Source organism: Tamandua tetradactyla, chromosome 1 (genome assembly GCF_023851605.1).
Source record: "Tamandua tetradactyla isolate mTamTet1 chromosome 1, mTamTet1.pri, whole genome shotgun sequence".
Classification (NCBI taxonomy): domain Eukaryota; kingdom Metazoa; phylum Chordata; class Mammalia; order Pilosa; family Myrmecophagidae; genus Tamandua; species Tamandua tetradactyla.
This window is the reverse complement of record NC_135327.1, coordinates 192,934,003-193,222,360: the sequence shown is the minus strand read 5'-3', so window position 1 is coordinate 193,222,360 and position 288,358 is coordinate 192,934,003. Positions and strand designations below refer to the sequence as shown.

At 38.5% G+C, this 288,358-nt stretch overlaps 2 protein-coding genes, 1 long non-coding RNA gene and 1 other non-coding gene across 14 annotated transcripts; 3 read left to right on the top strand and 1 right to left on the bottom strand.

The window, feature by feature from the left end:
• The first annotated feature begins 5,680 nt into the window (after positions 1–5,680).
• On the top strand, positions 5,681–39,844 carry PDIA4 (protein disulfide isomerase family A member 4). The gene is made up of 10 exons (XM_077148925.1): positions 5,681–6,226; positions 23,810–23,972; positions 25,594–25,799; positions 27,819–27,957; positions 31,443–31,648; positions 31,835–31,993; positions 33,232–33,383; positions 36,685–36,841; positions 37,397–37,630; positions 39,055–39,844. Exons 1-10 carry the CDS (start codon positions 6,139–6,141, stop codon positions 39,468–39,470), a joined length of 1,920 nt encoding a protein of 639 aa, XP_077005040.1. The 5' UTR covers positions 5,681–6,138; the 3' UTR covers positions 39,471–39,844.
• LOC143653702 (small nucleolar RNA SNORA2/SNORA34 family) lies at positions 8,302–8,438 on the top strand. Its single transcript, XR_013161489.1, has one exon. It is a non-coding gene; the product is annotated as a small nucleolar RNA SNORA2/SNORA34 family (small nucleolar RNA).
• A 99,278-nt stretch (positions 39,845–139,122) lies between the features above and the next one.
• Positions 139,123–286,237, top strand: EZH2 (enhancer of zeste 2 polycomb repressive complex 2 subunit). Of its 11 annotated transcripts, none has more exons than XM_077148847.1 (22): positions 139,138–139,183; positions 162,735–162,832; positions 233,154–233,277; positions 233,879–234,007; positions 244,415–244,462; positions 247,727–247,843; positions 250,706–250,826; positions 251,663–251,806; positions 252,728–252,830; positions 253,604–253,782; positions 269,337–269,428; positions 270,951–271,191; positions 271,863–272,032; positions 272,423–272,517; positions 274,566–274,606; positions 275,071–275,196; positions 275,964–276,142; positions 278,039–278,134; positions 278,789–278,870; positions 280,898–280,978; positions 281,144–281,228; positions 285,915–286,237. In XM_077148847.1, exons 1-22 carry the CDS (start codon positions 139,139–139,141, stop codon positions 285,973–285,975), a joined length of 2,457 nt encoding a protein of 818 aa, XP_077004962.1. In that variant the 5' UTR covers position 139,138; the 3' UTR covers positions 285,976–286,237. The 11 variants fall into 11 exon arrangements, with proteins under 11 accessions (XP_077004994.1, XP_077004962.1, XP_077004972.1 ...); XM_077148854.1 differs by having other exon boundaries at positions 139,147–139,183; positions 253,604–253,767; XM_077148879.1 differs by lacking the exon at positions 162,735–162,832 and having other exon boundaries at positions 139,123–139,183.
• Positions 187,572–205,924, bottom strand: LOC143673871 (uncharacterized). Its single transcript, XR_013170754.1, has 4 exons — positions 205,198–205,924; positions 189,635–189,723; positions 188,884–188,933; positions 187,572–188,096 (listed from the first exon to the last, which is right to left on the bottom strand). It is a non-coding gene; the product is annotated as an uncharacterized LOC143673871 (long non-coding RNA).
• Positions 286,238–288,358: the final 2,121 nt, after the last annotated feature.

Sequence of the window (288,358 nt, the reverse complement as noted above, 5' to 3'; positions counted from 1 at the left end):
TCTGTTTGTTTGTGTCTTTTTTTTTACTATTATTATTATTTTTATTTTTCTCTCTATATTAACATTCTATATCTTTTTCTGTTGTTTTGCTAGTTCTTTTCCTAAATCGATGCAAATGTACTAAGAAATGATGATCATGCATCTATGTGATGATGTTAAGAATTACTGATTGCATATGTAGAATGGAATGATTTCTAAAAAAAAAAAAAATCAAAAAAATAAATAAATAAAAATAAAAATAACAAGGAAATTTTCCTGCATACTAAAATGTATCCTCTTTCCCTACTAGGTTGCATTCTCTGCTGATGAAGAGTTTTTGTGTTCTTTTGTTTTCTTTTTAATAACATCTCTTTGAAAGGGAAGGTCAAGAGAGAGCCTGAAAAACTAGAGGGGATTTAGGGGAATCTAAAGCTTGTTGCAATACCTCAAAAAGCACATATCAAAAGACACCCTTTAGTGATATTTGTACTTTAGGAAAACATTTGACATATGGAGACAGATCTAACCCTTAAGCAGGGAAGTTTTTGAGATAAGAAAGGAAAAGCTATATCCCCTGGGTCCATGACATACATTAAGGGAAAGATGAAGTGACTTTAGATGCATGCTAGATAAACAAATCCAGCAATTAGACTTACAGCCCTAAACTTAGAGCCTGGACCTCATTAGCCTATATCAGAAAAAGGCAGATGGAGCTCTCCTAGCAGTTGTACGTTTGGTGTCTAGAGAGATGCTTTTTGTGACACATAGAGGAAGCCCAGCTTCCCTCATTTTTGAAAGATAATTTGGCAGATACAACATTCTTAAGCGGCAAATTTTACTTTTAGCACTTTAAATGTCATACCACTGCCTTCTTGTCTCCATAGTTTCCAAACAGAAATCAGCATTTATTCTTATTTTCAGGGTCCCTTATACATGACATATTGCTTCTCACTTGCGGCTTTCAGATTTCTCTATTTTTGTCATTTGACCATTTGATTAAACATGGCACAGTGTGGAGCTATTTGGTTTTATCCTATTTGGAGCTTGTTGAGTGTCTCAGATGTTTATATTCATGTCTTTTGTTAAATTTGGGATTTTCCTGCTATTGTTTCTTTGGAAATACTTTGCCCCTTTTTCTTTTTCTTCTCCCTGGGACTCCCACAATGCATATATTGGTATGCTTGATAGTGTCCCACAGGTTCCTCAGGCTCTGTTCACTTTTCCTTATTCTTTCCTGTTTCTACTCATCATACTTTATGATTTCAATTGCCTTATCTTCAAATTTACTGATTCCTTATTTTGCCAGCCCCAATCTGCTATGGAACCCCTCTACGGAATTTGTATTTCCTGTTACTGTGGCACTCAGCTCCATAGGTTCCTTTTCATAGTAATTTCCATCACTCTATTGATATTCTGTTTGTGTTTATCTGTCATTTTCCTGTTTCCCTTTTTAGTTCTTTGTCCATTTTTTTAAAACTCTTTGAGTACATTTAGGACCATTTTTAAAAAATTATTTGTCCTTTGTCTTGTCCTCCTCATTGATGGTTTCTAACACTTTAATCTTCTCCTTTGCCTGTCTCTTCAGATCCTCTTTCCTTATATGCTTTTTTTTTTAATCTTCTTTTGAAACCTGGACCTTGCTATATTTTAACATACTATTGCTGGAATTTAGACTCTGAGGCATCTTTTCCTTAAATTTATATTCATCTAGTGTTATGACTGAGTTTTCATTGAATGCTAGGGCCTAACAAAAAAAGAAAAAAAGAAAGCAACTTTCCTAGTCTTTGAAGATTGACTTATGCAAAGGCTCTCCTTCTGAGCTTATCTGTACAATAATTTTAGGAAATAGCTCAAGGTCAAAGCATAGGGCTTCCCTGATCCTTTCTATGCATGTGTCCTGTCTTAGGCATGTACCTGGGTGTTAGAAAAAATGCTGTACTTGAAAGTAAATAAATGCTCACCAGATTGTGGAGAAGAAAAGAATTTATCCAAGATCTTGCAAGAATGGGCACCCAGTCAAACACAAAATGGTGGCTGATGTGCCAAACAAGATATTGCCAAAACGGTTATATCTGTGCCTAGCTCACCAACCCTCCCGTTTTTCCACTGTTTGGATACTCCAGAGCTTACAGCCTATTCGGATAGTCTAATTCAAATTTCTGGTGGAAGGGTCCTGCTTTTGATTATGTTTTATTTTTCAATGACCCTGGCCATTACTTATTTAAACTGTTTCCACCTGTTTGGTGCTAATTCTAGGCTTGCGTTGAAGGTGCTCTCCTCCCCTGCCTGCAAAACCAGTTTGAGTTATTCTGCAGCCCTTTCCTGTGCCATCTTGTGTGAAAGCTAAACTTAATTTTCTTACACTGGGGCCCTAGAAATTACACCATTTACATGGACACTAATGTCTCCGCTTCCCTAGGAAGAAGTGTTCTCACGGCCCTCAACAAAGCACCGTATGTCCTACTGCCTACAGAGCCATGAGGTGACTGCTCTCTCCCACAGGATTCTGCAGGAGAGCTCCATGATCTGCCTTCTACATACAAGACAAGTTCTGAAGAGCAAACCTGTGATGAGTGGCCAATCCCTCAGGACACCATCAGAGATTGGGCCACACATCTATGCTCACAATATGTAGATGAAGTTACTCAGCAAACTCGGTACTGGGAGCATGGGCTAGCTGTGCACCAAGCCAGAGAGGGAGAGAGAGAGGGGCCAGCCAGGGCACCATGAGATCCTACTGCTTTAAAGTTGCCTTTTTCTTCATTAGGTGCTTGCCTTTTGTTGCAATCCTTTATCTTGTTTTTGTTTTGTTTGTTTTTTTAACTTTGAGAACTATGTTTCTGCCAGTTCTTGCTGTTGTTCAAATCTTCTGTGGGGGTACCAAACCCTGAAGCTTCTCACTCTGTCATCTTGATAGGGGTGGGCCAGCATATCCTTTTTTTTTTCTGTATGCTGTATGGTGGGGATCACATTTCATTCTTTTTCCATGTGACTATCCCATTATTGCAGCACCACTTGTTTTTTTTTTGCAGAGGTGGGGGGGTTGTGCATGGGCCAGGAATCGAATCCAGGTCCCCCATATGGCAGGTTAGAATTCTATCACTGAACTATCCTTGTACCCCAACATATCCCTTTTTAAAATCTGATTTCTCTCCACTATCCTTGTACCCCAACATATCCCTTTTTAAAATCTGATTTCTCTCCATCTTGCAGACCCAGCACTAAAGGGTCTGAAATAATTAAAACGTTTTAAGTCTGTGCAATCTTCTTTCTCTGTTAAGAGTGCATTCTCTACCCACCCCACTCTGGCACTGTGTGCTGTTTTGAAAGGATGTATGGACCCTAGAAAAGCCATGTTTAAATCCTAATCCCATTTTGTAAAGGCAGCCATTTCTTCTAATCCCTGCCCAGCACCTCATCTCAAAACTTTGATTGGATTATCTCCCTGGAGATGTGACTCAATCAAGAGCAGTTGTTAAACTGGATTAAGTGGAGACATGTCTCCACCCATTCGGGTGGGTCTTAATTAGTTTACTGGAATCCTATAAAAGAGGAAACATTTTGGAGACAGCAGGCGATTCGGAGAGAACAGAGAAGAACAACCGAGCCACGAGAAAGCCACAGCAGAGAGTGCTGCAGAACCACAAAGCAGAGAGTCCACCAGTCAGCGACTTTCGGAGATCAAGAAAGAAAACGCCTCCCAGGGAGCTGGAGAGGAAGCTAGCAGATGACTCCGTGTTCACCATGTGTCCTTCCAGCCAAGACAGAAACCCTAGCCATGTTCACCATGTGCCTTTCCACTTGAGAGAGAAATCCTGAACTTCATCAGACTTCTTGAATCAAGGTATCTTTCTCTGGATGCCTTAGATTGGACATTTCTATAGACTTGCTTTAACTGGGACATTTCCACAGCCTAAAAAACTGTTAACTTACAGTTTTTAAGTTTTTTTTTAAAGCTGTTCCATTTCTGGCATATTGCATTCTGGCAGCTAGCAAACTAAAACATCGTGTTAAGGCTCTTACTTGCATTGTAAGGCAATACCCATCCTTGACTTTCCATTAATATAAACTATTTTTACAAAGGGCTTAAATTTCATACACGGATGGCATTTGCTTTAATAAAACACTCTGTCTTAATCATTTAAATGGCCTTATATTTTTTAAATATATTCATAAATTATTTAATTGATTTTAGTCCAAATAATAAAACTGTAAATATTAAAAGACAGGGAGGCTGTGCTGATTTGGAGATGGTATGCATCCAACAAGAGGCCATGTTCTTTTAATCCATCCCTATGCTGGTGAACCTACTATGGGTGGGAACTTTCAGTTCAATTGAGATGTAACCCAGGCCATTCAGGATGGGTCTTAATCACTTTACCAGGGTCCTTTAAGAGGATAAGAGAGAGGAAATGCCCAGAAACATTTTGGAACAAGCCAGTGAAACCAGAACCCAGGTGAGATGGACCAGCAGACCGCGCCATGTGTCTTTCCATGTGACAGAGGAATTCCAGATACCAGCAGCCTCTCCTCAGAGAAGGCATATTCCTCTTGAGGCTTTAATTTGAACATTTTCATGGCCGTAGAACTGTAGATTTGTAATCTAATAAATCCCCATTGAGAAAACCAACCCCTTTCTGGTATATTGCATTTTGGCAGCTTTAGCAAATGGTAACAGAGGCCTAGGGGTCAGCAAAAAAGATCCAAAAAGAAAGTTTAAAAGAGGGGACCAGATAGATAACAAATAACTTATCGGATCTGAAACTAAGTATTACTAAGGGCCCTCTTTCTCTCTCACTATTTTAAATAATCTGCATACACAGGGAAATATTCCCGGTTTCTTGACTTTTGTTGTTTTATTTTTGTTTTTGTTTTTTGCCCTATTTGTGTTCTATAACACTTCAGCCACAACAATCCTCAGGTGTTAAAAAATCTCAAACCCTAATAAACTTATTTTCTGATATACAAAAACCATGATGTTAACCTAGTTTTTGCTTCCTAGTCAAGAGGGAAGACCTCAAGACTTCATTTAGATTAGGAAAGACCACTAGATTGCCTATCAGGTTTCTCTTCTGCAGAATCAGGAGAGGAATAAATAACGAGGAAAAGCTAAGATACACATTCTTAGTTGGAACAGAGGAGTAAAGAGTGGAGAGAAGTTTCCCCAAATCCTAGTTCTGGATACACAGTATCCATGTTCATCCCTGCCCCGCCCACGCCACCCCCAGTTCAATACCGTGTTTTAAATAAGAAAAGAAATACAAACTTCTATTTGCTCAAGCAGAAAAAAAGAAACCAGAAAGACCACGAATAGACACAGATTTCGGGCCCCCTTTCCAGGGGTCTTCAGTCCCTCTTTTGGTCACGCGTCTTCCAGGGTCACAGCAAGTTACATGAGTAGTAGTACTCCCTAACTGCTGGCTAATGACACGTGTTAGTTCCGCAAAGCTCAGCTGCAGGAAAAGCTGAGTCCCACGCGGCTCCGAATTTCCTCCACGCCTTCCCGCACCCCGCCCCGCCCATCATGCTGACGGCCAATCGCGCCCCGCAGCGTAGCCCATCCCCGCACCGCCAGCCCCCTGCCTCTCTGTCTTTGTTCTTCCCAGCTCCCTCTCTCCCGCCTGTGCGCTCTCAGTAAACCGGGTGGCAACCGATGATTGGTGGTCGCGACGCAGCCAATCAGAAAGCGGCACCTCACGTTAGGGCTTGGAGTTTTAAACATCCGAGCCGAGAAACATGCAAAGGAGCAGGAGGAGGTGGGCTTTAGAAAGCGGAAGGAAGGAAGCGGTTCCCGTAGATCCAGCGCAGGTGCCGTGGAGGGCAGATCACTGTGCTACCGGGCCCACACTGCTCCGCGGCACTCGGACGCGGACTGAGGCGCACGCGTCCCTGCGCGGGGCTCCGAGTGCTCCGCTGCCCTGAGCGCGCGGGCCTCGGGCTGAGATTGGCCGGCCTGCGGGCTTCCTTCCTCCGCCAGCCAATTGCCAGGGAGAACTTCCTGGGGAATTTCCCTCTCACCCTCCTTTCTAGTTTCTCTTTGGAAGGCGAGGGGGCGGAGGGCCCGAAAGCCGGAGGTCCGGCAGTGCCAACAGGCTGCTGGCGCCAGCGGGCTGAACTCCACACCTCTGCGCTATAAGAGCCGCCGCCGCCGCCGCTCCGATGAAGTTCCGGAAAGCCTTCCTGCTCGTCCTCCTCTTGGCGCTGGCGCAGTTGCTGGTGGTGGCAAGCGCCCAGGAGCCCGACGCAGGTGAGCGGGCAAGCGAACCAGGGAGCGAGCGGGGCCTGGCTGGCTGACGAGCGCCGTGTTCTCCGCCCCGGCTCTGGGCTGGGGGATCGACGCCCGCAGAGCGGGTTTCGAGTATTAGAAACATTTGCTGGGCCATCGCGAGTAGATGATCGCTGATGACCCGTTGGGCTTGTGCGCAGATTCCCCTCAAGAACTCCTAGGGACGGGCACCGCGCCTGAACTCAAACTTCCTGGGAGTTTAAGGGGGGTGGCAATCGGAGTGGGTGGAATCGCGCCAGAGATCTCGGGAGAGGCGGCGAACAGGTCGGGAATTGTGGGGCACTGGAAAACCCCTGCACCCCAAGTCTTGGGCGTGAAGAGGGGCGATCCTCTCAGAGGTCCGTCTTTGCAGCTGGCTCCTTCACCCTATTTCTGTTCAAGTTTTTGTCGGGATCCAAGCTCGCTGCCCTCTTCCCGGTTCTGGGAAGCAGGGAGACCTAGGAACTGGTTAAGATTTCCAGACTTACACGCTCTCGGAGTGTGAAGGGAGAGGAGACCGCCGTTTTAAAAACTGATCCAGGTGAGAGTTGCCCCCTGCAGCCGCGGACAGCACGCATTTTATTACTTTTTTAAAAATACAGTCTATAGAATTGGAACTAATTAATTCAAGTGTTCTGCTTTGAAGAGGAAAGAGTTGGCTGGTTTATATCTTTTAGAGACCGTTCCTTTTGGGAGCATTTATTCACACGTGTGCTAGTCACTTCGCTAGGTGCTGGGAGTAAAAAGAGGTGAGTGTGGTGCCTTCCTTTAAAACGCTTGCTCGAATAGGAACGACGCTTGAAACATAGCTGTTAATCATCGCTCCTGAATGTTTCTTTACAATTACCTGCAAACAGATGGCATAAAAGGACCTTGATAATTAAATCAGAAAGTATTAAGAAACGATTGCTGTTCCTGGAGAACTTCGCACCCGTTTCTGGTCTTAACCTTCCTTTTTGCTCTCTGTCTTAATCACTAGGTTTTTTTCCTAGTGAGTTTGTTCCAATGTAAATAAACCTCGTTTTCTAATGTTAGTGTGTAGGGGAAGTGTGAACTTTATACTCTTTGAACAGGTTAAGTAACTTGGTTGGATATCACCAGTTCAAAAGAGTCTTTGCCCAAATAGAAAACAAAGTACAAAACCAGCACTTGGTACAGAAAACACCCATGTAAAGCAACTAGATAGTAGTGTTGCATGCGGGCGTGCCTCAAGACCTTTCAGGTCTAAATCCTGGGATGGTTTAAATGTAGATTCGCAAAATATACTGAGTCAGAAGGAAGGGTGGGCCCTGGAATCTGTACTATAAACAAGTTCTTCATTCATTCATAGGTAAAATAAAGTTTGAGGACCTATGAGATGGTAGGTACTTTTAGGAACATAGCTAAAAAGCAAGATGCTCTGTCTAGTTTTTCAGTGATCTTGTATTGGGAAGACTCTTGAGAGGCTTGGGAAAAGGAAAAACTTGGGTGGACCTCAAGGGCTATTGGGACCTGCAGGTTCAACCAAGCCCTGGAGGCCTCTTCTATGGGTCACAGGTCCCTAATGCAGTAAGCCAGTGTGGGACTTCTAACCCCTTACCTTTACTCTTTCCCAGCCCATCTTTTTTTATTTTATTTTATTTTATTTATTTATTTATTTATTTATTTTTACTCTTTCCCATTTTGTGGGCATCCCTGACCTTTAATTTTCTATTCCTATCACAGATAACTTATCCAGCAGATTTCTTTTGAGGGCCACACCCAAAATAATGATTTGATACTTTTTTTCTTTTTTCTCTTAGATTTTCCATTCAAATACAGTAGTATCTGGGTATCCAGACCCAAAAAAAGCAGATCACTAAGTAGAGCTTAAGCTCTGATGGGATAAGCCTGGGTTGGCAGGAGTTTTCCAAGTCTCAGAAGATATTTTGTGTTGTTTGTTTCCTGCTTTATTTAGGATTCATTGGTTTAAATTTAAAGTGGAAATTTACTTGTGTGCAGTGTCAAGGAACTATTAAACTGCCCCTCCTTTTTTATTCTGAGAAGTATTTTCAGAACCTAATTAAAAATAATGCAGATTGGCCCTGAATCAAGGCTAGCAGTCTGATGGAGCTGTTGGTTTCAAGCAGGAGCCTAAAGAAATGTCTTCCTATGGTCTGTTGGCCATTGCAGAACTTTGGAAATGTTATGGTCAATTCATTAGAAAGAAACATCTGAATCATTGCTGACAAATGTGACCTCGTATTTATTTGTAGCCTTTATAAAAGCTGAGAATCCAAAATATAGGGATCCTTGACTTGTTCATTAGAATTATAATGCAGTTTAACTATTAACAATAACCCCTGTGGAAAGACTTTCCATCCAAAACAGAATAGTTCTGGACTGTGACCTTCCTTTGAGTTTTGTACCTTATTGTATAGTCAGGCCCTATTTTTATTTTTATTTTTGTTTTATTGGTACATATTCACATATCATGTTATCATCCAATGTGTACAATCAGTGGTTCACAGTGTCAACATATAGTTGTGCATTTATCATCACACACACACACACAAATAATGCAGAAAACAGTCACATCTATTCTGGAGTGGTTATTTGTTTCTAAATTCTGATATGCTGAGCTCTTTGTGTATAACCTGGTTGTTCCCTGGAACTTCAGGTATCTATGTGACACCTGAAACTCAGAGCTAGAGTTCTGCAGCTACAAAAGTCAGCATTACCCCATACAGCGACTGTTACAAACACTGAAACAGTGATCAGACTTCAGTTAGAGATATGAATGAGGCTGATCTGGGTAGGACTAAGGTAAATCAGACTAAAGGGTAAAGGCTGATTTTGACTGTATTTTAAAACTTCATCTTCTGTGGGAGACCAAAGGGAAGGATATTTATCTGGTGCAAAATTTATATTTTCAGTAGCACACTATATAATTTAACTTGTATGGGCAGTTTATCCGAACACCATAGTTACATGGAACTTTGAATAGGCAGTGAGATCTTGTTGGTTTGTGTAGAACGATGTGATGCCCCAGTACATTCCAGAGTAATGTGGGCAGAAGATTAAAAAGTAATTAGTCTCCTAGTCTCCTTGAAGGACTGGGGGAAAAGGTGGAAATATTAAACTTCCCTACCTGGGAAAGACCTGATATTCTTGCAAGCATTGGAAACTGTCAAGTTGATGGGCCAGGCCCTCAATATTGGGGTTTGACCTTATGAAACTTATTCCTGCAAAGGACGAGCTAAGCTCACTGATAATTATGCCTAAGAATCACTCCCAGGGAACCTCTTTTGTTGCTGCAATTGTGGCCTCTAACGCAACTTTGCAGGTGAACCCACTACGCTCCCCCTGCTACTTGGGACATGACTCCCAGGTATGAGCCTAGCCCTGGCAACATGGGAGTGAGAAAGCCTTGTGGACCAAAAAGGGGAAGAAAAATCAACAAAACAAAAGTTTCAGTGGTTGAGAGTTTTCAAATAGAGCTGAGAGGTCATTGAAGTTATTCTTATGCGGTATATAGATATCCCTTTTCAGTTTTTGGTGTACTGGAGTATCTAAAGGGAAATACGTGACACTGTTGAACTGTAATCCAATAACCTTGATTCTTAAAGGTGATTGAATTAACTGTAGAGCTTCTAAGGTCTATTCGTGTGATTGTAAAAACCTCGTGACTGATATTCCCTTTATCCAGTATAAGGACAAATAAGTAAGAAGAAAAGAAACAAACAATAGAGGGAGGGAGGGATGAGATGTTTTGGCTGTTCTTTTTACTTTTGTTTTTAATGATTTATTTTTTTAAAATATCAGAGCTCCTGTTTGGAACAATGGAAAATTTTGGTAATGGATAGTGGTGATGGTAGTATGACATTGTGAGCATAAATTAACAACACTGAAATGTGTACCTGAATGTGGTTAAAAGGAGAAATATAGTGTGTATATGTAATAGGATAAAAAATTTTAAAGGGGAAAGGAGTCAAGATGGCGGCTTAGTGAGGTGTGGCATTTAGTTTGTCCTCCAGAGCAGCTAGTAAATAGCCAGAAACAGTACAGAACAACTGCTGGGGCCACGTCAGTGACCAAACACACAGTGTACACCAGTCTGAACAAGCTGGACCAACTGCAAACCCACCCAGAACTTTGAATCCCCCAAACCACTGTGGCTGGCACCCCTTCCCCACAGGCTGGTTCCCAGAGGGGAAAGAAAAGAGACTTTACTACAGCAGGGACCTGAGCTGCACCAAGCTCCAATTTGTGGCATTAATTAACAAATTCCGACTACTAAAAATAGGCCTCCTATTTTTACCTCCTACCTCAGCTGAACCTCCAGTAAAAACGGAGGTTCCTGGTTTTTGCCCGGCATAGAGGGGGCAGGGCTGACGGAAAAAGAAAAAAAAAAAACAGTTGTTTTGTTTGTTTGTTTGTTTGTTTTGCTTGGACAACACAAAATACTTGAGTGTCTGAGCCCTGAAGGAAAGGAGTGGGCACATAGGACTTGGAGATACAGAGAGCAGCATACCAGTTTAAGCTCCTGATTGGCAAACCCAATAAAGCAGGGATTCTGCTCTGAAAAGGATTTTTCTTTCCTTTTCTTTTTGGTGGCTGTGTTTCTATAGCTTAACTGTTCTTTGCATACAACTGCAAGGTTTCTCAGGCCCCAGCTGCCCCAGAAAGGGCAGAATTAAGCTTGTGTGAGAGCTTGTCTGGATGTTGTGCCTTCCCAAGGAGAGAGGTGGGGCTCAGCTCAGGTGGAGTCCCTCCCTCAAGGAATTCAGATCCAAGGGTCTGGAAAACGAAAGCAATTTAAACCACCATACAATCTCTCTTCTGTCTCAACCATACCCCCAGCAGGGAGAGTGTGCTGAAGTTAAAGATACCACATCACCTTATGCTGGTGGGACCTGCAGGCAGACAAGTACCACATACTGGGCAGGATAGGAAAAACACGGAGTCTAGAGGCTTCATAGGAAAGTCTTTCAACCTGCTAGGTCTCATCCTCAGGAAAAACTGACGCAGGCGACTCTTTCCTCCTGAGAGGAGGCTAGTTTGGTCTGTGAAAATCTGACTGGGGTCTGTAATACCTAAGTAGACGCTCCTAAGGAGGTGGTGGGGAAAGGCACCATATAGATATAGACAGGGCAAGAAACCAGAAATCAAGAACTGAAAAATTCTGATCTGTTAAACAAAGCCTGTGCTAGAGGTCTAGAATAAGCTGAACTGAATGTCAAAGAACAGATAGACAACAAAGTCATGCAGGAAGAAAATTCTAGGTAAAAAAGTGAGAACAATCTCCAGAATAAACTAATTAAGGAAATTAAATGCCTAGATACCAGCAAAAAATAATGAATCATACTAGGAAAATTGAAGATGTGGCCTAGTCAAAGGAACAAACCAGCAATTCAAATGAGATACAGGAATTGAAACAATTATTTCAGAATTTTCAAACAGATATGGAAAACCTCATCAAACATCAAATCAGTTAATTGAGGGAGGATATAAAGAAGGCAAGGGATGAACAAAAACTAGAAATGGAAAGTCTGAAAAGACAAATCACAAAATTTATGGGAATGAAAGGCACGGTAAAAGAGTTGAAAGGGAAAAACAATGGAAACCTACCTTGTTAGATTTCAGGAGGTAGAAGATAGGATTAGTGAACTGGAGGATGGGACATCTGAAATCCGGCATGTGAAAGAAAATACAGAGAAAAGAATGGGAAAATATGAGCAGGGACTCGGGGAATGAATGACAACATGAAGCATGTGAATATACATGTTGTGCATGTCCCAGAAGGAGAAGATAATGGAAAAGTGGGAGAAAAACTAATGGAGGAAATTATCACTGAAAATTTCCCAACTCTTATGAAAGACTTAAGATTACAGATCCAAGAAGTGCAGCATACCCCAAACAGAGTACCTCCAGAGTAGTACCCCAAACCAAACTGGCCTCCTCTCAGGAGGAAGGTGTCACCTGTGTCAGTTTTCCCTGAGGGTGAGACCCAGCAGGTTGAAAGACTTACTTTCTGATGAGACACTTGTTAATCAGAATGTCAGACGTAAAAGAGAAAGAGAGAATTTTGAAAGCAGCAAGAGAAAAGCAATCCATCACATACAAAGGAAGCCCAATAAGGCTAAGCGTAGATTTCTCAGCAGAAACCATGAAGGCAAGAAGACAGTGGTATGATTTATTTAAGATACTAAAAGAGAAAACTGCCATGAAGAATTATATATCGAGCAAAATTGTCCTTCAAAAATGAGGGAGAAATTAAAACATTTTCAGACAAAAAATCACTGAGAATTTGTGACCAAGGGACCAGCTCTGCAAGAAATACTAAAGGGAGCACGAGAGACAGATAGGAAAAGACAGGAAAGAGAGGTGTGGAGAAGAGTGTAGAAATGAAGACCATCGGTAAAGATAAAAAGAAGGAAAATTAGATATGACATATAAAATTCATAAGGCAAAATGGTAGAAGAAAGTATTACCCTTACAGTAATAACACTAAATGTTAATGGATTAAACTCCCCAATCAAAAGACATAGACTGGCAGAATGGATTAAAAAACAGGACCCATCTATATGCTGTCTACAGGAGACACATTGTAGATCCAAGAATGAACATAGGTTGAAAGTAAAAGGTTGGGAAAGAATATTTTATGCAAACAACAATCAGAAAAGAGCAGGAGTAGTTGTACTAATATCCAACAAAATAGACTTCAGATGTAAAACAAAAGAGACAGAGAAGAAAACAATTCAATAACATGATGTAACAATCATAAATATTTATGCGCCAAGCCAGAGGGCTCCAAAATACATGAGGCAAACACTGAATAGAGAAATAGATACATCTATCATAATAGTTGGAGACTTCAATTCCCCACTCTCATCAATGTACAGAACCTCTAGATAGAGGATCAATAAAGAAACAGAGACTTTGAATAATACAATAAATGAACTAGACTTAATAGACATTTATAGAACATTATACCCCACAGTAGCAGGATACACCTTTTTCTCAAGTGCTCATGATCATTCTCAAGGATAGACCATATGCTGGGTCAGAAAGCAAGTCTCAATACATTTTAAAAGATTGAAATCATACAAAAAACTTTCTCAGATCATAAAGAGTGAAGTTGGAATTCAATAATAGACAGAGGGCCGAAAATTCTCAAATATATGGAGGCTCAACAAGACACTCTTAAACAACCAGTGGGTCAAGGAGGAATTTACAAGAGAAATCAGTAAATATCTTGAGGAAAATGAAAATGAAAACACAACATATCAAAATTTATGGGATGCAGCAAAGGCAGTGCTAAGAGGGAAATTTATTGCCCTAAAATACCTATTTCAAAAAAGAAGAAAGAGCAAAAATCAAAGAATGAACTGTTCTCGTGGAAGAACTAGAGAAAGAAAAGCAAACTAACCTCAAAGCAAGCAAAAGGAAAGAAATAATGAAGATTAGAGCAGAAATAAATGAAATTGAGAACAGGAAAACAATTGAGAAAAATCAGCAAAACCAAAAGTTGGTTTTATGGGAAAATCAATAAGATAGATGGACCCTTAGTGAGGTTGACAAAAAGAAGAAGAGAGAGGATGCAAATAAATAAAATCAGACATGGAAGAGGAGACATAACCACTGACCCCACAGAAATAAAGGAGGTAATGAGAGGATACTATGAAGAACTCTGTGCTAATAAACTAGACAATGTAGATGAAATGGACAACTTCCTAGAAAGTAACAACCAACATTGACTCAAGAAGAAATAGATGATCTCAACAAACCAATCACAAGTAAAGAAATTGAACTAGTCATTAAGAAACTCCCCAAAAGGAAAAGTCTAGGACCACATGGCTTCACATGTGAATTCTACCAAATATTCAAGAAAGAGTTAGTACCAATCCTGCTCAAACTCTTCAAAAAAATTGAAGAGGAAGACTACCTAACTCATTCTATGAAGCCAACATCACCCTCATACCAAAGCCAGACAAAGATACTACAAGAAAAGAAAATTACAGACCAATCTCTCTAACAAATATAGATTCAGAAATCCTCAACAAAATTCTTGCAAATCGAATCCAGCAGAACATTAAAAGAATTATACACCATGACCACGTAGAATTCATCCCAGGTACGCAAGGATGGTTGAACATGAGAAAATCAATTAATGTAATACCATATCAACAAATCAAAGCAGGAAAACCAAATGATCATTTCGATTGATGCAGAAAAGGCATTTGACAAAATTCAACATCCTTTCTTGTTGAAAACACTTCAAAGGATTGGAATAGAAGGGAACTTCCTCAACATGATAAAGGGGATATATAAAAAACCCACAGTTAACATCATCCTCAATGGGGAAAAACTGAAAACTTTCCCCCTAAGATTAGGAACAAGACAAGGATATCCACTATCACCATTGTTATTCAACATTGTGTTGAAGTTCTAGCCAGAGCATTTAGACAAGAAAAGGAAATACAAGGCATCAAAATTGGAAAGGAAGAAGTAAAACTCTCACTGTTTGCAGATGATATGATACTATATGTTGAAAAAAATAAAATCCACAGCGAAACTACTAGAGCTAATAAATGAGTACAGCGAAGTGGCAGGTTACAAGATCAACACTCAAAAATCTATAGTGTTTCTGTACACTAGTAATGAGCAATCAGGAAAATCAAGGAAAAAATTCCATTTACAATTGCAACCAAAAGAAAAAAATATTTAGGAATAAATTTAACTATGAATACAAAAGACCTGAACGAAGAAAACTACAAGAAATTGCTAAAAGATCACAGAAGACCTAAATAAATGGAAGGGCATACCATGTTCATGGGTTGGAAGACTAAAAATAGTTAAGATGTAAATCTTCCTAAATTGATTTATAGATTCAATGCAATACCAATTAAAATCCCAAAAACTTACTTTTCAGAAACAGAAAAACCAATAATCAAATTTATCTGGAAGGGCAGGGTACCCTAAATAGCTAAAAATATCCCGAATGAAGTCAGAGGAAACTGCAGTGGTCAAAACTGCATGGTACTGGCATAAAGGTAGATATACTGACCAATGGCATCAAATAAATTGTCCAGATGTAGACCCTCTCATCTATGGACGATTGATCTTTGATAAGTCAGTTAAGCCAACTCACCTGGGACAGAACAGTCTCTTCATTAAATGGTGCCTATAGAACTAGATATCCAAATGCAAAAGAATAAAAGAGGATCCATATCTTACACCCTGTGCTGGTTTGAAAGGATATATGCCCCCTAAGAAAAGCCATGTTTTAATATAAATCCCATTTCTTAAAGGTAGAATAGTCTCTATTCAATGCTGTGTATTTGGGACTGTGATGGGATCATCTCCCTGGTTGATGAGATTTAGTTAAGAACGGTTGTTAAACTGGATTAGGGGATGACATGTCTCCACCCATCTGAGTGGGTCTTGATTAGTTTCTGAAGTCCTATAAAAGAGGAAACATTTTGGAGAGAGAGACTCAGAGAGAGCAGAGAATGCTGCAGCACCACGAAGCAGAGAGTCCACCAGCCAGCGACCTTTGGAGATGAAGAAGGAAAACGCCTCCCGGGGAGCTTCATGAAACAGGAAGCCAGGAGACAAAGCTAGCAGATGATACCGTATTCGCCATGTGCCTGTCCAGCCGAGAGAGGAGCCCTGACTGTGTTCACCATGTGCCTTTCCAGATGAGAGAGAAACCCTGAACTTCATCGGCCTTCTTGAACCAAGGTATCTTTCCCTGGATGCCTTTGATTGGACATTACTATGGACTTGTTGTAATGGGGACATTTTCTCGGCCTTAGAACCGTAAACTAGCAACTCATTAAATTCCCCTTTTTAAAAGCCATTGCGTTTCTGGTATATTGCATTCTAGCAGCTAGCAAACTAGAACAGATTTTGGTACCGGAGAGTGGGGTGCTGCTGCTGCAGTTTGCAAATACCAAACATGTTGGAACGGCTTTTTAAATGGATATGGGAAAGATTCTGGAAGAGTTGTGAGAAGCTTGATAGAGAAGGCCTAGAATGCTTTGGAGAGACTGTTGGTAGAAATGTGGACTCTAAAGATGCCTCTGATGAGGCCTTAGACAGAAATGAGGCACGTGTTATTGTAAACTGGAAGGAAGGTGATCCTTGTTTTAAAATGGCAGATAATCTGGCAAAGTTGACTAATGGTACTGGCTGGAAGGTAGATTTTAAAAGCCATGAACTTGGATATTTAGCAGAAGAGATCTCCAAATTAAATGTCGAAAGTGCAGTCTGGTTTCTCCTTGCAGCTTATAGTGAAATGCGACAGGAAAGAGATAAGCTGAAAACTGAATTCTTGAGTAAAAAGAAATCAGAAGTTGAGGTCCCGGAAAATTCTGGGCCTACAGAAAGGGAGACTACAGAGTATAGTGTGGATTTAACCAGATGTGGAACCAGTCAGCCATTTCAGAGAAAGTCAGGATCGGACATGGAGTTATCCAGGAAAGATTTGTGGAAACTCCTTATGTCTGATGAGCATGAGCCAAGGCTACTGCATAGAAAGCCAATGAGAGTGCTGTGGGACCTGTATAAAAAGAGCTGCTGCCAGTCTGGACCGAGGGGTTCAGAGAAGGGACACATTGGAGGAAAAATAACTTCAGAGGCAAAACCGTGGAGGCTGAGGTCTGAAGTCAAGAAGCCTCGGGCCAGGAGAGTGGACCCACCCAAACCCGTGGAGAGGGTGAGTTTGCCCCAAAGGCAGAGAATGGGCCTTCCACCTCGTTGCAGTGGGAGAGTCATGCCGCCTCAGGTCTTGGAGAGAGTGAAGCACGTTCCTTGGGGTTTGGGGAGAGCCTGGCTGCCACCACATGGAGGGGTTGAGCGTGTGCCCCGGAAATGGCAGAGAGCCCGGGTGTGGCCCCAATGCTTGGAGAGGGTGGAGCTGAGAGAAAGGTGGTCTCCCCAATATCCCCCAAGGTTGCATTCAGAGAGAGGCAGGCGTAGGCATTTGGAAAGGGTGGGACTGCCACTTTCTAAAGCCCTGAGGATAAATGAGTCTCAGACTTTGAAATCTAATGGACTTTGCCCTGCGGGTTTTCGAAACTGTATGGGTCCAGTGACCCCTGTGTTCCTTCCTCCCTATGGAAATGTGTCTGTGTATCCTGTGAATGTTCCTTCTTTGTATGTTGGCAGCAAATAACTTGTGGATGAGTTTTCAAAGGTCCAAAGCAAATGGAGAAAATTTTGCCTTAGGACAGACCATGCCTGTAACTGATTTGATGAGATTCTATACTGTCTCTAACTTGATACTTTGTTTGTATTGCTACTGAAAGGTTTAAGGATATCTGATATTGTTATGAAATTAATGTATTTTGTATATGGGAAAAACATGTCTTTTTTAGGGGCCAGAGGGTGGAATGTGCTGGTTTGAAAGGATATATGCCCCCTAAGAAAAGCCATGTTTTAATATAAATCCCATTTCTTAAAGGTAGAATAGTCTCTATTCAATGCTGTGTATTTGGGACTGTGATGGGATCATCTCCCTGGTTGATGAGATTTAGTTAAGAACGGTTGTTAAACTGGATTAGGGGATGACATGTCTCCACCCATCTGAGTGGGTCTTGATTAGTTTCTGAAGTCCTATAAAAGAGGAAACATTTTGGAGAGAGAGACTCAGAGAGAGCAGAGAATGCTGCAGCACCACGAAGCAGAGAGTCCACCAGCCAGCGACCTTTGGAGATGAAGAAGGAAAACGCCTCCCGGGGAGCTTCATGAAACAGGAAGCCAGGAGACAAAGCTAGCAGATGATACCGTATTCGCCATGTGCCTGTCCAGCCGAGAGAGGAGCCCTGACTGTGTTCACCATGTGCCTTTCCAGATGAGAGAGAAACCCTGAACTTCATCGGCCTTCTTGAACCAAGGTATCTTTCCCTGGATGCCTTTGATTGGACATTACTATGGACTTGTTGTAATGGGGACATTTTCTCGGCCTTAGAACCGTAAACTAGCAACTCATTAAATTCCCCTTTTTAAAAGCCATTGCGTTTCTGGTATATTGCATTCTAGCAGCTAGCAAACTAGAACACACCCTATATAAAAAATAACTCAAAATGGATCAAAGACCTAAACATTAGATCTAAGACCACAAAACTTTTAGAAGAAAATGTAGGGAAACATCGATCTTATAATAGAAGGTGGTTTCTTAGATCTTACACCCAAAGCACAAGCATTTAAGAAAGAAAGAAAGAAATGGGAATTCCTCAAAATTGAACACTTTTGTATACCAAAGAACTTCATCAAGAAAGTAAAAAGACAGCCTACACAATGGGAAACAATATTTGGAAACGATAGATAAGACTCTAGTATTTAGAATGAATAAAGAGATTGTTCAACTTAACAACAAAGAGAAACAACCCAGTTACAAAGTGAGCAAAAGACATGAACAGACACTTCTCAAAAGAGGAAATATAAATGGCCAAAAGACACATGAAAAGATGTTCAACTTCCCTTGTTATTAGGGAAAGGCAAATCAAAACCACAATGGGATATCATCTCATACCCACCAGAATAGCCATTATCAATAAAACAGAAAACAAGTGCTAGAGAGGATGTGGAAAAAGAGGCACATTTATCCACTGTTGGTGGGAATGTAAAACAGTACAAATACTGTGAAAGGCAGTTTGGCAGTTCCTCAGGAAGCTAAGTATAGAATTGCCATATGATCTGGCGATATCATTGCTAGGTGTCTACTCAGAGGACATGAGGGCAAGGACAGGAACACATTTGCATACCAATGTTTATAGCAACATTATTTACAATTGCCAAGAGATGGAAACAGCCCAAATGTATATCAACAGACAAGTGGCTAAACAAGCTGTGGTGTATACATATGATGCAGTATTGGGCAGCTGTAAAACAGAATAAAGTTATGAAGTATATAACAACATGGATGGACCTTGAGGACATTATGCTGAGTGAGATTAGCCAGAAACTGTATGGGCTCACTGATGTGAGCTAACATTAATGAACACACTTGGAGAATTTCTGTTAAGAACAGAGACCATCAGAAGATAGAAATAGGGTAGAAATTGGGTAATTGGAGCTGAAGGGACAGAGTTTGTGCGATAGGACTGATTGTAAAAATTCAGAAATGGATAGCACAATACCACATAACTATAATACAGTTATGTTAGTACATTGAATGAAGCTGAATGTGAGAATGACAGAGGGAGGAGGGCTTGGGGCACAAATGAAATCAGAAGGAAAAATAGATGATAAAGACTGAGATGGTATAATCTAGGAATGCCTAGATTGTACAATGATAGTGACTAAATGTACAAATTAAAAAATATTTTTGCATGAGGAAGAACCAGAGCTTTCCCTGCAGGTCTGTTGTAGGCGACATTCCCGGAAGTACCTGAAACAGTGACCCCTCTTGGGCCAGGGTTGAATTCCAAGGTACCCAAGAGCATTACGTCCTTTGATTCATCAGGACCTGGGTGGACAGTGCCACCTACCGGTCACCAGTGGAAAGGGATTCTGCCTGCTTTGGGTATAAAGAAACAAGGCTAAAGATCCCCAGGCCAGGAAAGGGGTGTTAATTATCAGTCAGGTTTTGTCTATTAATGACATCAGAGCTAGAGGAACCTATAAACTATATAGAGTTTTTGTTTTGTTTTTTACTTTTTATTTTGAAATAATTTCCAATTTACAGGACAGTTGGAAAAGCAGTACAAATGCCATACAGAAAACTCCAACATGCCACCCACCCAGATACCCAGATCTACCAACTTTCAACATTTTGCCACATATCTTTAGCTATTTCAGTACCCTTAAATATCTGAAGTTGAGTTTTCAAGTTCAGGAAATTTAGGAATAGAGTCTATATTCTAGTTTTTTCATGTGTCTTGTACAAACCTACATACAGCATGAACTTTCCCACCTCACCCACTCCCAAGCATACCATGCAGTGGGATCATTCATGCTCACGATACTGTGCGACCCTCCGCACCGTCCATCACCCCAAAAAGAAACCCTGCACCCATGATGTTTTTTGTTTTTTTTGCATGGGCAGGCCCCGGGAATCGAACAGGTGAGAGCTCCGCCTGCTGAGCCACTGTGGCTTGCCTCCATTATGTTTTAACTCCCCATCCTCTCCCTCCCCTGATGCCTGGTAACCTGTATTCTGTTTTCTGTGTCTTAATTTACGTATTCTAACTATTTCATTTAAATGGAATAATGCCATATTTGTCCCTTTGTGTCTGATTTATTTCACTCAACATGGCATCTTCAGGGTTTATCTGCCTAGAGGCATGTATCAGAACTTCATTCCTTTTTATCCTTTTTATGGATGAATAATATTTATATATATAATTTTTATATTTAATATAGTTAATTACTGTATTTAATATATGTTTTATACTATTATATTTAATATAATAATTAAATATATATATAATGTTTTGTAGCTTCACACAGTCCTTTCAAAGACACATGCAAATAGACCAGGCAGAGTTTTCTTTAGAACCACAGAGCAGAAGGTACTTAATTTCTACTCTTTTCTTCCTTCTCCGTGGTCTAGAAGGATGTGAACAGAGGGATAAGAAAGCAGTGGGAAACTGCCTTCTCTTCAGCTTGGTTTCAGGCCCTCCTCAGCGAGCTGTCCCTGGAGATGCGGGAGATGCGGGACCCCTTCCTGTGCTCCATGCGCCATGCTTTTACGCACACTCCATCTCCTCACATGGTCCTTTCTGGTGGATGTCAGTTGCACAAGACCGCAGAGGAAGAGGTGGAGCCTGAGCCCAGATTGTCTTCCTCTGAGTCCTGGGAGGCAGCCTGGGGGCAGTCCTGACCAGGTTCAGGCTGTGGAGGGAGAGGTGCAGTGCCTTCGGTGAGGGGAAGTGTTGGGAAGAACTGCCACACAGAGTGGCCAGGGAAGGAGTGGGTAGGAAATGTGATGGACAGGTGGAGGGACCGCCCCAGGAGAATCGTAAGTCTGCTGATTTTGTCCTTCTCCAATTCATGGGTTTCCTTTTGGAATTTTAGAGATGTTTCTCCCTCTCCCAACAAAGCAGGAAATTATTTCTTAAGTTGAAGAGGAGAAATGTGGAGGTCAGGAAAAAGCAATGTAACTTTTTTTTTTAAGAGAAAATGGGTGGTGCAAGGGTAGTTCAGTGGTAGAATTCTCGTCTGCCACGTGGGAGACCCAGGATCAATTCCCGGTGCATGTACTTCCCAAAAAACAAACAAGCAAGCAAACAAAAGTTCAACAAATGTTGCTGCAATAACGCGATACTCACATGGAAAAATAATGAAATGTGACCCCGCCATACAGCATACAAAAAAGAGAGAGAAAATCATTGAGGAAATTATGACTAAGAAGGGGTGGAGGTGAGGGTGTTTTTGTTTGCTTTTTTTGAGATTAGCTTGCAGATTGGTTGATTTTAATGATAATGAACATAGCCGCTGGCCCCACCCATACCCTCTTACCACCCATACCCTCTTAAGTGATCTAGAGAAGCAGAGAGTGATGTGGCCTTGTAGAAGCCGTGCAGCGGTTTCCCTCTCATAGATGTGTGTTGCAGACCATACGCTGGATGAAGTCGGGCAGGAGTAACATTCAGCACATCCCATGTGTTCCATGATGCTGTTTGCACACACGTCTGATTTCACATACCCACCAACGTGCATATACTTTCTATTCATGCTGTACTCCACCTTCTTCACCATTTTTCTTAATTTTGCCAACTTGCTCCCAACACCTTCCATATAGTTTTTCAATGATCTTCAGGAGTAAAGCAAAGAACCTTTATAAGAGCTTTCTGCCCCAAGCAGATGATCACTGCTGTTGGCCCCACAGGCAAATGTGGCTTCCTGTGGAAAAAAATCTTGGACCAGCTTTGGACCCCCGGTCCGTTTTAGGCAGTGGTGGAAACCATGGACTGAGTTGTTAAGGTGTCAAGAAATGGAGAGCAGGTCTGAGACTCATGTAGGATGTGATCCGTTTTCGTGTCTGTAACTCACCCTTGGTTCTGTGATGGGGGCAGATGGGCTTCTCTTTCTTTGAAGACCACCACTCCCATATGCCTTTTAAGGCAGGTTTTCTAGTCTTCACCCCACCCTCAGCCCCAAACACAGTGACTGGCAATGTTGCTACATCTCCTGGGAAACATCTCCAAAAAAGAATGATAATTGGCCCCTTGAAACATTCTGGCTTCAGAGTTAATGAAATTTTCATGCTTGCTGCATTCAGTGTTTATGGATGTGACAGTAGCTGGAGAACATGATTAATAAGAACTGCAGTTCTTCAGTCCCTTATATTTATAGTGTGGCAAAAATTAAATTGAACCTTAGTAATATGATTTACTCAGGTTTTTTTCATTCTGGAAAGGAAATTTTACTTCCTAGCAGGGTATCCTAGAAAGGTTTAATTTATTGTAGGTTTTTATTGCACTTTGGCCCTGTAAATCTTTAAATTCTTAGTTGAATAACTTCCACCCAGGAGGTGACTCAGGGGTGATTTTGTAAGTAAAATCTGCTTCCCCGCCCTCTTTCCCTTCACACTTTAACTTTTCCCTGAGGATTATAAAGACTTCAGGGCTTTTTTTTTTTCCCCACTAGTATGAGTAAAGTAAATGCCATCCCTTTTCAGAAGTGGCATTAGTGTACCATCCCCCTGAATGAATGAAAAGGCAAGGACGACCACTTGTTTCCTATTTGTGTAGTCTTTTGGGGGCCAGGCAGATCATTCATTCACAGGAGGTTCTAGAATGCCATACCCATGGAAAGCACAAGGTTGTGACAGAGGAAATAGAGCCTTGCTGTTGGGCATAGCTGGGGGGTGGGGGGGTGGGAATCGAGAAAGTGGTGCTATCGATGCTACTCAAATCCAGAGTGTAGGGATATGGCTAAGGGAGTCTGTGGCTTGGGGGTGAGGTCTGGGAAAGACTGCCGATAAGGTGGTGCTGAGGAATGGGTGAGCACTCACTGGAGGAGCAGGGAGGGCTTGGCTGCTGGGGCCAGGAAGGATGCAGGAAAGCCAGAGGCTGCACATCTGGAAAGGAGGAAGGGCCAGGTTGCTGAGGGGGGTTAAATTTTTGAACTGTGGTTTTCAAATGTCTTTTAGCCATGACCTCTCCTTAAATGAAATCTTACATAGCTACCAATATGCAAAGTAAAAGCAGATTCAGGGGAGGCCTGATGCCACCACCCCTTCCCACACTGGCCCCGAGACCACCCAGGACTCAGGACATGCATTTTGAGGCTTTGGGGTCATAGGGAAGTATTTTTTTTCCATTTATTTTTAATGCTTTTCTTTAATAAGAAAAGTTATAGATTTATAGAAAAATTATGCAGAAAATAGAGTTCCCCTATTCCTCCACCCCTATTATTAACACTTTACATTAATATGATACCTTTGTTTTAATCAATGAAAGGTTTTTATTATAACTGTATGTAGTCCATAATTTATATTAGGGTTCACTGTTTGTGTTGTGCAGTCTTAGGGTTTTTATTTTTCAGTTTTTATTCTAGTGACATATATACATCTTCTCTTTAAAGAAGAGAGTTGCTAGCCAGTTTCCTAACAAGTCTGGGTGTTTTTCCTCCCGGGGTCTTTTAATCTAGAAGATACTTTTGAAGATGAAGATGAAGAGGAGGAGGAGGAAGATGATGAGGACGATGACTCGGAAGTTAAGGAAGACAATGGCGTCTTGGTCCTAAATGATGTGAACTTTGATACCTTCGTGGCTGACAAAGACACCGTGCTGCTGGAATTTTATGCTCCCTGGTAAGGACCAACATTTTTCTGGTTCCTCTGGCTGGATTGACATAGAGTTCCTTGACTACTGGAAACCTCAGAGTTTTACATGCTCAGCCTCGTACAAGGTCATCTCGACCCTGGGAGGATGGGAGTATCTGGGGTGCAGGAATTCTTAGTTCAGTACCCTGGTTGCTCAGTCATTCGGCCAGTCTGCATCGAGCATCTGACATGCCTGCTCCCGTGGCATGCAGTCTTCACTTGTTTCAAAGTCCAGCATTTCAGAATAGCAGTACATCCGGGTAGTTATAGCTGGGGAGTGGGGGGAGGAGGGAGCATTTACCAAGCAGTGATTTCAGGGAGACCCGAGCTTATAACAAACATGTCCTTTGTTAAAGACTCTGCCCCGACCCATCTCAAGTCCACTCTGCCTCCCCCGTCACTGCCAGCTCGGGACCAATAATCAAGTTGGCTACCCAGAGTACAAACTATTAGCCTTTGTGATGATTCCCATATTGCAAGCACAGCACCTCAGAAACAGCCACACACCCCACTTCTTTGCCTGTTTTTCACTGCTTATCATACGTTATACGTCTTATTTTCCTTTCTTCCCCCTTGCCTCTCTTCTAACTGCTGTTTTTGTCTCATAATTTCCTTCCCTGCCCTGTTTTCACTTTTGAGCCAAAATAATTAGAATAGACTAATATTATTTGTCCCTGGTGTTCAAGCACAGCAAAAAGTGTATCAAAAACCTATTTTATTGTCCTTACTGTGGGTCTGTGAGGTAGATTTTATCATTTCTGTCTTATATATCACAAGTTCAAGACCCCTTAACACTCTTAAAGCTTGCAGATCCCAAAGAGCTTTATAGGTATCAGTGTGTACCATGAACATTAAAACTGAGAAATTTTAAAATGATTTCCCAATTTGTTTTTGAGTGATAACAACCCATTACGTGTTCACATCACAGCACTGACATCATTGTAAGTCAGGCGGCCTCTGGAAAACTCCACTGTACACTCATGAAAGAATGAAAGTGAAAAGGACATTTAAAATCTTAGGCAAATAGTTTTGACCTCACAGACCTCCTGAACCAAACTTTGAGAAACTTATAGGTAGAAAAACTGAGACTTAGAGATTTTCAAAGCAGAGCTGGAATTTAAACCTAGATCTATTTAATTTTAACTTTCACCATTGTGTTATATTGCACCTCTCCTCTTCACTGCAAATATTTCTGGATCTAAAACCCCATTTTTGTGTGCGTTACTGGATTTTAATACCCATATATTCCAGCCCAGCACAATCTCAAAACCAAAGCACGCACCAGGCAGAGAATTACCCATGAGTTTTAAATAGGGACTTAGGAACGGAGAAAATTCTTCCCAATGGCGGCCAGTTGGGAAAAGTAAGTCAGCACTTGTGCAAACAAGAGAACAAGGAGTGCCAAGGGGGTGATTATAAGGTTCAGCAGATCCTACGAGTGTTGGTTGCCAACAGTGATTAGGGGAGGGGAGTTTTAATGAATGTCACGCAGGCTGCTTCATGCTTCCCCAAGGGAGGGGGGTCCCGACCCCTGGGTTGCCACACCGTGTATCCTCTGGGTACAAAGGTACAGTTCATCTGTTTTTCCTTCCCCGAATTTAACTCCTAGGTGTGGCCATTGCAAGCAGTTTGCTCCAGAATATGAAAAAATCGCCAAGACGCTGAATGAGCATGACCCTCCCATTCCTGTCGCTAAGATCGACGCCACTTCAGCGTCGATGCTGGCCAGCAGGTTTGACGTGAGCGGCTATCCCACCATCAAGATCCTCAAGAAGGGGCAGCCTTTCGACTACGAGGGCTCCAGGACCCAGGAAGGTGAGCCATTACCCGAGCTGTCAGAGAAACCTGGGACCCAGGACAGAGAGTGAGGGGGGTGGGAATTTAGATAATAGAGAGAAAGGAAACCCAAAGTCAGACGGACCTAAGAATGACTTCAGTGGGCACACTAGCATCTGGAAATGTTCTCTGCTGGAATGTTAGTGGGAACTGAGCTCTAAACTCTTCCTTGGGTGGGAGAGGTGTCCTCACACTTCAGACTGTGAAACTCAAGGTCTGGAGCAGTTATGTTAAGAAATGATGTTATGTAAGAGGCCAAGGCCCTTGATAGTGTTCTAGAGCCACAGTTCTTCATTTTAGAGTACATCAGAGCCACCTGGAGGGCTTGTAAAGCACAGATTACAGGGCCCATCCCCAGAGTTCCTGATTCACTAAGCCTCGGGTTGGACCCGACGGTTTGCATTGCTCCCAGGGCTTGCTGCTGCTGCTGCCCAGAACCACGTGTTGAGAACCACTGGCGTAGAGAGCCACTGTCTAGGAACCTGCAGATGGCATCTTTAAAGTCAGGCCTGAATGTTCTCTGCTTGGCTCATAATAGGCAGTGAACAAATTCTGTTAAATGAATGAACAGATAAAGTTGTGTTATCCTTTAGCAAGGGCACATCTCTTTTAATTATTTTTTTAAAAAAAGATGAGTTTATGCTGAGTACCCCAGACAAGTGCCTTCTCCTTGCTGTGCCATGACTTCATCATATGCAGCAATGCAAGGTGATTGGACTTGGTGGCAAAGTTCCCTTTGAGCATAGTGTATGCGTCTGTCATACACCATGGTATGTGTATTATTTGTTGCGGGGTGCACAAAGAAACTGTTATCACTTTGATTAAAACTCACTTTCACTTTATTTTTGCCTATTTATTGATTAGGTAATACTTATTATTAGTTCTGTATTTTAAAGGATAGATGATGAAATAATCTTTCCATCCCAAACCTGGGGTTATCCGACACCCTTCCAAGAAGTCAGCTAATGTAACAAGTTTCTTCTATTTCTTTTAGATATTCTCTGTATACATAATGTGTATATAAAATTTTTCCAGTTTTACACTCTCTTTTAGCATATCTTCAACACCATTCTGCACCCTAGTGTTTTTACTTAACAGATGTGTTTTAGCCACATCAGTACATCAGGAACTCAGTCTAAAAGCAGGTCAAAGGTAGTATACGCTTATCGTGCTCAGGTCTTCCTGGTGAGGGCCCAGGGCAGGGAGAGCATGCTGTGAATGAGTTGTGAAGGTAGTTTTTGTGTGTTCTTTAACTTGAAGACTGGGGAGTGATTCTGAAACTTGGCTCCTTGGTGGACTCTACCGCCAAGAAAAAGAAAAAATAAATTTTGCAACCACTGTTCCTAAGTACCACTTGGAAAGTTTTTTTGAAGAATATATTCTTATGTCCTACCACAGTCATTGAATCCTTGTCTGAGGAATGAGGCCATAAGTGGGCATTTTTAAAAAGGCTTCCCAGGTGATGCTGATGCAGCCTGAGTAGTGTGGGAGCTGCTACCCGCATTCTCCTTTTTTTCTCAAATTCTACATGCATATTTTGATGTACCTAATATATTGGTACTAGACATGTATGATTAAATACACTCACCTGTGTGCATGTTAAGGGGTTGCCCCCAAAATTGTATAAATGGACATGTGACCAGAAACGTTAGGAGACAAACCCTCAGAGGGTTTCCTTGTAGTTAGCATTCGTTCTTTAAGTAGCTCTTTGGCTGTCTAGAGTTAAGTGTGCAGGTGATGCATGTGGCAGTGGAAACGTGGCAGACAAGGGGCTTCTGGTTGTTGGGAAACAGTGGGCCTTCTGACCCTTAGCTGTGCTCAAAGCCACAGAAGTGGTCCAGGCTGTTAATGCAAAGCCTTCAGGAGAGGCAGTTGGATTTTGGCTTCTCCTTATGCTTGCCGCTTTCCCCCCCCGCCGCCCCACCTGCTCTTGGAGTGAAATGAAGTACCTGCCTGGTTGGGGTCCAACTGTAAGCATTCTCATTTGGTTGCTTTCAGAAATTGTTGCTAAGGTCAAAGAGGTCTCGCAGCCCAACTGGACCCCACCTCCGGAAGCCACACAAGTGCTGACCCAAGATAACTTCGATGACATTGTGAACGATGCAGATATCATTCTAGTGGAGTTTTATGCCCCATGGTAAGATGGGCGTCAATTTCACTTCCCGAAAAATGATTAATAACTGAGGCATTGATTAGGCCCCGCATATGCAATTAGTACCCTGCCGACACCCTGGGAGGGGGTGAGGGGTGGTCGTAACACAGGCAACCAGGCAGAAGTAGTGCACGTTGTAATGCAAGGTTGAGCTGCCAAGTCTCCTGGAAGGGGGGTGGTCTTTCCAGAGCCTCAGAGGAAGTGCAGTCTTCTCCTTGAGGTGTTGGGTGAGACCAAAATGGAGATCTGGAGCTTGGGAGGACAAAGTGAGGTTTTGCAGGACAGGAGTGAAACCCTTCACATATCACTGAGGCCTTCGGGAGTGAGTGTGTGGATTTGAGCCCTCCAGATGCGAGGCCGGGAGATCACAGCTGTATCCCAGCCCATGACTGCTGAGTCTCTCATTCTTCTCCCAGAACACAGGGACATTCCAAGGAGAGGGTCCCAGTAACAGAACAGTGTGAAAGCATTTTCACCATGGCATTCGAGGTGAATGCAAGATAACATACTCTTCCATGGCCAGCAGGAGGCAGTCCAGTGCTGTTTGATGGAGACTAACCTGGCTGCAGTAGGGAGGGAAGAATGGGGATCTGCCGTGGCAATCAGACAGTGGCAGCTGGTGGTCTCACGTTGCCAGGCTTTATTGTCTGATGCTCACAGCCTTCTGTTCTGATGTACTTGAAGCACAGTTTTACCTGTCTTCATCTCTGCTTGTGACTGCTTCAGTATTTGTTCCCTTCTTCAAGCTGAGAGAGAAAACTAAATCTCAGAAGGCGGTCTTTAACCCTTGTGCTAAATATCGTATTGCTTTCTAATGCCTGAGCTTCGGGGTTCCTGTCTTCTGTCCCCCACTTCTCCTTCGCTCCTTTTGCCTCCTCCTCTCCCAACTCCTCCACTATAACCTGTGTTATGGAGCATCAAGCCCCCACCCTTCACCTCCAACCTCAGGACCTTTCAGCTTTTCTTGTAGGAGAGAAATGGCAGTGAGCCAGGCTGGCTCCACTCACCCACAAAGAAGTACTTGTTTTTGATGCAACAGCCCCAAGGACATATCTGGAGAAGATTCGTGCCCCTTAACCTGTAGCTCACCCACTTCCAGCAATAAGGAAAGCCCCAATTCTGCAGAAGACTTGGGTCCGTGTCTTGGTGCTTGTAAGGGGGTTTGACTGGGATGACGTCCGTATCTGCCAGTATGATAGCCAATTCTGGCAGCCAGATAATGGGTGTTGACAAATCAGTCTGAGGCGAGAAAAGCAGAAACAATGAGAACATGGGAACTTGCAGAAGCAGGCAAAAGGGGAGGAGAGAAGACTGAAGGAAGAAGCTGCTGGAAAGAAAATCAGTACGGGAGAAGTGAGGGCCAGGGTTGGGTGTGAGAGGCCGATTAGTGAATGGCCTGACTGGGCGGAGGTAGGCTGCTCTGCTCCTAAGTTATCTTGGTGCGTGGGTGCAAAGTGGGGAGGCACAAGCAGTTGGGTAGAGGAACCGAGGTGGTAATTGAAGTAGACAGATAAGAGCAAAGCGAAACAAAGACCGCTTTCAAGGTTGTACTGAGTATAGTGCCAGGGGTGAGCTGGCTGGGCCTGTCAGCCTTCCAAGGAATGGCCTGAGGCAGCATTTATCTAGGTGAAATCCGTGGGTTGGATAGCACCTCTTTGCTTGGACCGGCTTGGCATTTATCAGGATGTGTTCTGTAAACCAGAATGGAAGCCACTCAGTTGTGAGTACAGAATATCACCCTTAGGCAAAGAAGACAGGCCTGGGGTGGGGGGGCATGTTCTGGAGATGAGCTACCCAGGGAGTCAGAGACAGGGAGAAAGCTAGAGGGCCCAGACTCAGCTGGTGGAGGCCGTGGCTGACGCACGACGGGGTCCTCCTTCCACGAGGGAGAGCTTGGGTCAGGACACCCTCATATCGGGCAGTGCCGGACAGGTCCAAACCTGAGACTCTGCATTCTACAGCGAAAACTCCTACGCTTGGTAACTGTTAGACGAATGAACAAAGAAACAAAATGGTGGTTTGGAAAGAAAGTGAATTGGAGGAGAAGGAAGGAAGTGCCCTGGTGCCGTGCAGGAACCAATACCCTCTCACCCTTCCCGCAGTGGCTTTTGTCTTTGCTATAAAAGAGGCCCCAGCCTGGGGGTGGGGGTGGGGTGAGAGAAGGAACAGCAGTATGGTGACACCTTTCCTATAGATTGACGAAATGTGAATCTATGAATTCTGAATTTGTGATCAACGAGGAGCGAGGTTTGGCAAACTGACCTTTTTTTTTTAGTTTATTTTATTTACTAAATGTACCAACATACAAACACAAACATTTTTACCATATGATCATTCCATTCTACATATATAATCATTTTCAGGCAGTTCCCTCCAGCCTCTCTGTTCCACCTTAACTAAAAAGGTGATATCTATTTAATGCATAAGAATAACCTCCAGGATAACTTCTTGACCCTGAAATCTCTCAGCCATTGACACTTTATTTTGTCTAGTTTTTCTCTTCCCCCTTTTGGTCGAGAAGGTTTTCTCAATCCCTTGATGCTGAGTCCCAGCTCATTCTGGGATTTCTGTCCCACATTGCCAGGAAGGTCCACACCCCTGGGAGTCATGTCCCACGTAGAGAGGGGGAGAGCAGTGAGTAACAAACTGACTTTTGACATAGCACACTCAGTAATTGCTAATTCTGCAAATTAATCTTGATCATAGTAATTCAGAGAACATTTAACCTTTTGATTCCACGTATTTCAGATTGCATCCTTGAACTCATTTATGGTGCCCTTAAAGACTGACAAGACCATAGTTTATTTTGAAGCAGTGCTGGAGAGCCTCCTCGTGCTGTGTACTGGCCGGCCATTACTGGTCAGTTCTTTCCAGGCCAGCATGGCTGCTTAGTAGTCAGTAGTCTTAAGTCCGAGCTCCCTGAAACACACCATCTTCTATCTTGGTCGATTTGAATTGGTGAAGTTTTGTGGTCAGCAGTCCATTCTCTGCCCCTATTGGTGATGTTGCCTCACTCCACTGTCTGTCCCTTTCCCCACCTCTCTCTAATTTCTACCTGACTCTCCTGTCCCAGCTCAGCTGTAAGAAGCCATCCTGACTTGCATCCTTATATACCCTCACCTCTCCCAAGCAAGGAAATTCTCTCCCTTAGAACACCGTCTCTCTAGGTATTTCTCCTGTCCTACCCAGGCCATGGTTACATTCATGTCTGTACCTGTGTCACACATGTCCCTCCTGCCACACACAGCCAGGCTGTGATGGCAAAATAAGGTGATAAGCTCGTATCTTAATTGTGTTTGTATCTTCTGAGGGGCTTAGCTCAGAGTCCTCACCTAGGCAATATTCAGCAGTTTGCTGAATTCAGTTGAATGCTCTGGGAATACCTCCTGCGTGTCTACACCTTGTGTTTAGCAGTGAGGATGGGTTCACATTGGAACAGATCCCTGACGAAGCTAGCTTCCTCTTGGCAGGTGTGGACACTGCAAGAAACTCGCCCCTGAGTATGAGAAGGCCGCCAAGGAACTCAGCAAGCGCTCTCCCCCAATCCCCCTGGCAAAGGTCGACGCCACCGCAGAAACTGACTTGGCCAAGAGATTTGATGTCTCCGGCTATCCCACCCTGAAAATCTTCCGCAAGGGGAAGCCTTTTGATTACAATGGCCCACGAGAAAAATATGGTACGGCCCCTCCTTCTCTAATAGCGCAGTGGGGAAGGATGAGGTCCCTGGTGGGGATTTGCCATTGAAAGTATTGGAAACTGGCGGGTGTGGGCAGTGGGAGACAGGCGGATTTGGAGAGCTCCAAGAGCACCCTTGAGCTCCTTTGAGCCCGAGTCCCTTCTCAGGTGTGTGCTCTGCTCCCAGGAATCATTGACTACATGATCGAGCAGTCCGGGCCTCCCTCCAAGGAAATTTCGGCCCTGAAGCAGGTCCAGGAGTTCCTGAAGGATGGAGATGATGTCATCATCATTGGGGTCTTCAAAGGGGAGAGTGACCCTGCCTACCAACAGTACCAAGATGCTGGTAAGTAGCTACCCTCTGCAGGTTGAAAGAAATGCAGACTCCCCAGGCCCTGCCAGGTGAGGTTGCTGGGAAGTTTGCTGCTTTTGCGTAAAACTCATGGGGGCATTGATTTGGGAGAACTGCCTTGATGGAAGAATTAAGATAGCATCTGTGGGAGTCAGCTTTCTATTCTGGAGTGGATGTTGGTGGTAGGTTTTCTTGTCACCTTGATTACATGGAGTACTGTCACATATTAAATAGATGAGATGCTGGACCACTTTCCCTTCTGGGCTTTGAGAGGAGGGGAGATACACAGACTCATCAAAACTCGTCCCTGAAATGCAGAGGTGCCAGCTTCTCCAGAATGTCAACTAGTTCCATCCCTCTATGCCGTATTATTGACAGCCCTTTCCAACATGAAAAAGCTAGAATGGTCATAGCACAAATATCCCTAAAGAGTGGGAGAATGATCAAAGGTGACAGTGGAGTTATACAGAGAAGGAAGGGTTTAACAAATGAATGTGATTGCTGAATCATTATATTGATACTTCTTTTAGTCTCTAGTATCTTAGAGCATCTTGAAGTAAAAAACTAAAATGGTGGAATTATAATCCATACCAAACTCTGAAATCTGTTCTACAACTAATTGTTGTGCTGTGCTTTGAAATTTATTGTTTTTTTTGTATATATGTTATTTTTCATTAAAAAAGAGAGAGAGAGAGAGAAATACATTTCTTCTAGCCTCCAGTGTTTGGGAGCAGCTAGAAGGAAAAATCTGAAATAGTGGAATGGTAACCCATAACTGAAATCTGTATCTACTGGCTGAAGTGTACTTTGAAAATCACTATATTTCTTTGTATATATGTTATATTTAACAATTAAAAAAACTTTTTAAATCTCACATGAAGGGTGTTAGATATGAAAGACCAGTATGTAAATAGAGGAATATATGGTGTTCTCCACAATTTACTCTTTTAACATGCATCTCATAATCACACTCATCAGTTGTCAGTAACTCCTGACAGATCAGCATTTGCTTAGATCCTTAGGATCTAAGGTATCACATCTGTACCAATTTTTCACAAACAAAACTCCCTTCAAGTATTTAAGCGCTACGTATTGTCCACACAGAATTCGCAGTAGTCGTTAAACTCATTTTAGGTCATTCAGATTGGCTCATGTGGGTTCTTTTAATTGAACCTAGGTCTCTTAGGAAATGTAATACATTTTCTGCTTTATTATTCTGTTAATTTTTTCAGCTAACAACCTGAGAGAAGATTACAAATTTCACCATACTTTCAACACTGAAATAGCAAAGTTCTTGAAAGTGTCCCAGGGGAAACTGGTTGTGATGCAACCCGAAAAATTCCAATCCAAATACGAGCCCAAGAACCATGTGATGGACCTGCAGGTGAGTGTGGGTCTCGGAGTGCCCAGTGGGACTCTCAGAAATGCCTGGTGTGCCCTGAGGCCTCTGTTGAGCCCACGTGTGGATGCTGAAGCACAGAGGTGTCCCTCAGTCATAGAGGGGTCTGGAGCCCCTTTCTCAGTCCCCTCTCCCTCTCCCACTCATCCCTCAAAGGCATGGCCTTGAAGCCCAGCCCACCAGTGTGGTAAGCTGTTAGCATTCAAATGTTCAAAAGAAGTGCTAGACAAAGGGAACTCTACCTGCTGGGTGCAGTGCATTTGCACATCTGGCGGGGTGGGGTGCCCCGAGGCAGCTGGCAGAGCTTCACCTGCCTTTGCCAGAACAATTGTTCCCATTCTTCATACTTGCTGGCAAGTAAATCCCAGCCTCCCTTAGCTACTCGTTCCACCATGGGTTTCTTGCCTTGCCTGTAGCCAGGACTTGCTGCTCAGTCTCAGCTCAGCCTTGGTTGCTGGCAGGTAGCTTGTTCTCTAAGGGCCATGAAGCTGTGGCAGGCACTTCCTGTTCATGGAATTAAAATGTTGAGCTTGGGAAGGGAATTTCCTTCTGCTAGCCCTCCTTCTTCGTCTTCCTAAAAGATGCAAAACACTCACTCCAGAAAAGCAGAGGAGGTTACCAGACCAGAATGAATCTGGATCTAGCTCAGTGACCCAAGCGTCTCACCAGTGGCCCATGACTTCAATGAATAAGTCTTTGAGTTTGGAAGAAGCCTTACATAGTGAATCCAAAGCTTCTGTTTTATAGATAGAGACGTGGATGCAGAGAAATTAGTTAAATTGCCCAGGTTCCGACAGCTAGTGAGAAACGGAGCCAAGAAGAAACTTCAGGTCCTGTCTCCCCCAGGCCAGTGCTTCCCACAGCACCGTTATCTCCTGTTTGGACTGTGATACGGGCTCACATGGGACCTGGAGAAGGTGGTACCCGAGATGGCTGGTGTTCCTCACTGAGTCCCACTGGGAATGGGCCAGGGAACTAGCCATATCTTTCTGGTCTTTGTTTATAAATTAGGAGCTCAGTGGTGTCCTGGAGATACCGCACTAGACTTGTCTGATGCCTCTGCCTCCTCAGTCTTTAGATTGCTTCTTCCCCACAGTCTGCACATGCAACTCCATCTGCTTATGCACTCTGCTGATGCTCCGGGCCCCTCTCCTCTTCCCTGGACTATGAGCAGCAACCACCAGTTCTCTTTACCTCCTGCTGCTTGGCCTTTTATCCAGTGCTAGTGACCCAGGAATCCAAAAAGGGGGACCCTTAATGAAATTCAGGGGGCTGTGGCCCCACAGGAAGTCACACACAATTCTGCGTGGGTGTGCTTATGCATGTTCCTAGGAAAAGGGTCGATAGCTTTCAGTAGATTTCTTGGAAAAGTACTTGACCCCATAAAAGGATAAGATCTTTGCAACTAAGTCTGTGCACATCTCTGCCACTTTAATATCAAGTTGTCCTCGGAGTGAAGTTCAGTCCGGGACACTATTCTGATGTTAGTCTTCCCATGTGAAACAGGCTGCTTTTTCCTGTGAAATAGGCTGCATGCCTTGGTGTGGCATTCAAGGCCCTCCTCACCTGCTTTTCCAGCCCACTTTGCTCCTGCCCGCTCGGTGCTATCTGATGGGATCACTTTTACCTCCTCTGCCTCTGTTCCTCCTGGAATACCTTCCTTCTGCCTTCCTCCCCACCCCCACCCCAGCAAATCCCACCCATCCGTTAGCCCCCACACAGGGGCCACCTCTCTGATTGCCCTATCGAGCCAGAAACTCTGGGGTTTAGAAGAATATAGTGTTTGTACACCACCTCCTAGCTATGTGACCTTGGGCAAGTTGCTTAACCTCACTCTGCTTCACTTCCTCCTTCTGGAAATTGAAGGTCATAGGACAATCCTTGGGCCTACTATGAAGGGCACTTAGTAAATGGGAGCCCTCTGGAGCCAGCTTTTCCAGAGCACTTTACCTTTTTTTTTTTTTCTTATCAAATAGGCATTGTTATATTTCATTTCCAAATAAACAGCTATTACATTATCATGTTTGTTCTTCCAAAGTACACACAGATTCCCAGCTTCTCTGAGGATTCTGATCATACGCTGTTTCCCTCACCACCACCTCCGTGCCTTGGAGGCTTAAAAATAATATCAACTAGTGAAAAATAATCCAAGAGGAATCTGAGGCAATTTTGAAATAAACAAAGTTTAAAAATCATGAAATGCAAAAAAAAAAAAAAAAATCACCTTAGAATATAACATCCAAATTTAAGGCTTCTCCCTACCTTTTTACTCCCCTACTGGACGCTAACTTCTTGAGGTCATGGCCTCTGCCTCAACTCCATATCCCTGCATAGTGTCTGCTGCTGTGCGTAGCACTTTGTCAGTGTACATTGGATTCACCTGACACTAAGACATCCTACCTGGAAAACACCTGCAAAATTTCATGGGCCAGCTTTAAAGAGCTGTTGCTGTAGAACTTGTGCAACAGCAGCTGCTGCCTGTGCGTCACACCCTCTGCATCCGTGATCTCATGGCTCTAGCTCAAACAGGAGGAACAGACAGGCTCAGGTGAAGCAACTGAGGCAGTTACTCCGCTTTGTCAGATCCAAATTCATAGCCTAGAGGACCCTGTACCCTAGTGTAACGTGCAGATTCAGGGTATGCTTTCTCAAAGTCAGAATGCAAATCCTATCTCGGCCTTTCGCCAGCTGGGTGAAGTCAGATGTTATTTAGCCTTGCTGGCTGTTTTTCTTATCTTTAAAAAGGTTAGGCAACGGTGGCTCAGTGACAGAGTTCTCGCCTGCTGTGTGGGAGACCTAGGTTTGATTCCTGGGGCCTGCCCATGCAAAATAAATTAAATAAGTAAATAAAACGCCTCTCTTAATGATGGGAATTGGGAAGACTGCAGGAGCGGAAGATGAAAAGTACGGCACAATTCAGTCTATTAACAGCTGTTATCACCAGAGAACCAGTCCATCCTTCAACAGTTTTATCACTGAACCTATGCCTAAGGGAAAGGAGGCATGCTGTTGTCTCCCTTGCCTTCAGAAGCTCACTGAGTGTCCTTGGAGGGAAAGGAGACAGAAGACATCAGGAAATTGTTGGGATGCAAACCCTCAATGTTGTCCCTCACATGGAGACAAAAGACCCCATTCCCCAACCTACCTCCCCCCACCACACTGAATACCCTCCAAGCATGCATCCTTGATTTACCAGCAGTGACTGTGAAAGGGGAGCATGTGCTTTTGAGATGAAGCCCCTGTTTTTGTGGGGGCCCATCCTTTATCTGTCCTCTTCTTGAAACAGGGTATCACAGAGGGATCTGCCATCAAAGACCACCTGATAAAGCATACCTTGCCGTTGGTCGGTCACCGCAAGACCTCCAATGAGGCCAAGCGGTACACCAAGCGCCCCCTAGTGGTCGTCTACTATGGGGTGGACTTCAGCTTTGATTATAGAGCTGGTGAGTGACAGCCAACAGAACCCCATGGTGGGTGGGTACCTCCTTGATTGGAAGTGTTTCCTGGAGCTCTTGCAGGTTGGTGGCCTGGGTGCATTTTTAAAATGTATTTATGGCTTCAGGGTCATTTTTCATCCTATGCTATATAACTATCCTTTTTTTTTTTCTTCCTTTTTTAGCAGGAGGGGAGCTTAGAGTAGAGCCTTGTACCCTCTTAGAGATGAGGTAGTCAAGACTCAGAGAAGGGAGGAGATTTGCCTGTGCTCAGCCAGCCTCTGAGCAGCGGTGCTAGGACTGCAGCCAGCCACCCCACACCCAGGCTGGCAGTGTATGGTGCCTGCTCATTGGCCCAACTGGGCTTGTTTGGCTTGTGGTCACTGGCCCACCTGCTCACAAAGTGTGGTTCTACCAGAGATGCTTTTCTCTCTGGGTGAGATAAATATGGAGCTTGTGCCTTGTCGGAGAATATTAGTAATAGGATTTAAACACCTTGGGAGGCTAAGCTGGCAGTGTTGTTCTGCTTAACCGCTGAGCTCACAGCCCCTGGTTCCATTCCAGCTACCCAGTTTTGGCGAAACAAAGTCCTGGAGGTAGCCAAGGACTTCCCTGAGTACACCTTCGCCATCGCTGACGAGGAGGACTACGCCACGGAGGTGAAGGACCTGGGGCTCAGCGAGAGCGGGGAGGATGTCAATGCAGCCATCCTGGATGAGAGTGGGAAGAAGTATGCCATGGAGCCAGATGAGTTTGATTCTGACAACCTCCGAGAGTTTGTGACAGCTTTCAAAAAAGGTAAACTGCAGCTGGGGCCTCCCCTCTAAGCTCTCGTTGTGCTTTCTTTAAACACAGAACCTGAGCAGTCTTAGGGGGTCAGGGGAACCTGACATTTTGACCTCCTCCCCTGTTCTAGATTGTATGGCTCCGTGTGCCTGCCATATCCTGGCCACCAAGGCCCTGCAAGTCAGCCAACAGCTTCCTTCCCAACCCTACTCATTGCTACCCAACTTCCCTATAAAGGAAGGAGCAGCCATAGCCCCCAGACATGAAGGCACTAAGCTTAGAAGAATGTAGTCTACCATGGGGGAGTATTCATTTCCCATTGGCACTCCTTGCCTTTTTCAGTTTGAAAGCAAAAGCGAGATTGAGGGGTTCATCTTACAGCTGATTCAGGCTCACTCAGCAGGCGGCCTCAACCAGCTGAAACTCAGGCATAGAGCCAGGTCTGCAAAGGGGGCATCTCAAGATGCAGCCGAAGAGGATATAGCAAAATTTTAATGAAATTAATGACCTTTGCTTGTGGCTTCAGACCTTGATTCAGAAGCCTCTTCATGTTCATTCATTTTTGCTCCTAAGTTTAACCTTGATTCTCTGTCCCAAACCTTAAGAGTGGGAAGATGGAAACAAGGAGAATCCCAACTGAATCCCGATTCTCTTTCTTTTCTCTTCTTCCCGTCTCTCTCTTTTTTTAAGAGTAAAGTCAGGTACATCTTAGAAACTTTAAGAAGACTTTATTTTGTTTTGTTTTGGTTTTTTTTTGCACAAGCGGGCACCGGGAATTGAACCCGGGTCTCCAGCATGGCAGGCGAGAACTGCCTGGTGAGCCACCATGGCCTGCCCAAGAAGATTTATTTTTTTAATATTTAAAGTAAAACAGGCTTTTGGACTTAGACATAGGTTCTGTGTATGTGGAAAACTTACTTTGAAGCTTAAAACAGAATATCTTTATCAGACATTTTTATCAGTCTTGGTTGAGCAAATTGCCCAAATTTCCCAGTGCAAGAATTACAAGGCAGTTTTTGGTGTTTCCATCAATCTTTCCAGTACTTTTCCTCCCTGTGGAGGCTTTCAGCCAAGCGTGCCCTGTCCCAGGGCCAAAGCTCCCAGTAATTCTGCACTAGGGCAGTGCCTCTGTTCTCACTGCCTTATTGGACAGCACCTGATGGTTCATTAGGCCTGGGGTAGGATCTGTCTGTATACTCTTTGGCTTTTTCAGGAACCAGGAAAGTTAATCAAAAAAATAAATGTACAGTTGTGGAGAGGAGGGCGGCTTTTGGAGCCCAGACCTTCCATGGCTTATTTGAATCGCCCCTACTCAGTTGTCTGCCCATCTTCTTGCACATCAGGCTGGCGTCCCCACCTATTTCAAGAAGCACTTCTTGGGGTCTGGGAGCCTTTTCAGTACTGACACCCCCTCTCCTGCTTGCTTTCCTCGGCAGGAAAACTGAAGCCGGTCATCAAATCCCAGCCTGTGCCCAAGAACAACAAGGGGCCCGTCAAGGTCGTGGTGGGGAAGACCTTCGACTCCATCGTGATGGACCCCAAGAAAGACGTCCTCATTGAGTTCTACGCCCCATGGTGCGGGCACTGCAAGCAGCTGGAGCCCGTGTATGCCGACCTGGGGAAGAAGTACAAGAACCAGAAGAACCTGGTCATCGCCAAGATGGATGCCACCGCCAACGATGTGACCAGCGACCGCTACAAAGTGGAGGGGTTCCCCACCATCTACTTTGCCCCCAGTGGCGACAAAAAGAACCCAATTAAATTTGAAGGTGGAGACAGAGATCTGGAGCATTTGAGCAAGTTCATAGAAGAACATGCCACGAAACTGAGCAGGACCAAGGAAGAGCTTTGAAGGCTTTGAGGCAGTGGGTGGGAAGGGACCAGATACACTGTAGCTTCCAGCAGCCAGGGGAGTCTGAGGGAGCCGCGTGGGCAGAGGGTACACAATGGCAGTATCTTGACTTTTTTCTTTTATTTTTACATTTTGATATTTCACCTCATGCTCTGAATACTGAATAGCTATGGGTGGCTCTATAGTTTAGTCCAGATTTTGATGGAGGATTCATCTATTTTTAACAATATGTGAAGTTTGATTTCTTATTTTTTTTTTTATACCTTCCACCTTTAATGGTTTTCCTCAGAGCAGTTAAGATGAATCTCTTGTGTGTGAATGTTTTCATTTTTTAATTTAAAATTTTAAAAGAAAACAAAACATCTTTTGCCAAATCATCTTGATTTTGCCTTTTTCATTTTACTGTTATCTGAAGAGCTGTTAAGGAAAATTTCTTGGCTGTTGACGTGGTTTAGTCTTTGCTTTCTTCATGTTATGGCACAACCTGAGGACCGTGGCCAAGAGCCCTGCCAAGATGATGCCTGAGCCTGACCTTTGAACCACCACCCAGCTCAGGGACAAGTGGCACCTGTGGTAGAACTGCGTAGCTGTGCTTTTTCCCTTCAAACCAAGGGCTGTGCGTGGAAGAGCATTTCCCAGGTTCCTGCAAACCCTCCGAGCCAGGTTCTGAGGCTCTGGCTTTGCAAAGAGGCTGCCCACCCTTGGCAGCCCGACCTCTTAAGAAATTGCATGGCTGGAGTAGAAATGACATAGGACACAGAGTAGATACTTCAGGATGATAGAAAATAGGGTAAGCTGTCATTATGGAATAAAATGATTATTAAAATTAACCACCATAACTGTTAGGAAAAGCTAGCTTTGCCTGGTGAGCCTTGAGGTAGAATAGGCAGTGGGATTGAGTTGAAGTGGTGGGGAGGGGAGACCTGGGTTGGGCAGAGAGAGGCTCTGACCACACGGTTCTAGTGAGTTCTCTATCCTGCGGAATGCAGGATGCACCACCTGTTGCCCGGAAATCCTACAGGATTGTCACTGATGACCTGGGGTGAGTTTCAGTGGTAACAGTTCAAGTATCAGCCTCTGGGCATGTGTATGTTTTCTTTCTTTTTAAAATATTTGTATTGAGAAACATCCACACATACAATCCAACCATATTATACAGTCAGCGGTTCACAATATCATCAAATAGTTGTGCATTCTTCATCATGATCATTTTTAGAGCATTTGCATCACTTCAGAAAAAGAACACACACATCCATCCCCTTACCCCTCCCTCTCATCGACCCAGAGTATTTCAATCAACCCAGTTTTTACCCTTTATCTCCCTCTATTTGTTTATTCTTTATTCTTTTTTATTATTATTGCTATTTATCTGTCCAAACCCTGGATAAAAAGACCATCAGACACAAGGTTTTCACAATCACGGTCACATGGCAAAAGTTATATCGTTATGCATTCGCCTAAAGGAGTAAGGGTACTGGAACACAGCTCAGCAGTTTCAGGTACTCCCCTCCAGCCCCTCCAATACACCATAAACTAAAAAGGGATAGCTATATAATGTGTAAGAATACCCTCCCAACTGTTTGAAATCCCTCAGTGTAGGTTCTCTCTGGGTGGGGGAGGGGCTGAAGGACAAGGACCCAACGCTGAGCATTCCTGCTGGGTGCTCAGGCGAGGAGGGCCTAGGACAGTGACCTGGACCCGCCCTTATGTGGAGGTTGCTATAATTTCTTGGTGATGCAGATGAGCTCCATTCCACTTATTCCTTTTTCCAAGATAAAGCCATGTCCACAGTTCTCAAACCTGTCCTACCCATCAACCCCCCATCACTCCCCTGCTCCTAATTTTGACTGAAACAAAAGTGGCAAGCATGAAAATGCCTGAGTTGGTGGCAGCTGTTTTTGGAGTAAGCAGTGTGTTTGTTGCAGGGGTTGCATGGTGGGTAGGGAGTGGGTCTCACAGGAGGGGTGGGCCTGGGTTGTCATTCCCTGAATTTCCTGCTGTATGGTTGAGACAGGATTGATTGGGAGTGGTATCTGGTGAGTTCTCAGACTCTCCAGTGTGACAAGCCTTTAACACCCCCCTCAATACCTTCTCTTCCCCATAAGGAGAACAAATAGCTTCTAGTCATGGGCCAGGGCCCTTTTCTCAGTGCCCTCTCCAGAGGGATTTTATGCCAGAAAGTTTATAGGCTTAGATGGAGATGGGGCAGTGTTTAAAGGCGGGGTTTTTTGTTTGTTTGTTTTAATTGAAAGTCATATTCGTTCAACACTGTGCTATGAAAATAAAGGGGCTCCTGTCCTGGCACTTCCCGTCTAGTTGGAGAAGGATTAAACACAAACACATGTAAAGGGCCATGAGGAAATAACCTGGGCTGTAGGAGGGAATAGCAGTGAGATTTCCTTTGAATTGGGGTGGCAGGGAAAGCCCTTCCTTCTGAAGTGACGTTTTAGCCTAGACTCTTAGCAAGAGTTGGCTTCAGGCAAAAAAAAGAATAGAAACAGCCCAAATCTCTGTGTGGCCCCTGCTCCCGCAGCAGGGGTAGTACCTGGATGGTTGTTAGAAATGCAGAATCTCACACTGGAACCCAGAGCTACTGAATCGGAATCGGGATTTAAGAACCTCAGAAGACACAGTCACATGAGCACTTGACAGGCACCAGAAGTAAATGTTCCAGGTATTTGGCATCAGCATGTGCAAAGGCAGTGAGGCAGAAGACAAAATGTATCCTCGGAAACTATGTTGCCCAAGAGAGTGTCTTGCCTGAGCAAACTCTCCCTCTATTGCCTGTATTGACTGGAAAAAGGCCCCAGACTGGTCAGGGGGCTGAGACTTGAAGTGAGACAAGTTAGTAATTTCAATCCAGTATGAAATGGTAAAGGTATGCACAGGGGCTAGGAGAGGGGTCACTCCCAGACTGGAATCCTGGTACAGCCCTTCCAGAGAAAAAGAGGAGCTGAGATGAGGAGGGGGTGAGCTTTCCAAGGAGGGACATAGATGCTGCAAAGGGGCAGAAGCATCAAGCTGCCAGATAAATTTGGAGGACCTCAAAGAGGGAAAGGAAATGGGAGGTGAGGCTAGAAGTAGGGCTGCGGGGTGGATATTGTTTAAGGTCACACAAGACCCAGGCTTGGAGTTCTGATGGGTATTGTTTAAGGTCACACAAGACCCAGGCTTGGAGTTCTGATGAAAGAAGGCACTGTCCCTCTTCCAAAGGCACCCTCCTTCCCCACAACCTCGTGTGTGCTGTTAAAGATGTGATCCCCAGTGTTTGAAGGAGGAAGCTGGCACCCAATTAGAAACCAATTCTAAGGTCTGTAGGGCCCTGATATGCTAAATCTGAAAACCTTTTTATGTTGCGATCTCTTTATCTCTTCTACCTATTCTAAGGGGCCAGGATTGGGCCATGTTTAACCTAACACTGGGCAGACACAAGGTAGTTCCCAAACGGAAGGTATGGGTCGCTGGGTGTATAGAATGCAGATTCCTGGGCCCTAATCCTTCCCTGCTCACTCATATTCTGCATTGTTGGGGCCTGGTATCTGTTTTCAAAAGCTCACACCTATGATCGCCTTTCAGCCCTGAAATACAGGCAGGAGAGGTATCACTGCCATCACATGGATAAGGAAATGGAAGTCAGATTCAATAACTTACACAGCCAGTAAATGAGGAGGCCAGAACTAGAACTCAGGACCAATGTTCTTTCCATTTCTGCAGCATTTCCCAAAATGCATTAGCAGAACATTGCTTCTGGAGGATGTTTATAGGTACTCCATTAAACTAAAACTAGGCGAGCAATTTGACTGGGGCAATACCAAACTAAAGAAATACTTGCATGGAGTTCTTGGTCAAAGTACTCAGAGCCTGCAATGCAAAAGCATACACTAGGACTCCAGGAGACAGTAGAACATGTATGAGGCTTATCTGATCACCAACCCTTTTTTTTTCCACAGAGCGCCATAGTGACACACTCCTAATAGCAGGCATTGTTAGCACAAGTGTACTTAACGAGCACACGTCTTCCTTTGGCTCCTTCCCCAGACTCTAAGGAGGTAGCGGTGTTTATACCAACTCTGCCTTCACGGAGGATGAGGGGTTTGGACCAGGAAGGGCTCTGAGAGTCCCAGTGACAAACGTGACACTTGAGCCCACCACAGGACACAACTTCAACTAGAAAGTAATATCTGTATAACTTACCCTGTCTGCTGAAGACACTTTAATCCATATGGAGCAAAGGGATTAAACTCTGAAAGGACATGATTACTATCATTCTTTTGTTCTTATTATATGAAGAATCAGAGGTATTTCGAATCCAGTCAGTGGAATCTAAGGTAAAGCATCCCTTCTAATTAAAGTCCATCTTGTTGTCTACACAATCGTTGACTAACTGTGCCAAGCAGAGGACTTGGAAAGGTAAAAATTCCCCAGTAGCCCTCTTAGCTGCCCCTTTCATTGCCCACTGCACTCTTTTTTTCATTTGGCTCAACACTAAACAAAATGAGTCTAGTTCTCCAATCCAAAATTTTCCCATCTTAGATTACAGAGATACTGTGGAAGAAAAGAGGACAAAGGACCACTGTTAGTAAGGAAAGAGAAGAGGGCCTCTGTTCTAGTTTGCTAGTTGCCACAATGCAATATATAAGAAACACTTTTTAAATGCTTTTAAAAAGGAGAATTTAGTAAGTTACTTGTTAACAGTTCTAAGGCCGAGAAAATATCCCAATTAAAGCAGACAAGTCTATAGAAATGTCCAATCTAAGCCATCCAAGGAAAGATACCTTGGTTCAAGAAGGCCAATGAAGTTCAGAGTTTCTCTCTCAAGTTAGAAGGCACATGGTGAACACAGTCAGGGCTTCTTTCTCAGCTGGAAGGGCACATGGTGAACACAGTGTCATCTGCTAGCTTTCTCTCCTGGCTTCCTGTTTCATGAAGCTCCCCAGTAGGCGTTTTCCTTTTTCATCTCCAAAGGTCGCTGGCTGGTGGACTCTGCTTCGTGGTGCTGCAGGATTCTCTGCTGTCTCTGAATCTCTTTCATTCTCCAAAATGTTTTCTCTTTTATAGGACTCCAGAAACTTATCAAAACCCACCCAAATGGGTGGAGACATGTCGTCACCTAATCCAGTTTAACAACCACTCTTGATTAAATCACATCTCCAGGGAGATCTGATTACAGTTCCAAATTTACAATACTGAATAAGGATTAGAAGAAATGGCTGCCCTTACAAAATGGGATTAGGATTAAAACATGGTTTTTCTAGGGTCCATACATCATTTCAAACCGGCACAGCCTCGTAGGAAGTTGTAGCTGTGCCTTGGAGAAGGAGTCATCTGGGGAAAGACCCCTCAGTCCATCTGTTCTGACTTTTATTATAAAAAGACAGTGTGAGTTCAGCTGCAGTAGCATTGAAACTGTAATGCCTCAACTATGGGTGAGAGAAGAATCATAAATCCTCCTCCCTACCTGCTACAAAAGGATCCTACTTGGAAATCATATATAATTGGAATTGGTTGGATACTTCAGAGACCTAAAAGGTCAAAGGTTGAAAACTCCAGTGTTCAAAGGACCTGGCAGGTGAGTTAAGTGCATGCAGAGGCTGGCTGCAGGCAATCGGAGGGTGGTGGCCAAGGCACACCCGAGGTCCTGAGTCCCATCTGAAAGGGCTACAAGTCAGCTCCAGGTGGTTGTTGCAGGTGGGAATCTGGCCCTGCAATTGCTGTTCTCGTTTTCCAAGAAAAGCCAAAATTTTTCATGTGAAATCCCTCAATTATTAAACACTGGATCTAATTTTTAAAATTTTAATAAACACTGGGCCAAAGAAAACCATCTTAGGGTTGGATTTGGTTTAAAACTTCTGATGGAAGACAAACCCCCCTCCCCTTTTATGGTTTTACCCAATTATATTCTAATCACAAGAAACAAACTAGAAGACAGGATATCCCGATTGTAACAAAGGCTTAAAGATGGAGAGGTTTCCTCAGAAAAGTTGGAGATTTCATACTGGGGCCTGGAATTTGGGCTGCAGTCGGGTTATTTGGACAGATCCTTAGTATATGTCACGGTCCATGCTGCAACCAGATTTGAACACCACTCAGCCGGGCAGAGTGCTCCATGTCATGGGTCGCATAGATGCAGTGCCCTGTGGAGTTGTACTTATCAAAACCCTTCCTGTTACTTCTCTGACCCTTTAGTAGCACACCCTATGGAGACCTGCCATGTCAATCCTATATGGCCACATTTTTTGTCACCCCAAGACTAAGTGGGGTCGGGGAAGCAGCAACAATTCCCAAGGGCCACCTGGACCCAATCCCACCTGAATCTGCTGTTCCCACCAACATCTTGGCACAACTAACTAACTCCTTCCTTTTTTAGGAAACTGAGGCTCCAGAGAAGAGAAAGTCTTGCCCCAAGTCACAGAGCTGGCCCAAGGCACTGCCAACTATCCAAACCTACAAAGGGTTAGAGAACACTGTCAAGTATGTTCCATTTCAAAGCTTTGAGATTTCATGCCTCTTCGTTATTGCTGAATTAGCACATGGTATAAACTCCTCTTGTCCCCTTGGTGGCCACCAGCTCAAGCCTTTGATGTTGTAACCTAATGTTTGCCAGGAACCCAGTGCCCTTCAAGTGGCCCTACAGACCAAAGCACCACTTCCTCCTTCCCCACTCCTCTCTACTGGGTCTGAAAACCAGAGGAGTGGAGAGGGGGCCCTGTTGCTTTCAGAATGGGTTTATTTTATTTTTTATATTTTTATTGAGAAATCTTCACATACAAACAATCCATCCACACTATATAATCAATGACTCACAATATCATCACATAATTGTGTATTTAAAACATTTGCATTACTCCAGAAAAAGAAATAAAAAGAAAAAATTCATACATCCCATACCCCTTATCCCTCCCTCTCATTGACCACTAGTATTTCAATCTACCCAATTTTTTTATGCATTTTCCCCCTTATTATTTTTCTATGTATTTTTCCTTATTTTTACTCATGTGTCCATACTCTGGTGTGCTGGTTTGAAAGGATGTATGTACCCTAGAAAAGCCATGTTTTAATCTTAATCCCATTTTGTAAAGGCAGCTGTTTCTCCTAATCCCTATTCAGTACTGTATATTTGAAACTGTAATTAGATCGGTTTGATCAGAAATTGTAGATGTGACTCAATCAAGAGCGGTTGTTAAGCTGGATTAAGTAGAGATGTGTCTCCACCCATTCGCTTGGGTCTTAATTAGTTTACTGGAATCCTATAAAAGAGGAAACATTTTGAAGAATGTGAAAGATTCAGAGAGAGCAGAGAAGAATAACATAGCCACGAGAAGCAGAGTCCACCAGCCAGTGACCTTTGGAGATGAAGAAAAAAAACGCCTACCGGGGAGCTTCATGAAACAGGAAGCCAGGAAAGAAAGCTAGCAGATGATGCTGTGTTCACCATGTGCCCTTCCAGATGAGAGAGGAACCCTGACTGTGTTCACCATGTGCCTTCTAACTTGAGAGAGAAAAACCCTGAACTTCATTGGCCTTCTTGAACCAAGGTATCTTTCCCTGGATGCCTTAGAGTAGACATTTCTGTAGATTTGCTTTAACTGGGACATTTTCTTGGCCTTAGAATGGTAAACTTGCAACTTATTAAATTCCCCTTTTTAAAAGCCATCCTATTTCTGGTATATTGTATTCCAGCAGCTAGCAAACTAGAATACCTGGATAAAAGGAGCATCAGACACAGGTTTTCACAATCAGATGGTCGCACTGTAAAAGCTATATAGTTATGCAATTGTCTTTAAGAATCAAGGCTACTGGAACACAGCCTAACAGTTTCAGGTACTCCCTTCCAGCCACTCCAATACACCATAAACTAAAAAGGAATATCTATATAATGCATAAGAATAACCACCAGGATAACCTCTCAACTCTGCTTGAAATATCTCAGTCACTGGAACTTTATTTTGTTTCATTTCTCCCTTTCCCCTTTTTGGTCAAGAAGACTTTCTCAATCCCATGATAACAGGTCCTGGCTCATCCCGGAGTCATGTCCCACCTTGTCAGGGAGATTTACACCCCTGGGAGTCATGTCCCACATAGGGGGAGGGCAGTGAGTTCACCTGCCCAGTTGGCTTAGAGAGAAAGGCCACATCAGAAAGGGTTTAAATTATACTCTTTTCATGTAGGAAAAGAAAAGACAAACTGGGCCTACTTCTTAGGAAATGCTTTTAGAAAACTTCCCTGAGTGAAGCAAAGTGGAAGACACAGAGGCCAAGCTGAGAAGAGGTGAGCACAACTTGAGTCCCTTAAGAGGACCCCAGTCCATCCAAGCCAGCACCCATAGGCCCTCCCTCTGGCCCTAAAATACTCTATTTTAAGAGAAAGACAGGGTGGGCCACGATGGTTCAGCAGGCAGAGTTCTCACCTGCCATGCTGGAGACCTGGATTTGATTCCCAGTGACTGCCCATGCAAAAAAGAAAGAAAGAAGAAAAAAAACCAGAAAGACAGCTATGAGAACAAAGGAGGGGGTCTCCTTAGGGAAAGAAGGATGAGGGAGAGAAAACAGAAGCAGTGAAAAAGAGGCAGTGTGGCAGGCTGCATCTATTTAAATTCCAGAGAAATCAAAGGAGGGATTTTTTTTTAGAGGCTTAAAATGATTGTGAGTGAGTTAGGAAGTCCAGCCTGAGATTAAGTCTGCGAACATTCTCTAGAGAAACACCAGAAAGAAAGTCACTTGAAATGACTGAAGATGATTTCCCCACCCCCACCAGCACACCCCAAATGGCTGGTACCAGCACCTTGCTTAGGACAAGAGAGAAAGGAGTGTAAGCACACCCTTTATGTCTGAGAAATTTTTAAAAAGCTTCCAAGGCATCAGTGTAAACCTCAGGAAGAAAGGGGCCAGTGGGCTTCCAGAGTCGGTTCTGGCCCAGTGCTCCCTGGGCTGGCTTGTGCCTGGGAAATGTCAGTTATATGAACTCAGGAGCTGAATGCTGAGGGCTACAATCTGGGGGGGTCTGAGTAGGGAAGACCCTGAATGGGCTCATCCTCACATCCAGGACCACTCCCACCTTTGCAGGCATCTGGACCAGAAACAGAAAATTCAAGCAGGGCATGAGCATCCTGTGTCTTCCTGCAGGACTGAGTTTTGGCATCATCTCGTGATCCAGAGAAGCCCCGGCTATAGTGGGCCACTCCAAGGTCCAGGGGTCTCACTAACTGGTTGCTGAAGTCAGAGGACCCCTGTGGGACTGTAGAAGCTTTGTGGCTTCTTAATTTAGCTTTGTGTTTATTTTCACAATTTAAAGGCAGGAAGGTTGCTTTCCAGCTGACCATCCAGGTGGATGTTCAGGGGACTCATAAGGAAAAGATGTAATTGTTTATTCTGCATTTTGTGAAATTCATACCATTTTGAGTGTCATTTTCCCAGACAAAAAAGTAAACACAAAACACATTTGTTACTTTTGACTATCTTGTCTGTTTCTCTGTGATTCAGGGCAGGAAAATATGAGAAGGCTAAGAGCAACGTAGAATCAGGAGGGGTGGAAGCTGAGCCAACCGTGCCCTTGTATGATCCTAAGAGTAGATGTTTTAGCTTGCTACTGATGCCACAATGCAATATACCAGAAAGGGTATTTTATAGAGGAGGTTTTTAAGCTACAAGTTTACAGTTCTAAGGCCATAAAACTGTCCAAACTAAGGCATCCAGAGAACGATACCTTGACTCAAGAAAGACTGATGGCATTTGGGATGTCATATGGGAAAGCATATGGAACATCTGCTGGCTGTTTCTCCTGGCTTCCGGTTTCAAAAGGCTTCCCCCAGGGATGTTTTCTCTCTGCATTTCCAAAGGTCTCTGTGTCAGCTCTCAGCTTTTTCCAAAATGGTTCTCCTAAAGCCCTCCACTAATCAGATTAAGCCCACCTTGAATGGGTGGAGATACATCTCCATGGAAACCACCTAATCAAAAGGCCCCACCCCAACTGGTTGGGTCACATCTCTATAGAGACAATTTAATCAAAAAGATCCTGCCCAAACACTAAGTCTGCACCCACAAGACTGGACTAGGAATAAGAATATGGCTTTTCTGGGGTATATAACAGCCTCAAACCAGCACAGTGGGCAACCTCCTAACCTCCCCCTAGTCCCAGCCCCAGGAATGCCAAGGAATGGGGCCTTGAAAAACAGGAGGTGACTCAAGAAACCAGCCAGAACTCCAGAGGAACCTGGGAAAGTATGTGGTGGTGGCCAGACTCCCAACCTCTATACACATCAGGACACACGATCTCATCAGATTGACCAGCCCCATCTGGAAAGTCAAGGGAGCCGGGTCTGGCAGAAATGGGACTCAGCTCAAGCGAATTTTGCATGAAAAGGGAGGAAGGACAGAAAAGGTCAACAATGTCACCTGGCTAGGAGGACACTTGGATTTAAAAAAAATCCTTCCCACAGAATGTACTGGGAGAGTGTTTCAGGAGAAATTTTTGATGAAAAAAATCAAGGAAAACTCCCTTCCCTTTGCCAGGCCCTAAATTCATTAATAGATTCTCAGATGGACATAGAAAAGTTTTCAGCAAAGCGTCTTCACCATCTACTTAAGAAAACCTGGAGAAACAATGGCATGATGCCACACTAGTTTCAGCCCTTTGCAGGTGAGTCTTCCCTTTCCAGCCCACATGCGTGACTTCACAGAAAAAATGCTCCCGGCCTTGCTGCGCCTACTTCAGGTTGCCAGGTCCACAAGCATGCAGGTCAAAAACACTGACCATGGCAGATGGTCAAAGCCCCTGCAGCCTCCTCCTGCAGGACTGTCCACAAGGACTATGGGAACCCACCCCAGGGAGCAAGCAACCAGCTCAGCCAGTAGGTCAGGGTGGGAGGTGAGCACACTGGATGCTCCCAGGAGAGGGAACCAGATGGGTGTCCAAGACTACCTGGAATCGGGAAACTCATTGTTGGAGATTCAGTTCTGTCACCACTTAGTTTATTAAGTGGGCAAGTCACCAACCGCTCCCAGCCTCATTTTTTTGAATCATAAAATTAGGACAAAAAAAAAAAAAAAACACTGCCAACCGTACTTCCTTCACAGGATTGTCTTGAGGACCAAATGAAATGGGATATTAGTTGAAAGCATTTTTTTTAATTGGGGTAAAATTCATATAACATAAAATTAAACATTTTTAAATGAACAGTTCAATGGCATTTAGTACATTGGCAATGTTGTGCAACCACCATCTCTATCTACTTTTGAAACATTTTCATCATCCCAAAAGGAAGCCCTTATCCAGTAAGCAGTTACTTCCCACACCCTTCTCCCATCCTTTGGCACCACCAATCTGCTTTCTCCTTCTATGGATTTATCTATTCTGAATATTTCATATAAACAGACTCACACAACATGTCTGAATATTTCATATAAATAGACTCACACAACATGTTCCCTTTGTGTCTGACTTCTTTCACTTAGCATAATTTTCTGAGGTTCATCCATGTGGAAGATTATGGCTAAATAATATTCTGTTTTGTGGTTGTACCGCAATTTGTTTATCCATTCATCAGTTGATGGACATTTGATTTTTTCCACCTTTTTGCTCTTGTGGATAATGCTGCCATAAGCATGCATGTGTGCAGGTATCTGATTTGTTCCCTGCTTTCAATTCTTTCAGGTATATACCTAGAAGTGGAATTTCCAGATCATATGGTAATTCTATATTTAACTTTTTGAGGAATTGCCAAACATTTAGTTGAAAACATTTTTGTAAAGCCAAGAATCTTGCAAGTGTAAGGAAGTGTATGCTACCACCCTATTTATCTTTCTCTGGGCACAATCTAGTTTGTCAATATCTTTTTTGAAGTGTGGGACTCAAAACCAAATTTCATTCAAGATTCCATGTACTTATGGGGTTCAACTAAACTGCCCATATAAGTTAAATTAGGTAATGCACTACCCAAAATATAAATTTGAATAGGGCATGAGATCTTGTTGGATCTTTGTTGGTTTGTACAGGTTAGTGTGATGCCCTGATATATCCCAGAGTAATTTGGTAGTGAATAAAAAAGTACTTACAAAGCCCCTGTGCTGGTTTGAAATGATGTATGGACCCTAGAAAAGCCATGTTTTAATCAAAATCCCATTTTGTAAAGGCAGAATAATCCCTATTCAATACTGTATGTTTGAAACTGTAATTAGATCATATCCCTGGAGATGTGATTTAATCAAGAGTGGTTGGTAAACTGGATTAGGTGATGGCCTGTCTCCACCCATTTAGGTGGGCCTTGATAAGTTTCTGGAGTCCTATAAAAGAGGAAATATTTTGGAGAATGAAAGAGATTCAGAGAGAGCAAAGCAGAATGACATAGCCATGAGAAGCAGAGTCCACAGCCAGTGGCCTTTGGAGATGAAGAAGTAAAACGCCTCCCAGGGTGCTTCATGAAACAGGAAGCCAAGAGAGAAAGCTAGCAGATGACGCCGTGTTCGCCATGTGCCCTTCCAGATGAGAGAGGAACCCTGGCTGTGTTCACCATGTGCCTTCTCACTTAAGAGAGAAACCCTGAACTTCATTGGCCTTCTTGAACCAAGGTATCTTTCCCTGGATGCCTTAGATTGGACATTTGTATAGACTTGTTTTAATTGGGACATTTTCTCAGTCTTAGAACTGTAAACTAGCGTCTGATTAAACTCCCCTTTTTAAAAAGTCATTCTGTTTCTGGTATATTGCATTCCAGCAGCTAACAAACTAGAACAGCCCCCTTGGAGTACTGGGGAGAAAGGAGGAAATATTCAACTTCCCCCTGTGGTGTATTCCTGATATCCTTGCAAGCAGTGGGGACAATGAAAATCGATAGACTGAGCCCTTGATCTTGGGGTTTGCCTCTATGAAACTTATTCCTGCAAAGGTGAAGCTAAACCTACTTATAATTATGCCTAAGATTCACCCCCCACCCCTGCCATGGAGAACCTCTTTTGTTGCTCAGATGTAACCTCTCTCTCTAAACCAACTCATCAGATGAATTCACTGCCCTCCCCCCTACAAAGGACATGACTCTCAGGGGTGTAAATCCCCCTGGCAATGTGGGACATACTCCCAGGATAAGCCAGGACCCAGCATCAAGGAATTGAGAAAGTCTTCTTAAGAAGAGAAAAATGAGACAAAATAAAGTGTCAGTGGCTGAGAGATTTCAAGCAAAGTTGAGAGGCTATCCTGGAGGTTATTCTTACACATTCTATAAGATATTCCTTTTTAGTTTGTGGTGTATTGGAGGGGCTAGAGAGGAGTACCTGAAACTGTTGAGTTGTATTCGTTCTAGCAGCCTTGATTCTTTTTTTGTTTTGTTTTTTTTTTTATTAATTAAACATAACAACACACAAACACAAACATCCTTACCATATGACCATTCCATTCTTGATAAATAATCAGTAACTCACAATATCATCACATAGTTGTGTATTCATCATCATGATCATTTCTTAGAACATTTGCATCAGTTCAGAAGAAGAAATAAAAAGAAAACAGAAAAAAATTCATACATACCATACCCCTTAGCCCTCCCTTTTGTTGATCACTAGCATTTCAATCTACTAAATTTATTTTAATATTTGTTCCCCCTATTATTTATTTATTTTTAATCCATGTGTTTCCCCTTGATTCTTAAGGACAATTGTATAACAATATAGCTTTTACAATGTGATTGTGTGATTGTGAAAACCTTGTGTCTGGTGCTCCTTTTATCCAGGGTATGGACAGATGAGTAAAAAAATAAGGATAAAAAATAAAATAAATAATCGAGGGGGACAAAGGGTAAAAAATTGAGTAAATTGAAATACTAGTGGTCAGTGAGAGGGAGGATAAGGGGCATGGTATATATGAGTTTTTTCTTTTTTCTTTTTATTTCCTTTTCTGGAGTGATGCAAATGTTCTAAAAATGATCATGGTGCTGAATACACAACTTTGTTCACAATGATATTGTGAGCATTGGTTGTATACAGACTGTATGCTTGTGAAGTTTTCTCAATAAAAATATTAAAACAAAAAAATGAAGAGCTAATAAGTGCTACAAATGTGAATGAACCTTCAAAACGTTATGCTAAGTGAAAGAAGTCAGTCACAAAGGGACAAATATTGTATGATTTCACTTATATGACATTCCTAGAAAAAGAAAATTTATATATAGAGAAAGTAGATTAGAGGTTACCAGGGACCAAGGGTTGGGGAATGGGGAATTATTACTTAATGAGTACAAAGTTTCGGTTTAGAATGATGGAAACGGTTCTGGAGATAGTGGTGATAGTTATACAAAACAGTGTGAATGCCACTGAATTGTACACTTAAAAATGATTAAAATGGTAAATGTTACATTATATATATTTTATTACAATAAAAAATTATTTCTTTAATATGTCAATGGTCTGAAAGAAAAAGGCAGGGGACTGTCCTAAAATAAAGCAGATTAAAGAGATACAACTAAATGCAAAGTGTGAACCTTGAATAGATCGTAGATTTAAAAAACAAAATCATAAAAGACAAAAACATTCCATGCTCTGGGCAACGCCTGGCCAGAGCAGACCACAGGGGGACAGGGGGGCACCTTCTTGTGCAGCTACACTAGTGTTGGTATTTTTACTTTGTAGGATTCACTTATCTGGCACCCACACAGGTTTTTTGTATGTTTGTTTGGGTTTTGGTTTTTAGGTGAAAAAGGGAAAACTTCAGCTCTGTTAAGTTGTATGTTCATTATTTGTGTCCATTTGGCCAGGGAAAATTACTGAATCTTGAGAGCTAACAATTTTAATAGGATTTTTTTTATGTGCCAGGCTCAGTGCTTTAGATGGGGTGTATCTAATCCTCCCAACACATTATGAAATAGGTGGTGCCCATTTTATAGATGGAGCAAGGTAAATGACTTGGCCAACGACAAGTAAAAACTAAGACTCGAACCTAGATAACTTGGATTTATTGAGCACTGTGCCAGGCGCTTTTCTAGGCGCCAAGAGGAATCAGAAGTAGCCAGCAAATTTTGCTTCCACATCAGAAGTGTGTCTTGTATGGATGGGGAGATTTGAACTCATAAAGGGGCAGCTGTCTGTCTTTCTAGTCTGTTCTACCCTCTGCAGTCGGAAAATCTTTCTTCAGGAGCAAAATCGGAGCTGAGAACTCTGCTGCCCTACTGCCTGCCCCAAGGAATCCCTCTTTCTTGCTCTAAACCTATCCTGCTGTCTTTTTGGTGTGCGCATTTCACCTCTCTGATGCTTTAGTAGAAGTCTGCTCCATTTGCTTTTACTTCTGACTTTCTGCTTCTATCTTTTGTCCCTTTAAATTCTGAATTCCTCAGGACTATCTAGGATGTTTGGGTGTTTCTGATGCCTCCTCCTCACGTTCCTGTGGTGGGATTTTCTGTTTTGTTTTTGTTTTTTATTTTATCAGGTGGGGTTTAGGGAGGAGGAAGGGGGTCCTGGGCTTTGAGGGGAGGCATCTTTCCCTTTTAAAGGGAGAAGACTCTACTAAGATAGGAATGTGTTTTCTTCTAACATTTGAGGCATCTGCTTCCATGTTGGAATTTACAGATACAGGGGAAGCGAGAAGATTTTATCTGTACAGGCTCGCAGGTTTTCCTCCAGCTCCAACAGAGTTGTCCCAAGGGCTACACTTAGACAAAGGGGTCAACGCTGATTGGCAGCTTTCCCGGTCCCCAGGCAGGCTGAGCCACTCTAGACAAGGAGGACTGTTGAGAGGCACTGGTGACGACATACCAGTTTTGCATATCTCTTTCCCAGGATGCTCAGCAATGCTTCTGATTCTTGTTATTAAATATATTCATCCTATCTATTGATAAATACATGCTCTGGGGATTCTTAGAAGTTGTGTATTATCGATACTATGGAAGTAGTCATTTATAAAACGTAATTAAAATGTCACTGTAAGGTTAAAATGAGCAAATATTTGGGCTTTAAATAGTTTAGATAGTTGGTATACTCACTGGCTGGTCCGAAGGTAGTGAGTTATCTCAATTGATTGTTCACAGTCAGTTACAGATTGATCTCCTTGTTCTACTCTTTCCCCCCTTCTCACTACTGCACTTGACTAGTCTTTTGCAGAGCTCTTCCTTCCACATGTCCTACAGTTCCAGTTTTTAATCTTAATTTAAAAGTTTTGAAAGTCAACATAACCAGCTGGTAACGTGGTGTGCATATCATACTGAGAGATGGAAACATAAAAATGGGAAAATACAGTCTTTTCCGTCTAGGGACTAACAAAGTGCTGAAGAAAACCCATTAGAGGTAAAATAAAACTCAATTAGACATGGTAATACATGCTAAAGACAAATGAGTAGTGAAAACAACACGTGTCCTAAGAGGTCAAAAAGAGGAAAGTGGAGGAGGAGAGGTTTAATGGGACTTTTATTGTTCCCACATTTTTAACATAGTGAGTGTTTATTTAATTTCTCTACTTTTTATATGACTAATTTTAGTCATTGGCAGGCAGAAAAAAAGGAAAAGTATTTTGAATATCAGTGGGATGGTTGACTGATATTTGAAAATACAACATTCAATACACAAAATTGGAAAAGACATTTCCAAATTGACAATCCAGTCAGTTTTGAAGATAGAGATGTAAGATTCTCCAAGAGAAAACATTTTAGAGGAAGAAAAGCCATATATAAAAGTCTGGAGGTCAGAAGAGAGGCCAATATAATGGGATGCCCAGGTGGGGCATCAGAACCACCTGCTAATCCTCTCCTGTCCTCATCTTCTTGGGTTACATTGGGAAAGTCATTCAGCTGCTTCCTTATGTGAAACTGGAGCATAGTAATATTGGTCTTCCTACTCCCTTTGCTATCCAGAAGAGTAAACGCCTAACAGCGTTGGAGGCCAGAGGTTGTTTGATCAGCAAAGTGTGATCACCACAAATGTATATTTAATGAAAGACAATACTTGGTTTGTCCTTATTGGTGCAGGCAACCCAAGGCATCCTGAGAGTACATTGGAGTTTACCAAGTGTTTCTTAGTCTTGTGTTAACCGTCTTGTTTCCCACAGAGAGGTAAAGCAGCCAGGAGCATCATCTTCAGTAAGCCAAGGTTTAGAGAGACCAAAGGACTGTCCATGGGTCATCTGAATCGAGAGCCACGTCTGGATCTGCACGCCTCACGGCTTCCTTGGGTTTGGCTATGAAGTTAGAAAGTGAACCACCTTTACTCTGTAGTCTTTACTCTGATCTTCTGCTTCTATCTTTTACGTTCTGAATTCCTCAGGAGCATCCAGGATGTTTGAGCATTTCAGGTGCCTCTTTCTTAGGTTCCTACAGTGGTGATTGTTCAAGATAATTAATGTTGTGTTGATCATCCACTGGCAATTAACACAGGACTGTCGTCATATCTGAGCAATGATGGCAGCAAGAGATACTGCAAGAGATTAACAGTCTATTGGTGGTAGCTGCATGTTCCATATTGGCCAAAGAAAACCCTTATATATATTTTCCCTTATATTATTATTTTACATATCCCATAGTATTCTAGATGCTCAGCTGTGACTAGGCTCCAGTGCCTATGGGTGAAACATGGAAACATGGCATTGAGGAATGGCATGAAGTTGCATCAGTGATACTAAGTCACTCAGTTCTTAAATGCAAGGAGTCCCCATTGCATATTTCTCTCATATTGAGTGATGGAGGTTGTTAACAGAGAGGACCACTACCTTACTGGTCAGGAAGCCTGGGAGCATTTGCTTACAAAACCACTCCACCTTCCCATACAGAATGGAGCCCCAAATCTAGAGAGTCCGGAGGAGGTCCTGTGTTCAAGAAGCCTATTTGAGACATCCTAGTGTATTTTAATAGCAAGAAAGATAACTTCCATCTAAATGGGAAATAAGCATCCTGGTGGACCAAATTCTGTTTCTTGGTACCCACTCAAGACCATGACTGGTTTAGGCAAATAGAGATCTCTGTACAGTGGTTCAGAATCCCTTTGTGGATGTCTTGCCTCATTTCCACTTCAATTTCTGAAGTGGGTGGGTGGGGAGAGGGTATGATATATTGAAATTATCTAGTCTGTTGTGTTTTAAATTATACCGAAGTCCTAACTCCCTTTCCTGGGTCTGCACAAGAAGTTGCAGTTGACCTCCTTGGCATTTCTTCCTACTAGAATGGAGAGAATTATATGGCTTTTTAAATATATGCACTAAGATTGAAGGCCCATAATCAACATCCCATCACAGGAATGAACTTTATCCCTCTTTCCCAGCCCTGAGTGCAACAATGGAGGAGCAATAAGTTTGTTTCAGGCAGTCCTGAATTGGAATCTTAGCTCTGCTACTAAATCACTGGGCAATCTCATCTTTTAAACATCTCTCAGAATCAGTTTCCCTCTTAAGGAAGGTACTCTTGGAAACATGAGTTATTTTATTCAGGGTTGAGGTAAGATGCTGTAACAAAGAGACCCGAAATTATAGTGGCTTAAATAGATAGTAGTTTATTTCTCCTCTGAGTAATGGTCCAGGGATAAGCCCACAATATGGGGTGGGTAAGGCAACTCTACTCTACATGGTTGTCCTGGGAGCTGGGTTCCTCCTAACTCGTTGATCCACCATTGCCTAGTGTGTTGTCTTCAGCCACATGGTCAAAGTTAGCACAACACACCATGTCAAATTCAGCCTACAGAAAGGAGGAACTCAAAATACCAATAATGATAATTTTTGTTACATTTTTAAAAAATATATAACAACAAACACAAACATTCTTAACATATGACCATTCCGTTCTACAAATATAATCAGGAATTCACAATATCATCACATAGTTGCATATTCATCATCATGATCATTTCTTAGAACATTTGCATCAATTCAGAAAAAGAAAACAGAAAAGAATCGTACATACTATACCCTTACCTCTCCCTTTCATTGACCACTAGCATTTCAATCTACTAAATTTATTTTAACATTTGTTCCCCTTATTATTTATTTTTATTCTGTATGTTTTACTCATCTGTTGATAAGGTACATAAAAGGAGCATCAGACACAAGGTTTTCACAATCACACAGTCACATTACGAAACCTATATCATTATTAATCATCTTCAAGAAACATGGCTACTGGAACACAGCTCTACATTGTCAGGCAGTTCCCTCCGTCCTCTCCATTACATCTTGGATAATAAGGTGATAGCTACTCAGTGCGTAAGAATAACCTCCAGGATAACCTCTCGACTCTGTTTGGAATCTCTCAGCCATTGACAGTTTGTCTCATTTCACTCTTCCCCCTTTTGGTCGAGAAGGTTTTCTTAATCCTTTGATGCTGAGTCTGAGCTCATTCTAGGATTTCTGTCTCACGTTGCCAGGAAGGTCCACACCCCTGGGAGTCATGTCCCACGTAGACAGGGGGAGAGTGATGAGTTTGCTTGTTGTATGGCTGGAGAGAGAGGCCACATCTGAGCAACAAAAGAGGCTCTCTTGGGGGTGACTCTTAGACCTAAATTTCAAGTACACTTGACCTATCCTTTGTGGGGTTAAGTTTCATATGAACAAACCCAAAGATTGGGGGCTCAGCCTATTGCTTTGGCTATCCCCACTGCTTGTGAGAACATCAAGAATTCTCCACTTGGGGAAGTTGAATTTTCCCCCTTTCTCACCATTCCCCCAAAGGGACATTGCAAATACTTTTTTACTCACTGTTCAAATGACTCTGAGATTTATTGAAGCATCACTCTGGACAAATTACAAAATCTTATGCCTTACTCAAGGTTCCATGTACTTATGGTGTTCAATTAAGCTGTCCACATAAGTTATATTAGGAACTGCACTAGTCAAAATATAAATTTTGTACCAAAAAACATTTTTTGCTTTAGTCTCACACATAAATTAAATTTTTAAAATATTAATTACCCAATAATGATAATTTTTACAGGTAAACACCTTAAAAGAATATGATCTAGAGTTCCATACATCCATTCCATTCAGATCTGAATTACATAACTGCACCTAACAGCAAGAGAGTCTGGGAAATATAGTCTTTAGCTGGATAACCATGTAGTCATGTAGAATTTGGATGTTTCTACTGCTGAAAGAGAGAGAATGTATACTGGGGCACTTATCATGTTCTGCCACAGTAGTGTTCAGTAAATATTTATTTTCTTTCTCACTCTGTCACAGTGCCCAGGTCATTTTGGTGGCTACAGAAAGAGCATGAATGACTGATCTTATGCACATTATTACCCCATGATTGAGATGTGTTCAGTCTTCCCTCAGAATTGGTTAGGGGGTCACGTAGCCCTTTGATTCCAGAGACATGAACCATCTATAGTTCAAGCTCAATTATTTCAACCCTAATCCTATCTTATTCAAAGCCTGCATCATAACATCAATCTTTTCATTTTAAATAGTGAACGATTTGAAAAGCACATTTTATTTTCATATCTTTAAAATAAATATGCATCTATTCAATAAGTCCTCTTTCAGATTTCTTGGATGTATATTTTCCTGTAAACAAAGAAATGGGTGATGTCCTCCCTACAGAGAATCATTACCTGCCAGAAAGTACCCTTCAGAAGCAAATGAACCTGTCATCTAATTGCCCAACATTAATCACACCAAAGCTCAAAACATTGTTTTGACAGTTTTTAGCAATTTGAAAACTAAATAATCCCAGGTTTGTTGAGGGGTAAATGAATTTGCAGATGCTCAAGTGGCAGTCAAGCCTGGTCATCTTCCTCTGTGCCAGCTGAGGTGAGAAGGGGTGGTGCACAAGTGTACTCCTTCTTTCATTCCACAAGTAACTTATAGAGGGCCTACTAGTAGATTTAGATGTTCTAATCTGGAGCACATTAGTATGTCAAGGAAAGCCCCTTGACTAACTAACCAACTTCTTTCCTACTCTGTTTCAAAATGTGTATTATCTTTTCTACTCCTCTTTAAAAAATACTTTTATTGAGAAATCTTCACACACATATAATCCAACCGTAGTATAAAATTAATGGCTGTCAGTATCATCACATAGTTGTGCATTCATCACCACTGTGAGCATTTATCTCGTTTACTCTTAACAGTGGCCTTCTGGAGGAAAGATTAAATATCACCTTCTAACAGAAGAGAAGACTGAGGATTAGAAAGGTTAAAATAAACTGCAAGAGGTCACCAGGTATTAATTGGCATTGCAGGGATCCACAGAGAAGGATTCTTGAATAAAACTGCCAGGACTCAAAATTCCAGCACCCCCACATACTAGTTGTGTGATTTGGACAAGTTACATTTACCTCCTCTATAAAATGGGAATAATAATAATAGCTACTTTTTAAAGTTGTTGTAAGGATTAATTGAGATATAATACAATAAGTGCTCAATAAATGGCAGTAATTATTATTATTAAATATTAATGCCTGCACTCTTCCTCTTTAAGACAAGGATAATTTCTTCCACTCTAATTCCACTACCACTTCTGATAGAACCAAGGTTAACAGCCTTGAGATTTCCTTCCTCATCTTTCTCCTTGCTCATATTAACATAGACAAGCTTTCTCAGATACATAAAGTGTATCTAGACTGAAATAGGATCATACTATACAAATTACTTGGCAACCTGCACAGTTTTATGCTCCTTCCACTACATTAAACTGTCCCTTCCTCTCCCCCTGTTCTCCTTCCTTCAACAAATGCCTGACACTGTGGATAAAGAGGTAGATGGGACATGGTTCATCCCTTAGCTCACCTAAACGTATGGTTAACCTTATTAGCAAGGAATAGTTCTCTTTTTAGAATGATCCACTTCAATCTCATACACCACTGAATCTGCTTCATTGGTTGATAGTGTGTGTTAGACATCTCTGTAGTAGTTTGGGATGCACAGCACATTTCTAGTGCATTGATAATCAGTGGAACACAACTTGGTTCTTCGCTGTTTCATTGGAAATGAGGAAAAGGTAAAAGACTAGTCAAGTGAAGAATGATCCACTTCAATCTCATACACCACTGAATCTGCTTCATTGGTTGATAGTGTGTATTAGACATCTCTGTAGTTTGGGATGCACAGCACATTTCTAGTGCATTGATAATCAGTGGAACACAACTTGGTTCTTCGCTGTTTCATTGGAAATGAGGAAAAGGTAAAAGACTAGTCAAGTGAAGCAGTGGGAGTGGAGAATGAACAAAGTAATCTGTAACTGACTGTAATCAATTAGTTGTAACTTCCACTGCACTCGGACCAGCCGAAATAAAACGTGGTGGAACTAGCTATATAAGGCCAAGGATACTATGCATTGTACAGTTATGGCGACAATTTATTAATAGGGTATTTTTTAAGGTGTAAATATACGCTCAAATATGTCATTATTATAAAAATACAAACAGTAAACACCTTAACTTTATCAAGTAAAAACCTTTCTTCAATGGAATTAAAGAAATCAGCTGCAGTTTAGTTCAGAGCATTGTGGGTGATTTGTATGTAAAACAAGCAGCTGCCTATCCGTCAGAGACTCCAAAAGGTGGATCCGGCGGTTCTGTAAGATGTGATGAAGTCACAGGGCTTGCCTTAAATGTAAAGGTGTTAGGCACTTGGAGAGCTAGATATTTGTTTTTTTTTAAGAAGGAAGTCTGCAGAGGTAGGCATCTTGGCTCAGGCAGTCTTTTGTCTTTCTGGATTCTGTAGATCCCCGGAGATACAGATGCAATTAAATCTCAGGCGCCTGCTTGATTTTATGCACAGTGGTAGACGAGCTGCAGAACCTATTAACCACTGAGTAACTGCGCGTCTGCAGCCAGATACGAAAACAACTCAGTTTTTTGTTCCCTTTTCCTCTTTCTCTTCTCCAGTCCCTACCTCCTTCAAACAAACAAACAAACAAACAAAAAACCTACGCGCTGATCTCCCAGTAGCTTTGGGGAATCTTTTCTCAACCTTAACCCTGCTAATCCCCATTGTATGTCTCTCCTGGTCTCATCCAGCCCGTTGGTTTCGAAGAGAATTAGGGATATTCAGCTCTCCTGGAGAGAGATGGGAATCCACCCCACCCCATCCCGTCTAAATAGAAAGGGAAACAAGTGAATTTCGTTCGTGAAGCTAAAATAAAAGTATATATGATTAGCAGTAAGTTTTTGTAAATGATGCTGTCGAGAAATACGGCACGGTGTAATCTCGAACTGGAAATGTTTCATGGTTTATCTCCCCAACCCCAAAGTCTTCTCCGGAGAGCCCTCTCCCAGCCCTACACCATTAGCTCGGCCATCTTTCAGAAGTGCATAAACCATTTCCCCGTAATTTGGGGGATCCTGAAATGCAAACAGTGAGAAATAGACGAGCAATGCGGCTTTCCGCAGGCCTTTTCGTTTCATGGTCACCGCCAAACCCAGAGTATTTGATACCCGAAGTAGGACATTTGAGGCTCTGGGACAAAATTTTTAGTAATAATTACTGTTTCCTTGCTTCGTTCTTTAGTTTTAAACCAAGCAATTAGCATTTCAAAAGAAAAAATGTCATTTTGAAGATACTTTTCAAAATCAGTAAAACCTTCCATGTACGAACTAAAATTTGTACTTAGCAATTAAAAATACTATACCCTGTAACTTTTCAGAAACCTACAACCTCTAGGTGTGTCTCTGGAACAGATAAGTCCTGACATGCAGAGGGGCCAGCCTCTCTAGAATGTCAGCTAGTTCCATCCCCCTATGCCATATTATCCAGAGCCCCTTCCAACATGAAAAAGTTAGAATGGGCATAGCCCAGATACCCCTGAAGAGTGGGAGAAAGATCAAAGGGATGGTGGAGCTATACAGAGATGGTAGGGTTTAACAAACAAGTGTGATTGCTGAATGATTATATTGATATTTCTTTTAGTCAAGTAAATTGACTAGAAGCATTTCACATCCCTAAATTGTAGAATTGTAACCCATATCAAACTCTGAAACCTGTTCTACAACTCAATGTTGTGATGTACTTTCAATTTAATGCTTTTTTGTATATATGCTATTTTTCACAAAAGAAAAATAAAAATCGATTGTGATGATATATATATATATATATATATTCCTTATAGCCTCCGGTGTTCTGGAGCAGCTAGAAGGAAAAACTTGAGATGATGGTGTGGTAGCCCATGACAGGCTCTGAGATCTGTCCTGTAACTACTTGTTGAAGGGTGCTTTTTGAAAACTATTCGTTTTTTCTTTCATTGCTTTGTATATATACTATACAATTAAAATTTTTTTTAAAATATTACACCCTGAAGTTCCCACTCTGTTTTAAATTGTGTGTGCGTTTTAAATTTTAAATTAAACAAAATTGACAGTTACATTTTAAGTTATTTTTAAATTAAACTTCAATATTAATTTAATTTTAAAGTAAGCTTTAAACAAATAAAAACTCCAAGTGGTCACATACAACGACAGAATGAAATTAAGTACTATCTCATGTCTGTACAATCCAATTTGGGGACCCCCAAAGAACTCACTCTCCAAACAGCATGCCGATTGTGCACCTGAGAGTTCTCCAAATTAACTTCCACAGAGAATACGATGTATATTGAAGGAAGCGTTTAAAATGTACTAATTCCAGTCGTACATGTGCATTAATAAAGTTAAAGATTAACTGCAGCAATATTTAGAATTTAGACCAACAAAAGTTTTGGGGGGAGGAGCGCTTTATGGTGATAATCGCAAGCAGGCCTTCTAGTGGGATCTCGGAGGCGTTTCAGGTCTCCTGCGACCCGGCGCCCTCCAGCCTGCCCCAGAACCCATAGGACAGCGTCGTCCCTTCCGTTTTCCAGGCCTTGTGAACAGCTGTATTTTCTGTCCCTTTCCTATCTGGGCCTTGCGTCTAAATGATTCTCTGCGCACTTTCGGGCGGACGGATCAGCAATTTTGGGTTTTCTCTGAGCCGCCTCTTCCTTGGAAACAAGCAGCTCCCCTGTGAATTCGGCTCCAAGATCTCCGCTCCCCTTCTCAGGCCACGGGATGCTTCATATTGGCTTTCCAATCTCATGTTTTTTCTAAAAACTGCAAGACTGCACCTTTCAACCTCTCCTAAATCCCTTCTCTCCTGCCTTTCTTCCAAATTTCCCCAACCCCTTTCCACAGAGGCGCAGGGCCTTATTGCTCAGCCGGTTTCTTCTTGTAAGTACATTGAGGGACGTATTTCATCACTGTCCTGGTTATAATGACGTTTGCATCTAAATCGGCCCAGAATTTTGAGGGGAGAGGAGATATGGTGCAAGTGTTGGATATTTTTTCCCACACTTATTATCAATAACTCATGTTTGGTGTGCCCCTCCCCCAATAGCGAGGGTGGATTTGCTATGAACAGGGCTCCTATAGCCCAATAGTGCAAATTGGGAAAGGATCTCTCATTCTTTAAGTTAAAAAAAAATTAATAATATACCATTTATATTTCAATGACAACAATAGCAATAAATAATAATCCATATAAATGTATAAACTATGTATATCAAGTTATTAAACACAAAATAATAGAAATGATTTTTTGTCTACTGCTCTTTCTTAAATTTATATGAGCTTATCTTTATGTGTGAGTTTTGGAGAAATAAATTTCTATGAACAGATATAATCTGAAGTGAAATCCTTAAGAGAATAATCACAGAATCAATCAGTTGTCTCCTGATTAAACCTAAAGACTATTAAAAAAAAGAAATATGATTTTAAATCATTATAGAAACCAAAATCACTAGGACAACACTTTGTTATAAAATAGTGTTGCCTACAGGTCTTGCATGCAGAAAGGAAATGGCTGTTTCATTGCTTAATTGCATTACATTACAGCATGTAATTTCTGTACTGACAAATTTCCCACTGCAGCAAATAAATAATTGTTCTAATACAAATAGCAAACCATTACAAAGTAATTTCTAATTTATGTCTAGATGATAATACTTGCTTTTTGGATAATGGTGGTAAATGGATATTAGGTATCAAGTAGTGAAAGTACTTGTAGATTTAATTTTGGAATTTGACAATACAATTCTGACATATTTCTGAAAATAGAAATCACCACACAAAGTGTCATATTTAGTCAATGCACTAGTACCAAAAGGGAATTTGTTTAATTTTAAAATAATGGCTCATTGGTGCAGAAAAAGAGCTCCTTTTTAGAAGCATTTTCGATATTAGATAAACAAGGTTTTTCTACTATCATACTTTTTCCTCCTTTGTAATTCCAAGTGGGATGTCTACATCAACCCTGGAAGGAATCAGTTTAGTTCCCTCTTATACACTGGTTTTGTTAAGGATTATTATTATTATTGCTGGAAAGTTGTTTTAATAGATGTATAAATCACCCATCTGTGTTGACAATAGAATTATAGTGAAAATGTAAACATTTGGAAAATAATAAAGATATCTGCAGTGTGCATGGCATGTGAGGGTGCACCCTGAACACAAGTGCGTGTGGAAACCTGGCTGCGAGGTGTCCATAGTTTGTCTCTTCTTCCTTGAAGGTTCATATACACATCCACAAAAAGGCGAACTGAGATTAGAGCCGGCCCCTGCAGTTCGGTAGTGAAACACGCATAAACAAATCACCTGGGTCTGGAGTCCAGGATCAAAGTGACAGTTTTGTTCTCTAATTAAGGATATTCAGAAAGTAGGTAGCCATCATATTGAACGTTTAGATGAATATTTTGTGCCAAAGGGGATTTTTTAACTTTCTATGGTATTCATGGAAATACATTATTATAACTCCTAGCCAAGACTATGATATTTATAATGTAATTTGTAGGAAAAATCTATTTCACCCCTGTTGTTTGTCTCTATAATCACTGCCGATCCCACAGACCTTACACTTGAAACGTGTTGCGTGATTTGACATTTGTCCTTCAGAGCAGTTCCTACAGGTGAATGCAACCTTACCATTTTCTCTCTACCTTCAGTCATTTTGGGGGGCATTTTGTTTGTTTTTTAAGAGAAGTTGTAGGCTTACAGAAAAATTATGCAGAAAATACAGTTTCCCACCACCACACCTTTCCCTACTATTAATACTTTGCACCAGCATGTTAACTTCGTTCCAGTGGTGAAAGAATTTTATTATAATCACATTATTAGCTATAGCCCATAGTTTACTTTAGGGGTCACTTTGTGTTGTACAGATCTATGGATTTTTTTTCTACTAACATGTATACAATTAAAATTTCCCTGTTGACCACATTCAATGCTGTTAATTACATTCACAATTGCCGTCACCGCCATCCAATATCAAAACTTTTCCATCACCCCACCCAGAAATTCTGCACCAATTCAGTATTAACTTCCTGTTCCTTATCCCCACCCTAGCCCCTGGAAACCTGGATTCTAGTATCTGAACTATTACTTTGTTTATTCTAATTCACATTGATGAGATCATACAGTATTTGTCCTTTTGTGTCTTGTTTATGTCACTAAGCATGATGTCTTCAAGTTCATCCATGTCATCTTATGTATCAAAACTTCATTCTTTTTACAGCCAAATAATATTACATTATATATATATAGCACATTTGTTGATCCATTCATTGGTTGATGGACACTTAGATTGCTTCCATCTTTTAGCAACTGTGAATAATGCTGCTAAGAAACCTGGCGTGGCACTTTGAGAAACTGTTAAGAAACACTGCTTTGCAAGTTTTAGTGTAAGAATCACCTGGGAAGCTTTTCAAAAATGACTATTCCTGCCATCTACCACACACATTCTGATTCATTAGTCCTGGGGTGGGTCCCAGATCTCAATGTTTTTAATCTCAGGTGATTTTAAATTATGTGGTCAAAGAACCATTCTTTGGGAAATCCTGTGTTAAGCTTCCTCCTTTACAAAATAAAACCTGTATGCTTCACCATGAGCAGTGGAGGACTCTCCATAGAAGCGGGGCTGCTAGGCCTCTACATTTTCATCCTCACTCCCATAATTTCCTCTTAGAGAGATGGTTCCCCTTTAATTGTGAAGTAACCGTGACATAGTCCTGTACTTTATCTCCTATAGCACAGCTGAGACAGGGCTGGAACAGTGAAATGCGGTTTTTATTACAGGCTCTGGAATAACAAAAGGGAAATACACACATAACTAGATGACCTGGCTTACAAAGTGTGTCTTCTGTTTGCAGTCCATTTTAAGAATGCTTCCTTTCCTAGCTCCCAACCTTCCACATGGCAGAAGTCCATCTTTTTATTGGGAAGGGAGGAAGGACAAAGGAGAGTCTTGTCTTTTGGTCCCTCAGAAATAAATAGGTACATAATATAAAATCAATATTCATTGTCAATAACATTTACAGCAGTCTTAGAGCCCTCTCTATAGTAAAATAAAAATAATTGCACTCTTTACAAAATGATGAGGGGAGAATAAAATCAATGAACTTATCCTTCAGATGTAGAAAATAATGAGACAATTGTTAATATATGTGTAGAGATCTCTAAGAAAATGTTTCATAAAGGCCTCTCATGAAGCATTTTATAATTTTCATTTGCATAACTGTAATCAATACATAACTCCATATATTTCTATATAGGGACATCTCATTGGGAATGTTCTACATGTGCCTATAGAAAAGCTTCCTTTGTGAATTTTCTGGCTTATAATTATTTAATCAGAAGATATATTTTACGCTTTTCTTGTGTGAGAGGAGAGCTCCCTATAAAAATCTGTCATCAGGAATAACCTTCAGTTTTGTTACTGTAAAAACTTTCATTAATGTGAATAATGTTCTCTGAGGTTTTCTAGAATGAGAATCATCCTCTAAAGCTTTTTGCCTGAAAGTTAAAAAGTTGTAAACCTAGTAAAAAAATATATATATATGTATATATGTTAATTAAATGTTTGTAATACTAAAAACAGTTTGACTTTGGAAAACAAACTGAATTTACCCAGAGAGGAAAAACTTGAAAACAGTAGTCTTTGGTGCAGATAACAATTTGAATCAAGCAATTGTTTCAAAACCATCATCATTCAGTTTCTTGAGAGTTGTTGCTAGGGATAATAGATAGAAATGCAATTCTGATTTTAGAGATTATAATTTATTCATTAAATTACTATGCATTAACAGTTATAAAAGTAATCTTATTTACTATTATATATTTATTCAGTATGCTTTTCATTAGTTTCAGTGTGCTGAAAATAAAATATATTGGCATCTATTTCAGTGCCTTAAAGTATTTTGAAAGCAATCTTGCTAGGAAAACTCTTTTCTTAAGGATGAAAAGGACTTATGAAATAATTTACACATTTGTTATAAAATAGTTACATATGGGAACAGATAGTTCTGGAGAAGATGGCGGCTTAGTAAGACGCACGGGTCTTAGTTCCTCCTCCAGAAAAGCAACTAAAGAAACAGAAACAATACGAAACAGCTCCCGGAGCCACGACAGAGACCAAAAAGACAGCGTACCCCATTCTGGAATGGCTGAACGGGCAGGGAGAATCCGCTGCGGTGAGATACCCGAGGGGCGTGTGTTTTCCCGGCCGGGGTGGCTGGCAACTGGGGTCCCCTCCACACACGTGGCTCCCCGGTCTGACTGGGAACATTGGATAGCGGGGCCCTCCTGCCACGCTTGGCGTCTCGGGCCAGCTGGGCAATTTGGACCGGCACTCCCCCAAGCCGTGGCTGCCGGCGACACCCCTCCACGCGCAGTTTCCCGGGCCGACTGCGAGATTCGGATTGGCAAGTTAAAGGAGCCACAGCATCTTTTACTGGTGGGCCCCGCAGACAGACGAGCGCCACGAGTGCCACCTACTGGGCAGGAAAAGAAAAACAGAGCCCAGAGATTTCACAGAAAAACCTTTCAACCAGCCGGGTCCCACACCCAGGGAAATCTGATCAAATGCCCAGACACCAGCAGAAAATAATGGATGATGCTCGGAAAATTGAAGATATGGCCCAGTCAAAGGAACAAACCAATAGTTCAAATGAGATACAAGAGCTGAGACAACTAATGCTGAATATACAAACAGAAATGGAAAAACTCTTCAAAAACCAAATCAATAAATTGAGGGAGGACATGAAGAAGACATGGGCTGAACAAAAAGAAGAAATAGAAAATCTGAAAAAACAAATCACAGAACTTATGGGAGTGAAGGACAAAGAAGAAAAAATGGAAAAAACAATGGATACCTACAATGGTAGATCTAAAGAGACAGAAGCTACAATTAGTGAACTGGAGGATGGAACATCTGAATTCCAAAAAGAAATAGAAACTATAGGGAAAAGAATGGAAAAACTTGAGCAGGGAATCAGGGAACTGAATGACAATATGAAGCGCACAAATATACGTGTTGTGGGTGTCCCAGAAGGAGAAGAGAAGGGAAAAGGAGGAGAAAAACTAATGGAAGAAATTTTCACTGAAAATTTCCCAACTCTTATGAAAGACCTAAATTTGCAGATCCAAGAAGTGCAGCGCACCCCAAAGAGAATAGACCCAAATAGGCGTTCTCCAAGACACTTATTAGTTAGAATGTCAGAGGTCAAAGAGAAAGAGAGGATCTTGAAAGCAGCAAGAAAAAAACAATCTGTCACATACAAGGGAAACCCAATAAGACTATGTGTAGATTTCTCAGCAGAAACCATGGAAGCCAGAAGACAGTGGGATGATATATTTAAATTACTAAAAGAGAAAAACTGCCAACCAAGACTCCTATATCCAGCAAAATTGTCCTTCAAAAATGAGGGAGAAATTAAAACATTCTCAGACAAAAACTCACTGAGAGAATTTGTGACCAAGAGACCAGCTCTGCAAGAAATACTAAAGGGAGCACTAGAGTCAGATACGAAAAGACAGAAGAGAGAGGTATGGACTAAAGTGTAGAAAGAAGGAAAATCAGATATGATATATATAATACAAAAGCCAAAATGGTAGAGGAAAATATTATCCAAACAGTAATAACACTAAATGTTAATGGACTGAATTCCCCAATCAAAAGACATAGAATGGCAGAATGGATTACGACCCAGCAATACCACTGCTAGGTATCTACTCAAAGGACTTCAGGGCAAAGACACAGACGGACATTTGCACACCAGTGTTTATAGCAGCGTTATTTACAATTGCAAAGAGATGGAAACAGCCAAAATGTCCATCAACAGACGAGTGGCTAAACAAACTGTGGCGTATACCTACGATGGAATATTATGCAGCTTTAAGACAGACTAAACTTATGAAGCATGTAATAACATGGATGGACCTAGAGAACATTATGCTGAGTGAGTCTAGCCAAAAACTAAAGGACAAATACTGTATGGTCCCACTGATGTGAACCGACATTCGAGAATCAGCTTGGAATATATCATTGGTAACAGAGACCAGCAGGAGTTAGAAACAGGGTAAGATAATGGGTAATTGGAGCTGAAGGGATACAGACTGTGCAACAGGACTAGATACAAAAACTCAAAAATGGACAGCACAATAATACCTAAGTGTAATGTAACTATGTTGGAACACTGAATGAATCTGCACCTGAAATATAAAAAAAAAAAAAAATAGTTACATATGGATGTGTTTGTCATTTTTATTTGGCAAAACCATTCATTTTTAGAACCAACCAACATGTATTACGTGTCTTCTATGTGCCAGAAACTTTAACCAATCTTACTTTCGTTGAAGACCTAGAAATGTACAAATATGATATTTTTAATACTGTGTCAGTGGTTGTGTTTATTTTTTAAACCATCCTTGGTGTCTGGAGCTGAACTAGCAAAAGACTGTTTGGTAAGGTTTACTCCTTTGTTCTTCCCCTAAGTACAATCCATTTCATTAGAAAACTGTTCATCACATTAAGTCCTCAAATAGTAGTTTATTCAATAGCAACTAATATTTGGTTCTTTGTCATTTGTTTTAAATGCATATTTTTGCATACACAATTCATTTTCATTGTAGAAAATTACAAAATGCAGACATACTAAAAATTATTTTTAAATGACCTACTCTACCATTAAAAAATAACCATCATTAACATTTTGGTGTGCATTCTTTCAGATTTTTTTTAGTAGTCAGTCTTTAGCTTTGTTTTAATAAACGACATGTTTCTTGGTTATTGTAAAAAAAATAAAAAAGAAGAAATATCTATTTAAGTCCTTACCTTCAATTTTTTTGGATATATACCTAGAAGTATAATTTCTAGGTCATGTGGTAATTCTATACTTAATTTTCTGAGGAACCACTGAACTGTTTCCACAGTGGCTGTGCCATTTTATATTCCCACCAACAATGAATAAGTGTTCCTATTTTACTACATCTTCTCCAATGCTTGTTATTTTCGTTCTTTTTTTTTTTTTAAATAGTAGCCATTTTAGTGGATGCGGAATGGTATCCACCACTTACATTTGATTTGCATTTCCATAATGGCTAATGATGTTTAGCGTCTTTTTATTTGCTTATTGGCTCTTTGTATATTTTCTTTGGAGAAATATCTATTAAAGTCCGTTTCAATTTTTTAAATTGGATTGTCTTTTCATCGTTGAGTTGTACAAAATCTTTATATATTCTGGACATTAAACCCTCATTAGATACGGTTTCCAGATATTTTCTCCCATTTTGTATGTTGTCATTTTACTCTCAAGACGAAATCCTGAAACTGAAATAGAAAGTTTTTTCATTTTAATGAAGTCCCAGGTACCTATTTCTTTTGTGGCTCATGTTTGTGGTGTAAACTACCTTCAATTATTTTTAATAATCTCCCCACGTTTCCTCTTAGCCACACCCCTCTTCTTACGAGCACATCCAGCCTTCTCACTGCTTTTGCAGATATCAGGCACTGTTGGCTAATGCTGTTCCTAAAAATACATCACGAGAAACACAATCGCAGCGATCAGTGGGTGACAAGTCAAAATAATGACCGGCTTGACGTCTATCGCCATCTGCTGGAAGCGGCGTAGATAACAAGCTTTGGCTTTAATGGGGAAGTCTATGGGAGCAGATTCTGCAGAGACAAGGATTAGGCAAGGGTAGATTTAATTTATTTTTTTTTTTTTAAAGCCAAGCTTTTTTTCTAGGCTGTCTGCGTGAAACCAACACCTCCCCTCGCAGAAGGTCTGGGGAAGTCTTAGGCGAGTGTCCTGGATCCCTGGGAAGCTTGACACAGGAAAGTTGGCGAAAACCTGGGAGACCTTTATCCCCATTGAAGTAGGGTCAGGGTAGGGTGGAGGTGGGTGGACAGAGACAGAGATAGGGTCAGCTGGGGCATTTCCCACAGCCAAGATGAGATCTCTAGAAACAGCTGTGAAAGGAAGCCGGGCAATCAGGACTAGGTAGAGAGGGGAGTTGAGTTATGATACAGATGCAACAACCACCAATGCAATAGAAAGCTCTGGAGCAGATGCCGCCAGTACGAGCGTCATCCTGCGCTGGGCCCAAGCCTTTAGACCCTGCCTCTCTCTGATACTGAAAGCGGGCTGCCCTGGATATACGGCTTGACTAGGGACTCCCTGCAGCTAAGCAACAAATCTTTCATTTAAGGGAGACCGAGCAACACGTCTCCACAGCCCACCCTTGCGTGGCTCAGGCCCACAGGTTTGGGAAGCGCATCTTCCAGGATTCCAGTGGGTCTCTCCTCCTGAAGGGAAATGTGGGAGAGAGAAATCCATGGTAGGAACTACGGCCTGCAGCTGTGGTGGGTGTCAGGGTTGCAAGCACTGTGCATGCTTTCCTTCTCCATAATTCCTCCTGGCTGGCCTGGTGCCATGATACAGCCCTTCTTCCCTGGAGGGCCTGAGCTCCTGTTGCCATTCCCTTCTCAGAGCTGCACTTGTTCATTTACAATCACCTCTGAACAAGAGAGAACCAAGAAGCATCCAAGCGGATCCTCTGGGCTCCCCACACCTTCCTATTTTCCTCAATCATGTAACTGCAACCCGACTACTCCTGCTGCTCAGGGTGGCTTTTCCTGCCACCATGGTGACTCCTCTTCCTGCCTGCTGCTCCCTGGACATAAGGAGTCTAAAGGGCTCAGGTGCTAGCTTTCACCTGTAGTTCAATGACTCTCACTGGCTACTCTGGTTAAAGCACCCACTCTTTGTGCACCACGGTCTCTAACCCTGCAGAATCGAGAGTAATGGGGATGGGAAGCCAATCAGATGTGCAAGTTCTGGAGCAAGTATCGTCTGTCAGAGTAAACCATGTCAGCTGGAAATGTCCCTGACTTTCTCTCTGTTGGTCCAATCTCCCGACACAGGCTGCCTCAAGAAGGGCATGTCCTCAGGGAGAGGCAGCTCTGCAGCTGAGGCAGATCCTGAGGGCGCTGGCTGCTGGCGGCTCTCTGGTGACTGTGCCTTGCCCTGAATAACAAGGCCTTCCCTGAAGGGGGGTCTGGGTGGCACCTCGTTGGGTCTTCTACAGTTGCAAAGGAAAATTTGTATCTCCTTGTTTAAGCCTTATCTAGGGAGTGGAAAGGTTGTAATTCTGAAAAAGAGCCATCTAAGCTAAGGAATCGGTAGGAATGTATAATAATAATAGCACTTTCATTTATTGTGCACTTACTATGTGCCTAGTACTGTTGCCGTGCTCTATACACACATGGTGTCATTTAATTACTAAGTATTATCATACCTATTCACAGATTTAGGAAATTGAGATTCAGAGTAATTAAATGATTTGCCCCAGATCACACAGCTAATAAGTGGCAACATTGAGGTTCAAACTCAAGAAAGACTCTAGAGCTCTCCACCTCTGCACCTCATTTCTGTCAGAGACTAGCAGAGCCCACTTCTGAGCTTCAAAATCTGGTCCAAGTCCTTTCTTTTCTATCATCTAAAGTTTTCTTTGATTTGGAACTTTAAAATTAAGGTTGAAATGCTTTATACTCAATATAGGAATACAAATTGCCTTGGTATTAGACAATGGCTTCTTAGACTGTGTACCAAAAACACGAGTTACAAAAGAAAAAACAAATAAATTGGGTCTCACTAAAATAAAAAGCCTTCGTGCATCAAAGGACAGTATCAAGAATGTGAAAAGACAGTGTGATTGTGTGAATGTGAAAAACTTGTGTATGATGCTCCTTGTATCTACCTTGTCAACAGATGAGTAGAGCATATGGATAAAAATAAATAATAAGGGGAACAAGTGTTAAAATAAATTTAGTTTGAAATGCTAGTGATCAATGAAAGGGAGGGGTAAGGGGTATAGTATGTATAATTTCTTTTTTTTCTATTTTCGTTTTATTTTTCTATTGTCTTTTTATTTCTTTTTCTGAATTGATGCAAATGTTCTAAGAAATGATCATGAAGACGAATATGCAAAAAAAAAGAATGTGTATTTGTTTGTTGTTTACAATAAAAGTATTTAAAAAAAAAGAATGTGAAAAGACAATCTGCAGGATGGGAGACAATATTTGTAAACCACATATCTGATACGAGCTTAATATCCAGAATATATAAAGAGCTCCTACAACTCAACAACAAAAAGACAAATGACCCAATTAAAGCATGTGCTTCCTGGCCATCTTGAAGGCTGCCTTTGGTTGGGGGGCGTCCACACTTTGGTCAGGGAGATAATGGCCACAAAGACATTGAAAAGGCTGCTGGAGATGGCCAACTCCAGGTGCCCACTCGTTATGAGAAGTGGCAAGTGTGTGCTAGCGTACCAGCAGGGTCTCTGACCAGGGAGACACCAGGGTTACCGGAGAGTGTACCAGAAGCGACCCAGTGAATCTGGCTTAACAGTCTAACAATTTAATATCCTAACATCTTGAGGGATGGCAGGATATAACTGCTATAAACGCAATAGAACTTCAAGGGCATACTGATATGTTCTAATATAATTTGCTGTAAGTACCAGCTCCTGGACACAGTTACCATCCACATTCATGTAATCGTACTCCCACAAACACCATAACCCTAACAATTCAATCTCAGTACTGCAATCAACAGACTGTTGCGATTGCAGGCAAGTCAAATGACTGCTTAGAACCTTATTTTCCTCTTATATGAAAAGAGGAATTAGTCTAGAGACTTCTAAAATGTGTTTCTAAAGTTCTGAGATTCTGATACGATTTTTTAAAAACATTTTTACAGCTTTATTATAACATTCACAAACCATAAAATCCATCCTCTTACAATGTACAGTTCAGTGTTTTTTTTGTAGTATATTCAGAATTGTATAACTATCACCAATAATCAATTCTGTAACATTACATCATCTCCAAAGAAACCCCATATCCATTAGCAGTTATTCCCCTTTCCCCTTGCCCTCAGTTGGGGGGGAAACCATATATATATTTATTTATATTCACTGTATGGTACATATATATATAATATATATTATTATAATATATATTATATATTATATTGCATGATATAATCATATAATATGTGGGCTTTGTGACTGCCTTCTTTCACTTGGTATAATGTTTTCAAAGTTCATCTATGTTATAGCATTTATCAATACTTCATTCCTGTTTATGGTAAAAAATATTCCATCGTTAGAATGTACCACATTTTGTTTATGCGCTGAGCAGCTGATGAGCATTTGGCTGTTATGGACTTGCCACTTTCTGGCTATTATGAATAAAGTTGCTATGAACATTCATGTACCAGTTTTCAATATAATTTTAAGTTGCTGTTTGTCAGACAGGTTTTGATAGGCTTTTTCCCGCTGTGGGTAAGTGAATTATAAGAGGTAAAAAGATTCTCCATGCCTGCCCTTCAGATTCAGAAAGGATAGCACAGAGGGAGAAATAGACTAAAAAATTTTTTTTTTTTTTTTTTTAAAGGAAAGACAGAGAGAAGGAAGGAAGGATAGAAGGAAGGAAAGGAGGAAGAAAGGGAAACATCTTTTAAACATTTTCTTGTTTTATTGTATTTTGTTTCTCCGTTTTTGTTACATGGGCTGGGGCCGGGAATCGAACCGAGGTCCTCCGGCATAGCAGGCAAGCACTTTGCCCGCTGAGCCACCGCGGCCCGCCCAGACTAAAAAATTTTGATACCCATTTTTTGGGTGATTGAAAAATGATATAGTACAAAAGAATCAAGTGATGGTAAAACGTCTGACTGCTCTCCCCAGACATGGGTGGTAGAGCTGAACAGATTAGATGTAACATGTTGTAAATCTTTAAATAATGATCCCCAGCAGGCACTATGGATTTTAAAAAGAGAGAGACATCAAGAAAGTATTCAGAAACCCTTCCTGTCACCGCTATAATGTATGGGAGATCCAGAGCCGCATAGCACAACTTCAGGAGCACAATTCTCAGAATCATCTATAATCCATACATGTATGATATACGTGTATAATATGCATACTATATATGAATGGTGACCCCTGGAGTTGTGCAGCGCACAGCCCATGTGGACCTAACAGTGGCACTGAAGAGGTCATTCTTGGACAAGGTCTTAAAAGAGTCACATTCCCAAACAGGCCTTCTCTGTTTGCCAGAGCTGGCATGTCTGCACAGCAGGAGCCTGCAAAAGCACACAGCCAATGCCAAGGATTACATTTTCTGTTTTAATTAAAGTATGACTCCCCTGTAGCCCAATTTCCCAATTTCTTTTGTATCCTATAGGCCTCTGTCACTTTGCACAATAAAATCTAACTTTGCTCTGAAATGTCATCTAGCTATTCCCACTTTTAAATCTTCAACCATCATGATATAATTTATATTACAATATATATTATGTTATTATAACCTATTCTATATTCTAATCTGTATTCTTCCTATATATAAAATTCCATACAGTCTATCTATAATTTAATCTACATTCTAACAAGAGATGCAAAGTAACTGCTTTAAGTAAATCAATACAAATAAGCCCACCTTAATGCTGTAAGGAGAGAGTGATCATCTACTTCAACGATACATTGTGCGTATTCCTGCCCAGTAAGAGGAAATTGATAATCACAACTAATCTTTGTCTGGGTTCATTTTAAAAATTCAAATATTGTAATTAGAATATTGCCCAGGGAAGTGATTAAGCCATAATGATACTTACTGGTAGGCACCGATGTTTTAACTGAGATGGTAATTATACTATAGATGGATTGATGTGGTGATTAACTTTGTTACATGTGTCAGAGCTCAAGCCATAAAAAAACAAAAACACTTCTGTAACTTGCAGCCTCTTCACTTGAGGTAACAGGACTTGTCTGTCTCCTGAGCTCTTAGCAACACTCACTTGCCACGTTCTTCTTACATGAGGGTATTTACTGAAAGTGCAGTACAGAGTCACTGGCAAGACTCAAGAGAAGACTATGCACATGTAGCACGAAAACCAGGAAAACGAGGCCGCAGGCCTCCAGGAACGTTCCGCGAAGTTAGAACAGGCTGAGACTAAGGATCCGTAGTTTCGGGAAGCAGGTTTTATTAGCTCGTGCGCAAGAGGGCCCAGATGAGTCACCTCAAAAGTCTGAGCCCCGAACAAATGGCAACCTTAGCTTTTATAGACTTTTTGAGATGTTAAAGACAAGGTACACAATTGGCTGATTTAAGTTGAGAATGGCCCAGAACTGAACAGTTGAGGGGCCCCCACCCCAGGAATGTCTTCATTTGCCTACGTGCATCTTTACCAGTTCCTGAAGGCTGGGGGAGGGGGTTTCTATCCCAGGAAATGAACCTTATCTTATCTCACTTGCCTGCAAGGAGAGGGGGGTTTGGAATTTTCCACAGAGAGCACAGCTAAACCAGAAAGAGGGCAAGGCCTGCCTGCTATACACACACAAACAAAGGAAAAATAAGAAAACATCGGAAAGGAGTCTTTCTGGCAGCAATAGAATACAACATAGAATGTGTGTTTGGATGTATAGCCGCGGATATTGGTATGATAAAAGGAGACCAGGCCACCAGAGGCATCCAAAGATTGGTATGTAAATAGCATTAAAAAAAATTGGCCTGCTCAAAATTGATCGACATTTAGTTATGTCCTTGTAAAGCGATTTATAAATGAGCATTACAGCAGTTGTCTCCTTGCAGGTGAAGAAACCAAGGGACTTAGAGTAAGGGATTTGTTCAGAGTTTCAACTAGAGGTAATGACCCTACAATACTCATTTAGTGGCTTCCTGGCTGGGAAGTACGTTTCCCTCATAAACCAGCTATTAACCATGTTGGTGACATTTTATACTCATTCTTCCATTTTTAAATTGAATTCTTAAATTATTTATGTCAGTGGCACAAAGGAGTAGGGAACCAACTCATTACTCTTATACCTGTAAATAAATATGGAATCAATCATTTAACCTGCCTTTCCTACATATATTGTACCTTCAGTAACCTAATAGTTATTGAAGGGAATTTTCTCTTCATATAGATACGCCAAAGAATAAGTGAAAAAAAAGGAAGATAGAATTAGAACACAACAATTTTGCAATTCCTGATGAATTAATTTGAGCAACAATTATCAGTGGCTGCTATACATCAGCAAAAGAGACATGATATCAATGCTCTTTATAGAAGTTCCACCTATAAAGTAATGTCTAAAAATTTGAGATTGAATCTGAGCAAGATTCCAGTTCAAACTGTAGCAGGCAGGCCTTTCCGTCTTTCTGATTTAGCTGTGCTCTCTGTGAAAAATCCCGAAACCCCCTCTCCTTGCAGGCAAGCGAGATAAGGCACATTTCCTGGTATAGAAACCCCCTCCCCCAGCCTTCAGGAACTGGTAAAGATGCACGTAGGCAAAAGAAGACATTCCTGGGGTGGGGGCCCCTCAACGTGTCAGCTCTGAGCCATTCTCAACTTAAATCAGTCAATTGTGTACCTTGTCTTTAACATGTCAAAAAGTCTATAAAAGCTAAGGTTGCCTTTTGTTCAGGGCTCAGACTTTTGAGGTGACTTAGCTGGGCCCTCGTGCGCACGAGCTAATAAAACCTGCTTCCCGAAACTGCCGATCCTTAGTCTCAGCCTGTTCTAACTTCGCGGAACGTTCCTGGAGGCCTGCGGCCTCGTTCCTGGTTTTCGCGCTATAAAACTACCCTTTTACAGGAGATACAGAACAGAGGAAAACACATTAAATGATACCAAAAGGATGCACTCAGTGAAATCCAATCGGTGAAAAACTTTACCAGGTCAAATGACCTAGTTTCAGCAACAGGTACATTTGCATAAAACAGAGAAAAAGAGGGAAAAGTTAGAGATTAAAAGAGAATTAAGAGAAGCAGGATGGTGGATGAAAAGCGTCAGAGCTCTATCCCCCACAGGAATTTTGATCAACCAGCCGGAACTGGCAGAAACGTCTTTCTCAGAGCTCCAGCAAATGATTAAGGGACTCAGTAATAGGGAAAGTGGTGAATCAAGAAAGAGATTACTTTAAAGTTGTAGGATCTCATGGCACCCTAGCTGGCTCCTCCATCCCTCACCAGTTTAGATATAGTATGGATCCCTGGTCTTGGTTCCAATGGGAGTAAAACAAGCCTCATGCGCATCCTGGAAGCATGCACATCTAGCCTAATTATCTGGTAGTGACCTGAGGGACTCGCCATCCCAGAACATACCCTACATGTAGAAAGCAGCTAACTGGGCTCTCTTACAGAATACTCTGGGAAAGCAGTCAAATGGTTCCTGGGGCAAGGAATTACTGGCTGTAGAATATACAATGCAGCACACTGACCCAGGGGAAAGAGGGGCAGTCAGAACTGTGAAAATGCAAACTGTGAAAACAAGATGCATGCAAAGAAAGGACCAGGTGGCCCCAATGCCTGGCCTTGAGCCATTCTCTAAACCTATTGTATAGCTAAACCCTGAAGGAGAGCACACACAGAGATTAATCTGCAAAGACCAGAAAGGTGTTTTTTTCTTTTTCCTTTTTTTTAGCTCTTGGCATTCAAAGAAAGCTCTGTCATAAAACTAGCCAGACGTAAATTTAAGGAACAATCACTTCTGAGTCTAAAGCCCAGTAATAACACATTAAAATATCAAAATGTCCAGGTTTCAACAAAAGATTACCAAAAACAAACAAACAAAAGTAGGAAGCAGTGGCCCAAGTAAAGGAGAATATTAAGACATTAGAAACCTTCAATGAGGAGAACCAGACCTGGGACATTCCAGAAAAAAAAACTTTGAAATGTGGTCCTATAGACCCTTGCAATATGAAAAATTTAGAATCGCCATAGCCCAAGCACCCCTAAAGAGAGGGATGGAGGGATCAGAGATGAAGGCAGAGTTGTACAGAGAAGATAGGATTTAACAAATTACTATGAATGCTGAATCATTAAATTGATATCTCTTTTAGTCTCCAGTATTTCAGAGCAACTAGAAGTAAAACCCTAAAATTGTGAAATTGTAACCCATGTCAAACTCTGAAATATGTTCTACAACTAATTATGGTGCTGTACTTTGAAATTTATAGCTTTTTTGTTTCTATGCTATTTTTCACAAAAGAAAAAGGAAAAAAGTCGATCATGATGATAAAAAAAATATTTAAGTCCCCTAGTCTCCTATATTCTGAAGCAGTTAGAAGGAAAAATATGAAAGGATCATATGGTAGCCCATGATAAACTCTGGGATCTGTCCTGTCACTACTTGTTGAAGAGTGCTTTGAAAACTATTGCTTTTTTATTTCTTTGCTTTGTATATATGCTACACTATACAATAAAAAAAGTTAAAAAAAAAAAGTGGTCCTAGATATGCTCAAAAAACTAAAGAAAAATATTGACCACACACACACAAAAAAAACCCTAAAGGAAATCAAGAAAATGATAGATAAACACAAAGAGAATATCAATAGAAAGATAGAAATTAGCAAAAGGAGCCAAACAGAGCTGAAGACCACAGTAACAGAAATTAAATATCCTCTGGAGGGGTTCAATAGCATATTGGAGCTAGCAGAAGAAAGAATTAGTGAACTTGAAGATAATACAGTTGAAATCATCCGCACCTGCAGAGCGGAAAGAATAAAGAGTGAAGAAAAGTGAAAAGAACCTGAGGAACCTATGGAACACCATCAAGCACACCAATATGCACATTGTGGCAATTCCAGAGAGGGGGAAAAAGAAAGAAAAAGGCAGAGAAGATAATCAAAGAAATAAAGGCTGAACATGTCCCACATTTAATGAGACATGAATATACACATCCAAGACACTCCACAAACTCCAAAGATAAACCCAAATAGACCCACGTTGCACCATATAATAACCACACTGATGTCAAAGATAAAGAGAAAATTCTGAAAACTGCAGGAGAGAAATAACATGCACAAACAAGGGAGCCTCAATAAATAAAATATCATTGGAAACCATGGAGGCAAAGAGGACATATTAAAAACAAACAAACAAAAAAGACAACCAAGAATTTTTTATCTGACAAAACTATCTTTCAAAAATGAGAGAGAAAAAAAATGAGGGAGAGATTAAGACATTCCCAATAAACAAAAGCTGAAAGACTTCGCCACAACTAAATGGGGACTACAAGAAGCCCTAAACGGAGTTCTGCAGGTTGAAAGGAAAGGACAATGAACAATTGATTGAAGGCACATGAAGAAATAAAGATCTCTGGTAGAGGTAATGACATGGATAAATAAAAATACCAGTAGTGTTGTATTTTTTATTTGTAATTCCATGTTTACTTCCAACAATGTCTAAAAGGCAAATACATAAAATACAATGATTAATCAATGGTTTTGGATTCAATATGTATTAATATGTAATTTGTGATAAGAACTACACATAGGTGGGAGGACAGAGCATAAATACATATGCTATTGAATATATATGAGTGCTATATATTATATATAAATTGGTAGCAAAGCAAATGAGATTTTTATAGATTTAGTATGTTAAATTTTAGTCCCATGGTAACCACAAAGAAAATATCAGAGAATATTCAAGCTCTCTGAGTACAATTTACCAAAGAGGGAAAAGGGGCAATGGGGAATTAATGCAAAATGAGTGTACATTACCTGTTTGGGGTGAATGGAAAATTCTAATAGTAAGTGGTGGTGAGAATACTACAAAATTGCGATTGGGATTAATCCCACTGAATTATTAGGAGGGGTTGGGATGGGAAGATTTATATTTTATATACATATGTTTCCACAATTTAAAAAAAAGAGAAAGAAGGAGAAACTAAAGAGATAGTGACAGCTAAACGCAATGCATGATCTTGAATTGGATCTAAGAATGGAGGAGAAAAGTCTCAAAAGGACATTGGGACATAAGACAAGTAGGAATATAGCATTTAAACTTCATATCAACAATAAATTTCATAAGCTTGACAACTTTACTTTAGATGATTATATAAGTGAATATCCTTCTTCATAGGAAATGTATATGGAAGTACTATGTGTTCAAAGAGTATGATGTGTGCATAGATGATGTTTAACTTTTTGTAATTGACTTATTTCACTCAACATGATGTCTTCAAGGTTCATCCATGTTGTGACATGCATCAGAACTTCATTCCTTTTTATGGCTGAATAATATTTTATATGTGTATATACCACATTTTTTTTTATCCATTGATCTACTAATGGTCACTTGGGTCCTTCAACCTTTGGGTTACTGTGAGTAATGTTGCTATGAACATTGGTGTACAGCTATCTGTGTGAGTCCCTGCTTTTGGTTTGTCAGGGTATATACCAAGAAGCAGGATTGCCAGGGCATATGGAAATTCTACTTTCAACTTTTTGAGGAACCTCCAAAAAGATTTCTATAATGGTTATACCATTTTTCAATGTCATCAGCAATGTTTAATTGTTCCTATTTCTCCACATCCTTGTCAACACTTATCATTTTCTGTTTTCTTTTCTAACTCTTCCAGTGGGTATGAAATAGTATCCAATGATTTTAATTTGTATTTTCCTGATGACCAGTGATACTGAGATCTTTTCATCTGCTTATTGGTTATTTGCATATCTTTTTTAGAGAAATGTTTATTCAAATCCTTGCCTTCTGAAGCCCTCCCACCATTTTAATCACACTTTGGCCAGTTCTATTAAAGATAATTTCTACATGATTTACTTTTCATCCATCTGTTCTGGCATGCTTCTAAAGAAATCAGAATCAACTAGATCAATGAGAGCCAGGGTTCATGCTGTGGTATTTTCCACACACTGTGCCCAATTCAATATGATTGGCACTGCGGTAATGGACATCAGTGTTGTCCAACATGGCCAAGGAATCTACTTCAGATTTCCTCCAGGCTGGAAAGTTGTTGACAAAGATGCCCAGTTTCACCTTGCTTTATCTGATCATCTTTAGAGTCTGCCTGTATATACCCCAGCACATATTTTTCACACTTTTCATAATGAGTTGGGGCACTTAGTTAAAAGAGGTGCATTAAAAAATCTAATACAAAACTAAAAGCTTGCCGTCAGAGAGGACACGCTGTGGGAGGAAATTTGCTAGACCTTCTCTAAACTGTGCTTTTATCAGCATCTTCCACAGCTACAAAAGAATACAGTCCTTTAAAAATGTTAAGTTGTTCAAGAACATATTTTTATCCTTGTATGTATACATGGGGGCAGAATGACAATGAAATATTGTTCTCTAATTTTACTTGTCCTGTCTACAGACAAGTTAGCCCAGAGTTAAATCTTGTATTTTGAAAATAAGTCCCTTAACCTGTCCCCTCTCCAACACATATATTGACTTTACTTACGAAATAAACAGATTCCTGTGCAATACAAGAACTATGCTGGCAGAACATGGGGAAGCAGATATTATAAGTAAATGCAGTGTTTGCAGTGTCCAACAGGCTTTAGATAATTTGTAGTAAGATGACTGTGCATCCTTCTATTTTCACTCTTATTTATGACACTTCTGTTTTCTGCATCTCTCTTTTTTTTTGCAAGCCTTATGCTGTTACTATTTTTTTAATTAAACGCAAACATTCTTAACATATGATCATTCTGTTCTACATATATAATCAGTAATTCACAAGATCATCACATAGTTGCATATTCATCATCATGATCATTTCTTAGAACATTTGCATCAATTCAGAAAAAGAAATAAACAACAGAAAAAAATTCATACATACCATACCTCCTACCCCTTCCCTTTACTTATCACTAGCATTTCAATCTACCAAATTCATTCCACCATTTGTGCCCCCTATTATTTATTTTTATTCTGTATGTTTTACTCATCTCTTGACAAGGTAGACAAAAGGAGCATCAGACACAAGGTTTTCACAATCACACAGTCACATTGTGAAAGCTATATCATTATACAATCATCTTCAAGAAACATGGCTACTGGAACACAGCTCTACATTTTCAGGCAGTTCCCTCCAGCATCTCCATTACATCTTGACTAACAAGGTGATATCTATTTAATGTGTAAGAATAACCTCCTCCAGGATAACTTCTCAACTCTGGGATCTCTCAGCCATTGACACTTCACTTTATCTCATTTCGCTCTTCCCCCTTCTGGTCGAGAAGGTTTTCTCAATCCCTTGATGCGGAGTCTCAGCTCATTCTAAGATTTCTGTCCCACATTGCCAGGAAGGTCCACACCCCTGGGAGTCATGTCCCATGTAGACAAGGAGAGGGTGGTGAGTTTGCTTGTTGTATTGGCTGGAGAGAAAGGCCACATCTGAGCAACAAAAGAGGTTCTCTTGGGAGTGACTCAGGCTTAATTTTAAGGTTTGACCTATCCTTTGTGGGGTTAAGTTTCATATGAACAAACCCAAAGATTGGGGGCTCAGCCTATTGCTTTGGTTGTCCCCACTTCTTGTGAGAATATCAAGAATTCTCCACTTGGGGAAGTTGAATTTTCACCTTTCCGCCCTTCCCCCAAGGGGACTTTGCAAATACTTTTTTACTCACTGTTCAAATCACTCTGGGATTTATTGGGTCATCACTCTGGACAAACATACAAAGTCTTATTCTGCATCTCTCTTAAGGCATGACCCTTAGAGCTGCAAACTCTCTCTTGAGCCTATACATACAGCAGGAGCATAACAAAGGAAAGAAGGCAAACGCCTCTGCTCAAGGAAAAGGGGGCTAGACCCCTCCACTGTCTAGTCCTGTGCCCTCTCATGGACAATGAATTCTACTTAGAAATGAGATCAGTAACCTCCTAGCCTTGAGATTAGGGATTCCTAATCTGAGTCCTTGGATCAAAAGGCCCAGAGCTCATAGTTTATGAAAAATGTGTTTTCTTCTCTGTGTGTATGTACATGTGTTTTACTAGAAATAAGATCCATAGATTTCATCAGATTCTCAAAGGAGTCTCTGTTGGGCACAAAATTCATGTTAGCTAATGGAAAGCAGAAGGCATTTATGTCTTCCAAAGCCCAGTGTTGACCTAGACCATCAACAGGGCTCATGCTCTATCCCACAACCCAGAAGCCTCTGGAGCAGCTGCTGGCTCCTGAACCTCATTGCTATCAGGACACAGCTGCATCCATACATCCATGCTTGGTGCCACAATCCTTACCAGTACAAGAAAAGTATTCTGCCTCTCCCTGCCTTAATTTGGGTAGAAATCCAAGTTTTGCATTGAATTAGTGTAACTAAGAGTCAGAACTTCAATCACATGCAGACCCCATAGCTGCAAAGACTTCTGGCAAATGTAAGTTTTAGCTTTTCAGCTACCTCTGGTCTGCAAAGAAGACTAGATATTGAATATGCCTATCCATGGGTGCCACTATCATCAAGCGTCTGTCCCCACAATTTTTAGCCACTCAAAAACTAACCTCACAGAGGCCTCTCTCTCTCAGCCAACACGACACACAAACTCACTGTCCTTCCTCTCTCTACGTGGGACATGACTCCTCTCTACATGGAACATACCTCTTCTCCTCCCTGTCCCTTTCTAAAAAGGCAAGTAGACAGTCCCTGCCTCCTCCCTGATACATTTGTTGGATGGAGGTTGGTGATGAGACTACCCCCTCCCTTTCTTCACCCAGGAAGTCTCCCCTTTGGGGTCTGCATTTTCTCAACCATCAGATATTCTTTAAGCTATGACGACCATGGCTGGGCTTATCTGCCAGGCCATGAGGGTGCCCCCTGTTCCTGGGGCAGGGGCTGGCAGATGATTGGAAAAGCACTGCCAAGGCAGTGATGCTCAGAACCCCTTACACCCAGGCTCTCTAGGGAGGCATCTTCACCAAAGCACAAGGACCCGCCACCACCAGGGCGGAGTATGACCATTAAAGTATCTAGCTTTCTTTACCATTTTACTCCCTTCCCAGTGGGGCCTCTCTTAACCCTTGTGGTGCATTGGGAAGCTAAATTTCCATCCTGTAGAGAAAGAAGCAAAGAAGGAAAGGGAAAAAAAAAAATACTGATTCTGAAACAACGCTGATGAGGACTTAATTGAGAAGCTTCTTGGAAAGGTTCCATGGAACAGCAGAGTAGAAAATTAAGATACATAAACACTTTCTATTTTTGAGCAGTTTTTATTCTGGAGAGAAAATATAGCAAGTATTGTGAATAAATACGAGAATTGGGGATTCAGGCCTGTGAATTAACCCTTCTGTGAAAAGGCATAGCTTGCAAAAAAAAAGGCCAACAGGGACCTACTTCGTTTCTGGAAATTGTCTCTCACGGTGCCCCTGGGCTGATAGGAACCAGTGTCAGGGCCTGCCTTTCACTTCCAGAAGGTGGGAATAATTCAGGAAGATGCTTCTGATCACAGCAGCTGTGAGCTGGAGCTGAATCCAAGCACATCTTACAAAACTGTCTTCAGCAATGTTTGTTTTCCATTCTGTCCTTATTTCCTCCTCCATACCCTTAATCCTAGTATTTACTGACCCCTTTCCCCAACGGCCCCAGCTCCCAGAAAGGCCCACTGGCTTAGCCTATTCATTAGGAATAAATCAACTTCTGGACCATGGCCCTGAAAAACTTGTGTGTGCCAGTCAGTGAGTTGTATTAAATGCTTATTCATTCGTTCCGCAAACATTTGTTCTCTAGGATGTGGGAGTTTGGGCGCTAGGCATGGGAATGCATGAATGAAAAGAACTCAGGAAATATTCATTCTCAAGATGGGATGACTGAAAAATAAATGGATAATGAGAACACAAGGCAACAGGAGTAGAATAAAGGTAGCACAAGGGACTGTGTCTTGAGGGAGCATAGTGGTTTTGTTTTTGCTAGAGGCAGTTCCGTGGTGCTCAAAGATTGGAGGTGGGGAGATCAGAGACAAGGAGATGAGCCTCTCCGGGAGGTCAATTTCCATTCTGGTCCCTGGAGACACTTCGAGACACTTCGTATCCAGATCAATGCAATTATTAGTCCTCTGGGGACAATGCAGAGGAGACATACCCCAGCTGCTATAACCACATTACCCCACAGGTCCCTCTGTGAACAGACTCTTGACTTGCACACCTGCTCTTGCTGCCCTGGTCTCTGGAGCATTCATCCTGTGTGCACATGAGGGATCAGCACAGGTGTGATCCAGGTAACTGAAGCCACGATATTCACTTATGAGCGGCTAGAGTTTAGGAAGCAGTAGGAAGGCTGCCTAAATTATCCAGATATTTTATTTAATTCTTCATTTTCTATAACCATGTCTATCAGTGAAATCATGATGACCTTTGGACTAGAGATCATCTACAGTGGTGTTTCTGGGGAGTTGGCGTATTTCTATTTCAGTGACTTGGCCACCAACCATTGTTCTCCTGCCCCACTACAGAGCAATGATGTTGTCTCCTACCTAATCAGGAGCTTTTGCTTGCCCTTGTTATTTTCTTTGCTTTGCTCCCATGGCCAGCACTCTTGAGAAAAGAAACAGATATGTGCTGGTTTGATGATGATGATGATGATGATGATGATGATGAAGACTATCACTATCATTTTAAACTTAAGCAAATATAATAGAACGAGGTCAAGGAAAGACTTGAGTAGTTTCCCTTTTTACACAGCACCTTAGTTCTCATACTTGAACTTTTCTAAACAAAAAGGCTACACCTAAGATACTGAGAGACGCTTACAGAGGTAGATAAAAGTCAAGTATTTGCAGCCAAGAACAACAGACCACCAATGACCTCAAAGAGAGAAAGTCTGGAACCACAGAAGAGACAATTAGGCAAAACTGTGCCTGATTCCTCGAAAACTGCTCCTTATGAGCAGAAAAACAAAGGTCCCAGCATGGCAGGTACCCTCTTTTCACAGGCTGCCCTTGTGAAGCTGCCCGGGCTCCAAGTCCACAAAGAGCTAATGCAGAGGCAGCTGTACTCCAACCCCAAAGCCAGAGAAAAGTGTCTGGAGTTTAAGTCCAACTGAAAGGATCAAATCTGCAGAATACCATTTCTAGTATAAAAGTTATCCAGTTGACATCAAAATTAGAAAAAGTGACAATTCTCTTAGTTGCTTCAAGTGCATTCATTTAACATTGATGTTTTCCTCCCAAAGGGACTATTTTGTAAAGTTATCTTTCATATTAAATACAGAATGAAATGGTAAAAAGCCAGTCAAATTTAGCAGTGGGGGGTTGGTATACCAACTTTAATGACACTAATGTTAATAAGTTCTGATAACCCACTACCATCGGACCAGCCAAGCAAGTTGCTTTCACTTTCATTATATAAATTCCTAAGACAGCTATGCTAAATAACTTAGGATGAGTTGTTTTAAGCATTTCTTGGTAAGTTTAATACTATACAAACTATAGAATACAATACTACAAAAAGCAGTGCATCTCTGGATTATTTTCCCTTGATTATTTAATAGCTGAACACAAACTCATATTCAAAATGAATATAGTTGCATGATGGGAAATAGAGCAAATTAACAAATGGAAGCCTCTTCTTGTCCTTCACAGATATCTTAAGAGGTTCATGAATCACAGAAAAAAATTAACATACTGTGTCAAATAATCAGTAATAGAAATATTAATCATTTAATTCCAAGGAAATGAGCTTTCATTTTGTATCGTCTTCCTAAGATCTGAGAAATCACTTTCTGTTGCAAGGCAGCAGCAGATGGCAGTAATACACAGAGAATTCAATTTCCATCAACTTTCTACGTAGACCTTTTGCCAGAGAACTTCTCAGTCGAGAATATACTGTGTTCATACTTGTTATTTTCTAGACTTTTTCTTCTTTTCCTAATAATCCATGATAGTTACAATAAATCAAATAGTTATGCCAAGTTTAATACAACTATATCCTCAGTTTTAAGAGAGACTGCTATGTTATGTAGAAGTTCCCAGAAATTGCTGAATATAGTTTTTTACCAGTGATTTTGTAAATGGCTTGCAAATGATTAGATATAAGCATCCTCGCCAAATTCCAAGTAAGAAATGCCACATTAACCGGAAAAAAAGGAATGAAAAGGATTAGAGGATGTTCAATCAGTCTTACTTGTTATTATTTTACCTGACAAATGTTAATTCTTCTTTTTGAAATTATTCATATTTTAAAATACGAAGCATTAAAGTGAACTGCAACTTTCAAGTCAGAAGAAAATGTGTGTTCAAGATTATGATTAATTTTAATGCTTACGAAACACCACTTTTTCAAAAAATGCAAATATTTTTATTAATTAGCTGCCTGATAGATTTCTGTAATACCCCACCCACCCATCCACACGCACACACACTCATATTCTTTGGCTGCATATATTCTTTCACAACATTTTTAAAGAAAACAATTTTATAATTTCATTTTCTATAGAGAGAATAAAATCATTGTCTCTTCTCATGGTCAGGTTCATATGTCAACTTGGCCAAGTGGTGGTACCTGTTTTTCTGGTTGGGCCAGTGCTGACCTGTCTGTTGCTATGAGGACATTTCATAGAATTAAATCATGATCACATCGGCTGCATCCACAGCTGATTCCATTTGTAATCAGCCAAGGGGAGTGTCTTCTGCAATGAGTGATGCTCTCGTCCTGCTTTGGCTGGCAAGCCTCTCCTGTGGAGTTCATCCAGACCCTCCATCGGAATCGTTGGCTTCACAGCCTGCCCTGAGGATTTGGGGCTCTAAGTTCCCACAGTTGCATGAGACACATTTATAAATTTTATATTTATGGACATTTCCTGTTGATTCTGTTTCTCTAGAGAACCCTAACTAATACACCTCTCCTCCAGCATGTTTGACTAAAATGGTTTATTGATAGTTTGTAAGTTTTGCTATTGGCAATATCATTTAAAATTTTAGGATTGTTGTTAGAATTTGAGATGACTTATGTCAATTTTCCTTTATATGTGAACTGTATAACTTGGAAGAATTTTCCACGGACTAGCTTCTTGCTCCATACTTTTCAAACTTTGTTTTCACTTCCCCATGCACATGCATGTCATGCCATCCACAGCATTGGACTAGTACCTTCATGTTGCTGGGTAAGTTAGCATAGTGGATAGCAGGAGTTTACCAGGGAGTCATTGCTATCTCAAGATGACTAGCAATCACTACACACAGATATGTCTGCAGATCCACGCAGAGGAGGGATTCTGAAACTCTAACTTCTCTATCTTCACAATATAAACCTCTCTGGTGAGAGCCAAGGGGGGTAGGGGTGGAGGTGTGGAGGACCGAAAGCTGATTCATGCTGAGAAGACCAGCCCAACAAAATACCAAAATACCACAATGTCCAGTTTAGTGGCTTGCTGAGTAGGTCACTTTGAAGGAGTCAGGGATGGGGATAAATAAAGGCCTGAGTGGCAACTCGGTGTGTGCATGGGGGGAGAGGGGGATAAAGGGATGGGGGCGGCAGGTAGGGATTGCTGCAGGCTCCTGAAAATTTGTTAACCGAAATAGGAAATGTTTGCTGACTTCATATGTATTGAGCAAGGCTATACCAGAAAGTTTTATTTAGTAACTGAAATGAGAAATATGGTTGTTCCCTGGGACCTGGGACCTGTGAAAGTGAAAGCCTGAGTCATCTGGAGAAAGTTTATCTCTTTCTGTACATCCCCTTTATATTGTTATCATCTCAGACTACATCTTTATATACTGTGTGTCCGTTAACATAGTTTTAAAATGTTATACACATTTGCCTAAGTCATATGGGGGAGCAGTTACAAACCAAAAGTATAATAATATAGGATTTTATATTTGCTTATATAGTTACAATTACCAATATTCTTCATTTCTTCTTGTATCTTTGAGTCTAGTGTCCTTTTATTTCAGCCTTTGAAGGACTCTAGCATTTCTTTTCACTTCTCTCTCTTTTTAATGAATTTTAGCTTTTTTTTTTTCGAATGCAAGTAAAAATTTTGAAACAGCTTTATTGAGGTACAATTTATGTACCAAAAAATTCAGTGATTTTTAACAGATTTATAGTTCTGCAATCATAGCTACAATCCAGTTTTAGAATATTTCTATCACTCCTTTTTCCCAAAAGTACATTTTATTGAGATATAGTCACACACCATACAATCCATCCAAAATATACAAACAATGACTTTCAGTATCATCACTTAGTTGTGCCTTCATCCCCACAATCAATTTTAGAACGTTTTCATTACTACCAAAAAAAAAATTGAAAACCCAAGACATCTGTTCTCGTTTGCAAGTTGCCAGGATGCAATATACCGAATGGCTTTTAAAAACGGAAATATATTAAGTTGCAAGTTTACAGTTCTAAGGCCTTGAAAATGTCCTAAGCAAGGCAAGACTATGAAAGTGTCAAAATTAAAGCAAGGCCATAGAAAATGTCCAATTTAAGGCATCCTAGGAAAGGTACCTTGGTTCAAGAAGGCTGACGATGTTCAGGGTTTCTTTCTCAACTGGAAAAGTACATGGTGAACATGGTGACATCTGCTAGCTTTCTCTCCCAGCTTCTTGTTTCATGAAGCTCCCCTGGGGGACGTTTTCCTTCTTCATCTCCAAAGGTCTCTGGTTTTATAGGCTCTCATGGCTCTTTACAAACCGGTTCCCTCTTAAGGGGCTCCAGTAAGTAACCCCACCTTGAATGGATGGAGACATATCTCCATAGAACTCATCTAATGGAAAGTTATCTCCCATAATTGGGTGGGCCGTATCTCCATAGGAACAATCAAAAAGCTCCCACCCAGTAATATTTAATGAGCATTAAAGGACATGGCTTTTCTCAGGTCCACAAGAGATTTAAACAAGCACAACATCCCATACCTTTTATTTCCCCCTATTGTTGACCACTAGCATGGAATATATGGTACATTTGTTACTATTGATGAAAGAATGTTAAAATATTACTGTTAACTCTAGTTCATAGTTTGCAATATATATACTTTTCCCATATACCACTCTAATATTAACACCTTGCAATAGTGTCATATATTTGTGCTAGTTAATGAAAGAGCTTTTTTATGTTTATATTGTTAATCACAGTCATTGTCCTCCACCAGATTCACTGTATTACACATTCTCATATTTTAACTTCTAGCTTTTCTTCTGTTGACATACACTACTCTAAATGCCCTCTTTCAACAACATTTGTACACAATACAAATCAGACAAGCAAATTAAAAAATTTTTTTTATTGAGATATCTTCACGTACCATGCAGTCATCCACTGTATACAATCAATGACTCACAATATCATCAACAAGTAAATTTTTAAAAGCAAAAAAATAAAACTATCTGGATTTCTAATACCATAACATAATCATTGTCATTTTTTCCATATTCCTTTGTGATCTTTGCCCAAAGGCATTGTTTAGTTTTTTATATAGTCTTTGTGCAATTTAGAAGACAAATCTGTTCATACCCCATGTACAGAGATTTTTAAAGGGAAAAAATCTATTAGAGAATTGCTTAGCAGAATTAGCTGAAAACACTTTTGCCAACAGAAAGCTTTCACTTAAATAACTGTTGCCCTTCCCTTCACTGCCAATGAGAGGCTATAGTTATCATCAGGATGGAGAAAGAGAACAGCATGGACAAAGGCCTTTAAGCTAAAGAGCTTAGCTCATTTGGAGAACACAAGCAGTTCTTTGATACAGCTGGAGAATGGAGGTAACGGGGTGGGGTGGGGTGCAGAATACAGACATGAGTCTAGAAAACAGGAGCCAGATAAATTAGGGGATTTAAACTTAATCTGAAGGTGAAGAAAAGCACAGGTTAGCATTTGAAAAGTATTCTCTGGATCTCTATGATCAAATGGTCCATGTTCTTAAACAATTCCAATTTTTTTCCAGAGTAGGCCTGAGCAAAATTGTAAAGCAGGGGGCCAATTTGATGTCTTACCATTCACTTCCTTTTCAAACTTGCTTTCTCTATCTGCTCCTCTGTCTCATCTGACCCACCAATTCCCAATCAGCCCAGCAGACATTCTTGGTCCCTTTTTGGTAATTTGAGTAATTTGAGTTTTAGCGTCTGTTAAACTCCTTCTGTTAAGCTTATATTCCCAATCTCGATCATGTGAGGCTCACCTTCAAGGTTTTGTGAAATTGAGCTATCACTTTATGGTTATTACACATTGTTCTAGTTTGCTAGCTGCTGGAGTGCAATATACCAGAAACAGAATGGCTTTTAAAAAGGAGAATTTAATAAGTTGCTAGTTTACAGTTTTTAGGCCGTGGAAATGTCCAAATTAAAGCAAGTCTATAGAAATGTCTGATCTAAGGCACGGGGAAAGATACCTTGATTCAAGAAGGCCAATGTGGTTCAGGGTTTCTCTCTCAACTGGAACGGCACAGTACAAACATGTTGATGTCTGCTAGCTTCCTCTCCAGGCCTCTTGCTTCGTGAAGTTCTACCAGGGACATTTCTCCTTCTTCATCTCCAAAGGTGACTGGCTGGTGGACTCTCTGCCTCTTGTGGCTATGTTGTTCTGAAGCTTTCTCCAAAATGCTTCCTCTTTGAAAACATTCCAGTAAAGTAATCAAGACCCACCTAGAATGGGTGAAGACATGTCTCCATTTAATCAAGTTTAATGCCCACACTTGATTGAATCACATCTCCAACCTACAATATTGAAGAGGGATTAAAAGAAATGGTTGCTCCCACAAGATTGATTAGGATTAAAACATGGCTTAACTAGGTACGTAAATCCTTCCAAACTGGCACACACATTAATGGGGACATGAGTTTATTTCTTCAAATAAACTAGTTTGTTTTACTTAAACACTTCATTTTTACTCTTTCATATTCATTAAGTTACAAGTTGTATTTTATATATAATTAAATATATTCATTTTTAGTGTGCAGTTAGATGAGTTTTGACAAATGTGTGCACACACACACGTAAATGCAATAAAGGTACTGAACGTTTCCATCATCACAAAAAATTTCCTCATGACCCTTTGCAGTCATGCCCTATACCCCATCACAGATAACTACAGATTTGCAATTTTTTTTTTTGGAAGGGTCTGTCACTAATGTGGGGTAGGCAGATGGAACTATCTGTTGTTTTGGAGAGGCTGGGCCCTCTAGGTTTCAGGACTTATCTGGTTCAGGGACCCTTCTGGAGGTTGTAGGTTTCTGGAAAGTTATTCTACTGCATGGAATCCTTGTGGAACAGATTTGCTTTTATTATTATACAACAGCTTTCCCTTTCCCAAATATTCATATTTCTTGTGAGCCAGCTAGGAGTGATTCCAAAAGATCCAAGGAAAGCAGCATCTTCCACTTAAGATGCCAGCCCTCAAGGCTTGCAATTTGTAAATCATGCCCCTTGATACTAATTCTTGCCATTCTGCCTAGCCCTTTCTCCTTATCCCCCTTTTCCTAGCCATTGTGTTCCATATTCTTGTCACTCTCATTAGCTTCTGCCTTCCCCCATCTGTGTAGGCTGCTCAGCATGAATTCCTCACCTAGGTCCCTTCCTTTCCTTCCCCATTTCAGGCTTATTCTCTCTTCTTTCTGTCCCTCTTTCCTCCCTTTGCTGCCAACTGCTAAGTCCAGGTATTTATTCCTTTGTCTCCTCCATTGTTCTTTATTTTTCATGCAAACTTGATATTGGGTTTGCAGTAAGGTTTTTCTCAGGGAAAAGACTTCCTGTGGTGCAAAGGCTGTGGATTTCCCAGAGGGCCATTCTTATGGCCCCTGTAGATATATTCATCCCTTGCCATGCCCCCTCCTTTTCCCAGGAGAAATTCTTCAGGATATTCTTGTTCACCTCCTCCTTTGCATATGGCCTATGTATCATTCCCATAAACAACCCTTAGGCACTCTTTGTGACATCAGTCGTCTCCTCCCAAAGGAGAACACAGGTCTTAGCCTCATTGGACCTCCATCCTTTCCAATTCTGTTTGTGGTGGTTTTTAGATTGGGTCATGCATGAAGCTTCCCAAAAAACTTTCTTCCCCCAGAGTTGGGAAAGGAGCAGAGATTCAGCTCAGAGCTGCCAGGGTAAGAAATCTATATCACCAGCCCTTTGAGTCTGGCCCAGATTCGCCAGGGTGAGATTCTGGCTCACTAGCGCTCTAGGTCCAGCTTGGGAATCAAGGACTAAAACCAGACAGTCCCATCTCCTAAGTCTAAGGTTTTCTTCCCCACTGGGATGCACTTGGGTAAGAAGGTGTTTTGAGGGTACTATTCAGCTGCAGAATGAGATGTTGGACCTCAGCAAATGAGTATCCCCTTATCTCTCTCTCCATTCTGAATAGGGGCAATGTGTCCAGCAGCCTGACTGATAGCCCCTTGGGCTGCACCCTGAAAAATAGGAATAATCTGCCAACCACTGAACTGAAAAAGGAAAAGTTAATTTCTCATTGTAATGTTGCTTGGCCTCAATCTAAATTGGAAAGTGGAAAAGAATGGCACTCTTGGCTTTCAAGCCATTCTCCAATCAGATCTTTTTTGTAAAAGAGAAGGTAAATGGTCTAAAATTCCTTATGTCCAGCTTTTCATGGCTCTATATCAGGACAAGGCCATGATGGGGAGCCTGTAAGGTGTGTTATATTAAGGGAAACTTAAGAGATGAATCCCTTCTGTTTCAGGAAGAGAAAGAGGCAGATATTTTAAATGACCATTGTTAACCAACCCTCCAAAGTTTGAAATCCCAAAAAGACTCAAAAATGATCCGCCTCTAAACCCAAACCCTGAGCTCACCAGACCTGAAACTTCCATAAATCCTCTTCCTTTAAAGGAAAAGGCTTCCAAACCCACTGAGCCCTCTCCTTATTCAAGTCCAGCCAGAAATACTCACAGTGGAACCCCTAACCACCACCACCCCCAGAGAAAGAAAAAAGGAACTCCAAAGGAAATGGAATATATTCTCTCCAGGAAGCAACCATACCCTTATGGGAACTATAAGGGCCATGTTCCTTTTTCTATGACCTCCTCAGTTCAGTGTGAGAAGCAATTGGGAAAGTTTTCCGAGGACTCCTTCAAGGTTCTGGATGAATTTAAAAACCTGGTCTTCACCTATGAGTTCACCTGGAGAGACATCCAAGTTTTTCTCTCCTCCTGTTGCACTCCTGAGGAGAAATGAAGGATTTGGGTAGAAGCCCAAGGGCATGCAGACAAGTTGCATGAGGAACAGCCAGCACAATATAGGGCAGGAACTGTAGCAGTCTCCAAAACAGACCCAGACTGTAAATTATCAAAAAGGGCAGTAAGCTCTTGATGCAAGGGACCAAATGATTACTTGTTTAATAGAAGGTATGGAAAAATGTATTCTCAAGCCTGTAAATTATAACATGTTGCAGAACATAAGTCAAAAAGACAAGGAAAATCCTGCTTTGTTTCAAGGGAGACCAGTGGAGGTTATGAAAAAATAGATACCAATGTAGATCCAGACTCTGAAGAAGAACAGATCATGTTAAAAACCTACTGTACAGACCAGTCAGATTCTCCTTCTGACATAAGGAGAAAACTGAAAAAGATGTCCTCAGGACCCCAAGCACCTATGAATGACCTTATGAGTACTGCCTTTTCTGTCTTTAATAACTGAGACAGGGCTGCAGAGGAGGAGAAAGCAAGAAGAGATTGGAATAAGACAGGGTTTGTAGCTTTAGCTATGAATGCTATACCAGTTTGAATCTATTGTGGACCCCAGAAAAAATACATGTCTTTTAATTCTTATTCAATATTGCCAGGTGGTACAAAGAATAGGTCAAGCCTACTTAAAATTAGGCCCAAGAGTCACCCCCAAGAGAACCTCTTTTGTTGCTCACAGTGACCTCTCTCTCCAGTCAACACAATGAGCAAACTCACCACCCTCCCCTGTCTACATGGGACATGACTCCCAGGGGTGTGGACCTTTCTGGCAACGTGGGACAGAAATCCCAGAATGAGCTAAGACTCAGCATCAGGGGATTGAGAAAACCTACTCAACCAAAAAGGGGAAGAGCCAAATGAGACAAAATAGGGTATCAATGGTTGAGAGATTCCAAACAGAGTCAAGAGGTTATCCTGGAGGTTATTCTTATGCTTAAATAGATATCACCTTTTTAGTTAAGGTGTAACAGAGAGGCTGGAGGAAACTGCCTGAAAATGTAGAGCTGTGTTCCAGTAGCCATGTTTCTTGATGATGATTGTATAATGATACAGCTTTCACAATGTAACTGTGTGTTTGTGAAAACCTTGTGTCTGATGCTCCTTATCTAGCTTGTCAATAGATGAGTAGAACATATGGAATAAAAATAAATAATAGGGGGAACAAATGTTAAAATAAATTTAGTTTGGAATGCTAGTGATCAATGAAAGGGAAGGGTAAGGGGTACGGTATATATGAGTTTTTTTCTGTTCTCTTATTTCTCTTATTTCTGAATAGATGTAAATGTTCCAAGAAATGATCATGTAATGAATATGCAACTATGTGATGATATTGTGAATTACTGATTATATGATAATGAATATGCAACTATGTGATGATATTGTGAATTACTGATTATATATGTAGAATGGAATGATGAAAAGTTAAAAATGTTTGTGTTTGGTGTTTTTTGATATTTAAAAATATATAAAAAATTAAAAATAAATAATAGGGGAAACAAATGTTAAAATAAATTTAGATTGAAATGCTAGTGATCAATGAAAGGAAGGGGCAAGGGATATGGTACGTATGAATTTTTTTCTGTTGCCTTTTTATTTCTTTTTCTGAATTGATGCAAATGTTCTAAGAAATGGTCATGATGATGAATATGCTACTATGTGATGATATTGTGAATTGCTAATTATATATGTAGAACGGAATGAGCATATATTAAGAATGTTTGTGTTTCTTTCTAGTAATTTTTTTTAATTAATAAAAAATTTTTTTTTAAATGGGGGCAGTGCAACAGTGGCTGAGTGGCAGAATTCTCGCCTGTATGCCAGAGACCTGGGTTTGATTAGGACTGTAAACCAATTTGTCATCCCCCTCTCCCCTTTTGTACCTAATCCTTACACCCTCCTTAATAAAATCCCAAGCTCCACCCTGTGGTATTCAAGTCTTGATTTAAAAGATGCTTTCTTCTGCATACCTTTACACCCAGATTCTCAGTTTCTATTTGCCTTTGAGTGGCAAGGGCCTGGGATACAGTCCCAACCCAACTCATCTGGACAGTCCTACTTGAAACGGTTCAGAGACAGTTCTCACTTTTTTGGGAATGTCCAACTACACGACCTAGGCTTCCTGCATTGGATTCAAGCTCCCTTTTTCAGTATGTAGATGATTTATTAAGTGCAGTCCTATGAGGAAGCCTCCTTCAGGGACATTATTCCCGCCCTTAATTTCCCAGTCCAACGAGTTGTGATGGTTAGGTTCTGGTGTCAACTTAGCCAAGTGATTATGCCCGCTGTCTGGTCAGACAAGCAATGGCCTGACCATTGCTACAAGGATATTTTGTGGCTGGTTGATAAACTGGAAGGCCAGTGTATTAAATCATCTGTCAATTGATTGCATCTGCATCTGATTACATCTGCAATCAACTAAGGTGTGTGTCCCACCACAAGATAATCCAATCAGTTGAAGACTTTTAAGGAAGAAGATTCTTTCACAGCTTCTTATTCAGCTAAAAGTCTCTCCTGTGAAGTTCATCCAAACTTTTCATCAGAGCCACCAGCTTCATGGCCTGACCCACAGATTTTGGACTCTTCCATTCCTATGGTTGCACGAGACACCTTTATAAAGCTCATTTTTACAGAGCTCTCTTGTTGTTTCTGTTTCTCTAGAGAATCCTGACAAACACACGAGTGCAGCAAGTTTCACCGTCTAAGGTTCAAATTGCCTTGTAAGAATTCTTCACCATATGTTTGCTCTCACCCCAAAGGAGTACTCTTCCTCACCTGTAGGAATGCAGGTCATACTCTCAGTGCCACCCGCTGAGATATAAACCCAACCCAAGAAATAAAAAAGAATAAACATGAAAGGGCAGCAACTAAGTGGAAAATAGCAAAATTTTTATTGTTTCAAAATGCATCAAGTATATCCTGGCAAGTTTAATTTGATGGTAATTGTATGTTGTGAGATGTTTGCTTGGAAACAGCTTCCATAATTATTTTGGTTACTTAAGTACTAAGGATACAAAGAATATGCTTTTTCATTAAAAGGAAAAAAATGTATTTTTGTCCTAAATAAAATGAATGGCTGTTACTGAATGAGGAAGATGTAGGACAAAACATAAACGGAGCACGGTGTAATGGTGGCTCAGTGGCAGAATTCTCACCTGCCATGCTGGAGACCGGGTTCGATTCCCAATGCCTGACCATGTGAAAAGACAAACAAACAAAAAACCTAAATGAATACGGGAAATTGTAAAAGGGTCATGAAAAGAGAAGTTGTACTCAAGGTTAAGATAAGTTTGATGGATCTATAATATACTAATGCAAAACTAGAATAGTTTTCTGTTAAAAATGGCAAAGTTGGGCTGGAAACCGTGGCTCAATGGCAGAGTTCTCGCCTGCCATGCTGGAGACCTGGGTTCAATTCCTGGTGCCTGCCCATGCAAAAGGAAAGAAAAGGAAAAGTTCTCTTGAATTATTATTCAATCTTTAGCAAAAAAAAAAAAAAATGTCCTTAACTAGTCATTGTAAAGAGCAAACACTCTATATTTTGTCAAAATAACTTTGTGTTAATATTAGCATCCCCTTAGTTGTTCAAAAACAAAACTTCCCATTTTTAAAAAAGCTAAATCTTTTCCAATTTAATTAAATAAAAAAACAAATATTGTTTCAAACCTGACTACCTTTAACATTTTGCTTTCTCAAGATCAAACCATAAACAGTTGCAAATTTTTTTTCTAAACAGTTGTGAAAAATTTAATCTTTCATCTTGTAAAAATTAAGTGCTAAAAATAGCTAAATTCATTTAATATTTAGTTGCATTAAAAATTTCAGTGTTGATGCTGGGAAGATGGCGGCTTAGTAAGACGTGCGGATCTTAGTTTCTTCTCCAGGGCAGCTACTAGGGGAGTAGAAACGATACAGAACAGCTTCCAAAGCCACGACAGAGATAAAAAAGACAGCATACCCCATCCTGGAACGGCTGGCTGGCTGAGAGAAGCCGCTCGGGTGAGATCGCCGAGGGGCGCGGGCTTCACCAGGCGGGGCGGCAAGCGGCCGGAGTCACTCCCTTCCCCCTTCCCAGGCCGGCTGGGAGAATTGGACAGGAGGTCCCCTCAAACCACCGCGGCTGGCGCCCACACCACGCGCAGCCCCCCGGACAAACTGAGAGAATTGGATCGGAAATTCCCAGGCCACGGAGAACAGTGACGGGTGGGGGAGGCCCCTTCCAAACATGTGACTCCCCGGGAACGTGCACTCTCCCGGGTGGGCCGATGCCGCTGGCGCCCTCCCACCACGCTTGTCGCCCCGGGCCGACTAGGAAATTGGGACGGGCGCTTTTCCAGGCTGCAGCGGCCAGCGACCCTCCCCGCATTCGACCCCGGGCCGGCTCGCACTCTTCCAAGCCGCTTTGGCTAGCGAACCTCCCGGACGGCAGAGTTTTCCAAAGTTAAAGGTCCCACAGCACCTTTTACTGGTGGGACCCGCAGAAAACGTGTGCCACGAGCGCCACCTACTGGGCAGGATAAGAAAAACAGAACCCAGAGATTTCACAGAAAAATCTTCCAAACTTTTGGATCCAATACCCAAGGAAATCTGTCTAAATGCGCAGACGCCAACAGAAGATAACGGATCACGCTCAAATAATTGAAAACATGGCCCAGTCAAAGGAACAAACCAATAGTTCAAATGAGATACAGGAGCTGAGACAACTAATGCTGAATATACGAACAGAAATGGAAAACCTCTTCAAAAACGAAATCGATAAATTGAGGGAGGACATGAAGAGGACATGGGCTGAACATGAAGAAATAGAAAAACTGAAAAAACAAATCACAGAACTTATGGAAGTGAAGGACAAAGTAGAAAAGATAGAAAAAACAATGGATACCTACAATGATAGATTCAAAGAGACAGAAGATAGAATTAGTGATTTGGAGGATGGAACATCTGAATTCCAAAAACAAACAGAAACTATCGGGAAAAGAATGGAAAAATTTGAACAGGGTATCAGGGAACTCAAGGACAACATGAAGCGCACAAATATACGTGTTGTGGGTGTCCCAGAAGGAGAAGAGAAGGGAAAAGGAGGAGAAAAACTAATGGAAGAAATTTTCACTGAAAATTTCCCAACTCTTATGAAAGGCCTAAAATTACAGATCCAAGAAGTGCAGCGCACCCCAAAGAGGTTAGACCCAAATAGGCGTTCTCCAAGACACTTACTAGTTAGAATGTCAGAGGTCAAAGAGAAAGAGAGGATCTTGAAAGCAGCAAGAGAAAAACAATCCATCACATACAAGGGAAACCCAATAAGACTATGTGTAGATTTCTCAGCAGAAACCATGGAAGCTAGAAGACAGTGGGATGATATATTTAAATTACTAAGAGAAAAACTGCCAACCAAGACTCCTATATTCAGCAAAATTGTCCTTCAAAAATGAGGGAGAAATTAAAACATTCTCAGACAAAAAGTCACTGAGAGAATTTGTGACCAAGAGACCAGCTCTGCAAGAAATACTAAAGGGAGCACTAGAGTCAGAACCGAAAAGACAGAAGAGAGAGGTATGGAGAAGAGTGTAGAAAGAAGGAAAGTCAGATATGATATATATAATACAAAAGGCAAAATGGTAGAGGAAAATATTATCCAAACAGTAAAAACACTAAATGTTAATGGACTGAATTCCCCAATCAAAAGACATAGAATGGCAGAATGGATTAAAAAACAGGATCCTTCTATATGCTGTCTACAGGAAACACATCTTTGACCCAAAGATAAACATAGGTGGAAAGTGAAAAGTTGGGAAAAGATATTTCATGCAAATAACAACCAGAAAATAGCAGGAGTGGCGATACTAATATCCAACAAGTTAGACTTCAAATGTAAAACGGTTAAAAGAGACAAAGAAGGACACTATCTACTAATAAAAGGAACAATTAAAAAAGAAGACATAACAATCATAAATATTTACGCACCGAACCAGAATGCCCCAAAATACGTGAGGAATACACTGTAAACACTGAAAAGGGAAATAGACACAAATACCATAATAGTTGGAGACTTCAATTCCCCACTCTTATCAATGGACAGAACATCTAGACAGAGGATCAATAAAGAAATAGAGAATCTGAATATTACTATAAATGAGCTAGACTCAACAGACATTTATAGGACATTACATCCCACAACAGCAGGATACACCTTTTTCTCAAGTGCTCATGGATCATTCTCAAAGATAGACCATATGCTGGGTCACAAAGCAAGTCTTAACAAATTTAAAAAGATTGAAATCATACACAACACTTTCTCGGATCATAAAGGAATGAAGTTGGAAATCAATAATAGGCGGAGGGCCAGAAAATTCACAAATACGTGGAGGCTCAACAACACACTCCTAAACAACGAGTGGGTCAAAGAAGAAATTGCTAGAGAAATTAGCAAATACCTCGAGGCGAATGAAAATGAAAACACAACATATCAAAACTTATAGGATGCAGCAAAGGCAGTGCTGAGGGAAATTTATTGCCCTAAATGCCTATATCAGAAAAGAAGAAAAGGCAAAAATGCAGGAATTAACTGTCCACTTGGAAGAACTGGAGAAAGAACAGCAAACTAATCCCAAAGCAAGCAAAAGGAAAGAAATAACAAAGATCAGAGCAGAAATAAATGAAATTGAAAACATGAAAACAACAGAGAAAATCAATAAGACCGGAAGTTGGTTCTATGAGAAAATCAATAAGATTGATGGGCCCTTATCAAGATTGACAAAAAGAAGAAGAGAGAGGATGCAAATAAATAAGATCAGAAATGGAAGAGGAGACATAACTACTGACCTCACAGAAATAAAGGAGGTAATAACAGGATACTATGAACAACTTTACGCTAATAAATACAACAACTTAGATGAAATGGACGGGTTCCTGGAAAGACATGAACAACCAACTTTGACTCAAGAAGAAATAGATGACCTCAACAAACCAATCACAAGTAAAGAAATTGAATTAGTCATTCAAAATCTTCCTAAAAAGAAAAGTCCAGGACCAGATGGCTTCACATGTGAATTCTACCAAACGTTCCAGAAAGAATTAGTACCAATTCTCCACAAACTCTTCAAAAAAATCGAAGTGGAGGGAAAACTACCTAATTCATTCTATGAAGCCAACATCACCCTCATACCAAAACCAGGCAAAGATATTACAAAAAAAAAGAAAACTACAGACCAATCTCTCTAATGAATATAGATGCAAAAATCCTCAATAAAATTCCAGCAAATCGTATCCAACAACACATTAAAAGAATTATACATCATGACCAAGTAGGATTCATCCCAGGTATGCAAGGATGGTTCAACATAAGAAAATCAATTAATGTAATACACCATATCAATAAATCAAAGCAGAAAAATCACATGATCATCTCAATTGATGCAGAGAAGGCATTTGACAAGATTCAACATCCTTTCCTGTTGAAAACCCTTCAAAGGATAGGAATACAAGGGAACTTCCTTAAAATGATAGAGGGAATATATGAAAAACCCACAGCTAATATCATCCTCAATGGGGAAAAATGGAAAACTTTCCCCCTAAGATCAGGAACAAGACAAGGATGTCCACTATCACCACTATTATTCAACATTGTGTTGGAGGTTCTAGCCAGAGCAATTAGACAAGAAAAAGAAATACAAGGCATCAAAATTGGAAAGGAAGAAGTAAAACTATCACTGTTTGCAGACGATATGATACTATACGTCGAAAACCCGGAAAAATCCACAACAAAACTACTAGAGCTAATAAATGAGTACAGCAAAGTAGCAGGTTACAAGATCAACATTCAAAAATCTGTAGCATTTCTATACACTAGTAATGAAGAAGCTGAGGGGGAAATCAAGAAACAAATCCCATTTACAATTGCAACTAAAAGAATAAAATACCTAGGAATAAATTTAACTAAAGAGACAAAAAACCTATATAAAGAAAACTACAAAAAACTGTTAAAAGAAATCACAGAAGACCTAAATAGATGGAAGGGCATACCATGTTCATGGATTGGAAGACTAAATATAGTTAAGATGTCAATCCTACCTAAATTGATTTACAGATTCAATGCAATACCAATCAAAATCCCAACAACTTATTTTTCAGAAATAGAAAAACCAATAAGCAAATTTATCTGGAAGGGCAGGGTGCCCCGAATTGCTAAAAACATCTTGAGGAAAAAAAACGAAGCTGGAGGTCTCGCGCTGCCTGACTTTAAGGCATATTATGAAGCCACAGTGGTCAAAACAGCATGGTATTGGCATAAAGATACATATATCGACCAATGGAATCGAATAGAGTGCTCAGATATAGACCCTCTCATCTATGGACATTTGATCTTTGATAAGGCAGTCAAGCCAACTCACCTGGGACAGAACAGTCTCTTCAATAAATGGTGCCTAGAGAACTGGATATCCATATGCGAAAGAATGAAAGAAGACCCATCTCTCACACCCTATACAAAAGTTAACTCAAAATGGATCAAAGATCTAAACATTAGGTCTAAGACCATAAAACAGTTAGAGGAAAATGTTGGGAGATATCTTATGAATCTTACAACTGGAGGCGGTTTTATGGACCTTAAACCTAAAGCAAGAACACTGAAGAAGGAAATAAATAAATGGGAGCTCCTCAAAATTAAACACTTTTGTGTCAAAGAACTTCATCAAGAAAGTAGAAAGACAGCCTTCACAATGGGAGACAATATTTGGAAATGATATATCAGATAAAGGTCTAGTATCCAGAATTTATAAAGAGATTGTTCATCTCAACAACAAAAAGACAACCAACCCAATTACAAAATGGGAAAAAGACTTGAACAGACACCTATCAGAAGAGGAAATACAAATGGCCAAAAGGCACATGAAGAGATGCTCAATGTCCCTGGCCATTAGAGAAATGCAAATCAAAACCACAATGAGATATCATCTCACACCCACCAGAATGGCCATTATCAACAAAACAGAAAATGACAAGTGCTGGAGAGGATGCGGTGAAAGAGGCACACTTATCCACTGTTGGTGGGAATGTCAAATGGTGCAACCATTGTGGTAGGCAGTTTGGCGGTTCCTCAAAAAGCTGAATATAGAATTGCCATACGACCCAGCAATACCATTGCTGGGAATCTACTCAAAGAAATTAAGGGCAAAAACTCAAACGGACATTTGCACACCAATGTTTATAGCAGCGTTATTTACAATTGCAAAGAGATGGAAACAGCCAAAATGTCCATCAACAGAAGAGTGGCTAAACAAACTGTGGTATATACATACGATGGAATATTATGCAGCTTTAAGGCAGGATAAACTTATGAAGCATGTAATAACATGGATGGACCTAGAGAACATTATGCTGAGTGAGTCTAGCCAAAAACTAAAAGACAAATACTGTATGGTCCCAATGATGTGAATCGACACTCGAGAATAAACTTGGAATATGTCATTGGTAACAGAGTTCAGCAGGAGTTAGAAACAGGGTAAGATAATGGGTAATTGGAGCTGATGGGATACAGACTGTGCAATAGGACTAGATACAAAAACTCAAAAATGGACAGCACAATAATACCTAATTGTAAAGTAATCATGTTAAAACACTGAATGAAGCTGCATCTGAGCTATAGGTTTTTGTTTTGTTTTGTTTTGTTTTGTTTTGATTTTACTATTGTTACTTTTGTTTTTTTTCTCTATATTAACATTCTATATCTTTTTTGGTTATGTTGCTAGTTCTTCTAAACCGATGCAAATGTACTAAGAAATGATGATCATGCATCTATGTGAGGATGTTAAGAATTACTGATTGCATATGTAGAATGGTATGATTTCTAAATGTTGGGTTAATTTCTTTTTTTCCGTTAATTAAAAAAAAAGAGAGAGAGAAGGGGTAATTGGAGCTGAAGGGATACAGACTGTACAACGGGACTGGATATAAAAACTCAGAAATGGACAGCACAATACTACCTAATTGTAATGCAATTATGTTAAAACATTGAATGAAGCTGCATGTGAGGTATAGGTTTTTTTTTCTTTCTATTATCGTTTTAATTCTTATTCTGTTGTCTTTTTATTTCTTTTTCTAAATCGATGCAAATGTACTAAGAAATGATGAATATGCAACTATGTGATGATATTAAGAATTACTGATTGTACATGTAGAATGGAATGATTTCTAAATGTTTTGTTAATTTTTTTTTAATTAATAAAAAAAAAAATTTCAGTGTTATCAGTGAGATACCTCACATCCACCAGAATGGCCTTTATCAATAAATCAGAAAACAAGTGCTGGAGAGAATGAGGAGGAAGAGACACACTTATCCACTGTTGGTGGAAAAGTCAAATGGTACAACCGCTGTGGAAGGCAGTTAAGTGGTTCTTCGGGAAGCTAAGTATAGAATTGTCATATGATCCAGCAATACCATTGCTAAGTATCTACTAAGGGGCATGAGGGCAAGGACACAGATGAACATTTGCACACCAATGTTTATAGCAACATTATTTACAATTGCCAAGAGCTGGAAACAGCCCAAATGTCCATCAACAGACAAGTGGCTAAACAAGCTGTGATAGATACATATGATGGAATATTATGCAGTTGTAAGATAGAATAAAGTTATGAAGTATGTAACAACATGGATGGACCTTAAAGACATTATGCTGAGTGAGATTAGCCAGAAACAAAAGGACAAATACTGTACGGCCTCACTGATATGAACTGACATGAGTGAATGAACTTGGAAAACTTCAGTTGGTAACAGAGACCATCAGGAGATAGAAATAGGGTAGATATTGGGTAATTGGAGCTGAAGGGATACAAATTGTGCAACAGGACTGATTGCAACAGGACTGATTGTGAAAACGCAGAAATGGATAGCACAACACTATCTAACTATAATACAATAATGTTAGAATACTGGAATAAAGGTGAATGTGAGAATGATAGAGGGAGGAGGCCTAGGGGTACAAATGAAATCAGAAGGAAAGATAGACGATAAAGACTGAGATGGTATAATCTAGGAATGCCTAGAGTGTATAATGATAGTGACTAAATGTACAAATTTAAAAATGTTTTTGCATGAGAAAGAACAAAGGAATGTCAATACTGCAGGGTGTTGAAAATAGATGGTAATTAATATTTTTAAACTTTAATTTATGTGTGAGACTAAAGCAAAAATTTTTAATTTGGTACAAGATTTATATTTTGACTAGTGCATTTCCTAATATAACTTATGCGGACAGCTTAATTGAACACCATAGTACATAGAACCTTGAGTAGGGCATGAGATTTTGGAGGTTTATCCAGAGTGATGCCCCGATAAATCCCAGAGTGATTTGAACAGTGAATAAAAAAGCATTTGCAAAGTCCCCTTGGGGGAATGGTGAGAAAGGGGGAAAATTCAACTTCCCCAAGTTGAATTCTTGATATTCTCACAAGCAGTGGGGAACCACCAAAGCAATAGGCTGAGCCCCCAATCTTGGAGTTTGTTCATATGAAACTTAACCCTGCAAAGGATAGGCCAAGCCAACTTAAAATTAGGCCTAAGAGTCACCCCCAAGAGAACCTGTTTTGTTGCTCAGATGTGGCCTCTCTCTCTCAGCCAAACACAACAAGCAAACTCACTGCTCTCCCCCTGTCTACGTGGGACATGACTCCAGGGGTGTGGACTTTTCTGGCAACATGAGACAGAAATCCTAGAATGAGTTGAGACTCAGCATCAAGGTATTGAGAAAACCTCAACCAAAAGGGGGAAGAGTGAATGAGACAAAATAAAGTGTCAATGGCTGAGAGATTCCAGAGTTGAGAGGTTATCTTGGAGGTTATTCTTATATATCACCTTGTTAGTCAAGAAGTAATATAATATAGATATCACCTTGTTAATCAAGATGTAACAGAGAGGCTAGAGGGAACTGCCTGAAAATGTAGAGCTGTGTTCCAGTAGTCATGTTTCTTAAAGATGATTGTATAATGATAAAGCTTTCACAGTGTGACTGCGTGATTGTGAAAACCTTGTGTCTGATGCTCCTTTTATCTACCTTATCAATAGATGAGTAAAACATATGGATTAAAAATAAATAAATAATAGGGGGAACAAATGTTAAAATAAATGTAGTAGATTGAAATTCTGGTGATCAATGAGAGGGAGGGGTAAGGGGTATGGTATGTATGAATTTTTTTTGTTTTCTTTTTGTTTCTTTTTCTGAATTGATGCAAATGTTCTAAGAAATGATCATGATGATATGGTGTGCAATTGATTATATATCAAGAATGGAATGACCGTATGGTAAGAATGTTTGTGTATGTATGTTGTTATGTTTAATAAATAAAATAATATATACATATAAATAAATAAATATTCAGTTATAATCAAATTTCTTTGTCAACTATTTTGTTTCTCTCCAATGTGTCTCTAAAAGTATTTGCAGTGAACTACAAGTCAAAAATTCATCTTCAATAAAGAGAGACTTTTAAAAAGAGTACATCTAAACAGGACCTGTTCATCTGTGACATCTGTTTGGGGCAGGTCAATCTGGATAATTACTAACAAGCACCGGAACTCCTCTAACTCAACTGCAGACAGGCACATAGGATAGTTGTCCACATTAATGTGTGACCAGGGCATCATTATACGACAAAATGAATGAATACAGGTGCAAAGCAGCTCTAAGCCAGCCAGAGCATATTTGCCTTCCTTCAAATGCTAATGTATTCTCATTACTCAACATTGTAACCTGTAAACCTGTGACTTCCTATTCCCAACTCAGGGACTTACGTGGAAGAGGTGGTGGAAAGATTGTAAGACTAGTGGGATAGGGTGAATTGTAACATAACAATGTTATTTTTGCATTTTCCGATATCCCTTACTCTTCCAACATTGTTGGCAATTATACACATTTCTACATGTATTCTCTCAACTCTATGAAAACATAAAAATATTAATCCCTCAATCTCCCTTTAAGATTAAAAGGATTTAACTCTTTCGGGGTGGGGGGGGGGATATTGAAGCAGGATAAAATAGAGCAACTGCAAGTTCCCTGGTTTCCTAGTCAGCTCTGAAACAGCTAACAGACAACTAACTCCAAATCCCTTATTTCTTATCTAGCTCCAGAGGAACTAATGTAAAGTGCAAACTTCAGCTGCAAATTTCCTGGGACAAAAATGTCCCTAAAGCCCCCAAACCACAAAAGCTTGTAAAATCCTGGGCCCAAAGCAAATTCTTAGTTAATGATAGGAAGCAAAGGGTTATAAAGATTGTTAAACATCTGCCCAAAGACAAATTTTAGGTGTGTGACAACAAAGAATAAAGAAGACACCTGATGTTCAAAGGTTACTATGGAAACATGCCACCAGTAAAATTTTCCTATAAAACAAGCTAACCGTCTCTACTCAATGCATGTCCCTCTCTTGGCACATCTGCATTAATCTCTTTAATGTGTACTCTCTCTCTTTAATAAACTTTAGTGCTTATTCTTATTGGCCCTCTTGTTTCTCTAAATTCCCTTAGCAGCAAGACTTCTGAAACTGGAACAAGGCAAAGCTGGCAGCATTGCCAGCAGGCCACTGATTACAATATGAATGAAATAATACGCTATGGACAATTAATATCTGTCTTCTTTCTCACATTATTGATCTTGAGATACATCCATGTTGTCACATATATTGGTAGATTGTTCCTTTAATTATTGAATAATATTCCATAGATACTTCTGCTTTTCTTTTTAAATTAAAGAAGTTGTAAGTTTATGGAAAAATCATGAGGAATGAACAGAGCTCTCAGATACCCCACCATAAATGAGCTCTCAGATACCCCACAGTAAGTACAGTTTTGTTACCAGACAAAGGCTGTGGATTCTTTGGCCTGATGTACTCAATAACCAATTCCTGAGATACTGGGGTTTCAAAGAGAAAGAATTTATTACTAGGTATGTAGTTGGAGATCAGATGGTCTAGTGGTCCAAAATCTGTCTCCCTGAGTTTAGGGGGTTCAAGGTTTTTAAGGATTTTAGCAAGGGGAGATGAGGTCATTATAACATCAAATAGCAAGTTCTAAGCAGAAAAGGAGACAGTGTGATGATTTAATAAACCAGCCTTTTGGTTTGTCAATCAGCCATGAAATATTCTTGCAGTAATGGTTAGGCCCAGTGCTTGCCTGACCAGACAATTGGGCACCATCACCTGGCCAAGTGGACACCTGAACCCAACCACCACAGTGAGTATGCCTTCTTCTCTTTTTTCTTTTCCTATCTTTTATTATTTTACTCTAATATTATCAGGGTTGGGTAAACAATTCAGACAAGTGTGTGTGTTCAGGCTACCTTGTTAAACAGAAATTGATTGCTAAGGGATGTTCGAGACGAGAATGACCTTCCATTCAACAAATGGAAGAACCCGACAAATGTGAGAGAGTGGAAAATAATTTTGGACTTGTGGGCCTTCCAGGAACACCCATGCAGACTTAGGCAAGTGGTTATGATCCCTCCCTGAGAGACTATGAAGACAAAGTTGAGGGGACTATGTCATCCCTCCATTCTTCACTCTCAATTTAAAGCGGATGTACAGGGAGAGATATACAGAAATAGAGAGTTTGTATACTACTGAAACTAGGATGGTACTAGTCAAACTAGGTTTTTATTTGTTTAAGATGTTAATTGTAACTACAAAAGGCAACCACTAAGAAAATAACTAAAAATACAAAGAAAAGGAAAGAAAGAAGAAATCAAAATGGTACACTACAAAAAAGCAATAGTTTTAGTTTTCTGGCTGCCAAAGCAAATCTGCGATATGCTGGCCTAAACAATGGGAATTTATTGGCTTATGGTTTTGAAGCTAGGAAAGTCCAAACTCAGGGTGTCATTAACACGATACCTTCTCCCAGAAGACTGTGACATTCTGGAGCTGGCTGCCTGGGACCCATGGTCCTTGACTATTCTGTCACTTGGTGTGGCTGTATGTACCTAGAAAAACATGTCTTAAATCTAATCCATTCCTGTAAGTGTATACCCTTTTTAAGGAGGATCTTTTTTTTTTCCAAACTAAACTTATTTTAACATTTATTCCCCCATTATTTATTTTTATTCCATATGTTCTACTCGTCTATTGACATGGTAGATAAAAGGAGCATCAGACACAAGGTTTTCACATTCACAGAGTCACATTGTGAAAGCTATATCATTGTTCAATCATCTTCAAGAAACATGGCTACTGGAACACAGCTCTACATTATCAGGCAGTTCCCTCCAGCCTCTCCACTACATCTTGAACAACAAGGTGATTATCTACTTAATGCGTAAGAATAACCTCCAGGATAACCTCTCGACTCCGTTTGGAGTCTCTCAGCCATTGACACTTTGTCTCATTTCACTCTTCCCCCTTTTGTTCGAGAAGATTCTCTCAATTCCTTGATGTTAATTCTCAGCTCATTCTAGGGTTTTTTCAGTCCCTTGATGCTGAGTCTCAGCTCATTCCAGGATCTTTTAAGGAAGATCTTTTGATGAGACTCCTTCAGTTAAGGTGTCACTAAATTCAGGATGAGTCTTAATGCTTTTATTTGAGTCCTTTACAAATGGAATGAATATATATGTATATATATATATATATATATATATATATATATATATATATAGAGAGAGAGAGAGAGAGAGAGAGAGAGAGAGAGAGAGCCATGGAAGTAAGAAGTTGAAATCAAGGAAACCCACAAGAAAAGAGAGAGAACAGCAGATGCCACTATGTGCCTTGCCATGTGTCAGGGCCAAGGATTTCTGGCAGCATGTGTGTGGGAAGAAAAAATTGCCTTGGTGATGCCTTGATTTGGACAATTTCTCAGCCTCAAAACTGTAAGCCAATAAATTCCCATTGTTTAAGCCAAACCATTTCATGGCATTTGCTTTAAGCAGCCTAGAAAACTAAAACAACATGTAGTGTAACAATAAGTGAAGTGCTGGTATATGCTTCAAAATGAATGAGCCTTGAAGACACCATGTTGAGTGAAATAAGCTAGATACAAAAGGACAAAAATTATATGATGTATCGTATGAAATACTTGGAATAATCAAATTCATAGAGACAGAAAGCAGACTAGTAGTTTCTGGGGTGGGGGAGGGGAAATGATTGCTAAATGAGTATGACGTTTGGTTTGGAATGATAAAAACAGTCTGGAAATAGAGAGTGGTGAGGGTTACACAGTATTGCCAATATATTTAATGTCAAAGAATTGTCCACTTAAAATGGTTGTACTGGTTTGAATCTATTGTGTACCCCAGAAAAGCCATGTCCTTTAATCCTCATTCAGTATTACTGGGTGGGAGTTTTTTTATTGTTTCCATAGAGAAGTGAGCCACCCAATTGTGGGTGATAACTTTTGATTAGATGATTTCCATGGAGATGTGTCTCCACCCATTTAAGGTGGGATTGCTTACTGGAGCCTTTTAAGAGGGAACCGGTTTGGAAAAAGCTTGAGCACCACCAGAACTGACAGAGCCAACAAAACAGACAGAGCCTTGGGGAGAGAAAGCTAGCAGACATTACCATGTGCCTTTTCAGCTGAGAGAGAAACCCTGGACATCATCAGCCTTCTTGAACCAAGGAATCTTTCCATGGATGCCTTAATTTGGGCATTTTCACAGCCTTAGAACTGTAAACCTGAAATTTAATAAATTTCCCTTTTTAAAAGCCATTCTGTTTCAGGTATATCATATTCCAGCAGCTTGCAAACTAAAACAGTTGTTAAAAAAGATTTTTATGTCATGTCTATTTTACCACAACTAAATATAAATTAATTAAATTATTTTTTTTAATTAGGGGAAAACCTATGAAGATTTATGTACTTTTCCATTTTAGTCACTTCAATAAACATTTATTGAGCCTCTGCTGGCATGTTCTTGGAGGTTGTCAAAATGATTACAAAAGGCTTAACTTTAAGGAGTTTAACTGAATGCTTAATTCATGAACATTGGAGTTGTTCAACTGTGCTCATGGCCAGGTGAGTTCCAGCTTATCATTTGGATCCAGTGTCCTCCTCCCCAAGCTCCTTCAGCTGAGTAATTTCTGAAATGTGTATGGTAAGAAAGGAAGAAATCCAAGGCCAGGACAGCCTTGCGGGAAGAAGGAGGAGGTGCCACCATTCCAAGAAAGGGGAATATGCTAGTTTGAAGGGATTATGTGCCCAAGAAAAGCCATGTTTTAATCCTGATTCATCTCATGGAGGCAACCATTTCTTTTAATTCCTATCCATTACTATATGCTGCAACTTGATTAGATTACCTCCATGGAGATGTGACTCGTCCAATTGTGGATATTAACCTTGGATTAGAGGTAGATGTAACTCCATTCATTTCAAAGTGAGTCTTGATTAGTTTACTGGAATCCTTTAGAAGAGGAAGCATTTTGGAGAAAGCTTCAGAATGACAAGAACCACGGAGTCCACCAGCCAGAGATCTTTGGGAATGAAGGAGAACGGCCCTGGGGGAGCTCCATGAAGCAAGAGGCCTGGTGAGGAAGTTAGTAGACATTGCCATGTTCGCCATGTGTCTTTCCACTTGAGAGAGAAACCCTGAACTTCATCAGCCTTTCTTGAGCGAAGGTAACCTCTTGATGGTGCCTTAATTTGGACATTTTTATAGACTTGCTTTAATCGGGACATTTTCACAGCCTTAGAACTGTAAACTTGTAACTTATTAAATTCCCCTTTTTAAAAACCATTGTGTTTCTGGTATATTGCATTCCGGCAGCTAGCAAACTAGAATAGGGAACAAAGCAATACAAGGGGATGTGGACAGCATTGACTGAACCCAGGAAACTGGGAGAAGAGTCATCTTGTGTTCAGCCATGTGTCTTTCAGTCTCTATTTGTTCATAATCCAGTTCCAGGGCTCTTATTTGTATCTATAATCCAATGCCAACAGCAGCCTTGGCCACCTACTGATTAGAATGGGTTCAGTACATGGCCAAACTGTAGGTGAACCAAGGAAGGTTGCAGATTTGTTCCCTGCAATTTTGTTTTTTAAATATCTCTCAAAACCACTTGGCCTCCAAATTTATCTTTTTACTTACCATGAAATCAGATGCACTATTTCAATCATATTTTTGATGCTCAGTAAATATTCTCTTATAACTAAATAAATGAATGAATAATAAATTTATTACTATTAAGATAATATTTTTAAAATATTTAATATTATTAAAATAAACAATAAATTAATTATTGAGAATCTTCTCTATATAAAATACAAATTACAAGAAAAATATGACCCATTTTCCATGTCCACAAAGAGCTTATAATCAATAACAATGATGAAGATAACTTTTTAAATGTATATTATTTATGTTACTTTATGCACTTGAACATATAAGCACTTTCTTCATAATCCATTAAGTGATTGGCTTTGATCAGTGGATGGCAAACTATGTTCAAATGCAGAACACCATCTGATACTGTAAATAAAGTACAACTGAAACACACAAAAAACCCCACCTGGCCCCAGTTTACCTTTTCTACTTTGTCTGCTGCTATGCTGGTCCTGCAGCCTACTCACCCCTAGCCAAACCATATCATACATAGTTCCCCAATGGCATCTTTGAGGTTTCATCTTTCCTAAGAAGATTCTCTCCTTTTTTTTCTTTTCCCTTCAGCTGGAAGAAATCTTTTCTTCTGTGAACTCCAATATAAATTTATTTGCCATTTGCACCACTTTCAGTTTCTTAAATGTATACTGTAATTATTCAGGTATATTACCCCTCTCACAAGATTGCAAACTGCTTGTGATCACTGTCGTCTTACTGTTCCCCATGCACACGCCCAGTATGTGATTCCAAATGCTCTCATAAGATAACATCTTTCGGGAGAGCACAAGTTTAGTGACTGTAGGGGAACTGGCTCTTTCACATTCTTCTCTCAAAATCAGATATTCTTAGAATCTTTTTTAAATCTTTAAACTCTTTGGGCTTCAGATGATAGTTACGTATCAATTTCCACAAAATTGCACATATTCACATTTGTACAATACTTTATATGTAATTTTGGGATTTTAATGGACCCCCAAGCCTGACCATGAACCCAAGGTTAAGAAAATATGATCTAAACTTGAGGAATTCAGATGGCTAACTGCAAAACAAGACAAGTTTGTTTTCTAAATCCTTCCCTTTCTCTACTGTTTCTTACATTCCTTTGTCCCATCCAAAACTGCCCTGGAGGAGCTGTGTCCCAGGTTCCAATATGGCATCTCCCTTTCAGTCATAAAAATCCCTATTCCCAGGATTTTTAAGAGTTTTAAGAATATATTATATCTTTATTGGCAAATTTCAGTCATAAAAAACCCTTATTCCCAGGATTTTTAAGAGCTTTAAGAATATGTTTTATCTTTATTGGCAAATTCCAGTCATAAAAATTCTTATTCCCAGGACTTTTAAGAGTTCTAAGAATATGTTATATCTTTATTGGCAAAATGGAATGTTACAGCACTTTGCCATAATGACTGCGAGAATGAAGACCACTCTCAGAAACCAGACTGTCAGTATTCTAGAAAATGTCAGCATCATGCTAAAGAGATGCACAGTTATTGTGAGGGACCCCAGAGGAAACCCACAGAGGGACTTCAGAACGCAGTCTCCTTGGCTTCAGTGGACAAATGCTGGAGAAATAGAAAGGAACTGGCTATAGTTTGCACTATCTGTAGTCAAGTAAGAATCTGATCAGGGTAATACACTGGGCTTCAGTTACAAGATGAGATCTGTCTGTTCTCTTCCCCCATAAATGTCATTATTCAGGAGAGTGGGTTTCTTGTGGCAATCTGAAATTTCTTGAGTGAAAAATATATCAGTAGGATAAGACGAGGCCAGGCATTGCTTATTCAGTATCTCAAGCCCAGAAAGATGATTTCATTCTTGAAGGAAATGACATTGAACTTGTCTCAACTAAGCTGCTTTAATTCAACCAGACACATTAGTTAAAAACAAGGACATCAAAAAAAATGTTGGATGATGCCTATGTCTCTGTAAAAGGAACAGTTCAGCAGGCTAATGAATGAGATCTAAGAGTTGTTCAGCTATGGAAGAAACAAGATGCCAGATGATTCCTAAGACCTATTTGTGATATTTTATAAATGCAATAAAACACATCTGTTGCTTTGAAGCTTTTTATTTTAAAAAAAAGGATGGTACAGAGTCAGAAACTTTCTAGTTAAGGAGATGGGGTGGAGAGTAGCGAGTTAAGACTTAATTGTACAGAGTTTCTGTTTGTAGTGATGGAAAAGTTTTGATAGTGGATGGTGGTGATGGTAGCACAACATTGTAAATGCAATAAATCCACTGAATTATATATTAAAAGTCATTAAAAGGGAAACACTTTAGGCTGTACGTATGTTACCAGATTAAACATTAAAAAAATTGGAACTGTACAGTGAACCCTACTGTAAACTATGGACTACAGTTAATAATAATAATAAAGGCATATTATGCAGGCTTACATGTGAGAATTATGAAGACTGGAAGGCACAAAGGAGAATTCTTGCATGTAAAGTTCAGTGAAAAAAAAAACAGAATCACACTGTGCTAACAACTCTAGATTTATATGGGAATATGAGTTAGGGAAGCTGAAAATCAAGACTTTGAGATATTGGGAGAACATCTGTTTTTCTTTGTATGTTCTCAAAAAATTATGTTCCAATACTAGAGAGTGTAGTATGTGATTGGTTTAATAAATCTCCTTCCTTCATTGACACTAACTCACTAGTTAGAATAAAAGTAGCAGAATAAACAAAATCCCATTAAGGTGTGACAATTGAATTTTACCTGAACCCCATGATCATGGAAAACAGCAGAGGTTAAAAAAAAACCTCTCAACCTTTGTGATCAAGATAGGCTTAATTTCTTCTTAGTGTGACTAAACCTTAGACAGGCTTCTCCTTGGCTTTAGACCTGACCTCCCTGGCCTTGACCCTTACAGAATCCAGTCAGAACACCTTTCACCTGACCAGTAAACTCAGGCGATGATTCCAAATAATCAACATACCCTATGTGACGTACCTCTCCCTCCAGTTTCTTCTCACTAGCTCCCTGAGTCTTTAAAAACTCACTTGCCCTCTGCTTCGGGGAAGTTGAGCTTCACCTGTCTCTACCTTTTGTGAAAGCCTTCTAGTCTCTTTCTCTTCCCTATTGCCTAGAGCTTTGAATAAAGTCATCCCTCCCTGCTTAACATTTTGTGATGCAACTTTTACCTTGACACATATAAATAATGTCCTAAAAACATCTATACCTGATTTAAATAGTGTTTTGGTTTGCTAAAGCTGATGGGATACACTATACCAAAATGGAATGGCTTTTAAAAAGGGAATTTATTAAGGTAACAAGGTGACAGTTCTAAGGCCATAAAAATGTCCAAATTAAGGCATCCAGTAAAAGATACCTTCACTCAAGAAAGGCCAATGGATCCAGAACTCCTCTGTCATCTGGGAAGGCATGTGGTTGATGTCTGCTGTGGTCTTTGGCTTCTGTTTTCAAACAACTTCCACAGAAGAGTGGAGTTTCTTTCTGTATCTCCAAAATGTTTTCCCCTTTTAAAGGACTCCAGTAAACTAAGCAAGACCCACCTGAATAAATGGGGTCATATCTCCATCTAATCAAAAGGCCACACACACAATTGAGTGTGTCACATCTCCATGGAAACAATCTAATCAAAGTTTCCCACTCTAAACAATAGGTCTGGCCCCACAAGATTAGATTAGGATTAGAGCATGGCTTTTCTGGGTTATATAAAAACTTTAAATAAGCACAAATGGGATTCCCCAAAGATGAAATGAATCTACAAAGGGACTTCATCAAAGCAACCAGGGTGTGTCATCCATAGGCTTTTTTAAAATCTTTTTTTAAACTTTATTTTATTTTTTTTATTATGAACATTCCTTTCTACATATATAATTAGTAATTCGTAATATCACATAGTTGCATATTCATCATGCTCATTTTTTAGAACATTTGCATCAATTCAGAAAAAGAGATAAAAAGACAACAGAAAAAAATTCACATATACCGTACATTTAACCCTCCCTTTCATTGATCACTAGCATTTCAATCTAAATTTATTTTAACATTTGTTCCCCCTATTATTTATTTTTATTCCATGTGTTCCTCTCATCTGTTGACAAGGTAGGTAAAAGGAGCATCAGACACAAGGTTTTCACAATCACACTAGTCACACTGTGAAAGCTATATCATTAATACAATCATTTTCAAGAAACATGGCTACTGGAACACAGCTCTACATTTTCAGGCAGTTCCCTCCAGCCTCTTCATTGCGTCTTGACTAACAAGGTGATATGTATTTAATGTGTAAGAATAACCTCCAGGATAACCTCTCGGCTTTGTTTGGAATCTCTCAGCCATTGAAACTTCATTTTGTCTCTTTTCACTCTTCCCCCTTTTGGTCGAGAAGATATCTCAATCCCTTGATGCTGAGTCTCAGCTCATTCTAAGATTTCTGTCCCACATTGCCAGGAAGATCCAAACGTAGTCATGTCCCACATAGACAGGGGGAGGGCAGTGAGTTTGCTTGTTGCGTTGACTGGAGAGAGAGGCCACATTTGAGCAACAATAGAGGCTCTCTGGGAAGTGACTTTAAGGACTAATTTTATGTAGGCTTGGCCTATCCCTTGTGGGTTTAAGTTTCATATGAATAAACCCCAAGATTGGGAGCTCAGCCTATTGGTTTGGTGGTCCCCACTGCTTGTGAGAATATCAAGAATTCAACTTGGGGAAGTTGAATTTTGCCCCTTTCTCACCATTCCCTGAAGAGGACTTTGCAAATACTTTTTCACTCACTGATCAAATCACTCTGGGATTTATCCGGGCACCACTCTGGACAAACCAACAAAATCTCATGCCCTACTCAAGGTTCAATGTACTTATGGTGTTGAAGTAAGCTGTCTGCATAAGTTATATTAGGAAATGCACTAGTCAAAACATAAATTTTGTACCAAATAAACATTTTTTGCTTTAGTCTCACACAAAAGTTAAAATTTTAAAATATTAATTACTATCTATTTTCAACACCCTGCAGTATGTTCTTCCTCATGCAAAAACATTTTTTAAATTTGTACATTTAGTCACTATCATACACTCTAGGCATTCCTAGATTATACCATCTCAGTCTTTATTGTCTATCTTTCTTTCTGATTTCATTTGTGCCCCCAGCCCTCCTCCCTCTATTATTCTCACATGCAGCTTTATTCAGTGTTTTAACATAATTGTATTACAGTTAGGTAGTATTGTACTATCCATTTCTGCGTTTTTACAGTCAGTCATGTTGCAAAATCTGTATCCCTTCAGCTCCAATCACCCAATATCCACCCTATTTCTATCTCCTGATGGTCTCTGTTACCAGTGAAATTCTCCAAGTTTATTCACTAATGTCAGTCCATATCAGTGAGACCATACAGTATTTGTCCTTTTTTTTCTGGCTAATCTCATTCAGCATAATGTCCTTAAGGTCCATCCATGTTGTTACATACTTCATAACTTTATTCTGTCTTACAGCTGCATAATATTCCATCATATGTATATGCCACAATTTGTTTAACCACCCGTCTGTTGATGGACATTTGGGCTGTTTCCATCTCTTTGCAGTTGTAAATAATGTTGCTATAAACATTCGTGTGCAAATGTCCGTTTGTGTCCTTGCCCTCATGTCCTCTGAGTAGATACCTAGCAATAGTATTGCTAGTTCATATGGCAATTCTATACTTAGCTTCCTGAGGAACCACTAAACTGCCTTCCTCAGCAGTTATACCATTTGACATTCCCACCAACAGTGGATTAGTGTGCCTCTTTCTCCACATCCTCTCCAGCACTTGTCATTTTCTGTTTTATTGATAATGGCCATTCTGGTGGGTGTGAGATGATATCTCATTGTGGTTTTGATTTGCATTTCCCTAATAGCCAGGGAAGTTGAACATCTTTTCATGTGGCTTTTGGCCATTTGTATTTCCTCTTCTGAGAAGTGTCTGTTCAAGTCTTTTGCCCATTTTCTAATTGGGTTGTTTATCTTTTTGTTGTTGAGTAGAACAATCTCTTTATATATTCTGGATACTAGACCTTTATCTGATATATCATTTCCAAATATTATCTCCCATTGTGTAGGCTGTCTCTTTACTTTCTTGACGAAGTTCTTTTATGCACAAAAGTGTTTAATTTTGAGGAGTTCCCATTTCTTTCTTTCTTTCTTCAATGCTTGTGCTTTGGGTGTAAGGTCTAGGAAACCGCCTCCTCATCCATAGGCCTTTGTATGTCATTTCTGAGCTGAACCAGTTCTTAATATTGCTTTCCAACTTGAAAAGTGAAAAAAAAAAAAGACTTTTTATTTTCTCAGTGTACCCTCCAAGTTCATTAACCTTCCTCTTCTTGGGGAGGCTTGTGTTTTTGTTATTCACAGGTAAGGATCAATTGTAAAGAATTTGGAAACCAGGAGAAATAACAGAAGGCCAGGCTTGTGGTGAGATGGGTTGCAGGGCTTGACAGTACCAGGCTTTGAAATGCTGGGGAGGCCCCTGTAGGACAAGAAACTGCAGAGCTTAAACCTCCCCTTTCCACCTGGAAAAAAAAGACATACTCAGAATTTAGGGCTTTCTTTTTCAAGAGATCGCCACCTGGAACTTGCAAGACAGTGCCACCTGGAACTTGCAAGACAGTTCTCCTTTTCTAAGATCAGAATGACAAGAGGCTTTGACCAGGGGCGTGGGTGAAGAGGCATTGAGATGAATGGCACAGAGCCACAAACAACACGGGAACAGTGGGCCTCTGTGCTCACGGCGGCAGCTCATCCCCGTCCTGGAGGAGGTGATGTTCTGTAGAGTCCACTCCCCACAGACCGCTGCTGCTAAGTAAGGCAGCAACATCAGCCTGCAGACTGAAACAAGATTGCTTTATGTTTTGGGTTTTAGCAGGCCGGGCCAGGCAGGGATTTTTTTTCTTTTTCTTTTAAAATCTTGTTTCTTCCTTTCTGCCCAAACCTGTGGCTCCATCATCCACGCCAGCTCTTCTAGCGTGGCTGCGATGTTCCAGGCAGCAGCGGTGGAGATGGGAAGGACTCTGGGCCCGACTTCTAGAATCTGGCTCTGATCCTTGCTCTGCCATGACTCGCTGTGAACAGGTCATTTCCTCTCTGGGTCTGAATTTCCCTAATGCGGGTCACGGTGGCTCAGCAGGTAAGGATGCTCGATTTGCAAAATAGAAATGAGAGAAACTTAGAGGCCCAGAAGAGCTACAGTATGTGAACAGCTGAAGTATGTGAACACACAAGAGGCACAGTAACAGAAACTGTTACAACTGACTGTGTGCCACGATCCTTGAGGCTTGCCGTGTCCACAATATTTATTTCTTGTCTTTCTGTTACGCTTCAAAGTCAGCTTGAAAATTGCCTTGGACTTCTCCTCCCTTGGACACTGTCCGCACTTCTCTTTCTTAGAGCATGTACTTTTCACTACGCATTAAAGTTTTGAGCTGTAAAACAAAAAAAGAAAATGACCTTGTTAAAGGCTGTCGGTGAATACTGTGTTAGTAAGAGTCAGAACAACATCTCTGCTTGATGCTTTATTGCCTTTTTGTGTGTGTCTGTTTATGTAGAAACTGGGTTACAAGAACAATCCTAATAAATAAATAATGGGGGGAGTGGGAATAAGGGGTAAAAAAAAAAATTTGGTAGATTGAAATACTAGTGGTCAATGAGAGAGAGGGATAAAGGCTATGGGATGTTTGAGTTTTTTCCTTTTATTTATTTTCCTGAAGTGATGCAAATGTTCTAAAAAAGATCATGGTGATAAATAATGCTATTATGAGCCATTGTTTGTATACTGTGGATGGACTATTTGTGTATGAAGATTTCTCAATAAAAATATTTTAAAAAAACAAAAAACAATCCTGACTGCAACACTCGGGTGCTTAGGTAAAGCTCTTGCCCATTCACCAGGCAGGTTAAGAGAGAAGCTTTTGGACTAGACGGTAGAACAAGGAGATTAGGGCCTAGACCCTGGCATGAGAAAAAGATGTGGGGTGCCTGGAGTTAGATGGAGGGAAGCCAAATTGGTAGATGAGAGACCAAGACTGGTCAGGGTGGTGGAATTACAATGACAATAAACTTGAGAATTCAGGGACAGGTTGTGCCTTGGGTTCTGAGATTAGATACAAATTTCTTATCTCCTTTTCCACATTTGCAGTCCCTAAAATCATCACAGAGTTCAAATAATATTGTTTAAAAGCATTCGTTTATGGAGGAATGGAGAGTGAATGCTTAACTGGTACAGAGATTCTGTTTGGGCTGATGGATGATTTTCAGTAATGGATGGTGGTGATGGTAGCACAACAACGTGAGTGTAGTTAACGGCACTGAAGTGTAGTTAGTATTTGAAAGTGGTTTAAATGGAATGATTTAGGTCATATTTATGTTACCATGATAAAAATCCTGAAAAGCATTTAGTTTGGAGAAACGATCATGTCTATGAAATAAAGAGCAGGTAATAGCAATAATTATCATTGTAACAGTTAAATGGCTTCAATCGCGTTCTCATTATGTGATTGGGACTGTGCTAGGTGCAGTTACTTAATTGTTCTCATAATTCCATGAGGTAGTACTTATAATTATTATACCCATGTCGATAATGAGAAAACTGAGCCTCAAAAGACTAATTTGTGTATGATCATGCTGCTTATAGTAAGTGGCAGAAATAAAACCTGGTGAGGTGGCAGTTGCCACTCCTGAATACTCAATCCACGTGCAGTAATCATGGGATCCTACTATACTTACAATGAAAAATGTTTTCTTTCTTTCACTGAGTTAAGAATATTCGCTGAACTTCTGTGTGCACAAGAAGCTATAGGCATGTGGCCTCTTCCCTGTCTTGGTTGTCCTGTTTATTACGTCCTGGAGGAGGAAAATGGGAATGACAAGGTATTTCAGGAAGACGATGAATGCTAAAGCAGAGATTATTGCCAGATTGCTTTCCCCTGCTGAAAACAATGTGGCCGCCCCAAGGCCATGGTCCCCTGCTACAGGGGTCCCTCTACAATCTCTACTCCTTCCAGTCCTGCCTTAACCAACCTCTTAAATGTTAACACATCCTGCTGAACCTGATAGTGTAACCAAGAAATTAAGACTTGACAAATATGGGTGGCTCAGTGGCAGAGTTCTTGCTTGCTATGCTAGAGACCTGGGTTCGATTCCCGGTGCCTGCCCATGAAAAAAAAAAAATTAACAAACGATTATGACTACTGAATCATTATATAGGTGTTTTCCTTTCTATATTATAAAATAGGCAGAAGTTAATGTCTGAAATTACTGAAACTCAACTAGCCTCACCCTTGTTTATAATTTCTATCATAATGGCAGGGGTCAATTCTAGCCTACTCTCAGCCTGTGTACACTTTCTATTGTAATGGCTACAACCCATCTGCCCTGTCCCTTAACAGTATGAATCCATAACAACCCTGAATTCCTCAGACTCAAGGAGACAGGTTTTTTGGGCCTAGAGGCCATCTGATCTGCAGCTGCAGCACATAGTATTAAAACTCTTTCTCTTTTGAAACCCTAGTGTCAAGGGTTGGCTGTTATGTGCATTGGGCAGAGAACCCATCTCTTTTGCCAGGCATCACTAGCATCAGAGGGCAGTGGCATGGATAGCACATCAGCGATTGTACATATTCTTTCCTTATATGTGAATTGCATATATTCTTTCTTTAGAAATTCTCTTTTCCTTGGAAATATCTCAAGCTGAAATGTAATTTTTACACATCCAACATGTGTAGGGAATGGGGCCGAGTCATTCCCTAAGTCTGTAAAACTTGAAAGCATGCAGCCCCTTGCATGACCTGGGTCAGTTAGCATTTAAATTGACCTCCTGATGGAAGGAGGAATGTAGGTAAGAGACCAGATGCTTCTCTGTGTAGGATGTTTATCTATACCCTACCTTCTTCCGGAAGTTCTTGTGATGTTATCATGTTTACTGCTCTCTAGAGAGCAACCTATACTTTCCCTGTGCAAACTCTAATCAATCCTACCCTTGTGTCATGAGACCATCTGCTTTACCCATGTTCTCATATTCAATGGAATGTCTTTGTCTCGGACCCTGTAACTGGCCCTGTTGATTTCCACCTAAGTGCTGAGTGCTTTCACCTGAGTTCTGAACCGACCACCTTCAGAGCAGTGTGATTCCCTGCTTAACTTCCTTCTTTACTCCTGTAAGTAAATTCCTATAATAAAGTTCATGTCTCAGTCTGTACCTAGTGCTTTTTTTGTTCTTTCGGCTGGAAAGGTCCCTGTGGTCTGGGGACACATCAAAATTTTGAAACAGAGGCCCTGGACTTCTTGGCACCAAAAACTAGAATTTGAGTCCCAGTCGGGTCACTTCCCAGCTGGGCATCTTTGGGTAGATCACCTAACCTCTCCACTCCGAAATTTCTCATTTGTAAACTGTGCTAACAACTCCTAGGGTAGATAGAAGTTAGAATTAGATAATATATGTAAAAGACAGTTTGTACACCATAAAATGCCACATAAAACAGGATATTTTAAATCCCTTAAATCAATGTATGCTGTAGCAATTTGTATCCCATCTGCCGTATACTGTTTTTTAAGAAAACAATTTCCTTTTCCAGTATGATTTTACATTGTGTTTTGGTGTTACCAAACACAGTGGCTGGTAAATCACATTGTTTACTCAGCTACTTGAGGGCAGGGGCTGCCAAAGTGCTTGTCAATAGTAACATCAATAAAAATATGGACTGACAATCTACCTGTTAAAATGACTGTGTTCATGAATCTGAGGAAAAGAGAAAAAGGGAGGAGAACCCAAAGCTTAGCTTATGGATACATGTAATGAAGAAATTAAGAATTAAATAATGGCCGGGCAATGTGGGATATGAATCCCAGGGATGAAACTGGCCCTGGCACTGTGGGACCAACAATGACTTCCTAACCAAAAGGGGGAAAAGAGTTATAATAAAATAAGGTATCAGATGCTGAGAGAGCTCAGAGTCAAGAGGCTATTCTGGAGGCTGCTTTTATACAAGCTTCAGCTAGATATTGCTATTTACCATGGTTTGCTAAACCCCAACCAAAACCATTCCTGCCAACCCTAAAAAACACCGAGGGCTCTGTCTAAGCATCTACAAAAATTCCAAGCACTATGATAACTTTTCAGAGACCTACAACCTCCAGATGGGTTTGTAACTAAGAAATTTAGGATTTAAGGGATGATTTTGATTACTGACTCATTATATAGATATTCCTTTTTGCTTTCTGGTATATTAGAGTAGACACAGGGGAATACATTAATTCCCTAGACTATAATTCAGCTGCTCTGATATCTGAAATGATTGTGAAACTCCATATTTTGTGCCCTTGTGACTGTGAAAGCTGTCTGCTTATTTTCTTGTAGGGCAAAGGCCCTAGGGCTAATGAAGAATTTGACGTCAGCTATTAACTAGTTTCAGCCCTGGACATTTGTAAATCTTATCAGCTAGACTCTGCTAGTGAAAGATAACCTGTCTGCCCCCTATGGCTTACACCTTTAGTATTGAAGTGATAGTCATGCCTCCCCTCCTTTCAGTTTAGGTTCTCCTATTGAAATGATACTGATAACCCTGTCTCCTTTTCTGCTTTGAACTTGCTATTTGAAATGACCTCCCTCATCTCCCCTTACTAAAATCCTTGAAAACCTGAAACCCTAAACTCGGAGAGACAGATTTTGGGCCACTAAGCCATCTGCTCTCCTACTATGCACCTAGTAATAAACTTTTTCTCTCTTTGAAACCCAGGTGTCTCGGGAATTGCTTATTGAGCACATCTGGCAAAAGAATCCATGGCCTTTATCCGGTAACAGGTTCCTAGGCCAGATAAGTCCTGAAACCCAGAGGGCCCGGCCTCTCCAGAACATCAACTAGTCCCATCCCCCTATACTCTATTATCAACACCCTTTCCAATATGAAAAAGTTAGAATAGGCATAGCCCAAATACTCCTAAAGAGTGGGAGAAAGATCAAGGGAGAAGGAGGAGTTAGAGAAGATAGGATTTAGCAATAGCAAATGATTATTTGCTAAATGAGTATATGCGAATCATTTTTGATATTCCTTTAAGTCTTCAGTGTCTTGGAGCAGCTAGAAGGAAAAATCTAAAATTGTGGGATAGTAACGCATACCAAACTCCAAAATCTGCCCTATAACCACTTGCTAAAATGTACTTTGAAATTTGTAGCTCTTTTGTATACATGTTATATTTCACAATTTAAAAATGTAAAAAAAAATTAATGATTATGATTACTGAATCATTATATAGATTTTGTTTACTTTCTCTGTTGTAGAACAGCCAAAATATCTGAAATTGCTGAAACTCAACTAGTCTCACCCTTGTTTATACCTTTTATTGTAATGTTTTTTCTAGCCTGGTCCCAGCCCTGTTAATGCTTGTGATTGTAATGGTAACAACTTCATCTCCCCTTGATTGAATCCATAAAAGCCTGAACTCCTTAGATTGTGGGAGACAGATTTTGGGGCTGATAGGCCATCTGATCTCCTACTTCCTGTGCAGCAATAAACTCTCTCTTTGAAATCTTGGTGTCATGTTTTGGCTGTTATGGACTTCAGGCAGAGAACCCCACATTCGTTTGGTATCAGATACTTGGAATCCTTTTCCGAATTCAAGTCCTTAGGGAATAAAAGATGTGCAATTGAATTAAAAAAATAATAATCCTCCAGGGCAAATATTTAAACTGCTAAATAATGTGATAATGTTTTTGACCATTTTTAACTTACAGTGTTCAAGTGGACAAGTTCACTACTGAGCCACAGCCCAGCTGTGTGTTTCATCGGTATTCCTAGCAGTTTGGAAGATTTTAAAAGGTTGACTGCAGCAGCTTGAAGTTCAGATTTTCAGCATCATCAGTGCAAGTGTGACTTCTGAAGCCAACCTAGATCCTGCCTACAATTTAGAACATGGCTTCTTGGCAATGGAAGCTGTTCATTCATTCAAAATCCTTTTTTAACTAAGCAACTCCTTCCAAGGCATTGTGAGGCTAATAAAACTACTACAATTGTGTCTGCACTAATAACAAGTTTATAATCTACCAGGAGAGATAAGATACATTCACAAATTATAAAATAACAAAGGATATGCTAAGAGGTGACATATATTAAAGGTGTAAATGGGGTCTTTTGTGATTCCCGGGAGGGAGGAGCAGACTGAAAAGTGAATATTCTGGCTCAGGAAACTGAATCATCAAGGTCCTTTCGCTTGATTATAGCCAGAGGCTACACTTCTCAAGACATCCTCAAAGACAAAAAAGAAAAAAACTTTTAAAGCGGAAGAGGTTTATCAGTAAAGAAATCCTCTGGATACCAAAGACCAGGGCTGCCATAAGGGCCTCTTCTCAGAAGCCCGAGTTCAAATCTGGCCTGAGTTTTGATAGTATTGCTGTCCCTGACATCAGCACCAGATTAGCCACATGCATGGAAAGTTCTTGTCAAAGCCTGACATGCTACTAATTGAAAAAAAAACAAAAAACAAAAAAACTCCAGGCCTTACATAATAGCAAAATTTTAATTTGTTCTTTTCAGTTTGTACCTTCCTAGATTTGATGTAAGACAGATGCTCTGATTTCTTTTTCCTTCTCTTACAGTAACATGTATGAGTGAAAAAATATCAATTTGATATTTTGTAGATTTTTTCCAACAAATTGAAATATGGGAGGAGTGACAAGGTTTAACATTATCCAAGCATTGTGGTCTGGGAAAAGATGAAAGCTAAGAAATTCCCCATCCTTTTGTGTTCAGGAAAATGGCTTACTGTTAAGAACTACCCTTGCCCATATGACTTAGATAAGAAAAAATGTTCCAGCCCAGCACAACCTGGTGACCTAAGAAAATGCTAGACAGAAGATTACCCATGAGTTTAATTAGGAACTTATGAACAGGAGGAAGACCTCAATGGTGGCCGGTTGGGAGACGAAAGTCTGCACTCCACCCAAAGACAAGAGAGGAGAAAGACGGTGTGTCCAGGGAAGGCCTTGTAAGGTTTAACAGTCTCACAAGATTTGGTTACAATGGAGTTTCAGCAGAATCTCATGAGATTTGAGGAAAGACAGATTTGGTTATTAGGGGCAAGGGGGTATACATTCTTTGACTTTTAACATCTGTCCCCTGTCATGGTAGGCAGCTGGGTGACTGCTCTCAAAATGGAGGAGTGGGTGGAGCCAAACCCTAAGTCCTTACAATTCACCCCCCACATCAGACTAAGTTGACCAAAGGACAAACATTGCATTCATTAACAGTATAAGAGACAATAGAGCATAAGTCATTCCCTATACAGAGGTAAGAACTCTACAAAGTGATGCAGATATGGCTGAAGATAATAATTGGTAACAGCTGTGATTTCAGTCATACATGAGAAGATTCTCTTCCAGACTTTTCCAATGTCCTGAATTCTGCCAGGCCAGTTGGGTATTTTATGCAGTCCAATTCACAGGAGTCACAGTCCAAGACAGACCGGTGGCACCTGGCAGTGGCAATTCACTGCACACTCAGCATCGAAATCTGTTTTGCACATGTTAGAAAGAAAGCCATAGCTGAAAAAGAATCAATGCTCACCCAGTTGTGGAGAAGAAAAGAATTTATTCACGATCTTGCAAGAATGGGCGCTCAACCAAAATGTGGTAGCTAGCGTGCCAAGTGATAGAATGCCACAGATTTTATATCCCAAGCCTAGCACACAGGTCATTCCTCTGTTTCTCCACTGATTGGATACTCCAGAGGTTACAGCCTATACGGATAGTCTAACCAATTCACATTTTCCACCAAAGGTTTCTGCTTTTGATTATGCTTTACATTTCAGTGACTCTGGCTATGACTTTAACTTGTTTTTATCTATATAAGGATTTGGCTTGCATCAGAGGCCCTCCCCTTTTCCTGCCTGCAAGACTAGCCTTTCGTTTAGTTAGTCCTGGTTCTCTCATCCTTAGCCATCTTGTGGGAAAGCTAAATTTAATTTTATTCTTACACACATAGTTAACTGCAGAAGCCTATTGCAGGAAGGTGCTAAGGGCAAAAAGAATACAAGCTAAATTTCCATTAGTAGGTGACTCCTGCAATTGCAGGGAGACTTCTAGAGTCAAGTCCACAGTTAGCCTGGGCATAATTATTTACAGAATCATACATATTCTGCCTTGGGGAATGGATGGCAGGGTCCTGGGTTGGTTACATATACAACTTTTGGCATTTTGTGTATAAACTGTGGTTTAATGTTTAAATTTTGGGAGACCACAATACCCCAGGGACCTAGGATTCCCAACCAACACAGCTGCATTGGCCGGGAGCATGGGCAATTGACCTTATTTCCCCCAATTTCTAATGCTTGTGGCACAGGCAACAGCAAGTTATTTTCATTGCCTTCTAACTGTAGTGTTGCTGGTCTTATTACCTGAAATCACATCACCTGCCTGGCCCCTGCTGTTACCAGTTCAACAGGGGCCATGACTTGAGGGCTGGATACAACTGGCATATGCACTGCCATCCACTGCTGCAGAGATTGCTTATTACCTTTTAATTGCACTTTTAAAAGCCCATTCATCCTTTCATTTAACCCCACTGCCGTGGGTTGTAAGGCAAAAGAAATATGAAATGTCCATACAATGTCACGTTCAGTAGCCCAGGATTGGGTTAATTTTCTGAAAGAAGGGATCACCTATCACTGTTCACATGTGTGAATGAAGAATGCACTGAGCTTTTCTTTTTTTTGCACCAGGCTTTTCTAAGCTAAGTATTATAGTTCTTTAGTTAGCTTTTCCTACAGGGAAGGTCGGCAACAGTCCAGTGTATACATTATCTACAGCTATAAAAGTATATGTTGCACCTATGGATAAGAGAAGGGGCCTTATATAATTTACCTGTCATCTGTTAACCAGAACCTGCTCATGGACAATGTGACAGAGTTGGTGAGGAAGTATCCTTGGGCGTTGCAGTGAACAGGAGGGGCAGGCATCCACAACTTCTTTCAGTTGTTGTCTGATGATGGGCAGATGGAATTGCTGTGCCAGTCTCCACAAAGTCTGGTACTCATGCTGTTCTCTTTTTCTACACAACCATTCAGCAGCTTCATGCAATGTTGGTTTTAGACTACGAATTTTTGCTAAAGCATCTGTTTAAATATTGCCAGGTAAAGAATTAGTGTTATGGACAGAGACATAAAACATGGTTACCTTTTTCTGGTGACAGGCAGTCCAGATGTCTTTCCATATTTCTTTGCCTCATAAGGGGTGGCAGATAATAGTCCATTGCTCTTGCTCCCACGTGGCTATCTACATGCCAGGCCTGAGTACCTTGCCCAATTATCAGCACAAATAGTCAATACATCTCCTGGTTCATAAACAATGACCATCCATACAGCTCTTAATTCAGCCATTGACTGCTTTGCATAATCCAAGTTTCCCACCATATAGTGTCCGTGCAAAGTTACATGGCTACTGCTGTCCAAGTGGTGGGCTGCCTATGTGCTGATCCATCAGTATACCAGGTAGACTTAGGTATACTGCCACACCTGTCAAGAGACAGCCACCTCGGGGCCTCTCTCTCTCAGCCAACATGACAAGCAAAGGCCTCTCTCTCTCAGCCAACATGACAAGCAAACTCACTGCCCTCCCCCACTCTAGGTGGGACATGACCCCCAGGGGTGTGGACCTTGCGGGGAACGTGGGACAGAAATCCTAGAATAAGCTGCATCAAGGGACTGAGAAAACTTCTTATATCAAAAGGGGAAAGAGCAAAATGAGACAAAATAAAGTGTTAGTGACTGAGAGATTCCGAACAGAGTCGAGAGGTTATCCTGGAGGTTATTCTTATGCATTAAGTAGCTATTGCATTTTTAGTTAAGGCATAACAGAGAGGCTGGAGGGAACTGCCTGAAAATGTGGAGCTGTGTTCCAGTAGCCATGTTTCCTGAAAATGATTGTATAATGATATAGCTTTCGCAATGTGACTGTGTGATTGTGAAAACCTTGTGTCTGATGCTTCTTTTATCTACCTTATGGACAGATGAGTAAAACATATGGATTAAAAATAAATTAATAATGGGGGAGCAAATGTTAAAATAAATTTAGTAGATTGAAATTCTAGTGATCAATGAAAGGGAGGGGTAAGGGGTATGATATGTATGAATTTTTTTCTGTTTTCTTTTTATTTCTTTTTCTGAATTGATGCAAATGTTCTAAGAAATATACAACTATGTGATAAAAAAAGAATGTTCATATTGTATGTTGATTGGATTTATTAATAAAAATTAAAAAAAAAAAAAAAAGAGAGACAGCCACCTGGAAGGATCAGCAGGGAGGGGCAAGTATTGTTCGCCAACATAGGAAACTGGCCTCAGGATATCATGCATTTCTGTACCTAAGGGACTATTGTTGAAAATGCTGCATAGTAGCAGATAAGTACATACCCATCCCAGTATGGGAATGGTTGTTCTTAATTTCCACAGGGCATCTCTGTGTTAGTCCTTTAACTAGCAGTAAGGCATTATAGGTAGCACACAGATATTTTTCTAAAGGGACTGTACCACAGTTTGGCTCTGTACAAGTTTGAAGTAGCCTAGAAAAGCCATGTTTGAATCTAGATCCAATCTTGTGGGGGCAGCCATTTCTTTTAATCCTGATTCAACACTGTAGTGCAGAACCTTTGATTAGATTATCTCCACTGAGATGTGGCGCACCCAATTGTGGGCGTGACCTTTTGATTAGATGGAGATGTGGCTCCACCTATTCCAGGTGGGTCTTGATTAGTTTACTAGAGTCTTTAAAAGGAGAAACATTTTGGAGAAACCTCAGAAATGACAGAGCCAACAAAGATGCTTGGAGAACAGTTGCTTCAGAGAACAGAAACACGGATGTTTGGAGATGCTTGGAGCCCAGCAGATGTTGCCATGAGATGTTAAACAAGCCAGAACCTGGAGAGGGCCAAGGAAAGCCAAGATGAGAGCCAGCCCTGGAGAAGCAAAGTGAGGAACTCTCACAGGAACAGAGGCTGAAAGCATGGAACCTAGGAGTGAGGGAGCAGCAGATGTCAGCCACATGTCTTCCCAGCTGACAGACGTGTTCCAGACCCATCAGCCTTTCTTGAATTAAGGTCTCTTTCCCTGGATGCCACATTTTCATAGTCTTAGAACTATAAACTTGTTACTTATTAAATTCCCTTTTAAAAAGCCATTCTATTTCTGATATATTGCATTCTGGCAGCATAACAAACTAATACAGGCTCCTTTCCAGAGCTGAAACCAAAAGCAGATGGGAAATTTCTTTTTCTTTTGCCTTTGCCACAGGCCCCACCCAAAGCCAATATCAGAACTGGCTATATTTAATTCACAAGTCACGTTTGTGTCTACTCTCATAAAGCCTGAGCTAGTATGATGGCTTTTTCAAAAGCAACCTCCTGGGAGGTATCCATTCCCAGGGATAGTGGTTCCTTATCAAAACATACACGCATTTTAACATCTGAACTGGGTGAGGAATGAAAGGTTTCTAATACCCTAACTATCCCAAGAAAGCCATTAGTTGTTTTGGCATATGCAGCACAGGAAGACATTGTACCTTGTCTATTACTACAAAAGGAATTAATCTTGCCTCTTCCAACCATACACTACCCAAGAATTTGACAGGACAGCACAGGCACTGCAGTTCACCATGATCAATTGTCCATCCCTGGCTGTTAAGATGAAACACCAATGAATCCGAAGCTTTTTTTTAGTTCTGGAGAAGGGTTACTGGTTAACATGACATCATCAATATAATAAACAGAGTTACATCTTTCCATTTTGCAAAATCCTTTGCTATGAGTACATGGCAAATGTTCAGTCTGTGTGAATAGCCTCATGGGAGCATTATAACAATCTTTTTTTTTCCTTCCCAAGTGAGGGCAAAAATGGGTTGACAGGCATTATTTAAGGGAATACTAAAATATTGAGTGTTAATTCCTTATAGGAGAGGGGCAATTTTTGGAAATGTGGCATCCAAAGGTGGCATTACTCCACCCTCTGCCTCCAAGATTTCTTATTTTTCTCCTTTTCATCATCAGATAAAGAATCTATGAGATCCCAGTCAGGGGAAGTCAGGATATGCCCTGTTAACTCCAGCATACCAGCATACTAATATTTCTAAACTCTTATCTACAAGGCATAGCCTCTCATTCAATGCATCCTTCAAATCTGCTGATTTCTTTTTTTTTGAAGCAGTCCACTATAATGGCCCCTGTGGACTTGCGAATTTCTATGTCTTCTTTGAGACAGCCTGCTATAGTTCGCTGCACCACAAACAACAGCCAACTGATTCCACACAGTCAAGCAAGTGGGTGACCCCTTCCCAGACCAAGGAAGTATGCCATCCCGGGATTACCCCAATAGAGTCCCAGATGCATGCCCTTTACAGCTGGTGGCTCTTTGTTCTCCTGGCTGGCTCGCCAAATATTCCAGTCCAGCATAACCCCCGAGACCAAAGAAAATGCTGGACAGAAGATTACTCATGAGTTTAACTAGGGGATTATGGACAGGAGGAAGATCTTCCCCAGTGGTGGCTGGTTGGAAGATGAGTCTGCACTCCACCCAATGAAAAGAGAGAAAAAGAAAGAGAGCATGCCCATGGAAAGGCTTATAAAGTTTAACTGCATTGTGAGATTTGGTACAGTAGAATTTTAGCAGAGTCTCATGAGATTTGGTTATTAGGGGAGGAGGTGTATATTCTTTGATCTTTAATGTCTGGCCTGGTCATGTAGGCAGATAAGTGACTTGCTCACAAAATACTGGAGAGGATGGGGTCCAGACACTGGGTCCTTACACTTATGGATGCTACCCCCCTCCCCCCCCAGTTTACCCATGACAAGGACAGACACAGACCTTCCACATACCCATTCTTTGCTTCATGTACTGGTTTGAAACTATTATGTACCCCAGAAAAGCCATGTTTTAATCCTGATACAATTTTGTGGGATCAGCCATTTCTTTAAATCCTGATTCAATACTGTAGGCAGAAAGGTTTTTTTTAGATTATCTCCAGGGAGATGTGACATGCCCACTTGTGGGTGTGATCTTTTGATTAGATGGAGGTGTGACTCCACCCATTCAAGGTGGTTCTTGATTGGTTTACTGTAGTCCTTTAAAGGGGAAAACATTTTGAAGAAGTCTCAGATGCAGGCGCAGACACAGACACTTGGAAATGCAGATGCAGACTCTTGGAGAACAGTTGTTTCAGAGCTGACAGAGACACGGATGCCTAGGCACTGGTAGATCCCAGGAGACGTTGCCATGTGCCTTCCCATGAGATGCTAAGCAAGGCAGAATACAGAGTTGTGTCATGGAGGAACTGAGTGAAGTCCAACAGATGCTTAGAGAAAAAACACTGTCATCAGAAGTGGAAGCAACAGAACCAGGAATAAGGACCAGCAGATGCCAGCTATCTGCCTTTCCAGCTGACTAAGTGTTGCAAACAACATCAGCCTCTCCTGAGTGAAAGTAAACTCTTGTTGATGCTTTAATTTGGACATTTTCATGGCCTTAGAACTGTGAACTTGTAACTTAATGAATTCCCTTTATAAAAGCTATTCCATTTCTGGTATACTGTATTCTGGCAGCATTAACAATCTAAAATACCTCATAAATGGCTAGCTGAATTGCTTATCTCCACTGATCTATCAGATCAAAATGATCAATCAGAACAAAGTTTACTAAGCAAACCTGGGTTAAACTTCTCTTCTTCCTCCAGATACCTGAACTCTAAAGGAACCTCCCAGAAAATAGGCTGATTCAAAGCATAAAATATTCTCTAATCTATTATCTGACCACGTCATCCTTTCATCCCACTACCCTACACCTGGTTTCTTTCCTCTGTATAATAGAAAGACTCATTTTGCCTAATTCTTGATGGTCAGAGAGGTCTCCCCCTTACTACAGGCCCTTCTCTCTATTGCAATAACCCCATTCATACTTTGCAATGATCCTTTTGAATAAAATCTTCCCTTACCAAACCTGGATTTGTTTTTTATTTGACTACAGAGATGAAATTTTACTACAATGAATATTAAGCATGCAACATTTATTGTTGTCTTGAGTTTGTTATTGTATGAAATACAACTATAAAACAAAGTGATTAATTTTAAACCAATGTGGTCAGAATAGCTTTATAGTAAAATGCATGGACCCTGAAACCAGACTGCCTGCTAGTCTACTTGCTAGTGGCGCACCCTTGGGCAAGTCCTGTCTCTGTTTCCTCATCTATAAAACCTAGGCATAGATTATCATCAGTAACAAGTGTCATACATTTGCTAAATAGTAAATAAACACAGCACAACACATTCATTAGATACTCTGGGCATTGAATATCCAAAGTAAGTATTATTCTTTTTGGAAGAACTATTCCAATGATGTAGCTATTGGTCAAAATATATGTGAAACTGTAATCAAAATGTTAAGAATTAATAAATGATTATGATTACTGGATCATTATATAGAGAACCGTATTTTCTTTTGTAGACTAACCTAACGTTAATACCTGACATTACTGAAACTCAAACTAGTCCCACTCTTATTTATAGCTACTACTGTAATGGTTATTCTAGCCTGGTCTGAACCCTATTTATATTTGATATCATAATGGTAATAATTCCATCTCCCCTTGTTTGAATCCATAAAAATCCTGAACTCCTTAGATTGGGAGAGAGAGATTTTGGGGTTGATAGGCCATTTGATCTCCTGCTTCTCCCTTACTAATATGCTTTTTCTCCCTTTGAAACCCTGGTGTCATGGATTAGCTGTTATGCACACCAAGCAGAGAAACTGTCTTTTGTTGGTATCAAAACCAGTACCACACTAATGCCAAATGTTAACAATAGGGAAAACTGTGTGGTGTGTGGTGGTGGTGGTGGGGCCGAGGGAGTTGTATGGAAACTCTATCCTTGCTGCATAAAGTTCTAGTAAACCTACAGCTGCTTTAATAAAAAAAATCTTTAAAATATATTTGAAACCAAATAAAATTGCCTTCAGAAGCTGTACATGTTCTTCCATAATATTACCCATGGCAGCAAATCTTCCTTTTTTGAAGATAGATTTGCTTTTTAAAATAGCCTGATGTCCTTCAAAGCCAAAGATGGTGAGTATAATGCGAGCAAGCTGGGAAGTACATTCTTGGGAAAAACGGGTGTGATTAAAGTAACGATGGCCCATTTTCTCTGAAGCACACTTCCAAAAGAGAAGCCTTGCAAATACGCTTAAGCAATGGCAGCGCCTTTGGATCAAATGCATATATCAGTTATCTATTGCTGCATAACAAAATAACCCAACAGGGAGCGATTAAAGACAACAAACATTTAATTTCTCAGTAGTGACTGTGAGTCAGGAATCCAGGGCGGCTTATCCAGGTCCTCAGGCTCAGGGTCTCTCACAAGGCTGAGATGAACGTATTGGCTGGGGCTGCAGCCATCTCAAGATTCAACTGGGGAAAAATCTGCTTCTAACTCTATGTGGCAGTTGCTGGGCCTAGGGCCTCACTGGGTGTGGCCTCTCCATACTGCTGTCTTCAGTGGCAGCTTCCTCAGAGGAAGGGATGAGAAAGAAAGAAAGAGAGACTCAAAGAGACAGAGACAGAGAACTCAAGGCAGAATTTACAGTCTTTTTTTTTTTTTTTTAAAACTAACCTTGGTGATAATATCCCATTACTTTAGTCTTATTCAATTTCTTAGAGATGAGTCAAAAAATTCAGGTCACCCCCAAGGAGAGGGGATTACACAAGGGGGTAAATAGCGATAGGCAGGGATCATTGCATAATCCCCTCAAGTGGCAAGGCTGAATGATAACACTCATTTCCAGATTTCTCTTTTTCTCTTTATATATGTCTAAATATGTGTGTGTGATTGTTTAAAAATTCGTCATCTTTTTATAAGAATGTTACAGTTTTTTTCTGTGATACAGATATCTTTGTGAAAAACTTATTTGACACAAAGAACATAGGATCTTAATCATCGTCACTCTTGTGCCTGAGTAATGGATTGAAATTACCTAGGTAAAAAGTTTAGTTCTAGTCCATTTCTTTTACGGTGGACTTCACCTCTGATAGAATTATTTATTTACTTTTTTGTAATTTGAAACATTTAAGTGACTATCATTGAACAAGATCCTGGTATTCTGACATTTCTAGCATTTTGTTTCTTAATGTCTTTTAATTCAGGAGTTAATTTATGTATTAACTTTACTAAAGACAAATGACACAAACTACCTGTTTTCAGTGAGCTCCCACCAGCCTGCAAATGCAAGCTATACAACTTCTCCAGCTAAGAATAATGCTTGTTAACAAACAACACCATTTTCATCTATCAAGATTTAATGAAAGTAGAGCCTTTCTTCCAAATTTTTTCAAGACTCTTTGTTTTTCTTAAATGGAGCAAACTTATAACAGAGGGTGCATATTTCTCAACAAAAGAGTCAAGTTTATTTGCTAATATGAAAGCCTTGTGTTGAAACCTCATGATTTGAGTCTAAATGTAAAGTCTAACTACCGTGGTGACTAAACCAAAGAGATGACCACTGCTTGACAACTAAAGACAGAAAATGGTGGATTAATACTGGAATCAGTAAGTCTTACCACAGAGCTTAAACTGATGTACATGGTTTTAAATTGACCCTGATCTGTGAACCTATGTATTTTATATGTGAAACTATATAAAAAACCAAATTTATGGAAAACACGTTCATCCACACCTACTGAATGACTGAATTATAGAACATAATTAATGACTGAATTAATAGAACAAACTTGCTGTATCTTTTTTTTTAACCTATAAATATTTCTTTAAATGCCTTCCTCTGAAATCCCACTCCCTTGTTAAACACTTAGCAATTTGGTATACATCTTCCAGATCTTTTCTATGTAACACGCAGATTCATGAGCACGCTATACGCATATTTGAAAGGGACCTTCTTCAACTTGTTTTTCCCTCTTTTCTCCTAAATGAGAAGTGCATTCCTGTATAATATCAAATTAACCATTATAAGAGTAAAAATCTTTTATCTTCTCAGAACGCTGAAGGTTCATTTGAAGTATAGGCAACTTCAAAAATACTCTCCTATTCAAACTGTCACATGAAGATTACTTTCACATACATCTCAATTATCTTCGTACAAATCCTACCAACTGCTGCTGTTAGCTCTATGGCAAAAAACGACAGTTAGTCAAGCGTGGTTGTGGGGGGAGACAATGCTAAACAGATTAACAATAACCCACAACCCTCGGACCAACCGATACAAACTGTTAATCTCTGCCTATTTATAGTTCCTTTTTGAACTCTTTTCTAAGTAAGGACACTTTTCATGACCTATTTCACAATCTTGACAGGAAAAATACGTAATAGTTTCCGACTAAATTCAGTGAAAATAAAACAAAATTACTCTTTTTAAAATAGTTTTGCAAGAATTTTATCAGCTAGCAACCTTTTTTGCATTTCCCTTTTACAAGTGCATTATGGGTAACACCTAGCTAAATCTGAAAGTAAACTAGGCGTATGGCTCCCAGCAATGAAGGCTGGAGAAGTTGCTCGCTAGTCTTGGTAAGTACAGCCCAGCTGGAGCTGGGAACCCACGCCCTGCCCTCGTAGAGGCGGAACCGCCGAGTGAATAACCGAAGGAATCTAGCCACTCTTTTGCCTCTGCGCTGCCATGTGGGACCTGCGCCTGCTTGTTTGGCGGGTTTTCCCCCTCACATTCATAGAAGTTTCAGAACCGCGTAGCCACGTCTGGTCTTCGCAGACGCGGATCCGGCGGAATCCGGAGTTCCTGGGAGGCAGAGCGCTGGCCTCCTTTTCCGTCTCTAGGGACTTGTATTTCCCACCAGCCTGCTCCATTTAATCCCTAAAAGTCCCCGTCCCCGGAAATCGCGGTCGTCTACTGTTCAGGTTCCAAATTGGTTAAGGATGAAGAGTAAGTCAATGGGGGTCATACAGGTGACCCCAGCAGGACTTCCTTCTTTTCCTCCAGTAATTGCAAATACCACCCAGGAAACGCCGTGTTTGTTAAAAAGAGAACTTCAGCAGTTTAAATGCCTCATAAATTAGTCATCGTTTCTCAATCCACCACGGCGGCCGAGGTATTTCTTATCAAGAACTGATTAGGAAATGCAAACCATGGGTGAGCCTTCGAAGCTTTAAATGAAGATTTTAATGAAAGCTTAAGGAAAAACTGAGAGGAGACTGTCCGCACTTGAGTATTTTGCACAAATTTTTTTGCCAACCAAACCCTTGTTTTTCTTAATTAAAGGAGAGGGTTTTGGCCAAGGATGTTGGTCAGAACCCGGGTGTTTCATTTGCCAGAAATACTTTCAATATGTAAGCCTTTCAGTATATCAGAATCTTTGGCCTTTTAAAGAAATTCTCTTGGGAAAGTTTGATAGATTTCCTGCAGTTATTCAGAGTAAAGCCTGTTCGTTAGGGCTTTCCAATGACTGACTGTTTTACCTTCCTGTAAAGACAAATCAGAGAATTGTACAGAAAAAGGCCTAAGGTTACTTTCTTATTTATTGTGATCAATGAAAAAAATTGGAAATTATAGAAATATTGGGACTGGGATTGGGAATTCCTGAAAAATGAAGGAACCCTCAGATAGTTAAGATACTAAACATTGTCGTAGAAAAAACTGGTGGCACAAAAAGTTTAGATTTTTAAAATACATGCAATCTAGGAAAGGCAGTAGATTTAGAGATATGCTGTCAAAGCTGTATTTTAAAGGCGAATAATTGTTGTAGTGACATCTTTAGAAATTTGGAGATTTTTTGTCAATTGAGGTGAAAATTTATATACCAGTAATCATAGTTTGTATAATAATTTGCAAATTTCCTTGTATTATCTCACTTATATTACACTAGTGATGTCTATATCTTTGGAAATTGATAGAACAGGTTATCTTTTTCTCCCTCCTATAATATTTATTTGATTCAAAGGAAATAAAATGAGATGTAGAGCAAGTATTTATAAATGGTGGGGTGAGAGGTTAGCTCTACATCTTAATAGAAATAGTTTTAGTTCTAGATCTACAAGGACTCAAGTTGCTTGCCCTCTTTTATGTTCTTGGAGATTTACCTCCATGCCAACCATTGTGCTAAGAGCTTTACTAGCTCTGTCTCATTTAGTCCTTAGAGCCTACTCCATTAGGTAGGTTAAATCAGTGAAATGAAATAACTTCCTCCAGGGCCACAATCTGTAAAAGGTGGAGCAGGAGCCCTCTCTGAGCCTGGGTCTCTCCAGGGCTAATGTGCTCCTTCTAAGCCCCTGACTCTTTCTCTCCATCAAAGATATTACTGCAGGGGTGAAAGGTGCCTAATCTAATGCCTAGCACCTACCAAGCACATTAAATAAAGGGTCATTTGAATTAATTAATAATCATTGAGTATGATTCTTCAGGGATTTAATTTTAATAACTTTGATCAACATTGTATCTATGTCCTCTTTTTTCCCTTCCCATTATCCAAAACATTTATAAATTCCTAGATTCATGCTAATGATCCCTTCTTTTCTGTTTTTTTTTAATTGAATGCAGTTTTATTGAGATATATTCACACACCATACAGTCCTTTTCTTTTTAAGCTATCTAACTGAATACAGTGAGCTATGTTTATATGGCTACAGGAGGAAACACTGTGTCCTCCAGGTGGGTCCCATCCTGAAATGATGAGACCGGGCAGACAAGTCACTGGACAGTGCCGTTGGGAAAGGAGCATCCTGTCTTGGCCCTGCACTGCCTGTTCTGAATCTGACACTGTCGCAACAATGGAATGGTGGCTGCGGTTTGAATCCAGCGTGGAATATTCAACCAGGGAATATGAGAGCCAAGTAGAGTAGGAGTCTTTGGCCCTTGCAGGTGACAGGGAAGTGAAGCGGCTTTGCTTGCTTTCCTGGCCGCCCTCACATCTGCTTGGGATCAGTGTCTCCACACCAGGATACCCAGACATTTTGGAAAAGATTTATTGCTTTTTCTGATTATAGGAGCAAATACATGATTGTTAGATAAAATTTGAAAATGTGGAAAAATATGAAGAGGAAAATTAAAAATGACCTAATTGGTCTACTACCCAAGTAGTTATTTCTTCCAATCCCTTTCTCTATGCGTTTTTTTTTTCAGTTGGGATCATGCCTAATACATTTTTTTTTTTTAACCATGCTACTTTTGCTTAACTTACTTATGAAGTCTAAGCATTTCCCCGTACCATTAAATTCTCTTCATGAGCATCCTTTTTAGAAACTGGGTAACAGTCCATCCTGTAGACAGCTCATAATTTACTCACTCATACCCCTAACGGTGGACACGTCAGTTATTTGCATTTTTTCACTGTATTATATAATGCCAGCATGAACATCCTGAGTTCATGCATCTTTCAATACCAGTTATTTTCTTGGTATAAATTTTTGGGAGTGAAATCACCAGATGTCAGAATATAATGATTCTTTAGGTTCTAGTTACACTTGCTGAGGGCTTTTCAGAAAGGCCGCGTGGTCTGGCACTCTTGAGACGTACTGGGGATGTCAGCAACATGTCTGTGGCGTTTGCAGCCTGGAGACGGACCAGGGAGACATGGCTCCCGCTGCTGTTCGGATGTTGAGTGGAAGTAACCATCATATTCTAAGGACTGTCAAAATAAAGAAAAGACCTAAGTATTGTGTGCAGTTGTTGCATGCAAACTTGGTCTACTGTGCTGCAATTGCAGATTCTAATCAAAACATGGAGTCCTTTTTACCAGCGTTGTAACCGAGAAATTAGGATTTAAGGGATGATTTTGATTGCTGAATTATTACATAAATATTCCTTTTTGCTTTCTGGTATGTTAGAGTAGACAGAGGGAAATACCAGAAATCTCTAAATTGTAATCCAGTTGCCTTGATCTCTGATAATGATTGTATAGCCCTTATCTTCTGCTTCTGTGATTGTAAAATCCTTGTGACTAACCTTCATTTGTACCCAGTTATCCAGTTTTTCAACTTGAGTTTTGTAATCACTACAGATAGCCCCTAATGTTTATTAATGAAGGGTCTTGGGTCAGCCCAGAGCTAACCCACCCCAGGTCCAAAGTTATCTTGATGACTGAGACTGGATCTGACCAAAATGGTCCTGCCTGACATGTGCAGTGGCTTAGATTTTACCCTACAAGTCACCTATACCTCATTCCACCATTTTCTTATACATGTGCTGTGACTAAGCATGTAATCAATCTGCTTATGATCAATAATTAGATCACCTCTAATTACATCATCTGGGGCCACTGTGCTCACAATCCTAAACCTGCCCATCTTTTTCTTTAATAAAACTATCAGAATCACTGCAGCACAGGGAGACAGATCTTGGGCTGACAGGCCATCTGCTCTCCCACTATGTGCCTAGTAATAAACTCTTTTTCTTTTTAAAACCCTGGTGTCTCGGATGTTGGATATTGAGCGCATCAAAAGAATTACTGCCTTTGTCCAGTAACAAAACTACCTGTGCCAGATATACTGGTTAGCTGTTTAATTAATCAGTTTTATTTTGGTGTGTGTATGATGAGAAACCAGCTTCCTATCTTCCTTGCCTACCTCTTCCCTCTTATCTTAATTAGGATTTCTAAATTGTGTGGTATTTCTTAACTTTAAAACATCTCCAGGTAATGTTCAAAATAGTCCTGGGGGAGCTGGGTTTCAGTGGCCCTCCTCCACCTCCGTGCTCTCACAACATAGATTCAGAGAGAAGGGTAGGTTGGATTCTCCTGCACCACATATGCAGGACCAGGTGAAGGGCCAGCTGCCTGGGCCTAACCATATGGCTATGCAAGGACCTGGACACAGTCAATGCAAGGTGACAGTTCCATGAACATGCCTACAAGTAGCCTTGGATCTGTGGATGGTTTCAGCCATTCTGTGCCATCATCACAGAGCATGCCAATACAGAAAGGCCAAGTGACTGCACGGTTTCATCAGCACAGGACAGTGGGTACACTTTACCACACCCTCACCTTTCCTGAAATTATGGGAGATTATCTTTTTTTTTTTTTTTTCCAATTTTTGATCATTTAAAAAGTGAAAAATGGTGTTTGCTTCTGAGAGTTTTAATTTATATCCATTTGACTTTCAGGAAGCAGGAATTTTTCCATGCGTTTACTAAACATTTCCCCTAAATGCTTTCTTTATTGATTTGTATACTTTCTTATATATTAGAAAATATCTTAACTGAATCTGTAGCAGAGGCTGAACATTTCTCAGTTTATGGTTTGCCTTTAGATTTTATGATATGGAGATGTTTAATTTTTAGTAGTCAGTCTTATGTAGTTTCTTCCATTAAATTTAAGTTTAAGTTTAGAAAGTTCCTCCCATTGATAAATCAATTGACATTCACCTATATTTTCTTCTAGCTTTTGTCTTATATTCTGCTTACCTGTTTAATTAATCAGTTTTATTTTGGTGTGTGTGATGAGAAACCAGCTTCCTATCTTCCTTGCCTACCTCTTCCCTCTTATCTTAATTAGGATTTCTAAATTGAATGGTATTTCTTAGCTTTAAAACTTCTCCAGGTTATGTTAAAAATGGTTAAATTTTACTATGCTTCTTGTTATTTTCTGAGAATACTCTTTCAAGAACTAACATGCTAAATGACTTTGGGTAACTCATTTTATCTCTCTGGGGCTCAGTCTTCTGTAAAATGAGAGAATTGGAATAAATCAGCTTTTCCACGGAATAGTCCAGATTGCACAAGATTGATATGGTTAAGTGAGGAAAGAATGCTGTGGTCAAATGTGTTTAGGAAATTCTGTGTTACATAAAGTATAAAATTTTTAAAAATTTTACTTTACTTTTAATATTATCATTTATTCAAAAACATTTTTTGGATGCCTCCTACGCCAGGTATTGTGCTAATCACTAGAGATGGAGCCCTGAGCCAAGGCTCAGTCTCAGCTCAGTAGAGTTCACAATAGTGCAGAAGACAAACATTGAACAAGCAGTGACCAATTCCAAGGGCATATGACAGAGGAAATCAGGAACTCAGGACAGGGAGTACCTAACTCAGCATCCTGGAATTTGTGCTGAGAGCTGAAGGCTGAGTTGGAGCTTGGTCAGGGTAAATGGAAGGAGTAGAGATGATACAAACACAAATGCCCCTCAGTGAGACAGCATGAAATGTTGGAGAAATTTGTGAAAGTCTAGGCTGAAGTCAGATTATTATGGAACTTATACGGCTTTTAGGATGTATGGATTTTATTCTAATCAAAGATTTTAATCAGGGGAGTGATGTTTACATTTTGGAGAGATCCTTATGGCAGTTTTGCAAAGACTGATGGAGGCAGAACTGTTAAGAGGCCTGGAGTATTTTAGGAAGGAGATAATGGTGGCTGGGTGATGACAGTGAAATGAGGGGAAAGGGGACAGACTGGAGAACTAACTATTATGGAGATCAGATTGCAAAAGGTAAGGGAAAGAGAGGAGCGAGAAGTACCTCCTAGGTGTTGGGCTTATGCCATTAGATAGATACTGGCATCATTTCCTGAAATATGGACTATGTAATATGAAGAGTATTTATGCAAATGGTTGTGGGGCGGTGATATATGGAGACTGATGAGTTCCATTTTGCAGGTGATACTGCGGATCTCTAAAATAAATAAATAGTATTCAGCATTGCCAAGTTTATTGACCCATACCCATTTCCTTTTAGCAGAATGTCTCTTGAGGCTAGGGTTCCATGGAGCACGCTTTGGTAAATGCTGGACTAGCTGCTGTCTGAGGTCTCTTCCAGTTCAAATACTACCTTTTCCCATAATGTTGATGATAACAAGAAAGTAAACTGCATTACTCAGCGCTTGAATAAACTTTTTAATTGAAGCGTACAAAGATAAAGAAGGGTGCACAAACCATCAGGGCACAACTTGATGAATTTTTTACCTAGTGAACATCCTGTGTATTCATATCCACACCTAGAGGAGCACAGAATGCATTACTGTAGAAACCTCCCAGGCTGTCCGATTTTTAAGTCTGTAAGTCAGTTCTTGGTGGCTGATCACCTGGTAGCTAAAAGGACAGGCTTCTGGCTGAACCACCCCTTTCATGCTGTCTTTAGGATTAGGGTCTTTTCTGGACTGCAGCAGTAGAGCAGTTTTTGGACCTTAGCTTTCCTATCGCTCTGTGCTCTGAATGTACCAGGAGGAAGGAGCACTTGTCTTTTTTTTTTCCCCTTGAGGAGGGTATTAATAACCAGAAAATCAAGTGAAGACCTACATCTAGTGTTAGCTTTACCTGCTAAGTGGCTTTCTTGTGAAGCTTTCTGCAATAAAGGGAAGGGTGGGTCCTCTACCCACTTAACAGATATCTGTCAGCTGGCCATTGATGCCTGAGTCTAACAATGGCACAGCATAGTGGTCAATTAATATTTATGGGGTTAATGAGTACATAAATATCAGAACCTCTACTTCCTGCTGGGGGTCTCTGCTGCAAATACAATTGCCTGAGACAGCAGCATGTTCCTCCTGCCATTCAGCTTCATGGGCCTTTTTCCCAGGGCGAAACCCTTCCCTGCCGCTCTGCCTGACTGGCTCTCCTATCTGCTTTGCCAACATTCAAATGTTTAATATCTCATCCTTGAGGAAGTCATTTCTGATTCCCGGACCAGGTCAGACCTTCTCCTTATATACTTTCACAGCACCTTATATTTCTCTTTCCCCACCTAGGGGGGAAGCTGGATGGGGTAGCCACCGAGAGCGTGGCCTCCCAATTCAAATCTCTGTTCTCTCTACTGCCAACTAGTTTTGTGGCCTCTAACAAGCTTAACTTCTTTATGCCTCAGTTCCTTTTCACCTAAGTGAGGAAAATGATAGTACCCACATCAGAGACATGTTGTGAAGATTAAAGGAGAGAATCCCTGTAAAGTGCTTAGCACTTTGTCGGGCATGTGGGAGGTGCTCAAAAACCATGTTCTAAATGAATGAATGTGAAATGCGTGCAACTGGCTGTTTTGACTGAGGAGAAGTGGAAGACCTCCAGAAGTGGGGGTCTGAATGTCGGAAGAGAGAGGTGGAAAAAGGGAATGTAGTGGAGTAGGAGGTCAATGAAAGGGGAAAGTGGGGACATGTAATAAATACTTTCATTTTAGGCTTGGGCCTGACTTGCTCTTACCCTATAAAGATGCTTCTTAGTATTTGTCCAAGTTAGAATGAGTTTGATCTTGAGTGATAAGCAGTCATTTTTTGGGGGGAGGTATGATGGTGCTTGGGCTGGGAAAGCAGCAATTGTTTTAATACAGATATCAAAATCTGTTTTTCTTTCTGTTAGCTTCTGCTTTAGGAGCTTTGGTTGGCTCCTGGTGGTTACCCTGTTTGCTAAGCTAGTAAAAAGGAGAGAAGAATGCATGGGGCTGGTCATAGTTTTTACATGTGATTCCCGCAGATGTGTCATTGTTACGGATCTGAACACTGGAAAGTTCTTCTCCAATTCCCTTTTTAAATTTAAATGTCTACGGGCTTGGTCCCATTCTACATGAAAAAATTTATGAGGGCTGGGAGTGGAAGTGGGAAGGGGTTATGGAACAAAAGCATTTGGTCATTTGTTTCCTGGCTTAAGATATGGTTCTTAAAAACAGTGGGCGGGGCCTATGATCCGTCAGTTCTCTAGATCACTTCCAGCCCTGTAAGGCTATGATTTAATAGAATTTATAACATTATATATTCCAGTAGTGACTTGCAAAGATTGCTTTGAAGGGATTACAGATGGTTCTATAAATATATATTTTTAGAAGAACATAATGCAATTTGCTTTCTAGCCCAAAGCCCTAAAAATAATTAGGTAGGAATCCAGACAAGTGTTAAAAGGCAGTGGTTTGGGGGGAATCCAAATGGCTTAAAAAAAAATCAATTTCATTTATCGTCATAGGAGGGTTTTAGATTTTTTTTTTTAATGGTTTATTGAATAGTAAAGCACAGTGACCATGCTAGCATTTAAAAAAGTAGGCAATGAGAAAAATGAGTGAAGCATTCCAAACTTAAATTAGGTATAATAGAGTGAGGAAAAAGAATTTCAGAATGCTGGAGTAAATAATGTTAACTGAGACCTCAAATATTTGTCTTTTGGGATTCTTATTTGGTCCGATTTACAGCTGTAACATATGTCTTCCATCTGACTGAGTCTGAAGCCCATCATGCCTTGTCCATCTGGTTTCCTTTCATGGGATCTAGAGAGACTTTCTCATGAAGCGCAGGTCAGAGTGCAGTTTTGTCTGAGCCTAGAGAAGCAGGGACTGTCCAAGGAGGAAGAGAAGGGAACTAAGAACAAAAAGCAGGAAGGGCCAGCTTGTGGAGAGCCTTCATGTGCACACCATGACGATATTTGGTAGGCAAGAGGAAGCCATGCAGGAGTTTTATTTTCAATAATTTTTTTATAATAAGTTTATATACTCAGTGTAGAAAAATGGGCAGAAAAAGGCAGAAAGGTATAAGGAGAAAGATAAACACCTCTCCTAATCTCATCTCTCAGACCATTGTTTTGTTGTTTTTCCTGTCAGTTGGAAAGTATCTTAGCTTGCCAGATTGCTATGACAAATACCACACAATGGATTGGCGTAACCAGCAAACATTTATTGGCTCACAGTTTCAGAGGTTAGAAGTCCAAAATCAAGTCTTTGGCAAGGTCATTCTTTCTCTCCAGAGTCTGTAGCATTCTGGTGCCTGGTTGCTGCAAATCTTGAGGTTCCTTGGCTTGCATCTCTGCCTCCCATCAAGAGGTGATCTCTCTCTCTTGGGTCCAGTTTTTGCTGACTTCCAGCTTCTACCTCTGACCTTCTCTAATTCAGGCTTCCAGTTTTTTCTCTTTATAAGGCTTCCAGTAATAGGGATTAAGACCCACCCTTACTTATTCAGTTGGACCACAACTTGACCAAAAATAACATCTACAAAAGGTCCTGCTTACAAAGAAGTTCACACCCACAGGGACACGAATTAAGATTCAAAACATGTTTATTGGGGTACATAATTCAATCTACCACAGGGAGAGACATGAACAAATGATGCTTTTAGGAAGATTAACATGACAGGGGTATTTAGGATGTACCAGCAGAAGAACCAAGGCAGGGAAATTATATGGGAAGATAGTGTATTGGTTACCAGGCAAAATGGTGATAGTAGCAGTAACCAAAAAGAGGAAGGGGTAGATTTGAGGCAGTCAGAAAGGAAGAATCAGTATGTCTTGATGAATTTAGATGTGGGGTATGAGACTTGAGTTGGGAGAAGTTAAAGGTGACTTAGCATGCCACAGGGTGATGGGGGAGGGGCGCATCATTCATTAATTCTATAGAAATTTCCCAAGTGTCCACTACCCTAATGGAACTTACAGTCTAATGAGGAGAGAGAGACTAGAATAAGATAAAATAAAATAAAGTAACTATAATACATCATATGTTAGTTGTTAATAAGTATTAAGGAGAAAAATAAGGCAAGGAAGGCTGATCAGGAGTGTGGGCAGGGTGCATCTTTAAATAGAGTGATCAGGGAAGATGTCTTGCAGAGAAAGGGTAAAAGTGTTCCAGGGAAAGGACCTGGAAGTGGGACCATACCCTGCTAAGGAGGAGGGAGAGATGGAGAGAGTGCCAGGAGATACTTCAGCAGAAGACTTGAGGGAGACACAAATGGAAGGAGAATAATGGCATATCTGCAGAAATAGAGGGGTCAGGAGGAGCTGTTTTTGGAGAAAGGTGATATGTTTCCAACTGACTCTGACCTAGGAAGCCTCAGTGGTTCTCCAACAGTTTTAAACAGGTCCCTTACTCTCCTAAAACTCTGTATGGTCGATCTTTCCTTTTCTCAGCAATGCTGTCCTAACAATGAAAAGCCAAGGTCATGGCACTGAACCATAGTTCAACGAAGGTATTTCCTCAGGAAGCCATGCTGTATAGGTATGTCTCCATCATGTGAACTGCTCTATCTCTGGAGGACAGTTAGTGGCCCTATTTCTGATCTCTCTAAGCTAGCCTTTATGCTAATGGATGAATCCATGAATGAATGAATGATCAATTTAATCTGACCTCTGGCCAGTGTTGAAATGCAGAAGAGATTCTTATTTTTAAGGTCAGTGGTTCTTGTGCAGAGTCAAGGAACCCTCAGAGAGCATAATAGAACACTATAGATCTCCCTCCCCATAAAAAATGTGCTTATTCTCATTATAGACTATTTACAGGGATTCACTGATGGAGAATCAGCCTATCCCAGTGGAGGTGGGCCATAGAGTGTCTAAAGGTATGGCTACGTTTTTCTCACGAAAACTGGCTAGTAACTTATTCAGTTCTCTACCTCATAAAGCCACCCACCCCTCTCCATCTCATGACAAAGCAGGACAAAGAAGATTTGGACCTAGAAGTTTTTAAGGACACTAGAGGGCTAGAGGGCTTAGAATAGGGAAGAAGCTGATGTCAGGAAATGACAGTGTAATCCAGATATGAGATAATGCTGGCTATGGAGATAGAAAGGAAGTCAAAGCCGAAACACATTTAAGACACTGTATTGAGTGATGGACTGGGTGTAGAGAACAAAAGAAAGAACATTCAAAAATGACTCCAGGCTTGCAAACCTCAGAGACAGGCAAGACAAGCACAGTAATCTAAAGGGTAGAAGGGAACTTTGCGATGAAAAGTTCAATTTGTAGTTGATAGAATCTTTTAGAAGTCCATATTCAGTTTGGAAACTTTTTTTTAATGATATATTCACACACCATACAATCCATCCAAAGTATACAATCAGTGGTTCACAGTATCGTCACATAGTTGTGCCTTCTTCTCCATAATCAATGTTAGAACATTTTCATTACTCAAAAAAGAAAAAAGAAAACCCCGAACATCTCATACCCCTTATCCCCCCCTATTATTGACCCCTAGTAGTGGTGTGGTGCCTTCATTACTGTTGGTGGAAGAGTAGTAAGAATATTATTGTTAACTATAGTCCATAGTTTGCAATAGGTACATTTTGCCCCCATTCCACTCTGTTATTAACTCCTTGTAATAGTGTTGTACATTTGTTCTAATTCATGAAAGACGTTTTTTTTTTAACTTTTCAACATACAATTTTATTGACATATGTTATATATTCCTATATCATGTAATCATCCAAAGTGTGCAAAGGTTCACAGCATCATGATATAGCTGTGCATTCGTCACGGTCAATTTTTGTACATTTTCATTACTCCAAAAATAAGACTAAAAATAAAAAAGAACACAGAAAACATACCATCGCCCCATGCCCCCCATATTATTTATTTATTTTCTGTCTTTTTCTTATTCATCTGTTCATACACTGGATAAAGGGAGTCCCAGTCATAAGGTTTTCACAATCACATGGTCACACCTTAAAAACTATATAGTTAAACAATCTTCTTCAAGAATCAAGGCTACTGGATTATATAGTTGAACAGTTCATGAAAGACCTTTTAATATTTGTACTGTTTCAGTCATTGTCCACCATAGGAGTTACTGTGTTATACAGTCCCATATTTTGATTTCTATCTTTCCTTCTAGTGACATGCATAAGTCTAAACTTCCCCTTTCAACCACACTCACACGTCATTTAGCACTCTTAATCGTACTCACAAGAATGTGCTACCGTCACCACTGTCCATTTCCAGATTTTTAAGTTCCACCTAGTTAAACATTTTGTTCATATTAAACAACCGCTCCCCATTCTCTATCCTCATCCTATTTCCTACCACCTGTTGTCTAGATTTTACGTCTATAAGTTTCATATTAGTGAGCAGTTTGGAAACTTTTAACTCTAATCACTTAGCTTGTAGACATTATAGGAACTAAACAGCATACGTGAGTATTTTGGACTTTTCATAGCCAATATGGATTTTAATTTCTGTTAGCTTTAGGCCCCAGCTTGCCTTTTTACTGCCTGATAGCCATTTTTGTTTGTCATAGGATCTGCTTAGGATCTGCTTTATGCTGATTATGATTATAGAAGCGTCTTAAACGTCAATAAAAATTTCTTTAAAATGTCACTTCCAAATTGTTTCTATTGAACCCGCAAGTTATATCACTAAGGCTCAAAGTTCTAAGAACATTATGTAAAGATCGTATATTGTGAAAATTTTAGCTTGAGTAGGCCATGTAGGACTTGGCCTATAGGCCTATAGAGGTTTGAGATTAGAAACGGAATAAATAACGTTTATTTAAAAATACTCTTTCTGCATGCTTATGCACATTTATATATATGCAAATGAAAAGGGAAAAAGATCCATAGGGCATGGAATGCTATTAACAGTTACCTCTGGGGAGAAGGGTGGGCATGAAAGAGGGGGAGGATACTTTCACTTGTTCCCCTATATACTCTGGTATTGTTGGAATCCTTTAAATGGAAATTATATTCACACATCATTTGTGAAATTTTGAAGAATTTAATAAAGATGGAGGCAAAATGTCAAAGCCAACACAGCTGGCATAAACAAACTGAACCAGAATGGCTTCTGGCCTCAGGCAGAGTCTATGGACAAACACTTAGATCTTCTGCAAAATTTATAAAGGCCAATTCACTTTTGCAGGAACACAGTATATAGACTTTATTTTTGGTTAGCTTAAGTAAAACGTGTCTTCATTTGCTCTCCCATTTTGAGAAATAAAATAGGGGCTGATTGCAGAGCTTCTTCCCTGTGAATGTAATTAGGGCCATCAGCAGCGCTGAGGAACGTGCCAGAAGTAAGCTGCTTGACTTTTTCATGTGCCAGGGATTTTTCAGCAGCGGTGTAAGCAATGAGTGCTTTTCATTTGTTGCTGTTCTCAGAGTGTGTACAAACTTGTCCAGAGCACCAAGTATTAAATGCCAAATGACACAATTAATTACCATCCCAGTCTTCCTTCGCTCATTTTATAATAAAATTGAATGAACTCAAAATATAACCAGAATTTTATAGAGGTGTTTTGTGTGTGTGTGTGTGTGTTTAAAACAAATGATTTCATTCAGCCCTTGCCACAGTTCTGTGATACTTGCCTCCCAGGCCCATTTCATATGTTAAGGAAAAGAAGTCTCAGCAGGGTGAGGTAACACATCTAATGTCGCCCGACTTCTAAATGCTAAAGCTGGAACTCAAGTTCTCATCTTTCCTTTCCAATAACAAACTTATAGTGACCCATTTCTTATCCTCCTCCTTTAAAAAAAAAATATTGTATGTAGACCTTGGTAAGTGATAATATCGATGCACCAGTAAAGTTCTGAGAAGGGAATGATTTGGTGGGAGGATTTAGCAACCTGCTGCGGAGAAATCCTGGCCAGGACATAAGGGAGAGACAGTCCAAGGAATTTACCATTAGGATGACGTCCTGGTAGGAAGTAGCAAAACAGTCCCAACCTGCTGGCTTCTGTTAAGACAATTTTAGACTCTTCATCTATGCATTTTGCCAGCTCACAAAATTCTACTAGTGCTGGCTGAGGTCATTTGAAATTCTATAGACTGGAAACTTCATAAATTCAGTGAATGTATGTCGAATGTATGTGTGCAAGTTAGAGATTGTGCTGGTTTGAAAGGAAGTATGCCCCCTAAGAAAAGCCATGTTTTAATATAAATCCCATTTCTTAAAGGTAGAATAATCCCTATTCAATACTGTATATTTGAAACTGTAATGAGATCATCTCCCTGGTTGATGTGATTTAGTTAAGAATGGTTGTTAAACTGGATTAGGGGATGACATGTCTCCACCCATTTGAGTGAGTCTTGATTAGTTTCTGAAGTCCTATAAAAGAGGAAACATTTTGGAGAATGAGAGATTCAGAGAGATTCAGAGAGAGCAACACTACAAAGCAGAGAGTCCACCAGCCAGCGACCTTTGGAGATGAAGGAAGACACCTCCCGGGGAGCTTCATGAAATAGGAAGCCAGGAGAGAAAGCTAGCAGATGACGCCATGTTCGCTATGTGCCCTTCCAGCTGAGAGAGAAGCCCTGACTGTGTTCACCATGTGCCTTCTCACTTGAGAGAGAAACCCTGAACTTCATTGGCCTTCTTGAACCAAGGTATCTTTCCCTAGATGCCTTTGATTGGACATTTCTTTAGACTTGTTTTAATTGGGACATTTTCTCGGCCTTAGAACTGTAAACTAGCAACTCATTAAATTCCCCTTTTTAAAAGCCATTCCATTTCTGGTATATTGCATTCCAGCAGCTAGCAAACTAGAACAGAGATATAGGTGTGATGATAATTTCCATCAGTCTCTTTCAGGACTGAAATTAAACTAGAATTTCTATAGATATCCCTTACTAAAGGAAGCCTTTCTACCTAAAGCATGTTCATTTGTAGATTAGGGAAAATTCTAGCTAGGGGATACATAGGTGTGGCTAAATGATTTTCTTCTTTTAGCAACTAGTGGAGGGCAGGATTTTATTTATTTATTTTTTGCCTCCGAGGTCTCTGTTGTATCTCCTGGACATAGGCTTTTGGTTATAACATTTGAGTGTAGACAGAAAAAACAGACAAAGCTAGAGAAATGCTGGGATAAACATGCCATCAGGTACTTGGAAGCCAGATCCAGAGACTTAGAAAGAGGGGAGGAAAAGAAGAAGGATAGGAGAGAGAAGGAGACATACACCAACCTGAATCAGGAAGCAAATAGATCACTGTTAGCCAGGGGCCTGCCGTCAAAAAGTAAGGTTGGGGTGAATTATAAGATTTTTTTTTTTTAATAAAGGTTTGGGATAAGATTGAAGCTATCCTGGGAAAAGTTAAGAACTACTAGGAAGAGTTCAATTATGTATTGTAGAGTTAATATTCATTTCAAAGTTTGCTCAAAAGGTACATTATTGTAAATCCAGCACTTCCTGAAGTCTCAAAATGTAGTTGTGTATGTAAAGATGTACTTAACTGTCAGACTGTATACAGGCATATTATCCACCATCACCAGGCAATGCATGCTCAAACCTCAGTGAAAAATCCTCAAGTGTGGAAGCTGCCTTCCCCAATGAGGGTGGTGGTGGTATTTCTTGGGTCAGATTCACCAGTTTATTAAGGAGACAGGTAAATTTTTAGAAATCAGACTATTCGTATTAAGGCTTGGATAGTGGGTCCTCTAATTTCAGGAAAATTAACTACCCACTCATCTCTTTAACTGATACAATGATAAAGAAAAAGTGAGTTATAGAAATGGAATTAAATGTACAACTCAAAAAAAAAAATTGCTTCAGAGGTTTAGCTAGATATGTATGGATGTTTGAGGCAGAAGCAGAATTTAGCCAAATCCCAAAGCTCTAGGAGCTACAACTATGGTGGAACTAGTTTGTGAAACAGTGAGACATGGAATTACATTGTCAGGGTTTCTGAATAAATTTAGATATGTTTCCTTTTGCAATGATAGTGCTATTGGCATTTGCTGTATGAAATTTAATAAGTAAGTGGATAAGCCCTTTATGGACAAAGGAGGATTAAAAAATGTCTGATATTATTTTTAATATTTTAATTTAAACTGAACACTTATTGAGTACCTGTTAAATGTTATACATTATTAAGCATGCATTTTCTGTGTAGGTGATTTTTAAATGTTTGATTTTTGAATTATAATTTTCTTACATTTAAAGACAAAAACAACATTTTTGGGGGGGGCAGAAAGCATATCAGATTTGACAAAAGAAGGATTCAGTTAACAGAAATTCACTTTAAGAAAACTTTAAAAAATTCTATTCTTTTATCTATGAGATGTCTATACTGAGAAGAGGATATTAATATGCACCTAAGCAGCAAAAATGCTTGCTTGAAAGCAAATAATTGTGCTTGCTATCCAGTACATGGGTTTCACTTATTGAATAGTAGAATATTTTAAAGTTTATTCTTTTGTAAGAGAGAAACCATCTATGAAATCTGTGCGAGGCCAGAGACTACATTTTAATTGTCTTTGTATCACCCATAGCACCCAGCTCAGAGCTAAGAATACAAAATATGCTCAAAACATATTACTTGAAGGAGTGTATGATTCGGCTATCCAAACCTCATAGTGCCATTTCTTTACTTACAGTCATAAATGATTGCTTTTTTAAATGACATTTTCTCCTGCCCTCGGTTCTAATTAATGTTCAGGTCAGGCTGCAGGGTTTGGATGAAGAAATCTGAACAATAGCTAGACAAGACAAAGCCTGTTAAATCTTATGTAGGCTTCTCTGTCTGCTAATATGGTTTAGAATTATATGTTAGGAGCATTGTATACCAGGAAAATATTGATTGCATTTCAGATAATGTAATTTACAGTTAATAAGATGGTTAGGCAGGTCTGGGGAAATATTTGTTTTGTTCAATAGTGTCAGTAAGAAAACATATATTTTTTAAAATGCTGCATGAAATAATCCTTTTGCGTGAATTTCAAGGAAATAAACATCCTACCATATGGCTTCACATTGGTGGATTTTCAAATTTCCAAAATCGAGTAAGATATCTTCTCAGTAGTTCTTTACTTTACAAGTAGATTCCTTTGAACTGTTCATGCTTTAATATCAGAAACCTTCATCCGGCATTTTGTATATAACCTTTAATGTCTAAGGATGACAGTTGTAGAACAGAATGCTTAATATAATCCCATTTGTTTAAAATACATGTATGAAAAACTCTGAAACACTAAATACTAGACTTAAGGATGGTGAGGATGAGATTCAGGGCAGAGTATAAGGAAATTTTACTTTGAGAGTTACGTATTTTTGTGATATTTGAGTTGTTATAATGAGCATATATTACTTTTGTAATCACAAAAAAAAGATTAATATACAGGGCTGAAGTTGACATCAAAAATAAAAATATAAATGCAGAAAGCTTGGAGATAATCAGTTACAGGTCCATCTATCAAAACAGATTCCTGTTCGTATGTTCAAGGATATACTCTACTGCATTGTTTGAAACGGCGAAAGAACTGCCACCCCTCAAAAGCCCATTGTCAGAGAGAGTGAGAAAGAGGACATAGGATGATGCGTATGTGTGCATATGCAATGAAAGCCTTATGAGGAACTGGTAACTTCGAGGGCTGGCGTGGCTGGGGCATATGTTTTTGAATTTTGTACCATGTGCCTGTGCTATATATTAAAAAATAAGTTAGAAAAATTTGAAAGTTATGTTTATGTTCACAAACCACAACTACTGATCTGGATAGGAAAGGAATCTAATGGAATATTTTCTGTTCCCTGAAGCTGTCCCCTTGCACTTGGGTGTCTGTTCTGTTATCCCTCCAGCAGGGCTTCTCAAGCCATCTATGGTGAAAGACCAGTTAAAAAAATTTTTTTTTATTTCCCCAATCCCTTGCAGACCAATACTTTTCTAAAATCAGTAAAAATGAATTACAAGAAAAAATGGAACCAAAAAAAAAAAAGCCAGATATACAAAATTGAAGGTCTAATTTTTTATTATTGGTTTGAACAGATGTAAAATTCCTGTTAAATTGCTTTTAAACCGTGTTCTCAATGAGGAGAAGGGTTGATTTTGTCCCCAAGGGGATGTTTGGCAATGTCTGGAGACATTTTGGTTGTCAAAACTGGTGAAAGGCATGCTGCGGGTTTCTAGCAATACCTGTCAGCTTCCAAAGTCCAGGGATGCTGCTGAATGTCCTACAGTGCCCAGCGCAGGTCCACAACAAGGAATTATCGGGCTCAAAATGTCAGTAGTGCAGAGGTTAAAAAGCCCTGCCTTAAAACTTTCTAAATGCTCAATCTCAGTTTCTGTATTTCTCTCTTTGCAGATGGGTAAGGGTTTGGGGACCAGCACCGGGTCAGCAGACCACACGTTGAGAAGACTGCCCTAGGTTATTTATTTGAACTCTGACCCAGTAAGGTTGCCAGGCAAAGCACAACGTAAATTGTCTAATCCTTTGAGTGTGTGAGCCTCCTGCATAACAGTATATGCTAGTAAGAGCACAGGGGACCAGAGCTTAGTGATGTAATTAAATGAAACATAAACAAACTATTCTCTGCAGACAATGAGAGCAGGGCTTGAATTCCAGCTCTGTCATTTACTGACTGTGTAAGCTTTAGGAAAACTAATATCTGGGCCACTATTTTCTCACCCCCATAACTGAAATGGGAATAATGCTCTCTTTCATAAGGCTATTGCGAGGATTAAGTATGAACAGTTGGTTAGTTAGTTCTTTTTTTTGGAATTCCTCTGTCAGGGGACTTCCTGATTCCCCTACCCCCAAATCCCCACCCCCACCCCTTTTTCACATTACGCTTAGGTCACTGAGAAGGACCCTATAACATTGTACCCTTCTCAGCCTTTTCATTTCTCCCCAAAAGCAGAGCCAACACTCCCTTTTCTTCTTCTCAAAGAAGAGTGGAGCTAAGCAGAATGTTTCGATTGCCAGCCCTGTGAATGGGTCAAGCACAGGTCGTACTTCTCCTGAGCAAATTAGATGAAACCACTTTGTAAAGTGGGAAGTGCCATGCAAATGTTACGAATCACTCATTTGTTTAACCAATATTTATTGAGCTCCTACTAGAACCTCTTAACATAAAGCCATGGGAAAGGAAACTAGGGGAAAACAAAAATTATTTTAAAAGTTCCTACCTGGTAGCCAGCAGTATGTACTGCAGAACCCAAAACTGTTTGGAAAGCTTTGTTCACAGGCTCCTGTTTGTTCACTGATAAAAATGATCAGGGGAAAAGAGAAAAGACAATTCCTTAAGAAGCTTCTAGTACCCACAAGGCAACCACAGTGCAACTAGTTCAGCCTTTGGCAGGAACTATGGGGAGGGAATCTCACCCAACAAATTCCAGCTCCACCTTAAAAAGTAATGGGCCAGCTCGTTCTTGTCCTTCTGTCCACACCTGATGTGGCAGGGCCGGAGTGCCGGGGCATTGCCCTGGAGCAAAGTCACCTGGCATTGCTGAGTTTGCTCCAGGGAGTCACACACAGACTCAGGCTGTTCCTGTCCTAGGAAGAGAGAGAGAAGGGTAAAGGTTGTCTATGGGCCCCAATGCAGAATCGCTTTCCTCAGTAGATCAGAGATTGCAGCTTGTAGAGGATGCGTAGTGAAATGTGGCCAAGGCTGGGTACAGACAGCTGCTGTGAAGGGGCAAAGGCCCTTGCAGGGGTCCCTGGTGGTGCCATGTGGATAGCAGGCCCAAACGGAGGCCCGGTAAGGTCTGTGCTTCCTAAACTGTCTTTCTTGAGAATCCTTTCTTTCATAATTGGTATGTGTGAGTCATGCTCTAGATTTCGCGAAACTGGTTCTGAATGAGGAACTGTCAGAAGGCTGCTCTCAGGTTGTATTATGAGTAAGCGGGCAGGTGCTTCAGAGAAAGACAGTTGCACTCCAGGATGAGGGGCTGGCAGTGATTTGTAAGGAGAACCCTCAGTGAATAGTAGAAGCTAGGAGGTTACTGTTCCAAAGACAGGGATGGATTGGGAAGAGGTATTCCTAAACAACAAATTTGTTAATTACCAACAGCTGCCTGGGAGGAAAGAGCGGTTCTATTCAAAACCCCAGGTTATTAGCATGGCTGTGTGATTATAGTGGGAACCCTTGATTTTTCACTTAGGTTGGATTATATGATGTGCAAATAAAACTGTTTAAAAATGAAAACAAGCAAGCAAAGAAAAAAACGCCCCAGTTTATGTCAGCCATCTCTTCATTTCTACATGATCCACAGCCATTTTCACTGCCGTCAGTTGATGGATTGAAAAAGATGATTCACTGGTCACCTTCACATGCTTTAAGAAAATTTAACGAGGAAACGAGGAGGAAGCAGATGACTCTGCCCAAGAACAAAGAAATGGCCTTTTGGATTTTCCTGCCTGCTCTTGGACATAGCAGTCAACATCAATGTTCAAAGCCAACACAGTACTATGGATATTTTAGCAAACGTTTCCTCATTTTATGAAGTTTTCAGTTTGATTCATATTATCAGGAATAGCTACCGCAGCAGAACATAGAGTTTTTTTTTATTAATTAAAAAAAAATTAACTAACACAACATTTAGAAATCATTCCATTCTACATATGCAATCAGTAATTCTTAATATCATCACATAGATGCATGATCATCATTTCTTAGTACATTTGCATCGATTTAGAAAAGAACATAGAGTTTTAAACCTTACTCCTAATCTCAATTACCTAGGTATATTTTATACTGTATAAAAATATATATTTGCCCAGTACATGCTTCATGCTACTAACTTGTATTTTATACACTGTGCCTTGCAATATTCATTCACATAAATGTTCTGCAGATCATGAAGCCTATACTCTGGCATTGGGCATAACGGGGAGGAATTGGGTATGTGTCTCAAATAAACCATCCCAACACATATTCATATAACATTTGAGATTTTTTCCTACTTTCAGAGATAATGATGTATGAATACCATCTCTTTTTTGCAGGTTAGTCTCATCAATTTTTTTTTTCGATTAAACCAGGCAATGAGGACACTTTTCAGTACTAAACTCATTGTAAACCTTATGACCCAATTTTGCCATGATAAATGACTGGGTAGTCCCTTAATTTCCCAGGGCCTCAGCTTCCTGATCTTTAAAATGAGAGACTAGGCTATATGAATTCCCTTTCCAGCTCAAACGGATTGTAGGATTCTAATTAAATGGTCGTTGAATGAATGAAGCTAATGCTCGGAGAGGCTGGTTGATTTGCCTAGACTCACACAGTCAAGAGCAGACCCAAATTCTGATTTCTAGGCGTTGCTGGTTATATTGGAATAGTCTTGAAACAAAGCTCTTGAATTTTATTAAAGGAACATGGAGATTAATGGAAGAAACATCTTAATGAAAAAAACAAAACAAAAACAACTGAGCTCTGTATTAAAGCCAAACCTAACAAACTTCCACACAGTACATGTCAGTTATCTGCATCTCCACTTTTTAAAAAGCATTTTAGATTATATAACATATATACAAAGCAAAGAAAGAAAAAAGCAATAATTTTAAAAGCACACTTCAACAGAGTTACAGAACAGATTCCAGAATTTGTCATAGGCTACCATTCCGTCATCTCAGATTTTTCCTTCTAACTGCTCCCAAACACTGGGGGCTGGAAGGAATATTAATATAGTAATTCAGCAGCCATACTCATTTGTTAAATCCCATTTTCTCTGTTATATCTCCCTTTTCTCCTTTAATCCTTCTCCTAGTCTGTTGGGATCTTTGATCAGAATGCCCATTCTGACTTTTTCATGTTGAGAAGAGGTGTCCACACTAAAGGATAGGGGGATGTGATTAGCTGATATCCTGGAGAGGCTGGTTCCTCTGAGTTTAAGGATTTATCTGACCTAGGAACCCTCCAGGAATTATATGTGCCAGGAAGGCAATCCTAGTGCATGAAACCTGTGCTGGTTTGAAAGGAAGTATGCCCCCTAATAAAAGCCATGTTTTAATATAAATCTCATTTCTTAAAGGTAGAATAATCCCTATTCAATACTGTAGATTTGAAACTGTAATGAGATCATCTCCCTGGTTGATGTGATTTAGTTAAGAATGGTTGTTAAACTGGATTAGGGGATGACATGTCTCCACCCATTTGAGTGGGTCTTGATTAGTTTCTAAAGTCCTATAAAAGAGGAAACATTTTGGAGAATGAGAGATTCAGAGAGATTCAGAGAGAGCAACACTACAAAGCAGACAGTCCACCAGCCAGTGACCTTTGGAGATGAAGAAGGAAAATGCCTCCCGGGGAGCCTCATGAAACCGGAAGCCAGGAGAGGAAGCTAGCAGATGACGCTGTATTCGCCATGTGCCCTTCCAGCCGAGAGAGAAGCCCTGAACTTTATCGGCCTTCTTGAACCAAGGTATCTTTCCCTGGATGCCTTTGATTGGACGTTTCTATAGGCTTGTTGTAATTGGGACATTTTCTCGGCCTTAGAACTGTAAACTAGCAACTCATTAAATTCCCCTTTTTAAAAGCCATTCCGTTTCTGGTATATTGCATTCCAGCAGCTAGCAAACTAGAACAAAACCTTTACAGAGTCTGAGTTTGAGTCCTAGGTGTTCTTAAGAGTCAACAGGAGTGCCCTGCATCTCCGCTTTGTAATCATAGATTGGCATCTCTTAAACGTCTAGCTTATGGTCCTGTTGTGATCGGATATGTGATAAAGGACTACAGCCCAGTAGTTTGGTTTCTATTGCTGCATAACAAACTTCTCCAAAACAAGGAGGTTTCAGTAATTTATCCCTCGTATGTTTCTATGGGTTGACTAGGCTCAGCTGGGTCATCTCTCTGAGATGGTGGCTGGGGCTGGAGTCACTTGGAAGCTCCACTGGGCTGTTCATCCAAGATGGCACACTCAAATGGTTGGCAGTTAATATTGGTGCCTGGCTGGGAGCTAGCCTTATTGACTGGGGTGCCTTCATGTAGCCTCTCCATGTAGCATGAACTTCTTACAGCATGTCAGTGTCTCAAGAATGAGCATTCAAAGAGGCAGGAAGTGGGAACTACTAGGCTAGCTAAGGTCCTGGCCCAGAACTGGTGGGTCAGACCTGCAAAGGAGTATGGCAAGGTCAAATACTGCAGAACAGCCTGTGGCCATAGTTGGAAAATATAATCTACCACAACAATTTATTATAAGATAAGTGAATGTGAGTCTATTAGCAATAATGTAACATAATTTAAAACTAAATATTAGTGATTTAAGGCCAATAAATCAGAGCCATTTTTCCCTCTGTTAATGTTGATAAACAAGATGAGGTGATATAAAACATTATTCAGTTTGCAAATGATACCTTGGGACCCAGAAAACTACTAAGGCTCTCAGAGGTTCTAAAGATCCAGTTTTCCCCCAGAGCCTTTATTACTCTTGGGGTCACAGCTTAAGAGGCTTAAGAGACTGGAGGTGACATCTCTGCTTGCTTTTGAATCATTTATTGCAACTGCTAAACTTCCTCCTTGATGAGGAAAGATTTTCCCTAAAGTGCCTACCAATACTGTATTCAGTTTGCCTTTGTTAATTGCCTTCTCTGGGTCAGCGTTGTATTGGCTGCTGAGGAAAGGAAATAAGTAGGAATTTTAGAAGTAGAAAAAGAAATGCCTGCAGTCTAGAGAAATGGAGCCACCCTTAGCCTTCCTCTTTCTTTCTCCTTTCCGCGCTGTAGGAGGTGTGGGAGCTCTGGTCTTGGAGCCATCCTGGCCATGTCTCTGTCTTTAGAGTCCCTTTCTTTTCCCACAGCGTGGCTGGCCTGATGCTACCTGGACTGGAGAGGCAGTCGGAGGTGTTGGCATTGGGGTAACTACATTTCTGCTGTCTGATCCATCTCCACTGACAGGGTAGGTGAGCTGTTTACTGTGTGACCTGAGAGGTTTGAGGTAGGGCTAGCACCAGGAAGGATGACTCTCTGGGAGACAGTGTCCTAGTATCCTGCTGGATTATTCCCTGAAGGGATTGTTTCCCTGTAATGGTGGACAGTGGCTCTCATACCGCACATGGTGGAGCCCTTAAGTTTCTTTTAATGGCATCAGGGACCTCTGGTCTATTTTATATATTGGACTTCAGTTTAGTATTTCCTTTGAAGACTGGCATATATAACAGCCAGCTTCCTGACCCCCCCCCCCCCCCTTATTAGCTGTGTGGTCCCGGGCAAGTCACTTTTATGGACCTCAATTTTTCGCCCATAATATGGGGTGATAATGCCTACTTCACATAAATACTGTTAGCTTTGTAAAGCACCTGGCATGGCACCTGGCCCATAGTAGGGGCTCAACAAGTATTACTTTCCTTCAACTCCTGCCTGTTTTTCACATGTGAAGTATTCTAGAATGTCTATCTTTTCTCCATCCCTACTGTAACTCCATTAGTTCAGACTTGACCTGATTCAGTGTGTTTGAAGATGATGATTAGGCCACACACCTGTGCCAAATGCTCACCTTTAATGCAACAAAAAAATTTAGATATTACCTGGCAATAAGAATATGAGCATAGGCAGATCCGTTGAAGTAGTCAGGTGAGATCTGCTGGTTGTTTCCTAGTGCAGCTCTCTGAGTCCTTTCCCTCGCTGACCTGCCGGTGGTGGACCTTGGTTGTCCCTCTGAGTGAGGAGTTGTCATGTTTAGGGGTGGGGGTAATATCTATTTAGAGCCCCATTTCAAAAGTTACTTTTGTATCAAGCTCTCTATAACTCTTGCGAGCACCTTCTCTCACCAGATTCAGTGTAATAGGTGTCTCCTTAAATGTTTTAGCTTCGGGTGTCTTCTAGCTAGAACCCTCTAAATATAAGGTCCTCATCATCTCTCTCACAGCTGGGCTGTCTCACAGCTTCCTGAGCTGTCTCATGGCTTCCTGAGCTGTCTCACGGCTTCCTATCCAGGATTTGAGAAATATTTAGGCAGTTCAGTGAGCCAAATTTGACACTGAATTAGAAGTTGGGGTTGAAAGAAAATTCGAAGATGAGTCCCAAATCCTAGAGCGGGTAGTAGTGTCAGCCACTGGAACAGGAAACATAAGAAGACTATCAGATTTAAGGACTTCAGTGTCGGCCAGGTGCAGCTTCCAGAACGTGTGGAGCCCACTGCTGTGTTCATCAGCAACTATGGATATGTGCATCCAAAGTTCAGGGTGATCTAAACTCACTCTTGGGACAAGTGAGTTGTGTTAACTCATCTCCGGCTAACTTTTCCAGTCTACCACTCAGGGGGAGATTCTTTCCCCTTATTTCCAAGTTCTTGGGCAGGGGTAATTCACTCTTACAATTACAGTTCTTTTATGGCTTGGCATCTAGTTTGATGTTTTACTTTGGAAACACCAAATATCTGCATCTGAACTACTGGTTTATTGTGTGACTGAAGTATTATTAGTGTTTGATACTATGTATGAATAAATATTACAAATATTTTTAAAGACTTTATTTGTACACAAGTAATAGAATAACGTATTCTTTAAAGCTAGAAGGAAAAGTAGAGATTGTGTAATTCAACGTCCAGAAAATACCAAGTAATTCAACACTTTTATTGAGTTCCGTTTATGTCTTAATGTCTGGGGACACAAAGATGTATAATACATGATTCCTTCCCTTAAGGAGCGCTCATTCTAATAGAAGAAAGTCACCTAACTTGTCATCACAGTGTTTATGGTAAGTGCTGTAACAGAAGTCTGTTGTGTGTCTTCTGGGATCAAAGAGGAAGGTGTTACTATTATCTTGGAGAAGACAAGGAAGGTTTAACAATGTTGCTGATATTGAGCTTTATCTTGGTAGATAAGTAGTTTTCCAGATGGGCTGGGTGGGGAAAGGGCATCCTAGGCACAGAGGGTTTGGGGAATATAGCACAAAGCCAAGAAGGGGTAACATGAGCTCTAGTGTGAAGCAGACATAGGTACACTAAATTCTACCACTTTTTCTCTGTGTGACTTTTGGCAAGTTAATTAATTCTCTGGGCCTTATTTTTCCCACCTGCATTAGCTGAAACCAAGTAGGCACTCAAGTAGGCATTTTTAGTGTGGCTAGGGAGGAAGGTATGGCTGGGAGGCTGGGAGTAATCTAAGATAGAGCTACTTTGATTTTTTTGTTTGTTTTTGTTTTTGCTAGAGCACTGAAAAACCTATAAAGTGTAAAACATAAGCTGTATTTTTTTAAAGTTTTGAGTCAATGTACAGAGTGAATAATAGAGGGGGGAGAAAATAGAGATAGAGTAATCAATTAGGAATCCTGTCTGACCCATGCGGAGACAAAAACAGCAGTGATTCCTAGCCCTGAGATCTTTTTTTTTTTTTAAATATTTTTATTGACAAAGCCACACACAAACACAAACATTCTTAACATACGAACATTCCATGCTTGTTAATAACCAATGGCATCGTAGATTGATTGAAATGTTGTACAATCAGTGGCTCACAATATCATCACAGAGTTGTATATTCATCACCACAATCATTTCCTAGAACATTTTCATCACTCCACAAAAAAGAAATAAAAAAAAGAAAAGGAAAAACTCATACATACCATACCCACCAACCCTCCTTCTCATTGACCACTAGTATTTCCATCTACCCATTATATAATATATATATGTATTTTTTCATTTTTAGCATTTTATTCATACATCATACAATCCAACCTAAGTAGGTATACCTTCACCACCATAATCTACATGAAGACATTTCCTTTTCTTCCACAAAGAATCCATATCCATCCCCGATGCCCCCTACCTGTTGACATTAGTTTTGGCATAATGCCTTTGCTACATTCAGTAGAAGCATATTACAATGTTACTGTTGACTATAAACCCTAGCTTGCATTGGCTGTATTTTTCCCTGCATATCATCCATTTTCAACACCTTGCTGTGTTGATATTCATTTGTCCCTCTCACAAAGATATTTTTTATGTGTGCACTTTACCCAATATGTTTTAACCTTTGTTCCCCCTATTATTTTTTTATCCATATTTTTTACTCATCTGTCCATACCCTAGATAAAGGGAACATCAGACACAAGGTTTTCACAATCACAGTCACATTGTAGATGTTATATCTTCACACAGTCCTCTTCAAGAAACATGGTTATTAGAGCATAGCTCTACAGTTTAGCCTCTCAAATACACCATAAACTGAAAAGGGATATTTATATAATGGATAAGAATACCCTCCAGGATATAACCTCTCGACTTTGTTTGAAATCTCTCAGCCACTGACTTTATTTTGTCTCATTTCTCTCTTCCCCCTTTTGTTCAAGAGGATTTTCTCAATCCCTTGATGCTGAGTCCCAGCTCATTCCAGGATTTCTGTCCCACGTTGCCAGGAAAATTCATACCCGTGGGAGTCATGTCCCACATAGGAGGGGAGAGCCGTGAGTTGTCTTGCTGTGTTGGCTTAAAGAGAGATGCCACATCTGAGCAACAAAAGAGGTTCTCTGGGGATGACTCTTAGGCCTAATTTTAAGTAGGTTTAGTCTATTCTTTGCGGGAATAAGTTTCATAGGGGTGAACCTCAAGATCTGGGGCTCATCCTATTGATTTGGTTGTCCCCACTGCTTGGGAGACTATCAGAAATTCTCCAAATGGGAAAGTTGAATCTTTCCCCCTTGGAATGAGTAATTTTTTTTTTTTAATTAATTAAAAAAAAATTTTTTTTAAATACCAAAAAACACCAAACAAACGCAAACATTCTTAACTTTTGATCATTCCGTTCTATATATATAATCAGTAATTCACAATATCATCACATAGTTGCATATTCATCATCATGATCATTTCTTGGAACATTTACATCTGTTTAGAAAAAGAAATAAGAAAACAGAAAAAAATTCATACATACTATACCCCCCACCCCTACCCCTCACCGATCACCAGCATTTCAATCTAAATTTATTTTAACATTTGTTCCCCCTATTATTCATCTTTATTCCATATGTTTTACTTGTCTATTGATAAGATAGATAAAAGGAGCATCAGACACAAGGTTTTCACAATCACGCAGTCACATTGTGAAAGCTATATCATTATACAATCATCTTCAAGAAACATGGCTACTGGAACACAGCTCCACATTTTCAGGCAGTTCCCTCCAGCCTCTCCACTACATCTTGATTGACAATGTGATATCTATTTAATGTGTAAGAATAAGGTGATATCTACTTAATGTGTAAGAATAACCTCCTCCAGGGTAACCTCTCAACTCTGGATTCTCTCAGCCATTGACACTTTATTTTGTCTCGGTCACTCTTCCCCCTTTCGGTCGAGAAAATTTTCTCAATCCCCTGATGCTGAGTCTCAGCTCATTCCAGGATTTCTGTCCCATGTTGCCAGGAAAGTCCACACCCCTGGGGGTCATGTCCCACATAGACAGGGGGAGGGTGGTGAGTTTGCTTGTTTTGTTGGCTGAAGAGAGATAGCCCTGAGATCTTACCTTCTAATTATTACTGTCCTCAAGGTTTGATGAGAAAGCTTCAAATCAAGCTATATTTATTTATTTATTTATTTATAATACATGGGCGGGCACTGGGAATCGAACCCGGGTCCTCTGGCATGGCAGGCAAGCATTCTTGCCTGTTGAGCCACTGTGGCCCACCCCAAATCAAGCTATATTTAAGTGTATGTAGAGGGTTGCGATTTTAATCCACAGACTCAAATTTAGAAGAACGATTGCATTTTTGCCATACTTTTTTTAGGCCATTTTATTTATTTCTAAGCCACTTAGAAAACATTTTTGTTCTCATTGTATAAATAATACCTGATCATTGGAAATACAGAAAATAAAAAGTAAGAATTTAAAATCCATAAACCAAGGCCTGGCCATGGTGGCTCAGCAGGCAGAGTTCTCACCTGCCATGCTAGAGACCTGGGTTCAATTTCCAGTGCTTGCCCATGGGAAAAAAAAAAAAATCCATAAACCTATCACTGAAATAAAATTTGTTCTTAGTAGTATATTTTCTTTCAGTTTATTTAGAATTAGTTTGGACTGCCTGTGACAGAAAAATCTGAAAGACAGTTCCTTACATAAGAAGGGAATTTATTTCTAACAGTGTGAGTCTGTCTAAGGAAGGCTGGTAGAGCTACAAAGACATGAGGGCTCTATGCTTCTTTCAGCACTGCTTCACATCCCGAGGGGAGGGTGTGTGGGGGCACAACCCATAGTATAAGATGGCAGCTGGAGTCCTAGCTCCCATATCCATAGTCCTCTGGTTAACAGGAAATTTTATGTAGACACTATAGATTGGCATATTATAATTTCATATAAGTGAAATCATATGATATTTGTCCTTTTGGGTCTGTTTTTTTTCACTCAACATGATATCTTCAAGGTTCATCTGTGTTGTAGCGTTCCTTATTATAGTTGAATAATATTCCATTGTATGGAACTACTGCATTTTGTTTATTTGTTCTGTTGCTTCCACCTGTTGGATATTGTGAATGGTGCTATTGTGAACATCAGTGTGCAAATACCTATTCAAATCCCTGCTTTCAATTCTTTTGGGTATGTACTAGAAGTGGGATTCTAGATCATTTGGCAATTCTATGTTTAACTTTTTGAGGAGCCACCAAACTGTTTTCCATAGCAGCTGCGCGAATTTACATTCCACCAACAATGTATGAGGGTTCCTATATCTCCACATCCTCACCAACGTATTATTCTCTGTTATTATTATTATTATTTAATAATATTCTAGTGAATGTGAAGTGGTATCTCATTTTGGTTTTGGTTTACATTTCCCTTATGATTAATTATCTTGAGCATCTTTTCATGTGCTTTTTGGCCATTGTGTATCTTCTTTGGAGAACGCCTATTCATGGCTTGTGTCCATTTTTAAATTGGGTAGTGTGTCTTTTTGTTGTTGAGTTGTAGAAGTTCTTTATACATTCTGGATATTAAACCCTTATCGATATATTATTTGTAACTATTTTCTCCCATTATATTGTTGTCTTTTTGCTTTCTTAATATGGTTTGATGTACAAAAAATTTTTTTTGATATTTCTTTTAGTTTCCAGTATCTTTTAAAAAAAAATTTTTTTTTTAAAACATAACACCATACAAAAACAAACATTCTTACCATATGATCATTCCATTCTTGGTATATAATCAGTAACTCACAATATCATCACATAGTTGTATATTCATCACCATGATCATTTCTGAGAACATTTGCATCAATTCAGAAAAAGAAATAAAAAGAAAAAAGAAAAAAATTCATACATACCATACCCCTTACCCCTCCCTCTCATTGATTGCTAGTTTTTCTATCTACCCAATATATTTTAGCCTTTGTTCCCCCTATTTTTTTCTATACCCCTATCACTCCCTTTCATTGATCACTAGCATTTCAATCTACTAAATTTATTTTAACATTTGTTCCCCCTATTATATACTTATTTTCAATCCATATTTCAATCCATTTACTCATCTGTCCATACTGTAGATAAAAGGAGCATCAGTCACAAGATTTTCACAATCACACAGTCACATTGCAAAAGCTATATCATTATACAATTATCTTTGAGAAACATGACTACTGGAACACAGCGGTATTAGTTAGGGTTCTCTAGAGAAAGAGAATCAACAGGAAACACTTGCAAATATAAAATTTATAATAGTGTCTCATGTAACTGTGGGAATGCAGAGTCCAAAATCTGCAGGGCAGGCTGTGAAGTTGATGATTCCGATGGAGGGTCTGGATGAATTCCACAGGAGAGGCTCGCCGGCTGAAGCAGGAAGAGAGCCTGTCTCTTCGGAATCCTCCTTAAAAGGCTTCCAGTGATTAGATTAAGCATCACTCACTGTAGAAGACACTCCCCTTGGCTGATTACAAATGGAATCAGCTGTGGATGAAGCTGACATGATCATGATTTAATTCTATGAAATGTCCTCATCGCAACAGACAAGCCAGTACTTGCCCAAACAGACAAACAGGTACCACCACTTGGCCAAGTTGACACATAAACCTGACCATGACAACAGCTCTACATTTTCAGGCAGTTCCCTCCAGCCTCTCTGTTACATCTTAATTAACAAGGTGATGTCTATTTAATGCATAAGAATAACCTCCAGAATAACCTCTTGACTCTGTTTGGAATCTCTCAGCCATTGATACTTTATTTTGTCTCATTTCACTCTTCTCCCTTTTGGTCGAGAAGGTTTTCTCAGTCCCTTGATGCTGAATCCCAGCTCATTCTAGGACTTCTCTTCCATGTTGCCAGTAAGGTCCACACCCCTGAGAATCATGTCCCACATAGAGAGGGGGAGGGCGGTGAGTTTGCTTGTTGTGTTGGCTGGGAGATATGGTCTACATCTGAGCAACAAAAGAGATTCTCTTGGGGGTGACTCTTAGGCCTAATTTTAAGTAGGCTTCACCTATCCTTTGCGGGGTGTTCTAGTTTGCTAGCAGCTGGAATGCAATATACCAGAAACATATTGGCTTTTAAAAAGGGGAATTTAATAAGTTGCTAGTTTACAGTTCTAAGACTGAGAAAATGTCCCAATTACAGCAAGTCTATAGAAATGTCCAATCTAAGGCATCCAAGGAAAGATACTTTGGTTCAAGAAGGGCAATGAAGTTCAGGGTTTCTTTCTCAAGTGGAAGGGCACATGACGAACACAGTCAGAGTTCCTCTCTCATCTGGAAGGGCACATGGCCAGCATGGCATCATCTGCTAGCTTCTTCTCCTGGCTTCCTGTTTCATGAATTTCCCCAGGAGGCATGTTCCTTCTTCATCTCCAAAGGTCGCTGGCTGGCGGACTCTGCTTCTCATGGCTATGTCATTCTGCTCTGTTCTCTCTGAATCTCTTATTCTCCAAAAATGTTTCCTCTTTTATAGGACTTCAGAAACTAATCAAGACCCACCCAAATGGGTGGAGACATGCCTCTACCTAATCCAATTTAACAACCACTCAATTAAATCACATCTCCAGGGAGGTGATCTAATCACAGTTTCAAACATACAATACTAAATAGGGATTAGAAGAAACAGCTGCCTTTACAAGATGGGATTAGGATTAAAACATGGCTTCTCTAGGGTACATACATCATTTAAATCAGCACAGGGGGTTAAGTTTCATATGAACAAACCTCAGGATTGGGGGCTCAGCCTATTGCTTTGGTTGTCCTCACTGTTGTGAGAATTTTAGGAATCTCCACATGGGGAAGTTGAATTTTCCCACTTTCTTGCTGTTCCCCCAAGGGGACTTTGTATAAAAGTTTTAAATTTATATGAAATTCAGTCTATCTATTTTTTCTTTTGTCGCTCATGCTTTTGGTGTCATATTAAGACTCTAGTGAATTTGGCACTTACCCAGTTACTGAAACCTTTAATTGTTTTCTGGACCCCTGAGAAAAATGGCTCTGCCAATTTTTCTTAGTTGTGAAGATTTCGTGAGAAAACAGAGCTCTGGAGAATTTCATTGTGCCATCGTGGTTGACTAGAAGTCTGTATCTTATTTTTAAATTTACTGTTTTAATGAACATTTCTCACTTTTTATTCCACTTAAAGTTTTTAATATGTTTATTAGTTAATGTATATTAGTTGACATACAGATGATTAATAGTTTTAAAAAATATATTACTATACTACTTATTTTTTAAAAAGAACACCTTTGATTCCACCTCTCCCCATCTAAGTACTTTTCTTCAGAGACAACCACTTTCAGCTGTTTTAGCTGCATTTTCTAATAGTAGCTTTCATATTTCCAAATAGTGTGCTTTTGCAAGTAGGTCTTGATTTATTAATTTCAAATATTTTATGTTTTATTGTCTACTATGAAAAATGAGGATTTATATTCTACTCCAAATCCCTGTCTTCATTATTCTCACATGGTTACTGATATATAAATACTGCACACAGTTAAGCCAAGTAGTTTACTATGATTATATTTCCTTTCTCGTATAACTTTCTTCTACAGATTTTTATTTCCCTTGGAGTTAATAATTGCCTTGTTTCCTTTTTGTATGATAATCTTTGATTTATCATAAATTACTTCCCAGACTCTGAAAGAACTGTAAAACACTTCTAAACAGTGTAAAACCTATCAGGTAGTCAGGTTGTTTTTTTTTTTTTTCTTTGTCTTGGAAACATCTCTCCTGAAACCCTCTATCTTTCTCCAATTTGAACTGATTGTTCTTTAGGCCTACCAAAGGACTAGTGTCCTGTGAATTCTATCAGCTCTCATCCTGAGAATCTTTTCACTTCTCTCCTGTGTTGAATGCCCCTGTTTTCTGGACCCCATGTTTCTTGGCTTATCTTAGGGTAGAGCACATTCCTTTAGTAGAAAGAGGACCTGGGAGATGAATTTTTTGAGTCTTGCTTTTCTGAAATACTTTTATTCTGGTAACACTTGATTGATAGCTTGATTGAGTATATAATTGTGCCCAGAATTTTGAAAGTAATGGCATGAAGGAAGAAGCTTTTGCTGTGAACCTGCTTCCAATGGGATTATTCATTCATATTTAAAAGTGAGGCCTAGAAGCTGATTGGAAGCTCTGTGAGTGAGGATAGAGCTTGTCAAATAGTGAACTTTGAGGTAGGGTGATTGTTGGGGATTGAATTGTGTCCTCCACAAAAGCATGTTCAGGTCCCAAACCCTGGTCTTCTGGGTGTGGATTCAGTTGTAAATAGGACCTTTGAAGATGTTAAATGTGCCCAAACTAAATGAAAGTGGGCCTTAATCTAATATGGTTGAAGTTCTTATAAGCAAAGGAAAATGGACACAGAAAAAAGAGCCATAGGGAACAGCCAGAAGCTAGAAGTCAATGAAACCTGGAAGAGAAAGAAGATACCACTGTGTGCATTGCCACATGATGTAAAAGCCAAGGACCAAGGATCACAAACAGCTAACCCCAGAATGCCACAGCCTTCTGGAAGAAAGCATTGCCTTGCCAGTGTCTCAATTTTGGACTTTTCCTAGCCTCAAAACCGCGAGCCAATAAACTCTTGTTAAAACAATCTACTGTGTGGTATTTGCTTTAGCAGCCAGGAAGCTAAAATAGTTTTTGGTACTGGAAAGTGGGGTGCTACTATGACAAATACCTATAAACATGGAAACAGCTTTTGAATTGGGTAATGGATAGAGCCTGGAAGAATTGTGAGTCACTTCATAGAAAAAACCTATATTGCTTTGAAGCAGACATTTTGTGGGAATTTTCAAATCTCAGAAAAGAATCCTCTGGTCTTTTACCTGGACATCCTAAGTCTGGCTATCATTTTTCTGGTAGCCAAGTATGGGATGAGGTCTAGAAATGTAACCCCACAGTAACACAGAGTTTCACTTTATTCCCTTATTTTTCTTTGTGGCACTTTACTCTCACCTTCTACTGTCCGTTTTTTCCCAAGATGGAGCTCCTGGCTAAATTTCTTTAGAGAATAAATGTCTTATCTCCTGGACGCAGTAGGGAGGGGTGGTAGGTTTATTCCAAAAGAAATGGATGTTCTTAAGTTGGGGTCCATCGATAGAATTCAGAAGCTCTGTGAACTTAGGAAAAAATGACGTCTTAATTTTTACCAACTTTAATGACACTTGTGGACAAAAAAACACGGTGTATTAGCAGAACCTGTGACTTTGTCACCAGTAGAAATCATAGTTATTTTTATGCCACATTACAGTTTTTATAGATATTTATGAATTACTTAAAAATTACCATGAGTTAATGATGTGTAGAATGAGGATCGGGGAGTAGGTGTGGTACTGCCCTTTATATACATTTTCAGTGCATCTTCCTGTTTCAGCCCTACTCCTGAGCCGTAACTTCCAAGGTCAATTCCTGAGTCTTTCAAAAGGACATTGGGATGAATCACCTTGAAACTTATTACCATACCCCTCTGATTCTTTTATTCTGCTTCTCTATCTGCTTTCTTTTTTGCTCTCCTTTTCTTTTCTATTTGTCGATATTCCTTTCTGCTGTCATTGCCTCTTTCTCTTTGTCCATGTGTCCTTTTATTTCTTTACTATTATTTTAACAAGATTTTGAAATGAAGTAGAAATTAACACATGTGCTCAATCTGTCATGTTTAACCTGAAATCATCTTTATTTTATTTTAAATCAACTTAAATTCCATTCTGGTACTCCATCCCATTGAGCTGGGAGGTATCCCAGTATTAGTTATTATTGGGTTATGCAAATGTTTCAGGATCTTCTATAGCATGAAAGCTTGGAGGGGTACTTTGGACATGTCATCAGTCCACACTAGTATGACTGGAACACTCTCCAGGGCACTTATATCTTAAGTGAGCCAAGGCTTTTATGGAAAATAGGAAGAGCCATTGACATTGAGGAACTTCTATTTCTCAATCCTACAATAATGTCTGAGTCAAAACAATGCTAAAACTCGTACCACCTGCTGAATTATGGAAACAGAAAAACAAAGAAGACTAAATTTAAATAATATTTCAATGAATCATCTTGTCATATTCACTTCTGTTTAAAAGTAAGTTAAAACGGTGAACTTTGAATTCTGTAGAGTAGACAATAGTATTGTTTCTATTGGCTCAGTGTTAATTTTATGATTTTGGTAGGTGTTTTGACCAGACAAAAGCTGTGGATTCTTTGTTCAATGCACTCAAATGACCAATTCCTGAGACACCAAGGTTTCAAAGAAAGAGTTTCCTGCTAGGCACGAAGCAGGAGATCAGATGGCATATTGGCCTACAGTAATTCTGATAGTTTTATAATGTCAAAAGATGGGCAGGTTATAGAATAATGAGTGCAATGGCTCTGAATAATGTAATTAGAGGTGATCTAATTATTGAGCATGTGTGGATTGATTACATTCTTAGTTACAGAACTATTAAGAAAATGGTGGCTTTAATATGATGGTGGGGGTGATTTTTAGTATTATAATGTAGTATACATGTAATGGAGTATATATATATATATCTAAGTTAAAGTCTAAGCTACTGTATATGTCAGGCAGGCCATTTTGTTTGGATCCAGTTTTGGTCATATTGATGATAACTTTGGAATTGGGCTGGGTTTGTTCTGGACTGACCCAAGGCCCTTCATTAATAAACATAGGGGCTATCTTTAGTGATCCTAAGACTCTAAAGTTAAAAAAAAAAGAAGATGGGTAGAAGTGAAGGTCAGTCACAGGGCTTTTACAATCATAAAGACAAAAGATAAAGGCTTATAATCATCATCACTGATCAAGTCAGCTGGATTACAATTCAGAGATTTCAGTTATTTCCCTCTATGCACTCCTTTTATTTATTTTTTTTTGCATGGGCAGACACTGGGAATGGAACCCAGGTCTCCCGCATGACAGGCAAGAACTCTCTCTGCTGAGTCACCATGGCCTGCCCCCTCTATCTACTCTTTTTTTTTTTTTAAGGTTTTCTATTTTTTTAATAATTAAAGAAAAAAAAGAAATTAACACAACATTTAGAAATCATTCCATTCTACGTATGCAATCAGTAATTCTTAACATCATCACATAGATGCATGATCATCATTTCTTAGTACATTTGCATCGATTTAGAAAAAGAAATAAAAAGACAACAGAATAAGAATTAAAACAATAATAGAAAGAAAAAGAAAAAAACAAAAACAAAAACAAAAAACCTATACCTCACATGCAGCTTCATTCAGTGTTTTAACATAATTGCATTACAATTGGGTAGTATTGTGCTGTCCATTTCTGAGTTTTTATATCCAGTCCCGTTGTACAGTCTGTATCCCTTCAGCTCCAATTATCCCTTCTCTTTTTTTTTTTTTAATTAACGGAAAAAAAGAAATTAACCCAACATTTAGAGATCATACCATTCTACATATGCAATCATTAATTCTTAACATCATCACATAGATGCATGATCATCCTTTCTTAGTACATATGCATTGGTTTAGAAGAACTAGCAACATAACCGAAAAAGATATAGAATGTTAATATAGAGAAAAAAATAAAAGTAATAATAGTAAAATCAAATTAAAACAAAACAAAACAAAACAAAAACCTATAGCTCAGATGCAGCTTCATTCAGTGTTTTAACATGATTACTTTACAATTAGGTATTATTGTGCTGTCCATTTTTGAGTTTTTGTATCTAGTCCTGTTACACCGTCTGTATCCCTTCAACTCCAATTGGCCATTATCTTACCCTGTTTCTACCTCCTGCTGAACTCTGTTACCAAGGACATATTCCAAATTTATTCTCGAATGTCTGTTCACATCAGTGGGACCATACAGTATTTGTCCTTTAGTTTTTGGCTAGACTCACTCAGCATAATGTTCTCTAGGTCCATCCATGTTATTACATGCTTCATAAGTTTATCCTGTCTTAAAGCTGCATAATATTCCATCGTATGTATATACCACAGTTTGTTTAGCCACTCTTCTGTTGATGGAGATTTCGGCTGTTTCCATCTCTTTGCAATTGTAAATAACGCTGCTATAAACATTGGTGTGCAAACGTCCGTTTGTGTCTTTGCCCTTAAGTCCTTTGAGTATATTCCCAGCAATGGTATTTCTGGGTTGTATGGCAATTCTATATTCAGCTTTTTGAGGAACCGCCAAACTGCCTTCCACAGTGGTTGCACCATTTGACATTCCCACCAACAGTGGATAAGTGTGCCTCTTTCTCCGCATCCTCTCCAGCACTTGTCATTTTCTGTTTTGTTGATAATGGCCATTCTGGTAGGTGTGAGATGATATCTCATTGTGGTTTTGATTTGCATTTCTCTAATGGCCAGGGACATTGAGCATCTCTTCATGTGCCTTTTGGCCATTTGTATTTCCTCTTCTGATAGGTGTCTGTTCAAGTCTTTTTCCCATTTTGTAATTGGGTTGGCTGTCTTTTTGTTGTTGAGTTGAACAATCTCTTTATAAATTCTGGATACTAGACCTTTATCTGATATATCATTTCCAAATATTGTCTCCCATTGTGTAGGCTGTCTTTCTACTTTCTTGATGAAGTTCTTTGATGCACAAAAGTGTTTAATTTTGAGGAGTTCCCATTTATTTATTTCCTTCTTCAGTGCTCTTGCTTTAGGTTTAAGGTCCATAAAACCGCCTCCAGTTGTAAGATCCATAAGATATCTCCCAACATTTTCCTCTAACTGTTTTATGGTCTTAGACCTAATGTTTAGATCTTTGATCCATTTTGAGTTACTTTTGTATAGGGTGTGAGAGATGGGTCTTCTTTCATTCTTTTGCATATGGATATCCAGTTCTCTAGGCACCATTTATTGAAGAGACTGCTCTGTCCCAGGTGAGTTGGCTTGACTGCCTTATCAAAGATCAAATGTCCATAGATGAGAGGGTCTATATCTGAGCACTCTATTCGATTCCATTGGTCGATATATCTATCTTTATGCCAATACCATGCTGTTTTGACCACTGTGGCTTCATAATATGCCTTAAAGTCAGGCAGCGCGAGACCTCCAGCTTCGTTTTTTTTCCTCAAGATGTTTTTAGCAATTCAGGGCACCCTGCCCTTCCAGATAAATTTGCTTATTGGTTTTTCTATTTCTGAAAAATAAGTTGTTGGGATTTTGATTGGTATTGCATTGAATCTGTAAATCAATTTAGGTAGGATTGACATCTTAACTATATTTAGTCTTCCAATCCATGAACACGGTATGCCCTTCCATCTATTTAGGTCTTCTGTGATTTCTTTTAACAGCTTTTTGTAGTTTTCTTTGTATAGGTTTTTTGTCTCTTTAAATTTATTCCTAGGTATTTTATTCTTTTAGTTGCAATTGTAAATGGGATTCGTTTCTTGATTCCCCCCTCAGCTTGTTCATTACTAGTGTATAGAAATGCTACAGATTTTTGAATGTTGATCTTGTAACCTGCTACTTTGCTGTACTCATTTATTAGCTCTAGTAGTTTTGTTGTGGATTTTTCCGGGTTTTCAACGTATAGTATCATATCGTCTGCAAACAGTGATAGTTTTACTTCTTCCTTTCCAATTTTGATGCCTTGTATTTCTTTTTCTTGTCTAATTGCTTTGGCTAGAACCTCCAACACAATGTTGAATAGTAGTGGTGATAGTGGACATCCTTGTCTTGTTCCTGATCTTAGGGGGAAAGTTTTCCATTTTTCCCCATTGAGGATGATATTAGCTGTGGGTTTTTCATATATTCCCTCTATCATTTTAAGGAAGTTCCCTTGTATTCCTATCTTTTGAAGTGTTTTCAACAGGAAAGGATGTTGAATCTTGTCAAATGCCTTCTCTGCATCAATTGAGATGATCGTGTGATTTTTCTTCTTTGATTTGTTGATATGGTGTATTACATTAATTGATTTTCTTATGTTGAACCATCCTTGCATACCTGGGATGAATCCTACTTGGTCATGATGTATAATTCTTTTAATGTGTTGTTGGATACGATTTGCTAGAATTTTATTGAGGATTTTTGCATCTATATTCATTAGAGAGATTGGTCTGTAGTTTTCTTTTTTTGTAATATCTTTGCCTGGTTTTGGTATGAGGGTGATGTTGGCTTCATAGAATGAATTAGGTAGTTTTCCCTCCACTTCAATTATTTTGAAGAGTTTGAGGAGAGTTGGTACCAATTCTTTCTGGAATGTTTGATAGAATTCACATCTGAAGCCGTCTGGTCCTGGACTTTTCTTTTTAGGAAGCTTTTGAATGACTGATTCAATTTCTTTACTTGTGATTGGTTTGTTGAGGTCATCTATTTCTTCTCGAGTCAAAGTTGGTTGTTCATGTCTTTCCAGGAACCCGTCCATTTCATCTAAATTGTTGTATAGCGTAAAGTTGTTCATAGTATCCTGTTATTACCTCCTTTATTTCTGTGAGGTCAGTAGTTATGTCTCCTCTTCCATTTCTGATCTTATTTGTTTGCATCCTCTCTCTTCTTCTTGTTGTCAATCTTGCTAAGGGCCCATCAATCTTATTGATTTTCCCATAGAACCAACTTCTGGTCTTATTGATTTTCTCTATTATTTTCATGTTTTCAGTTTCATTTATTTCTGCTCTAATCTTTGTTATTTCTTTCCTTTTGCTTGCTTTGGGATTAGTTTGCTGTTCTTTCTCCAGTTCTTCCAAGTGGACAGTTAATTCCTGAATTTTTGCCTTTTCTTCTTTTCTGATATAGGCATTTAGGGCAATAAATTTCCCTCTTAGCACTGCCTCTGCTGCGTCCCATAAGTTTTGATATGTTGTGTTTTCATTTTCATTCGCCTCGAGGTATTTACTAATTTCTCTTGCAATTTCTTCTTTGACCCACTCGTTGTTTAAGAGTGTGTTGTTGAGCCTCCACGTATTTGTGAATTTTCTGGCATTCCACCTATTATTGATTTCCAACTTCATTCCTTTATGATCCGAGAAAGTGTTGTGTATGATTTCAATCTTTTTAAATTTGTTAAGACTTGCTTTGTGACCCAGCATATGGGCTATCTTTGAGAATGATCCATGAGCACTTGAGAAAAAGGTGTATCCTGCTGTTGTGGGATGTAATGTCCTATAAATGTCTGTTAAGTCTAGCTCATTTATAGTAATATTCAGATTCTCTATTTCTTTATTGATCCTCTGTCTAGATGATCTGTCCTTGATGAGAGTGGTGAATTGAAGTCTCCAACTATTATGGTATATGTGTCTTTTTCCCTTTTCAGTGTTTACAGTGTATTCCTCACGTATTTAGGTGCATTCTGGTTCGGTGCATAAATATTTATGATTGAAGTCTAATTTGTTGGATATTAGTATAGCTACTCCCGCTCTTTTTTGGTTGTTATTTGCATGAAATATCTTTTCCCAACCTTTCACTTTCAACCTATGTTTATCTTTGGATCTAAGATGTATTTCCTGTAGACAGCATATAGAAGGATCCTGTTTTTAAATCCATTCTGCCAGTCTATGTCTTTTGATTGGGGAATTAAGTCCATTAACATTTAGTGTTATTACTGTTTGGATAATATTTTCCTTTACCATTTTGTCTTTTGTATTATGTACATCATATCTGATTTTCCTTCTTTCTACACTCTTCTCCATACCTCTCTCTTCTGTCTTTTCTTATCTGACTCTAGTGCTCCCTTTAGTATTTCTTGCAGAGCTGGTCTCTTGGTCACAAATTCTCTCAGTGACTTTTTGTCTGAGAATGTTTTAATTTCTCCCTCATTTTTGAAGGACAATTTTGCTGGGTATAGAAGTCTTCGTTGGCAGTTTTTCTCTTTTAGTAATTTAAATGTATCATCCCACTGTCTTCTAGCTTCCATGGTTTCTGCTGAGAAATCTACACATAGTCTTATTGGGTTTCCCTTGTATGTGATGGATTATTTTTCTCTTGCTGCTTTCAAGATCCTCTCTTTCTCTTTGACCTCTGACATTCTAACTAGTAAGTGTCTTGGAGAACGCCTATTTGGGTGTATTCTCTTTGGGGTGCGCTGCACTTCTTGGATCTATAATTTTAGGTCTTCCATAAGAGTTGGGAAATTTTCAGTGATAATTTCTTCCATTAGTTTTTCTCCTCCTTTTCCCTTCTCTTCTCCTTCTGGGACACCCACAACACGTATGTTTGTGCGCTTCATATTGTCCTTCAGTTCCCTGATCCCCTGTTCAAATTTTTCATTCTTTTCCCTATAGTTTCTGTTTGTTTTTGGAATTCAGATGTTCCATCCTCCAAATCACTAATTCTATCTTCTGTCTCTTTAAATCTATCATTGTAGGTATCCATTGTTTCTTCCATCTTTTTACTTTGTCCTTCACTTCCATAAGTTCTGTGATTTGTTTTTTCAGTTTTTCTATTTCTTCTTTTTGTTCAGCCCATGTCTTCTTCATGTCCTCCCTCAATTTATCGATTTCATTTTTGAAGAGGTTTTCCATTTCTGTTCGTATATTCAGCATTAGTTGTCTCAGCTCCTGTATCTCATTTGAACTATTGGTTTGTTCCTTTGACTGGGCCATATTTTCAATTTTCTGAGCGTGATCCGTTATCTTCTGCTGGTGTCTGGGCATTTAGTCAGATATCCCTGGGTGTTGGACCCAACAGGTTGAAAGATTTTTCTGTGAAATCTCTGGGTTCTGTTTTTCTTATCCTGCCCTGTAGGTGGCGCTCGTGGCACTCATTTGTCTGTGGGTCCCACCAGTAAAAGGTGGTGTGGGTCCTTTAACTTTTGAAAACTCTCGCCGTGGGGAAGGTTCGCCAGCCGAAGCGGCTTGGAAGAGTGCCAATCCGAATCTCCCAGCCGGCCTGGGGATCCGAACGCGGGGAGGGTCGCCGGCTGCCGCAGCCCGGGAGAGCGCCCGTCCGAATCTCCTAGCCGTCCCGGGGCGTCAAGCGTGGCGGGAGGGCGCCAGCCGCCGCGGCCCGGGGGAGTGCACTGTTCCCAGCCGAACCGGGAAGCCATGTGTTTGGAAGGGACCCCGGTCACCGTTCTCCGCAGCCTGGGGATCTCCGATCCAATTCTCCCAGTTGGTCCGGGGGGCCGCGCGTGGGGAGGGCACCAGCCGCCGCGGCTTGAGGGGACCGCCTGTCCAATTCTCCCAGCCGGCCCGGGAAGGGGGGAGGGAGGGACTCCGGCCGCCTGCCTCCCCGGCCCGGGGAAGCCTGCGCCCCTCGGCGATCTCACCGGAGCGGGTTCTCCCAGCCTGTCAGCCATTCCAGAATGGGGTACGCTGTCTTCTTGATCTCTGTTGTGGCTCCGGGAGCTGTTCTGTATCGTTTCTACTCCCCTAGTAGCTGTTCTGGAGGAGGAACTAAGACTCGCACGTCTTACTAAGCCGCCATCTTCTCCGGAAGTCCCGGAAGGCAGCTCCAGCCCAGCAGGTCTGAAAAACTCCCCTCTATCTACTCTTAAATATCAGAAAGTAAAAAAGGGAATATCTATATGATGATTCATATAGATATTTAAATCATAACTTTTTGGTTACAGTATCATGCTTATGTAAGGGGGATGCCCTTTTTTTTAAAAGGAAAAAACACACTGAAGTATTTAAGAAGCAGTTGTCTGCAAAGATTTATTAGCAAAAGTTTACTTTCAAATGTTTCAGGGAAAAATGTATATGTATATATACATACAGAAGAGAGAGAGAGAGAGAGAGTGATAAAGCCAGTGTGATAAAATATTAACGTTGGGGGAATCTTGGATAAGAGTATATGAGAATTCTTTGTACTATTTTACAACTTTTTTCTAAGTCTGAAATTTTTTGAAAATTAAAAAGTAAAACAAAAAATTAACTGAGTATATGCTAACTAATGCTTTAGTGTGTGAGTGGTGGTGGTGATGTGTGTGTGTGTTTGTATTGAGTGGGGGTGTAAGGAGCAATAAAAACTCAATGGTGTTAACTCCAAGGAAGTTGATAATCACAACCTGAATTTGTATAATTATGTCAACTTCTAAAAGGTTTTCAGAAACAATCTTTTTGTTTTTTCTAGATGCAAAGATGTACATTTAAATACATAGAACAGAAAATGGAAAGATACTGTTTACTATTATAGTGATTGTGAAATAAGTGTAAATCTCAGACCAGAAGGAATGAATTTGACTGACATAGATGTAAAATAAAAATTAATGGGACTAAAGTCCCCTTGGGGATGCACATTTGTTCTGAATGCTCTTATCAAAGTTCTTGGGTACACAGGATGCAATATTATTATTAAGACAGCTGGAGGGGGGAAGGGGAGGGCAATAAGCAAGATGGAGGAAAGATACTGGATTTCATAAATTTGCTTTGCTTGGAGAAAACTGATGAAGGATCGGAATACCACTGTAGGTCCTGGACTGCCAAATTGGGAACCTGACCCCAGGAACATTTTATTGATATGATTACGCTAAGATTCAGATGTGGCCGGAGCATGTGGTCCTGATTTATATCAGGAAACTGGAAACTTATGGATGATCCCCTGCCTGAAAGGAATAGAGAACACTCTCTGAATTAGTTAAGTTATTGTAAATCAAATCCAGCAGGATCTGTTCTAAGGGTTGGGCCTGGCCAGGAATGTAGTCAGGGGAGGGCTATTTCTTCAAGTATTTATTAAGTACCTTCTATATATGAGGCACAGTGCAAAATGATGGGTATAAATGGTGAGGAAGATAAATAGGATCTCTGCCTTCAAGTGGCTTGGAGGCTAGAAACTGCTGACCAAGGGGCTCCGATAAGACCCAGTTCCCCCATTTGTGAAAGAGGAGACCTACCTTCCCCATATACAAAACATGATGATTAAATTAATTAATATATGTAAAGAAAGTAGTAAAGGCTTACATGTGTTAGTTACTTAATAATATTTAATTCTCTCTCTGTTCTTTTGATGCAGTGGCCTCTCCTTCTTGAGCCTTCTTTGATTACTCTGAAACTTGCCCACTCTCGTCTGTCCAGCCAGGATATTCCTATGGACCCATCAGCTCTGCTGATGTCCTAACCTAGAATATCTGAACTTGCTCTTGCATCCCACCCCCATACCAAGATTCAAGACTGTTCACCACAGTGCAAACATTTATTTGGATAGGAAAGCCATCTAGTTTTAAAATGTGAATATATTTGGGCTGCAACAGCAATTTCAATTCATAGATTTCATCATGGTGTGCTATCAAGCAGAGTTCAGGTTTATTAATTTTATATGCATTAGGGTCTTTGAAATTGTTAGTTCATATGCATGGAAATAAATTTTCATGAAATGAACTACATGTTCTGTTATACAGGACATCTTTAACACTACGGTAAAACAGCTTTTAGATTATTAGAATGTCAGGCTTCTACTATAAATTTCTGTAGAAAAAAGAAAGCATACTGGAACAAAGCCAAAAAAGAAGAAAAGAAAGTAGATACGAAGTCACTGTTCTTTTGATATCATGCTGGGAAAAAATTTTCCTACTGATTTTCTTGGGATCCAGATCTTTATCTATCCTTATGGAGTCTTTTGTAAAGACTGGGGTTAGTTATCTCAACTCCACCAGTGCTCAGAAGCAATTTAAGAGAGCTAGAGTTGAGCTCTAGGCTGAGCCAGGAGGAAATGATAAAGGGTCAAAGTAAGGGTTGTAATTGCAGGCAGCCCCCAACAAACATAAGCTTTAGATAACCAGATTTAGGTGGGAAGGAATAGGGTCTCCTTTCTCACGGCCACTGGGTTGAGACCTTAGCGCAAACCCTCCTGCAGTGCAACTGAGGCTCTGCTCGCTGATGGACCTAGCTGATCTAGGAATCAAGGGTGGAGAAATATTGATGTACCATCTCTATGGTTTTCATCAAAATGACATCGATGGCTGCTTGCGAATAAGGCCGTTAAGGGATCTCTTTTTTCCTTTGAGTTAATTCCTCCATCTGCCCTAGGCCACAACTAGAGGCAGATATTTCGTAACTCCTTACAGAATGATTCAGTTCTTCCCAGCATCAAAACTAGTATAAAGTACAGGGTCCTGCAGAGACCAATGAGAAGGAGCCATGGAGAACGTATGTTGTTAGAAAGGAAATGAGATGAGTTAACCAGAAGCTTAGAGTTTTTTTTTTTGGGGGGGGGGGGGTCGGTGCATAGTCTAGAAATCAAACCTGGGTCTCAACGCATGGAAGGTGAACATTCTACTACTGAACCACCCGTGCACCCAAGCTTACAGGTTTTTAAAAAAACAAAGTTGCCCTTGATACTGCTTTACCAGATGGACAAAGAAGGAACTAAAATTGAAAAGCAAATTCATCTAATTTAGTCAGAAGAAAGAAAAAAATATGTATTTGTTTTCCCGCAATTTCTGCTCTTTTCCTTTTATATACTGTCTAAAAAGAATTTTTTTTGACTTTTTTAATTGTATAGCTTACATATATACAAAGCAAAGAAATACAAAAGCAATAGTTGTCAAAGCACTCTTCAACAAGTAGTTGAATATAGGAGGTTAGAGACTTAAATATTTTTTATCACTACAATTGACTTTTTTGTGAAAAATAACATATATACAAAAAAAGTATTAAATTTCAAAGTATAGCACCACAATTAGTTGTAGAACATATTTCAGAGTTTGACATTGGTTAACAATTCCACAATTTTAGGTTTTCTAGCAACTTTAAGATACTGAAGACTAAAAGAGATATCAATTTAATGATTCAGCAGTCATAATCATTTATTAAAGCCTATCTGCTCTGTATAACTCCACCATCACCTTTGATCTTTCCATCCCTCTCTTTAGGGGTGTTTGGGCTATGGTCATTCTACCTTTTTCATGTTGGAAAGGGCTGTCACTAATATGGGGTGGGGAGATGAAACTATCTGATGCTCTGGTGAGGCTGGGCCCTCTAGGTTTCAGGACTTATGTGGTCCAGGGACCCATCTGGAGGTTGTAGGTTTCTGGGAAGTTCTGTAGTGCATGGAACCCTTGTAAAATCTTATGTATTGCCCTAGGTGTTCTTTAGGATTGGCTGGAATGGTCCTGGTTGGGGGTTGGCAGGTTATGATAGATAGCAAGGTCTACCTGAAGCTTGTGTAAGAGCACCCTCCAGAGTAGCCTTTCGACTCTATTTGAACTGTAAAGTATCTGTGCCACTGATACTTTATCAATTACGCTTCTTTTCCTCCTTTTGGTCGTGATGGAATTGTTGATCCCATGGTGCCAAGTTTGGATTCATCTCTGAGAGTCATCTCCTACATCGCCAGGGCAATGATTTCGTTGCAGAGTTGGGCTTAAGTAGGCTAAGCTTAAGAAGAATTTTGAATCATCATTCTGTTACCACATACTTGTCTCACATTTTTACCATGTGTGGCTATAAAGTAAGGATACTGACTTCTGCAAGCCATGCATGAAATTCAGTGTCCTTATTTCAGAATCAAAGCATGTACAGTATGCTATTGTATTTGAATAGCAGATGTGGTTTGAGATGCCATTAAAAATCTCAGATTTTACTTATTAGAACATGGAGTTTGGACTTAACTAATTTCAGAATTTTGCATTTTCAAAATAGTTTACCTTCTAAAAATAATTAGATATTATTTAATAACTTAAGACAATTCCCCTCCTCCATTTGATGAACCAAGAGAAATTATCATAGGGATGTCTCCTATTACAAGTTCTAAGTCAGCAGGGGCTAGACCTATGTAGTTCCCAGTGTATAATATTTTGCTTGTTAGAAGCCTGGCAGTGATAATGCTTTGAAGCAGGAATTCAATTTTTAACTTTTGGTCTTTGCATCTTCAACAATGAACCATAAAAATAGCAACAATTTAATTTTTCTTGTTATATCATTTCAGACAATGTCAAAGTTCCTCAATTGCAAGCTCAATTACAGAGGGAAGGAGAGATACTAGTACATATATAACCAGAAACCAGTGGATCCACAATATAACCATACTTGGAACAGTTTAAGCAGGATTTCTTATCCTAGTTATTCATGGATAGATTTCAGGGGCTCTGGTCACTTCTTGAAATTCCATTTGGAAATATTTTCCTGGGGTGGGGTGGTGGTGGTGATCTATCCTTTACTCAGATACTCAAAGGACTTTACATTGCCCCCACCAAAAATAAAAAAGGTAAAAACACCATTCTAAATCTTTGGTTTTCTTGCCTCCCTTAGTTGAGAAGATGAGGTATTTGACTAATTGGTGGTCCAGGTGGTGTGGAGATGCTGTTTGGCTGCTCCACAGTTTTTTCCTCCTTCTTTCTTACTAACAGAGCCCTGATTTTACTTAGGGTAACAATGTGCCTAACCTGAGGGGATGATTCATGATATTTTGAAACCAATAATGAGAATCTCATCATCTTTCATTACGTAATTGCATGTGGTACTTAAACTTTGGCAGTCATTTTGCAACCGTGAGGTGACATGCCTGAGGATGATAAGTCAGTGAGCGAAATGGAAAGACAGAGAGTCTGAGTACTTGATGATATTGTTGAGCTGGCAGACCAGCCCTTCAATGGACTACATATGAGTTTCTCATTAAATATACAGTAAATGTTCTTATGGGTTAAGCTATAGTTAGTGAAGTGTTTTTGTAACCTGTAACCAGATGTATCCTAATGGATACAGTGAACAATCTTTTTCGGCTTAAAATAAAAAGTCCATTGATTCTGCCACTTCAGAATATACCACTAGCAGCTAAATGATGACACTAATTCCATTATTAGCTAGCCTTCTAAATATGCATGCAAAGACTGTATGGAAAGAATCAGGAATGACATGACAGAGCCTCTGCATTTAAAATAATATTCTTCCTGATGTAAATGATAGTGAATTTTTAAATTTTTGGATAATAGTTCTTAAATCAATGAACAGAAATAATTATATAGACAAAGAGACTACATCTCTACTTCCAAAATGGAAATTGTTTTCATGCTTTCTGCTCCAGATATTTCTATCATGATAAATTTGTATACTATTTCACCTTATTGCCTACCTACTAACAAAAGAATAGTCCATTATTTAAGGTTTAAATTTTTTTTGTTTTTTCCTTTTTTCATTGTGATAAAGTTCATTTTGACATAGAGGCCACTTGAAAAATTTGATAATAATAATAATTTTAATTTATATTTTAATATAAATATATATTTTATATAAAATAAAATAATTTTAATTTAATTTAAATAAAAATTTTAATTAATAATAATGGAATAAAGGAAAATCACAGAGTTAGCATATTTTACCCCAGTAAATTTAGTCACATGTATTGCAATGGTATTTATATAAATGTATATATTACTTCAAAAATAAAAATTCAGTGTAAAGAAAGTGAGAAATAACAAAGGGCCACCTTCTTTTTCTTTGTTCTGACATTTGTTCTCAACAGCAACTTCAATTCAATTAGTTTCTAATTCTAAGTATAAGGCAGGCTCCTCAGGCAAACGGCAGTCCTACAAGATTGCCTTTCAGACACCAGCTATAAGTTATGGGGCTCAGGCCATACATGTTTCTGACCAACTGACTACAAATTTGGAGTTCCCACCACCTCCTTAGCTCATTAATTCACTGGAACAACTCATAGAACCCACTGAGATGCTATACTTATGATTATAGTTTTATTACAGTGAAAAGGATACAAATAAGAAGAAGCCAAATGAAGAGACTCATAGGGTGAGATCTGGGAAGGCCTCAAACACAAGCTTCCCTGTCACCCTCACGGCACGTAGATGTCTGTTATCTGTCATGGAAGCTCACTGGAGTTTCAGTCCCAACAGTTTTAATGGGGTTTCATTACTTCAGCATTACTGATGACATCATGGTTGAACTCAATCTCCAGCCTCCCTCCTTTTTCTGGAATGTAGGAATGATAAGATGTGACCCCTTAATCACATGGATGGTCTTTCTGGTGTGATTAGGCTGCACCCTAAGACCACCTGTGCAGTTGGCCCCGCCCAGCCATCTCCTTGCTAATAGGTGTGGCCTGAGACCTGTCATGATAACAAAAGACACTCTTATTATGGGTGATTCCAAAGATTTAGAGGTTACCTCCAGGAGAAAGGACAAAGACCAAACCTCTTTTTAGGGTCAAATTCATTACTATACAATATATATTTGTATTCATTTTAAAAGCACAAAATTTTATTTATAGGATACTAATGGTAAGCTTGGAAGTTTATCAGTTAGCTTTTGCTGTGTCACAAACCTCTCCAAAATTCAGGGTTTTGAATAGCAATGATTTGTTTTCACTTAATGTGCCTGCGGGTTGGTTGGTCCAGCTTGGGTTTGACTGGGCTGGGCTCCAAGTTGAAGGTTGAATCCAGGTCTGCTTCACTCTTCTTGGATCAACAGGCTGGCTGGGACCTGTTTTTCACAGAGTGATGGCAGAAGTGCAAAAAGGGCAAGATGTCAAGCCCAAATGCGAACATTTCAAACCTTTGCTTGTATCACATTCAGTCACGTGCCATTCGGCAAACTGTATCACACAGCCCAGCCTAATATCCATTGTGTTAGGAAATATACTTCATTGCTAGGGGGGAGAATCCGCAAAGTCACACAAAAAAATTCATAGGAGGAGGAAGGGAAAAGAATTGAAAACAATGATTCAGTGTAAAGAAAGTGAGAAATAACAAAGGGCCACCTTCTTTTTCTTTGTTCTGACATTCAGCACGTTCTTAGGATGCCACAGATCTAAGAAGAAAAGAAACTATCTTAGGAAAGAGAGGTGACTAGTACTTCTACCATGAAAGATAAAAGTCTGCATACTGAACATGTTTGGGGTAGGCTTAGAAGAATTATCTTGCAATACTTTCAAAAGGATCACCGCCTATTTTTATTGTGTTCATGTATCTTTTTAGAATGAGCTTCATATTTCTATGGAACAAAGGCAATTTGTTTTGTCATTGTTATTACCTGTATGTTGGAATTGTGTAGCGATTGTATTTATGAGATCCTTAATATGTTGATAGCCAATATTTTTAACAATAACAGCTAAAATAAGAGCCATGTTTTTCACATGCATTTTCATTTTAATATTCACAGCAATTCTATGATGTAGGAATTATTTATTCCTATTTTACTGGTGAGGAAATTGAGTTCTAGATTAAGTAGCCTGCTAAAGATTATAAGTAATAGAGCCAGAATTTGAACCACGTTAGGCTCAATTTGAATTCACATGGTTAAGAGTACACAAATACTGCCAAACTGCCTTTGCAAAAAGACTGTCACGTTTCACTCCCAACATGTATGTGTCCTGTTTCCTTAGTTCCTTGCATTTTACTAACATATCTTGAAAAACACTACACATTTATTGAGAATGTTTGGCATTTCTCAAATGAGCATGTATTCCTTTTGCAATGAGGAAGACTTTTAAAATTAAATTGAAATGTTACCTTTGAAGACTGAAAGCAAATTCACCAAAATGATGAAAGTGGGTCTCTTTGGGAGATGGGCTATGGACACTTTTCATTTCTTTTATAATCTGACAAAAAAGTTAATTAAAAACAAGAATGTTAACATTCTAACATGTTATTGAAAAAAATGGTCATAGGAAAAAATACAAGTGAGAGAGAGAGAAGTCACAAATCCCTGTCTATTTATCCATCAGATAGAATAGATTTGGTTGTATTTATACTGCAAAACTGCAAATTTGGGCAGCCATTCAGGGTTCAAAAACAAGTTATTTGGAATAGATATTAGAATGGATTCTTTAAAATATTATTAAAACACATATCATAATTACTATCTGAAAGTAGCAATGATTTTAACACCTTAGGAAAAATTGAATATCTTATCATTTCCTTCCAGTATCCAGCCTACTTTAAAAGGACATTGGCTTAAACCCCCAATCAAAACCATTCCTGCCAATCCTAAAGAACATCTAGGGCATTATATAAGATTCTATAAAGATTTCCAAGTGCTAGGGTAACTTTCCAGAAACCTAAAACCAAATAAGTCCTGAAATGCAGAGGGGCCAGCCTCTCCAGAACATCAACTACTTCCATGCTTTTATCTTATATTATTAACAGCCCCTTCCAACATAAAAAAGTTAGAATGGGCATAGCCCACATAACCCTAAAGAGTGGGAGAAAGATCAAAGGTGATGGTGGAGTTATATACAGAGAAGGTAGGGTTTAACAAATGAGTATGACTCCTGAATGATTATATTGGTATATCTTTTAGTTTCCAGTGTCTTGGAGCAGCCACAAGGAAAAACTTAAAATTGTGGAACCTGTAATCAATACCAAACTCTGGGATCTGTTCTATAACTAATTGTTGTGGTATGCTTTGAAATTTATTGCTTTTTTGTATGTATGTTATTTTTCACAATAATGTTTAAAAAAGGACATTGGCTTGTAAAATAATATAAGGTGTACTGTACAATAAAACTTTGGGTAATAATGTATGTGTTTTCATTGAGAAGTTTTTTTAAAGTGTTCATTAACAATTTTTTTTTTACGTTTCTAAGACAAGGTATTGAGTAAGTGAAAATTCGTTTCAGATTATTTTAAGATAAGATCTTTATATGGAAGTTGTTAAAAAAGTAAGCTTACAAGGTTAATTTCCAGTGCAATGTTCATTGGTATTAAAAAAAATTTCATCAGATGGGGTATGTATGACAACACTATAAAGTGAATCATTTGTAAAGTGAAACACTGTTAAGTGAATATATCACTTGATATAGTGCCCTTAGTGTAAAATGGCTGCTGTGTTAAACATATGGTTCCTAGCTGAAGTTTTATCACTGCTACTGTTTTTCTTCCCAAAAGATTATCTACCAGTTTGATAAATTTCATCAGTGGGAAAATATTTTCCCCTCAAGTTAGGGTTGCATTTCTGCAGCTAGAATTTTTTTTTTGCATTAAAAATACTGAATCGGGGTGGCTATGGTGGCTCAGCAGATAGAGTTTTCACCTGTCATGCCCAGAGACCCGGGTTTGATTCCTGGTGCCTGCCCATGCCAAAAACAAAACAAAACAAAACAAACCTGAATCAGAACAGGTAATCTTCTTCTAATGGTAGCTATAAGTCTTTAGCAAACTATCATTTGACAATGAGCATTGCAAAGCAACATGTCATTACATCATCATGGGCTTGTATAAAACCAGAGTTAAAAAATAAATAGAGAAAAGAATTGCCTGCCTTAATTGTCGACCCAGTCTGGTGTCCTGTGCCAGTTAAAACCACAAATGTCAGGTGCTTAGTCTGTGCAATAGCACTTTGCCCACAGGTCCACGGGACAGAGGTGGTATAGAGATGTTGCAGGTCAAATCTGCTAAGGATATAAAAGGATTTGAGGAGGTCACCATTTTGGACTTGGAATAGTAGAATTTCTTGTAAATGTCATTTGGTAAATATGAATTTGGGCATATATACTTAAGAGTAAATTTGGTATGACATAGAGTATGCGATATCTATTCAAGTTTTAGTGGGTGCAGTTTTCCAAAGTTGTTGTACCAATTTGTACTCTACTAGCAGTGTATAAGAATTTTTGTTGCTCTACATTCTTGCAAATTCTTGGTATTTTCTGTCTTTTTTTTTTGGTTAACCATCCTGGAGATATGTAGTAGAATCACATTATTGGAGTACCAATTCAAGGTATGTGTGGTGTTTTTTATTTTTTGCCATTTTCTTAATATTTTGTCTTCTTTTCCACACTTTTGTAGGAGTTCTTTATATATATGAGTCTTTTGTCATATATTATCTATTGTGGATTTCTTCTATTTTTTGTCTTTTCAGTTTCTTAATGGTGTCTTGATAGATAGAAGTTCTTTGCTTCTCTTAAGCCTTTTATTGTAAAATACTTTCAAACTTATAGAAGAGTTACAAAAATAATATAAACCCCATGCAGAGAACTCTTACAAACCCTTATTCCCCCAGATACCCAGATCCACCAATTTTAACTTTTTGCCTTATTTGCTGTTATCATTCTATCTATCCATCAGTCTGTCAATTCATCTGTCTGTCTATCACTCCATTTTCTGAACACTTCAGTGTCGGTTATAGACATCATGCTTCTTTAACACATAATACTGTCATGTACATTTCTTGAGAACAATAATAATCAAGTATGCAATCACTGTAAGTGTAGTTAAGTTAAAGAAATTTAATACTGATAGAAGGTTTATAGTCTATATTTTGGTTTTTTCATATGTGTCAGTAATGTCCCCTTGAACCTTCTCTCCTTCTTGTTAGATCCTGGCTAGGATCATGTATTGCCTTTAAATGTCATTGTCTCTCTAGTTCTCTTTCTGAGGTTTAAATTGTGGAAACATATATAAAATAAAAACTTTCCTATCTCAACCACTCCCAAGCATATTATTCAGTGGGATTAATCCCATTCACTATGTTGTAGTACCCTCACCATCTTCTATTATTAAACTTTCCCATTTCCCAAACAAAACCCTACACTCATTTTTTTAATTCCAAATGCACTGAATTTTAATAAGTTCTTCTATATACAAAGTAGAACTAAAGTAAATTAATGTCAGCAAAGCATTCAAACTATATAGATTCTTTATAAACAGTGTAGGGAGGAAAGATTCGAGATGGAAAAAAACTTATATGACTCACAGGTCATCAAAAGCTATAACCTGCCATAGCATATAGTAGTTTTCCTTGCCTGCTGCCGAGTGATCCTCAAGTTATTCACAAGAAAGGACAGTATCAGAATGATTTTTATGGCTAAATTGGCTCTGTTTGTCTTAATTAATCTCCATTCTAGCATTTTCAGAAGAATCCCAGCCATAATGCAGGTAAAGAAAACAGGTATAGCGTAATATTGCTTCTCTCATTCTATCCAAAATTCTCTGATATGGAGGGCTTGTTAACTCTCTTTTGACCAGGTAAGACTGGTTGGGGTAGGGATATTTCATTTTTGCCATTCTCTCAATCACTTCTTTGCGCTGAGATAACATTGTCCTCACTGTACGCCTGTGGTTGAGAAACTTATTTCTCTTTTCCCCTCTGATCTTTTCTCCGTCCTGCTGTTGGAGTGGATCTTCCAGTGGGGAGGAAAGGAATTGCTTATCAGAGTTGAGAGTCAAGTTGCTCAGATTCTTTATTAACAATTCTGAGGAGAAAGGATGAGAGGCCGCCGAGTCTTTCTGGGCACCGTCTTCAATAGATATCAGGGAAAACTCCTGGGTCGAGGCTGGATTAAGCTTCTGTGTTGGGTCCATGGAGATCTAGCACAGCTCTAGAGTCCTCCCAGATCTTTGGGTCCGAGTAGGAAGTTGATGCTAAAGGTCCTCAAACAGCTATGAGATAGTCTGGAAAGAAACCACAGCCCAGACAAAACCCTACACTCATTTTGCATTTACTTTCCATTCCCACCCCACCCTCTCCACCCCAGCAAGTTGTGCTCTAATTTCTGTGTCTATGAGCTTGCATAGTCTCCATTTCCTTTGTAGTTATCATGGGGCTTAAATTTAACATCCTAATTCTGTAACAGTCTTTACTGTAACAATCTTGTTTGCTTGATTACCAACTTAACTTCAATAGTATATACAAACTATATTCCTATAACTTCCCCCCATGTGTAGTTCTTGTCACAAATGACATGTTTATATATTATGAGCCCAAACCACTGATTAATCATTATACTTTATGTGTTTGCCTTTTAGATCCTGTACTCTGCTGTAGGAAGTAAAGAATGGAGTTACAAACCAAAGTATAATAGTACTAGCATTTACTTACTCTTCTCTTTATCCTTACTGGAGATAATTATTTCTTCATGTGCCTTCAACCTATTGTCTATTGTCCTTTCCTTTCAACCTGCAGAGCTCTCTTTAGCATCTCTTAATGTGCTGGTCTGCTGGTGAAAAACTCTGTCAGCTTTTGTTTATCTGATAATGTCTTAATTTCTCCCTTATTTTAAAAGACAGTTTTACTGGCTATAGAAATCTTAGTTGGCAATTTTTTTCAATCCAGCACTTTAAATATGTCATTGACTTCTTGCCTCCATGGCTTGTGATGAGAAGTCAGCACTTATTTTTATTCAGGCTCCCTTGTATTTGACATGTTGGCTCTATTGTGGTCTTCAGAATTCTCTCTTTATATTCAGTATTCGCCCTTGATTATAGTATGCCACAGTTTGGGTTTACTTCATCTAGCCTGTTTGGAGTTCATTGAGCATTTTGGATGTGTATCTTCCTGCTTTCATTAAATTTGGGAAATTTTCAGCAGTTATTTCTTTGAGTGTGCTGTCTGCCCCTTTCTCCCTTTCTTCTCCTTCTGGAACCCTACTGTATTAGTCAGGGTTCTCCAGAGAAACAGAACCAATAGGATATATATATGTGTGTGTGTGTATATTATGAGATTTATTATAGGAATTGGCTCACATGACCATGGGGATTGGCAAGTCCAAGTTCCTTAGAAGACCTCAAGCTGGGAATTCTGATGAAGGTTTTGATGAATTCCCAAGGAGAAGCTTGCTGGCTGAAGTAGAGATAAAAATTCTTCTTTGTAGACTGCTGAAATCATCAGTTTTTCTTTTAAGGCCTTTAACCCATTGGATGAGGCTTCTCTGAATGCTGAAGGCAATTTCCTTTGTTGATTGTATGTATAATCAGCCATAGATGCAATCAAGTGACTGAGTATTTAAATCCATGTCCTCACGGTAACAATCAGGCCAGTGCTTGCTTGACCAAGGAACTAGAGACCATAACCTAGCCAAGTGGACACATATACTTAACCATCACAATCACAGTTCATATGTTGGTACACTTGGTTTCCCACAGGTTCCTCAGGCTCTGTTCACTTTTCTTCATTCTTTCTCCCTTTACTCCTCAGACTGAGTGATGTCAATTTTCTTAACTCACGTTCATTGATTCTCTTTTCTGCCAGCTTCAGTCTATTGTTGGACCTCTCTAGGGAATTCTGTTACTGTGGTCTTCAGCTCAGTTTGGCTCCTCTTCATGATTTCCATCTCTCTATTATTATTCTCTTTGTGTTCATCTATTATTTTTCTGATTTTCTTTAGGTTTTTTTGTCAATGTTTTCCTTTAGCTCTTTGAGAATATTTAGGAGCATTTTTAAAGGGTCTTTGTCTGTTATGTCCCAAGTCTGGTTCTCCTCATTGATGGTTTTAAATACTTTAAATTTCTCCTTTCCCTGTTTCTTTGTATGTTTTGTAATCCTTTGTTGAAACTTGGACATTTTGATATTTTAAAATGTTTTTAATGTATTACCACTGGAATTTAGACTCTGAGTCCTCTGTTCCTTAAGCTTGTATCCAGCTAGTGATATGACAGAGCTTTCCTCAAATGTAAGGAGTAAACAAACAAACAAACAAAAACAAAAAAGAGAAAAAAGAAAACATCTTTCCCGGTCTTTGAAGATTGACCTTTGCAAGTACTATCTTTCGGGGTTTATGGATAAGAGTTTAGAGAATAGCTCAAAGTCAAAGCATAGGGGCCTGCACTGATCCTTTCTTTGTATGCATTTTGACTTGGGCATATACATCTGGCCCTGGGAATTCCCTCCTTTACAAGGATACAAATGTCCCCTCTTCCCTAACTGTTGAAGTAAACAGTTTCTTCAAGGTCTAGGCACTATACTGTATGTCCTACAGCCAACAATCTCATGCCTTAAGCAGTGACTTGACTCCTTACCTGCAGTGTTCTGTAGGAGAGCTTTGTGAACTTCTACAGTCAGGACAAGTTCTGGGATAGCAAGTCTCTCAGGCCATCACCATAGACTGGGCCAGATATACATGCTTCTAGTATCTGCATGGGGGTTTCTCTGCTCCCTCTGGATCTGGGAACAGGGATTCACACTAGAAGAGTGGACCTTGGCCAAACAACTGAGAGATGTGGGCACCACAAAATCCTACCACCTTTGTCTTGATCCAGCGCTTGCCTGTTATTGCATTTAAGTGTTTTCTGGAGCTTTGAAAAGGATATTTCTGCCCATTCTTGCTGATTGTTCACTGCTTCTTGGGAGAACAAGGGCCTATTGCGTCTTGTTCTGCCGTCTTGCCTAGGACACAAAAAAGTTAATTTATCTTTTTTTTTCAATTCTTTATGATGAGCTCGTTCGTATTCTATTTATGAACTTTTTGCCTACTAAAAGATGTGAAGCTTCTCTATGTTTTCTTTCACATTTGAATCAACAGTCCATCTGGTGTGAGGTGGAGGTTAAGACTTTTTTCCCTTACATATATCCAATTGACCCAACACCAATTATGGGAAAGATTATGGGAAATGCAATTTCCCCATTGCACTTCTAGGTCTCCTTTGTCTTAAATAGATAAAATAAGTATAGGTTTGTTTCTGGACTATTTTGTTTCCATTCATCTATTTTTTCCATCTTTGCACCAATATCACTCTCAATTACTATAGATTTTCAAGAGGTCTTGATATCTGATAGTGAAGTTACCCAGCTTCATTCTTTATGGTTGCCTTAGGTCTTCTTGGCCTTTTGCATTTCACATATGTTTTAGAATTAACTTTTCAATTTGTACACATACAGCATACACACACACACACACACACAAATTATGCTGGGATTTTGAATGGTATTGAGTTGAATCTATGCATCTTTCAAATTGTAAAATGACAACATAACCCTCTATTTATGTCTTTTTAGTTTCTTTCAATATTGTTTTGTAATCGTAAGTGTATATGTCTTACATATAGTTTTTCAGAGTTATTTCTGGGTCTTGATATCTTTCAAATGATATATGATATTATTCTAAAGTTTGATTTCCTCTTTATTATTTATATATAGAAATTGATTTTTGTAAATTAGCTTTGTCTTGTATCCTATAACCTTGCTAACTCCATTTATTAATTCTAATACTTTGACTATGGATTATTTTGGCTTATCTATGTATACAGACATGTAGTTGTTTTTACTTCTTCCTTTTCAACCCCTACCTCTTTCTGAAACCATGTTCTTCTATATACTGATATTTTAATTTTAGTCTTTTTTTCTCATTTCTTCATTTTATTCTCTCCTTTTTTATAATTCAGGATAACTGTAAAACTCACAGTTCTCAGCTTCCTGAAGTCTACAGTAGCCCTTGATTGGACAGTTATCACAGTTGGAAAATGATAGTCTTTCTACTTAGGATTGTTTGTAACTATATTTTGGCCAATCATTCCTCAGTGTCATAGTTGAATTCCTTCAAAACTCTCAAGTAATTTCTAGATTGTCTCTTTTAGTCTGTTCATTTGATATGATCAAATCTCTGTTTTAAAAATATTAATGTAAAATGGTAACATCTTGGTCAGTTTAGCTGAATTTGCGTTTAGGTGAGTAGTACAACATGGCTGGAATTTAGGGTGGTGAAGGTGTAAGTGTTAAAGCTGAAAAGATAGGTTGGGTTCACATTATAGAAAGACTTACATTGCTGTGGTTTACTTATTTCATGACTACCAGAGCATCCAGACACTGGTCTTTCTACAATTGTTCTTTGGAACAGTTAGAAGTAATTGTCTTCTGGGCCAAAACTGTCTGTCTCATGTTTTCCTGCCTTTTGTATGATGGCCATTCTAGTTTGCAAGCTGCCAGAATGTTTTATACTGGAAACAGAATAGCTTGTAAAAAGGGGAATTTATTAAGTTGCAAGTTTACAGTTTCTAACACTGAAAATGTTCAGATTAAAGCAAGGCTATTAAAATGTCCAATCTAAGGCATCCAGGGAAAGTCACCTTGGTTCAAGAAGGCTGATGACGTTCAGGGTTTCTCTCTCAACTGGAAAGAACATGGTGAACACACAGTCATCTGCTAGCTTTCTCTCTAGGCTTCATGTTTCATTAAGTTCCCCCAGGGCGTTTTCCCCCATTATCTCCAAAAGTCTCTGGCTGCACGGGCTCTCGTGGCTCTTTCCAAAATGGTTCCCTCTTAAAAGGCTCCAGTAAGCAACCCCACCTTGAATGGGTGGAGACATATCTCCATGGAAACCATCTAATCAAAAGTTGCAACCCACAATTGAGTGGGTCACATCTCCATGGACACAATCAAAAAGCCCCCATCCAGCAATTCAGAATGAGAAATAAAGAACTTGGCTTTTCTGGGGTACACAGCAGATTCAAATGGGCACAATGATCTTCCATTTTATCCTATCTTATTATATCCCAGAAATTTACCTATCTACCAGGTACCAGCACTGCTAGAATCATGATAAGGTATACAGTAACATTAGACAAACTTTACTTAATTACTAAATTTACGACATTTATTTAAGGCTTAATATGTGCCAAGAACTGTGCTGTTTCAGATAGATTAGCTTATTAAATCTTCAAAAGAAAACTAGGAGATAGTTAATATTAGCTCCAGTTTTATAAGTAAAGAAACTAAGGCTTGGAGGAGTTATCTAAGTCACTCAAGGTCATACCGCTGGTAAATGGAGTCTTTTTTCAAAAGTAAGCATTATAGTGTGTGCTTTTACTACTCACATTCCTTCAGAGTGGAGCAGGGAGAGAGTAGAGCATCAAAGATAGCTTCGTGGAAGAGGCAAAACTTGGGCTGGTTTCATTTACCTTCCTGTATTAGTTATCTATTTCTGATAACAAATTACCTCAAAACTTAAGCATGTTAAAACCACAAATTTATTTTCTCACAGTTTCTGTGGGCCAGGATTCTGAGGATTGCTTAGTGGGGCTCTCTGGCTGAGGGCCTCTTGTATGATCTCAATCAAGGTGTCAGCCTGGGCTGCAATCATTTCACAGCCCTAATGGCAAAGGAGCTGCTTTCAAGTTCACTCCCATGGCTGTTGGCAGGCCTCAAGTCCTAGTGGGATTTTGGTTGGACATATCAGTTCCTTGCACTGTGGGCCTCACCATAGGGCTACTCACTGCATGATATCTGCTTCCCCTAGAGTAAGGGATGAGAGAGAGATTTCAAGAATGGGGAGTCATAGTCTTTTTCTAACCTGATTTTGGAAGAAACTTCCTATTTATTTTGTGTCTGTATTCTATTAGAAGCAAATCACTAGGTCCAGCCTACATGCAAGGGGATGGGATTTTATACAAGGGCCTGGATACCAGAAAGCAGGAATAATTGGATTATATTTTAGAGGCTGCCCACCAGTTCTCCCTTTGGCTTTTTAGGGGTGACTATTTCAACCTGATTCTGGAAAGGATTTTTTAAATTTCTGCTAATTTAAATCACAACCAAATTATACACTTTTTTTTTTTTTTAAGTTTTTTATTTTATTTTATTTTTTTACATGGGCAGGCACCAGGAATCAAACCCAGGTCCTCTGGCATGGCAGGCAAGCATTCTTGCTTGCTGAGCCACCGTGGCCCTATGATACACTTTTTAAAATTAAGATTTCTCTATGCGCCACACATCTATTGTGTGCCTCTGCCAGTGTGTTTTCTGTTCTACAACATAATGCCACTCTTGTTCTACAGAGTAGCTCATTCTTTTTCACATCAATTGATACTCCTCTAGTGACAAGCTCATATCTCTTACCCAAAGTTTATATCCTATGGCTCTTCATTTGTCTTCCAACAACCTTCTTTTAGATTTTCCACTTTTGCACTGTACTTTATAGGCCTCAAATGAAACTCATGTTTTCCTACTTTGTTAGGAATGAGAAATTATTTTAAGACCAAGAAGGGAGAGTTGATAGAAAGGCAATGTCACAATGGTCTAAATATTTTTTGACCTTAACAAACTCTACATGCTCATTCAGATATCACCCTTACTCAATCATATAATTACTGATGGTGTCTGTTGCAATTAAATGTGAACTTCTACCAAATCTACTCAGCTACCTGCATTTGTGTCCATATACTCTGTTTTCCCTCCTGTTCATGTTTCCAGCAAAGGCCAAATTGTGCACTCAGGCATTGGGACCCATCTCCTTTCTCGTGTTCGAGGTCTGAAGTCCATTTCTTCTAACATGATTAAGGATGTTGTTCTATCAATAATTTTTTTTCTGTCATCAATTTTTCCATCTCTACAAGATCTTTCATCATCATACCAATATAGTTTTTTTCCCCCATTTAAAAATTTTTCTCTTGACCCCACTTATTTCACCAAAAATCCTGAGAGTTGTCTATAATTGCTGTTTCCAGTCTTCTCTAATTCACTATTGAATCTTCTCCAGTTAGGCTTTCAACCTCACCAGTCCACTAAAATTGTTCTTATTAAGATCACCAATGACCTCCGTGTTCCTAAATCCAAGGGTCAAATTTTATACGTATTTGACCTATTAGCAACTTTTTATACAATTGATTACTCTCTCTTCTTTGTAATACTTCCTTCCCTTGGCTTTCAGTCCACACTTTCCTACTTGCCTACACTTCACTGGTCGCTCCTTCCATGTCATGTTCTTCATTAGTTTCTCCTCATCTTCACAACCTCTTCATGTTGGAGCTCCTCAGGGTTCATCCCCTGTATTTCTTTTCTATCTATACTTACTCTGTTTTAAATAGTATTTATATGGTGATGATTCCCAATCAATTTCTAATCTAAACTTCTTATTGAATTCCAAACTTGTGTAGCTACCACCTATTTAGCATCTATCTTTGTAAATAGGGGTCTCAAACTTAATATGTCCAAAACTAAGCTCTGATCTCCACACCTTTATATTCACAACCCCTTTTGCCCCTGCAGCCTTCCAAATCAGTTAATGACTCAGATGGTCATTAACTTGTAGCTTGTCATTAACCTACTTTTTTTTTTTTTTGTCCAATATTCAATCTGTTAGCAAATCTTATTGGCTATACCTTAATCTGACTATTTCTCACCAGCTCCATTGTTGCCTCTTTGGTCCTAGCCACAATCATTTCTTACCTGGATTATTACACTAGACCTGTAACTGACCTCCCTGATTTGGCCCCTACTCCACTTCAGGCTATTGCAACAAAGAAGCTAGAATGATCTGTTTTTTTGTTTTTTAATTGTTATTTTTAAAATTAATTTAAAAAATATATAACAACAAACTCAAACATTCTTAACATATGATCATTCCATTCTACATACATAACCAGTAATTCACAATATCATCACATAGTTGCATATTCATCATCATGATCATTTCTTAGAATATTGGTATCAATTCAGAAAAAGAAATAAAAAGACAACAGAAAAAAATTCATACATACCATACCCCTTAAAAACTCTCCCTTTCATTGATCACTAGCATTTCACTGTAAATTTATTTTAACATTTTTCCCCCTATTATTTATTTTTATTCCATATGTTTTACTCGTCTGTTGATAAGGTAGATAAAACGAGCATCAGACACAAGGTTTTCACAATCACACAGTCACATTGTGAAAGCTATATCATTATACAATCATCTTCAAGAAACATGGCTACTGGAACACAGCTTTACATTTTCAGGCAGTTCCCTCCAGCCTCTCCATTACATCTTGACTAACAAGGTGATATCTATTTAATGTGTAAGAATAACCTCTAGGATAACCTCTCCACTCTGTTCGGAATCTCTCAGCCATTGACATTTTATTTTGTCTCATTTCGCTCTTCCCCCTTTTGGTCAAGAAGATTTTCTCAATCCCTTGCTGAGTCCCGGCTCATTCTAGGATTTCTGTCCTACGTTGCCAGGAAGGTCCACACCCCTGGGAATCATATCCCACTTAGACAGGGGCAGGGTGGTGAATTTGCTTGTTGTGTTGGCTGGAGAGAGAGACCACATCTGAGTAACAAAAGAGGTTTTCTTGGGGTGACTTAGGCCTAAGGTTTGACCTATCCTTTGTGGGGTTAAGTTTCTTATGAACAAACCCCAAGATTTGGGAGTTGGCCTATTGCTTTGGTTGTCCCCACTGCTTGTGAGAATATCAAGAATTCTCCACTTGGGGAAGTTGAATCCCCCCCCCCCCCCCCGTTCTCACCATTCCCCCAAGGGGACTTTGCAAATACCTTTTTACTCACTGTTCAAATCACTCTGGGATTTATTGGGGCATTACTCTGGACAAACCTACAAAATATTATGCCCTACTTAAGGTTCCATGTATGAATGATCTGGTTTAAACTATCAAGTCACTTCTCTGCTAAAAATCTTAACTTAAGTAAAAGATAAAGTCCTAAAAGACTTTACACCACTAGGCCCTAAAAGATCTGCCTGTGCTCCCCTCACCTCTTTGACCTGATCTCCTACCATTCTCTTCCTGTTCCTAGACCATATCCCCATGCCCCCACTTCAGCACCCATGCACTTGCTGTTTCCTTTGTCTGGAACATTTTTCTCATCTTCCTTGAGTGTTTTCTCAGACGTCACCTTCACAGTGAGGCCTTCCCTGACCAATCTATTTTTTTTCCCAGGTATTTAAAAATTTCAGCATTTGCACCCAACACTTTCCCCCTTCTATGTTTTATTTTTCTCCATTTTATTTATCATCATTTCATATGCTGTATAATTTATTTTGTTTATTGCTTGTTCTTCTCCACTAGAATATAACCTCCTTGAAGGTAGGGATTTTTCTGTTTTGTTAAAACTGTATTCCTAGCATCTAGAACAGTACTTGGCATATAATAAACATTCCATAAATACTTGTTGAATGTTGAGTGAATAAATGAGTGTGTGAGAAGTCAAATTTGTGTGGCTAAAAAAGGAGTTCTATAATTTTTTTTCTGCACGGGCAGGCACCAGGAATCAAACCCAGGTCTCTGGCATGGCAGGTGAGCACTCTGCCACTAAGCCATGGTGGACTGCCCTCTATGATGTTTTAAAAGCTTTATCTTTTTTAGGGGATACTTCCTTTTTTCCTCAGGGAAACCCTGAGGATATATTGCATGCAAATAGATCCTGGGGTACAATAAGATAGAACTGCTTCCTGACTTCATAGGGTTTAGGTCTCTTCATTTTTGGTTTCCCCAAGGGACTGTAAGAATGAATTTTTGTCTTTAACAGATAAACAGTAATGTTATCAATGTAATCTTAGTATCTTTAGACATAGAAATAGAAAAGTTTTGTGACTCTCAGCCTTTACATCCATATTTGTTTTTACCTGGCTTTCTGTTTCACCTAGGCCATTAGTAACTAACTTTCATACACTTTGTTTCACACACTTATACATGTATTTGGTATTGTGCATATTAACATTTTTTTCTCCCATTGATGAAATCCCAGTGAAGTGATCCTATACAGATAGGTGGGTAAATAACATTTCCTTGTTCACCTGGACTGGAAGTCTTAAGATAAATTTTTGTGTGTGGGGTGAAAATGAAATGCTTTTCCCTCCCAAGCTTCCTGTATTTTTCATATAGAAAGAGATGCAAGATATTATAATACCCTCCAAATACAATCAAGTCTTTTGCAGTGTTTTTCAAATTATCCTTTTCTCCAGCCATCACTATGACCTAAAATTTCATTGCTTAACTGGATAATATCATCACTGAATTAAGACAATATTGTGATCTATTGGCATCCCTACTTCCTGCTCCTACCCTGCCTTCATATTGTATTTATACTTAAATTTGCATTATATTGTAAAAATAAATATAATATTTAATAGAGACCCATTTAGCTCTTTAATCCACTTTCACTTTTCACCAAGGAACTCTTAGCTTTAGTTATATTCTGCACAGAGTAGCTGTTTATTCCCATGTCAGCTGCCCTTACTGCCAGATTAACCTACATCTTTTACTTCCTTTAGGATCTAGCTAAAAATTTTTTTCATTTCTTTTTAATATATTGATTTCAACATTCCTTGATTTTAAATGCCATAACAATATATGTAGCATTTCAGTGTTTATATAGTGCTTAAAATTTGTCTCTACTAATGTAATTGCAATGATATTTTAAAAATAGCTGTTGTTTTAATATTTAATATTAAAAGGAAGATAAAATCAGCAATTTTATGAGCAACTTAAAGACATAGTTATATTGGTAAAAAAGGGATTGTAAATTACTGGTGTAAACAGAAGCATTTTCTATGGAATGTGAATGTATTGGTGAGTGTTAGTTATGATAGATGGAATTCATTACATTATCTTGTAGCCATATCTCAGTTGCATAAACTACTTTTGCTATCTTCTTATAATTTATTTATAAATTGGTTGTGACTTTATTTGGGTACATTTAAAAAAAATTTTAGCTTACCTGTGCATACACTTTCCAATACTGACTTGGTTCAGAGTATATGTGAGGGAGGAATGGGATGGTGATTTAGGAAAGGTGGGGGAAACTCTGGGTTAAATAATCAAATTAATTCTGCATAGTTATTAAAAATGTAAAAAGCATTTTTGGGGGGATCTTTTAACCCAATATTTTATAGCCGACTATTTTTTCCCTGCTCTTAACTTTTACATGGGTGAGTGATATTTTGTTCTATAAATGCATCCTATTAAAAAAAAAAATCTAGAATCTTAACCTCGTTGCCAGATAAATCAAAAGGATTGACTGTATCCTCAGTGGAATATTCCTAATTCCTGAGTAGAAGCAGGTTTGCCCGAAGATAATTTTAATATTTTTACTGAGAAATAGGCACATAGTCCTACCAAATTATACAGTCAATAGTTCCCAACACCATCACGTGGTTATGTACTCTTCACTATAATTTTTAGAACATTTGCATCATTCTAATTTTCTAATAATTGAAAAATGTTACAATCATCCTAGCACTTTCCAGAGGTGTTAGCAAGAGGCAAGTGAATGGCACTCATCCTTGATAGACAATTTTTAATGCTGACACGTGCTTAGAGATACAAACATTGGAAGGTACTTTGCGTGAAAAATTTAAAGTGTACGTTTTTCCTCCAGTGTTCTAAGGAATGGGCACTGCAAGCACGACCAACCAAAGTCGAGCTTGGCCAAGCGGTTGAAGGGCAGCATCTGAAATATAACCGTTTCAGCTTTCTGCTCCGGCGGAGACGCGCCTGCCCACCCACCTGGGCGCGAACTGTTGCGCCGGACCTTGGTTTGAGATCAGCCGGGCGGGAGCCTCCCAGTGCATCTCGCAAGCAAGAAGCCTCGGGCCGAGTCTGCCGCGGCTTCCCCTCCCGAGCCCTGCTCCGCCCAGCCCCCTCCTCACCAGTTCCCTTGTCTCGCCAAGACGACACCCCGTACGCCGGCCCAGCCCTCTGCTTCGCGCGCTGGGAAAAGCGCGCGGCAGTTAAAACCGTTACCATCCCCTAGTTTTGAACTGGTTCAAACTTGGCTTTCAGCCCCCGCCCCCTCCGTCGGCCCCGGGAACTCCAAGGCGGCGGTTCCCGCCAAGAGCAGCGAGTGCGTTGTCCCGCCTCCGTGCGGCTTCCCGCCACCCCCACTCCCTTTCTAGTGTCCTCGCTCGCGGCTTGAGTGTTTGGCTTCCATAAAACTCCCCACGTCCCGGCCTGTCTGCCCACTGTCTTCTCGAGAGACGCGGTGTGTTTAACGCAAGAACAAAGAGAAGGCGGCTGCAGCACTTTCGTACCGAAAACCCGCGTCCCTCAGATCGAGCCCTACGCCAGTGCGCGCACGCGCCGGCCCGCGCCCGGGTGTAAGTCTTGAATGTGCCTCTGTGCGTGGGTCTCCCCTCGGCGCCTCGGAGCTCTCCTGCCCTTGTGATTGGACGGGAGCCTGCCTCTCATCCCGCCAATCGGGGCGGCGCTTGATTGTAGAGGGGGGGCCAAATAAAAACGATGGCGATTGGGCTGCGAGGTTTGGCGCTTGGTCCGGTAGCGTCCGACACCCGCTGGGACACAGAAGGCAGTGGAGAACCGGCTGCGTTGGTGGCGCGCGGGAGAGGCGCGCGGGAGCGACGCGGGCTGGGGCGAGGGACGAAGGTAACGCATAGCTGCCGGGCGGTACTAGCTGGCTGGGCTCTGGGAGTCCAACTGTGGGCGGCGGCGGCGACAGGACATCACTACCGCTTCTTTCCCTGTGTCTGGGTATCGCCCAGAGCGGGGTTTACCCTGGGGCACCGCTTTTGTGTGCGGTGGGGGGTGAATAGGGAGCCCTTGTAAAGGGGTCGCGAGGTCCGGACTGATCCGAGTGGCCCACGAGTGGGGCAGTAACGGACACCCTGAAGATCCAAAGCGGGAGTAGGGGCGGTATTCGGGCGGGGGGGCGTGTGGAGATTTTTTTTCTCTCCATTTCTGCCCCTTCTGTGGGCGCGGGATTTGGGTTTGGGGGCGTTCTGGTGCCCAGTACTGAGTGGCAGCCCCGAGTCTGAAGTCTCCTTTGTGTGGAGCTTCCGTGCCGGGGCGGCGGGAGCGCTCCGGGTGTGACGGGACAGACACAACTTGGTGGGACCTCGCCACCGACTCTTCACTCAGACAAAGGACAGACTGTCTCCGGGAAGGACCTCGGGCGTGAGGGAAAGGGGCAGTGACACTTAAGTCTCTGACAGCAGGCGGGAGAGGGGCGTTAGGAGGTTCTGGCCGCAGCCGCCAAGATGGGAAGCATTCGGTGTCCCCACGCCGCGCACCCCCCGGCGGCTCTGCTCCGCCGCCCCCCCCCCCCCCCTTTCCGTAGCACGCAGACTCTTGGGGCAGTGCGACCACAGTTGCGGTGGGACAGTGTGCACAAGATACGAACTCTGAGCAGCTTCACCTGTGATGTTTTCACCCTAAAAGCAACCTAAATGACCTCCAGTCTCCAGCCGTTTAAGGAAATTTCGGGCTGCCTTAGCCTTCTCGATGGGCTTTTTTGTTAAGTTTGGGGGAAGAGTAAGGGGGCATATTTTTACTGGTTGTGTTCTTTTTAGGACTTTCCGTTGAGTTCCCACTGAGCACTATATCGCCCCCATCCCCTTATTCCCCCAGATCTGTGTCACAAGGTTACTTTTTGAAAATGAGAGGAATCGAGAGGCACGGAATTTTGGAAAACTTAGTTAAAGCCTACTAAGTCCTCACTATAAAGAATCATAATCTTAAAAAAAAAAACACACAAGCTGTTTTGGCCAGTTGTCAGATAACATCTGAGAATGGCGACAGGTGCTATAATTGGGAAACGATTATTCCCCAAATCCTTAGGGGTTGAGTGAAGATGAGGTGGTAGAATAGTTGATCAAAATAAAAAATGCCACTGACGAATGCGTTCAGTTTATACGGTGAACAGTTTATTAACTGGTCTTGTTTTCTGTGAACAATAGCTTTTTGAGTCAAAAGACTCAAAAAAGTTTTTTTTTTGAGAACTAGAGGAAGAAATGTTTGTCGTCTAAGAAATAGTGCTGCCCACAGTTAAACTAAACTTCCTTTGTTTATCACGGTCTGCAAAATTTGAATTCTTTTGGAAATAAAAATCTGCCTTCTGTATTTAAAAATATTTTTGTTCGAGGTTTATTTTCTAGGCTTCAAAGACCATTATCAGTTTAGTTTTATAGCATTTTAATGTAACATAAAAATGCTTTTTATTAACTAAGTCTTAACGCTAATGTTGGCACAGTTGAATATAGTGTGTACTTTTGGAGTTTGGGAGTTCATTTTCCATTACTCTTCATTCATGAGCTTTAGCAGTTATTTCACATTTAGTAATAAAATGCAGAGCAAGTATGTAATCCTAGCTCATTTGTTGATCATTTTATTTGCAAGAAAACGAAAGTATTTATGATTTATTTTAATTTCCTGCTTATAGCCATAAGGTTAGGAATAGGTAGGATTGTATTCCTAGAAGTAAGGGTCAAAATCCTGTTACCCTTGTTTTGGAGATATGAAGGGAATGTGATGTTTTGAGTCCTGAAAACAACTTAGGAAACTTATGTCTTAAATTCCAATTTCTGGGGGGACTGACTATATTCAAAGAAATATTTAGAGAAAAGTAGGCACTATTTAATTCACATTGTTCTGACAATCTTTAATGGGCGTCTACGAATTTAGGGATTTGTACAAACGGAGGCAAAAATGCAGTGTAGAAATCTTTTTTTGCAAACGTTTTGCCGTTTTGAACGTCGTTGAACAGACATTTCAGATGCTGCTTTAGGTGTTGAGGGAGCTAGTTAAATAAATGTTTATGTTTATATCAGTTACTGAAAATTTTATGTTAGAAAATTCCGTTGACAATCTTTCCCACTTTTATTAGCAGATCCAATCATTCAGATTTTGGCAGAAATTTGAATATTTTAGGATAAATTCTAATTTTGTCCTTTTGTACCTTATTTGATAATTATTATCTTTGTAATTGCCACAAAATGTTTTTTAAAAAGCTTTTTGGGAAGTTACTTTTTAAAGTATTAGTATTTTTTTGTGTATGTGGGTGGAGAATTGAGAATTTCTTTAGTCAAGTACCAGCAATGAAAAAGCACTTGTTGATTTAGTGTTGTTAGGCAAAAAAAAATCTAATATTTTTCTGCAGGTGTTGGCCATTTAAAAATTTTAGGTACATTTCCCCAGGCCACTCTGGTGTTTTTCCGGGTTATCTCCTGTCCTTTGAACTGGCATGCTGAGTATGAATTAATTTTAATATTGACCTAAATAACAGTGATTAAGAAAGTTGATCTGCTGTTGCTTTTTAGAAACCAACAAGGGAAAAATCCTTCAATAATACAATGCATGGGCAATTACAGATGACTTATGGCTTAGCCTTGAAGTCTTTCTGTCAGCACAGATGATGAAAATGTTTTCTGTAAATTATGAATTATGCACTATATGGGGGACAGCTTAAATCCAGAGGAACAATTCATTAAATTCAGAGAAGGGTCAAGTCAGGCCTTCCCTGAATTCCCAAGCACTCTTATGTTCCCACACTTTGTTCATACTTTATTATAGCATGTATCAATTTATTGTAATCACTTGCTTATGCATATGTCTCCTTCACTACACTGTAAGTGCCTTGAGGCAGAAGCTCTGTCTTATTTTTCTTTGTATACCTTTGCCTGGCTTGGTGGTTACTAGAGAATAGGGGTTTAATAATTGAATGAATGAAGGAAATTTGGAAAGTGTAGAGAAAATTTGCAAAGCAAACAGTATATATTAATATTTATATTGTGAGGAAAATGTCTTTGAGAGTAAGTAATTATAAAGAAAAAGAATTGTTAAAGCAAACAAGCCCCATGGTTTATTGGATTCTGTTCTGATATTCTGTGATATTAAAAAATGGATATCCTTTAGATACAACAATTTTATTTGAGGCATCTGGATGTCCAGTATATAATATCTGCGTAAGTTGATGAGATATTGATATTGATGATCCTTGAACAAAGATATCAGTGTGTAGTAAATCTCTTAATTGAAAGGTGTGTTCATGTAATTGAGTTCTTAGAATAATTCAAGATAGATTTTGAAGCTAAAAACTGAAGTAGTAAAAATGTATAATTACGGGTTATTTATTGGGATGCTTCCCATTGTTTTAAAAATATATGGTAAATAAAGATTAACAAGTTAAATGTTATAGTTGATTAATTTCTAAGGGGGTTGCATTCTTCTATATCTTGCCACTGCACACTACTTGGTACAAAAATGAATAAAGCGCCTACTGTTTGCCAGTAGAATTTGCTTTATTTCAAATTCTTAAAAAAAGTACCGATACGGAAACTAGCTTAAAGAGGTTAAGAATTTGCCCTATAATTTCGGGCTAGAAATTTGTAGTCGGGAATCCAAGCTTAATTTCTGTTTGACTCCAAATTATCTACATTTTCCATATTATCTGCTGGCCTCCAAGAAGAGTGAATAATCAATCAGGAAGTTACTTTTTTTTAAAAGCAAGTAATCTGGTTTTATGGGCAGAGAAATAAAATGCCCTGAACTAAAAGATGTCTGAGGATTGCTTTCTCAGCCAGAGGTGTAATAAGTAGCATCTGGGAGCTGCATAGTAGAATTTTAAGAGTGCCTTTCTCAGCCACATTGCTTGGGTTCCAATTCTTGATAGGCTAGTTTGTACCTTGGACAGGTTATCATATCGATGTTTGAATTTCCTTATCTTTAATTGGTGAGGATAATGACAGTATTCCATAACGTTAGGATTAAATGAATATGCGTGAAACTAGAACTGTATCTGTCATACTGTTTCATAAATGAATTTTAATTATTGTTCAGTATTGTTTTTAAGATTGATGTAATTTCTTAATCATTTCAAGTTTAAATATTTGCTTAGTACCCATTAAATAAAGAAATGTTTCTGCAAATCTATTTCTGTTTACTTAGAAATGTTCTTATTTATTACATAAAAGTTATTTATGTTCAATCAAAAATACTGAAACAACTCAGACCTTTATAAAATGAAAGCTTCCTTGATCCCTGTAATCCCATTCCTTACCCTTAACACTTTGGTGTGTATTTCTCCCAAACTTTTTTCTATCTATTCATATTGCATGTATTTTATATTTTATACATATATTTTACAAAAATAGGATCAAATTATTTAGTTCTAATGCAACTTTTTAGGTCAATACAGAGAACTATTTCATTTAATAGCTGATATTTTCTTTGGACTTGCCATGTGCTTCATACAATTCTACGTTATGTTCATTATTTTATATACTATTTATAAGAGATGGAGAGATTAGGTAACAACTAATTAGAGATAGAGTTAGGATGGTTTCAAAGCTTGATTTCTTAAGCTGAGGGGTCAGGGGTTAGCGCACTACAGCCTGTAGATCAAATTCATGCCTCAGCTTGTTTTTTTAAAGCCCAACAGCTAAGAATGGTTTTTAATATATTAAAAGAGTTGTAAAAAAACCCCAAAGAAAAATATGTTACAGAGACTGTATATGGCCTGCCAAAGCTAAAATATTTACCATATGGCTCCTTACAGAAAAAGATTGCCACCCCCTGCTCTAAACTGTCGGGTTGTACTTTCTCTGTAAGTGGTACAAAGTATTCCAGTTTATCAATGTCCTCTGTAGTGGACATTGCTTTCCCCACAAAAGTGAGCATCCTTATATATCTTTGAACATTTGTATGCTAACTTTCTGTAAGGAGAATTGCCTTTTCAAGATTATGCACATTTCAAATTTTAGTGGGTGTCATCCAAATTGCTTTCTAAAAAGACATTTTTAGTTTACAAAATTAACTTAATTGATTTATAATTTACATATAATAAAATCCACAACTTTAGTAGAGTTTTGACAAATATATACACCTGTGTCATCACAACTCACTTAAGGTATATAACTAAACCCACCCCCAACTACAGGTCAGAGTTTGCATGTTCAGGAACTTCATATAAGTCAGATTAAACAGTACATGCTCTTTTGAGCTTGGCTTCTTCCATCCAGCGTATTTTTGACATTTATCCATATTTTTGCTTGTATCAGATCCTTTTTATTTCTGAATAGTATTTCACGTGTGAATATACCACAGTTTGTTCATTGACCTGTTGATGGACACCTGGGCTGTTTTTTGCTATTAGTAAAGCTGCTATGACCATTTGTGTAAGACTTTTGTGAATGTATGTTTTAGTTTCTCTTGGGGTCAATACCTTGGAGTTAGATTGCTGGGTCATATGGTAATTATTTAATTTTATAAAAAACTACCTAACTGTTTTCCTAAGTGATTGTGCCACTTTATATTGAGAGTTTAGTTACAGTTTCAGAATACAGAAACAAGAATTACAGTTTCTCCACGTCTTTACTGCCACTTGCTATTGTCAGTCTTTTGAAGTTAGTGCTCTAATGAGTATGAAGTGTCACACTGGGTTTTAATTCAAATTTCCCAGATTATCATTTATGTTGAACATCTTTTTATATGCTTCTTGGTTACTTATATGCTTTTTGTCAAGGCTTTTGCCCATTTAAAAAATTGGGTTATCAAATAGATTTGTAAGAAGTCTCTATATATACAGGTTACAAATTCTGTCAAATATGTTTTGCCAATATTTTGTTTGACTTTGTCTAATTTTGACAATACACAGGTCAAGTTGAATAGTGTAAATACTAGAAGCAAAATTGTTTAAATTCAGTTAAATTTTATGAAAACAGGTTTATTCATTATCTCACAAGTCGTTTTAATTCTTAGTACAATGAAGTGATGTGTTTGTGGAAACTAAAAGAATATAATTTATGGTGTTAGGTATGTGGCAATGGAAATTTTAAAATTAACTAGTTTTAAATATAGAAAGTGATAACATTTAGTAATTCTTTGAAATTTTAATTTTGGGGTGTTTCAGATTTTTTCATTTATTGGTGAAGTTAAGCTTTAAATTTTTTTCTGCTCTTTAAAGAATGTGAAAATATTTTAAAAATAAACTTGATCCTAGAATCTAATAGGTTGAAGTGATGAAAAATTGCCGACCTTGGTCTCATTTGACAAATTTTTTTGTTTTAGAAACGATGGCTTTTCAGAATATATACTCTTGATTTGTACATACTATTTTATTTCTTCTATACTCTTGATTTCTGCATACTACTTTATTTCTTCAAAGTATCAGTTCTTTCTTTTGTCCAACCCTAATTTATCCCATAATAATTCTTAGTTTTTCCTCATTATAGAAGCCCCTTCCTTGTCTGTGTTTAAAAAAGAAGGAAAAAAAAAAAGGGCAAGCCTTTGGGTTTCTGCAGTGTGTCATGTATCACCCTGGGATAGCTTGTCATTGCCCAACTCAATCTCCCCATTGGTTGTGAGCAAGTAAGAAACTCCTGCTTTTCTTTCTCCCTCTCTCCTTCATTTTAAGCTCAAGGGAAGGAATTCCATATTATCTATATGGCAGGATTTAGAAAGGTTTTATATGCGTAGTAGATGCTAGTAAAATATTTGTGGAATTGATTTAGGACTAGAGCCTTGAAAACTTGAAATATCTCTAGCAGATATATTTAAAAGTGTTAAAAAGATAAAACCTTATGACCATTTTATCCATTTTAGTGTCGGTTTTTGATAATAAAGACCATGTTTTCATGTATTGCTGAGACATACTTGTTAGTAACATGAAAATTTAAGAAAGTTGGTTGATTTTCTTTATAGTGGAAGAATTTCAGACATCTTTAAGGCAGATTTTGTATGTTTTTGATGCAGGCAAAACTATAGTCTATAGTGAGATTTCACTGTATTCTATTAATAGGTACATAAGTTCCTGATAGAACTAACCAACATTTGTTGATAATCTTCCTGTGCCAAGTATAGATGCATCCCCAAGCCAAACGTTTTAATCTGTGTATTTGTTGAAACAACATTTTAATTGTTTAAATGTAAACACCATGCATCATTTGTTAAATGGGATAAGTAGAATCTGACCTTATGATTATAAAATTGTAATCTATGGTGATCAGCTATACATTGGGTGGGGAAAAAGCTACAGAGTATCTTTATTCATAAAATTCTAGTCTGAAATATTTCTGTATTTAAATTATTTAATCCTAGTGCAAACAAAGTTGGCAAAATTATTTTTCTTGTAGGTCTCTGCCTCAGTTAGGGGTTCTGTTGGTATCTATTGACCAAAGAAATGGCATTTATAAGCATTTTTTCTTTCTGGAAGAAATTGATAGTAGGATGCACTGGACTTAAGTACTGAAACCACCAGCTTTCACTAGGTTATAGGATACCTGGAAATCCTGAGAGATTTTGTAAGTGCTTTGGGATTAATATTTTGAACCACCCATTGCATTTATGATTTGGTCTTCAGAGTAGAGTATAGAGTGAACTGACTCAACTGACTCTTATTTGGGGATTAAGATCTAAGGCATACAAGGCAAAGATAACATGTAGGCAAATTTATGTATGAAAAGTTCTTAGGAAGATGCCATATTACAAAATACTTATCTTTAGGTCCAAAACCAGCCCAGTTTTCCTCTATTATGAGAGAACAAATCACTGTTCTGTTGAGCACAGTTGTTGGTTTTCACCTAGGGGTTAATCCCTTATGAAAAATACTTATCTTTGAACACTAAAATCACTCTGAGTGGCTAATACAGTATAAGAGGCATGCAGAACAGATGGTGGGAATAGCAAATTCATGTCACCTATCTCAGTCTCATTTAGGCCTTTACTTACTGGCTGAAATGGTAAACAGATCGTTTGTATTTACTTAAATTGAGTTTTTTCTATACAATTTTGCTCAGTGTATGTTGTTAAACTTACGTAAGTTAAATTGGATGTTGGCATATTTGAGATAGTTTGGAAATAGACTTCCTAGGAGGAAGAACATCTGGCATCAGACTTACCTGCCTTTTCATTGTTTACTTGTATCAGATGGAATGTTGAAGAATTAACATGAATCTCATGTCTTATCTTTGAATTGTAAATGAGCTATGTATCATAGCTTTAGATATTTTTTTGTTCCAGTTGCACTCTGCAGTCTCTTAGTAATGAGTTATACCCACCAAATTAAGAGGATTTACCTTAATAAGATAGATTTAGTTTAGTATTTTCCAAGAAAACTTTAGACATCAGTTTGGTTTGTGACTCTTTTATCTATTGAAGTTCTTTAAAATGTTTCTGATAATTCAGCATTCCAATTGGTTTAAATTCATATGGCTATTTCTTTTCTAATACGTGTCTTTGTAAACTGATAACTATTTTCTAGTAAACAAATGGTGATCTGTGGTATGTTGAACTTTAGAGTTTATTCTTGTTTGAGGGAGAAAAATGATATTTTTGTAGAAAACACATCACAACAGAGTCTACCGATTTTTGCTGTAGTAATCAAGTTAATGTTACCTATAATTTAGCTAAGATTGCCACACTGCTATAATTTTTGTGTGCCGTTAAGGTTTTAGCATTGCTTAAACCAGGGCTACAAATATGAGTTTTTTCCCCTTTCTTTTTAATTTTACCCTATCATCAGTCACAGGCATATATTTTCCCTAAAGACGTCTTGAACACAAATAGTACTCTATATAGTTTCTCTTCTGTAGTTGCATGTACAAGTAATTCACAAAAGTGCAGTCACTAAAACACATTTGTATCACAGGATTTCACTCTTTCAGGATGTTCATATTCTCTTTTTTTCTTAAATTCTTTTTTTTAATTTTATATAGTATAACATATATACAAAGCAAAGAAATAATAAAGTAATAGTTTTCAAAGCACTCTTCAACAAGTAGTTTAAGGACAGATCCCAGAGTTTGTCATGGGCTACCATATGATCCATATTTTTGTCGTGGGCTACCATACAATCCATATTTTTCCTTCTAGTTGCTCCAGAATATAGGAGGCTAGAGGGCTTAAATATCTTTTTATCATCACAATTTACTTTTTCTCATTTTTTTGTGAAAAATAACACACAAAAAAGCTATAAATTTCAAAGCACAGCACCACAGTTAGTTGTAGAACATATTTCAGAGTTTGACATTGCTCAGATGTGGCCTACATCTCTCTAAGTCCAACTGTGCAAGTGAAATCATTGCCCCCCCCCCCCCCCCCCCCACATGGACCATGACATCTGGGGTGATGTGGGAGATGACTCTCATGGATGAATCCAGACCTGGCATGGGTTACAATTTCACAATTTTAGGTTTTTACTTCTAGCTACTTTAAAATGCTGGAGACTAAAAGAGATATCAGTTTAATGATTTAGCATTCATATTCATTTGTTAAATCCTGTCTTCTGTGTATAACTCCACCATCACCTTTGACCTTTCCACTGTTCTCTTTAGGGGTATTTGGGCTATAGGAATTCTAAATTTTTGATACTGGAAGGGTCTGTCACTAGTATGGGGTAGGGAGATGGAACTATCTGATATTCTGGAGAGGCTGGGCCTAGGTTTCAGGACTTATCCAGACTAGGGACCCATCTGGAGGTTGTATGTTTTTGGAAAATTGCTCTAGTGCCTGGAACCCTTGTGGAATCTTATATATTGCCCTGAGTGTTCTTTAGGATTGGCTGGAATATTCTAGGTTGGGGTTTGGCAGATTATGATAGGTAGTAAGGTCTACCTGAAGCTTGTATAAGAGCAACCTCCAGAGTAGCCTCTCTACTCTATTTGAGCTGTCTCTGCCATTGATAATTTATTAATTACACTTTTTCCCTTTTTGGTCCTGATGGAATTGTTGATCCCACAGTGCCAGGTCTGGATTCATCCGTGAGAGTCATCTCCCACATCACCCCAGATGTCATGGTCCATGTGAGTGTGGGGGGGGGGGCAATGATTTCACTTGCACAGTTGAACTTAGAGAGATGTAGGCCACATCTGAGCAACAAAAGAGGTCCTTCAGAAGTAACTCTTAGGCATGTGTATAGGTACTCTAAGCTTCTCTGCTACCTGCATAAGCTACACGAGAGTAAGCCTCAAGATCGAGGCATGACCTATTGATTTGGGTGTCCCTAAATTTGACACAGTGTCTGGGGGATTCCCTGATGCTAAGGTTCCATATTCTTTCTCCCATCCCTCAGGGAACTTTGCCAATACTTTTTTGATTATCTGCTTAATATACTGTAGGATGTATCCAGGCATTACAATAGTCTATACAGGATAAATTTAATTCATTTTTAGTTGTGAGAAAAATATACATAAAGTCATTTCAGTCATTTTAAGTGAACGATTGCTAAGTACATTGACAATACTGTGTGACTTTCACCACTGTATTTCCAGAGTATTTTTATCATTTCAGTCTGTAAATTCTTCCTGATAATACTTCTAGTCCTGTCTTTCCCAAGTTCTTGAAACAGAAATCTGTGTTTCTTTTACTCTTTTGCAAGTGATTTGAATGGAATGTTTGGATCCAGCAGTTGTGAGCTTTTGTATTTTTGTCATTCTTTTTAAAAATTGAGGTGTTTTAGGAAGAAAAAGATCCCTGGAACAAAATTTTTCTTTTTCTTTTATGGGAGTAGGGTGAGGTGTTTTGGTGGGATGGGGGAGCTTGTTTTAGGTAGCAGTTATGTCAGAATGGTGGCCATGACCATTGGTGATCTTACAGTGGTGAAGGAAATGACAGGATGGGTGAAAACAAGCAATTTGACACAGATATGGCCAATTATCACTTGGATTCTGTGGTTTTGATAGTTATAGTAAAGTTTCCTTTGTTAAATATTCTTCATATAGAATTTGTTTATCTTGTAAGCCTTGTGGTGGGGGTCACGTTTCATTCTTTTTTCCATGTGACTGTCCCTGTATTGCAGCACTGTTGAATTTTTTTTTTCTTTTTTTTGTGAAGTGCCCAGGCCGGAAATTGAATCCCGGTCTCCCACATGGCAGGCAAGAGTCCTACCACTGAACTACACTTGCACCCCCTCATATAGAGTTTTTAAACATCTAATTTTGAAATAATTTCAGTCTTCCAGGAAAATTGCAAAAGTAGTACAGAAACAGTACATAGGACTCCAGTGTACCCCCCATCCAGATACACACATTTACCAACTATGAGGATTTTTCTGTATTTCCTTCCTACCATCTCTCCTTTTTTTCGTTTTAAATGTTTGAGAGTAGGTTGTATACATCATGCTCTTCTAACACTTGAAATTTCTATTTACTTTACATAGATTTTTATTTGCCTTGTTTTTTTAGTTCAGAATGGTCATTTCTAGGTATTCATTCCTATGAAATATAGAAATATATCATTTGAATATATTGCCTATTCTTAAGCTCTGCTAGGCAAATAGAAAGGATGCAGGCTCTTGCTATCTGATTCATGTGGTGTCTGGATATGCTTATGGCAGCTGTTCTTTAAGGTAGTTTGTGGACCCCAGGGGGTCTGTGAGGCCAGAACTATTGTCATAATACTAAAGTGTTATTTGCTTTTTTACTGTGTTGACATTTGCACTGATGATGCAGAAGCAATGGTGGGTAAAAATTGTGTTAGCACCTTAGCACTCACAGTTAAAAAAGCCAGGTCTGTTTGAGAATGTCCTTGATGAGATAGTAGAAATTAATTTTATTAACTCTCAATCCTTGACTACGTGTCTTTTTAATACTCTGTGCAATAAGTTGAGAATGTGCATAAAGCTCTTCTGTGAACTGAAGTTTGGTGATTTTCAAGGGAAAACATGCCATTGAGTTGTGAGCTGCCCTAGCTGCTTTTTTTCACAGAATACCATTTTTCTTGAAAGAGGGGCTGACGAATTATAGTATTTGGCAGACATTTTCTTAAATCAAGTGAGCGTGTCACTTCAAGGAAAACAACTGACCATATTTGTTGCCAATGATAACATTTGAGCGTTCATGCTCAAACTTTGGAAGCCCATGAGCTTGACAGCTCAGTGCTTAGACTATTCTGAGATCAGTAGGTTTAATAAATAATGACTTTTTCAAATATGTCAGCTTTTGGAAGATCTGCATAACTCAGGGGACCAGTATTTTTCAAATGAGGAATGATGTTAAAAAATTGTATGTAGATTAAAGAGCCATTCAAAGTGAATAGACCAATGAATTTTGATGTAGCTGAGTATGAAAAGTTCATTGATAGAATTCCAGATTCTACACTGCAGTTAATCTTTAAAGAAAAAGAAAAGTACCACTGCTTATAGAAGTATGATTGTCTTGAAAAGCCATCTATGGGATTGAGTTGCAAGCTAAACTAGCTGCTTTCTTCATTGAGCAGTTTATTTCTTTTTCTTTTTTGTTTAACATGGGCAGGTACCAGAAATCGAACCCGGGTCCTCTGGCATCGCAGGCAAGCATTCCTGCCTGCTGAGCCACCGTGGCCCGCCCTGAGCAGTTTATTTCTGACATTTTTTAAATTGAAAATTCATTGGCCTATTCACTTTGAATGGCTCTTTAATCTACATACAATTTTCTAACATAATTCACAAAATCATTTCATGGTAACAGTTTAGTGGCAGTTGCACAGTTTTGCGCAGCACTTCCTCTGTGTATTTCAAAACATTTTCATCACCCTAAAAATGCTCATTAGGCAGTTACTCCCCATTTTTTTCTTTTCCCCAACCCCTGGCAACCACCAGTGTGCTTTGTTGGATAGTTTATAAAAATGAAGTCATACAGTGTCTCCTCCATGGAACAGTTTCAGTGTAATATCAAAACATGATAAGCATAATTACCTGAAAAGGCCCTTTTCTTTTCTAACTAATTATTGAGACTGAATTTTCTTCAGATACTTAAACTAAAACAACATTGTAACAGATTAAATGCAGAAGCAGATAGAGAAACCAGCTGTCTTTTATTAAGCCATATATTAAAGAAATTTATAGAGATGTAAAAATGCCTTTCACCAATTTTTTTTAAGGAAAATCATTTGTTTATTTATTAATTTTTTTTGTCATGGGCAGGCTCTGGGAGTCAAACCCTGGAAAACAGTTTTTCATAAAGTATTTTTTTCCCATCTATGCAATTTATTTTACCCTTTGTCCTCCCTATTACTTATTTATTCTTTATCCATATATATTTTTTACATATCTCTCCGTGCTCTGGATAAAAGGAGCAACAGACACAAGGTTTTCACAATCCCACAGTCACATTGTAAAAGTTATATCTTTATACAGTCGTCTTCAAGTATCAAGGCTACTGGAAAAGCTCAATAGTTTCAGATACTTCCTCTAGCCACTCCACTACATCGTAAACTAAATAGGAGTGTGTATAATGCGTAAGAATAACCTCCAGGATAACCTCTTGTCTCTGTTTGAAATCTCTCAGCCACTGAACTTTAAAAAAAAAAAAAAGTACTATTTATGTTAACATGTTTTTAAGTGAATTAATGTTTCAATGTTAAATTTCTAGTATGTTTAAATATTGATAGGTAATAAGCCATATAAACTAAAAATTGACATTTTTAAGAATGCCAATGGGTTTTGAGGTCAAAAAGCTTGAGAATAGTTTAGGTGTTTTTTCTTTAAACTTTCTACGCTTTATGTTTTCTGTACTAGTAATCCACTGTGAATATTCAGTGTCTGTGTCTGTATAAGATGCTCCAAATTCTCTGATATAGCAGTGGCTCAATTGGGACTTTATCCTCCTTTGATCTTTTCATTCTCCTCATATGACCATCTGGTTTTAAAATTTCAGAATATGTCTTGCCTTCTTTTTTCTCCATCCCTACTGCCATCAAAAAAAAAAATTGGGTAGATTGCAATGCCTAGTGGTCAGTGAGGGGTAAGGAGTAAGGGATGAGATGTATGAGTTTTTTCTTTTGTCTTTTTCTTTCTTTTTCTGGAGAGATGCAGACGTTCTAAAAAATGATCATGATGTTGATTGCACAAGTATGTGACAATATTGTGAGCCACTGATTGTATACTTTGGATGGATTGTATGGTACATGAAGATATCTCAACAAAATATTTTCAAAAAAAAAAAGAAATCAGGTTGATACACATGACAGTATGGATGAACCTTAAAGACACTGTGTTGTGAAAGATAAATCAAGCATAAAGGATATTGTATCATTACATGTATATGAAACAAATTAACTAGAATATGCAAATTCATAGACTGAAAGTAGAATACCAGTTTAAAGGGTAGGAGGTCAGAGGGAATGGAGAGTTAATACATAGTGGATGTAGAGTTTTTTGAGGTGATGTGAAAGTTCTGGTAACATTGTGAATGTGATTAATCCCACTGAATGGTATGGTTGGCAGTAACTGAGATGGGAAAGTTTATGTCGGATGTAGGTTTCCACAATTAAAAAAAAAAGCAACAAAAGAGACAATGAAATTAAATACGATATGGGATCCTAAATGTATTCTAATCATGGAGAAAAAGCTCAAAAGAAGATTATTGCAACATATTTAAAAATATGAACTTGATTAATTTAAGGGGTTGAGATAAGTGAATGTCCTTGTTTTTAGGAAATGTACATGTGTTCAAGGAGCATGATGTATATGAACTATTCTCAGATGTTCAGAAAATAGATGAAATGATGGATGGTCTGATGGAAAGATATGGCAAATTATTAAAATTGTTAGGTCTGGATATGTGGGAGGAGGGATATGTTGGGATTATTTGTATGGGTTTTGTTTTATTTTTTTATTATCATTATTTTTTTACATGGGCAGGCACCGGGAATCGAACCCAGGTCCTCTGGCATGGCAGGCAGCCACCGTTTTGTTTTATTTTTGTAACTGTCCTGTAAGTTGAAATTATTTCAGAATTAGAAGTTTAAAGAAAAAAAAAGTCAATTATAAATGAGATTTTTGTAGGTAAGGATGAGGAAAATAATACAAAGAATTCAGAGTGACATAGATGTTACAGAATTGGTAAAAGACAAACATTAATTAGCTAAGAATAGTAGATCTTATACCTGAGGGTAGCTACAGAAAACAGGCCCTTAGGAAAGGAGAACCACAAGGAATCTATGAGAAGCAGATGGCTACCGAATACACTGAATATTAGAATTAGGATTCAAAAATGTCAAGATCAGACATGGCAAATAGATTTTACCTCACCTAACCACTATGTCTAGAAGATTTCTGAGGCCAAGCAACGTTCTGGCTCACCAAGAAAGAGTGCTATCATAACTAATAATGCCTGTTACAACTAACAGTGGTGTTTAGTGTGATTAAAATCTAAGTCCTATACATCAGCCCTAAACAAGAGGCAAGAGCATAGACTCCAAAGTGAGCCTAACTTAACTGGGTTCATATCCCAGTTGTCTCAGCTGGGTGAATTTGACCAAGTTACATAACATCTTTGTATCTCACTTTCTTCATCAATGAAAATGATTGGTTTAAAAGTATAAAGTTGTTGTGAGACTTTATGTAAGGTGAATAGAACACTATACCTGGCATACAGTGAACACTATATATGTACACCTAAGCATTCAGTATCAACTATACAAATGGCAGATGAGACCAGGAATTGCAACATTCATTTTAAAAAGTTAAGTTAAGGAACCCAGGTTTTTTTTTTGTTTGTTTGTTTTTAATTTTTAATTTTTTTAAAACATAACAAACACAAACATTCTTACCATATGATCATTCCATTCTTGGTATATAATTAGTAACTCACAATATCATCACATAGTTGTATAGTCATCATCACGATAATTTCTTAGAACATTTGCATCCATTCAGAAAAAGAAAAAGAAAAGAATTCTTGCATACCATACCCCTTAATGCCCCCCCTTTGATCACTAGCATTTCAATCTACTAAATTTATTTTAACATTTGTTCCCCCTGTTATTTATTTACTAATTTATTTATTTGTTTGTTTGGGTACATGGTTCAGGAATCGAACCTGGGTCTCCCGCCCTGCATGAAAGGCGAGCATTCTGCCACTGAACCACCTGTGCAACCTATTTATTTATTTTTAATCCATATATTTTACTCATCTGTCCACAAGGTAGATAAAAGCCTCAGACACAAGGTTTTCACAATCATGGTCACATTGTGAAAGCTATATCATTACACAATCAAACATCTTCAAGAAACATGGCTACTGGAACACAGCTCTACATTTTCAGGCACTTCCCTCCAGTCTCTCCATTATACCTTAAGTAGAAAGGTGATATCTGTATAATGTGTAAGAAAAACTTCCATGATAACCTCTTGACTCTAAAATCTCTCAGCCATTGACACTTTATTTTGTCTCATTTCTCTCTTCCCCCTTTTGGTCGAGAAGTTTTTCTCAATCCCTCGATGCTGAGTCCCAGCTCATTCTAGGAGTTCTGTCCCATGTTGCCAGGATGGTTTACACCCCTGGGAGTCATGTCTTAGGTAGAGAGAGAACCCATTTTTTTTAAACGATAAAATATATATGCATTTAAAAACGTAAGGATGGCAGGGGCTGTCAGGACAGAATGTAGATTTGACAAATGAATCTATCTGTAGTTCTGCTTTATAATATAACCTTGAAGAGAGTGGGGGCAAATAGGACCTAAGCTGTATAACTTTGGAAATTAGTGCTTTAACTGAATATTGTAAGGGAAAGATGAAAAAAAACACTTCATAAACACCATATTCTAGTTGGTAAATTTGTTTTGTACAGGGATACTAGTTAGTAATTCTGAAAGTACTCTACATGTATACTACAGTTACATTGTAGATAATGTAGGCCAGGTTTCTCATTGTCCGAGATATCAATATGAAATTTCAATATATATTAAATATATATATATTAAATATATATTAAAACAGTCTCATATGTATAATTATGTATACATGGATTTCCACACATCATGAATTTTTAGTCCACAGAGGAACTAGAAGCAATGACACTGTAGTAGCAGTACTGTTCTCCAGTGCAACCAATTGGGGTTCTTTGGAGAAACAGCTGATTCTAGGTTTGGAGTGGGAAAATAAAAGATGAGCCTGGAGTGAAAAGGAAGTTCTCAAAAAATGAAATGTCAGAGAGGAGCCAAACTGAAGGAACTCCCAGTAGCCAAAGGTAAAATAATTTGAGCAACGAAATAAATAACAGTATTTATAATGAAGTGTCCATGAATCCATGATATGTATTGATTGGATTAGATTAGATGAATAAAGGGAAGAGAGACAAATCTTCCTAGATAGGACAGTTCCATATGTATCTATCTATTTATTTCCCTCCTCTGGGCATAAAGTGTATGTAATTTGCTAACCCTTGGACGGGAGATGTATTTAGTGCCTTCTAAAGAATATAGAGTATGGAAAGAGAGGTAGAGTCATTGTTACAGTGGAGACACCTGGAAGATACCACCTTAGCCAAGTGATCATGTTGCCAGGGAGATTTACAACCCTGGGAGTCATGTCCTATGTAGGCGGAAGGGCAGCGAATTCTCCTGCCAAGTTGGCCTAGAGAGGCAGGCCACATCTGAGCAACAAAAGATGTTCTTTAAGGGTGACTCTTTTAGGCATAATTTAGGCATAATTATAAGTAGGCTTAGCTTCTCCTTTGGAGGAATAAGTTTCATGGGGTGAACCCCAAGATCTAGGGCTTAGCCTATTGAATTGGTTGTTACCACTGCCTGTGAGAATAGCAGGAATTCCCCAGATTGGGGAAGTTAAATATTTCTTCCTTTCTTCCTTCCCAGTCTTCCAAGACTTGACTTCTTTTTAGGGCTAAGTAATATCCACTGTATTTGTATACCACATTTTCTTTATCCATTTATTGGTTGATGGACACTTGAGTTGCCTCATGTTTTGGCTTTTATGAATAAAGCTACTGTGAACATTGGTGTACAAATATCTTTCCAAGTCCCTGCTTCATTTCTCTTGGGTATAGACATAGAATCGGGATTGCGGGATCACATGGTAGTTGTATGTTTAACATTTTGAAGAGCCACCAAGCTGTTTTTCAGTGTTTGCACAATTTTCCTCACCTTCTCCAGTACTTATTTTCCATTTAAAAATAATAGCCAGTCTAGTGGGTGTGAAAGTGGTATTTCCTTGTGGTTTTGATTTGCATTTTCCTAATGGCTGATGTTGAACCAGCTCTTCATGTGCTAATTGGCCATTTTTTATCTTTGGGGAAATGTCATTCAAGTCCTTTGCCCATTTTTAAATTGAGTTGTCTTTTTGTTGTTGAGTTGCAGTTCTGTATATATTCTGGATATTAAATCCTTCTCAGGTATGGGACTTCAAAATATTTTCTCCCATTCTGTAGTTCTTCTTTTCACTCCTTTGGTAATGTCCTTTGTATAAAGGTTTTTAATGTTTAGGGCCCATTTTTTTTCTTTTGTTGCTTGTTTGCCTCATGCAAGATCCTGGAGGTGTTTTCTTATGGTTTTTATTCTTATGTTTAGGTCCTTGATCCATTTTGAATAAATATTTGCATAGAGCATTTACTTTTGAGTTTATTAAAACAATGGATTTTTATTTAAAAAATAAGTGAAACTATTTGAATCAATAGGTGCCCTTGAAGCAAATTGTTAAACATCTTAACATAAAAGCATTATTGAAGGACCAGTGTTTTTTTCAAATAGGCAATTTTATGACAGTCTTGCTTGAAGTAAACAGACATTTTAGTTAGCGAAGGACATTGAGAATATCAAAATCATTTCACTTAAATTTTGCTGGGGTTGAATTTGATTTTATTTAGCTTATATTCAGTTTAGGGTCAAAATTAATGCTCTTCATTTTCTTAGGAAGAATGAGCAGTACCTGTAGTTTATAACTTAGACAAGTAGAAGCAGTGCTCAGCAAGACCAAATAGACATTGTTATGTCTTGGTTTAACTAATTCTTTAGGAATGAAAAACCTTCAAAGAAATGTAGCTGGGGACTCTGAACTTGCCTAGGGATCTTTTGTCTTTTTAGTCTCTAGTTTTTGGAACTAAATAAGGAGGGGCAAGAAAGTCTTCTTAGTAAAGGCTTTTCACAAGTGGATCAGGAATTGAAAATGCTGGAGGAGAATGCCGATTCTTTGGGCTTGTGTGGCGTGGTCATCTGAGAGAGGGAGAGCGGTTTACCATTTTTTTTTTTTTTTTTTTTTTTTTAAAGGAAAGACAGAGAGAAGGAAGGAAGGATAGAAGGAAGGAAGGAAGGAAGAAAGGGAAACATCTTTAAACATTTTCTTGTTTTATTGTACTTTGTTTTTCCGTTTTTTGTTACATGGGCTCGGGCCGGGAATCGAACCGAGGTCCTCCGGCATAGCAGGCAAGCACTTTGCCCGCTGAGCCACCACGGCCCTCCCGGTTTACCATTTTTGGAGTACATGGACCAGAAATCAAACCTGGGTCTCCCAGTGGCAGGTGAGAATTCTACCACTGCTGCCTGTGTACCCGAGAGAGATTTATCTTGTCCACATCTTGGGGATCTGTATAAACCTGAGAGGGTGGAAGAAGTTACTTACCTGTTGGTTAGCAAATCACCATTATGTAACAGCTCTTTCTAATGATGCGGTTGACAATAATGCAGTAAACCATTAGAATCCACCTTCTGTTAAGGCAGTGTTATATATAATTTCAACACTAAGTGAATATTTCAGAAACCTCTGTGTTAAACCTTACCCAAGCTGGTTTAAGCAAAAAATAATATATTGGCTTACATAATAGAACTGTTCTTGAGATGGTTTATAAAGGCATCTGATTCAGGGCTCCCATTTCTTGGCCTTTTTTTCTTCCTCTTCCTCCTTCTCTTTCACTTCCTTCTCCTCCTCTTCCTCCTCATCTTTGCAAGCTCCTTTCTCATGGTGGTAAATAGCTTCCAGCAATTCTTTGGGCTATATGTTTCCGTGTCCAGTCTAGTGGAAAAGAGGGAGCATTGCAGGAGACATTTTGAGATAAGCTGTGACTGGACTGATTCTGGTCATGTGTCCATGCAGCCCTTTGGATGAACCAGGATCACAAACAATTTAGATCACCTTCCTCAGATGTTCATGGTAGCTCTCAGAGAAATGTTGGTGTGAAGTTCTCAGAAAAGTGAATTGATACAGAGTGGCAAAAGCAGTATCTTCTAATGAGAAAGTATGATTATAGGGCATAATAGCTAAGATGTAGCAGTGTTTGATTTATAAAATAAAATCTGGACTGTGTAGTATTTCCTTAATTTTATTTATTCTATATAAATGAACCAGGATCACAAACAATTTAAATCACCTTCCTCAGATGTTCATGGTAGCTCTCAGAGAAATGTTGGTGTGAAGTTCTCAGAAGAGTGAATTGATACAGAGTGGCAAAAGCAGTATCTTCTAATGAGAAAGTATGATTATAGGGCATAATATCTAAGATATAGCAGTATTTGATTCATAAAATAAAATCTGGACTGTGTAGTATTTCCTTAATTTTATTTATTCTATATATATGTAGCATCTGAGGCTTTCCAATATTCTGTTAAGATTTTTGATGGTTCCTTGCCATAATCCTGTTTGATTTTTGAATTAAAGCCTGTAAACGGGTAGAATCTTGTTTTAATGACTAGAGCTATGATTTGTTTTGAATAAGAAGGTATTTTCATATCCTGGATAAAAACCATACAAGGGTCATTTTACTGTGAAACTAAAATCTTCTTGAATGAGAAATTTAAAAACTGAATGTATTCACAAATCCCCATCCATTTAGTTGCCAGTTATTTTATTAAAGATTTCCTCTGCTAATATTTGGATCTATATTTTAATATTTAGCTATGGTATAGTAGAATGATCACTGACATAGGGTCAGAAGACCTGATTTAAGTCCTAGCTGTACCATTCATGGGGGAAAGGAGTGGGAATGAAGGTAACATTTGAAAGCTTACTGCCAGATATAGAGCTATAAATGTGTTCACATGTGTTTTTATTTGGTGTACGTAACCAAGCTTTGAGATAAGTGATGTTATTCCTATTTTTTTTGGTGAGGACTTCAAGGAAATAGCAACCTCAATAAAAATAAACTTCAGGTTTTAGAAAAGAATCTTTTGATTGGTGCAGGCAACTGGATCAACTGCTACCTCTGTTGTTGAGATTCATCATTTTTCTGGCTCAAGCATTTATGTCTATTACCTTTTTAAATTTGTGGAACAACTGACAAGGTTAGAACAGTAAAATAAGACTTTACAAATGACTGTACAAATGATGTATAGGATACAAGTTAATCATTTTCAGTGAAGGTTAGTAAGCCTTATATTTTTGTTTATTTTTAAATCTGTTTGCCAGGCACACAGCTGGGCTCTTGGATTTTACAAATGAATAAAAATGATTTTTTGCTATTGAGGAGGGATTAGAGGGGTGGAGTGGAGTGAAAAACATGAAAACATGATTTCAGTGTTTGTAAATGCTATAATAGAAGTTTGTTTTATGTAAAATAACCTTCCAAATGGTGCCTTAAATTTTGTCTTTTTAAAAATTGTATCTATCTGTTTATCCCCATAGAATATAACCCAAAGAATATTCTGAACACGATTTCTATATTGTGATTCAAAGGTCATGATCATTAGATTTTAAGTTTCCCCTAAATGAATTACATATTTTTGTTATTTTCCCCTTTGCATTGTTATCAAATCATCCTATAGCTTAAAATCTTAATGTACGTACTTCTTTATTTGGAAAAGCTTTGTGAAATAAATGGAAATTTATCTATATTTGCCCTTTTACAGAGAGCTTAGTTCTAGAATCAGTTTTTTTGAGACGTTTTATTGAAATATATTCATGTACCATTTAAAATTAGTTTTGAAATGTTATTGACCTGGTAATCTCTTTAGGCAGTAATACCTTTGGTAAGTGAAAATGTTTTGTGATGACCTACTTTATTACAGATGTTATTAATGGTAGAAAACATGAAAGATATTCTAGAATATTAGATAAGAAGGGTTGTGTTACTAAAACATTAACCACTAATTATAATATATAACAATATTACAATATCTTCTTGAAAACATAAAATATGCATCTTAAAAAATGAATTGCAATAACACCCACATTACATTTCAGTTAAAACTAAATACCATATTGATACTGTATACAGATTTTGTTGGACTAGGTCTGCTACCTCCTAAGCCAAAAATTTGTCCAGTCAGACTCCCTCTCATTAGCCTGTGAACTAATAAGACCCTGATTCCTTTTCCTTCTAGTTCCTAGGCCTTTGAAATGCTAAGTGGTCTAAAAATAATTTGCATAAAATTACTTAAGGTTGTCTATTAACTAAACTAACTGACATGGACAATTGCCACAAAATTATTAAATAGAAAGCTAGGATTTCTTCCTAAAGATGTCCTATTGCCCTGCATCATTGTCTTCCTAACCTCATTTTCTGCTTTACCTCAAAGATGAGGTCATCTGCTTGAGTTTAGTCTTCTTAATTCTAATGACTTTTAGCTTGCTTCACTTTAGCAATCCATAGGCGAGGTCACTTTGAACCTTTTCACAGAAAAAATTACATCTCTGTGATCTCATTCAGCCTCTCTTAGCTCAAGTTCTGAAATCTTTGTCCACTCTTATCACTTCATTCTCCTCATTCCCTTCTTATTTTCAATCTCTTTCTCATTGTCTTTTTTATTCCACTAACAGGGTCTTCAGCCAAACACCCCCATCTTTACTTGCCCTACTATCCAGAAAACTTACACATCCCTTTTTATTCTTTTTCATTTCTTTGCCTTTTCAAATCTAATTTATCTTTCAAAATTCACTTCCATTGTCACTTTTCCTGCAGTCCTGCAGTTTTTTACATCCTTCCCACCAAACTACTTTTACATATATATTTCATATTCTATATTTGCTTCTTTTCTGCCTTCTTAACTATATAACATAAGCCCCATAAGGGCAAGTTCTGTGTTTTATTCATCTCTTTATACTTATTGCCTGGTTTGTAATCAGTTATTTCATGCTTGAGAAAAGAATTTTTTTGCCCCTCTTAGTTCTGAATAATCTACCATCTGTTTTCTCATTATCTGATTGCTGAATATTGCCATACAAAGTTACCCACTGAACTCAGGGCCTTTTTTCTTACCCTAAATCAGTTTCCCTCACTGCCTGAGTTTTATGTAAACAAATAAATGAAGCTCTATTCAGTTATTTAAACCATGTCCAGTTGTTTAAACCCTTACTCATTTATTTAGGTCATAACCTCCCTCATCTTGTATATTTAAATCATCACCAAGTCTGGGCAAAGGTATTCTCTAAATAATTCTTGAATTCATTTTCTTGTTTCCATTCTGGTCTCAGAAGCTACCATCATCTCTTTTTTTAGAGACTATAGTGCAGTGATATCTAACCTGGCCTTACCTACAGCTACCCCTTTACTGTCCCCCAGATCTCCTTCGTTCTTTACTACAGTCAGCATGATCTTTTAAAAATGTAAATTCTTCTCTCTTCTTTGTTACTTAAAAAACAATCAATGCCTTCCCATTCTTCCTAAAATGAAGAAAAATTCTTAACCAGTTTTTTAAAGCTTTTGTACAATTGAACAGAAATGTCTTAATCATTTGAGGATACAAATTTGATTTTTTAATACTTTTAGAAAATGTCATAGACGAGGACACTGCTTAGACTTAAACTAGTGTCTCTGCAGTATGAATTTGATGTCTAGTGAACTATAGGCTGCTCCCACGTTTAGACATTGGTGTCTGCAACTAAAGATAATGTAGAAGAATTTACTTGGCATTTGCTGCATTCCTTTTTTCTCTTGCTACCAGAAATCCTTCATGTGGAAAAAGGTGGCACAAGAGACAAAGTACAGACTTTATCACAGTATTTAAGGAGAAGTATGATGAGAGTGTGTGAGTGTATTGGGGAGAGACTTTTTATTTTTAATATTTTTAGAGATCTTCACATGTTCCACATGTGTGCAATCAATCAGTGGCTAACAATATCATTATATAATTGTGTATTCATCACCATGATCATTTTTTAGGACATTTGCATCACTCCAGAAAAGAAATAAGAAAAAAAAAAAAAACTCATACCATACACCTTACCCCTCCCTCTCTTTGATTACTAGTATTTCCATCTACCCAATTTATTTTACCCTTTATCCTCCCTATTATTTATTTTATCCTTTTTTTTTTTTTTACTCATCTGTCCATACCCTGGATTAAAGTAGCATCAGACACATGGTTTTCACAGTCACACAGTCACATTGTAAAAGTTACATATTTACACAATTGTCTTCAAGAATCAAGGCTACTGGAACACAGCTCAGCAGGTTCAGGTACTTCCCTCCACCCACTCCAATACACCATAAACTGAAAAGGGATATCTATATAATGCATAAGAATAACCTCCAGGATAACCTCTCAACTCTGTTTGAAATTTCTCAGCTACTGGAACTTTCTTTTGACTCATTTCTTCTGTCTTCTCTCTTTTGGTCAGGAAGGCTTTCTCAATCTATTGACGCCAGGTCCCGGCTCATTCTGGGATTTCTGTCCCATGTTTCCAGGGAGATTTACACACCTGGGAGTTGCTAGAAAGGACTAAATGATGCTCATTTTAGAAATATGCTTCTTTGTTCCGTCTTTATTTTATCTTCCCCTCTCTGGTTTCTTTCTCACCAACGGTGGGATTTTTATTGCATGATAGTCCTTTAGTTTTGTGACCTTCAAGCTTAATCTGGGATTATGTGCAGGAAGCCAACTATGGGACTGTTTTCTTCCTTTTTTTTCTGCTTATAGGCTTTGGGATAAGATTCCTTTGCAGGATTTTCCTACCATCTAAGGGATTTCTGCAAAATTAATTAACAATGTAAGATTTCTCAAGTTTTTCCTTGACTCTTGAGCCTAATTTTAAGTAGATTTAGCCTGTTCTTTGCAGGAATAAATTTCATAGAGGTGAACCCCAAGATCGAGGGCTTGGCCTATTGAATTGGTTGTCCCCACTGCTTATGAGAATATCAGAATTTCTCGAAATGAGGAAGTTGAATATTTCCTCCTTTCTCCCCGATACACTTAAAGCCACCAAAAATGGATCTCTTAGTTAGCTTAACCATAGATGTATTTAAATAAAGTATCCGTATAATTATTGTAAAGCCTCTGTTAGTGCAGTAAATTTCATAAACCAATTTAAAATTAAGGCAACAAAGAAAAAAATCTACAAATTCAGATAAAGCTTTACATTTTAAGTATTGAACACTTAATTGGGTAACATTTGATCAGCTATCAAAACTGTGAATGTTCTCAAAATATCAAAGAGAAAGTTCTTATGAATATCTGCATTGCTATAGTAATGACCTATGTTACTAAATATTTTCCTGATTTTAGGAAAATATGAAGATGGAAATATTTTTAGTTAACATGTGGAAATCTTAACCACCTAAAATGTTATCTCAGTTAGCTTATCCATAGGCATCTTAAAAAAAAAATCTAAGTAATCATCGTAAAGCCTGTTTGTACAGTATGTTTCATAAACTAATTATTAAATTTATTTATAATTATTAAAATTACTATTAGATATGAAACATATTTAAAAATTATTATTAAAATACTACTTTATTCACTGCCCAAATTACTCTGGGATGTATTTTGGGGCATCACACTAACCTGGACAAACCAACAAAATCTCACCCTCTATTCAAGAGTCCATGTACTTATGATGTTCAACTAAACTGACTGTACAAGTTAAATTAGGAAACATACTACCCAAAATATAGATTTTGCACCAAATAAACATCTTTCTCCCTTTAGTCTCACACAGAAGTTTTAAAATATGGACTGTAGCATGCTTTTCCCAGTATTCTGATATACCTTAGTCCTATCCAGATCAGCTTCATTCACACCTCTACTTGAAATCTGATCATCACTTGTCACATAAATATTGGGGCTGTACTTTGATTTGAACATTTACCATATATTATACTGTTTACTATGTATGGTGCTGTATGTAAATTTCCCTTCTTTTTTAAATTTACCTTTTAAAAACTATTGTTATGCCTTTTTTTTTTCCTGGAGCAATTATTTTATTAATATGAAGTGATTTTAGAAAATCTAGCGTGGCTGAAACAGTTTCAATGAATAGCATTTCTCTTATTCTCATTTCTTCTTGTTCTTGTTTTACAAAGGTATAGTTTGATTGTAAACCTTGACAAATAAATGTATAGTTTGAGGGAGGCATCTATGGAGATTACATATTTCCAACTCAAATAAGGGAATCACAGCTGGGGGACCAAGAAATAGCATAAAAAAGAAACAAAAAAAAACATTCTCCAAACAGTTTTCTCAGCACTCAGGCACTTATCCTCAGAGTTGAATTGTGTTCCTGGGAAATCCGTCATTTCGGTCAACCACCTACTGCCTACATGCAGTACTTAAGCCTGTTTTTTCGATGACTGTGATTATAGCTATCACATGTTAGTTACCCAAGACATTGTGGGCAAGAGCCCTTTGCACCCTTCTCAAAGACAGCTCCAAGTCCAGTCACCTTTGGTTGCTAGCCATGTTTTTCATCAACACCCTCCCTGAGGGTGGTCTGAAACTGTTTTTAGGACACCTGGGGGCGGGGGGTAGAGCTGAAAAAAATTGTGTTCCCCTCTAGTGTACAGCTCTCCAGAGACAAGACCTGTGGCCTTGTGTTTTCTTCATACCTCTTTGATGTCAACAGCTAATTAAGGCTATGCCTTACTTTTGTAACAGCTAATTTATTGATGAAAAACTTACAGTATGTTTATGCATTTTTTTCCCTCCACAAATACATATCTCAGAGTAAAAACTAGCTTGTGGTTTTATGCTTTAATTTATGTAATGGTATCACAATTTTCTAAGATAGCTGGTATTCAGGAGTGTATAAGTTTTCTAAATAAAAATCTTTAGAAAATTGTATTTAAACAGTTTATTACTTTGGAAATGTTTTGAATAAATGAGCATACTTTGGCAAATGTCAAGAATGTAATATTTGTTATTTCTTTTGTTGATTATTAGTTGGCTGGGGATTAAGACTCAAGTCATCATTTTCAGGCTGGTTAGATTAGTGATTTTATTATGAAACCATTGCTTTTAGAATAATCATGGGCCAGACTGGGAAGAAATCTGAGAAGGGACCAGTTTGTTGGCGGAAGCGTGTAAAATCAGAGTACATGCGACTGAGACAGCTCAAGAGGTTCAGAAGAGCTGATGAAGTAAAGGTATTATTTTATCCTTTGTGAAAATGCATATATGATTAAGGATCGTTTTGGTGTGTTTTTTTTTTCCTTAAAGTTAAATAAGCTTTAATTTGAAATAGTACATTTTCAGACAAGATCATATTTGTACTTGGGTAAATGAAGACTTGGAAGCTAAGGTCCCTTGATCTGAATTAACATAAAGATTGTCTCATGCACATTAAGACAATATAAAAATTTTAATTTAATGTCTATTCAACTAATTTTGAAATCAGTATCTTTTTACTATACTTTTATAGAGCATGCGTAGACTCACGATCCAACATTAAGGCATGTGTTTCATGGTTTTATGTTTCTAGAGTCATTGTGAATTTTTTATGCAAAGATAACAGATAACAGAGAATGGATGAAAATAATTTCCTTTCTCCTCCCACCTAAAAGTATAGGTGTGGTGTTTTTCTATTTGAATGTGGCAAACTATACATTCTAGTGTAACATTGTATGCTTTTGAAGAATGTTTCTGATATTTTTGAGAAATCACTAGATTTTAAAAACCTGCTGTAGAGATGTTACTAATTTTCTAACAATAAACAATTTCTCTTCTCCTTCCTTTGTTTCTTTAAAGAGTATGTTTAGTTACAATCGTCAGAAAATTTTGGAAAGAACAGAAATCTTAAACCAAGAATGGAAACAGCGAAGGATACAGCCCGTGCACATCATGACTTCTGTGAGCTCATTGCGCGGGACTAGGGAGGTTGGTTAACATAACATGTAGTAATTATCAGCACATTTGGTTTATGCTATTGGAATGTTGGTTGATTATTGGAAGGAAGTCATTGATCCCTCAGTATGTCCATCTTTTTACTAGCCATTTCTTTTTTTAATGTCCAACTGTTAAAAACAGCTGCTTACGTGATACTACTAAGCTATTCCTATAACGTTTCTAAGTGTTTAGAGTATACATTCACTGTTAATTGGTTGATTCCTAGATTTTCTAAGACTATGGCTTAAGGTATTTTTTTAAATTAAGTTCTCTTTAATGTCCTTGCTAGATCACTACTTTAGAGTAAAGTTTCTGACTCACAGTTGTCTTTTTTTTTTTTTCCTTTAATATGAAGTAGCCATGTAGTAAGACATGTCCATTCATTTTCATGGACTAAGATAGCTTTTTACTATATATTTTGCTCAAAATCTAAGACATAATTTTTTGGGGGAGGGTGCATGGTCAGGAAATCAAACTCGGTCGGGTCTCCCTCATGAAAGACGAGCATTCTACCACCGAACCACCTGTGCGCCCAAGATTGATTCTTTTTTAAATTCAGTGTTGAGAGATTGGAGTTTTCTGCTCTGTTGTATTTCCTGAACAAGTTAGATCTTAATGGCTGGCTCCAAGGTTTTCTATTTCGAAGGTGATAAATCTGTAGTAGAGCCTAATTTACTGTCATGTTAAAACACAAGTTGCAACAAGATAGAAAGGAAATGACAGAAGCTAAACAATAAAGAACCAATCATTAGAATTTGGCTAAGGCGTTTTTGTATAAGTAGCTATATTTATAGAGAAATACATGGAATAGGATATGAATTCTATTTGTAATGGAAGTTTAAGGAAGAAAAGAGGAGTTAGTGATTTGGAATTTAGATTACACTGTATTGTAGATGATTATCTGGGTATCTAAACATGGACAGCATCTTAACAGTGGAATTTGTTATAAATTTTTTTCAATGTAGTCATTTTTTACATAACATTAAGTGATAATTTGCTATTTTATAAGGACTGTTTTGCTTGCATGACACATTAGCTTCAAAGACTTGTCAGTGTTAGCACAATAGCTCAATCTGTGCTGCAGACAGTATCCTAATGATTTCAGTGATGTCATGGTGGTCTTGATGGTAGTAACACATGAGTTGGAATGATTTTATGCAGGTGACAACTCTTTAAAGCTCTGCTTTATAATTGTGTAAACATTATATGCTAAAATCCTTTGCCTTATTATGTTATTTCGATGGTAAGATTTCTGAAGCTCAAGAAATTACCTACCTGGAACAGATTAGGTCCTAGACATTTAGGTAAATGACTTTTTATTAATATACTACAGGTAAAAGAGACTATTTCCTATTCCAGTCAGTACGTTCTCAAAAGGGATCGGTATGGGGCTTCTTGAGTAAATTTTTTTTTTTTTTTTTGGAAGTTTTGTCTGGCGAACCTTTTGGAAATTTTGAGATGAAAGGAAAAGAAACTTCATTTCCCCCTGCTCCCTTGGAGGAATAAGTCTTTGAAATTTGGAGAAATAAAGTAGAAACACATGGGAATGCTTATTTTTGCCACCGTTAATCTCAAAATGCTATTTAAAGCACAATTTTACATTATAAGAAAGTTAAGAATAAAAGTGATGTCTGGCACTGTGCCTAGGTACTTTGCACACATTATCTCATTTAATTTTCATGATTGTTAGTTATAGTATTCCTTTTTGTTTCCAGGCAGGGAAAGTGAGCTTTAAGAGTTGTTAGTTTGCTAGCTCTAATGATCAGTTGTGGGCCCAGAATAGTATACTTTACTCAGACACATTAAGGAATATTAAGGTACATTAGAACTTGATTTGCTCATAATGTTTTGACATTAAAGTTAAGACAAAAGTTTATTCCAAAGAATACTTACTAATTGAATTTTGCTTTTAATTTTGTCAAATGGAGAGAAAAGTAATTGAACTTAACGGTAGCTTTTTTTGAGTGTTTATGTGAAATAGAATTGTGAGAAGAAATCTCTATTTTAATTAAAAAAAATTGTTTTCTAAACTTAGTCTGCCACAGTGCCACAGTACAAGAAGAACATTTTCAAAAAATATTGGGGGGAAAGAAAAATCTATAACTTCAGAAATTCAGTTTCTGTCTTATAAGAACTCTTACCTTGTCAAGGTCATCACTTTTTTTTTTTACTTTTTTTTTTTTTTTTTACATGTGTAGGAATCGAACCCGGGTCCTCTGGCATGGCAGGTGAGCATTCTTGCCTGCTGAGCCACCGTGGCCCGCCCAAGGTCATTACTTTTTGAGTTACTGTCTATAAGCTGATTCTGCTGCAAATGGTTCTTCTTTTAGCACATCTTCAATGACTTGTGGAAGCTGAAGATTTATATAGTTGATGATAAGCTTTTTGGTATTATCACAATATATAAAATTGTAGGTCTGGAAAGGACTTCAATGATATCTTAGTCTACCCCCTTAATTTCCAGGTGAGAATACATCTGTATTTATTTTTTGTTTGAGCATTTCCAGCTCCATATCAATTTATTTTATATGGAGTTTGAAGTAGGTTAGAAGCAGAAATATAAAAGCATGCTTTGCAAAAACTTTCCTAATAGGTTATAATAATAATAGGCTTGGCAGAATTTCAGACTATTATATTGATCTCAACCCCTGAAGTCTATAGCCTTCCAGATTTGGAAGTGCCATTATCTCATTAAATTAAAATAAAAATCATTATTTTAATTGATTGCTTATTATTATTTATTTTATTTTATTTTCTTATTATTAATTAAAATAAAATCATTATTTTAATTGATTGCTTATTATTATTATTATTATTATTATTATTTTGCATAGGTAGGTACCAGGAATTGAGCTTGGATCTCCAGCATGGCAGGCAAGAATTCTGCCTGCTGAGCCACTTGTGGCCTGCCCAGTAACTGCTTATTTTTATAAGTCAGTCATATGTAAGTGCTATCCATCAGTTTAAGTCCTCTGTAGCATGATGAATAAATGACAATTTTCAGCTCTTCAGTCAAGCATTACACTGTACTCTCATCTGCACTTGTAGAATTAGATATACTCAGTCTTACAATGACTGATTTTCATGAAGAATGTCTAACAAAAGTTTATCTTCTGATCCAATGAAATAACTCCTTTAGTTGCTAACCTCAGAAGCCTCAGGGAGCTCAGCAGTTGAACTAAGAGACCATTTCTTTATTATTTCCTTAATTGGTGTTTTTAGGATACCTTTGGGCACCAAGATTTTATTCACTTATTTATTTTTAAATTCAATTTTATCGAATATAGTCACACCATACCACCCATCCAGAATATTTTAACTCAAAATGTCTTTCTTTTCTTTTTAAAAATATTTATAACTTGAAGATAGTGACTAAAATATTTTTTACATTTATCTCCTGTACTCTTTTTTTTTTTTAACTTTTAAAATTGTGTAATATAACATGTATACAAAGCAGAGAAAGGAAAAAGCAATTATTTTCAGATCACTCTTCATAAGTAGTTAACAGGACAAATCCTGGAGTTTGTTATGGGCTACCATACCATCCTCTGATATTTTTCCTTCTAGCTGCTTCAGGATATAGGAAGCTAGGGAGCTTAAATATTTTTTTATCATCACAAATTGACTTTTTCTTTTTTTGTGAAAAATAACATATATACAAAAAAGCTATAAATTTCAAAGTACAGCACCACAATTAGTTGTAGAACATATTTCAGAGTTTGACATGGGTTACAGTTTCACAATTTTAGGTTTTTACTTCTAGCTGCTCTAAAATACTAGAGACTAAAAGAGGTATCAGTTTAGTGATTCAGCATTCTCTCCTGTACTCTTAAGTTAATCTTTCTAAGGAGTATCTAGCTTCAAAATGTTTAAGCAATAAGTATAGCCCAAGGGATGTACATCTCATTGCCATAATAATTGTTTTTAGGTGACTTTCGTTACCTTCTTATCAATAAAGAACTTTATCTTATCTAAATCTTCATAAATTGATAGTTATAGTCTTTAATATGTCTGTTTTTCCAGTTTTAATGAAGGAACTGGTTTAGGGCTTGCTGTTAGAGATCTCATTTGTTCATTTCTTGCCACAGAAAGAGGACATTTTCTCCTTCCTTGTTTTTTTTTTTAATAATAGTTTTATTGACATTTCACAAAATTTTTACAATTCACCCATTTTAAATGTACCGTTCGGTGTTTTTTTAGTATTTATACAGAGTTGTATAACCATCACCTCAATCTTATTTTAGAATATTGTTAGAAATATTTTTAAAAAGGACATTGGAATACATAAATATTTGAAATTCAATTAATTTTCAATTTAGAAGAAATTGAGTCACCTGTAGAGCTGAAAATGCTTGCTATGAATTACTTGGCATATCTCAAAAACAGTTACAAATGAGATATAACTTGAAATTCATTCTCCTGTGGATTAATCCTGGCTAGACAGAGCAATTTAAAAGAAACATTTTTCCAACTTCAGCAACATTTCAATGTCATACCTAATAACAGTAAATTAAAATGAGGTAACACTGTCTTCCATGAGGGAGACCGCGTTCGATTCCAGGACCATGTACTCCCCCCCCCCAATGAGGTAATAGGCCTGCTCCTTTATTGTTTCTTATACAAAATTTTTACTGTCTATTCATATTAAGCCTGGAAGAGAGACTTGCTCAAATAATTGATGTCTGGTCTTCTGGGCAAGTGATATAATTGGTTTAGTAATTCAAAATTATACTGGAATTATGCATTTTTAGATTCCCAGAAGAATATATTGTACTTATAAAACTTTGGGTCCTATTTACTAATAAAATGAATGAGAATTTTTGGTGTGTATTTAAACATGAGGCTTCTTCAGAACATTGAATCAGCATCAGAAGGTCGTGGTCCTCATTCATGAAGAATTAAAGAAATCTTGCACTTTTTAACGTGTAGGTTTGTTCATCCTAGCGTATTTGCAGTTGAATGTTTTGGAGGGGATTTCTTCAAAATAGGGTCAAATGTATAATTTCTTTCATGTATTGGCAATTTGAACTTAATCATTTTTGTTGTAGGAAAAGAATAACATTTGTTTGGTTTACATGTAAATACTTCATTACATTATTATTGACTTGGCAATGCAATCCACTCAGTTAAATTGTAAATAAGAAATTTAGTTACTGTTTACAAAGAAAAAATAAAATGCCAGTGTCTGATGTTATGTAGTGTTTTGTATTCAAATACACTCTTAACTTTGTGTTGCAACTAACATGTCTTCCTTTCTAAGTTTCAGGATGATAGGACGTATAGGTCTAGATTCTCATAAACTTTTTGAGCAAATAGGCCATTTTTCTCACGCCTATAGAAATAAATGAATGACTATCAAGTTCTGTTTTACTCAGTCTGAACCTAGCCATCGGATCGGTTCTTGGTGCCTCCACACACTGTTCTTAAGTTACTGTTTGCTGCCACTTTCCTCTCTTAACCATACTTCTTGGTATTTCCTTCGAGAATTGAGTCTTCTGTTAACTCTGCTGGTCCTTTTTAAGTTACCACAGTCTTTGTTTACTCTCCGGTTTTATTTAGGCTGAACTAGATGACCACAAAGCAGATTTTCCTTTTCTTTTGAAAGGAAACCAATACAAGCATTTTATGCTTTTCCAGAGATTCATTTTTTCAAAAACAGAAAGGTCGTTTATGAAGTTTAATATCTTGTTTATTACTTTTCATAGTTTACAACTTTTAAAAGCACAGTTTGTGTTTTTAAAGCTGTGAAATTGAGAGAGAAGTTTCTTTCCCAAAATGCAAAACCAGTTTTTCAGTTATTTAAAAAATAACAACAAACCAAATACAAAAGATGCTTGCCTAGTCTGGGATGTTAAAAATTGATTTATTATTTGAAGAAATAAGAAAATTTTCCTAGCTCTAGAGCTTTTGTTATAATTTAGCTTGATAACCCAGACTGAATTAATTTTACTGTTTAGGGTTTTATCGTTTCATTATATAAAATAACATTTGGGAAATGTTGGGCAGATTCATGAGGTACCCAAATAACTGATGAGGTGGTTTTATACTTGCTAATGTATCTCTTGGGTTAATGATACTTCATCTTTCTCCACTTAGAAGGTAATACATGATTATTCTGAAAATTTAAATAACACAGAAATCTGCAAAAAAACAAACAAAAAACCCCACAGAAATCTATATAAACAGAAGGCAGAGGTCCTTATAGGCCAACCCTTCTGACTATTTTTTTTTTCAGAATTCTTTTTCTGAGTATTATAATATGCAAATAATAATGATGATGATATACTTCTGCTTAGAATTACTACCCAGAAACAGCATTGCTGCAAGTTTGTGCTGTCAATTTACCACCTCTTTAAAAATGTACTGGGTGTGATGCTATGGACATATACCATAATTTATTGACCTATTCCTAATTGGTGGACATTTAGATTTTTATTTTTTACTTTTGCAGATAGACTCTTTACATTTTTTGACTTATTTTATAGGAGAAGTGCTTAGAAATAGAATTGCTAAATCAAAAGATTATGCATCTTTTAAATACATATTACTAAATTATTCCCTCCAGAAGTTTTTTTTAGTGTTTTTATAGAGAATCTTCACAAACATACAGTTCCACCATAGTATGCAATCAGTGCCTCACAATATCATCACATGGTTGTGTATTCATTACCATGATCATTTTTAGAACATTTACATCACTCCAGAAAAGAAATAAAAAGGACAAAAAAAACAATTAAATCCCATGCCCCTTACCCATCCTTCTCATTGAGCACCAGTATTTCAATCTACCCAAATTATTTACCCTCTGCCCACCATTAATTATTTTTTATCCTTATTTTTTTACTCATCTGTCCATACTCTGTATAAAGGGTCATTAAACACAAAGTTTTCACAATCACACGGTAAAAGCTATCAAGACTACTGGAACACAGTTAAAGTTCAGCTACTTCCCTCTAGCCACTCCAATATACCACAAACTAAAAAGGAATATCTTTATAATGCATAATAATAACCTCTAGGATACTTCTTGACTCTGTTTGAAATCTCTAAGCCACTAAAATTTTATTTTGTCTTATTTCTCTCTTTCCCCTTTTGGTCAAGAAAGCTTTCTCAATCCCAGGATGCCGGGTCCCGGCTCATCCCCGGGGGAGTCAGGTTCCACATTACCAGGGAGACTTACCTACCCCTCTGGGAGTTGCGTCCCATGTAGGGGGTGGGGGTGGGGGGGAAGAATAGGAAGTTCACTTGCCAAGTTGACATACAGAGAGAGGCTACATCTGATCAACAAAAGAGATTCTCTCCCAGAAATTTTATGTTTATGCCTTCATCAGCTGTTATGAAGGTGTCTTTTTACCTATAATCTTTTTTTATTATGCATAACAACATACAAACAAACATTACCAGATGATCATTCCATTCTTGATACATAATCAGTAACTCACAATATCATCAGATAGTTGTATATTCATCATGATCTTTTCTTAGAACATTTGCATCAATTCAGAAAAAGAAATAAAAAGAAAACAGAAAAAAATTCATACATACTATACCCCTTACCCCTCCCTTTCATTGATCACTAGCATTTCAATCTACTAAATTTAACATTTGTTCCCGTTATTTATTTATTTTTAATCCATATGTTTTACTTGTCTGTCAATAAGGTAAATAAAAAGAGCATCAGACACAAGGTTTTCACAATTACACAGTCACATTGTGAAAGCTATATCATTATACAATCATCTCCAAGAAACATGGCTACTGGAACATGGCTGTACGTTTTCAGACAGTTCCCTCCAACCTCTCTATTGCACCTTAACTAAAAAGGTGATATCTATCTAATGCGAAAGAATAACCTCCAGGATAACCTCTCCACTCTGTTTGGAATCTCTCAGCCACTAACACTTTATTTTGTCTCATTTTGCTCTTCCCCCTTTTGGTGAAGAAGGTTTTCTCAATCCCTTGATGCTGAGTCCCAGCTCATTCTAGGATTTCTGTCCCATGTTGCCAGGAAGGTCCACACCTCTGGGAGCCATGTCCCACATGGAGAGGGAGAGGGCAGTGAATTTACTTGTCGTGTTGGCTGAGATTTACCTATATTCTTAACACAAATTATTATTAATCTTTAATCTTTGTCATTCTGATAGGTAAAAAGTTACAATTTGTATTTATTTATTCAGTGAAGTTGAATATTCATATTGTTTGTTTAGATTTTTTTTGTGAATAACTAAATAAAATTATCTACTTATCTTTCATTTTAGTTCTCTTATCCTTTAGTGTCAACACGCCTTCTCAACATGAAAAAGTCAGAACGGGCATTGCCTTTTCAATGTCATTTTTAACCCATCAGGAATTTTATGGGGATTTGGTTTTTACATTTCTATTTAGCTTTCTAGTTGATTCAGCACTGTGTAACAAATATATTCAGCACTATGTAACAAATAACTGATGAACAAATTGGGGGTAGTTCATGAGCCTGTTTTGCAAAAATGAACAAAAGCACCCTAACTTTATTGTTTAAGTCTGCAACCTGAGCAGAGTACTTGAGAATTTTCCCTCACACAGCCTTGATACCAGTTTTGCATATTCACTTTTAACTGGTACTTCTGCTCTTCTATTGTGTTATCCCATATCCACTCCTTTAAGCAAAATTTCAGAATAGTTTTGCTGCCACAGCTTATGGAAATCTTTTTTTTTTTCTTTTTTTCTGTGACAGAAATGATCTTTCCACATATAGAACTTTTTTTGTTTTAATACTTTAAGTTATTTATTATTGAGTGTTTGTGATACTGCAAATTTAATAACTTCCACCATGTACTATATAGGCAGGGCTATCCAGGTTATTGCAATCTACGAAGCAGGGGCATGGGATGAATTTCTTAAATTGTGGCAATATAGGATTATTCTTGAACTAATTAGTTTGCAAGTACACGATTTTGGTTACTTCCCTCATGTCCTGTTTTGAATATCTTGTAGTTGTGACTGTTAGCTCTGCTTCTGATTTCTAGTATTTTAGCAAAACTGCAGCTAATGTGGGGTGGGAAGGGATGATTTCCAGTAACAATCCCACTTTAGACCCGGCGGCTTTATGTTTCCCTATTTAATCCTAGTTTTATGTATATACAGTTGCTTTCATTGAGTACCGGACTTCTGAAGCCTAGTATTCAGGGAAAAAACATCCGGAAATTATATTCCAAATCGTTTATGCTCTGTGTTAAATGTTATATATGTCAGCTTTTTTTTTTTTTCCCTTAACTTCTGGTAAGAAGTATAAGGACTCAACTCAAACTTACAGGATAGCATCTATAAACTCAGAAGTATAGCCTTATTGTTATAGGGTGGAGGTTCTTTCCCCAGTATGAAATGACTCTGTACAATAAATATTAGACAACAAACATTGAAATGATTTACAGTTAATCTTTTATGAACCATTAGTTTTCATTCCTTAGCTCCCAAACTCTTGATTTAGCTGCTTTCATTTCAGTAGATGCATTTAATGCATGTGAAAGTCTCGTTAGGACTTTTTCCTCCCATTTTTATTTATGACCCTCTCTAATTTGATCCCCGCATTTTCTTCAAGAATCTGTTATTTAATGACCCTCTTCTCCCTTTGCTTTCTGAACCTGGTTGTGAACTCACTTGTATTATTGAGCTTCTCTTACCTATCCAAGCTTGGTATTTATCTCATTCCAGTTTTTTCTCTAGTACTTCCTTCACGTAAAAGTAGTGTGAATTTAAATTACATGCACTGTCATTTCCACCATAAGGGCTAGCTTTTCTCTACTGAAATCCCAAAGAATATAGATAAGTTTCAAAACTCATCCTCAGGTTTTCTCTAGAATTGGGTGGCAATTGATGTTTTCTCCTGATTTTTCCCTGGAGTGATGACCCTCCCTTCCATTAGATGTAGGACATTTTCTTATTGTTTTTTTACTTGGAAAAGTTAAAGTGTATTAGACAATACGAACAGTTCATTTTGTCTTCTCGCATAAATTAAATGTCCAACCAGTATCCAAGAATCCTTTTTTACTTGGCTAACTGAGTGGATTCCCCCCCAGTAAGGAAGTTGGACTTAACACTTCTGATATTAAAGATTATTCAGAGGCAGGATGGCTATGGCCATTGTCCTTTGGGATGTCCCACTGTAAAATGGGGAGTCATACCTACATCATAGTGTAGTTGTGCATTTTAAAGAAGTTAACTTTGTAAGATCTCTAGCATAGTGCTTGGCACATAGTAGGGTGTGTTAATTTCTTTCCCTTCCCTGCAGGCCATTCACCTGCTCTTCCCTCTACGATTTTCCATAACACAGTTTTTACTTGGAACCAGCCTTCTGCCAAGAATCTCAGTTTGGTTGTGTACTCCTACAACTACTATTTTTGGCTTGACTTCCCTCTCCAGCTCCCAGTGGTCCAGCCACACAGTCGCCTATTGTACCAGCTGGTTGATGTAAGTCTATCCATCCTTAGAGGAACCTAGTTACTTACCAGTAAGCTATGTTTCTCTGAAAATGTAGCATCCTTGATATTAATATAGTTTGTTATCCTTTCTTTACAATTGATGATAATCATCTGTAATGACTTTTCCTTTTTTGATCCTCAAGTTGGAACTAGAATTAGAATTTCGTTTATCTGTGTAGGTCTCCTAGGGAGTCCATGAGTCCAGGACACATGACTCTTTCTGATCAGGTGAGGTAAAATGCTGTGGAGACCCTTCAGGTCAAAATTCTTTTCAGAACTCTTGAGTGATGTGAAAATTTATATAAACTATCAAGGATGATACCTTTTCAAAGAAAAAAATGTTACTGGTAAGTAAGTGGGATTTTTGAGTTATTTTCCTGTAAGTCAATAAATAATTAAGAATTCCCAAACTTGTTTTACCAACAAATGCTTTTGCATTTGCATATTATTTCAAAAGTGAAAGGAATATGGTTATTAGTTAGAGTTCATAGTTAAGGAATAGGATAGGTTTCTAGAGATACTACAAAGACAGTGAAAGAAGAGATTGACCTTCCGTTTCCTAAACAGGTGCTCTCTTAGTTTTAAAGGGAAATTTAAGTTGAAGTCTTTGTTAAGGGAAAATCTGAGGAAATGCAGTATGTTCATTCCAGAAACATTTTTCGAGTGCTTACTCTTCGAGACACTGTGCTGAGTATTGTTGGGAGACAGAGATAAAACCAGCTGCTTTTGCCCTCATAGAGTTTATTTCCTGCCCCTTGGTGATTCTTGTATGTCTCAAAATTGAGATGATTGAGTAATGGGAGTCTGACAAAGTAATGGGATTGGGAGTAATATTTAATGCTACAGCCTTTGGCTTCTTTACTTGTTTCTGTAAGTTCTATCTATCCGTGGGAAAAATCAGCTGACCTCATTTAGTATACTCAGAGCATTTTCTGTATCCCTAGAGCAAACATAAATGAAGAAAAACCAACATTCCTCCTTTCTAGTGGTTGGAAGCTGTCTAACTTTACTTGTCATCATGGATTTAGATGTTAGGTAAATAAACCGGAGTGGAGAACTCTCCCACTTTTTTGTAAGCTTTAAAGGCAGCTGATCGTCAGACTTTAAACCACATAATTAATTTGACCCCACCAAATTTCATACAAAAACAAGAAACTCTAATTTTTTTTAAAGAAATGAAGACTATATTATATTTAAAATCACTAATGGCTATACATTTCTTTTCATTAGTTACAACTCCCTCTTTTCACCAAATTTATCCAGTTAAGTTGGAAGAAGGAAAGAAGACTCGGTAATAGGAACAGTAGGTGGAATTTGGGAGAAGTGATGCTCCTACAACATTTCATATGCTTCTATTGTAGCATATAATTTTACCCTGTGAGCATCTCAAAGGCAAGGGCTATAGCTCAGGAATTAAGGCTTGGTTGCTGGAGTCAGACTTTACCTTATGTTTGAATCCTGGCTTTGTAATTTACTACCTTTCTGACTACACAAGTGATTTAACTTCTCTGAGCCTCAGTCTCCTCATTTGTGAAGATGTGGTACTAAAAATACTTACCTCATTAGGTTGTGATGAGGAATAATTAAGATAATGTATATAAATTACTTAGCACAGTGCCTGCAACATAGTACGTGCTCAATAAATGTTAACTGGTGTTATTAATGGATTATTGATGGATGGATGGATGGATGGATGAAGGAGGCCAAATAGTGGGAAAAAATGCAGGTTCTGGAGTATCAGTAAATGGTTCACACCTTCTTATTTACTTGAGGTGTGGGCTTTATAGTATTATCTTTTATTTTGCCCTTTTGGAAATCACTGTCACAGTTCTTCCTAAAAGTTATCTCTAAACGTTCCTTTTCACTAAGGAAGGAATTATTTTTTGTGCTAGAGTGACTGTGACTGTTGCAATATTATTCCACAGGCCTGAGGAAATGCTAAGGGCCAGTTGTGACCTGTATGCGAGAGATTTCCACTTTTAATTTATCCAAATCCAAGTCTGTTATTTTTAAGGCATTAAACATTTAATACTTATATGTGTGTATATGTAATTTTTTTTTCATTTTACTACTTCAGTTCTACATTTTGCTCTGAATTATGAATTATGTCTAGGGTGTTTTGAGGAGGCTCTGGAGGCCTAATACTTGGAGATGATGATACTCTTTAAGAAAATCTGGATACCTAGACAGGAATAAAAGTGCTTTTAACCATATTTCATAAAATCAAAGATGCAAAAATTTGAACATTTTAACATCTGAAACCAAATTCAGTACCTCAGAATTGCTGTAATAAAAAAGTATGGTCATAGTTGAATTGGCAGCAGTTTTTCTTGGTGATAGAAAATATGATAGTGTGCCTTGAAATTAAAATCATTGCAGATTGGATGAAATATAGTATTTCAAGGAATGATATACAGCTAAAGATTTATAAAATATGGTATAGAGGCAATATGTATAGTTGGTAAGAGTAGGAACTCCAGAGTCAGACTTTCTAGGTTTTAATTCTGACCTTAGCTAATTGCACATCCTTGGACAAGATACTTATCTTTACTTTAGTTTTCTCATTTGTAAAATGGAGGTAAGAATAGTACACATTACAGTGTTGTAATGAGGACTAAACATAGCAAATCCAATGTGCTTAAAATAGTACCCAGTACATAGGAAGTACTTAGTAATATTAACTATAATTATTACTATTATTATTAATTTAGAGAGTACAGTTTTATAGAATTTGTTTGAATCCATTTTGTTGTGATTGAAACTCAGATATATTACCTTTATATTTGTGTATCATCTAATTATCAGCAAATGACACTTGGTTTTAAAAGGGGAAAAACATGTTTCCTTATTCTTACAAGATCAGACTTACGTGGCATTTTTGGTGTATTTATTTTATGTATATACCATGTGGCTGAGATATAAATGAAATTCAGTAATGACCTGGGAAATTTATAGTGGAAGCATGGAGTAGTTATTCAGATTATTAAGGCAAACATAATTTTTTTTCTTCTTGATATTAGTAGGTATGGGAGAAAGGTTGGAGAGTTTTGAAAAATTGTAAAATCTGAAGAATTTTTTTTCACCTTAAAAAAGAGAGGGAATCGTTTTTGATTTTGATGAACTTTACTAACCCTAGGTAGAGGAATTTCCTTTTTAAAATCAGTTAAGTAGGAACATTCCTCTACAATATGATGGTTATAGCTTGAGGTTGTCCTTTTATTCTTAAGAGTCAATTTTGTTTTTTCTGTTTTAGTGTTCGGTGACCAGTGACTTGGATTTTCCAACACAAGTAATCCCATTAAAGACTCTGAATGCGGTTGCTTCAGTACCTATAATGTATTCTTGGTCTCCCCTACAGCAGAATTTTATGGTATGTAAATAATGCATCTTCTGCTTACTTGGTATGTAAAACTTTATTTAAATAAAAAGGCATAGATAATTTTCTTTTTAGTCAAGGTAAATTAAAATAGTATAAGTAAAAATAAGTTATGAAAAAATGACAGCACTTGAAGTGTGATTTTTTTTATATTGATGTAGCCTTTTTTTTTTTAAACCTTTGCAGTGTTACTCTTTTCTAGTTCTTTTGGTCCTTTCTAGTTAAAATATTCTCCAATAAAATGTGTAGCAAAATGCCATAGTTGAGACTAAAAACATATTTAAAAGATAAGCTTATAGGAGAGGTCAGTCAATCTAAAATGTCAGTCTTTTCGTTTGTAAAACTTGAAGCAGTGTTAGGGGACATAGTGATAATGTTCACTTTGAAATATTTCAGTGCTCATAAAACACAAGCTTAAACATATTTCTATAGTGGCCCGATAATTTAATTAATAATTTAATTCTTTTTAATATAAAAATTTGTTATTTTATATAATTATTCTTCAGAATGACAGGGTGAGACAAGAAATTTCAGTATTCATTTATATTTTTACATAAAAATATAATTTAGTTACTTATTTGATATATACAATGGGAAGACTAAAGATTGACAGGACTCCTTGGTGAACCTACTTTAGAAAGTTACTCACTAGATTTTTCTAGTAGAAGTTTTTGATATATTCAGAAACTTATGGTTTTTATAGTGGAGCTTAAAGGTAAACCTCAGCTACTCTTCTGCATTTGTGCACATTTGTGTGTTTAAGGTTTTAATTGTTCAAAAATATTTAATTTGAGAATATTGCAAGAGCCCAAAGGAGTCATCATGGACTCTAATTCTGAAAGAATATAGTGTTTAAAGTTGTCAAAAAATATTGTAAATGAGTCACCTGCGGTTTTGCTGGTCTCTGATCAAAGCAAATTAGGCAAATTTTTATTTTGACTAGGATATGTTTTGAGAGCAAAGGTTGCATGGATACAATTGGGAAGAAAAAATAGCCTAATGTCACTTAACTTTGGCTTATATCCAAAGAAATTACATCACCTCATGTAAATGGGATTAGTGCAAGTGAGATGATGAAAATAGAAATTTTCAATATGTAAGTTAGCTTGAAGCTGAATAGATGAGTGCATTAAATCTAAATTTTTATTTTATATCCCATATTATTTTCTTTCAATTTCTCTTTTCCCTGTTTCCTCAGGTAGTAACTATTCTTTATGAACTTTGCAGTTGTCTTAAATATGTTATATAGGGGTCATTTAACAGTTTTCATTTTCTTACCTCATTTTTTGGTTTTTCTTTCTGTATTTCCTACTTGCTGCTGCTTAACATTCTCAAATTTGTTTTTTTATGCCATCTTTCCATTGTATTTTTCCTATTGATCATGGTCATGGCTCTAATTTTAGCTTAAACTATCTCACACTTTAAGTATCTGCTGTGTTCTCCAGTAAATCTTAGCTAATTCTGTTTATCAAAATTATCTTTCTAAAATTTGTTTTTTAACCAATACCCTCTTCAGTGGCCTATTAAGACTTAAAGGTAGTTTCATTTAACATGTGGTTCAGAACCCCCAGTCTTCATGTACATTTTCTGTCATTTTTATTCTTAATGATAATTCTCTTCCTCTTATAGAAGCCAACACTTGTATTCTTTATTCTCTCTGAACTTTTTGATTGACTTATCCATATTAAGCTATCATTCTCTTCCTATTTATTGTCTTCCAAAACCTCTTATATCATTTTGCTGCCATTGTCCAACTTTAATATGCATTCTTGTTCATCTCTAATTATTGAAATATTTTACATTATCATAGAATATTCTGATTTTACATGTAAGCTTTTGGTACATGGATCGTTGATACTCTGTTATATCTCTGCAATTTTATTATATTGAATGTTTCCTAATAACTATCATTAAATGAAGTTAAGAAATTATTGTGCTAGTATTTTTCTTTTTTCCTTTTTTTGGTATGGTTATTATGGTTGTTTGATAAACCCTATTTCATCAGTTCTGAGGTACATTCTGCCACATTTTAACATCTGAAATGGGCATGTGTGTTAAAATTGATGTGCCGAAGCATTATTTGTAGCCTACTGTTCTTTCTTAAAGGTACATGAAATAATGGTAAGTTTTAAATGATTAAAGTCAATCTTGGATTAGGGGGGAAAAAAGGTTTATCTTGGATTAGATAAAAATATAATATGTTCCCTTGAATTTTTTTCCTGTGAACAGTTTCCTCAAATAATTCCCTTATTGGTGAGAGTGACCTTTTAATTTTTTTTATGGCATTTAGGATATTCTTTCTTATTATTTTAGATATAGAGAACTAGGTAAAGATATAACTAAAATATAATAATTTTTTAAAAGTAGATAACCCACACTGATTTTTAAAAATCTGTTGGTACTCAAGATAAACCTGCTTTTATTAACATTGTTTTTAATTAGAGTAGTTGTAGGTTTAGAGAAAAATCATGCAGAAAGGTTCGAGTACCCTTATTACTGCCAGTGTGATACCTTTTTTACAATTGAGGAAGCAATATTATTATATTTATATTATTAACTGAAGTCCATAGTTTCAGTCAGAGTGTTGTACAGGTCTATTCTGGTAACAACCTTAACTTAATCATTTTAGCCACTTTCAAGTATATAATTCAGTAATGTTAATTACATTCACTGTGTTGTGTTACCATCACCACCATCCATTACGGAACTTTTTTACCACTCCAAAGAGAAACTCTAGTAATTGAGCCTTAACTCCCCATTCCCCATTCCCACCCGTGTACCTGGTAACCTGTGTTCTAATTTCTGTCCCTGAGTTAAGGATATGCTTGCCTTTTAAATATATATTTTTACTTTTAGGTGGAAGATGAAACTGTTTTACATAACATTCCTTATATGGGGGATGAAGTTTTAGATCAGGATGGAACTTTCATTGAAGAACTAATAAAAAATTACGATGGAAAAGTACATGGGGATAGAGGTGAGCCATATATTTATTATTTGGAAAAAGGGGTCAAAGAGTTGTGACACTGGTTTATTAAGCAAAAGGTATATAAAAAAAAAAATTATATTGGTGAGTCATTTTCATCACATGAGTGTTAGGCATTTTTAAGAGATACTTGATAATTATCCATAATTGGTTATTATATAAATTATGTCAACACGTGCATGAAATTGAGTGAATTTAGATTTTGAGATTCTTGGGTAGTAATAAGTTTTTTAAAGTAGATATCCCACATCAATTAGGATTACCCCTGAATGTTAATGTGTAGGTAGACTAGGGATTTGCTTATGTGGCCTATAGGCTCCAAAAGCCCTACTATTTTACCAGGTTACTGCAATATCTAAAATTCTGCCATTAGAATCGTGGCTTCATTTTGTTTGTCTCTAAAAGGCCCTGTTAAAGTGTCTGGAAGGGAGGATATTATTTGTAACATCATCACCATCCATTAATCCATTATCATCTTAGTGGAAAACAAGGTCCTGAACTAATCAGTTAATGGACAGATACATAAATTGTTTGGGAGAAGGCTAACGTTACAGGAGTAGGCACTGGACACCTTTTGGGAGGAGGGGTGATTAAAGAGAACATGGTAGGGTATTGAAGATAAAATCTCTCTCCTGAGTACCTAAAGTCAGTCCTGAAATAGTAAAATGATCTCCCTGCCCCCCACCACCCTCCCCCATTTTAATAATACTGTTATAGTGCTGATCTATAGACTAGCTATTTCTTCCCACTTAGAAAAGGCATACCTACATTTTTGTTGTTCCTACTTTCTCCTGTATATTGCTTATATTTCTGTTGATGAATTTCAGAATGTGGGTTTATAAATGATGAAATTTTTGTGGAGTTAGTCAATGCTCTTGGTCAGTACAATGATGATGATGATGATGATGATGATGGAGATGATCCTGATGAAAGAGAAGAAAAACAGAAAGATCTAGAGGAAAACCGAGATGGTATGTCAGGTTTTTATGTATGCATCATACCATTATTTAAGAAACAATAGAGTAAAATAACTTTAATTCATTCTTTTTCTTTTTTTCTATTATATATCAATAGTGATATATTTAAGATTATAATATTATTTGTAATATTTCATCCTCCATGTGAGCTTCTTTGTTTCTTCTGGCTAGCAAGAGAATGTAATCTGAATTTTTGGGCTTCTCTTGGGAATCATCATTATAATGTGTAATATGTATTGGACACTGTTCAGAAGCAGCATGCTAATAATGTGTAGATTAGCTCATTTAATCGTTATAATGTCTCCATGAGGTGGATATTATCAGATCCATTGTATTGTTGAGGAGACAGATATAGAGAAGTTAGATATGACTGAGTTTAGAGCCCAAATTTTTAAGCCCTCCTTTCCCCCCAGTTTTATAAATGACTTAACAGAAAAATCATTGATCCCAAGACAGAGTCATAGTTGGTGTTCTTTTAGTTGGCACAGCTCATTATTAAGGCAATACAGAAAAACTTTTGGTGAAAAGATAGTCGCTTTAAAGAAGAATAAAATTTTCATAATAAAAGGGGCCCTCAGTGATCATCTAGTTCAGTTGCTCTGTTTTACAGATGAGAAAACAGACTCAAGTGTTTATGATGAATAAGGAAAGGTCAGAAAGACAGTTGGCAGCAGAGTAGGGGTTAGAACCTGGATTTTCTACCTCTCTGTTCTTAAAAACTTTCTGTACTTCAATTTGAATTTTGTGTTTGTCTGAACTACAAGTATGCCCTTCATCTGTGTGAAATATATTAGAAGTTAGCAAAACACAAAACTGATTATTTCTTTTAAATTAGTTTTGGTTTAGAGGTATAATGAAAGACTGAGAACTTGTTTATTTTTATCCTTTTTTCCTCTTTCATATTTTCCTATTTAGATAAAGAAAGCCATCCACCTCGGAAATTTCCTTCTGATAAAATTTTTGAAGCCATTTCCTCAATGTTTCCAGATAAGGGCACAGCAGAAGAACTAAAGGAAAAGTAAGATTTGTTTTTTCAGGCAATCTTGCCTTGTAAGGTATAATTCACAATTTTGGTTTATTAGAAATGGAACTATGTAGCTGATTCATTTGTGTTTATACTGTTTGCAAGATATCTGAAGCAGTTTATGTTTCTGTGATAATCTGTACCATAAATTTGTGGTAGATAGGATAAATATGTGTGTGTATGTGGTACATTTTTCTAGACACTGATAGAAATTTTAGTCTAGTTGATGTATAATTAAAATTAATGGGGTACATGGGTAGGAGTAGAATGTGGTAGAATTCTCATCTTGGATTTGGGAGACTGACTTCGATTCCTGAATCTTGCACCGCCACAAAAAAAAATTAATGTAATATTTTCCATGATAAGCCCGAATTACATCAGTAAATTTGATTCTTAATGCATCATGCATAATATTTCATTCATTTTCTCTATTTCAAATTTTCGTGTTAGAGACTAGGTCTTTTTATTTTTTAAAGGGCAATTTTATTGCAATAAGTTTACTACCATTAAATCCATCTTAAGTGTACAATCACTGTCTTTTAGTATATTCAGGGTTGTACATACACCACAATCAGTTCTAGAATATTTTTACTCTGAAGAGGGTCACTATGTCATACAGTCCTGTGTTTCATATGGACTAAATCTTTTCTTCTGTATATGAGGCAAATTAAAATTTATCTCCATGGAAAGCAGTTTGAAACTTTTAATTTTTTTAAAAAAAAGATTTTTGTTTTACCTTTATTTATATTTTTCTTGGTTAATGTTAGGTATAAAGAACTTACCGAGCAGCAGCTTCCAGGTGCACTTCCTCCTGAATGTACCCCAAACATAGATGGACCAAATGCTAAATCTGTGCAGAGGGAGCAAAGCTTACATTCATTTCATACGCTTTTCTGTAGGCGATGTTTTAAATATGACTGCTTCCTACATCGTAAGTGCAATTATTGTACGTTTTCATTTTTTAATCTTTGTTGTGGAATTGTCTTACACTTTGGAAAATACTGTCATGTAGTACAACTAGAATTTATCATTTAATCTCTAGTTAAGATTGAAAAATATGTTAATATAGGGTATTCTTGTTTTTTTAATTTATTGCTTGGGGGTTGCTCTGAGGTCTTTTACTGGAGTTTTAGTTTGGGCTCCTGTTTTCCACTAACCTGGAATGCAGGTCTGCTGTGATTTTTTTTCCATAAATCCTAACAAATTATTTTATAATAAAAGTTTTACCAAGAACCAGCTGGTAGTTCATAGCAGTATTGCTCATGTTGATGAACAAATTTTGTTGAATAAGAAATTGGCTAAAAAGATGTTTATATGTGTTCCTGTCTGTTTAGAGTTCAATTTTTTTTGGTCCTTTAGTTAAGTTGCTTTTGTACAATATACACATTTGAACACAGATGAAGTATAAAATGTTCTTAATGAAATTTAAGTATGGTATATAGAATAATACTTCATTTCTCTGGACTTGCTGAGAAATGTGGTTTCTTAGGTTTTCCAGGTAATTGGGATTTTTTTTTTCTTTAACAGATTTTTGAGGTGTAACTTATATACTGTAGAATTCACCTATTTTAAGATACAATTCATTGATTTTAGTAAATTTATAGTTGTAAAACCATGACCATAATCTAGTTCTAGAACTACTCCAAAAAGTTTCCTTTTGCCCATTTTTTTTAATTGTGAAAAATGCAAAAATAATCAAACAATATTTCAAAGCACACTGCAACAGTTAGTTGGAAAACAAATTTCAGAGTTCGGTATGGATTACAATTCCACAATTCTAAGTTTTTTCCTTCTACCTGCTTGAGGACACTGGAGACTAAAAGAAGTATCAGTATAATGATTCAGCAGTCATACTCATTTCTTAAATCCTTTTCTTCTCTGTTTTAACTGCTCCTTGTCCTTTGATCTTTTCTTCCCACTCTTTAGGGATATTTGGGCTATGCCTGTTACAGCTTATTCATGCTGGAAGGGGTTGTCGATAAGATGCAATAGGAACTAGAGATGGAACTACTTGATGTTCTGGAAAGGCTGGCCTCTCTGTGTTTCAGGATTTATCTGGTCTGGAAACCCATCTGGAGGTTGTAGGTTTCTGGAAAGTAATCCTAGTACATGGAACCTTTGGAGAATCTCATATAAAGCCCTAGGTGTTCTTTAGGATTGGCAAGAATGATTTTGGTTGGGGTTTGGAAAACTATGAAAGATAGCAATGTTTAACAGAAACTTGTTTAAGAGTAGCCTCCAGGATAACCTCTCAACTCTATTTGCACACTCTCAGCCGTGATACCCTATTTTTTACACTGCTTTTCTCCCTTTTTGTTGAACCCATGTGCGAGGGTCAGGCTCATCCCTGGGAGATTTTTTTAAAAAATTAATTTATTTATTAATTTAAAAAAATTAACAAACAAAAACATTAACATATTATTCTGTTCTACATATATAATCAGTAATTCTAAATATCATCACATAGTTGTGTATTCATCATTCCTTAGAATGTTTGCATCAATTCAGAAAAAGAAATAAAGTCAACAGAAAAAGAAATAAAATGACAACAGAAACAAAAAGATTATACATATCTTACCCCTTACCCCTCGCTTTCATTTATCACTAGCATTTCAGACTAAATTTAACATCTGTTCCCCCTATTATTTATTTTTATTCCATATGTTCTACTCGTCTGTTGACATGGTAGATAAAAGGAGCATCAGACACAAGGTTTTCACAATCACACAGTCACATTGGGAAAGCTAAATCATTGTTCAATCATCATCAAGAAACATGGCTACTAGAACACAGCTCTACATTTTCAGGCAGTTCCCTCCAGCCTCTCCATTACATCTTGAATAACAAGGTGATATCTACTTAATGTGTAAGAAAAACCTCCAAGATAACCTCTCGACTCTGTTTGGAATCTCTCAGCCATTGACACTTGGTCTCATTTCATTCACACTTCTCCCTTTTGGTTGAGAAGGTTTCCTCAATCCCTTGATGCTGAGTCTCAGCTCATTCTAGGGTTTTTCTCAGTCCCTTGATGCTGAGTCTCAGCTCATTCCAGGATTTCTGTCCCACGTTTCCAGGAAGGTCCACACCTCTGGGAGTCATGTCCCATGTAGACGGGGGGAGGGTGATGAGTTTGCTTGTTGTATGGCTGGAGAGAGAGGCCACATCTGAGCAACAAAAGAGGCTCTCTTGGGGGTGACTCTTAGGCCTAAATTTCAAGTAGACTTGACCTATCCTTTGTGGGGTTTAGTTTCATATGAACAAACCCCAAGACTGGGGGCTCAGCCTATAGCCTTGGCTATCCACTCTGCCCGTGAGAATATTAAGAATTCAACTTGGGGAAGTTGAATTTCTCACTGTTCCCCGAAGGGGACTTTGCAAATACTCACTGATCAAATCACTCTGGAATTCATCGGGCATCACTCTGGACAAACCAACAAAATCTCATGTCCTACCCAAGATTCCAAGAACTTATGGTATTCAATCAAGCTATCTACATAAGTTATATTAGGATATGCACTAGTCAAAATATAAATTTTGTACCAAATAAATACTTTTTGCTTTAGTCTCAGAGATAAGTTGAAATTTTAAAATATGAATTACCATCTATTTTCAGCACCCTGCAGTAATGGCATTCCTTTGTTAATCCTCATGCACAAACATTTTAAAAATTTGTACATTTAATCACTATTATTATACATTCTAGGCATTCCTAGATGATACCATCTCAGTCTTTATTGTCTGTCTTTCTTTCTGATTTCATTTATGCCCCCAACCCTCCTCCTTCATTAGTTCTCACATGCAGCTTCATTCAGTGTTTTAACATAATTATATTACAGTTAGGTAGTATTGTGCTGTCCATTTCTGAGTTTTTATATTCAGTCCTGTTGCAGAATCTGTATCCCTTCAGCTCCAATTACCCAATATCTTACCCTATTTCTATCTCCTGATGGTCTCTGTTACCAACAAAATATTCCAAGTTTATTCACTAATGTCAGTTCATATCAGTGAGACCATACAGTATTTGTCCTTTTGTTTTTGGCTAATCTCACTCAGCATAATGTCCTCAAGGACCATCCATGTTGTTACATACTTCATAGCTTTATTCTGTCTTATAGCTGCATAATATTCCATTGTATGTATATACCACAGTTTGTTTAGGCACTTGTCTGTTGATGGACATTTTGGCGGTTTCCATCTCTTTGCAATTGTAAATAATGCTGCTATAAGCATTGGTGTGCAAATGTCTGTTTGTGTCTTTGCCCTTATGTCCTTTGAGTAGATACCTAGCCATGGTATTGCTGGGTCATATGGCAATTCTATATTCAGCTTTTTGAGGAACCGCCAAACTGCCTTCCACAGTGGTTGTACCATTTGACATTCTCACCAACAGTGAATAAGTGTGCATCTTTCTCCACATCTTCTCCAGCACTTGTCATTTTCTGTTTTGTTGATAATGGCCATTCTGGTGGGTGTGAGATGATATCTCATTGTGGTTTTGATTTGCCATTTCTCTAATGGCCAGGGAAGTTAAGCATCTCTTCATGGGCCTTTGGCCATCTATATTTCCTCTTAGAAGTGTCTGTTCAAGTCTTTCTCCCATTTTGTAATTGGATTGTCTGTCTTTTTTGTTGTTGAGTTGAACAATCTCTTTATAAATTCTGGATACTAGACCTTTATCTGATATGTCATTTCCAAATATTGTCTCCCATTGTGTAGGCTGTCTTTTTACTTTCTTTCTTTCTTTCTTTCTTTTTTTTTTTTTTTAACATGGGCAGGCACCGGGAATCGAACCCGGGTCCTCGGGCATGACAGGGAAGCACACTTACCTGCTGAGCCACCGTGGCCTGCCCTGTCTTTTTACTTTCTTGATGAAGTTCTTTGATGCGAAAAAGTGTTTAATTTTGAGGGGAACCCATTTATTTCTTTCTCTCTTCAGTGCTCTTGCTTTAGGTGTAAGGTCCATAAAACCGTCTCCAATTATAGGATTTATAAGATATCTCCCTACATTTTCCTCTAACTGTTTTATGGTCTTAGACGTAATGTTTAGGTTTTGATCCATTTTGAGTTTACTTTTGTATAGGGTTTGAGATATGGGTCCTCTTTCATTCATTTGCATATGGATATCCAGTTCTCTAGGCACCATTTATTGAAGAGACTGTTCTGTCCTAGCTGAGTTGGCTTGACTGCCTTATCAAAGATTAATTGTCCATAGGTGAGAGGTTCTATATCTGAACACTCTGTTCGATTCCATTGGTCAATATATCTATCTCTATGCCAGTACCATGCTGTTTTGACCACTGTAACTTCATAATATGCTTTAAAGTCAGGCAGTGTGAGACCTCCGACTTCATTTTTTTCCCTCAGGATGCTGTTAGCAATTCGGGGCACCCTGCCCTTCCAGATAAATTTGGTTATTGGTTTCTCTATTTCTGAAAAGTAACTTGTTAGGATTTTGATTGGTATTGCATTGAATCTGATAATCAGTTTAGGTAGAATTGACATCTTAACTATATTTAGTCTTCCAATCCATGAACACGGTATGCCCTTCCATCTATTTATGTCTTCTCTGATTTCTTTTTTTTTTATTCCTTTATTTTTTTTATTTTTTTATTAATTAACGGAAAAAAAAGAAATTAACCCAACATTTAGAAATCATACCATTCTACATATGCCATCAGTAATTCTTAACATCATCACATAGATGCATGATCATCGTTTCTTAGTACATTTGCATCGGTTTAGAAGAACTAGCAACACAACAGAAAAAGATATAGAATGTTAATATAGAGAAAAAAATAAAAGTAATAATAATAGTAAAAAAAAATTCTCTGATTTCTTTTAACAATTTCTTGTAGTTTTCTTTGTATAGGCCTGTCTCTTTAGTTAAATTTATTCCTAAATATTTTATTCTTTTGGTTGCAATTGTAAATGGAATTCGTTTCTTGATTCCCCCCTCAGATTGTGCATTACTAGTGTATAGAAACATTACAGATTTTTGAGTGTTGATCTTGTAACCTGCCACTTTGCTGTACTCATTTATTAGCTCTAGTAATTTTGTTGTAGATTTTTCAGGGTTTTCAACGTATAGTATCATATCATCTGCAAACAGTGAGAGTTTTACTTCTTCCTTTCTAATTTTGATGCCTTGTATTTATTTTTCTTGTCTAATTGCTCTGGCTAGAACTTCCAACACATTGTTGAATAACAGTGGTGATAGTGGACATCCTTGTCTTGTTCCTGATCTTAGGGGAAAAGTTTTCAGTTTTTCCCCATTGAGGATGATGTTAGCTGTGGGTTTTTCATATATTCCCTTTATCATTTTACGGAAGTTCCCTTCTATTTCTGTCCTTTTGAAGTGTTTTCAACAGGAAAGGTTGTTGAATTTTGTCAAATGCCTTCTCTGCATCAATCAAGATGATCATGTGATTTTTTTGCTTTGATTTGTTGATATGGTATATTACATTAATTGATTTTCTTATATTGAACCATCCTTGCATACCTGGGATGAATCCTACTTGGTCATGATGTGTAATTCTTTTAATGTGTTGCTGGATTCGATTTGCTAGAATTTTGTTGAGGATTTTTGCATCTATATTCATTAGAGGAATTGGTCTGTAGGTTTCTTTTTTGGTAATATCTTTGTCTGGCTTTGGTATGAGGGTGATGTTGGCTTCATAGAATGAATTAGGTAGCTTTCCCTTCACTTCAATTTTTTTGAAGAGTTTGAGCAGGATTGGTACTAATTCTTTCTGGAATGTTTGGTGGAATTCACATGTGAAGCCATCTGGTCCTGCACTTTACTTTTTTGGGAAGCTTCTTAATGACTGATTCAGTTTCTTTACTTGTGACTGGTTTGTTGAGGTCGTCTGTTTCTTCTCGAGTCAAAGTTGGTTGTTCATGCCTTTCTAGAAAGTTGTCCATTTCATCTACATTGTTGTATTTATTAGCATAAAGTTGTTCATAGTATCTTGTTATTACTTCTTGTATTTCTGTGTGGTCAGTGGTTATGTTTCCTCTTCCATTTCTGATCTTATTTATTTGCTGCATCCTCTCTCTTCTTTTTGTCAGTCTTGCTAAGGGTCCGTCAATCTTATTGATTTTCTCATAGAACCAACTTCTGGTTTTATTGATTTTCTCAATTGTTTTCATGTTCTCAATTTCATGTATTTCTGCTCTAATCTTTGTTATTTCTTTCCTTTTGCTTGCTTTGGGGTTAGTTTGCTGTCCTTTCTCTAGTTCTTCCAAGTGGACAGTTAATTCCTCAATTTTTGCCCTTTCTTCTTTTTTGATATAGGCATTTAGGGCAATAATTTCCCTCTTAGCACTGCCTTTGCTGCATCCTATAAGTTTTGATATGTTCTGTTTTCATTTTCATTTGCCTCGAGATATTTACTGATTTCTCTTGTGATTTCTTCCTTGACCCACTGTTTTTTTAAGAGTTTGTTGTTGAACCTCCACGTTTTTGTGAATTTTCTGGCGCTCTGCCTATTACTGATTTCCTTCTTCATTCCTTTATGATCTGAGAAAGTATTTTGTATGGTTTCAATCTTTTTCAATTTATTGAGACTTGCTTTGCAACCCAGCATATGGTCTATCTTTGAGAATGATCCATGAGCACTTGAGAGAATGGTGTAGGCTGCTGTTCTGGAGGGTAATGTTCTATAAATGTCTGTTAAGTCTAGCTCATTTATTGTAATATTCAAATTCTCTGTTTCTTTATTGATCCTCTGTCTAGATGTTCTGTCCATTGATGAGAGTGGTAAATTGAAGTCTACAACTATTATGGTAGATGTTTCTATTTCTCTTTTCAGTGTTTTGAGTGTTTGCCACATGTATTTTGGAGCATTCTGATTTGGTGCATAAATATTTATGATTGTTATGTCTTCATGTTGAATTGTTCCTTTTATTAGTACGTAGCATCCTTCTTTGTCTCTTCTATCTGTTTTACATTTGAAGTCTAATTTGTTGGATATTAGTATAGCTACTCCTGCTCTTTTCTGGTTGTTATTTGATGAAATATCTTTTCCCAACCTTTCACTTTCAACGTATTTTTATCTTTGGGTCCGAGATGTGTTTCCTGTAGACAGTAAATAGATGGGTCCTTTTTAAAATCCATTCTGCGAGTCTATGTCTTTTGATTGGGGAGTTCAATCCATTAACATTTTGTGTTATTACTGTACGGGTAGTACTTTCTTCTACCATTTTGTCTTTTGGATTTTATGTCATAACCTAATTTTCCTTCTTTTTACCTTTTCTCTTAGTCTTCCTTTCTACACTCTTCTCTACACCTCTCCTATCTTTTCGTATCTGTCTCTAGTGTTCCCTTTAGTATTTCTTGCAGAGCTGGTCTCTTGGTCACAAATTCTCTCAGTGATTTTTTTGTCTGAAAATGCTTTAATTTCTCCCTCATTTTTGGAGGACAGTTTTGCTGGATATAGAATTCTTGGTTGGCAGTTTTCTCTTAGTAATTTACATAGTCATCCCACTGTCTTAGCCTCCATGGTTTCTGCTGAGAAATTGACGCATAGTCTTATTGGGTTTCCCTTGCATGGGAATTGCTTTTCTCTTGCTGCTTTCAAGATTCTTTCTTTCTCCTTGACCTCTGACATTCTGATTAGTAAGTTAGTAAGTGTCTTGGAGTACGTCTGTTTGGATCTGTTCTCTTTGGGGTACCCTGCACTTCTTGGATTTGTAGTTTTAAGTCTTTCATAAGAGTTTGGAAGTTTTCAGTGATAATTTCCTCCATTAGTTTTTCTCCTCCTTTTCCCTTCTCTTCTCCTTCCTGGACACCCACAACAGGTATGTTCGTGTGTTTCATATTGTCACTGAGTTCTCTGAGTCCCTGCTCATATTTTTCCATTTATTTCCCTATAGTTTCTGTTTCTTTGGATTTCAGATGTTCCGTCCTCCAGTTCACTGATCCTATCCTCTGCCTCTCGAAATCCACCATTGTAGGTTTCCATTGTTTTTTTCATCTCTTCTACTGTGCCTTTCATTCCCATAAGTTCTGTGATTTATTTTTTAAGACTTCCGATTTCTTCTTTTTGTTCATTCCTTGCCTTCTTCATATCCCCCCTCAATTCATTGGTTTGGTTTTTGATGAAGTTTTCCATGTCTGTTAGTATATTCTAAATTAATTGTTTCTGCTCCTGTATCTCATTTGAATTGTTGGTTTGTTCCTTTGACTGGGCCATATCTTCAATTTTCCTGGCGTGATTTGTTATTTTTTTTGCTGCTGTCTAGACATTTAATTACCTTAACTGTTTTATTCTGGAGATTGCTTGCACTTCTTTTACTTAGGGTTTTCTTGATGGATGAATTTGTTGTCTATCTGATCTTTGACATTCAGTTCAGCTTTTTCTGGACCTCTAGCTTAGGTTTTGTTTAACAGAGGAGAATTTTTCAGTTTTTGTTTTCTTGTTTCTTGCCCCGCTTTTATGGTGCCTGACCCCCCAACCCCCACACCGTTAGAAGGGTCTGTGTAGGTATTATAGACCCCAGCTGTGTTTTCCCAGATCAAACTGGCCTCTTATCAGGGGGAAGGAGTGAACTGGTTCGGTATTCCCTGAGGGTGAGACCCAGCAGGTTGAAAGACTTTCCTGTGAAGTTTCTGGTCTCTGTTTTTCTTATCCTGCCCAGTATGTGACACTTGTCTGACTGCAGGTCCCACCAGCATAAGATGATACGGTACCTTTAACTTTGGCAGACTCTCCCTGCTTGGGGCATGGTGGAGACAGAGGAGAGTTTGTAGGTGGTTTTAATGGCTTCAAATTACCAAGCTCTGGTGTTTGAATTCTTTGAGGGAGGAATTCCACCTGAATTGGCTTCACTCCTCCCTCGGGGAAGGAACAGGCTGGAGACAAGCCCTGAAAGGAGCTTGTTTCTGCCTATGCCTGGGGCAGTTGCAGCCTGTGAAGTCCTACCTCTGAATCCAGAGGCAGTTAAGCCTTTGTAGAAACACAGCCACAAAAACCTCTGTTTCTTTGGTTTTTTTTCTTTTTCCTTTGGCCCAATGAGTGACCTCTGCTTTGACCAGGTTCACCTGAGCTGAGGGCCTATTTTTAGTAGTCAGAATTTGTTAATTAATGCCACAATTGGTGTTTGGCTGGGCTCAGCCCATGCTGCTGTTGAAGTGTCTTTCCTTTTCCCTCTGGGAAGAAGCATTGGGGCAGGGGCACTGGCTGCCGCGCCTTGGGGAACTCACATTTCTGGGGAGGCTTACAGCCAGTCCAGCTATTCCAGACCAGGGTACGCTGTTTGCCCGGTCACTGATGTGGCTCCAGGAGCTGTTCTGTACTGCTTCTAGTTATTTAGTAGTTGGTCTGGAGGACGAACTAAAACATGCACATTGGTAAGCTTCCGTCTTGGCTCCCAATCTGTGGGAGATTTTCTCCCCTGGAATTATGTCTCATGTCGGGGGGAAATGAAAATTTGTTTTGCCGAGTTGGGCTTAGAGAGAGAAGGTGTCCACATGTGGGCATACCTATAGGTAAGCTAAGCTTCTCCGCTACAGAAATAAGCTTCACAAGAGCAAGCCTCAAGATTAAAGGCTAAGCCCCCAATCTTGGGGTTTGTTCATATAAAACCTAACCCTGATAGGCTGAGCCTACTTAAATTAGACCCAAGAGTCACCCGCAAGAGAACCTCTTTTGTTGCTCAGATGTGGCTTCTCTCTTCAGCCAACAGAACAAGCAGACTCACTGCCCTCCCCCTCTGTATGTGGGTCAAGACTCCCACGGGTGTGGACCTTCCTGGCAACATGGGACAGAAATCTTAGAATGAGCTGGGACTCAGCATCAAGGAATTGAGAACACCTTCTCAACCAAAAGGGGGAAGTGAGAAATGAGACAAAATGAAGTATCAGTGGCTAAGAGCTCCCAAACAGAGTTGAGAGGTCATCCTGGAGGTTATTCTTATGCAGTGAATAGATAACACCTTTTTAGTTAAAGTGTAATAGAGAGGCTGGAGGGAACTGCCTGAAAATGCAGAGCTGTGTTCCGGTAGCCATGTTTCTTAAAGATGATTGTATAATGATATCGCTTTCGCAATGTGGCTGTGATTGTGTCTGATGCTTCTTTTATTTACCTTATGGACAGATGAGTAAAATATATGGATTAAAAATAAATAAATAATGGGGGAACAAATGTTAAAATAAATTTAGTAGATTGAAATGCTAGTGATCAGTGAAAGGGAGGGATTGGGGTATGGTAAATATGAATTTTTTTTTCTGTTTTATTTTTCTGAATTGATGCAAATGTTCTAAGAAATGGCCGTGATGATGAATATACAACTGTGTAATGAAAAAAAAGAATGTTCATATTGTATGTTGATTGGTTTTATTAATAAAACTTAAAAAGAAAAAAAAAAGGTTAAGCGCTTAACCTGTTGACTTGAAAGTCCCTAATGTTTGACAGAGTATCAGGGATTTCCTTGTTGGTAAAGTTCCATATTTTTTCTCCCATCCCTCAAGGGACTTTCACAATACTTTTTTTTCATTTTTTAATTACCTTTATTGACAAATCTTCCCACACAGCCTATACGTGGTGTACAGTCTGGCCCACAATGTCATCAAATAGTTGTATATTCATCACCATGATCATTTTTAAGAACATTTGCATCACTCCTGAGCATGAAAAAAGAAAAAATTCATACATCCCATATTCCTTACCCCTCCCTCTCATTGACCACTAGTGTTTCCATCTACCCAATTCATTTTATCCCTTATTCTCTTATTATTTATTTATTTTCTTTTTTTTTTTTACTCATCTGTCCATACCCTGGATAAAAGGATTATCAGACACAAGATTTTCACAGTTGCACAGTCACATTGTAAAAGTTATTATCTTTACACAATCGTCTTCAAGAATCAAGGCTACTGGAACAGAGCTCAACAGTTTCAGGTACTTCCCCCAGCCACTGCAATACACTATAAACTAAAAGAGTGTATCTATATAATACATAAGAATAACCTCCAGGATAACCTCTTGATTCTATATATAATCTCTTAGCCACTGAAACTTTATTTTGTCTCAGTTCTCTCTTCCCGCTTTTGGTCAAGAAAGCTTCCTTATTCCCATGATGCCGGCTCCCAGCTCATCCCCCAGGAATTGTGTCCCATGTTGCCAGGGAAATTTACACGCCTGTGAGTCATGTCCTACGTAACGGGGAGAGCAGTGAGTTCACCTGCTGAGTTGGCTTAGAGAAAGGCCAAATCTGAGCAACAAAAGAGGTTCTGTGCGGGGTGACTCTTACACCTAACTTTTTTTTTTTCTTAACTTTGTATTGTATAGTACAACATACTTACAAAGCAGACTAGTAAAGTAGTGGTTTTCAAAGCTGTCTTCAACAAGTAGTTATAGGACCGATCCCAGAATTTGTCACAGGCTACCATGCGACCCTCTCATATTTTTCCTTCTAACTGCTCCAGAATGTAGAGGTTAGAGGCTTAAATATTTTTTTTATCATCACAATCAACTTTTTTCCTTATTTTTTTGTGAATAATATATATACCTAAAAACTCTAAATTTCAAAATACAACACCACAATTAGTTGTAGAGCATATTTCAGAGTTTAATATGGTTTACAACTTTACAGTTTTTACTTCTAGTTGTTGTAAAATACTGGAGACTAAAAGAGATATCAGTGTAATCATTCAGCATTCATAGTCATTTGTTAAATACTATTCTTCTCTGTACAGCCCCACCATCACCTTTGATGTCTCCATCACTGTCTTCAGGGGTGTTTGAATTATGGCAGTTCTAAATTTTTCACATTGGAAGGGTCTATCACTAATATGGGGTAGGGAAATGGAGTAATCTGATGTTTTGGAGAGGCTGGGCTAGGTTTCAGGACTTGTCTGGACCAGGGACCCATCTGGATGTTGTAGGTTTCTGGAACGTTACTGTATTGCATGGAACCCTTGTGGAATCTTATATATTTCCCTGAGTGTTCTTTAGGATTGGCTGGAATGGTCCTGATTGGAGGTTGGCAGGTTATGATAGGTAGCAAGGTCTAACTGAAGCTTGTGTAAGAGCAATCTCCTGAGTAGCCTCTTGACTCTATTTGAACTGTCTCTGCCACTGGTACTTTATTAGTTACACTTCTTTTCCCCCTTTCGGTCAGGACGAAATTGTTGATCCCCTGGTACTAGGTCTGGATTCATCCTGGGAGTCATCTCCCACGTTGCCAGGGAGACTTTCACCCCTGAATGTCATGTTCCACATAGGGGGGAAGGCAATGATTTTGCTTGGAGAACTGGGCTTAGAGAGAGTGAGGCCACATCTGAGCAGCAAAAGAGGTCCTCCAGAAGTAACTGTTAGGCATGGCTATGGGTAGGCTAAGCTTCTCCGCAATCTATGTAAGTGTCACTAGAGTAAGTCTCATGATTGAGGTCATGGCCTGTTGCCAATACTTTTTGATTATCTACTTAATGTACTCTGGGATGTATCCAGGCTTTACATTAAGCAATACAAGATTATTTTTCTGGCCTTTCTGCGTTTGGGTAGGCTTGTATTTTGCTATTGTTATTTTTTAAATAGATCATAATTCACATGATTTACATTTCAAAAAGCATTAGAAGATGTACTGTGACATCTCCCTACCACTTCTGTTCCCTTTTCGTTTAAGTTCTCATCTCACTCCCCTATGGTTAAACCACTTACATTTGGTCTCTTGTATCTTTTATATTCCCTTTTGGCAAAAGATAATGGTTATAAAACTCTTATCATTTTCTTGGAATTTACCAGTTTTTATTGTTAGCTATTTTTACTACCGTTGCTGTTTCGACTATCCAGTGCTTTGAATAGTGACGGTGTTTATTTTTTGAGTTCCTTTTTATAAAAGTTGTCTGATACCTGAAATATACATAAAAATTTAAATGACTGTAAAGTATATTCAATAAGAATTTATTATTATTAACTCAATCATAAGTTCTAGTCAAATCAGGCAATAAATATGACATTTTCTACTGATTGTGATCACTTTTATTTTTATTACATGATAACTTAAAGTGGTATTTATCAATGGTAGTACTACATTACAAAGACTGATTAGATACGTCAAGTTTTATTATCTTCATTCGTGTCATGAAAAGAGTAGTTCTAGTCACATCTGTTGCCAAATGTGTAAGGATAGGCAAGTTATTTATTCTCTTTATTCATCTGTAAAATCACTGCTAAAACCAGGTGATTTCTATAAGGTCTTCCAAATCTTATTCTTTGGTTCCATATTTGTATACTTGTGTACATTGCTTATTTGGTGAAACGAGATTCTCTGCGTCTTTATATATTTTCATCATTTTTTTTAGGGTTGCCAAATTGATCAGTCTTTTTCCTATGAATGAAAACCTTTAGATAAAATTTTTCAATAAGACTTTATGGGTTGCTTTTTAAGTTAAAAAAAAAAAGTCCTTAATAGCCATGTTTTTTTCCTGTTTTGTATAATTTAAAGAACATTCTATCTTATTTCTCAAATTGTTTTTCTGACCTGAAAACTTTATATTCTACAATCTTTCTGTATTATAATTAGTTTGGAGTATATTTTGATAACTTATTTTGAAAGTCAGATAGTATTTTAAGATGCTTATTTGAAAAGATTATGTTTAACATTTTTGAAATTCAAAGCAATCAGGTTGATTCTTTAAATATGGAGTTCTGCAAATCCAAGGAATTTTTAAATTCTGCTGAGGGCAGTCTAGTCTTACAAGATAGTCTCTTGTTTACAGTTAAGTGAAATGTGATATTCAGAATGACAAAATTATCTCTTATTTAGGATGTTAGTAAGTTAAAACATGCTAACTTTTTTTTGTTGTTTGGAGAATACCTTATTAGTTTCTGTAATCAAACCCATGTATATAAGATCTTACATTATTAGTACAGTACATTATCCCTGTACAAATGGAAAAAATTAAGTTTAATGTTTTTAGACCAATATGATTGTTAATTTCTGTACAATGCCAACTGAACATGGTACGATGGGATACTTTTTCCAAAGTTGACAGTACAGTTGAAGTTTCTGCAAGTAAAAAGTTTTTTCCTATATAGCCTGAACTTGTTCTTGTCTTATCTTAAACTTTGTAGTTTTGGCTTATAATAAGTATCCTGTTTTCTAGTTCTGAATAAGAGAAATCTCCTCGGGTTAATTCGAGCAGAGGCACTGAATTGGAACAAGGGAGTCTCTAACCTATAACTATACCTATATTTATCTAATTTAAAAATATACATGCTAGAGGGAGGCATCCACATTTTACGAAAGAAAAATGTGTAGCTAAATGTGTATAGTTAAATTAGGCGAATATATTTTTGTCTTTTAAAACTGATATAATTCCTTGCTGATCGTGTGATGTTGATCTTCTAGGTGCTAAATATCTGTATTAAAGATCCCCCCCAGTCCAATTCAATGCCAAATTACCTGTCTCTGTTAGGCTCTGATGTTAGGAGAAACTCACACTTGAAATAGAATTTTAAGCCTTGAACTTCTACTTTAAAATATCATTACTTCGTCCTCTTTTTTTAATTCCTCCTTTGTCCCTCTTCATTCTCTTTTTCTATCATTACTTTGTCCTCTTTTTTTAATTCCTCCTTTGTCCCTCTTCATTTTCTTTTTCTTTCCCCTTTAAATTCTGTGGATAGGAGTGTGACTTGTATAATATTTTTAAAAACAGTTGTTTTGAAAATATGCTGTACATTTTCCTTCAAATTAAAATAATTTTCAACTTGTAAATAATTCTGAATGGCATTTCTATTTCCCTTTGTACTCTAGGAAGCAAACTTTCAAAAGAAGTTCTCTAAAGTCACTGCTGTGGATTCACACTTGTATAAATATACCCTTGTATAATTATTATCTCAATTATTTGGGAATTTTAATTTCAAACATTTTATCTCTAAAATTTGTTATCTTATTTTTCTGTAGAAGGGTGTGCTGGCCCTGTAATAGCTCTGAGTCCTTGAATTTTGTGGGTGATTAAGATTGATTTCAAGTTAGTACTCTGTAGCTGTTCTATTTATCTTTAAAAATTTTGTTTTTTATCAAATGTTATCACACCTCAGTACTCCCCATTTGATGAGCTGATTACTAACCTTTCTTTTGATGAAAGTAGCAAATCACATTTCTCTGTAGAGGAAACATCAACTGTTTATGGAGATATTAAAGGCCTCATTTGAAATGAACATCTATAATCACAGTTTATAGTTTATGGAATCAGTTACATGTGTGAGGGAAACACTAAGAAATCACTAATCATCCTAGAATTTACTGTTTCCTCCTTTGTTGTGTGGGGAAGGAGGGTAGGAGGAATAGAGTTAGAGAATCAATGAAGGATACGTTGTGGTAATTCAATAAGAGTATGAAGGAAGTTCTACAGAACAGAAAAAGCAAATTACTAGCCAGATTATATTTTATTAATTAACTTTCTACATTATTTTTTACATTGAAACTGGGAAAATGGTAATAAATATTGTATAGTTATACTCACATATTTTATTTTTAATTTTTTTTTTGCAGCTTTTCATGCTACACCCAACACTTATAAGCGGAAGAACACAGAAACAGCTCTAGACAACAAACCTTGTGGACCACAGTGTTACCAACACTTGGTAAGATTTATTGCTTTATTATTCCAGAGTTATTTCAGAACTCTTCAGCTTGAACTTTGGTAGAGTCAGTGTTAACATGTCTGGAACCATACTTTTAATGTCCATATAATAGGCAGAGTTTTCTAACCCATGTTATTTCTTTTATAGCTCTTTTGTACTGCACATTTTGTTCTTTCATTAATTTTTAAATTATTTTTTGTTTGTGTTATCTCTTTGGTACCATTTCAAGGTCTTTAGGATCAAGGACTATTATACTTTCCACAAGAAGGATGAGACCATAAAGCAAAGATAGCCCACCTAAAAACCCAGATCTCAGTAATTACATGCTGTATTTCCTAAGCCTTTCTCTTAGCTATAGCCTTTCTTTGGGTTTTAGACCCACTGTAGCTTGAACTGTATTATAGGTTTCACAGATTTTTTTTTTTTTAAGTGATGGAGAAAAGGTAAGGGTTAGGAAAATATGAGATAGAAAACTTGCTTTTTTACGGGTACTATCTTATTTTTACCATTTCCCCCTCTTTGAACCAAGCCACTCCTCCCTAGGAACTAAATGGGTTTATATTGCCTGTTGGATTTTGGACAGAAGATTCATTGAATGGCACCTGCAGAAGGTATCCTATTTTTAAGCAATTTGGTTTTTGTAGAATGAAGTATAAAACTGTTGGCTACTCAAACTTTTACCTTCTATTTCCACTAAAAAAATGGAATTCTTGGACATTGTTTTATAATACTCTTTATAAGGCAGAATTATATTTGGCTCATCTAAAATGTTTCTGTGTTAATACTTTTAAGCTATGCCTTTACCATTGTTTTATACTTTCTCAGACTGGATTCATGTATTTCATAATGCAAAATGTAAACCTTACAGTTTTGTTCCTATAAAGTTATTTTCATGTCTTCCTGTGGCTATATATTTCTCAAAGGAAAAAACGGATATTTTAACAGTAAGGCTGGAAGTGACAAAGTAAGCATGTTTATGTGCTTTGTATTCTTCTGCACATTTAAGTATTATTATAGGTAGATATGCATTATCTTCAGAAACACTGAGTTATGAGAGTCTGACAATACAATGCACATTAGGTTTATGATTGTTTACTTTTTGTTAAGATTCACTTAATTATACTCTGTGTATGTGTGTATGTATGTATAGTATGCATACCAGGAAATCATTAAATCAGGAAAATCAGAAGCCAGTGCTTGTAGAGAGGACTACCTTTAAATAAAGACATGTTTTTCAGCCTAATAATTATAATCACAATTAATGTATTTCTTAGATTCAATAGAGAACTTTCTTGCCTGATTTCGTACCACTCTAGTAAGCTATATATCCCAAACTTTCTGAAATTTTCATATTATCATAGAAGATAAAAAACAAGTGTATTTGTATATGCAGATGTTTTTGATAAATGTATATTGTGATAAACTTCTTGGGTTACTTGCCATATGTATTTTTTATTCCCTCCACCAGCAAAATGAGTTTTAGAACTTTATCTTGATGTTTATCTACATTTTTCATTTGTAGGAAGGAGCAAAGGAGTTTGCTGCTGCCCTCACCGCTGAGAGGATCAAGACCCCACCAAAACGCCCAGGAGGCCGTAGAAGAGGAAGGCTTCCCAACAACAGCAGCAGACCCAGCACACCGACCATTAATGTTCTGGAATCAAAGGATACAGACAGTGATAGGGAAGCAGGGACTGAAACAGGTGGAGAGAACAATGATAAAGAAGAAGAAGAGAAAAAAGATGAAACTTCTAGTTCTTCTGGTAAGACACATCTAATAATTATATTTCACTATTGTGTTGAAGGTTTCCTATGGTGAAGATTAAGGATGTGTAACATAGCGAACGGTTTTCTCGGTTGGGTATTTTCAGTATAACGAGAAATCGAAGATGTTCATGTTTTCTCTCAAGTATGTGTAGTCGAATAGCTGCTGTTTCTTGCTCCCCTTATCTCTCCCCCCACCTCCCACCTTCATCTGTAGTGTTTGCCGGTCCGCATTATTTGAGGGCTAATGAACTAGTTCATTTTCACTCTGTCATTTTCCTTTTTTCTGTCTTTCTCAGGGCATAATAAAATTCAGATCATTCAGTTTAATATTCTTTATATTCTGTGAATAAGTTTGGTTAGGAGAGAAAATTAGAATTACCAATGAGTAAGTTTTTACTGAAGTGTCCATTCCTTTCAATTATACCAAAGAATATTCCCATTTGCTTTGAATTTGGAAGGCTGTTAAAGACAGTTCATCCTCATGGTGAAAAGTTTCCATGAAAGAAAATTCTTGTTTGATATTTCTAGTCTTAATTTATTAAGAAATATATGATTCACCTGCAAATTCCCCCCACACCCCAATTTTTGTAACAGACCCTAATTTGACTTCTTACTGCTGTTTTTCTCATTAAGCATTTCTTGACTAATGCTTAAATTTGATTTGTAGAAGCAAATTCCCGGTGTCAAACACCAATAAAGATGAAGCCAAATATTGAACCTCCTGAGAATGTGGAATGGAGTGGTGCTGAAGCCTCAATGTTCAGAGTTCTCATTGGCACTTATTATGACAATTTCTGTGCCATTGCTAGGTTAATTGGGACCAAAACATGTAGACAGGTAAGCATATCTGATAAAATATTGTTAAAAGAGCTTCACATATAGAGAAAGGTAAATACTCGTTTCCAACCAAGAGAAAATTCTTGGTTACTTTTAAAGTCGTTCATCTTCTGAAAATAATTAAATTTGTCTGTGATGAGAGAACTGGATTAAAATTACTTTTCAGCTTGTTTTATAAAATTTCCCTGGTTTAGAAAGTTAAGTAGGTTAAGTAGCATTTGATTTAACAGCTAGTAAGAGTTTAAATTTAGCATTGCTATTCTTGATCAGAATATAGTAGTAGCCACTGTGCCCTAAGAAGAGAGAAATTTTTCTAGTCCATATGAGCTTAAAAATGGTTTGCTTTAATAAGAATGTTTTTATAACTCTGTGACTGTGCCTCTTTGTCAGGTGTATGAGTTTAGAGTCAAAGAATCTAGTATCATAGCTCCAGCTCCAGCCGAGGATGTCGATACTCCGCCAAGGAAGAAGAAAAGAAAACACCGGTAAGTCTGTTGTAAAGCAGTCTAGAGAAGCTTCAGTTAAGGTACTTCCTGTGGGCAGTGATTGTTTTTTACCTAGTCTATTTAAAACAAAACAAAACAACAACAACAAACTGCCATCAAAAATAGACGTAAGGGGGGGAAATAGACCTAAGATGCTGGAGACCCAGATTCAATTCCTGGTGCCTGCCCATGCAAAAAAAAAAAACAGACCTAAGGAGTCTTGTTTTCACTGGTAATTGTGATAGTATCTTTCATTAAGAATACAGCAGCCATGAATAAATTTGGTGTGTTGAACATCATAAAGATTATGGTAACCATACTGCATTTTGTTTAAGAAAAAAAAATATCAAAAGCTTCTCCAATAAAATCTACATAAACAATTAGTTTAGCATTTGTAATATATAGAATGTATCTGAGATGTGTTCCTGCCGTGAATCTTGTGAATAATCATGTGAGTTCTGGGCCCATATATTTTTTTCCCCCCTATTATTTATTTATTTTTAATCAGTGTTTTACTCCTCTGTCAATAAGATAGATAAAAGGAGCATCAGACAAAAGGTTTTCACAATCACACAGTCACATTGCAAAAGTGATATCATTATACAATCAACTTCAAGAAATATGGCTACTGGAACACAGCTCTACATTTTCAGGCAGTTCCCTCCAGCCTCTCCATTACATCTTGACTAACAAGGTGATATCTATTTAATGCGTAAGAATAACCTCTCTACTCTGATTGGAATCTCTCAGCCATTGATACTTTATTTTGTTTCATTCCTCACTTCTCCTTTTTGGTCGAGAAGGTTTTCTCAGTCCCTTGATGCTGAGTCCTAGCTCATTCTAGGATTTTTTTCCCCACATTTTAGGAAGGTCCACACCCCTGGGAATCATGTCCCATGTAGAGAGGGACAGGGCAGTGAGTTTGCTTGTCATGTTGGCTGAGAGGAGAGGCCACATCTGAGCAACAAAAGAGGTTCTCTTGTGGGTGACTCTTAGGTTTAATTTAAAGTCAGCTTATAGCCTGTCCTTTGTGGGGTTAAGTTTCATATGAATAAACCCCAAGATTGAGGGCATGGCCTATTGTTTTGGTTGTCTCCACTGCTTGTGAGAATATCAGGAATTCTCCACATGGGGAAGTTTAACTTTCCACCTTTCTTGCCAATCCCCCAAGGGGACTCTGCATATACTTTTTGTTCACTTTCAGATCACTCTGGGATTTATTGGGGCATTTTTTTAGGTGTTGGGCATTGCATTCTGATATCCTGTATGAATTTTGTTACCCACAAATGTTTGTAGTTAGTTTGTGACACAATGTAGTGAATACTTTCAGGCAGACAAATGTAAATGTAGAGCCAGAAAAATCATGAATGTATTGTTTGTTTTCATCCCCACCACAACCCCTCTCCTTTTTAAAAAAGGGGCATATGTATGCTACATTTTAAAACTAAATATAGTCATTGTAATTAGAAGTTAAAGAACTTGAGAAGTTTCTTAGACCTAAGTAGATGGTTCTGAATTTTTTTGTTGTTTCTTACCATTTAGTTCAATTTCATGATTAATGGTGCCTGGAATTAGATTAAGTTTATTCGTATAATCCATTTTAGAATAAATCAATTAGGTAGGAATGTTATGGTACATGGAGAAAGGACTGCTAGTATATCCTGAGTAGGTGATATCGTGAAATATAGGGAGTATTGCCATTGGCTAAGTTTCTTGGCAGTCTGCTGGTTCTGTTGTTATAAAAAAGGCCTGTGGAAGGGCAACTGTGGCTTAGTGGCAGAGTTCTCGCCTGCCATGCCGGAGACCCGGGTTCGATTTCCAGTGCCTGCCCAGGTGAAAAAAAACAAAACAAAAAAGGCCTGTAGGGATCAAGCTGTTTTTGAGTTTCTTTGAACTGATAGCAAATATAAAGCTTGGTAGTTTATGACTCTCTGTAGTTACTTGGATTTAAGGCACTGCTATATTAATGTTGGGGTTGTAGCTTTACAAAAAGTTTGCTTCTAGCCAATAGTCTTATGTTTGTATTTTATTTTCATTTGTTTTTGCAGGTTGTGGGCTGCACATTGCAGAAAGATACAACTGAAAAAGGGTTAGCATCTCTCCCTTCAACTTTATCATTAGCTTTAAAATATCTGATTTGTTTTCATTTGCTTTAGAGTAGTAACTGGACAGACATAAAATTGTTGTTGGGATCGTCTGATTGATTTCTGTACAATTTAACAATTTAAATTGAGAGGTGTGTATTAAGCCCCTGTCAGTTCTCTTTTCAAAATTTTGATGTGAAAACTGATTGGATGGAGTGAGTCAGTGAGTGCTTCTTTAACAAAGAGAAGTACTTTGGAAAATCTGAGAGGTCGGCGATTGTCCTTCAGAGTTCATAAGCAATTTGGGGTTGTGAGGTAATTTTTGTAAGTAGGAATGTTTAACATTGTAAATACAATGAAGAAAAACCAGCTAACTTCCAAAGGTTGTATGGAAGAATATACTTTTGATTGTATGAACATTTCATAGCCCCTTGGATTAACTGGTCTTCATCCTGTTACCTTTATTTAGATGGCTCCTCTAACCATGTTTACAACTATCAACCCTGTGATCATCCACGACAGCCTTGTGACAGTTCATGCCCTTGTGTGATAGCACAAAATTTTTGTGAAAAGTTTTGTCAGTGTAGTTCAGAGTGTAAGTATTTGTCACCTTGATGCAATCCTGTGAGGATTAAATAGGTCTTTGGTCATCAATTTAAAATAATTTAAATCAAGCATTAGAAAGTAGGATTTCTTCCTTTCTTACTTTAAGAAATCTGCTAATTGTGCAAGCATTTGCGCCCCATAATTAACATTGTGTTAAACATCCAGCCAGTCTCCTGGGTAATGTGATTGGGTATATGTGCAGGTTGGGCAGAAGTCTTTTAAAGGAGTCCACCCCCTTGCCCTTCTTTGATCATTGTAATTAATATCATAGTAAAATTGGCACAAAATGTAAAGAGATCTAGGACTACGTTCCCAAATAATTGTTGGGCACCAGATGATTTTATCTTTCAGAATAAAGGAATGTACTATAAGGGTAATGATTTTCTTGTAATTATTTAATATAACTGCACATAAAACTTGAATAATAAGGAAGTATTTAGAATTTGTGCTATTAGAGTGTCATGGAGCACAGATACAGAAGTCTACCCACCCATCCCTCACACACCTAATTTATAAATCATGAAACTTCAAGTACATATACCATTAACAAATAAAAAATGGAGAAATAAGAAACCACTCGTGATCCTTCTTATTTCTGACATTTTTAATTTGCCTGTACTTTAAATTTGCTCAGTTATACAATGTGAGGAATAAGTGAGTTAATCAGTTGCTTAGAACAATACTTGATATACAGTGTTGTACAAGTTTTGATGCTAAAAACATGATGATGGTAAAATGAAGAATATTTCTCTGAAGGTCAAAACCGTTTTCCTGGATGCCGTTGCAAAGCACAGTGTAACACTAAGCAGTGCCCTTGTTATCTGGCTGTTCGAGAGTGTGATCCTGACCTCTGTCTTACCTGTGGAGCTGCTGATCACTGGGACAGCAAAAACGTGTCCTGCAAGAACTGTAGTATTCAGAGGGGCTCCAAAAAGGTAAGTAAAAATTTCCTTCTGGATGATCATATCTTGGTTAGATATATAGTGTGCCAATGAAAAAGGTCATTGAATAGCATAGCTAACTTACAGAAAAATTGTTGACTCTCAGGCAGTCTCTTTATAGTTTTTTTAAATAGAATATGTTACTTTTGTGTAAGATACGCTATTCAATTCTGAAAAACAGCCATTGGAATAAGAAACCTATTTTTCTACCTATTTAAAAGACAGTTTTAAGTTCTCTAGTCTCTTAATACAAATGGTGGTTTCTATTAGAGAGATCTATCAAATAGTATTATTAAGTTCTTTCTTGTGCAGAGGAAAAGATGAAAATTTTCCATTACTAGTTTTTTACACTTAGTTCCTGTTTCCCTAATAACCTTGAAAATGGCCCAACCAGGAATATTGTATTTCAAGCCTTGGAATTGGATGCAGGTGATTTTAATTGTAGCAGCCAGGCGATAAATCGGAATTCAGTATTTCATTTTTAGTGTAGATAATGGGTTCTTCAGTGAGTCCTTTTTATAAAAACAATAGCTCACATTTATTAAGTATTTAATAAATATCAGGCACTGTTTTGAGTATTAAATCCTTAATCTTCAAAACCCTATGCATTAGGAATAATTGATAACCCCATTTAAAAAGTAAGGAAACCTAAAGTCACAAGACTTGTAATAATGGAGCTGGGAATCAAATCCAGGCATTCTGGTTCCAAAGTCCCTCCAGTTAACCAGGATGCCATCCACCTGCTTGTGTGTGTGTTTAATATAATTGCGATCACATGACTATTGGTAGTCCTTTTCTACCAGAAATTCTGCTTCAGGGAAAGCATTAAGCTGTTCTTGTTTTTGTTTCCTCGTGTCTTTGAGCCAAAATCTGCTTTCCTGGTGGCTCTGATCATTTTGTTTAGCCTTGCAATCTAATTTGCTTGGTTTTTAGGCATTTAGATAATTTTACTCAAGGTACTTTTAGGTTACCTAGTCACAGTGATCGATGGTACAGTTTTCCCTGGCATAATTTCTCTCCCATCCCTAAACTTGCCATTCTAATGACACAGTCCTGTCCTCAGCTTGTTCAGAAAGTACAAGTAATAATACTTATTAGCATTTACGTGTCCCCTAACAGTATTTAGCTATTTTAGTTTCAGATAAGGAAGGTATTTGGGAAATTTATATGCAGTGTATGTAAGATGGACTGGCATAGAAATAGAATGGAAGTCAGTGTGATTAGGGAGCCTTTTTAAAGGTCACAAAATTTTTAATGAAAGCTTAATGAGCCATGATGAAAACTATCTGGGAATGAAGTGCCCTAATTGTGAAATTGACAGCCAGGATCACCTTGCCAATCCTGCTAAAAAATAGAATGTTGGATTGATTAAGTCCTGAGATCTACTTATGGTAATTTTTCATGTCATCTATACTGTGAAAGAAATGGCCAGGCTTGGGGAAGGAATAAAAGCTGATGAAGAATCAGAATGTCCTGGTGGGCTCTTAACTGAAAATGAGGACAGAAATCACTTTGGGGAAATGGAGAGAGGGTTATGGTTTGGTGCCGTTGTATTTAAATACAAATTGAGAGTAACTTAAATAAGGGGAGTCAAGGACTGAAGAACTAGTGGGGAAGTAAGAGTGTGGCAGAGAAGTGAAAGGGACCAGTAACATCGAAGGTAACTTTTTTTCCTACGATTAAGGATACTTATCCTCTGGTTTTGTGGTGTCATCTCCTTTGACAATACTTGAAAGATGACCACTCAATTCAGGGTACTTAGTAGCCTTGTATTGAAATGTTGCTTTAAAATAGGTCTGAGGATTTACAATAATGCCTGTGTTTTCACTGTGTAGTCTTGTTACCAGTCCATCTTTGCTCTCCTTTCATGATTGTTTTTTTTTGGTCTAGCATTTATTACTGGCACCATCAGATGTGGCAGGTTGGGGGATTTTCATCAAAGATCCTGTGCAGAAAAATGAATTCATTTCTGAATACTGTGGAGAGGTAAGGCAAAAATAACCCCTGTAAGGATATTCAGGAAGCATAATGCACATTTCCTGAATCACATGTATTCAAGTGGTATTGTATATAATAGCTTTTCTTTGTTTAGGATTGATTTCGTTGGGCAAGCCCATTGGCTTTGATTAGAAATAACTTAATACAAACTACCTTCTTGGCTCAGACTTATTTATGCTTGTAAATTAGCTTAATAGCTACAGGTTGCTTTGCATTTAGACACTTATCTGGGATGGCAGGAAGGTGAGGAATAAGAACTTGCACTTTTCTGTCCTGCTTAATCCACAAATTAACTGAAAAGGAACTAGAAATGCTTTTTTAGTGTTGGGGAAAATGAGAAAAATCATTGATCAGCTTCAATTTGAAACCAGTTCCCCCAGTTTGTAATTAATAACCTGCAAAACAACTTGCTAATCAGTCATTTTGGATGTGGAAAAATTTCTGAGCTGAAGTCTTTAAATGTAGTTGTTTTCATATAAGTATCAGACAGAATGGAAAATTTAAAAAATTGGCCTTAGTAGCACTTGGTTCAGCATTCTCAAGAATCTCATCTTTGCTTGATGAGCTCTTGAGTTTGTTCTCCTATCAGCAGGCTTGACCACATGATCCCCAAACAATTTTTTCCCATGTCTTTCTCTTTAGATTATTTCTCAAGACGAAGCAGACAGAAGAGGGAAAGTGTATGATAAATACATGTGCAGCTTTCTGTTCAACTTGAATAATGGTATGTTTAAGAGTTAGAGGGCATTTAGTTGCTTTAAAAAAAAAAACCAGACTTTTTAGTGTGAAATATATTCAAACATCCTCCATACAAAAATAATACGAGCCCCATAGAGAATCCCAACATACTGTACTCACAGACACCCAGGTCCATCAATTTTAACCCTTTACCATATTATTCCATCCATCTCTTTGAATTTATACATTCATTTTCTGAACACTTGAGTGTAGTTTTTACATATCTTGTTTCTCTAACCCTTCACACTGCTATTATGTTCAGTTCCTAAGGACAAGGATGCTCACTTATGTAATCACCTCAAGTAAAGTTCACAATCTACAGTTCAATATTTGCACATGTCCCAATAATGCACCTGTGAGCCTTACTATATCCCAATCCAGAATCGTGTATTGCATTTGTCATTGTCTCTATAGTTGCTTTTTTTTTTTAAATTGTGGAAACTTGTATATAACATAAACTTTGCTATCTCAGCCACTCCCAACTATACTATTCTGTGGCACATTCATTATGTTGCAGTACCTTGATTACCTTCTGTTACTAAACTTTCCTATCTCTCAAACAAAATCCTCCACTTATTTTGCATTAACTCCTCTGCCTCCTGCCCCGGCAATTTGTACTCAAATTTCTGCTCTATGAGCTTGCCTGTTTTCCACTATTTTCTTTGTAGTTATCATGAGTCTTAAATTTAACATCCTAAATTTATAACAATATTGTTTGCTTTGATTACAACTTAACTTCAATAGTATATGCAAATTATATCCCTCCATCCCTCCACCTTTATGTGGGTCTTCTCATACTTAAAAGCCCCAAACCACCACTGATTTATCATTTACATTTTCTGCATTTACCTTTTAGATTTTTTTTCATACATGCCAATTTTATCTGCACATTATACATAACACGTCTGATTCACGGAATTGATGACAACACATATCCTCTTTAGGTATCAAACTAAGAACATTGTAGCAACAGGGCTTAAGTATCTCATTCCACATTTACTAAGAATGAAATCAGTTCAGCACCCACTTACCCATGTATTTGGGCATTTATAAGTGCACAGCAAGTTGCTGGGTACTATGAGTTTACAAATGTGTGTGTGTTAATAACTTTATGCCCTTAGGCTGATTAAAATTAGCAGGGAAGGACATGACTACCATCTGAAAAAGTAAATAACAGCATGAGATTAAATTGGAAAAAAAAGCCAAAGATTTAATATATGAATAAATGATGAATTCATCTTTCAAACACTCATTGAGAGTATATTATGTCTTTTAGATTTTGTAGAAAGTAAGAGAAAGTGGAGTTGAAAACCAAAAATACAATACTGTTTGCATTTATATTTACCATTTTCCTTATCCTTACTGGGGATATTTATTTCTTCGTGTGGCTTCAGTTAACTAGCTGTTGTTCTTGCCTTTCAATCTGCAGAACTCTCTTTAGCATCTCTTTTCAGTCAGGTCTAGTAGTGACAGTCTCTCAGCTTTGGACTGTCTGAGAGTGTCTTAATCTCTCCCTCATTTCTTTTCCTTTTTTTTTCCCTCCCTCATTTTTGAAAGACTTGTTCTACATATAGAATTCTTGGATTTTATCCATTTAGCACTTGGTCACCCACAGCCTTCATGCCTCCAAGTTTCTGATGAGAAATCATATAACAATGCCTCAGTTGGAATAAATAGCAGAACAGTTTTCCATAGATATCTGGAATATCTGTTTTATGTTCCATACATCTAAAAATGCTTTATATTGATGTTGGGAGGAATTTAGCCAGATTCCATTCTTTTGTATAATTTATGGTCCATAATGCAGTATCTCTTTAATGATCACTTTAATTTTAACCTAAAACTGTATTTTCTTCCCAATGTAATTTTTTCTACCGACTGAAGTTGCTTAAATGATTTGATTTTGAAGGCAAACCCTGAAGAACTATAAACAGTTGTTTCTAGAATTATAATATAACTTTGGGTTTATTGATCTATAAAATTAATTGGTGGATTGTGTTTATTTTTGTTTAGATTTTGTGGTGGATGCCACCCGTAAGGGTAACAAAATTCGTTTTGCAAATCATTCAGTAAATCCAAACTGCTATGCAAAAGGTAGGTATAAATATTTCAATTCATAAAAAAAGTTTGACAATAAGAACTCTTTTTCCATACTGTGATAATGGACTAGAAGAATTCTGGGAAAGATGTTTAAGATGTATACAGGCTTGGCCTATATTCTTTCTAACTGCTCACTGACGTGGGTGTGTTTATTTCCAGTGATGATGGTTAACGGTGATCACAGGATAGGCATTTTTGCTAAGAGAGCTATCCAGACTGGTGAAGAGCTGTTTTTTGATTACAGGTTGGTAAAACAAACAAACAAACAAACAACACTTATAGTTTGATCTAAAGGCTTTTTTCTATCTGGGCTCAGAATTATAAGACAAAAGGCTCCTGCTGCTACTCTGTACTCCCTGTCCTTTTCTATATTTTCTTTTCTTAATTTGTTTTGGTTTGCTCATGCTGCCAGAATGTAATATAGCAGCAATGAATTGGCTTTTATAAGGGGAATTTATTAAGTTACAAGTTAATAATTCTAAGGCCATGAAAATATTCAAATTAAGGCATCAGCAAGAAAATATCTTCTCTGAAGAAAGGACAAAGGTCCTGGGTTTCTTTGTCACATGGCATTGTCTCCTGTCCTTCTCTCTTGGTTTCTGGGTTCATACGGTTCTCTCAGCTATCTGCATCTTCAGATGTCTGTGTCTTAGTTTCATCTCTGCCCTCTGTGTGGGCTCTGAGCTCTCTCAATGTGTCTGCACCCACAAGATTGTATTAAAAGAGCATGGCTTTTCTGGGGTGCATAACAGTTTCAAATCAGCATATTTAACCCTCTGGATCTCCAAAAGACATGTCCTTTCCATACAAGATTCATTCATTCTATCACAATATCACAAAAGCCTTAAACCATTTCAGTAACAAAACAAATAGAATGTTAAGCCCAAGAAGTACAAAATCTTATCAAATCAGCTACAGGTGTGGTTTGTCCTAAGGCAAAATCTTCTTCTGACTGTGGACATGTGAAATGTAAATAAGTCATTTGCTGCCAATATACAAAGCAGGGACAGTCACAGGATAAATGCTCCCACTTCCATAGAGGGAAACTGAAAGGAAAACTGGGGTTACTGGACCCAGTAGTTCCTAAAACCAGCAAGGCAAACTCCATTAGATTTTAAGCTCTGAGGATCATTTATAGAATGACATGTTCTCTCTGGAGTTTGAGAAAGAGACAGTTTCACCCTTTCCAAGGGTTTACACAGTGGCCCTTCTCTCTCCAAATACCTGGGTGAGGGTTTTAACATGCCCAGGTATTGGGGAGACCACCTTGTTCTTGGCTTATCTTCTTCAAGCATGTGGGTGGCACCTGGACTCTCTGCCTCTTCAGGACACACACTCAACCCTTTTAGAACAGTGGGGTGTTGATCAGGCTCCCCTTAATTCATGGGGGAGTTCTTTCTGAATGCTCATTCATTATTTTGAGGGGGAGTTCTTTCTCGTTGTTCATTCATTATTTAGCATGGTCACTGTTGGGGAATTAGGTTATGCTTTCTTTGTATTATGTTTTTTAATGGGGGAGAAGGTACAAAAACTACAATCTTTAGCTATTAGGTATAACTCCTAAACCTTATCACATCATGCTTTTATGCAGCTGGTTTCTGGATGATTGCATTTTTAAAAGTAAACTTGGTAACACTTGCTTTTGTTTACTTAACAGTATATTATGAATATCTTTAATTAGAGCAACATTTGAAATAGAATTACTAGATACTAGTTTAGTTCAGACTTTTTTATTTGCATGGGCAGGCACTGGGAATCGAACCTGGGTCTCTGGCATGGCAGCAAGAATTCTGCCTACTGAGCCACTGTGATCCGCCCCAGACTTTATTTTTTAATAGTTTATAATTATCTTCTAAATTCCTTTGGAAATAAACACACAAAACCTGAAAGTCTTGAATTTTTCCTGACCAAACTTTTCCCAACAGCATGTGCTCAAGTCATGTCTCATCTTTGAATCACATTTAGGTAATTCTTAATATTTCAAACATTTTTCATTATTTTTATCTGTTATGTTGATCTGCGATTTTTGATATTACTATCAGATTGTTTTTGGGCACCACAAAGCATATGCATATAAGATGGCAAATGTCATTGATAAATGTTGCATGTGTGTTGGCTGTTCCACCAACTGAGTGTTCACTTGTCTCTTTCCCCTGAGACATGGCAATTTTGAAATTAGGTCAGTTAATAACCCTAGAGTTGTCCTCTAAGTATTCAAGTGATGAGTGGTCCATCTTTCACTTTAAATCAAAAGTTAGAAATGATGAAGGTTAGTGAGGAAGGCATGTCATAAAGCGAGGTAAGCTGAAAGCTAGGCCTCTTGGACCAAACAGCAAGTTGTTAATGTAACGGAAAAGTTCTAGAAGAAAAGTAAAAGTGCTACAGGAATAATAATAAACTGAAAGTTTTTTCCCCCGCCCCTGATGTGAATAAAGTTTTAGTGGTCTGGATAGAAGATCAAACCAACCACAATGTTCTAAGCAAAAGTCAAATCCAAAGCAAGGCCCTCTAATTATTTGAAGGCTGAGAGAGGTGAGGAGGCTGTAAGCGAAAGGTCTGAAGCTAGCAGAGCTTGGTTCATGAGGTTTAAGGAAAGAAGCAGTCTCCATCAAAGTACAAAGTGATACAGTAAGAGCTAAAGTGGAAGCTGCAACAAGTTATCCAGAAGCTCTTAAGGTAATGGATGAAGGCAGCTAACAAAAACAAGATTTTCAAAGTAGACAAAACAGCCTACTGGAAGAAGATTTTTCATAGCTAGAAAGGTGAAGTCAATGTTTGGCTTCAAAGAACAGGCTGATTGTTAGGGGCTAATGCAGCTGGTGACTTCAAGCTGCACGCCAGTACTTATTTACTATCCCAAAATTCTACGGCTCTTGGGAATTACGCTAAATCTACTCTGCCTGTGCTCTGTAAATGGAACAACAAAGCCTGGATGAGGGCACATCTGTTTACAAGCATGGTTTCCTCGATATTTTAAGCCCACTTTTGAGACCTGTTGCTCATGAAGAATTATTCCTTTCAAAGATTTTTGCTCATTGATAGTGCACCTGGTCACACAAGTGTCTGGTAGAGATATGTAACAAGATGAATGAATGTATGTTGTTTTCCTGCCTCCTATTACAATATCCATTCTGCAGCCCCCAGTCAAGTAGTCATTTAAACTTTTAAATCTTAATAATAAATGTATTTTGTAAAGCTATAGTTGCCTTAATGATTCCTCTGGATCTGAGCAAAGTCAGTAGGAAACCTAGAAAGTATTCACCATTCTAGATGCCATGAAGGACAGTCAGGATTCACAGGAGGAGGTCATATCAACAGGAGCTTTGGAAGAAGTTGATTCATTCCTCACGGATGACTTGGAGGGGTTCAGGACTTCAGTGGAGGAAGTCACTGAAGATGTGGTAAAAGTAGCAAGAGAACTGGAATTCTAAGTGGAGCCTGAAGATATCACTAAATTGCTGCAATCTCATGATAAAACTTGAATGGATGAAGGGTTTAGAAGCAAGTGGTGTTTGAAATGGACTTTACCCCTGGTGAAGATGCCATGAACATTGTTGAAATGACAACCAAGGATTTAGAATGTTCCATAAATTTAGTAAATAAAGCTGTGGCAGGATTTGAAAGTTCTGTTGTAGGTAAAATGCTATCCAACAGCAGGATCACATTGACATAGAAATCTTTTGTGAAAGGAAGGGTCACTTGATTGTTGTCCTATGTTAAGAAATTGCACAGCCAGCCTAACCTTTAAATAATCACCACCTTGATCAGTCAGCAGCTGTCAACATCAAGGCAAGACCCTCTGCCAGCGGCTTACTGGAAGGCATAAAGTGATGGTTAGCATTTATCAGCAGTAATGTTTTTAAAATAATGTACACTGTTTTTTGTAGATGTAATATTGGACACTTGTAGACTTCAGCATTATGCAAGCTTAACTTTTATATATCCTGAGAAACCAAAAATTCATGTGAATTGCTCTGTTGCGGTGGTCTGGAACCGAGGTTTCTAAAAGTTATGTTAACATTTAGGGTCGGATCAGATTTGTGATCAGAGGATTGCCTAAGAGTGATACAGAGACCCAAAGTGAGCACATGCTTTTGGAAAAACAGCACTGATAGATGTGTTTGATGCAGGGTTGCCACAAACCTTGAAGAAACACAGTCTGTATGAAGTAAAATAAAACGAGTTATATCATTCAAAAGCTTGGTTTTTGAGCTTTGTCTTAAAGTAGGGCTCATGTTTAAGAATGATATACTCATGCCCAATTGAAGGAGAAATCTAAACGAAATCTGACTGGACCTGAATAAAGATCATACTTTAGAGGATGGTCACTGCAAGCTACTTTCATCTAAGACAGGTGCACTCCTGAAGACTCTGCTACTTTGCCTCCTAACACCATTTACACGCAGCTCTTCCTCCTTGTTCTGAGGGAACTTACGTATACTTTTGGTTGTCCCAGAGGGATGTGTGTTGCTCCCACTTTCCCTGCACTGCCCTTCAGAGGTAGAGTTTTCACTGGTCTTTTTGGCGTTGTTTTGTCACCATTTTTTTTCCTACCTGTAGCCAATCAGCTATAGTCTTGTTTGGCCCTTTTCCTTAGTTTTGTTTATTATTTTTCTTTTCCTTCTATTCACTTTCAGTCAATTTTCTACAATGTTAGGCCTGAGTGTAATATGCGGACCTGGCCTTCCTAGGGCATATTATTTCAGAGCTAGACAGGAAGGGTGGGTGGGCTTTCTTAGGTCCTGGGGTGGCTATGAGAATGGTTGCAACGAACAAGATTTGTCCAGTTCAAAACTGAACTTCTCAACTAGAAATATTACCAGTGACAGGAGCATGCATCTGTCAGATTTGATGTTTTTAAACTATTGGTGGCACCCATTAAATTAAGCAGACTTAGTATGCAGTCATTACTTTTTTCATGTTGTTTCAGATACAGCCAGGCTGATGCCCTGAAGTATGTGGGCATCGAAAGAGAGATGGAAATCCCTTGACATCCGCTACCTCCTCCTTCCCCTCTTCCTCTGAAACGGCTGCCTTAGCTTCAGGAACCTCTAGTACTGTGGGCAATTAAAAATTAAATGCAGTTTGAAATTCCGAATTTGCAAAGTACTGTAAGAATAATTTATAGTAATGAGTTTAAAAATCAACTTTTTATTGCCTTCTCACCAGCTGCAAAGTTTTTTGTACCAGTGAGTTTTGCAGTAATGCAGTATGGTACATTTTTCAACTTTGAATAAAGAATACTTGAACTTCTCCATGTTGTTGAGTCATCCATCATAGTTTTTATTAACTGAGTTTAGAAAAGGATTGTTGTTTATATGAAAAACTCTTGGATTTAACCTGTTTGGCTTTCAGTTGCTTCTGTGAATCTTGAGTCATTTAAATAATATTGCCTATTAATAAGTAGAAGATACCCTTATGTGAATATCCCGTACTGTGTCTCTGGGGGATATAGAGTATAAGGGCTTGAGCTCATAGGATTATCTGAGTGGGCTATGGACCTTGAAAATCAGCTTCTTCAGTCTGTTTCTCATATAAAATGACAGATTTGGATTAACCCACCTAGCTGTAAATCTGTGAAAGTTAAAAGGTATATATCAAACTAGTTTTATATCTAGTCTGTGGTGTTTAATTAGTTGCATGGTAGTTGCGTCTTTGACAGAATTAGAGATAAATTTTTTTATTTATTTGTAAAAATTAAAACTAATTTACTTTTCTAATGCTGTAAGCATTTATAGACTTTTTAAACTTTCTTTTACATCAATGCATAAAGCGCACAGGAAATTGAGTTCTGGATAATTTCCCACTTGATTTTGGTTATGAAAAGACCTTGTCTTAAACACTAGCTTCAACTGTGTTATTCTTACATTTTCCCCATGGTTACTTTAATGATAGCGGTGATATATTTTATGCTTCTAGTTAGCTACACCCACCCATGGGTAGCTGCTGACTGTTTATAATAGCTCCAATGTTCCACCTTTGGCACACCACTTTTGTGATGGGTCAAATGGGCAGCCATTTAGCCCTGAAGATTATTTTGGTTTGTTTAGTCTATACTCATGTAGAGTTCATTGCTGCTCTATTTTTTCTAGTGTTTAAAGCACTCAAACCATCTTCAGGTGCACAGAGCTGGGAGGTGGATCCTTGAGTCCAGTAAGATTAACATATCCAGACTCAAATGCATTAAAAAGGCAAAAGATGTTAGACGGAGATTTTGAGCACCACCTGATTTGTTAATACACAGCATTGTAGCAAGCATTTGACAACAGGTTCTCCATTTAGTTAATGTCTCTGGTCCCTCCAAGTTGATTGGTTTTCTATTAAAACTTTCTCGTAGACTTGTGGAGGCGGATTTAAAGTTACCATGAGACAGCAATGTTCAGTTAGTTAAATTTCAATCAAGAATATGTTTTATAAAAAGTAATCTGCCTAGAAGCTGATTTTTATTCTTGGTTTGTCTCATTTCCAATCTTCATTGCTAATCATCAACTCCCATCCCCGCCCCCATCTAAAATGAACTGTAGGTAAGTTAACAAGTCATACAATTTAATTATTAATTTATAAGGATCTTATCTTGAGGACCCATGTTATTTTAAAAGAATAGATTCTCTGATAAAAGCATGAGCTTTGGGTTCTTACTGGAACCCCATGAAATACATGCTTATTCCCTCAGCTCTGTTTTGTACCTGTATAATTTGTATATAAGTAGTCCTTGCCCACCTGTTATGACTTTTCGTCCACCACTGGATAGGTAGGTACAAAGAACTGGAAAGATCAGATTAAGATAAAATTAAATCACCCAGACCAGGCATCAAAGTTATTTTGATTCTTAAATTCCAGGTGTCTGTTGGTCCTATAGCCACTACTCTCCCCTCATCCACTCAGAAATGATCTCCAAATTACTGTTTTAGTCTTCCTGGCTGTTTTTTTCACAAATGCAATAAGTGCAGACATCAGTGGAACAAGTCTACAAGAAGGATGATTCAAATCATTGGCGGTGTTTTACAACAGAGTATTACTCCTGGGTGGGAGCCATGAAGATCGAGGTTCTACCCTTAGAGAAGATGATTCCCTGAGGCCACACTACCCACAATGATACACAGAGCCTACTTATTTGGCCTCAATGCAATGCTCAGTACTGATTAGACTACACGGAGTTTTTGTTCTGCAACTGTAAGATTTTGTTGGTATGAAAGTTCCCAGTCTCTGGCAGTGATTCCAAGAAGTTCTGTACAGGTAAGAACTATACCCATGCATACTCTGTATCTGCAGAATTCAGCAAATAGTCACAGATTTTTAGTGGCCTTATAATGAGGCTCCTCTAGCCTCAAAAAGGAAACACCAGTGATAATGTGGCAATTCTGGGACTTGAAG

Excerpts from the sequence above, each read along its gene's own strand:
- EZH2 (XM_077148847.1), top strand. The coding sequence starts at position 139,139 with ATGGCTCCCAGCAATGAAGGCTGGAGAAGTTGCTCGCTAGTCTTG. Across the intron at positions 252,831-253,603 it reads GCAGAAGAACTAAAGGAAAA|GTATAAAGAACTTACCGAGC; the intron begins GTAAGATTTGTT and ends GGTTAATGTTAG. Across the intron at positions 280,979-281,143 it reads TCCAAACTGCTATGCAAAAG|TGATGATGGTTAACGGTGAT; the intron begins GTAGGTATAAAT and ends GTTTATTTCCAG.
- PDIA4 (XM_077148925.1), top strand. The coding sequence starts at position 6,139 with ATGAAGTTCCGGAAAGCCTTCCTGCTCGTCCTCCTCTTGGCGCTGGCG. Across the intron at positions 31,649-31,834 it reads TGGCCCACGAGAAAAATATG|GAATCATTGACTACATGATC; the intron begins GTACGGCCCCTC and ends CTCTGCTCCCAG. Across the intron at positions 33,384-36,684 it reads ACCATGTGATGGACCTGCAG|GGTATCACAGAGGGATCTGC; the intron begins GTGAGTGTGGGT and ends TTCTTGAAACAG.